The following is a 251,486-nucleotide window of genomic DNA, read 5'->3' as shown; positions in this document are numbered from 1 at the left end:
GTTGACAAGCAGTTGAGAACTAGCAGCTAAAACATGGTTGTCATGGAATTGCATTTGAAACATGCACCCTGACCTTACATCTCTACAGAGAAAGGAACTGTCCTTGTAAGGCATGTAATGTCCTCCAGTAAAGGAAAAGGATCAAACGGAATGAAGAAGAGAGCTTGCTGCTCTGTTTTTTGTACCATGTACCAGTTTCATTTTGTCTCTGCTCTGAGATGTAGGTACTTTTGAAGCAAGCAGGGTCTCCTCTTGTGACAGATAAGGCATTTGTGGAGGCTGTACTAGACCAAATTGATGCAAAAAGCTAGAGATTCCACAAACCCCATTATACTGGTGTCAGCTCCAACATACACTTCGATGAATACAGGTAGACATGAAAAGGTCGTGAATAGGAAAAACTTATGTATTACGGAAACGTCTAGAACAAGCTCCTGTGGCCAAGAGCATACCTGTCAAGTATGCCCAGCCATGCTCCCTTTTGGGCTGAAGACGGGGAGGTTAGATGAGGAAGTTGGAGTTACATTGCCATGCAGAGGTTTTCATACAGCACAGAGCACTGCAGTGCATGTCACAGCTCCTGGAGGAACTGTATGCTGGGACCAGGGTAAAATACAAGAACTGCGCTGGTAACAAAAGCCTTAGAAGGGCTGTGATGTGGGGAGCGTCATTCACACAGCCACTTGAGTCTGTGACTAAGGGGGGAAATTGGGGAAACCTTCTGAAGGTGTAGGAATTAGACTAAAGGTACAGGAGTTTAAAGAGACTCCATTAACATTAAATAACTTTTAATTTTGTCCTTGCCTATTTGCTCACTTTGCCCATATCCATATTTTTCTGTGTTCTTCCAGGCCTGAGCTCTTTCTAATTAGCTGGTTATGATAAGTTGAATGGCTTTGATGTTTGCACATCCCACCACACTACCTTTTAACAGTTGATCCCAGGTGATTCCTCCTTTTGTCCTCTTTCACAGAATCATCTAGGTTGGAAAAGACCTTGAAGATCGTCTAGTCCAACCATTAACCTAACACTGACCGTTTCAGGGACATGTGTTCATATTCTCCTAGTGTTTGCCCCTGCAGACCAGCTCACTTCTGGGTCCTGTGGTCATGTGGGCAAAAAAAGGGAAAACAACCATCATAAATATATTGGTGAAACCTCTGTGGTTTTGCAGGTACTATGTACAGACCTCTTAAGCAAGTAATTAAGACCAGAAACAAAATTTTGTACAGTAGGCTTTTTGAACCAAAAGTCCTAACTAAAAAAGTACATATAATGGACGCACTGTATGAAGTTCTCATTTCAACATGTAAAAAGCACCTACAGCAATTCACATTTGCATAAATAGACCTGCAATTTGAATCAGAAAATGCAGCATAACTTGATACAAAATATAAAAGCAAATTATAAAAATAATGTTACTTGCCCTCCACTGGCATTCATTGCACTTCTCTCCATTTCATAGAAATCTTCCCTTGATTGCAGAAAAATCGTGTTTTTCTCAATCAATCATTTCAGCTTTGATCTTGGCACACTAAAGTGAATCAGAATTGGATCTGACCAGCAAACTATTGGTATGGAAGTGACTGCTGTAACAAAACTGATTTTGCAACAAAGCAATTGTGTTTGTCAAGAAGCTGGGTTTTTAAAAGATCTATATAAGTCTATAGAATATTTATGAGTCCTGGAGCAAGGTTTTCTGTTAACAAACATGCTGAAACATGCTGTGATTATGCTTTTACCTGAAAGGTGATTTAAGAACCAGCGACACCCTGTCCTGAAGTATGCATACTTTGCTATCTCTTTGAGTTGTGAATTAATATTTATAATGAAGTATCAGAAACAAAGGGGTTTTTACTTTTCTGGTACCAGAGAGTGCTTTCATAAGTGTATTAAGGTAGTCTATAAAGTTTTTTACTTCTTTACATTTTACCTTAATTATGTTTAGCAGTATGCTACACTTCCCTCTGTAGATTTTTAGTTTATATTTACTTCAAGTCCTCTCCAGAAAAACCAAAAGGCAACTACCAAAATGTAGAAAAGGAGGCAAATCTCACAAATATTCATCCTTTGGACTTTTATAAGCCTGTGTGGTTCACGTCATCGGGCCACTCTGTGGAGAGGTCATCGCAGGAGCAGTATCTGGTGTTTTAAGCTAGTTTGTGGAGGATATACTGGATGTTCAACCCTTCACATTGTCTATGGCTGGGAATTTTACTCAAAGGTACTCTTCATATGTGCTAGCACCAGTGGGAGTCCTACACAGAGAAGGCTCTGGCTATTTTTTAGCATCAGGTTAGTCAACTAACTTAGCTAATACAATAGTGAAAGGCGCTGGAACTACTACAGGTCCACAGGGACTGCTTTGGTGGTGCACTATCTGAGGGGAAGGATTCCTAGTGTATGTTGCCAGCTAGATTGAAACAGCAAATGACGTTTCAGAGATGGGAACAAGGAAACTGATATGTTCACAGATGCAAACAAGGTTGCTGATGCTCTCACTGAAATGCATAATCTGCCAAAGAAAACCATCTTTATGATCATTTTTGGCAGTGTGATTGATATTTTATACTTTCATGTGAGACTGTGCAGATACAGATAGCCAGTGATGAGTTTAAAGACATTATTGATCAGAGACTGTCTCTAGAGAGATGACATGCTTCTGCTGCCATGTAATTATTCTAGCTCCTCATTAGTAATGATACTCAAATGCAATTGGATTTTGACAAGAATAAAGCTGTAAAAGAATGACTACCATGCCATTTCTTTGACTGGCACTAGCACAAGACAAAAGGTGGTGTTTTTATAACACTTGGAGACTCAAAATTACTTATAAAATAAGAAATAAACACTCCAAGGAGCAGACAACATAATTAGAGGTCACTCTGCACTCCAAGACAGTAAGTAGACCAAAGTCACCTGATCTTCCTTTAAGAAATGCCAGATTTCTCATTTGTCTCTTAATTCTTTCACCCTGTACATATACATTTCGGTATAATTGTGTGCTGAAATTCAATATTCTTGTGTGATCTCCTGCCTTCTTTGGGCTGCAGGGTGGATGCCTATGGTGGTAGGAAGAAACATACAATCACAGATGTGGGTTTTTATGCTTTTCAACACAGAAACCATTTTAAAACATTTTTGTATGCAACAGGTATAACACAGCTGTTTTTTGACTAATACTCCCAAGGCAGTGTTAGGAATGCATTCTTAGTACGTGGGAATTCAGGAGAAGGGGCAGAGGTTCATGGGTGATGGGGAACATGGCCCCCAGCCCTGGATGATATTCCTCATGATTTATCTCAAGAAATCCTCCACTTGCAGTACAAAGGGATGGAACATTTTCTATAAGGATGAACAAGGTGAACCAGTGGCTAACTCAGAAAGAGCAACTTCCATGCTGTTCAGTGGTAGCATAAAGTGCAGGAATGTTGTCAGAAATATTCCTGTGATATTGAACATGTTATTTTTTGTGGTGTTTTACAACCTTTTCTACCAGTATTGCTATTCCTTCTTAATTGTTTTGAATATGTGGGAATATAAATGAAGTGGAAGACTTTTGGTTTATCCTTTGGAGTGACTGCAGCTGACTCTTACACACTGTTTTGGGATGATCCCAGCTCTCATTCCTGTCATCTCAATGCTAAGGCTCTTGTAAACCAGTGGTTTTGCTCAGCCAAGGAGGATTCACAGGCTGGCTACCCAGCTGGGCAAAATCACCGCAGTCTCTGGGCTGACCCCATTCCAGTTTGAAGCCCTGGACAAACACAGAGGAGCTATTTAATATACTCTGCTCTCAGAGAAATACATGCTACAGACATGTTGCTGATTTAGCCACTGACTGTTTCATTCATAATTAGGTAGGATACTGCTGAAGAGAAGATTAGAATGAGATTAAAAGTTCATTGTAAGTGTGAAATAAATAGTTTCAAGAGCATGAAAACCAATGAGCCCAGTTTTCCCCATAGATCTGGGTACTGAATTGCCCTCCAGTGTGGATTCTCTGATGATTAATAAGGTTGGGGTTCATCGAGTCTCTTTTTTCCAGAGAAGAAGGATGGATTAACAGCAGCTTTGTCCTCTGCTCAGCTACCTGCTTTGTTGAAACTTGTAAGAATGTATTATCTCATAGATCCTTACTGTTCTGTTATCTTTTGGTTGAAATTGCCAATGGATTCAAATATTTTTGGGAGACTCAGAGGCAAACACATACACCCACGGGGACAACAGAAGCTCATATCTTTGGGAAACCTAGCTAAAAAGGACTTCCAGTAGAAATGTCTTTAAATAACCTATTCAAACTCACAAATTGCATGAAATGGCAGCACAAATGTAAGAGGGTTTATCTGAGAGCTAATTAGCAATAGGATTTTATCTAATCTGAGCTTGAAGTCTGGTTCCTATGGGCAGGCAAACTAACTACTGAAATACAACAGTGAGGGAGCTTAGCATTACAACGTTATTCACCTTAATCACTTAAAGCCAGCCAAATGACTACAACCTATTGATGGGAAGAGGTTGTGTTTCTTTTGTACTCGCTAATTCCTAGCTCCAGATGTCAATGTACTTGGGTAACTCATAAATATCCACATTTTTTCATCCTGTGCCTCTATTAACCACTGCCTTTTGCTTGCTGCCAAGTTAGTGCTCTCAAGTGAGAAATGTTTTCTTCTGCTTTTTTTTTCTAAAAGTGGTGGAAAGACAGAAAACATGCTAATTAGGGTTATATGCTCTGTTGCCAAGTTTTGGTTTTAATTCTCTTTCAAGGCTTTGAAAGAGGTTTTAGTTTAAATTCAATGTGCCTTGCAAGCTCACATGCAAAATTCTGTTTTCTTTACCAGAATTAGTGGTTAAATGTGTGAAGAGGAGCTCAGTGGAAGGCAGAAGGTGCTGGTTCTGGGCTAAGATATTGCCAACCTGCAGTAAGTGTCTCTTGCCTCTGTATGTGGAGGGGTTATTAGCCCCTGTTACAAAACTTCGTGCTGAGAGCTGGCAGCTGTTTCCTCACTTAAGATTGTGGCTTCCAGCTCTTGACACAGCTAGCCCTTGGTGTGTGCCATTCAAAACTGGCAGCAGGGTTGGGGTTTCTATCAGTGACATGTGTTGAAGGACTCCTGATACACAAGTGTGGACCCTGCTATTTTGGAATATGCCGTTCTGCAGGAGTTTTGCATTTCCACTGCATTTGGTTTGTTAATGGTCTTTCCTTGGCTCCATACCTTTTTTTTTTTTTTTTCCTTGGTACTGTACAATGTAACTGCTTTTAGCCCATGTGCCTGACATCTGTGCATGAAGTAGCTGGATGTTCCATAAGCTAGAAAATATGTGTATGCAGATGCTTGGAGTCTACAAGCAAAAATGCTGAAGACCAGTAACGTTGATTATTGCTCTTGTAACAGAAGGCAAAGGATCCTTTTTTTTCAACATAAATTCTTGTTTCCATGCCATGTTGGATGTTGGCTCTTCCTAAATGTCCACTGTAGCTGTAAGGAGGGGTTGTAATGTCTCTGCACCACTGGAACAGCTGGGTTAAATTACTGTTTTCTGTCTGTGAATATCTTGGGAAATCAGGTAATGCCAAAACATGGGTCACTGACAGTTGTTTTTCACAGAGTATTTTACACTACAAATCTGCAGAATGTATTACTTTCTTTGAATTTATTTCTGTGTATAACCACAAAGCTGGCAAGTTCACTGACTCATGGACTTATTCTCTCTGTTTGTAAAGTCTGGTGCCAGTTCATTGAATTCAAAAGTGTTTAATGGGGTGTGTGTTTGAAATGGACAGTACATACAGTCCTACTGCTGTCTCCCTCCTGGGCCTATTTTTTGCAGTTATGGGAAGTTCAGTTTGTGTAGCATGCAAGACTTCCATATGTTCTGTGTATTTTTTGTTTTATGATACCAAAATATTATTGTTAGTTGCCACTAAAATATTATTGATCTAAGCATTGTTTAAATTTGACTAAAAAATTAATCAAAATGTCCCATGTGGGATGATATGTGGCAGTTCTTATTTTCGTTGCTGATATGTTGAAAAATTACTTGGAGTTTTTTCAGGGCAGTGATAAGCATCTACATTGTAGCCTATTCAGAAGAGCCATTTGACTGAATATTTGTCCTGAATCACCTCAAGTTGTACTAAATGGCTGATTAATCTGGTAAAATCGTGCAACTCTTTAATAGACTTGAGGTTAAAGGTTGTAGCAGAGAGAAGATGGCTGAGGAGACACCTTTTTGCTCCATTGAACTTGGGATGAGACTGGGACTTTGAAGTCCACAGAAGAACTGGTAGTCTCAAGGATCCCCCTAGATTAACAATGTCAAATGCCTATTTTGCAGCCTTATATTTTTTGCAATGAGTACATTAAACCTATTCCCTTTCTTGTTTGGTGATTTATCATTTCAGACTGTTTCTGCAGAAGCCTACTGCACAAACAAAGGGAAGGGGCAGCAGGTCCTGATCTGTTAGGAGGTCCAGGTCTTGCAGGATGTGACAAACACTAACATGTAGGAGTGTTTCATTTATTATTACGTTCTAATTTAAAGATTGTAATGTCAACTGGCAATAAGGTCATCACTTGACCTTACTGCCAGGCAATGAGGAACTCATGAAGCTTTCCACATCACTCCTTTGCATTCCCTACTGAGTCCTAACTGTGTGTATTGCTGCCTACTGTCCTGATCAATGTTTCTTTCTGTACCAGCTGGCATTGATAACAATCACCTTGGTACCTACATAGACTTTGTTGGCTTGTATATCCTGACTCTCCTAAAAGTATGAAACACTTTCAACACAAAATAAAATTTAACTGATAATAGTTACGTTTCAATAAAATACTATGTTAGGCAACATAGTGTAGACACTGTTAGAAAATAACTGTCAATAGAGAAGGGAAATGGATTTGATACAGATAGGAGATGACAGACCTATTACTTCTCAGTTGCATGGACCTTGCTAGTATTTTGCCTGTGGCTCCTTGGTTGGAGTTGTGTCAGGCAATGAGCATCCAAGTGGGGAGAGGCAACTCCTCGGGAGCAGTGTACCCAAAATCACCCTAAAACTCAGCTGTGTCTCCTGTTCTTCAGTGGAGTAAGGAAATCTGTAGGAAACTGTGCAGAACTCTCCTCAGATCTGGTCCCAGACATCTGCCAGCTTTTGGGAGAATGTGTTGCAATTACCAGCCCCAGGAAACCTGGGAGTCAAGAAAAGTGGCCACTCTTGGGCTGGGGTATCCTTGGTAGTTGCTTCCAGGAATGAACATGTTTGTTTCTACTTTTTAATACAAAATTACAGATGGCACAATTGTTCTCATCAATTTCAACTTTGCTACTTTGTGGAAATAACAAAATTCTAGCTAGATCCAATCAGCTGATTCTTTAGTTAGAAACTCAGTGGGTTTTGTCTTTGCTACCCTTTCTTTCTTTTGAAAATCCCTGCCTCTCTGAAAACGTGGTCACTTTGAGTGATACTGCTCACAGACACTATGGAAATACTTCCTAGTATAACTATTAACTTTGAAATGATGTGTGATGTAATAGTTATAATCCTTCAAACAGTTATTTCTTCAAATTTCTCTACACTATAAATGCTGAAAGACTGTGACATCACTCCTACTTTGAGTTTTATTGTCTTGTTTGGAAGCATGCTGCTGTGGGCTGCCAATACGTGGAGAGAAATACAGTAGGACTATTTCTATTCCACTTAAAAAAAAAAAAGATAAAAGCAGGTACAGAAAGGTCATGGCTGATGCACAAACTCTTTGTAAAAATCGAGGTATAGAGCTTTTGATGAAGATGCTCTTTAAGAGCAGATCTGTACTATTCTGATCTGAATGTGGTGAGGCTGGATTTGGGTTGTGGTGGTTGTGGTTTGTTTTTTTTTTTAAAGCTTAAATCTAGAAGTATTCGATGGCTGGGTATCTTACCTTGAACATGTAACATTACGGCTACTGCAGTTCTTCGGAGTTAACAAAATTGAGAAGGCAAAGAAACAAGTCTAATTACATTAGATTATGGTAACATTATTGCATAAATTAGTGGACATAATACAGCCAGTAAACAACATTGAAAAGAATAAACGTGATGGGAAAGACCATTCTGGACCACTTGTCTATTGAGTTAACATCAGTCAAATCAGGGATTTTGACTTTGATCTGGGATGCCCTTCTTCGTAAGCGTCCTTTTTTGTGAAGCCTATGCCTGTCCAGAGCACTCCTACTGTAGAGGTCTCTGCTGGAAGTGGCTCTTCTGTACTGCAGGTTGGCACTGTCGTACATGTACGTGGTGGCTCGGGGGTCACGGAGGCTCGTGAACACGTCTGAGCTGCTGACGTCATTTCGTATTTCAAGTGGGCTAAGAAGCATGTTTCCATGGGAATCAACCTGTGTCAAGGAAGGAATGTGAATTAGACAAGTTACTCGGCCAGCCCAAGGTGTTTCCCAGACAGACTGGTACCTTCTGGCTCTACTGCCAAGGTGCTCCTGGGGCTGCAGTGACAGTCATGTCTTGTACAGTGTTGACAAAAGTGAAAAGATACTGAATACACTTTCCTGACTAGTGTGAAATTAGCTATTAAGCATCTAAGTACCTTCTGTCCTGACCTGGCTCCTTGGTCTGGGACCTTTTAATTCAGTTAGTTATCTCACTCTCTGTAAAGTAGGATTTTTCTAATTTTATCTTTAACTTAGATCATGGTCTTTATGAAATACTGATTTTTAATGGCTGGTGACCTGACACCCACAGCTTTCATGTACTCAAGGTGAAAAGAAAATGTTGCTGTCTCTGCCCATTTTATACAGTTTTAGTGTTGTAGATTAGTTTCAAAAACAGTTTTGTAACAATAGGCTCACCTGATGAAGAGCACGTAGGTACATGTGCATTTTATCAGTTATTGTAAAATGCTTGTGATAAGAGTTAATTTTGGGGAATTATTACATTGCAGAGATGGAAATCCCTACTCCCCACAGCATACCATTAACTTGTTCATGTACAGATAAAATAATCCATTTTACTCAATGAAACCTTACATTCTGTTGCATTTTTATATGTCAGTACCAGAAGCAATTGTTTCAAATATCTTTATCATTTACTTTATTAGTGCTATTAGTTAGTCAGGGCACTGTTTTAAGTACCTAAGCAAAGAACTGGAAACTGCAACTGCTATGTACATGTCTGGTGCAAACAATTATATACATATGTATATATAAAATATTTTAATATAATTGCCTTTTTTATGTATGAATGTAATTAACCATGAATGGCTGTATTACTGCAAAGTATTTACCTTTTTACTCATCTTTAGTTTTCTACATGTTTGTAGTAAAACCTCTTTTAGGAAAAGTATTTTTGTGTTTCCAGGATGACTCCTGACTTCTCCATACAGGCTTCCTAGATGTTTCAAATTCCCAGATATTTAAATATCCACTGTAGCTCATATGAGGGAAATGCACATCAGGACACAGACCTCTTAAATGAAACTTCAAAGACTTTTCCTTGCGGCTTGACTATTACAATTGTTTTTTGTAAACTGTGGTGTTGGACCTACCCCATATATATTACAATCTATACCATGGCTGTCTGGGGATGCTTTTATACGAAGAAATATTCTTGTGAAGCACTGGTGATATGCAGTGCTTTTTTCACATGCTGAGCTTTACATTTTTAGCAAGACATAGCAGAGCTAGGAAATGGTATAATAATCTACAGCAGGTTTGAATTCTTGTTCAAGAAAAAACTCCAAGCAGAGCACATGGGGAAATCCAGGCTCTGGGGTTTGCTGCAGAGAAAAGCTGGAAGCCAGAGAAAGCCTCGGTTCCACCTGGCAATGTGGAAGATGTTCCTTTCCATCTCCGGAAGAAGAAAACCTTGTGTGATGACTGCTGGCGTATTTACACTCTGCCAGACTAAGCACTTACTAACTGAAAACAAAGTTGTGAAGGGGCTATTTGTACTAAAGCCACCCAGGAGAGCTGTGGAGAAAAAAAGTCTTCCAAATGGAGTAATAAGTCACCACAGGTATAAAATGCCCTAGTCACGTTTAGCAACGGATTCTGTACACGCTGAAATGAGCATTCAGTGGGAACATTCCAGTTCCCACCACTGTTTTGGTGGGAAAAGATCACATATTCTGGGTTTGAGAGGCCAGCTGTTCACAAACCAGCATGGTGTTTGCAATCTTTACTTGAGATATGGGTTACCCAGTTTACACCTTTTAGGTCAAATTTTCAAATTTAAGCAGAAGGAAGATCTAAGCTAGGGTTCTCTACTCTCCAGAGGACTGCCATAACTATGGGACTATACATTACTCCTAAATTCCGACATTTTCTGTGGAAAAAGCAATGATTTCAGAGTTGTCTCCATGTAAAAAGAGAAATTTTTTTAATTCTCAGAAGTTTTGATAGGTCAACCTTGTATTCCCAGTTTTACAAAATAGCTCTTTGAGCTCTCTTTGATTACATAATCTAATGTTTAAGCTAATTGACTTTAGTGTTATAATAGTAGTAACAGTAGTGCAAGCATCATTAAGCAGTTATTATGGCTTCTCTTTTGTGAAGACAACTCATGATTGCCTACAATCTGAAGTGATTCATAGGGATGTTTCTTAAACTAACACACCCTGACAGTTTATTATAAGCCAAGCAGCATATGGATTCCCACTTTAGGTGTTATGAATGAACCCGTTATGTTTTAAAATTAGTTTTATTTAAATCATTTTAGCCTGGATGATTTGTATAGAACACAAAGCAATTCAGTCTTTGCAATTCAGAGCAAAGGACCTTACGCTGATCTTGAATAAATTAGCTCAGAGAAGTATAAAAGCTCTTCTTATGTACCTGTGTCAAATTCTCTGCTTGTGAAACACGAAGCCGGACTAATAGTTAATTTCACACATAGTTAAAAACCGTGTCAGAACTGATTGAAATTCACTTAAAAATATTCTTAAAACTTGTGCAGCTGAGGTTTTGTTACTGAAGCACAGGAATTCTACAAATTCCCATAGGAATCTGGAAAATACACAGATTGTTAAGTGAAGCCCAAAAAACCCTTGTTATTAGTTTTTTTTATGTAAATGGTAGAACGAATTAACAGCAAATATGCACACAGTAAAAGCTGTACATTTTCTGTCTTTAAATCTTTTCTCCCTTACTTAATATGAGGTTACCTGGGACTTGCCGTTGGTCCTGTGCTGGAGGAAGCCTGTGCATCAGAAACAGTCCGCAGGCTTTAACTCACTCCACTCCATGTCTCAGTGATGAGGCTCTTTCCCCACATCAGGGACGTACTGCAGTTGTACACAGCCTTTGACACATTTGCATCAGATGGCATGGAAAAAAAATGGGGATGGAAGAGACAAGGCTCTGTCTACTCAGTTTTCTGGCCCACTAGCTGGCTGCCTGCTTAGTATCTCAGTCCCCTCCTTAGGTAGGAAAGATGAGCCATATCAAGCCCAGAGTAGTTCTTCCTTGCTTGCATATAGCGTGTTTATTCTTTCAAATACCACCTTGTCATTCTTTAACTGGAATGTCCTAAATTTTATTACATAAACCAACCATTGCTCGGATGAAAACAGGATTTCTTGCTTAACAGATATTCTGAGCCTAAATATGTGTTTGCATGAACATATACACTTTGCTTTGTTTGTACATTTTGCCTAAAGTTGTAGAAAGCTGAATTATTGTTATATTTTTTCCTTTGAACATATCATGAAGAATATGTGAGGAGAATGTCAAAGCATCTAAAGCTGACATTGTGTTAGTCATCGGGTATAATTATCGAAGTTTAAATATTCCTCAGATGCATATATGTGGTGATGCTTCTTGTAAGGACATTTGTATCTATATTGAGTGTGTATCTATATTGAGTTTATAGATTTTTAATTCTCCATTTGCACTGGAACTACCTAAAGCCTAAATCAGCACAGGTACATATATATGAATCTTCATCAGTGATGGAAAAGCCTTGATGTGTGCTCAAGAAATATAAAAAGAAATAATAATCTGGCTTGTATGTTTACTCAGAAAATGAGTTTCCTGCTTAGGAGCATCAAATGATATTGTAATGTAAAACAGATAAAGTAATAAAAAAACCCCAAACAACGATACTATGTTGACCACATAAAACATAGTCAGACAGCTCTAGAGGAAGAGCATGTTGGCATTCCTTGACAGAGAATGGGTCTCATATGCTTAGTGCTGTCTGGAATGAGTTTTTACCTACATACTTTCTTTATGTTAACTGTTGGGAGATAAAAGGTAAGAACTTTTATTTTACCTCAATACAAAACTATTTTGTCTTTCTCTTAAGATGAAAGATTCAGGGCCATGTTACTCTACGAGCTGTCTTGTTGGAACAAATACAGTAGTGTTATCACAGTCTGATCTGCAAAGAAACAGGTTATGCTCAGCAGGGATATACTTATTCAGGTGTGGATTTACTTGAAGGTTTGAGCTAATTGTGTAGTTATGTGCTCCCTCCTTTTTCTCCTTCCAGTAGCCACTGTACTGGGAACTTGTATGTCTTCCTTGGAGACCGTAGTTTGAAAGGAAGGTGTGATGCTGTGCAGAACTGGGGAGCAAGAGACCATCTATCACCTGCCTTGCGTTGCCATTTATGAACCCTTTGATGGGTCAGACCCTTTCCCACTCACGTTATGATTGCATCCTACCTCTTTTTGATGCTTGAGACATCTTCTGTGTAATGATTATTCACATTTTAATTGTCTGTGGAAACAGAAGCAGTTGCATGCATAGACTATGTAAATATTTTCTTGTTGGATGGTTTGTCTTATTTATCCATAAATTATCCAAAATTTATGGTGATTTCCTCTGTGACAACTAGCTTCAACAAATGGACAAGGAGATATAAACAGTCTTTATGCTTTATTCAGAGAAATGGAAAGATTGTTTACTACAAATTAGTATTTTTTTGCATATTAAAAATGAAAATGGCATAAACTGTGGAACTGGAGAGGCTTTATTTCCACCTTCTTCAGTCTGTAGAGCAAGGAACAGCCACATATGAAACAGCAGTATGGCTTCATTTTCCATATGCTCTTCTCTATACTGTGTTAATATCATGGTCAGTTTGCTGAGCGTTGCTCACATGTGTAACGCTTTTGTTGTCTGGTGAAGGAATTTGAACTCTTTTAGTCGTGGGCGTTGTATGTCAGATGGGAATGAGCAATATCTTCACCTGGCACGAAGAGAGGAAGCACTGTTACATATCTTCTATTGGTTATAGGTCTCTGTATGGATAAGTGGTATGGGTGAAGAGTAAAAGGGAAAAAAATATCCTATAGTTGTATATACTTACATACATTATACATACTATACATTTTTGCTCCAAAAAAACTTCCCCCTGCTCTGGTACAGACATCATAATACCAGTGAAAAATCTCAAAACATGATGGAGAGGGGCTGGGACCTGTCTTCACTAGAGGTCACATAACCTTACTGTGTCTCAGTGCTCCGGTCATGTGCACTCTTCCTGCCAAAGACAGAAATATGGCTGTTGGACATCAGCATTTCCATGCTGAGTAAAATGAATGCTCACGAGATCCCACATCAATGTATCTCCAGTGGGATAATAAAATCCAATGATATCCATTCACATGTGTGTGTCTGTGTATATATATGTATCTAAAATCACAAACCTCCACTGTACAGGCAGAAAGCGGTCTGTCCACTTAAAGCATTCTCAGTCTCAGAATGGAATTGCAGTCTAAAGTGTGAACACTTACAAATCCTGGTACAAAGTGTGTATGCCTTCCGTTTTCTGTCAGAAAAATGCCGGTGTATGCATGTAGTGCTCTGAAAAGTTCAAGTGTGGTATAAATACTTTCCATCCCATTCTGAGTACTGGTGTCAGTTTAATCTTTGCCAGTGTAACATTTAGACAAAAGCTTTTAGTGGTGAGTTAGGGCTTTTTGTTAGTTAAACAAACTCTCCAAATATGTAGGAAAAAGAGCTTACCTGGACTCTCATCCTTTACACTTTCTCATCCTTTACTCAGTTCAGTGCATTGAGGCCCATGTAGCCGAGGCTGACCTCGGAAGAAGTGTTGCTTCCTTCTTCATCATTAACCCTTGCTGTGCTTCTTCTCACCTAGGCTGGGTTATCTCAGAAGCTGTTGGAGGTGGCTTGTCAGAGTTTGGGATTTTTCGTTGGGATTTTCCCTTCCTTATCTTCCATAGAAATGGACAGACAGTGTCTGTGCACAGCAGTCTGTAACGGGGTGGCTTATCTCCTCTGCTCTGTGAAGGACAATGCTTTGTGGGACCTTGGAGACTGCTGCAACCCTGAACTGAATTTGTGCACCCACTGTAACAAAGCATCTCCTACACATTGGGACAGCAGGTAAGGACTTTTAATGGGCTCATGAGTTCACTGAGGCTGAGGACATGCCGACTTTGTTAATGATGTTTAGCTGTAGTGGTATGGCTGCCGGGACACAAGACACACAACTCTAGAACTAATAAAATACCACAGAGTTTCTGAAACGAACTTCCTGACATGTACATGAAATTGCAACCATCCATCAAGCTAAAGTCTTACCTGTTATAATTTTATGTGTCGGTCTCATTCTTCAAGCTGAACAGAGGGCTCAAATACAGTTTTGTCCAAATGTTATCACCTCAGGCCACAACAGTACAGAAGTTTATGGGACAGCCTGGGTAAGATCTCTATAATACTTGGATGTAATATATTGTAAGAAAAGCAGAGAACAGAAGAAAATTTTTGGCTCATTAGGATATGTATTTTCCTCTGAGTCAGACTGAGCCAAATACACCTGACGGAAATATTTATTCCGAAAAACTGAAAAAATACCTGGAATAGGTTTATAGAAGTTTGTAAGTGCTCAGTGATGTACTGCTAAATTAAACTTCTCCCTGTTAAAAAAATGTCCATAGTATTAATTCCTGGAGTTTGTCTGATTAAGAGGGAGTAGCTGTGGTCTGCTTGAATTGAGCCCAAGGGAAAAATCTGAACAGCTGTGAAAGCTGTTATAAACTAGTAGCATCCTCCTTGTGTTCCTGGAAGCTCAGTGGTGTGGGCTTCATTCAAGACTCACTGAAGCAACAGTTTCTGTCTTTGCTTTCTATTTTTGGAGAAGTTTCTGTGTGTAAAGAGGAACTATATAATAAACATTTCTTCTATACCACATTCTATAGCAAAGAAATATACAGTTCAAATGGTAAATATTTAACTTCCTTGTACTCCTTGTATTCTGTGTGCAAAGAAATGCTTGTTCTGAATATTCATTTGCATTTTCTGTAGTTTCTTACTCTGTTTTCAGTTGAAGATGGAACAAACCATATGTTGCTGTAATCTCCTTGAAATACGATTTTTCTCCAGACAATCTTAAATGCTTTTGCATATGTGTTCAAACTGCATTTATCTCTATCATCATATACATCAACATTGTCACAGCAGAAATAATGTTTGAAAAGTTAGCTTGAACATTTTACCTGGACTCTATTTGTCTCCAGTCTGCTCTTCTCGCCTGTAGCATGTCCTGTCCTGCCTGCTGCCTTTTTTTGACGTTGGGGTCCTTTCCCAAAGAATATGTAGTTTACAAAGGCATATTCCAGCAAGGCCAAGAACACAAACACAAAGCATCCCATCAGGTAAATGTCTATTGCCTTGACATAAGGAATCTTTGGCAAGGTCTCCCTGAGGTGGGTGCTGATAGTGGTCATGGTCAGCACAGTTGTGATTCCTGTGAAAGGAAGAAAAAGACATTGACTAACAAGACAGGGAAGGAGATTTGAGCGTGAGAGGCGTAATGGCAGCATTGCCCAGCTACCATGCACTTATACAGATGGCTTAATTATGTGATCAGATTCTTAACAGCGAAGGCAATGTGTTTTGCAGGACTGGAAAGGAAGATATCCTTGCAGGCCTGCTGATACACCTTCCTCGGCTTTCCAAGCAATGGAGGGTGAACGAAATAGCCTTCAAAATCCCACACTGTCTTGGTACATCTTGCTTTAATTTTTACAATAACTCTGCTAGGGAACATGGTGTTAGCTGACCTTGATAGCAAAGAGTTGATCACTGTTCTTTCTAGGTGACGAAATGCTTCTCACTTTATTTACAGCAGTAGCCCTTCTTGAACCCATAGGGTGGCTTGCATTGCTCTGGGGAACTGGAATAATTATCTAGCTTTTGACGGAAAACGGAGGATTGAAAGGAGAAAGGGAAACTTTATGATAAAGGAATGGTTTTTGATGAAGAGAGTGACATATATGCTTGTATCAAAACAGCTTTTCCTATTAAAGGGAAGCTTGCAAGTAAGCATTTTCATCTCATTGTGTTATGCATCACTGCATGATTCTTTTTCTTTACTGTTTTTCTTTTTTGCATTTTGTTTTAGCTGGATGAAATTATTTTTAGTCTGCTTTAACCACAGGTCATTAATGCATCTAGATAATAGCTCTAGGCACAGGTGTAATGAGTTGAATTTACAGAGGTGGGACAAAATAGAGGTGGGACAAAATGGCTTTCTGTCATTAGCATTTGAAAAACATATCTGTCTTAAAGCACAGACGGCAGCAGAAGGTCTTGGTTCTTATGGAAAGCTGTAGGAAGGAACACGGCATGGGAAATAACCAACTACGTAGGTAAAACAGGCTTATTTGGTGTAAGCTGGTATATCTCCCCTGATGTCAGTAGGATCTTGAGTATTCATTCCAGCCACACATGCGGCCAGAGAGGATGCTTTTTAACATCAATGAAATGTTGATGCAGCACAGTGTAGACATCCTTAGACACCCAAATTAGACCTTTATGCTAGTTTGGAAGCAAGATACTTTTGGTCTGATCCAAAGACCATTATGGCAACTGGAAGTCAGTCAGGATCCCAACCTAACTGCAGAGCAAGAACTTCAGATGTAGACAAGGTGACACCTGCCTGCCTTCCTAACAGCAAAGACCCTACGCTGCATGTGTGACATCACAATAAATGCTGCTGCAATCAGTGTATGGACTTGGTGCTACTGTATTCAAAGGCAACAAGTATCTGTGTAGGTCAGTGATTTTGAAAAGAAGTTACCTAGAGCAACTCTGGCTGCAGAGGCATCATAATTGATCCAAAAAGATACCCATGACAGAATGGTGATCAGCGTGGAAGGCATATAGGTTTGCAAAATGAAGTATCCAATATTTCTTTTAAGCCGGAAGCTAAGTGATAATCGAGGATATGCTCCTGAAAGAAAGAAGTCATGTAATGACTAATGCCTAACAAAAGTTACACTGATATTTCTGGGTTGGGGAAGAGGGGGGATCTCTTTTAACTAAACAGTGCTTACCTGTTGTAAATTCCACTCTCTTTGATACCATCTTGTAATCAACAATAGAAAATTGTGGGAGTTCGATGTTATTAACTCCTGTTACTGCTGACTCTCCTCCATTCCAGTAAAATTCAATATCATCAGTAGTGTATCCATCTGAAACAGAGGCACAATTTGATTATTGTTTTTTCTTTTTGTTTTATTAATTGGCTTAAATAGTTGTGGTTAAAGTGGAAGGAGCTGCTGTTAATCAGGAATTCAGCCTTCTGTTGTGTGACATTTCTGTTATACAGAAGCCACGTAGCCTTGTCCCAGGGGAAGCTTCTAGGTATGGAAAGGGAGAAGACAAAAAACAAGGACAGAATTTAAGATTAAAGATCAATTTTTACCTAGCTCTAACACTACTACTTTTCATTCAGGCTTGAGTTGGTCACTTTACCAACAGACTGATATAACATCATCAAAACTTTTAAACTCTCTAGGAGGAGCTCTGACAGTAAATACCAGGTTCTGTTCCCAACTTTGCATTTGATTTCCTATGCAGGCTGTGACAAAATACAGAGTTTGAAGCCAGTGGAGGCAAAGATGATTCTAGAAGAATTCAGGTGCCTGTACTATTACCTGACAATGTCTGTCGGAGCTGTAGGTATCCCTTTGATATTCATGCAACATTTTATATTTTAATTAGACCATGCTATCTTTGATCTTCTGTTATCACAGAACTATTTCCTATCAACTTCAGAACTAACATGTTTCTTTTCTTTCCTTTTAACAACAGTGTTGATTATTTATCATTTAATTAAAAATTAATTTGCCATTGGGAATGTTAACATTATTGTTACCATTTTCAAAAACATTTTGATGAAACTCAATAGTGACTGAGTTTCAAAAAAAACCCTCATAATTGATGACATTTTTGAAGTAATATTTAAACTGGTTCCAATTTATTGCATTTTACTACTTTCTCCAGATATCTACCAAAGGAAAGAACAACATCTCATCTATTTTTGACTTTTCCCTCAGGTCTTAGATTTAAACAGATTTAAATCATATAGCATAGATCAAACAAAAGCATATGTTTGAACTCAAAGATTTAGAAAACTTGACAGTGGTTTTGCCAGCTGAACCAACTGTAGCATCAGAAGCCTCTACAGTGTTAGGAACTTGTCCTTTCATATGCAGCAGTAATGCAATTTCTAGCTAGGGAAATTAATCTCGAGATGTCTTTTCCTATGATAGTGCCTGGTAACAGCCTCATCTCTGGAAGGCTGACCACATGCAGAATGGGTCTGTAGAGCTAGTTTCCCTGGTGACAGAGAAGTTCTCACAACTTGCTGCCAGGCTCAGGGGACTGCTCAGAAAGTCTGCAGTTATTGAACAGCTATCTTTTGATGCAAACACACAGTGACAGGTTGAACAAGGTTAAGTATTCACATATCTTATTTGTGAACTGCTCAGCGCCATGGTTTGCTATCTGAATTGCTCCTGAAACTGTACTAACCTGTGTAAAGTGAATTGCTGCTGTTTGCTTAAAACTGTGCTTCCCTGTTACTTATGCTAATTTTTTTGAAATGAACCATCCCAGGACTGTCACACAGGGCTCTCTGCATGGCTGGTTTTCATTCCTTCCAGGTAGAAGCCAAAAGCTTTTTATGCAAAACATCAAGGTAGCTGCTTGGTAGTGGGACATCAGTAGCTGCTTTAAAAGAATTGCACACAAACCATGGGGCCAACATGAGCTACATGTAGGGTGTAATACCGAATGATTGAAGAAGGGAATGAAGACTGTTAAGTCTGTTTGAAAGGCCAAGACTAAGATTGTCAGAGAAGTGTTAACTTTATTTTCTTGTAAATCTGTATTATAAAAAAAATCTCCCTTGAATGTTTTCCTGTTTTAAAAAAGATGGAGCAAACCAGAAGAAATGGTAAAAACTGTCATCTCATACTGAATGGATATTGATCATGTGTAAACTTGGTACCACACAGATATCTTCTACATGAGGTAACACTCATAGCTATTGTTTGTCTTTAGGGGCTAGAATAAAAAAGAAAGGTGCATCACTACCTAGATGTTGCATAGGTACTTGCTGCAAAGTCACAGGTGAAAGTTTAGATGTGAGAATCCTGGATTCTGCTTTAGGGTTTGGAAGAAAATGGTGACCCTGATCCTTCTGTTCTGTGCCATCATCACCTGGGGTCCTTTTCACACCCCTCCCTCCAATTTTGCTCTGATTGTGCTGCTTCCTCCACCAGTGTGTGCTGGGAGCCAGGGCAGAGAGAGGAGCCATCTCCAGTCCTCAGCAAGTCCTGACTTTATTTGCTCTCTCTTTAGGCAGTCTCTGCCAGCCTCTCTGAAGTTCCTCTGCCTTCTTGACAAAAGAGGGAATAGTTTGGGCACCTTATTGCAAATAAAATTCGCTTCCCCAAAGGTGAATTATTGTAGATTTACTTGTTAAACCACAATGATACCAACTAAACACCTGGGATATCACAGGGCAGATTTCAAAAAGAAAACAGGCACAACTTCCCACAAAAGGATTGCGCATGTACAGTGTGTGGTGATGCTGGACCTTTGCAAAAACAGAATACGGGAGTTTTGGAATGTAGGCAAATGTGCTTTTCACTAGTCTTGAAAAGGTTTCTTTGACTTTGGCTACTAAATGAAAAGTCGAGCTACAAGTTATAAAGTCAACTGACCAAAAGCAAGAACCTTGCATGGAAGATTTCAGCTGATGACAAGCCATCATTGCTGGCAAGACATGTCTTTAACCTTTACAGATTTAAAAAAGACTTCCAAATACTTCAAAAAATGGATCTAGTGTGAGCTACTGCTGTTCCTAATATGCTGATATGTTCCTTGAATTTACTCTGGTTAAAGATGAGGGAAATTATGAGAAAGGACTAGGAGCATTCACATTCGTTAGCTCTCTTTTTAGAAGAGTAATTGAGCAGGAACATCTTCCAGTGGTTTTGTCTAGAGAAAACCTCAGTACAATCATGATTTCCTTGACAGTCATTGTAATAACTCTGCTAGACACTAACAAGGTATAAACTCTCTGAGGCAGTCCGTTCCCTGATGTGATATGATTTTTGTTGTGTGACACCCTTCATTATGTGCTTTGCACATTGTTCTAGGTGTGTGAGCAGCATTGCTTTCATGGCTGACGATGACTCACAGGTGCAGGCCTTGGAGGCCTGCATGTTCCACAGGCGTTGACATTGCTTTTTGCTTTCCAAACGAGCAAACTCAAGAGGGACACAGCTGGCTGCGGTATAAAGACTGGAACTGATCTCAGCTCTGAACAGGGTTAGCAGAGGACAGATCACTCCTTTTTGAAGTGTATAGTGCCTTTAAGTGAGGAGAAGCAACGATGTAAATTAAGAAACATTCAGTGTGGAGCAGCACCAGCTTCTGGCTAGCAGGTAGCGCTAAACCATCATTTCTGGCAGCATATGCCTTTAACATTTACAATGGAAGAAAAGTATTTCAGTGATGGAAAAAGTGAGTCTGGTCTGTGCAGTGGCCAGCTCCAACAGGCTGATTTATTCACTGAACTTATCTGTACTGCCCAGGTATTCCCTCGGCAGCTTTTTTCCCATGTGATCTTCTTCCCTCTGGGTACGTATCCGTGTCACTGCTTTAAAGGGATGCCTCTGCTTTTGTGACAGAGAGAGCAGTGCTTACAACTGGGCGGTGATGTCTGAACACAAATGTCATAGAAGCCACATACTGGGAACATGAAATATTTCGGTTATGTTCATAATCACTGTCAAGAGTGGTTGCAACTTTAACCGTAGAAGTCTAGAATTCCTTCCCCAAGTATCTAAGACATCAATGATATTTAACCGATTTAGTAACACGACTTAATCTCATTCAGTTATGCCCGTTCCCCCAAAGCCAGAATCAGTTTCTGGGCGCGGGGCCCGCCTGTGGCCGAGCTCCCGCCGCGCTCCCCTGTCCCCCACGCCCGGCGGCCACCAGGGGGCGACCGCGCTCCGCGGCGGCGGCCGGGCCCGCGCACCGCCCGCCCCCCCCGTCAGCTGCCGCGGCCGGCGCCCCGTGGCGGGCTCGGCCCCGGGGCAGCCAAGCCCGACGGGGCCCGGCCCTGCGGCCCCGAAGGGGTCTCGCCTTTGCCGAGTCGGCCAGGGCAGCGACCGGTCCGCTTCTGCGGAGAGCCGCGGTCCCGGAGGGGGACGCGCGCCGGGCCGCCTGGTGCGGGCGGCTGTGTGTCACGGCTGTGTGTCGCGGCTGTGTGTCGCGGCTGTGTGTCACGGCTGTGTGTCACGGCTGTGTGTCGCGGCTGTGTGTCGCGGCTGTGTGTCACGGCTGGGCTCCCCGCGGGGGCTGCGAGGGGCTTTAAACGTAGTTGCTCGATATTCCTGGCGCAAACATGGCCTGATTTCTGGGCTGACCCCCCCAGCAGTCTAGCTCGCTTAATCAAACAGTTTTCCCAGGATTGCTGCGTGTGATTTTGTTGATCTAAATAATAAGTCATCGCTAAGATTTTTTTTAATTAATAAAGGTCCCGTGAAAATTATTCGATCTATTTAAGCCTTTGTTTGCTTGCTAGATTCTTTTCCGGCTTTAAAACCATTAAAATATGTTTAAATGCCCATCTTGAGATATTAAGCTTCTGCTTCCTAGAAAATAATGTCTAGAAATGATTATATGGTCCTTGATGTGCCAACGCTTTTTTTTTTTTTTTTTTTTTTTTCTTTTAGACCAGCAGCTGAGATTTTAAGTGAGAACACTTAGGCAGAAGTACCACAGATCTAAAAAGTAACTAGATTCAAGCACGGCAAGAAATAGGTTATGTATAAATCTTGCTGTTCACAGAAAAATAATATTTTCAAAATGTTGCTGACATTGTGATATAGCTGAAGTTAACAGTCTATTAGATCTTAATGTCACCAGGCTGTTTTATTTTCCACTGCAGCACTTACCATCTCAAATACCACTGGGATACATAAAGATCTGTATTACGTTAACTTAATAAATAAAGTAATGGTTCTACTATTATTACCAATTCCACAGAGATGTCCAAATGGAGCCCCATTTTCCTTCTGATTCACCAGGGTAGGCAGCTCTGAAACACCCAGCAACAGGGTCTCTGCCTTAGGGATCTGAGTCTAAATAAGGCATTTCAAGAGTATTTCCACTCTGTGGGCCCCAACTCATTTAGACTTGTGTAAGGACATGAGGCTGGAACCCAACCCTCTTCCATCACTATTGTATTGTCCCTTTCCTAACAACTTAGTCTTTGTTGCTGAATGTATTCTTGCCATTTTTCTTGTTTAGCACAGTTATTATTCCTACGACTATTCAAACAGGAAGCTAAAGCATTTCTTCCACACACCACTGAGGTGACCCTTACAGTGGTAAATTTACTGTACTATTTCAACTTAAACCCAACATGTGAATGGGGCACTGCAGATCTGAAGATGTGTTTTGCAAAGCAATGTCACCAGTTAACATTACAGTGATAGAATTGCTCGAAAAGGCTCCCTTGCCACCTGTGTTCAAGTGGGTGTTTGTATCTGTAAGTGACTTTTTTTTCCCTGAGAAATACTTTCTATAGGCAGATGGCAGATTGTAACTGGGGTTATGAGTCAGAATTTAGCCTAAGCAATACTGACCCAAATGAAAACTTGGTTAGACTGCTGGAGTACTATAAATTGTCAGTTATTTAAGAAGGTTTCTCAAATAAAAATAAACTTAACATATGGGGCAATCTGTTCCATCCCAGTTGGAGACATCACTTCCTATCCATTAGAAGCAGAAAATAAATGTTATTACAGCATAAAGTCACTCTTGCAACACCCTAAACTAGTTCAGAGAGTGAATTATAACCTTGCCTTACTGTGCAAATACCTTTAATATTGGTACATTGTTACTTGTTATCATTTTTTGCCCCTCTAACTTTTTAAATCTCATTTGCCAGTGAGACTTGATACAAGGTTGAAAATCCTTTGGGAGAAGAATTGTTTGGGTTTTCTTAATATCTCCTTAATGGCTAACACAGCAGGACTTCTCAGTATCACTGTAGTCTCAACAGATGGAAACACTGAAGATTTCTGGATAAGGAGTCAGACTTCTGCTGAAAATGCCTTACTGGTTTATTTGTCTCTTTTTACTGGATTATGCCAGTGATGTCAAAGGACATACTGAGCCTAAAAGAAATATAATACAGTGCACAATCAGAAATACACATTAGTATGTTTTATCAGTATGGCTTTCATGTGCAAGAGTACCTCTTATAAGGCATACTTGTATTTTATTTTTTTTTTCCTGTGCACTTGTAAGAGTTTCGTTCTCATTAGCTATAAAAAAACAAACCAAGGAATTATTAGGAAAGGAAAGGAGAGCTAATGCAAAGTTCCTCATTTGCATTTTCATATGCTCTCCAATTCATGTTGTGCTATTTCTTGACTATTATATGCAGTTTTCTCTCTTTCCCCAAAATAGCTGTATTAAGCTGGCTACAAAGAAGGGCCATGGAGATGATTAAGGATAAACTTGCTTCCATTGAAGGAAGGACTGACTGAGTCACGATTCTTTAGCCTGGAGGTGAGATGGCTGAAGGAAAGTTAGGACAAAAGTCTGTAGGATCCTAAGTTGCATGGTGATCTTGAACAGGACATGTTAAATCACGGTCCCTCACGCTTCCAGATGAAGAAAGCAACAGATCGTATGTCTAGTGGCTAGTTTGAAAGAAATAAAGGGAAATACAACATAAACAGTGCACAAGGTGACATGAGTGTCAGAAATTTACACTTGTTCAGAAGCTATCATATATTCACAGAATAAAAATCTATCCAGGTTATTAAACACAATGATACTATTTCTGACTTGAGGTAGCAAAGTACAGAACACTTACTGGAGGAGTTTACTAGGGAAATACCAGCATGTATATCCTATGCTGTGTCCTAGCTTCATAGATAAGTGTTACTGGTCACTGCCAGAGGGAAGATGATGAGATAGATGTTTGATCTGAGACAGTACAGCAGTTAAGGGTCTGACATGTTCCACTGCAGCCTGATTTGCTCGTCTCATGTCTTTCATGTTTACAACTCGTATTTTTACTTCATCACTGGAGTGATGATTTTTAGCCTGATGTTGAGAGCCTCTGACTCTACACATCTTTGTGTAATTCATGTAAATTAAACTGTGATTAGAAAACCTTGTTCATGCCCACACATTTTCTGTAGGAATAAGCAACCTGCCCATAGGAACTCAGTGGCCAAAATGTCACTGAAAACTCAGAGGTCTCTTATATGCAAATGTTTAGCGAGCAGTGCCAGTGATTTAACTTTGGACTTGAGATGTTTTGATGACCTGTCGTCTCAAAATTAACAGCAACAATATTGGTTTTTAAACTTTTTTAACAAAGCAAGTGTGCAGTATATGCTTCTGACTACTGTCTTCTTGTGCAGACTAGATACTTGCGTAATTATATGTGTAACATGTACGGATGCACAACTACTACTAACAGATCAGCCCTGATAAGCACAGCCATTATACATCAGTTTCTACAGATCTTTAGCTATTTTCTCATCTTATAATCTAGTTTGAGTGGCTCTGAAGCATGAAGTTTTAAAATGGTACTTTAGTTACTTTGGTAGTTCCAACTGCTGAGGATCTGTTTGTTCAACTGCTTCCATGTTTCTCGCTTCTTTGCCTGAATCCTCTTCTCGTGTGGGGTTGAAACCAGCAAAGTTCTGTCGTCACACCATCATTTTCTTGTCTAAAGTCTAGTCAACAGAGATCAGGGCAGAGGTTGTGCATGAGGAGACTAACCCAAACAGTTTCCTTGCCTTGCATCCAGGTTCACTTGCTGCTGGTACCAGACTGTCCTTGAGAGATTGGAGCTGGGGAGAGAGGGGTTGTTTCTTTCCAGTAGCAAGTGTCAGAAATCCCGGTCGTCTTATCTTGCTTTTGTTCTGAGATACCCTTTTCCTGAATCTGTTTTGAACTTTCTCCTTCTCCCTTTCTTCTTCTCCTTTTGAGTGGACACTCATACTAGATACCAGCTGTATCTTAATCTGCAGAAAGTTGAACCAAAGCTCCTGACCTTTTCTGGTGAGGTTTGCTTGCTTTTTTCCCCCCTCTTTCTTTTTATGTTCTACCCTTCATTCCCCCCTCATTTGATGAGGAGGGAAAAAATCCATCTTCAGAAGCAGCAAAATGCAGACCCTGATTGTTTCTACTCCAATCCTGGCAGCACAAGCTGGGAGTGCCTGACATGGGATGAGACACCTCAGTGTGTCGAGAGAAGCCTGACCTCTCCTGGAAGCCCAGTGTTTCAGACTGTCACCTCTTTTGCTAACTCAGAGGACTTCCACACCTTCACATGAACCAGACTAAGGTAACTTGCTTGCAGTGCTGTCAGGAGCACATTTTATGTAGAGTTTATAAGTCCAATGCAAATCACTCTTTTCACCCCTTCGTTTCCTTCTCTTTCTTTCTCATCTGGAGCTGCTGTACAATAGATGGCTATCCCAGTCTGAACCATAATCCTGGAAGTTTTTTCTGATTTGAGTTGCTTTACAAAGTTAAAAAGAGTACAACACTATTTATAAGCACATTATGTAAACACTAGCAACAGAGGTCCAGCTGCTTAGCATTCAATTAATTTAGTTCAGTCAATATTGCATGGTACATAGTTTTGTCTGCTCGTATTGTAAACACATCTTGCCCTTGAGCACTTATTTCATTTGACTAATTAAGATCTACGTCTAAGTGCTCTCATTTTGTTGCCAGGCAGACTCCTCCAGTTTTAGATACAGCTGTTGTACTCGGTGAAAAAGGCATCTGAAACCAGGTCCATCTGGTTTGTGCTCCAGTGTGTCAGGCCAAAACCTGCTCTTGTTTAAGGCAGTAGGATCTCTGCTTTCTACAAGACTCACACTGCAGATGAATCAGGACATGTTGTTTCTTACTTATGCCAGCATGGCTTATGCAAGTACACCTTATGTTTCTATGAAATATTGTGTTCCGCTGAGATGCTGAAAACCATTTTAAAATTTTAATTACTTAATTCGGGTGCGTAATTTTTTCAGAGAGGTAAATATGGAGGCAAGTACAAGGCCACTGTACTTGGGCTTTTTAGATAAACAATATTTATCTAAGTTTTCATCGTGGTCTCACTCACTGTTCTGACTATGTAAGTAATTCTCAATTCATGAACAATTGTAGAAAGATTTAAAGTTATACTGAGCTACATGAAAATTTTTCTTCAGACAAAATTAAGAATAATTGAGTGAACAAAGTACTTTTCTAAACAAAATGAATTTCAAATAAAAATACCAATATTTTGACTTTTGAAAATGAAATATTGACTCTTTTTAGAAAACAGATTTAACAATGCACATGTATTGCACATGTATTATACTTTTTCTGCATGTATATTTTGCCAAAATAGTTACACATTACTGATTTGATATACTTCACTGGGGAAAAAGCCTTGCCTGAAAAATACCGTGTTGTTCTTTATGACACTGTTACAAGACCGTGCAAGGAAATGCAGGTTTGACTGTTGTTCTAAAACTTTGTCACTGATCCTCTTTAATTCTGTAACCGTAGGTAAATGCTAATTCTGTACTGCCAAGAAATAGGAGCAAGAAAGTCCTACAAAGAACCAAAACTTAAGGAAAAGTACATCCAGGTCTATACTTGGTAATGGATTTATAGCTCTAACAGGAAAAAAAAGAAGGTTCAGACTGAATTCTGGTCTTGGTTCTACAGAAATGACTCCCATTGCTTCTTCAGCTGGGATGGCATTGGCTTCTCCCGAGAAAATTTACCTCTGCTAAGGCAGTGAGATAAGTCAGCATCATTTTAAACACTGTGACACATAATGCAGTTCACAGCTGGTCTAAGCGGAGCAAGCTACCAGCATTTTTTCGGTGGCCCGTGTTGCTGAGACTGAACTTGTGCTAGCAATGATTAGGAAGAGAATAGAAAAGAAAACTACAGTAGAAAATAGCAAAATTCTGTTACTACTAAGAAAATACACCCACTTTTCAACCATAGACTTTAATACTATACAAAATCAATCCATCTCCATTTAGTAGGGAGACCTGAACTGCATGAAGGGGCAGTATAGAAGGAATATAGTGTACTTTGCCAACATGTTGTGTTATTAATTTCACCTTGGCAAATCAATAATAAGCCAAAGACAGGGATATGTAGAGAAACGTTAGGCCTTACTAGTCTGGTATGACTGTACAGCCTGGGCTGAAAATCAGAATTAGCAAGTTGCATGTTCCCTTAGTCAATGAACAGGCTGGGTTCAGGAGAGCAGTACAGTCCTGCACCGAGGAGATGAATGGCTTCTTAGACACCAAGGTGTCCATGATACTGCTATGGTTGCCATTTTTCCTTAAGCACTGAAGAATGAGTAGGGGATTCCTGTGGCTAAAAGCGTAGGCTAAAATCAAGGAACAGGCTTTTTAAGTGGTTGATGTACAAAGTCTGCTTAGTATCTGCAGTTTTGTGTGGAGGCAGATATGCGGCATACACTCATTAGTGGACTAATATAAGGTGTTAATGGAGGGGCAGGTGCTCTGTAGAGGGAAAAGGTCCAAGATCTTCCAATCAAAGGATGCTGAATAATTTTCTGTGCACCTAATCTTGTTGATACAAATTCCTGCCCAAAGTAAGTGTCTGAAATATTTGAATTATGGGTTCTGTTGCTTTGACCCTGACCGTGAATTCAAATGAGGCAGTCATGCTCTGTGTGGTTTGGATTAGAAATGGTAATCTGTTAAATAACTGTGTGTTTTCTCGGGAAGAACTCTCTATAGGTAATTTAGTGTTCATAGGCACTTGCAGAATATAAATGAGTGAGAATTGAGATAGATTGCTGAGGAGATTAGCCATATATTCTGAGTTAAAAGTAAGTCATTGTGGGTATTAGCCAAAATTGTACCTGAACAGCAGGAACAGATATACTGGATAGCATTCTAGCAACCTTTAGGTGCTACTTCATCAGCTCAGATCTGTACTTAGAGTTACTGTGCAGCCTTTCCATTTTCCATGGCCATCAGCACTATGGCTATGCAGCCCTGATCTTGGCATCCAGTGTCTCGTGTGAAATGAATCCTTGTCTAATTCAGTTTCCATCTACATGCTGATGGACGGTTGTCCCTTGTAGAAACCTGGCTTGCACTCCAGTGGTAACAGGTAGTCACAGAGAGACTGAGGGAGACAAACATTCACCTCTCTGCACAGATGATTCCTGCATAGCCAGGGAGATCTGGGCTGGCAGTTTGGGAAACTTGGTGCTGTTATTTCCATGGAAGCCTGATGAATTGAGGGCTGCCAATCACCAGAAAAGATAAATTCAGTGAAAAATCATATCAGTATAAATGAACTCTTCAAACACAACTGAACCGTGAATACTGTGTTCAGTTTTGGGCCCCTCACTACAAAAAGGACATTGAATTACTCGAGCGTGTCCAGAGAAGGGCAACGAAGCTGGTGAAGGGTCTGGAGCATATGTCATACGAGGAGCGGCTGAGGGAACTGGGGGTGTTTATTCTGGAGAAGAGGAGGCTGAGGGGAGACCTCATCGCCCTCTACAACTACCTGAAAGGAGGTTGCAGAGAGCTGGGGATGAGTCTCTTTAACCAAGTAATAAGCGATAGGACAAGAGGTAATGGCCTCAAGTTGTGCCAGGGAAGGTTTAGACTGGATATTAGGAAGTATTTCTTTACAGAACGGGTTGTTAGGCGTTGGAATGGGCTGCCCAGGGAGGTGGTGGAGTCCCCATCCCTGGAGGTGTTTGAGAGTCGGGTCGACATAGCACTGAGGGATATGGTGTAGTTGGAAACTGTCAGTGCTAGGTTAACGGTTGGACTAGATGATCTTCAAGGTCCTTTCCAACCTAGATGATTGATTCTGTGATTCTGTGAAATGCTCAGTGTTTTCTTGAAGTTTCCCACATACTGTGGTTTGCTCATAATGACCGATGTTTCTTTGTACAGTCTGCTCTTGCACTTAATGTTTGTTGCTTTAACTTTATGAGGAAGATGAATAAATAAGTACAGCTGTTAGAGGTGGTAGCAGAAAGCTAATGGAGGAAGCAATAAGAAATTTATCTGAAGGACTCAATTCTGTTCTCAATTCTGCAGAGTAGATCCCTGAGGGTTGGAGGACTCGTATGTGAGTATACTGCCCACTTAATAAAACTACTTCATGTTAATGTTGTCCCAGGTCAGGTAAGCAGTCTTTCCACATTGAGACTTGAGGCATTGTGTTTTGTTTATTTGTATTACTGCTGTGTCAAGGAGCCATAGGTATAGATCAAGACATAGAGTGGGTAGGCACTGAACAGAGAATTTCCCAAGATTATTATTTCCAAGAGATCTGTAAACTCGGATGCATTTGAAGCAAGGCTTCATTCTTACAATCTGAAGTGAATCCACAAGTACCAGAATCTTCCAATTTGTTCTGGGTTTTGTTTGTTTTATACAGCAATTCACACCTTGGCAGAAGACAAGTAAATACATAAACTGTACTTATGGCTGTAGCATCCCAGGACAACTGCATTATCTCAAAGCACAATATGCCAGCTCTTCCAAAAATGTGATATGACCAGGTGCAGAGATTATTTTTCCTGCTGCTCTGACTGCAGAAATACAGACTCATTTAAGAGCACAGCTGTTTCCAGAGAAATCAGTTCCTCCTCTAAATGAACCCTTGTTTTTGAAAAGCAAGCCCATCTTTTCCTTTTGCTGTTCCTTTGGCCTGGGGGCTGTCAGAGGCTGAAGACTGAGGCCTGGTGAGGATGTGCTGGGAAGCGACTCAGCCCCAGCTCTCCTGTCCTCTGTGGTCATCAGGGAACAGCCTGGGCCGTGTATTGGTACCTCTGAGGATGCTGAGATGGCACTAAAATCAGAAGAGCAGTCAGTGAGAGTAACTCTGCATTCCTCTGTGTGTAACAGAAAAGGTATGCCAGAAAGGTGACTTGACTAATTTCGTGTGCTCATGCACTGAAATAGTTGAGTGTCAAGTATTTGCTATTAAAATCTATGCATCCATATAGAGACAAGCTACCCATCTTTTTGAAAATAAAACGGTAAAGTCATATAGACTATACTATCAGCATCTGAGTAACTTCTAAATTTGTGTGCAGTGTAAAAATACATTGTGAAAGTAAAATAACTGGTTTATAATCCTCTGGGGAAAAAAATCTTTCCAAAGTGTGGAAACAGAGCAGTTGCTGTGGTTTAACACTAGTGTACCGTGAAGAATGAATTATTTTAGCTTAGTGACTGACTTAAAAGATGAGTGGTAAGGAATGACTGAAACTGAGCCAGAAATACATTTTAAATTTTAATGTGAAAAAAATGAAACATACAGTCCTATTTGGCTAATTTCTCAGTTTCAGTATCAACAAGCTATTTGTGAATCTGCTTCTCAGAGTATCTGGAAAACAACTTGCTCAACTCCACAGCTCTGTGCTAGTCTTTCTGTCCCAGTGATGTTTAAATCTGCTGCTGTGGATGCTCATGCCGTAACTTTAAAATCACTCCTGTTTTGCTGCCAGCATGTTCTCTGCAGCTCAGAAGGATGGCATTTTAGCTATGTCAGAAATTAATGTGGTTCTACAGACTGCTGTGTGCTTGGGCGATCCTTCTGAGAGTGAATTTGCAGTGATACAAGCTCAATGTGTGTATTCTGCATAGGGTATACAACGTGTCCTAGCGTCTATTATCTGAATGTCTTTAGAAATGATTAAAGTGTGTTTCAAATTGCAAAATGTGTCACCCAGAGAGTAGTCACTTTGCTGTCCCAACGGGCAGTATATATGCTGGGATCACATGGGCAACCTGTGTGTGCTGTTCTCCATTCCTGCTCTTGCTGGGATGTTTCCTATGGTACTGTCTTGCTTGTTTTATGAGTGTTCTGTGATCAAGTGTGCTTTTCTGTTTTTCTGGTGGTGTTAACTGTTCTTTTGCTGGGGTTCATGGGAGCTAGTTTCTTGAATCTGATCCATGGCAGAGCCCTTGTGAAATAAGGCATTTTGTGGATGTCATAGAGCAGGCAGCAATGGGAGTCCAGAAGGCATGGATGGAGACCCATCTGCACACTGGTGAATTGTGAATGCTGTGAACTGGATGAATTGCTAAGAACTTCATATTGCTTATAGCTGGCAGATTAAGTCAAGATGGGCAGGCAGGAACTCTTCTGCTTTTTGCATTCAGATAGTTAATTTCAGAAAGATCCTGCTGTTTGAGTGATCAGATACCTCGCCCTCTCTTCAGAGTCCACCAAGTTTGAAAGAAATTTAAGGCTCAGTATGTATTTTAGAGCAGTTAAAGGAATTGGCCAGAAGCAGAAGAGAGTTCTTATTCCCAGTGCTACACTGTAATAACCAGAGACAAGTCAAAGTGGAGAAAATGAGGTTTTTTTCCCCAGGGTTTGCAGGGCCTGTGGGAAACAAGGCATTCTGAGACATAGGTTTATGGCTGACACATCTCATGGGGGAGCAGGGGGAGTCTGACAGGTGGGTGAGTGAGAGAAGCTCTTCATTTACAGATGTGGCAGAGCCTAAGCAACTGTGAATGGTGAGAACTGCCCTCATTAAAAACATCAGAAAGATGGAATCTCTTAAAAAAGGCATAGAGTTGAGCATCCTTCCAGCTTTTTTTTTTTAACTGGGAAGGGTCTTTGCAGCTGGTTTTTAGAATACTCTGAGCAACGAGCTCCTTTGGGAGGGAGAAATTATGACTTCTGTGGAAGCAATTTGATATGCTTGGTGAGAAGAAGCAGCATGAAACCAGATGCCCTTTTAATGGTTTTGAATACTTTCGGAAGAAGACATGAGTGGATCCAGCTCAAAGCTCCTACTGCCTTAGGTACCAGCACAGTCATATTCATTAGTGAATTTTTATTGCCAGGCATGAATAAATTACTAGATATCTGGTGTCTGCAGACAGGCAAAAGAAAAGCTGTCTGAAAAAGCTTGGATTTAAGACAGGTTTTTCATCTCTAATAAAAATAACCCTTTTTGTTTGAGGTGTAGGTTCTTACATCTTTGGTAGTTCAAATGCAATCATACCCTGGATCAATGCAATCTTGTCTCAAGCAGGGAGCTGTGATAAATCTGTTCAAATCTCATTCTGTCAGACCACTCTGTGCCAACAGAGGTGATAATGAATGTTTAGATATGAACACTGTTGTTTTTTCCAGCAACAAACTATGTAGAGGTTCAAATGCAGTCTTTTATTGATTCACTGCAATATCCCTTAAGTTGGTTGCACTTTCATCAAAGCATTCCATATATTTAGTGCTAGGTCTATTTCTATATGAAGCAGGGACAGCCATAAAAACAATGAAGTCAAGACAGAATTGCCATTTTCTATACTGTAGCCAACTAAATGAATCCTTCTCTTTTCCCCAACTCACTCTGTTCAGGTTTCTGTGGGCTTGTTCAGTTCACCCACACAAGTGAAGCGGTTTCTAAGAGTGCTGCTGATAAGACTAACACATGGTTCAGTGTTGCAGTGTCGATCCCTGAATCATGCTGCAGCATTACAGTTGTCATAGTGACACAGATTTTTGAGACCAAAGGGACAGTTCTGATAATCTGCTCAGACCTGTTGTAAAATACACAGTACCTTGCCAATAAGTAAGTGACTTTGCCAAACTGGAGTGCAGCCTGGCCCTACCTCTCCTGACAGTGAAACAAATTTCACTTAAATTTGGGGGATGCTGGAAGAGAAACCCCAAATGGGGAATTAATTTATTGTCAGAGTGGTGCTGTCAGCACATCATTTTTTTTCTGCTGAGTGAAAGCTGAGTGCAAGCTTAGTCCACCAGGTCACGCTGTGATTGTGATACTGGCAACTTCAAAGGGACAAAGAGTATTAGAGTAATAAAAGTATCCCGTCTTATCATCTGGGTGGTGCGGTGAGGTCAGCACTTGTATTTGTAATGAAGGATGCTAGAGTGGGGCAGCTGTGTGCAGTCAGAAGTCTCTGACAGACAAGTGCTGGGTGATTTAGCTACAGAAGTTTGATGCTACCGTCCCTGGCTGTTTGCCTCCTCCTTCTGTCTGCTCCTTTATCAGCTGAGATGTGTGTCTGCATCTCACCCATGCTAGTCTAGAGCCCGCTGCAGCTGCTGCCAGGGGCAGTGGGCTTGTGCCAAGGCACTGGATTGTGAACTTCCATAGCAGTTGTAGCCCTTGCCAGAGGCTACCTGGTACAGCAGAACTAACAGCTGGGGGATTTAACATCTTAAATTACCAAGCTGACATCCATCAGAGCTCACGTGAGAATGTAAAGCAGTCTGGGTAAGCTCCAGCCAAGCATTAAGTCTCCTCTGTCCCAGTGTATGTTAATCTTTGAGAAATGGATTGTTACAGATCCCAGCTCTGCTGATGAAGCAGTTCCAGTTATAAAATCCCTTGATTTTATACACAGAAGTTTCCAGTGGCCATCATGGTATTAGACAGTGAAACAGGTGTAAAGCCTCTGATATGTTCTCCCCATTTGCCACTGCAGAATTTGGAATAAGGTGAACTGCTTGAGCAAAGCCATGAAAATGTGTGTGAAGGAACACGTGCAGCCAAAATCCTCTCCTCCTCTATACATTTCTCTGCTTGTCAGCTGTGCATACATAGCTTCTGTGGTCCTACAAGATAGCTTCAGGAAAGCTGGAAATGTAGTTTTTTAATGAAAATAATCTGCTGGCTCAATATAAGCAGGTATTATCCCTGTGTTGGCTGCTCTGCTGGAGAGGTTTGATAGAGCAGCATTTGATTCTTTGTGGTTTTCCCATTCTTGTGTAGCACAGTTGTTTTGCTGCTATTTGCAGTGCCTTAAATTACTCACTGGTAAGCGTTATTAAGGAACAATTCTTAGCACTTTAGATTTTCAGGGATTGTCTTTGGCTAATTTCCACAGCATCCCTGTGAGGTGTAATGACTCATTGCCTTTCTGTTCACAAATAGTGCTATGTGCATCTATTCTTTGAGTAGCTTAAGAGCAATTAATCCGTGGGACTGCCTGGTTCCTCTGAAGCATGCTCCTTCTGCAGTAGGCGCAAGTCTCCCTTAAAAACACAGGGGAACTCAAGAGAGGTCCAGGTTGTGTGTGCTACAGCGTTGGTGTGCTCTGGCACTGCTACAGAGCTGCGCAGCTGTTCTGGAGGCACTGGGGAGCACTGAGCTTTTGGAGGGGAAAATGTGTCTCCAGCTTGCTCGGTTTAGAGGTGGGGAAGCACCCTGGGACAGGGAGAGGACTTGCTCAGATGCCACCTTCTTGCTACTCTTTAGGGATGAAGGAGATCCTGCAGCTCTCATGTTGAGGGGGAGCTGGGGAGAGAGAGAGAGGACAATGTTTGCTGCAGCCTTCTGACCTCACATCCATGCATGGTCCAGCCACAGCCTGACTCTGGGTAAAGAAGCAAGACTGAATTGAGGAAGCAGACAGGGCTTCAAATACAAGGAGACAGGATGGTGCAGCATGTAACACTTGTGAATCTGAGTGTAAAACCTTCTAATCAACATGTTTTCCAAAGGATGCTGTTCAGAGAACTACTTGGCAGCCCTAGTATCCTTGTACAGAGGATTAGAAGAACATATAAAGCTCATAAAGTTCAGGTCTTTTATGTGAGTTTAACAATGGTGTGAAGAACACATGATCCATCTTGGTCATGGTCTAGTGTCTCAGCATTGGTTTAACTGTTAGGCTTTTGCTTGCTGTTTCTATTGCACAGTCATACTGCTTGTGATTACACCTGCAAGTATGTACCTCTATGCGAGCCATGCATTTATAGCTGCAGGAGAGGGGAGATCAGTTTAATAACTACTCCCATTTAAATGCAGGATAGATATTTTACATGCCCATACAGACCTTTGACTTGGTTTATTATTTACCCTTTGTCTTTTTGCTTAAATTCCAAATTATTGAGAGCATTTACTACCGGCATTGAACACTCCTCATAGACATGTGTCTTCACTTCTGAGTTACAGTGCTTCTGCTGATCAGATCTTATTAAAAGGGTGGGGCTGAGGAAAGGGCCATCCACTTGGAACAAACATTTGAAACAATTAATAAAAAAGCAGATAGAGAAGATTCTCAGTGTGAGTTGCAATGGTTTAATAGACAAAAATGGAGCCATGCCAGTTTTCACCAGCTGAAGATCAGACATTACTTCTGTGTCAGATTACATGCTGCTGCGAGCTACTAGATTTAAGGCTATTAAGAGTTGCATAGATTTACACATCCATACAGGTCTTTTTCCTGTCTATGTGTCCAGTTCCATTTATTGTTTTCTTTCTGCATGCATCAAGCTTGCATGATTACTGGCAGCACCAAAGATGAAAATGCTGTTAAGAAACAAAGTTAACATTAAAAGGTCAATGTTACTGTTACTACATGACTGCTGAAGCCCAGAAGCCTGTAGGTAGCAGAAGAACAGAGTCAGTGGTGGTGGCAACTTAGAGCACATCTCCTCAAAGTAGTGATTATTGTTCAGTGATGGTTTCCTTGAACGGTACTGGTCTGGAAGCTGGTACCATGTCGGTTTGGTTAAACCATATAACTGTACACAGTACAAAAATGAACAAAACTACTTTCCAGTGCTTTGAAAATGGTCTGGGAGTGCACATAGTACACACTATCTGTCTAGTGGTGAGAGATGCTGCTTGCTGTTACACAGGCAGTTCCAGGATTGCTTAGTGATTACAGCACCACCTTCCCTGGCACTTTTATTTAAGGAACAGTTCTGCCCTGGGGTTTGTTTAATCCCTGTCTCTCCCAAAATTGAGGTGGATAAGGCTTTTTTTCCAAAGGGATATTTTTTTAACCAGAAAATGTTAACAATTTGATTTTCATCCCAGCTCTGTGAAGATTTGTATACTGGCTTAACAGCTGAATAGCTGAAGTGCAATGCAGGAGCTGGAAGGAGGGGTTGAGCGTGAATCTCATAAACTGGTTCTGTCATGGAAGAAAATGTCACATGTCTAATGCATATGGCATGAACAGAGAGGCAGCCGTCATTGTTATCACCTCTATTCACCCTTCACTGTCCCCTGGTAGCTTTCAAGGGGATTAATGGGTACTGCCAAGTGCAGAGTACTCAACTGGCTTACTTGTATTCAAATGCCTAAGAAAGAAGTAGGCAGCCAGCTCTTCAGAATGTTCTTCTTCCAGGTATGATCAAAAATTTTCAAGAGTTTTAGAGTTGCAGAGGAGAAAAGCTGTGGTGCCTTAGAAGGTATATTTTAGGTGGAGAATTGTCAAAGATGCCAGTGCTCCTGACACATCTACTACCTGTGAGCTTTCGGTAGCGGGTAAGCATGTTTGTGCTTTTGGAAAATCATTCAGTTGTCAGCACAAGAAGTAATGCTCTCTGGCAATTTTGACCTGTTGGCAAACTGTGAATAAAGATTTTGTTGATTTCTTTGGATCAGCTCAACAAGTATTAACATATCAACATATATATCTTTGGAGACACGAATTATTTATAGCAAGTGCTCAAAAGGTCTGAAAAGCAATTTTCTTTTGGGGATGTGTGACTGGCCACATGGGTGGCATGGTATTCTCTCATCCCTGATTGTGTAGGCATTTTAATTGCTTATTCCATCTGATGCTAATTTTGATTCTTGATGAGGTCTCAGTGGTACTACTAAGTCCATTCTCACTGAGCACTCATCCCTACAAAGCTTTGTTTATGTGAAAGCTTGTGACTAAAGAGATATGAGCCAGCTAAGTGTCAGTCTAGTTTTATTATTTGGGCTGTTAGCTGATAAATGCTCATGTACTTTGATCAGCTTTAGTCATGATTGGTCTGGAGGCTTCAAATCAACTATCTCCCAGCAAATAAATTAAGGTATGACTTCAGTATGAAGGCGACTTCTGTATAAAGTCGCCCATTTTGATTGCTGTGGTACTGTATATATATCCATTTCCTCTGCTTATCAGGTAGAAAAGTTACTGAGGAGACATGTTATGCAGTTTATTTTGAAAATCAAGATATGACTCATTCTCCATTGCACAGCTTAATAAATTTAAGCCAGAAGATGAGCCAAGCAGCAGCAGCAAGTAACATCAGGAGAAGTGTTTTGTGCCAAAAAAGGCAGGGGACTGCAAAGCCCAAGGATGGGTATGACAACCATGCAGCTTAATGAGCGGCTCTGTAGGTCTCATGAAGTGGTGGATTATGAGATGCGGACAGAGTTTTGCACTAGCAGAAAGTAACTGTAGAGATCAGTAGGGTGAGGGCAGCACTGGAAAGGGAAGTTACAATTGCCTACTGCCTCTGCTTCTCGGGACTGAGAAGAAAATGGCTGTATATGTGTTCATACACAGGGGTGTGGGTGTGCAGTGCCTCAGTCAACTCAGAGCAATGTAGATACGGACGTGTTAACTGAAAGCAGATGTGCAGGGAAAGTTAATGCATGTTGGTCTAACACAAGTATTAATTACATTCACATCGACTTGGCCCAGCTTGCCACGTTACTGTGTCTGTTGAGGAGGTTTAGTATGGTGCATAATCAGTATGTCCTTTCAGAGACTTCTTTGTATGTGTTTAATGTGGTGAACAGAGAATAAGTTATTGTGGTGACTCGGGACTGCAGCTATTGAGGTGCTTCATGGGGAACCTTGACAACAGTCTCCCTGCTTCTTTTTCTGAGATGTCTGCCTGCAATGCCAAAACACTAGGATCTTAAAAATAAAAAACACCATTTTTTAATCTCTAAAGAAATAAATGAGCAGATTCTGTTCAGACAATGCTGTCTAGTAAAAATAATTTTCATTAAACCTACCATGAATCTTTACTTGATTGAAATTTTTTGCTGGTGGAATAAAAAGTTTGTTGTTCTCAACCTGATGGAGAATTTCTAAAATCACTATAAAATGACATTCCAGGAAAAGGAGCAAAATCAAATAATTCTTGGGGAAACATTTCAAGTTTCTTACCAAACAATTTAAAACCTAAATGAAAAGCTGCACGTCCACTGACTTATATTAAGGCTGATATTGATTATGCACTTACAAAGAAACAAAATACTTCATTATGGAGAGTAATTCTGAAGGTATGTGCCCATTTCAATGCTTTAAACAAGGCATCTTCCTGGTGCCATCAAGTCGAAATTATAAACAAGTATAAACATTGGGCTGAGAGCCCATCTTGTCTCTCATCAGTGCTCTAGGCTGACTGCTTTTTTCAGTGCCTGACAATCTCCACCTCACAGTTATGCTGAGATATATTGCATTTATGTATACACAACTGATGAGAACCCTTGCAGTTCAGAATAAACAGAAATTTTTCCCAGCAACATTTCTAAGGCTCAAAGTGGTTTTGTCTTCTTTGGTTTAGACTTATTTTTCATATTTGTGTTACAATAGTACTAAACTTTTTATATATGAATATTCCATTGTTTTTAAACTGCGAAAATATTTTTATTTGTCAAATCTAAGCAACTGAAGACTAATGGAATCCTTTTGAAGATTGAGGCTGTGAGACTTTAGGGAATTTAACCTCTTTTCAGTCCACAGCAAAATCTTACATCTTACATCATTCTGCAGAATGAAAACTGTACTTGCTGGACTTCTGAGAACTTTTAGTTCTTTGGATGGGATGTGCTACAAACAATGAAAACATTGCTTTTGTTGATGATATAGCTACTAGGAAATTATTTTGGTTAATCCTGGATCAGCTTGTTTCTCCGTTTATTTAACACTTCAAACTATCCATCAAAGCAGATGTTCAAATGCTAAAATTGTTCTTTCTCTTCTGTAAACCGAACTAAAATACTGTGGGGAAATCCGTTAATCCTTTCTAGAACCTCATACCTCAGAGAGAAGTATTATTACAAAAAAAAAAAAAAAAAAAGATTGCTTAACTCTAAGAATGCAGGAGTTGTAACGTGAAAAATGGAAATTCTTAAAAAACTGCTGCATTATTTTGCCTTGGATGCTTTGTAGTCTTAACCAGTTTGTTAGATAGACTGCTCTGTGGACAGTGGCAGCAGCTGGTTTGACCAACAACAGAATAAAAATTCTCTTCAAAAATCTTGATAGGCATTTCTCTAAAGGCTAGCATCATGAAAGATATAAAGACTATGTTAATGACAAAATTTTGCAAGTGCATGCCTGATCCTGTGCCCATGGAAGACAATGGCAAAGCTCTCATTAACCTTGGTGCTGAAGGATCAAGTTGTTTCCTTTTACAACCCCCAAGCGTTTTGGAAAGAGCAATTATCAATCCTGCCACCACCATGCAGGGCAGATGTTAATCTTGATGTTAGAGATGAATGCACTGAGGTGAAGCAATTAATTCAGGTTCTGCAGTGATTAGGCACTGAAGATGGACAGTGCTCAGTTGCTGTCCTCTGATTGAATCAAGAAATACTGTTCTCCCTTCCTCGACGGGAGATTTTGAAAGACATCTTACAAGACTGGATTAACCAACATTATAAATTAAACATATTTTGGTTTATGTATTATAGAAATATATTGGGTATGTTCAGTGTGCAAGCTCACTGGACACACAGTATTTGAACAATTTACTCCTGTTTTACCTAACCCATGAATGTCTTTCAATCCACAGCTGTCATTTGGCCAACCCTCTCCCTCCAGTAACTTACAACTTTCAATTTCTAGTGTGCAATTTTGTTCATCCAGAGGATATCTGCGTAGATCCATCATGCAAGCAGCTGTTGTTGTGATCCTGTAAGAGGAGGGTGAAAAAAATAATGAGATTTGAAACCACATTTTACTTGTTTGAGAAGGCAAGATTTTCTATAATGGCTTTTCTGTTTGTTTAAATACAGAATGGTTATGCACATGGATTCTTGGCATACAGGCTTTATATAGCTTGTAAAGCATGATTAAATAATTTATACAGCACAATATACTCGTTACACTATAAAGCATCAGAACATATGCTGAGTATCCTAGAGCAGGATTTTGACTGAAAACTTTACATGCAAAAGTGTACAGTGTTTTGAAGAACATATAATGAGATTTCTACTTGGACATAGTGTTTTTCATGTTATTAATTCAGACATCTTCAAATTGCTTTGCAAATTGTTTTATTTATAACTGGTACTGCTGATAGCTTTCTTTTTTCAATTTGTTGTCACCTACTGCTGTTTTAATTTTGTCTGATAGGTATATGCATTTTCATCCATGTTGTGGAAATATTGGTAATACCTAATTCATTATTTTTATGGTTTCATAATCAGTTTATTGTTAACTATGATAATTGAACATCACCTCTTAAAAATGGCATGATGCAATCAAACACTTGTGAAATATAATATCATATGGTGGTTACTTAGTGAAAATTTAAGAGTAGCTATGATGTAGGCTGATCTTCCAGATCTTTGCTCCTTCTAGAGGGCATGTGAGTTGATATTTGATTCCTGAAGATATTCTCCACAGCCTAAGCTTTTTTGCAAGGCAGTTCCTCTGCTTTTGTTAGACATAAATCACAAAGCATCTAAGCAAATGCTTGCTGATAAGCCTGTGACACTTGGGAGGAAGATTAAGTGACTACATGAGGATAGGGGTCAAATTATAGCTTCTTTTAAAGATTCCTTTAACAAAGACACTTATAATAGTGCTTTCAAACTCACAAAAGTGAGTTATGACCTGCATTTGCCTTTTTTGTGATAGATGGGTTCTTAAATGCTTATAAAACTTCCGAAGTTGTGAATGGGCAAACTTGGCTTGTAATTTTACTGGTCTCTCTCTCTCCCTCTCTCTCCAAAAATTCCTACCTGAGAAAGGCAGATAACCTCTTTTCTTGATCTGGATTTGGTCCTGTTGTTCCAGTTCCATGTTAATTAATGTCACAGGAACACATCTAAGATTTTACTTTTGATATGCTGAAAGTCAAGCACACTTACATGCTGTATTGGGGTGATAATTCTGTCACAGAACTGACAGAACTAAAAGAAAAAAAATGCCACATGCTTCATTACTGTGACATGTTTCAAATTATCCTAAGTTTACAAAATCCATCAGTCTACCTGTGTATACGGACCTTCTAGCAAGAACTGGTATGAGAACCAGTCCATGAAACTACTCTAGAATACTGTGTAAAGTACCATAGAAATGGTATATTTATGCTTTTCCTCAGGCTGATTTTTGTCACATTAAATTGGATTGCATGTGTCTTAATGGGTTTTGCATTTGTCGTAGAAAAGGTTGAGGGCTTCAGCAGAGGTAGGACCTCATTTAGTTTGACCATGTACCAAATACACCTTACTGAAAGGCATTGAGAAGACACGCAGTAATCATTTGTCATCCACCTTCTTAATAATGCTTAAGATCATACATAACAATATACTAACATTAGTCACAATGAAATGCTTTTTAATGAAAGTTTCATATGGTAATGTTTTGTTCCCAATTAATAAATCAGCCTTTATGGTAATTTAGTTCACCTATATCAATCAGATTTATTTAAGTGTGTACAGAAGTTGACAGTGTTTCCTAGACCACAGAGTTACAGTAGCCAGCTATTTCCTAATGGCCAGTGTATCTGTACTGCTGACTTCTGCAGTTTTGCACATCCTACATAAGCTACATAAGCAATAACAATCTCTAATTCTTTATAACATCAATGCAAATTAATTATGCAGTAGTAAATACTGCAATCGTTGTATACCTGAGATTTAAAAATTCCACATAATTTCTTTTTTTTTTCCTCTGACATTGTAATTCTGACAACCGTATTGTCTTCTTGCTATTTGTGCAGTTTTTTGTGCACTGGTTAGTTTAGTGTGTTTGATCACTGCTATAATCCAAGAACAAAAATGAGTGTACATGCTACTAAGACCCTGCACTGCTAATTGCAGTTGGAGTCTGGAAGTAAATACTTGGATTATGTAGAAAAGATAATAAACCCTTAGTATCAGTTTCTGGCAGCAGTAAGTGATCCAAATTTGCCTAGCCTGTCTATTGGTAATTTCTCATCCTTCATCCTTCTTATATCACTCCTTGTCTCTATGCTACAAGGAAAGGTAAAACAGAAATACTTAGTCTATGTTCTCTGCTTCCCTCAGCTGTTTTGCATTCCCTATAGGGCCTGTAAGGCAGTCTCTGTACTTCAGGGTCAGCCTCCATACTTTGGGGAAAGTCAGTGGTTGTGGTGGGGAGCAGGCCTCTCCATCATGTCTCTTTTAACCCCTTAGCAGCAGTGCTGAATGCTACTGTGTCTCTCTGGTGCAACAGCAAGCAGTTGCTTCCAGGGAAGAGGGGAGTGACAGGGTTTTTGCTGAAGTTTGCAGAGACGAGAGCCACACAACATGAGACGGGAAGGACAACTGGAGACTACTGTCAAGCGGGTCGTGGAGGGTGGCTGTCAAGAAGCTTGAAGCTTGTGGCTTCCAGCAGTAGGAGAAAGGATCCTCCTTCATTTGTAGACCCACAGCTTTGGAAGTGGTACAGTGCCCTGTGCAGGGGGATGACAAGCAGTATCTGTCCAAGGATTTGTCAGAGTCAGCTGAGCCTGAACTGCATGCCCATGTGAATGGGAAAAGGCAGGCCATAGCTCCTGAAGGCTCCTTCCTGGAGGGGAGGGAGGCACCAACCTGCCAACACAATGTGATCCCTCCTAAAGCTGGAGGTGCTTAAACTTTATTTGGAATCTTAGTCTTCCTTGAAAGTAGCTACTTGTAATTGCAGTAGGAGTGCTTCAGGATCCAGCAACATTCATCACCTGTAGTTCATAAATCTATCTTTCAAGCATTTATTTCTCCCTCATGATAGATCTCCGCTGTGTAAAATTTTTAATGGCATTATGCTCTGGATAATCACAACACTTATTTAAGGAGATAAATTAAACCCAGATGCAACCATAGTAATTGCTATCTCGATTAAAAAAAAATCAAATATCTCATTATAAATAGAGTAAAATCCCAGACCTGATACTGGCTGCGCTACTGTCTCAGTGAAGAGAGTAACTGATGGCTTGCACATGCACCAGAAGCTTAAAACTGAAGACATTCAAATGCAGAATACGAGGGTGTAATGGCAGGAAGGTGAATGCAATAGTCCATACACAGCGCAAAACTGCAATAAATCTGTGTTCAAGAAGATTAGTCCTGAAAATCTGGGCACAAGCAATTTGTGGCAATGGTGGAATACTATGAGGCTCTGTAAAAGTTTAAGTGGAGGACTAATTCCACACTTGAATCAGAGCTATTTATATCTCAGAGTAGGATATGCTTCTTCTACACTCTCCATTCTTAAAATAAGTTTAAAGTTCTGGTGTTGGGGCTAACTTATTTTGCTTGTAGAGTGTCTTTCACCCTACTATCCTTACATTATTTAGATTCTTTTGAATACAAATGATAAAAATGGGATTATGCAAAGAATACAAGCAGTTAGGTGGAGATATATCATTAGGCTACATAATTTCATGTCAGTACTCAGATATTCTGGGATGGAATTGTCTGAATTGCTAACAGGCAAGATAAATCATATTTGCAAAAAAGCAAAATGAACTGATTTTTTTTTTTTAAATTGTGGCTTGGGGTTCAAGTTATCTGATCCACTGCTTAGCCTTTATTTTGATGTCTGACTCTCTGAATAGCATATTTTTACTGTATAATCAAGTTATTTTTTGCCAAAAATAAAATTATATGAAAGAAAACATTGATGTCCAGTATTTGCAAAACTGACTTCCTTAAGTAATACTGTCAGAAGTTTCCCTGGAGGGCAGCAGGTCTTGCAGGAACAAACAGCAAAATTTAATATTTTGGGTTAAGTCATCAGTGAGCAGTTAAAGTAAGTTCAGAATGAGTGCAGGAAGTGAAGTTATGGTTCAGTACTTAGAGCATTTCACCAAAATGCTGTCAAAAAGCTGTTCCTCAATTTCTGAAGAAGAAATAGAAGCAATATTTAAGACAGCAATGACAGCTAAATGTGGAGATGATCAGAGCTAAACAATGTGAATTTTATCATGGAATGATCCTCCATTTGGAGGACAGGTATCAAATTCTAACATGTTTGTTCTTTTTCTCTTAGTCAACAGAGCATAAATTATAAATGTATACGAAGATATGAACTGGGATTGACTCATTTTTCTTTCCTTAAAAGTAAACCAAATTCTTCAAATCAAATAAAGAATAAATACGCTTCTCTGAACCAGTGCAGAGCTAGGGTTCTAGTACACACTGGAAGTAGACTTTCATAATCCAGGTAAAACATTGCTTTTAATAAATCAGTGTTAATTTAACTTCAGTGGTGTCAGGGAAATTAATTCCATAGCAACTGTTTGACATCAGAACCCAGTTCCATATCCCTGGTGTAACTGGCCTATTTTTTTCTGGAATTCGGAAGAATCTTGATGTTTAAGATTTAATGGGATGTCTTGTAGGGAGAGTTATTGAAGGAACAGAGGAAGGCAGAAAAAATGTACATTTGAAGGCAGAAAAATTATACATTCAATCTGCAAGTTTTTTTCTCTGTCCGTGTCATGGTACAAGGTTTACAGTTATCGTGCCTGCTCCAAGAAAAGCCTGAGTGCTTGACCCTGGGAGAAAATATCAGCTCTGAACCTGCAAACATGCTCAACTTCTAGTGCTCAGAAGAGCCTACGTACAGGACATACATTTGAGCATTAGCATTATTTGGGTTGGTATCATGTATTTTATATCATGTAGTGTGTACTTGGGCAATCTGTGTTCAATGGTCTGTGTATTACTTTTCTGGTCAAATTCTATTAAAAAAGAAGTTACAAGTGTTAGTAAAATTGGGGAGGGCCAATAGGTGATTAAATAATAATGTGTTCGCAGATCTCATTAGAAGTTGAGAGAAAATTGGAATACTGGGCCCTGAGCCAGACACAGTAAAAGATTTAGATACTTAGCTTTAGATATGAGTACATTAGCATGTGGAAACAATTGTTTTTTTAGATTGGAAAATGATTATAATTTGGCTAATTTTTTTTTTTTCTTCCCCCCCCCCAATCAGTAGGAAATATATCTTTGACTCTAGGGAGACAAGCTATCACTGCTGTAGACTACATACTTTGAGAAAACACTCAAGTTTATAAGGAAAGCTTTTGTATGGATTTAGATTAGCAAGTGCAACACACATTTCCTTTTAATCTTGCTCAGAGAAAGAGCAGAATTGCGTAAACATGAAAAAATAAAAAGCTTCTTGAGGAAGATGTGTACAAAGAAATATACAGCTCAAGGAGTTAAAGTTGTAAGCAGCTGAGAACAGGGTCAAGCATGAGAAGGGCCCAACAACCTTTATTATATTGGGTAAAGTGACCTGTTCTACTTAAGTCACACAAAGATTAGGCCAGGAAAAATGTGTCAGACTATGGGCTGACTGTTTTATTGATACTCTGAACTGGTGTTTGCTTGATTTGCCTCTCCTTCATCTTCGTTTTTCATTGAGAAAAGAAATTCAAAAAATGGATTAAAATTCACAAAGAAGTGAAAATGGGTTTTAAATGTAGAAATCCTGTGGTGTGCCTTTCTGAAAAAGATATATTTATATATGTGTGTATGCATATGTATACGTATATGTGTAAATAAAGATGCTATTTATATTTGGATTAAGCAGAGGGATGTGGATTTAACACACTGCAGATAAATAAACATTAGGTCAAACCTTTCTCCCAAGACTTTGTTAGAACTTTGTTATTATTTTAGGCAGAACTGACCAGCCAGCCAGTTGTGCTACAGCAATCAGTCACCATAACCTACAGTGCAGCCAGCTTCTGGCCATGCAGGAGCTGACCTGTTTTCAATGCAACAACCAAGCATGTCTCCAGAAGCCACCTCTTCCACTGCTTGTGGACAGTGGTGGTGTGGAAAGGCATCTGAGGGATAGCCTGCATGTTCTGGCTACAGCTCCCACTGGCCTGCAATGCTATTGCCTCCTCCTCCTCTGTCACCATGTTCCTTTCCTCCCAATCTGCCCCTTTAGTTGCCCACATTGAACCTTGAATGAAATGGAAGCAGCTCAGCAGTCAGGTTGGTAACCTCAGGTATCAAGGCAATGAGTAACTGGGGCAATAATATTATCCTGAGTTAGTATAGCTGCAGCCAGAAAAGGACATGTGGTCAAATTCTGCAATGCCTTTCAAGGGTTGAAACATTGTTTTCATGTTGAAAAGAACTGCAGTGGTCAGGAAAAAAAAAATCAGCTACAAACTACCGAAAAAATCAGAGAAGCATTAACTATAATAGTACTACTGACTAGTGCTGTAGTATAGTAATGGACTGGGATTCATGCTGAGACCTGGAGGAGTCATTCTGAGTTTATTGTCTATCTCTGTGTACCTAGGAACATTCCTGAGAGTGAATACACTTGTCAAATGCAGAGGAGGAATATTTAGTTTTCTCTCAGGTATAAATACAAATGTCTGTTTCCAAGCAAAAGACAGGCATGAAAAGTTAATCTACAGGGTGTCAAATCAATCAACTGCATTGGCTTGAAATAAGAATGTTTAAAAAATGCCCTTAATAAAAACGTTACTGTCCCTACTGCTCTTTCCATTCACATACGCTCTTCTCCCCCAAAGCTACTGAGCTGCCTGCTTGGGCTGATGTGCAGTCCCTGTTGCTTCCCTGAGACACTCCTTATCTCATTCCTTTTTCCCGAGTCATATTAATATAACAACTACCCACCTAAATAAGGCAGAATTTGCCCAGGTCGATTATTGTTGTTGTTGGGTTTGTTTAGCATGGATCAGTTCATTGACTGGGCTCACTGCTGGTCCCCAAAGACAGTTAAATGGTACCATCTCTGAAGAGAGTATTGATGATAAAGAACTGATGAAGGCAGTGCTTGCACACAACAGATTTTGTCAAGTTATTCCACTGTCAGTGCTATGCACTGGTGAATTGCTAACATCAGTCCATTGCTGGTAAGCTGCTTGAGCTTTGTCTCAGACAGAAGTCCTGGAGGATTCAAAATGCAGTTCTTAAATAATGTTTCCTGTCCATCTCAGCAGTAGAGCCTAATCCTATGGGATGTATTCAGTATGTCTTAGGCAGGGGCAAGCCTCTGATTTAACACACACCGTGACATCCATCTAAGAATGGTTTGTGCGTGTGTCTTTATATGTTCAAACGGTTACCAGGTTTGCTGCAGGAGATGTCGGTTTGCAGTAAGCATGTGCCTAGTCTTGCTGTTGTGGTCATTTCAGTTTGCTCCAATTAATATTATTTAACTTAACCTGGCACTAGTTTCTTACACTGATTTTGTGTCTACAAAGCTATGCAGTGAATGCTGTCTTTTTCACTTAATAAAAATCATGAGTTGTCTCTGAGAATACCTGGTAGCTTGGTGGTGAGAGGAAGGTAAAGCAAGAAATCAGAAATCATCTTAAGCTCTTCCCAAGACATTTGCCCTTAGTCAGTGCTGCGGGCAAGATAATGGGCTAGATGGACCTTTGGTCTGGCCTTTTGTCATAATTTTAATGTTCTGACCTTTGACCAAGTTAACAGCTTAAATGGAGGTCTACCCCTCACCACTTTGTAGTCCATCTCAGGCTATCTTTCATTCCCCAAATCCTTCCTTTCTGAGTCCAACTGTCCCAGCACATTTATATGGATAGTCTGCATGTGCAATAAATGAGTTTGGGGTAGTGCTTCTCAGAGAAGCGAGGTCTAACTTCTTTCACAGGATCTAATACACTCTAGAAGATGGGTGGAAATAGTCCAGTCTTCTACTGGAATTATAGTAGCACAAAGCAAGATTGATTAAAAAAAGAGGAACATGTATCCATGATATTTCACTCCTGTATGCCCAGGAAATGTTTTCTATTCCCAAATATTTGATCTAGTTTCTTTCACCTGTGCACAAGTGATGACACTGCTTGGTCTTTAGAGTTCTGGTTATATGAGTGGTCCTGCTGAGTTACTCACGTGATCTGAAATTTTGTCAGTAGAGATTGTGAGATCCACAGACTAAGGCAAGTAGAAGTGGGTGCAGTACATTGTAACATCTTTAAGTGTGTATGGTAATATATATTTTTAAAAGCCTGAATCACAAGATCATGTAGACAGCGAGATGAGATGTGGATGTTGTCACAAAATATCGGAAAAAAATTCACAACTCCTTCATTCTTTTCTAGATATACACAGTGGCAAGATGTGCAAAATTAAAAAGGAGAGCTCTTGGACTTGTGCATTGCAGATTCATTTATGCTTTTGTGAGCAAGCCTATGATGGTGTCAGACTGAGTTACTGGCAGTTTGTGCAGAGTTGAAGCAGGTGTAAATAACTAATGTGTGCTACAAAGTAGAGGAGCTTCAGGGCTGTATCTTTATCTTTGGCAATTTCAGCCATTCAGGGTGAGCAAACTATTAAAGGCTACAGTATGAGAATCAACTTTGTGCTACCATCTATTCAAGCGTAAATACTCTTTTGCTAGACTGAACCGACTGTGAATTTTAAACCTGTTATCCATCTGCTGTTCATTAATTTTTTTTTCCCCTCTTCCAGGTTGTATTTACTTTCTTTGCTTTTTTTTTTTTTTTTTTTTTTAAAATGATGAAGGGCTGTTTGCTGGAAAAGGTCATTGCTGGTCTTCCTTTAAGGATCCCAGGTTCAGAAATTTCTTGAAGCACTTTGAAGCTTATGGGTTTTCTGAAGAGGGCTTGCAGCTATAGTGCCTTGTGATCACGGTGCTGTGATTTATAGGACAGAACTGTGTGCTGCCTAAGAACTGCCTGCAAAAAGCAGATGGCCTGGATACTTCACCACCACTGTCACCTTGAGCACTGGGCTGCTGCATGCTGGCTTCTCCACTGTGTTGGCAGAGGTACCTGTGGGACAGTGGTGTTACGCAGAACACTGATATATTCAGGGCTAAATATCCACTTTTACACAAGGAGGCGTTATTTCTAGTCCCAGAGTAGTATCCTGTTCACAGCACATCTCTGCTGTGAGTCAAAGGGGTGGTGTGCTGCAGGGAGTGGGGGCTATCTCCTGGAGAGCAGGATCTCCTTTAGCTGGACCTGCTGTCGACCCCTTCCTCCTCCTCAGCTCGTGAACCTACAGTCTCAACTACCATTCCTCCTTAAAAACAGATCTTTTATTAATCTCTGTAAATCCAGAGTGAGACCTGCTCATTGGTAACAAGTGTGTGGGTGGGCCAGACTATGGCATGTCAGGTGTTGAGGTGAGAACCTGATAGGAATGATTCATCACACTCCTTCACTGTCTGCATCACATTCTCTTCCAGTTTATGCAGCGATCCCCATTGAAATCTAGCACTACACTGTCATGCTCAGCATATTTGAAAATTTGATTTGGGCTAGCAGCTGGCTGGTTTGAAGATAAGTTTTGGAGGCAGTAAAAGAAAGACAAGTATAATATAAATATCAGCTCAAAGGATATTCACCCCTGAACTCATCCTTACATGAACCAGATCTTTGAATGTAGAGACCTGCAAAGTGCCTATCACTATAAGCATAACCTAACATAATAACATCCACATGAGGAGGTGCTCAACCCTTCCAAGGTGTCTCATTCCTAGGAAGAGTCAGGATTTCTTATGCTATATAGGTAAGTATTCTGGCCAACTCTTTTTATACTTTGTTCACATAGAACATTGACTTCTACAGTCAGTGCCAAGTAAAGTGTCTCAAAGGTTAGATAATCTTCAACTTGGGTGCTGTAGGCATTAAAATATTTTGAGGAAGGGGATATCACATTTTAGTTATCTTGGGAGATTTACCTTGGCACTCAAAGTAATTGTCAGTAAATTAATCATTGTTATTTTGCTTAAAGAAAAAAACCCTTGCTGAATAATCTGATTTTAAGCTGTCAGAACTATGCTTCAGAGAACAGTTACAAAGTACTATCATAAAGCAGGGATGGGGTGAGGAGATTACTCAAAATGGGGCCAAATATGCTTGCTGACTTCTGCCTTCCCCAGGAGTTCCTGAAGCTCCAGGGCAGAGGTGGGAGTAGGAGGCAGTGCAGAAGGGAAAGTTCTGATGTGGAGGAGTGGGGGGAGAGAGGTAGTGGGAGAAAAGGTCTGTAAGAAAATATTTTTCTTTGAATTAGAAACTTCTAAAATCAAAACCTTAAGCCAGATACAAACTTTTTACAGATAATGTTAAGATCTTTTTCTGTTCAATACAGTGTATCAGAAATAATTCAGAGTGAAGATGAATGAATTGCATGTAAAAATCTAGAAATAGAATAAAAAATTACTAAAATGTTACAGTGCAGCTTTTTAAATATTAGGAAAATGCTCTTTCTTTGATGCTTGTAAGCCAAATTTCAGTGCAATGAGACTTTTTATGGCACAGCTATAAACCCATGAAAATAAATTTTATAATATAAATCCCAAGAGAACTATAACTATACCAGGGCAAACAAGACACTTCAATAAAAAGCGCCTGAGAGTTGGAGCCGAAATTTACTGCAAAAAGTAATTTAGTTTGACAGCACAAGTATGTTGCAAGTCAAAAAGAAAAAGAGAGTGAGACAGATGGGAGGTGCTTAGCATAAAGAAAGGTCCGAGAGGGAAGTAAAGTCAGATAACTGGTTTTCACCTGGTTTTATTTTAAAAAAATGGCACTAAATATGTAACTTTTTCAGTATCTCTATACAGACCTTCTAAAAGTGACTAAATGCAAGAAGAGTGATGTTACTACTGAAATTCCGAGATGCAGATAACATCCACAGACTGCAATACCCTGCTCAAGAGGACATAGATGGCAGCTAGATGGCAGCAGTGATGTTAGTGTCTTTTTGTGTCTTCATCTTTTGGGTTGTTTGTTTTATTGTTGTTTATTCCAAAATAAAACAAAACTAGACACCAAGATATGTACTGTGTGTGCGTGAAAGAAAGGCATGCACATGTTCAGATGTCTTCACTTCTTTGGCAGAAGAGGAATCTAGGCAACATCTCCCACACCCAGCCTGGTTTCTAATTGGAAGGCTTCAAGATGTGTTTGGTCAAAATGACTGGTAAAAACCAGTTTGTTTCTGGGATCAGACCTACTTCATATTGAACCATTGTTATCTAGCTTCCTTGTAACCAAGGCAGATCTTCCTGAATTTTGGAAGCACGGGTGAGGCTGGAAGAGAGTACTGTCATTTCCCTGTTAGGTGCGGTGCAACTCTTCAGGAACTGTGATTCTTCATGTAGCTTCTACATGCCAACATTATCATATCAGTGCATCTCAAACAGAAACCTGCAGTCAGAGGAGGAAATGTGCAGAAGCAAGAATCAAAACAATTTGCTTTCATATTTTTTGCCTTCTTCTAATGCCTGGCCTGTTATATTTTCCAAGATGGGGCAGTCTCCAGTGGTTGTGGCTTTACCTATGCACTGGAAAAATGGGCCAAAACAGGGGCTTCAGTACTAAACAAACTTGTCTTAGAGACAGAGGTCTAGTGGTTTTAAATTAAGAGAAATGAGGTGTTACAAGCTGTCAAGGGTGGCATGGAAACTTTTTCACAGTTGAGAAGCGCAATCCTTTATTGATTTTGTGAAACATGTGAGAAACACAATGATTTTGCATGTGGCATGTCCTCTGACTCTCTGTTATGCAGTTACTATTACTAACAACACAGGTTGTCAGCCCTTACTGTTGGTTCACAACAGCCGTGTGAGCCAGCAGAAAGAGCAGAGCTCTGAGAGAGCAGTTGAGAGTTCTTGGGGAGGTGATTGTCTCTTCTTGTTGGTTGTGGCTGGCTGGATGTCTAGCTTCTGGAACCATGAACTGAGTGGAGAGTTGCCTTGGAAAAAACTGGTAGAAAAATCAAGTAAGTGCTAAACTTCTGTGGTTTTTGTGAAACAGGTGCCTGACTAGGCTAAGTGTCTGTTTAAGATGTGAAATGCAAGGCCTTTTGCTGATGGTAGATGAGCCTTGCTTCTTTTTCAGCTATAAGGAAGAAGAAATTACTAACTAAGCAATTTCAGAGAAATCTGACTTGAGATTTTTAGGACTTCATGGTCCTATATTGTTTTGTTTGAAACCACAGTCCCTGCTCCTAAGAGCGTGCCACAGAGAGGAGAGGCAGCATTTTCTATAAGGGTTCTGTGGAGAAAAGAAGAAAAGGTGTTAAGAGGCAGGAAGAACCTGATGCAAAGGAGAAGAGATCTCCACTTGAATCTGTGATTAGTTTTATGGCTGTGCTTCTTTATAATGAGCTTACCTATGAAAATTATTAATGACATGTATCACCTAGAAAAGATTGCAATAGCAGCAGTAAATGGCTTCTTACAGTGTGTCATCGTACTGCTTTACATTTGTAACTGACTGTAAGACCTAATACTTGCCAAAATATGTTTTTACCAGTTACAGAGAAGATCTTAAATTATCAAGACTTTGCAGATCACTCAAGTGATTCTTAATATAAAGCGTGATTGATTTCTGAAGGTTTTTCTCAGGTCTTTGGTATTTGTTGTTTTCCTGTGTTCTCCCATCCTGACCAGACAGTAAGCACACCTCATTTGTTCCAGATAGGTAGTTGAATATGAAAACTAATAATTTCAGTCAGCTAAGCTGGCAGTATAATTATGTCTTGATACACATGTTGTGAGGAAACTTGACTGCATCTGAAGAAGCTGAGCTGCTGCAGTTAATCTACCGTGTGCAGTGACTAATTTCATTGGAGAACTGAAAGTAAAATGAAAATCTTGTACTAGGACCTTAATGAGAGGATCTTTGCTTTTGCCAAAATATTGACCCTGCTGGCAGTGTAAAGCGTGAATAAAGAAATTAGATTGCCTTTTTGCACACTCCTAACTTTGGAGGAATGCTGACGTGATTTTTGTGTAGAAAACTGATTGATGATCATGCCCTGTGAATGGATCTTAATTGGAAAACAAGATAAATCAGAGAAGAAATGAACGTTTTCATTGCATGTGGCCCAAGACTGATTCTGTGACAGCAAATCAGTTTAAGGCATGTATTACTTCAAAGAGTTTTCTAGTTACAACAGCTTATTAATTCTCATAACTTTTTGAATGAGGCATAAATTAATTATAACATTGAAATAAACTTGGGGCAGTAGGGTGTTTCTGTTAATCCAGTACAGCTTCTCTGTAGTTCTTATGCCTTATTTTTCTTTGTGAACTGTGCTGTTGAGTCGGTTAAAACAAACTGACTCAATTTTTGGAATAAAAATTGTACTCTGCCATTCATTTTAATTAGAAAACAAGATTTGGGACACAGTGGGAAGGATCTTTGGGTCATTGTTTGTACTACTGCAAGTAACACTTCACGGTATTTCTTTCAAAATCTAATCAACATGTATCTTAAAGTACTTGGGAGTAGTAGGGCAAATATTAAATAAGAAGTTTTGGAGGAACCATGTTTTTCTGATAGCCCTTTAATTTGCAGCTTGGATTGATTTACAGCTGGTGTGTACCCCTTTGCCTTTGGGTCAATATTGTCCTGTGGCTTACACAGCATTTTTCCCTAACATTATTTTTCCCCTTTCTGGACAAGCACATCTTCTGACAGTACTTCTTTTGCTGCATGAAACAAAATTCTCTGTCCTTGTTAAGCAGACATATGCCCTTTCCCAGCTGCAGCAGCACTAGATGAAGAGGTTACCATCTTCTAATTTATCCTCCCTTTCCTGGAAATTAAAATCCATTATTATCTACCAGCAGAGCTACTGATGTGAAAACACCTTGAATAGTCTTTGTGAATCTGTTTTTGTTGACTGGTAGTTAAATTGGGTAACGTGGTAACTAGCTCATAGTGACTCAGATTAGGAAGTGTTCACCAAAGCAACCTTAGTTAGCATCTGTAAGAGAGCTGTAATCTCTAGCAGAGAAATGGTGATGGGTAACTTGGAGTAGACTAGGAGAGACCTTCTTAAACCAGCACAGTGTTGATTAGGAGAAAATACATGTGTACATATGTGGCTTCCTCTGTATGAATGTTTTATCCAAGCCTGTCCTTTTCACCTAGTTCTTCAGCTGGGCTTCCCTAAAATGGAGCAGGTTAACAAGCCCCAGAGAGTGAGTAGCTTGGAGCATTTAGTTTCACCTGACAGCCAACACTGATGAGTCATATGCAGATTTCATCTGAGTGGGTCACATCTTTGAAAAGAAAACTGGGTTTGTGCCAATGAGATATTTTTATCCTAAAAGATCTGTTAAGTAAACCCAATATTCATAACTTTGAACTGGTAAGGGGTGGGTATTTTGTATTTGAATGTGTTGGGGGGGTGGCGGTGGTGAATATATTCTCTGGTTTTGTCTTTCAGTAGTGGTAGTTGTTTTACAAGGTGGGTACCAAAATTTTTGTGTATGCTGAAAATGTTTTATGGGGAAGAAAAAGGTACAAAAATTGTAAGCAGTTCTAGATCAGAATATATATATTTGTTTGTTTAACTTTATTCATATTTTAGTAGAGGAGAGAAGAACTTGCTCCAGTGTTGAAGCTTTGTCCTGTTTTATTTGGTTTTAGACTTCCTTTATATTAAAAATGTAATTTCTTTTTACTTTTAAACAATGATACTTAGTGCTCTCTTATATTCACTGAATGATGTGTGCACCAGTGATCCAGCAGGCTGATATGTAGTTGTGTAGCATCTTGAATGCACAACATCCATCACTGCTCCTTTGTAAACTGAACATCCCTCATAAACAGAGCACACAGGCTTGTTATAAACAATATATATTTCATAATTTAAAGAAGTGTGTATGTCCTGTAGATAATACATTTGTATAAATGCTTTCCCCATGGTATTTTGGAAGACCTTATTTTGTCTGTTTGCTTTTCTTCCCAATTTTTTAAATTTTTTTTTTTTTTTTTTTTTTTTTTATTCCAAAACATGCACATTACTTTTAAAAGTTTCATAGAAAGATTGGCTGGTCATCCAAGTTAGGTACTCAAAATCCACTAGCTATTCTAATTTCTCCTTGGCACAGAACATTTTTCAAATGGATGGAATACAGGACAGCCAGACAGGTGGACCTGTTCAAGCAGGAGACTAACAGGTCCGACTAAGTACTTAAAGTTCAGGTTGTCCCCTCCATGCCTCATTATGCAGTATAGACATACTTCTTGATACTTAGCATTTTGTAGGGCTGGCAGACTGTAATTAAAACTGTGCCAGTTTGTATCTGAAATCCAAGAAGAGGTATGAATGGAATCTCATGGTACCTTTTTACATATTCATTTTGACTGTAGAGCTGCATTTAGGGTACTCGCATAGAAAGGCTGGCTAGAGAACACATTTTTTTTCACTAAAATCATGAAGGTTAGCTATGTTCTGAATGGTGGTGTGAATATACTCGGCAAGATTGCATGCACTTGTGAAATGTGAGGAAGCTGGATGTTACGTGAATGTGGGGATGTATTAGCTATTGGCAATTCCAGCAGAGAGAATCAAAGCCCTGATGAAAGAAACAAAATGAGCATGTTTTACGAACCAAAGCCATGAGATGAATGAGAACAGGGCTTGTCTTCCTCAGCTCCTTAAACATCAGGACAGGTAATATTCACGTACTTTTGAGAGTTTCCTGGCTCTGGCTTTGGTGTTGACCCATATCAGGCCTTCTTGTCCCTGCTTTCATCCTGCCTCAAGTAAGCTTTAATATTCTGCAAGCTCAGACTCTGCAGGCTTTTTTTCTCTCCTAGCAACACACCTGCATTTGATTTCTACAAACAGTTGACATATAATTCCTCACAGTATCTGTTGTTGTGCCTGTTTCTTCCATCTTTAGCTTTAAGAACACAGTATGACAGACTGTTTAATGCTACTGTGGCTTTATTCGTGCAACATTCATGAGGACAGAATAAGCAAAAATCTTAGATGATAGAGATGCTCTTCACCATAATGTTAAAATACTGAATTAAGACTGAAGCTTAAAACCAGATTAATTTATTTTCCACTCAAGTTGTCTGACTCATTAAGGAGAATTTTCAGATAAAATCAGATTATTTATGGTGTTTAATTCTCATTTTGTGTTGTTTTGTCACAACATTGCTGTGTTGCATGGCTTCTTAGAGCCCTAAGAGGTGGTTGAGTAATTTTTCTTGTTTTTTCTCCTGGGACAAGAGAGAAATACAGTAAGATACTGCTGCTTGACTACTGTATTGTATTTTCTTCTGGATTTCATAGTTCAGAAATTCTTCCCTGAAATGTTTTCATGATGAAAGAATACCTATGTAATTTATTACAGCTTCCATCAAATATAGGAAAGTATGAAAGATGACATGCCAACCTGTATTGTTTTGAAACTCTCATCCTTCCACTTTCCATCCTGTATAAATTTTTTGCTATTATTCTCATGTTTAGTAGCTAAATAACATGTTATTGCTAAGTCTCAGTGTTCAGGTAAGCCTGATGAAAAGCTGCTCTAAGAATCTACAGCCTTGATGACTGCTCAGTAGATTATCATGAACTCTAGATTTTCAACGAGCAAGATGGCTTACTTAAGCAAACAGACAGTTTCTACCTTACGCCCAGCTGAGCAAGATGCAAAAGAAATATGTAATTTATAAGGAACCATTTACACTCTGGATTTAGCCTCTTTTTTGCTGTTTCTAAATTGTCTGAGAGCGCATGAGTTCCTCAGGTGGACAGGTTTAATGCTGCTTGCCATTTTTTGCCTCTCTTATGGGCTGCAAACAGCTCACGATAAGGAGCTATTGCACTGTGTTCAAATTCCATACCAGTTACCCAGTGGTTCCACAGAATGATTTCTTTTCATTGAATGGACACCTTATTTTAGTATTGAAGGAAGGAGCTGAGAATCTTTCCAGGAGAGGGATCTAAAAATGGGTTTGGAAATGGTATATTTTAAACTTGATATATTGCAGCTTCTACTAGTTTAAGACATTCTTCCTGGGTCTAATTTAAGGCTCCTTTGGAAGGAGGAATATTTACATATAAATTTTACTTCTTGTTACATTTACACAAAATAAACGCATGCCTGGCATAGAGAGAAGAACTATGATAAGTTTTTTTCCTTTGATCTTTTAACTCCTTTTGCTATGGCCAGGGCTGTCTCCTTGAGTATGCTAATAGCTCTTCAGTTTGGCAAACAATACCTTGCTTATACTGATAAAATTTCCTACAGGTGACCGAGTATGGCAGAAGATTGAGTTATTCCCCAAGTGAGTGAAAATTCATGGACAGTGCTGTGCAGTATTCAGGCAGCTTTACTTATAATCTTGTGGGCATGCAGGCCTTTGAATTTTTTCAAAGAAATGCTTTGATGTTTTCACTGGCATCTTAAAAATAAGCCTGACATTTTGCCATTAAGACATAACAGAAAAAAGAAATTAGAAATGGAATAAAAGATTGCTAGTGAATGAAAGCTCATCTATCTATATATCTCTCTCTATAGTTATATCTCAAACAGCCATCAGCTCAATGCTTATAAAAGACAGAAACTTCCATTGCCACTGAGAAAACATTTCCAATGAAGCAGGCTCTCCACCACTGACGTCTCAATCTTGAGCTTATAGGGAAACCTACAAAACATCCTCAAAGATGAATCTGGACACTAAGCTTTATGGCTGTACCATTCATAACCAGAGGAGTGAAATGATACGGGTACACAATACTTGTGGAAAAAGCTGCTGCCTATAACCCTGGGTAGTTTAATTGCACAGCACTCTGAACGGCTGTACTTAGTGGAATGGAGGAGGTAACAACTGTAGTATGGGTTGAAATATTTTATATGAGTTTTGTCTGGAAAGAAAATACTGATGGATCTGTAAGTTCAAAGCTCATTGTTCTAACGTGTACTTAACCTAAAATTTGTTGCTTTGGTTTGACCAAAGGTTTTGTGTGCCTGAAAACTTAACTATTTTTTTGCAGTTAAATCAGGTGGTGCAATAAAAATACTATTCTTCCATAGAAGACAAAGCTGAATTTTGGCATTTCTTTTCCTGCAGTCCTAAAAGTATTTTAGTAGCTTTTTTGTTCTGTCTGTGTTGTTGTTGCTTGTTGTGGTTTTTTTTTCTTTTTGTTAATGAAACTGAATAAACCAAATTCTGTTTATTGCATTTTTAATGATAGCCACATAAATAATCCACCAGTTTGGATCCTTTATATCTAGCACACTAGTTGTCTGTTTGAGTCTACATGCATTTTCCAGAATTAGGAATATTTTAAAAAGTATTTAATACCAAGCAAATGCATTTGTTATGCAGAGAAAAATTATTTATTCTTCTCCTGCATAGTGGTTTGCTTATGAGAAATTAAGCATTCAGTGACTCTAAGGTTGATAATATACCATATGTAGAGTAATTAAATATCACTGAAACATCTGTGACACATGTTCAAAACAAAACTCTTCTCTTTGCTTGTTTTCTAAAGGCAGAGTCCCAGCAGGGGGCTCCCAGGTAACACTGAGAAATCTTCAGTAGTCAGCAACCACATGCTGGCTGCATCAAAAGAAGCATGGCCAGCAGGTCGAGGGAGGTGATTCTCCCCCTCTACTCTGCTTTCATGAGACCCCACCTGCAGCACTCTGTCCAGCTCTGGGGACCCCAGCATAAGACAGACATGGACCTGCTCGAGTGGGTCCAGAGGAGGCCACAAAGATGATCAGGGGGCTGGAGCACCTCCCTTATGAGGACAGGCTGAGAGAGTTGGGGTTGTTCAGCCTGGAGAAGAGAAGGCTCCAGAGAGACCTTATAGCAGCCTTCCAGTACTTAAAGGGGGCTACAGGAAAGATGGGGAGGGACTCTTGATCAGGGAGTGTAGCAATGAGGGGTAACAGTTTTAAACTGAAAGATGGTAGATTTAGATGAGATATAAGGAAGAAATTCTTTACTGTGAGGGTGGTGAGGCACTGGAACTGGTTGCCCTGAGTTTTGGCTGCCCTTCCCTGGAAGTGTTCAAGGCCAGGTTGGATGGGGCTTTGAGCAACCTGGTCTAGTGGAAGGTGTCCCTGCCCATGGCAGGGGGGTTGGAACTAGATGACCTTTAAGGTCTCTTCCAACCCAAACTATTCTATGATTCTTAATGCACACTAGTTGCCCACACTTGGATGATAGCTCTATTTAAAAAACTTCCTAGAATTTGAGTTAAAGTACTATTTAGAGTATTTATTATTTTTTTTAAAGCATTTTACTTAAGGAAGGTTTTAGTTGCTAAACTCTTTTGGCTCCTCTTAAAGTGTTTCAGTGGAAATTGCTGTTCCTTGGATCCAAAGGTAGATGGTAAAAAGGTGAAATTTTTGCTTTAGATCTTTTAAAAATTGGGCTGATATAAGTCTTTTGCCAATTTAGGCTTAACACCATCTAACATCCCTGAAAGAGCTTGGAATTCTTATGCATTTTAGTAATTTTCTGCAAATGGGTTAAATGTATACCCTGCATCAAGAAGAGCCAGCATTAATTGTATTAAGAGCAGAATTATCAGTCTCATGCAAAGCAATAATTTAAAAAATGAAAAACTGATATACCATCCATATGGTATATCAATATGCCAAAATATTAAAGCACTGATTTTATAGCTGTTTCATTTCTTTCTCTCAGTGAAAGACTCAACAATTTGAGATCTTGTAACAAGACAAGTAGGCTAGTAGCCAACTGTATTTCAAATGATGCCACATCTGGTGTCAGTGGAATAATTCTTAAAAATAATCTGACAGTTTTTTCATTCTCTCCTCGCCCACCATTTACAAAAGATTCATCAAAAGTATTTCTTCAGAAACACTTCTTCAGGTATTGAAATATCTCTTGTAGAATAGTTTGAGCTAATAATATAGATTTTTTTTTTTTTAATTGGACTCCAAAGATGTGTTCCACAGATCTTTTCTGACAGAAGAAAATAATGAGAAATGTGTTAAGACACTATTTGAACTAAATCCTTGCCAATAAAATAGATCTGTGCAACATTTTTCTTTCTGTACCTTGATCAGAACATAGTAAAACTACTAAGTACAACATTGTGGACATACAGATGATTTACCTGGATAACTGTTAGGCCTTTTAAAAAGTCTTAAATATTATCTCTCATTTTACCAAAAAAATAGACAGCCTAAAGAGATATGGTCTTTCCTTTGTAAAATGGTTTATCATCAAACATGAGAACAAGTTTAAAACATCCCACATCAGTTAATAAGACAAAAAATATTAAGATTTTTACCCCAGATTGACTTTCTAGGTTCTTCACTTACACAAATATATTAAGAACAGGTCTGGAAGTAGATTTATGCTTCTACTATAACCACTTGATCACACTGTCTTACCCAACTTACAAATCCATATATCTAAAGATTATGAAAAATGCTGCATTTGTAGTCTCTTGTGACCATACTCTTGGAAGTGGCTAGCATGGCTCTGCTACAAGAGACAGTAGCAGCATGCATTGGAGCACCAGATAGTGAAATTTTCCAGGTATGAGAAGTGCCAAGGTGTCTAAACTTCCCCAAATTTCTTCTGCCTGTGCCATGATGCATGGGAGATGTCAGTTTACCCTTTGTATGTAACTTATCTTCTCAGATGATAAACTTTTCTGTCTGATCTATAGAAATGATGGTAATGTAAGAGGGTGTATATATATCTTTTTGGAAGATGATCGGTGTCTTGTTTGACCAAGCCTATTGTTATGCATGTGGCTTTGAAAAACTGGTCTTTAGCATTTTTTCATGAATATGAAGAACTGGATACTTTTCAAGTTTGGAAAATACCATTTTGCAAAAAGTTAGCAAAAATAATTTGTACTTGTTCTGTTTTGTTTTTAGCCATTCTTTCCAAAGAAAAGCTAAGTGTATACTCTTACTGACTTGACTCTAGGAAGGACCTGTGTGGTGTTTGATTTGTTTGTGCGTATGTATTTTGGTTTGTTTGCTTTTTTTTTTGAGAGGTGGGGGGGTTTTGTGTGGGGTTTTTTTTGTTTTTTTGGGAGGTTGTTTTTTGGTTTTGTTTTTTTAATGGAATTTCAAGAATTGGAGCCAATGCCTTTGTCAGTGGGACATGTTGTCATTGGTACTGAGGTCTGAGGCTGTGACTGCTGGGTTACTCTGACTTGTGAGTAGGTATCGCAGCTAAGGTGAAAACAGTCATGCCAGGTGTAGACAACACTGTACCTGGGCTAGTGGAGCTGAGGCTGATGTTGCTGCCTGATGATTTAACCAGAGATCAAGAAATAATTTGTAGTCAGGTCAGACTCCCATGTAGGTCATTCCCATGTAAATCTACCTACTGTAGGTTTAACTGACGAGTGAGTTTGGGGCTTTTGGCTCTTGCTTTAGGCTCCAAGTAGCTGCAGTACTTCTGCTCTTCTGCTACTTCTAGATTCTTCCCTGAAAGATGATATCTAATTATATTTGCAATCCAAATATGTCATCTGAAACTACATGAATTGTATTTGAAGTACCTACCTCCTCGTGCTTGCTCAGGCTGACTTCCCAGTCTAACAAAGAGGTCAGATTTGCAGTTTAAAGTGGGATTGTATTACCAATGCTGTAGCAATACTTGGTAATCTCACTTTATTAATGACTTTATAAATTAAAACACTCCAGTTGTGACACATTTTGCCTCTTAAAATGAGGTCATTTTGGCCTGGCAGTTATGAGACCATGTATGTTGATACTATAGCAAAAGTGCCAAACAGAGGAACATACTATTGTATTTTATAGAGCAATTCCTTTTACATTTTATTATCTCAAGGGCTTGACTGTTTTCTAGATTGTAAATTCTCTTGCAGCTACTTCTAAACTAGGCCAATGATATTTGAGAAGAAAGGCTAATTGTCTTTTTCTTTTAAGTAGAGACATTTGTAGAACAGTGAGGGTTAAAGGAGAACACACATTGCCTGAAAACATTTTTATGCATGATTATTTGCATCTTAGGATTGTACTCAAAACAGTTCTTAATTTGTCTTAAAATTACTTAAAACCACTGTGTTTGATTGCCTTAGTGAATTAATCAAGGCAGGCTTGCTCTTGATGTGGATACCCTTAAACACTTGATGTTGTACAAGCCAACGTTCTGCATGGTGTAGCACAGAGCAGGTACGGCCTGATGACTGTGAGGTACATGAGCAAAGAGGATGCCTCTGAGAAGCAGCAATCCCAACAACCTGGCACCTTTTATTAATTTTCCTTTTTCACTTTGTGTGTCATTAGTGAATGGGCTGTCCCTCCCAGCATTTGTTCAGGATTTCAGCAGCTTTAGGGTAGTGTTTGTTAGGCCAGTTTTTGTCTCTTAAAGAGAACACCTAAATTAGGAGACCTCTCTCGTGTGGATCTAAGTGCATTCATCAATGTGGTACAGGTCTGGTAAAATATTTGTTGCCCCCTTAAGGACCTTAATTTACCTGCCTGATGCTTTTATTACATAGAAAAAGTACAGATTTACCCCTCACCCCTGCTCCTCTGACTTTGGTTGAACAGGTACTTCACTGATGTCACTGATCAACATCAATATAAATGAAATGAGAGTAAGGTTGGGTTTAAGCAACTAAGAACTTAACATTTTCTCCTTCAATAACTGTTCTCAGTATGCCTGAAATTAATAGCATGCAAATTGGAGATCTGCAGCAAAGTACTACTTTAATTATGGTCCCTTTTAAATTTTTATTATTAGAGGAAAATGGATTTGCTTTTTATTAAATGTATTTTTAATGAACTTTAAGACCTGGAAAACACACATACTGTGGTATGTATCAAATGTATGCTGATACGAAATGTACTACTTAAAGTATGTTAGCATATTAGGATTCAGCATGGATCTCTATTGTTATGTACCTGTATATAGCATTATATAAAAATATATACTAAAAAATCTGTACTGCTAACAATATATACCAGCTCTGTAAGTTAAATTGCAGTGCTTTTTAGAAAAGCTTTTGCCTTTTTCTTTCAAAAATACAAGTGGGTAACTGTATATGTTCATTTGGTGTTCCTTGCAAAGTTATATTTGCTTTTTTCCTGAAATACTAGATTTTGAACACATTTCTTGATGCTTATAAAGTTATGGAAACTTAAGCACTAACTCCTAGAGTATGAAGATGAAATATGTGCTACCTCAACAGTGTGTATGCAACTGGCCATGCTGATACAGTAGGAGTTACATAGCTCACATGTGAAAAGCTTGTGGGACCTTCTTTCTGGTTGCACAATTATAAGATAACCCGTTAGATGCACAGATATCAGGCACGAGCTTTTATGGTTTTAGAGGAGAAAACTGAGATGGTAAACACACAAAAGCTCCTTCCTCATCTGATACCCACCCCTTAAAAGCAAGTAAAGAAAGAAATACTTGTAAAAAATTGCTTATGCTATTATTGGATGAAGAGATTCTTAGAGTGTACACAAACTTAGTTGAAATTCTTCTTGATCAAAGGTACTTCAGTGTTAACCTCTGCCATTAAATTTATTTTACTTAATTTCTGTCTCCCAATGTGTTTGAGGAAACTATAAATAATGCTATTATTTATACACACTAGAGATGAGCTTTGGTGTGAATGCAGTTTGTTTTTTTTTTTTTTTTACTATTTATTTTTTAAAAAGACCATCTATTTAGAAGTGCAATTTTGATGTCGTTTGGGTTGACAGTGGGAGATTAATACTTCCAAAGTATTGGAAGACACTTGCGCTTCTGATATGGGAGAAAGGGAGGACTACTTGCTCAGATTCAGTAGGCAGAACACAGTCTGTAAACTAGAGGATAAAATCATCCAAAATGAATTTATACCAAGACAGTAAGAGATGATGTGTTGCATAGATAATATGTAATTCATACTTTGCAGTGTCCTTCAGCTTTAAAACTAAACATTTGTTAAATATTGTCTCATTATTTTTTAGTTTTTCTTTGGATAGTATTAATGTGCTTAAATAGTATTTTAACAATATTAATATATTTAAATAGGTGACAGATAATTTCAGTAATCTGAGTTTGATCTAGAATCTGCTTGATTTAAGTGGTCTTTGAATAAAGCCTAATGGGCTTTGCTCTACAAAATGTTTATAATTCAGTTCTTCAAAGTGAAGAATTGATAGCCACAATCAATTACAGCATCAAGCTTGTGTTCAAATTCAAGCCCGTGAAGCCAGTTGTTGTGACTCCACCAGACTGCTTATGTACTTAACTACTGAGTCACCACTCACATATTTAAAGCTGAGTTAAGTACTTGGGTGTTGGTTGGTTGGTTTTTTTTAGTCTATAGGACTTGCTCAACATGAAGTGTTTCTCCACCTTCCCTAGATTATTTTCACATGAAAAAAATGCTATGTGAAAATGGAATAAAAATTAAGTTGGGTAAAACTGGAGGGAAAACTTCCAAATCAAATCCAGGGAATTATTTGACAACTCAGTAGGAGTTTATGAATAGTTGCTCCCCACATTGCTGCATGTTTCTGCCACATTTGCTGATTATTGGGGGTAAGAGCCAGGGGAGATTTGCCATGCATGCTGCTGGAGGGATTTCAGTTTGTGTGCTCTTTTTGGGACGTGCAACTGGTGGCTTCCCCCTGGCTGTTTGTGAGACCATTCGTGCTAAAGACAGCAAGGCTGTCTCTAAGTTACTCCTGGGACTTCTTACCCTGGCAGCTGGAGAGGACCCTAGCTTTTTTCCCTTTTCTTACAGTTTTCAGTTTTCCATTTCCATTTGTGCTGTTTATTAACTACCAATTTACCACTTAATTTTATCAAGCCTGCAGGCTCCATTTTGTGCTTGACGCTCAATAAAACCTCAGTGTTTCGTAAGCGGTCTTTTTGGTTTGCACATAGAAGCCCATAAGCAAGTTGCAGGTTTTCTGGTTTACCTGTAGTAGTAAAGGTCTACATAAATGATGCCCCATAATGTTTAAGGGTTGTACTCACTTTTGTCTTAAATATCCTCTGTTTTTGTGGTGTGCTTTCAGTTCTGAATTACTGCAATGATCTCGGTCTCAGGTATTCTTCATCAAACAATGTTAAAGAAATGATAAAACACTGTGTTGATGGGGACGTTACATTATGTATAACAAATGTGTGAGTAAAGTAGTAGCGAGATTGCATTTCACTGTATATACAGCATTACATGAACATATCATAAATGTTGCAAATCCAACCACTCCAGAGCGAGGTGCCCGAACTGAGGTCATCTCTTCGATTTCCAGCCGTGGTGTTAAGCAGTGAAGTATACAGCAGCCTCTGGGGATGGGTATAGAGCAACACAGCACACAGTTTCCCACCAGTGCCCAACTAAATTCTGGAGAAGTAAAAAGATGAATTGAGCTTCATGCAGCAAATGGACTAAATGTGCTTGTCCTCCACTGATTTATCATCCTGTAGCACTCTGCCCTTTCCAATCTTTGTACATTAAGTAGGGGAATAAGAAACTGCAGGCTGGACATGAAGAGTCCTGGCAGGAGCTGGAGGAGGCAGGTTTGGGGAGAGGTGCTCACATCTGGAGAAGGGAGTGCAGTTAAGCTGGCAGGGAGTGTAAATGCAGGTTTCAACATCTAAGCTGCAGAAAAGTCTGGCTGGACCTGAGAAAATGTTCCTGAAATGCAGCAGGCCCAGTGGGGAAGTAGAGCTTTGTGCTGCTACTGCCACACTTCCTGCTGCTAGTTAAGTTAGATGGCTGCAAGGGACACCCAGCCTGAGGAGGAGACATCATTAAAAAAAAAATTAATATCAAAAAGTACTTTTTATTTGAAGGAGAATAATGCAGTAGTTGTTTGTCGTGAGCTTAGGAGTGGCTAGGTTACAGTTCCTTTATTCTTGCTATTTTTTGTTTGGTGTCTGAATACAATTACATCTCTTTGCATCTGAAAAACAAAGCGAGCAAATACAATTTCTGTAGGATTCTCTCATTCTGTTCCACGTTTTTTCCCCTGAACTAGAGTTATATAGAGCATATAGCTGTTCAGTTAGATTTGCTCACTCATTCACTAAAAATGAGTGACACTGATAGTGTTTCATTCCCTGGTGCTCCTTCACCGTTCTTGCACAGAGCTATGAGACAGACTACACCTGTACTGCGTTCTCGTGCTTTCAGCAGTATTTAGAGAAGCACATCCCTCAGCTTCTGTGTGAAAAATAAGCTATATCGTGGTACGCCTGTGCCTGCTTGAGCACTACTGTGCTTCATGCAGTAAATTGCAGACTGTAGCTGTATGGAGATGATAATTTTTTTTTTCTCAGAAAGTATTGTACAAACCATTTTGCAATCTCTATCAAATTAACAGCAGTGTGTGGGAAGTGACCTGGGGTAGACTGTGTCAAATTAACCAGTTTTGCACATGATAAGAACAATCCTGAAAATACATTTTAGCTTATGGCAACATCACATATTGATGGTGCTGCAGCTCTCAGACAAATACAGATGTTCTCTGCTTTGACTTTATAAACACACAGACTGGAGGAGTCCTTGCTGAAGCATGAGAGAGCATAAGCGAACTTTGGTGCTTTTTTCCCTCTGGTAACCACCAAGGTTAAGGAGTAGCTCTTTCTCCTACGGTTACTGAAGCCTGGTTAATAAATGTGACTGTATTTTGGCCATGCCTGCTGTCTTCCGTGCATAGACTGTTGGTGCCAACTGTTTTCTCCCCATGGGTTTAAATACTTGTCATGGATCACTTATCTCCTTGCACCAGCCATGCTATGCCCAAGGACTGGGTTATGGACTAGGAAGAGGAGATGACAGTAGGATTGACAGAGGAGCACAGACAATTCAAACAGTCTGCAAGCAAAGGGAGATACAAAGAGGAAAATCCATTTGTCTTGAAATCAATTTGGCGTGTCCTTATCCTCTCCTTTTTTCCGAGTTGAACAAATGTTTCTAGCAGTGCATCTCCTGTGATTAGGGGCCATGACGGCTGCTCATCAGGCATGTTTGCTTGTTTAAGGGTGATCTGTTGGAAGAAAGTTGCAGGCCCAGTGTGACCTGTGTCAGGCTGAACTGGTACCCACAATGTGCACGTGAACTGCCTCCCTCATCCCTACACCTTCCTAGTAGCAGTATGCTGAGGAATGTATTCATTTGCTTGTGAATCCTGAAAAGTGACCCTCAGAGACTGAAATGTTTTGGGAGGTGGAAGAAATGACAAATATTTGATTGACTTATTTTTGCAAAGTTCTTTATATCTTCAGGTTTCAAAAATATAAAGGAAGTCCCAAACTGGTTCTTGTGAGCCTTAATACCAGGTAAACACATATGAAGACACTAAGTAGAAGAAAGTAGTTTTCTGTGTCAGATGTGGTCTACTGTCTTGCTCGTCCTTGGATTCTTTACTCCAGCATAACACTTCTTTTTTTTTTAAAGATGCCTGCTGCTAAATCTTTTGGCATTGATACATGGAAGAAATAGCTTTTTGTATCATTTTCAAAACTACTCTATCACCTTGCTTTATAAGTTGTTCTGTATTCTTCTGTGGAGTGAAATAAATAGTAGCTTTTTATTTCAGTTAGATGGCATCATTTTTTATAATTTAGAATGACTGCAGTCTTTTTTTTGGCTGGAGCTGTTTAGTAATACAGGTGAGGACAATCTATTGAGGTAAGTATGCTGCTTCTTGCCATGATGGAATGTGCTCAAAAGGACCCAGTAACTGACTCTCTAATAAAATCCATGAATGCGTTTGGAGGAAAACCAAAACTCCATAGCCCCAAATCATAGCAATACAAAACAAATCCACAAAGCAGTGAAATTTCACTGCACTAAAAGATGTAAGCTCCTGGCTAGCAAATTTCTTTAGTAACACTCTTGGATATGTCATGAAAATAGAAACAGTCAAGATGGGAAGTTCACACTCAAATTTACTTTTAAGATTATATTTAAAAACAAAGCATTCCACATTTAATAAATATAGCTTTTCTTGCATTCCACCTTTAGGATATGCTAGATGGGCTTCCACGAATACTACATGAATAAGGGGTTAGTAAATCCAGCGTTGCATGGGTCAATAAGTCCTTATGTTGAAGGCAAAGATCATCCTTTCCCCACCCCCTTGCAGTTGTAGCAATGCCTAGCAAAGTAGCATCCTCTGCAGCAATATAAAAATGTGTGGTCTCACTAAAACTGAAAGTTTTCAGTGCTCCAAGCCAGATCTTCGCATCCTTGTCATGATATGCTCAGACCCCCTGCCTTGAAATAAGTGAAGACCTGTTCCAATGAAAGATGGGTTTGTGTCTGAACATCAGAAGGGAGGGAAATCTCTGTAAAGGTATCACTAAAGGTATGTTGTGTTTCTTAACTAGTACTTTTGAAAGATATACTTCCTTCACCACACCAGGTGAAATTCTGCTGATGTTTATTTTATTTTGAGGTAGTGTCGTGATAACAGAACAGATGTCTCAGAAGCAACAAGATGTCATTGTTCTGCTAGTGAAATGCTGAGAAGAATTAAGAGGTGGCATAAAAATACTAGGAAAGGATGATTTAAATCAGAGCTTCTATTCTTGACATCATGACGTAAGACTTTGCTTATGGAATTCAGAACAATAAATTAATGTTTCCTTAAAGATCTTAAATACAGATTACATGTCTAGCATCTTACCCAGGAAAGGGGGAGAAAGAACAAGCAAAAGAAATAACAGCATGTGTTGGTTTGAGAATCTAGAGCTTTGGGAGAGGTATCTACAGAATCTTGACTGAAAAGGCAGTAAAAATAATGAGAGACGCTGCTAGTGCCAAAAGTGTTATAGCTAATAGGATCTGATGACTTATTAAAAATGGGGAAAAAATAAAGAAGAATCCAGTATTTTACCATCTGTACTGGAACCAAGCTAGAGCTGTCTCAGACACCAGCCTCACAGTTCTGCAGGTTTGCACATTGACTCAAATGGATTTTTTTTCTTTCTCTTTGGAAGCAGGTGGCTACACCATAGAAAATAATAATAGCTGCTGGTGGGAGTACTTGATAGAAACTGAAGAATCACGCACTTCAGGTAGATAATACTTAACAGTGACACTCAACTTCCCTGGCATATTTGAGATGGAATTCAGTGGAAATATTAACGTGGAGTTAAATACGTTTATGTGTGTTTAGTTGCTTAGGCAATAGGATGAAAGAGTTATTTAGTTAGTAATGTTATGCATTATTCACTACTGTGAATAATTAACAGAAGTAGTATTTTCAGTAAGAGCAATGCACAGTTTTAGAGGGCAGAAGGTTTAAGAGTATTCTGTGTCTGCACAAGTTTATATGCACACATTGTTCTTTAAACTGTGGGGTTATAGCAGCTGAAAGTTACTGGAAAAAATAGCTAAAGGGACTGGTTTTTCATCACAGAAATAATACTGTAATGGAGACATACTGAACTGATAATGTTTTGTTATATGATCTAAAACCATTCCAGTGTATTCAGTGCATGTTTCCCTTGTTTATTCATCTGTAAAGCCAGATGATTAACCTTGTTTTATTTTTCCTCAACTCTGTCGAGACTGAACATTGCATCAATGCCAAAATGCTGAGTACACGGATGCAAGCAAAGCAGGTTATTTAGAGCTGCTGTGATTGTTCCAATCCCTGTTTCAAGAAGCCAGTAAAATTTCATATCTAAGCCTGAAAAGAAACATTTAACTCTGGACTGAAAACCAGAAAATTTGTGTGGGGAATAGGAGGCAAAGGGGAAAGCAAGCATTTAAATGATCCTTGAGAGATGGTTTAAGGCCCTGCCTAATTTGTTGGGAACTCAGACCCTGATCTGCAGTGTAATTGGTGTTGTCTGTCTTATCCAAGTCATGCAAGGCCAATGCTCTGTCTTCAGCAATGAAAGTGAAACTCACAGGTCACGGCTCCTGTGTGAGAGGTTTGGTGATACCGTCTTCACGCTCTCTACTGCATAGAAACTAAATGAAGCTAGTATGTTGCAAAGTTTCTTCTCTACTTGTGAGACTATGATTGCAGCTGTGCTCAAATTTCTAACAGGCAATGCTGAATTTTATCCAAGAACATTTTCTGCAGTGTTTTGTTGTGTTCTATTTCTTATGAGGCACCTGTCATCTGGTATATGAGGAAATTTTTGTTTGTAGGACCTAAAGGCTGACAGAAGCATATTTATTACCATGAGGAAAGTGACCACTAAAAGATGCAAACCAAGTGCAATCTGTTGCCATCGCTTCTATGAAACCTGTTTCAATGTCTCTTCATTCTTCTGCTCATTTGTTATCTTCGCCTTTGATAAGATCTTTCTTGTGGGATGGTGACACTACATGTGTTTTCACTGGCAGACCAAAGTCTTCTCACTAGTTGTATCTAAACAGCTACTTTGTCCTTGCAGAAAACATGGCACATTAGCTTGGGCCATAAAAAAGACATAACAGCTGAGCATCTCTTTCTGCATGTGGTTGGTGACGACAACGCTGTTGTTAGATATGGCCACATCTGGCAATGCTGCACCCCGAGCCCCTGCTGCCTTCTCTGGGGTGAGAAGGTGGGGACGCCCAGAAACCTTGGAAAGCCCCAGGTTGCCTCTGTGCCAGTGTACGTTAAGGGCATGAGGCAGAGGTGATGGAGGAGATGGGAATCACCCAGTACTAGACTGCAAGTGTGTGGAATATAGGTTGCCCTTTATATTAGTGTGGGGGTTTTTTGTTTATTTGGTTTTGTTTATTTGGTTTCCCTACTGAGAGCAGTGAGGTATTGGATGGGGTATTAAGTTGCAGAGCTGCTGTTTAACCATTCAAATGTGAATGGTAATTTAATCATATGAACTAGCAACCTCTTTATGTGAAGGTGACCATCTTTACTGCTGCACTGGAGGTTTGCCTGACCACCTCTGAGAGGAAGAGCACAGGCATTATGCTCAGGCAAGGTCACAGCTTCTTGGCCAGGTTGGTGCTTTGTGGATGAAGCACATGAGAGGACTTGCAGCAGGTTCACCAGATGTGTCACAGATTCTTTTGCTATTTCTGCAGAAGACAGTTATTGATGCCAGATGTATGGCATGTGTGTTGGAAGCACATACATTTCTAGGTGTAGTTTATATTGTATAAAACTGCTTGTGACAGACTGCTTGGCTCTAATGCACATTCTTGCCCCTGTGCAAATCCTGGAATGTAAAAAAATTTAGTTTCTGACTGGAAAAAAAAAAAAGTTTGAAAAGTTCTTAGGCCAAAAAGCCCTCTAATGATAACTGCCATGCTAAGCTGATTTTCAAAAGTCAGTTTGATCGAAGGAAATGTAGGAGGTCTGAAGGCAATGCGAGAGATGTATTTTTCAAATGCTCTGTTTAGCAGATGATAATGACAGCCTGTAGTCTATCATCTATTTCCTCATGGGTTCCTTGTTTTCTTTTTCACAACTGAAGTAGCAGTTTTTCTGTACCAGAACAGATCTGGCTGCATCAAAGTGCCTATGTGGTTGTTGGTAGCAACTGATGCGCACTACCTGTGAATCTGTCAAGTTCAAAAGAAAATTTATGATGAACCAAAATAATAATTTTACAATGATTTTTTGTTTCTTGTGAGGCTTGAATTTATGGATTGGAAGGCTTTCTCTGAGTGCATGGGGTAGTGTTGTGTTTTAGAAGGTTATGCTTTTTGTAGGCTAAGAGGTCATTTCAAACTTTTATTTTCAGTAAGCTCTAAGTTATCTTTCCCCAACCTGGCAGGGTGGATTGGAACTAGATGATCTTTAAGGTCCCTTCCAACCCAAACCATTCTAAATATTATTTTCATTTTGAATTGCTGCAGCAGTTTGTTTTTTTCAGTCCTATCTTAGGTACAATTTTGAGGTATTTCAGCTAGGTTTTATGCTTTATGACTTTTTTCCCTGACTAACTGAACTATGCTTTCAGGTTTATGTTCTCTGGACATTATTTTCACTGTTGAATGATAACAGTGATCAAAGGTTGTTTCAAGCAGGCAATGCCTTTTTTTCATGCAAAGCTACCTTAACTTTAAAAATAATGCAAAGCCTACTCAGGCTCTGCAGCGATCTCAACATAACAAATAACTTGGTTTAGTTTTAATTTTACATTTGTGTACCTTATCATTAGATTGTGCCTGTTCAGATCTTAGAATATATTTTTATCTACAGGGGTCAACATAGGTTGCACTGTATGAAGAAGCAGTTGTGGTGTGAAGAGGCAGTGATTAAAGGAGAAGAGACAGATTAAAGAAAATCTGTTACTCAGACATATAGATAATCTTTAAATAAATCATATAAATTTACAAATGTCATCTTTTTATTCCCTACCAAATGTTGGTCACGTCTTCAGATAACTCCCAGTTTTATATTTGTTTATAATTTATATTTTTATTATTTGTTATCTTTTATTATTTATATTTATATTCTGTATTTGTTCTAAAGAGCTGCTGGAGAAATTTCAGAAGGAAGGAAGTGTCTGTCTAAGCTGTGATTAGCAGGTGAGAACCATAATAAAGAATTCATCAGTAGTGTTAACATGCTCAAAAGAGCTGAAAGAAACAGAGGCATTAGACTTTGCTAGTAATGGCTATAACTTTTAAAGGTAGTTTTGATGCCCTGTGGAAAATTCTTGGGTGTATTGTGGTGGTCTAGATGGAGTATTTGTTGACTCATAAAGCTGCACTGAGCAACCAGGAAAAAGGAGAGGAGTGCAGCATTGGTACTCCTGCACTTGCCACTTGGATTCTGCCAGGACAGTCATATAGCTGATTTAAAAAACCCAACGTACCGTAGGCCATAAAGGACGGTCCCATCTGGATGGAGTCGAATCATTCGGTTTTTCACAGTCACCCCATGGACAAATGACTTCTTGTCATTTTGGAAATACGTGTCCGGCACCCAGAGCTGGTCAGCCACCCTGTTGTCCAGAGTTAGGTTTAAAGGTATTCCAGAATAAGAGAGCCTTTTATCCCTCCAAGACTGCTGGAAGTACATGGTCAAGGTGTAGTCCTAGGGAAGAAATAAGAAGGGCTTTTTGTATTTTGCATACTGATTAACTGAACAGAAGTTTATTTTTAGATAACTCTCAGTAATTGAGTATCAGTAGCAACCGAAAGTTTAAGGATCTTTAAGACGTTGTCATTAACTGTGATTGTAAGTCTTGGCCTGTTTGTGTTAATGTCGAACTTCACACTACTCATCAATGGCAGCAACTACCACAGGCTTTCAAAACCTCTTGAGCCAAAGAGAATACATGGTACATTTGGCTCTCCAGTCTGTGGATCATACTTGCACATTTTTTGATATTTTTTTGTTTGTTTTTAATGTGAAAAGAGCAGGGTTTAGCTGACCCCAGCCAAACAGCATTGTGTACCACTGAGGACATTCTTTTGATATTCCCTCCCTTCATCCTGAAAGATTCCCCCACAATTCAGAAAGGCCAGCAGTCCATAGACCTCCCAAGAAAGAGCAAATACAATCTCAGAATGTATAATGGACAACTTCCCATTCTGCATCTGCTGGAATTGCCAGATATAATGACCTTAGACAGCTGGGCACATCTCACCTCAGCCCAGGGAATGCGGTGCTTTCTGTCCTTGGCAATCAGACATTACCACACAGAAAATGAACACCTTCTCTTGACTATCATGTTATGTAGCTTAGCTGAAATATTGTTTATGTAGTCCTTCAGCTTTCACTTAGTCTGAAAAGAAATAGTTCTAACAGGCTTCTGGTCTGATTTACTTTCTCATGTCTGTCTTTCTGGTAATTTGGTAATTTTAAAGGTAGTCAGTTTTTTAAAGTGGAAAAGCCCATGTACTCTGTAGCTGATGGAGTTCTTAAAAGATGAGTGGAACAGCAGTATGTGGACTATTAGTTTTCTCTTCCTCATCTTCTCCCCTAGCCCCCTTTTTGAGTTGCAGGTTGTTTTGTCACACATTTTTTCAGTAGAAATGCAGCAAAATTATAGATATTATTGAAAAAATTGGTCAGGGGTAACACTTTCTTTTGTGAGGGAAAACCTTACCTCTGTCATCCTCGCAAATCCTAGCCTGGACTCTTAACTTTTGAAGAAATAGAGAGCATAAAAGCTGTCTGGTGTGATTTGCTCTCTTCATCTTCAGTGGCTTCTTAAGACTGTATCGTTGCCATGAAATCAAAGCAGACTTGTTACCTTTCCAAAAGAGTTTCTGCCTGAAATGTTGCATCTAGCAGAACTATAAACTATAGACTTATCAGTAAAAGAAGTTAATGAAAATACCGTTCTTGCTTGCCCTGGGCCTGTAGTAGTTGTTTTGTATGGAGGAAATGCCATGACTTGATCAGTGGTAATACACAATAGGGCAATTACATCCATTCTGAGCACTTATTTGCAAGGATTTTACAGATATGCCCTTTCCCAGGCCTACAAGATGGTTACCCATGACAGAGCCAAGAAGTGGTATGCTGAAGGCATGGGGTTTTTTCCTGGCCCAGGTGTCACGTCCTGCTCAGAAGAGGGAGAGAAGTGACTTAGATTTGTAAATTCCCAACAGAGTGGACAATGGTGAGACAAGTCTCAAAGTCCATATGTAATCAATTATTAATTTCCCACAGTGTATTAACTGGATACACGATAATTGATTAAGTATATAACAAATTATGGCAAGCAATATGATATGAACAAGGGAAAGGAGGGGAAAAGAGAGATAGAGATGAGGATAGAAATCACCAGTTGATTTCTGAACTGTTGATTTCAACAGTTCCTGTGTTGGTCCCACCAATGAGGGTGCAAGGATGCATCTGTCTTCTTCACTACTGTTATCCTTGCCCCTCCTCAATTTATATACACTTTCCTTGGGTCCCTCCCCCAGGACAACCTACATATTGATGTATCGTATGTATGGGGAGGAGTAAGGCGCTTCACGGGATGTTGCAACTAGCATGATCTTGTTAATCTTTATTAGCATATGCAGGGGTGTCAACTTTAATATGCATTTTGCAGCTAATGAGGCAAAGGTCATTCACCAGCCAGATGGCCCTGAAACTTTACAAGATGTACCAGAGGAGAACAATCCTGTCTCCACAGGGCTTCCTCCTCCAGCCACATCCTGTACTATACAGACGAGTTTTCTCCCACATGGGTCACACAAGAGATAAGAAAGTGTCGACCTTAGCTCATTGAGCACAAAACCTGCATTTTTCAGACTCCACATTATCCACTCTGTGACTACAGTTTCACAAGTGTGTGAGACATTCCTTTGAAAGGTTCAGAGGGCTTCCACCCCATCCATCCCTTACCATTGTTTATGCTTCCCTCAGACTGCTTCTCTCAGTCTTTGTTTTGGGGAGTTATAAGTTGTCTCTTACACCAGGTAACTAGGAGGAGGTCAGGACAGCTGCTTTTGCTTTTCAGACCATGCTGGTCAAGCCTGGAACTACAAAGTAATGCAGTGGGATGTATGCTGTGCTCTGCTGAATCACAGAATCATCTAGGTTGGAAAGGACCTTGAAGATCATCTAGTCCAACCGTTAACCTAGCACTGACAGTTTCCAACTACACCATATACCTAAGGCTATGTCAACCCGCCTCTTGAACACCTCTAGGGATGGGGACTCCACCACCTCCCTGGGCAGCCCATTCCAATGCCTAACAACTTGTTCTGTAAAGAAATACTTCCTAATATCTAGTCTAAACCTTCCCTGGCACAACTTGAGACCATTACCTCTTGTCCTATCACTTATTACTTGGTTAAAGAGGCTCATCCCCAGTTGTCTGCAATCTCCTTTCAGGTAGCTGTAGAGGGCGATGAGGTCTCCACTCAGCCTCTTCTTCTCCAGAATAAACAACCCCAGTTCCCTCAGCCGCTCCTCGTACGACATGTGCTCCAGACCCTTCACCAGCTTTGTTGCCCTTCTCTGGACACGCTCGAGTAATTCAATGTCCTTTTTGTAGTGAGGAGCCCAAAACTGAACACAGTAATCGAGGTGTGGCCTCACCAGTGCCAAGTACAGGGGTAAGATCACTTCCCTGTCCCTGCTGGCCATGCTATTTCTGATACAAGCCAGGATAACATTGGCCTTCTTGGCCACCTGGGCACACTGCTGGCTCATGATCATGTCAATCAACACCCCCAGGTCCCTCTCTGACTGGCAGCTCTCCAGCCACTCCTCCCCAAGCCTGTAGCGCTGCTGGGGGTTGTTGTGACCCAAGTGCAGCACCCGGCATTTGGCCTTATTGAAACTCATACAGTTGGCCTTAGCCCATCGCTCCAGCCTGTCCAGATCTCTCTGCAGAGCCTCCCTACCCTCGAGCAGATCAACACTCCCACCTAACTTGGTGTAGTCTGCAAACTTACTGAGGGTGCACTCGATCCCCTCGTCTAGGTCATCAATAAAGATGTTAAACAGGAGAGGCCCTGTTGAATAGGTGATTTATAATTTAAATAGTGGTATGGAGAAGCATGAACCCCAAGGAGGCAAGTTTTTGAATGAACAATTGAATAGAGTTGGGTTAGAAACAGACACTTACAGAGAAGTTAAATCCCTGCCCTTTGTTCCTCTTATGCATATACAGATCCAGAGACCAGATGGGAATTGGATGAGAAAAAATAAAAATTTTAAAAAAAAATCGCTATTCCGGTACAGTTTTCATATGTTGTATCTGTTTTTTAGTCTATTTCAAGCAACTTTAGGTAGAAAAGCTTCCATACATGGCTGATACTAGCTAAATCCTCAGTGCTTCAGTGCTTCACTTGGTATCCTCTACATCTTCTGCCTGATTCAGCAGAGCCTATGCAGTCTGCAGCACAGATGGAACAGAAATTCCAATTATACATAATTATCTTTTTTCCTTCCTGCTCTCCTCTATATTTTCACTAAGTTTTAAAGATGCTTTTGTAGAACTGTCGTGCTGTCCTGTAAAAAAAGCTAACAATTGAGAGTGGTGCCTATGTGATGGTTCTCAAAGCTCAACCAAGAGAGAAGAATAGCCAAGATAAGCTACAAGAGATCTCAAAGGATATAATCAAGTGGGGGGGTCGGGGGGTTGGGAGAAATTCTGTCTCTTGGCTACAGCTACTAGAAGAAAATGAGTTGCTATTTTTAGCATTATAGTCTGCTTTAGAAATTTTATTTCACCCAGCTGTGCATATATACAGAATACTGCTGTTGGTAACACTATGGTAGAGTGAGTGATCCTCTGCCCTGCAGTTGTGCTATACTATGTAGAAATACGTGGCAAACCAACAAGTGTTAATAGGGAGAAAAAAATCTGAGCTTCATCCTAAAGCAATCTCAGTGTTTCTTAACTCAGAAAGAATTATCAATTTTTTTCCATTCCCCAGAATGTGGGAGTGTTACTCATTCAATATTTTAATGAGGAAAAAGAAGTCGTATATCATGGTTGTGAGAGTTCCTGTAAGTTCTTATTTAAAAAGCATAGTTAAAGGTTATTTTAATAAAAAGCAAATTCTATCTAAGCTATAATAACCCAAATTATATAGTCATACATTTTCTAATTTTTTTAATGGAATACAGCCTTACCTTTCTCATATTTCATCAGTGAAGAATGAAATGCTGGCAAACCATATGGCTAGCCACATCTTGGAGGTGTCTGTGTTATTTTTTTTTATATTTTACAGTGGTGAGATTGAAGTGAGGATTTAATGAATCTGCCTTCTACCCTGTAAAATTTGCTGGGGGGTTTGTGGTTTCAAGCTCTACAGTGTATGAATAATTTCTGAATCTTTCAGATCTATAGTGGTAATTGGCTGCAGATTTTTTTTTATCTTTTTATGACTGCTTCCCAAGACCTCAAGCATCAGCCTAGCTATGAAAATAAATCAGAAGCTATGAAAATAAATCAGACTATGTTTAACTTTTGTATTTAAGAGTTTCTAATGATGAGTTAAAGTAAGGCCCAATGTAAAATTAAAAAAGAGAATCTGTTTCTGCAGATTACTGTCTTTTTAAATGTTTTGTTTTTAAAAATATTTCACTTTCTTTTAGAAGCACACTGAATATTTTTTGCCTTTTCTTTTTCAGTAGATTTAATTGAGTTGTCTATGTTTTCCACAAACGCCTCCCTGCTTTTTCAGGGCATAGTCAACCTTCCTAGTGGTAAATGCCTGAGCACCAATGATAAAGTTGCTTTGATGTGTATTTATTTTTTTCTTTAATGTGATGAATTCTGATGTTTTAGAATAAAATGGGTTTTCTTTCCCAGTAATTGTGTAAATTTCTTATTTTTGTGTATCAAACTGGAAATGTGTGAGAGTGTACAGATGCGTACTATAACATAAGTCAATTTGTATCAAACAGTGTTTTAGTAAGGTGCATTAGGTTGCTAAGACAAATACATGCTAGTTCTAGGTAAGGATTCTGTGAAAATGTGAGTAAGAGAAACTAGTCTATTTTACTCAAAATGGCAAATTATTTCTTAATCTGAATTTAAGCAGCCTCATAAATAAATATTGGCATCAAGCTTCACAGTTCACTTGGGTAATACAAATTTCTTGTAGTAAAGAAAATGAATGGACCACTGATGCATATTGTACTTGAAGCTAGAAGAACAATTTATAGTTCCAGTAAGTAATAGACTGGAGAGTTCCCATACAGTACTATGTTTCCTTTTTATTTCTATTTTTTTTGGTTCCCTAATCTTTTTTGTGCAATATGTATAGATGATGTAAGGGCAATAATGGAATTTTTTTTTCCTGTTAAACCTCTGTAGCTCTCTGAAAGCAGTAAAGATCCATTAAAATAGCTAGATAATTTGGACTTGCTGGTTATTTCCACTGTGTGGTTTACCAGTTCAGCACAGCAGAGTATAATGTAGAATACATTGTTATATTACAATCTAACCTTCTGGGAGGGTCAGAACTGGTACTTCACCATGCTTATCAGTTGAATTATGGACTCTGGAATAAAAGAGGAGTTCACATTTCTGCTGTACTGGCAGTTGCTTCATCTTTCACCAATTCCAGACATACATGTTTTAAGGGGAAAATAGGGAATCTTTTAACTTGCAGTGTTCACCTTTGTGATCTAAAAGACCTTTTGTGTTTTTCTTCTTTCCAAGGTGGTCTCAGTTTAAGTTCTGTTATCATTTCATGCATTGAAAAACAGCTTAGCGCACGTGGTGGTTTGACCTTGGCTAAATGTCAGGTACCCACCAAGTCGCTCTATCACTTCCTCCCCCCCCCCTTTTTTCTTCTCAACAGGGCAAAAAGGGGAAAGAAAATAAGATAGCAAAAAAAACCCCCAACCCTTGTGGGTAAAACAAAAACAGTTTTAATATAAGCAAAGTGAAGCAAAGGTCCGTGCGCAGAAGCAAAAAGAAAACAGATTTATTCTCTACTTCCCATTAACAGGCAATGTCGGGCCTTCTCAGGAAGCAGGGCTCCAAGATGTGTAGCGGTTGCCTTGGAGGACCAAGGGTGACCCCACCCACCACCCCCCTTTCTCCTTTTTCCCAGCTTTATACTCGAGCAGACGTCATATGGTATGGAATATCCCTTTGGTCAGTTCGGGTCAGCTGTCCTGGTTATGTCCCCTCCCAAGATCTTGCCCACCCCGTCCCACTGTGGTGGGGGGGAAATGTTGGAAAGAGCCCTGGTGCTGTGTAAGCACTACTCAGCAGTAGCCACAACACCAGTGTGCTATCAACACCCTGCCAGCTCCCAACATAAAACACAGCACCATGAGGGCTGCTATAGGGGAAAACCAATTCCGGCTCAGCCAGACCCAGTACAGCGCATTGTAATATATTTAAGTAATAACTGACTATCAAAGCACACTCCAAAAGACTTACCACCTAAACATTAACAATATGAATGTAGTTCTTAGCAAAAGTTAGTAAAAGGAAGACTATTTTGTGAATATTTAGCTGTTCTAGGTCAATTCAATATCAAATGTCAGATCTCTAGATGAGTTTGAGCAATAAAGTGCTGTGCAGCAAAACACATCAATGAAACACACCAATGTTATACTTTTAATAGAAACAGTGTATATTGATAGTTGTGGGATGCATACTGTACACCTAAATGATCTTAAATTTAAATTCTTGGGAACCATCCAATAATCAAATATCTGTCAGCATCACAGAAAATGAGAAGCAATCCAATTCAAATATCGTATGACTTAATCAAGACAAACATAACTGAAATTGCAATTTAAAATTAAATATGGAGTGATCATCAGAATACTAATACTGGCTGCAATAAGACCATAAATGTAGAACAGCAATATATGTAAATCCTGCTGTGACTGCAAGCTGTTATTAATTGGGTAAGATTATTTTCTGTGTTTATCTGATACTAACAAGAATGGGAGGGGCAGAGTTCTGAGACAATGGTAAGTGCTGAATTTGCAAACTGTAAAAAAACCATACTCAATTCATATGTTGTAAGTATGCTAATGCATCAGAAGCAGCTGTTAGCATTTGTTTAGCAAGAGTTAGCTGTGCTATCTTGGAACTGCTAGGGAAGCTCTATACCCTCACATGACAAAGAGTAAGAGAATGCAAACAGTGATGTGGTATTTTGGGTGTGGGGTTGTTTGTTTTGGTGTGTTTTGTGTTGGGTTTTTTTGCTTGTTTATTTGTTGTTTGTTTGGTTTTTACATTCTGTATAATTTCCCATTTATACTTGGTGCTCAATTTCAAATACTGCACAGAAATTAAGGGAAAACATTTTAACCAAAATTATGGAAGAAAATACTGGTTCTACTCATGCTCTTCTCTAAAAATGTCAGGGCAGCTACATCTCTATAGTAAGTCTGCAGTCCAGTCAAGCAAGGAAGCCAGGGAGTTAGGGATGTACACACTAGTGGATCAATCTAAGGATGTAGTTCAGTGTTCCTCTTGGTTTTGTTTTCAATGAAGACTGATGCAGCATATCTTACCCAGTTCCCCTGTTCTGTCCAAAGTAGTGGGAAAAGCGGGGAAGGAGCATGTACTCAAATTATTCAGTGCGCTGGCCTGGTTCACAGGAGGCTGCAGTTCTTGTAAACTGCATTTCTGTCAGGGGAAACAAGATAGGGAGCTCCATTGACTCCAGGACAATAGAATAAAAACCTTCTATTTTCCTGAGAGAAGCTGTTTGGTTTTTCAATGGGATCAGAATTTTCCCACAGCAAGCTTCAGTTTTTCAGAAATCAGGTTTTCTGTCAGAAAACTGCAAATCATTTGTAGATGTCTGATTTCTGTAGGAGAAAAAGTTGTGCAAGGTATTTTATTTTGTTTGATCCAGTTGGTAGCTCTAGTTGCTAGTGAAGTGCCTTGCATTTTTGTTTTTCAAGTGTGCTGACTATTCTCCAGAGAAATGTTTCATAAACCTTGTTGGCATTTATAACTTCACAATTAAATTAAGTATGTGGTATCACAGCTGTGTCTTACAGAAAGAAGCAGAGATCTGGCAAGAGTCCGCATAGCTGTAATGATGATGCTCTTTATTGCTCAAAGCACGGCCAGGAACAAGATTAGACTCATTGTAAGAGTAGCATGTTGGAAATGAAGGCACTTATCGTTACTGTATTGGGATACAATATTACTCTTTGCAGTCAAGGCAATACCCCTTAACTGCAATGGGGTTAGAATTACATCCAGTGTCTTCAATCATTAGTGAAAAAGCAAACCAAAAGGCAAAATGTTTCTCAGTTCCAACAGCAGACTACATATTTTATTGCATTTTGTTGTGTTTTAGTAATCATACTTAGTAGAAGTATTTATTACTGCTTCTGGCATTTAAATGGATTGTTCTGATAGTTGTGTTCCACTGGCTTGGCACTGATTAACATACAGGAGGGTAAAATCTCAAGTTTATCTTGTGTATTCTACTTTGCCTCACGGGGAGAAGAGTAAGGACTTCTGTACTTTGGATCAATATCCCATTGCTTTGCCCTCTGCTTTCTTTTCTCTTAATTGAGCTTTGCTAACCTGTGAGGCCTGAACGTGCTGCTTGTTATTTGTGTAGGAAGAAAAATGACGATGTTACTAAATAGTAATATGAATTGCTGTGATTAGGAGTCGACTTGGCTAAGCTTATCAGGAAAGTAAGGCAGCAGGTAAGGTAGGCTTAACAGATATGTTGTTATCCTCACCACATGCTGGAAGCTCCTTTAAGAAAGCTTGAAAACCACGACAGCATTCCCAGCTGCACTTCAAACTTCCAGCCACATAACCCACTGTCTGGGGTAGCAATGAGCTACACCAGTGTAACGTTGCTCACAGTGCAAATTAATACTATGTCTGTCTCAAGTGGCTATGCTAATTGCCAACATAAGAATCAGAACATGTCTGTGGTATGATTCACATACCCTCAAAGATCAATGAACTGCTTTTTAGTACCTGTAGGAAACAAGTAATGGTATCTATTCCCATGCTATTCTGTTTTGCTTTGGAAGCTGGCAACCTTTTCTATATAGAGGTTAATGAATTAAACCATAATTAAACCATAAAGGTGCTTGAGGGGAGGAGTGGAGAACAGGAAAAATATGGCACAGGAGATTTACGTGCTTAAGTAAGATGGCATTGTAATGAATGCTAGAGTAAATAAATACAAGTGTCCTGGCATAGAGAGTAACTGTATTGAATGTATGCATATATTTTTACAGGCAGCAAATAAGCGTCCTTTATATTTTGGCTTGTGAGAACACCTGAGGTTGAATAAAAAACAACTGAAGGGAAAACAAACAGAAAAGCTTCTTGCTGGCAAGTAGCCCACAGACCAATGTATGTTAATCCATGTCTAGATACATCTTTTAAGAGCAAATGTAGACAGCAATAAGGACAAACATATTTTCTCTTAGACATTTCTCTCTGTGAGGGAGCTGAAAGCAACTTATCCAGGTGGTCCATATCTGTCTATCTGAGGACTTCAGTTAGTGTTCAAGTCCAGGTATTAGCAACTATAGTGCAGAGGTGTTCAGGTATTATATGCTGCTTTGTGCTGAAGTTGGGGATGTTCTAGGATTCTTCTGTGAGTTGTACAAAAACTTGTCTGTTCATATGCAGGTATGAAAGGGAATGATGGGCTGACATTTGAGGACTGTCACATTGTGCCCAAGAAGTGCTGTCTTCCTCCTCTCTGCAAAGCAGGTGGAGAAAGCACTCCAAGGAAAAGAAATGTGAGGCTTTAACTTACGTTCCAAAACATTTCAGTCAGCTTGGACTCAAAGCACCATTGCACAGGATTGGGACTGGGCATTTGGGAGGAAACTGTACTTCCCAGGTTCTTGTGTGGACTACGTGGAGATGGCTCCTTACTGACTAGGGGACTGAATCCTAATGAGGTGGGAACAGATCATCTCTGAGGGTCTACAACATGGAATGTGATGTGATCAGTAAAGCAAACTAAGAAAAAGAATCATTGGAAGGATGCAGCACTTTAAAGTTCCTGTAAAGGCAAAACACTGTGGAAGAGTGGAGAATTAATTAAACTACACTTGCTTTGCTACCTATAAGGGAGATAATTGGAAAGCAGCCTTTTTTCTAACAATAGTTGTTTCTGAAGTACTAGATTTTTATTTTTTTTCTTTGCAATTTCCAGCTAGCTCAGCAGGGGTGAACTATGAGACCATTACGAAGTGCACTGAATGTCTAAGGAGGATGACACAGTGCTAAGAGCTCAGAATTCTTTGTGGTGTCAGTGCACAGCGCTGCAGGCAAAGCTGAACCGATTGCTAGCTTAGGAGCAGATGGGAGAAGTTTGCTGAATTTTGCCTTGAACACTATTGTGGAAGCGATAACGGTACCAGAAATCTTATAAGCACTGGGCAGAAAGTTAAAGAGAACACAAGCACAAGAATGTCAGCAATGTAAAAAATGCACTGGAGTCACAAGATGAGCTACCTGAGCATGTACAGTAAAAGAAAAAGCTCCACAACCCTTAATTCTGTACTGTACTAGGGCTTACGTTAAGCAAAGCTTATGGGTTAGAAATCAGTAGTAAAAACAGCAAACTGTGGCCAGGCTCCTTGGCTCCAGAAGATGATGAACAATATAGGAGGAAAGTTACATATATTTTAATGTGAGGTTGGGCTAACTTTGCAACAACAGCTACTGATTTTTATTTTTTTTTAATGCCTTAACATACATATATATGTAATGTATTTCTTACCAGTTTACTTCTATACAGATCAGGTAGGAGTTATTTCTATTTTTGTGGGTCTAGGGATTGAAATCTATCTGATTCCTTCTGCCTGGTTCTCAGTTGTCATTCTACCATATCAATTTTCTTTGGTTTTGAGAGAAGCAGATGGAGGTCGAAGTGACATGCAGTGAGTCAGTGGCTCTACCTGGAATAGAAACAGTAATCATTTAACTACCAGATCTTTACAGTTGTATATACCTCACTGGTTTTTTTTGTGGTGGGTTTTTTGTGGGTCTTTTTTTTTTTTTTTTTTTTTGCTGTTGTTGTTTTACTTTGCTTTTGCTTTTTCTGCTTTGTATGTAACTATTGTTTCAGATTTTGAGTTTTTGGGTTTTTTTTTTTGTTTGTTGGGTTTTGGTTTTTCTTTGTTTTAAATTGCTTGAGACTACTTTGTTTCATTGTTCATGATGCTTATCCTTGAATCACGCTGTGTAAGATGATGATCAAGACTGCTAAGGGGCTGGAGAGATTTTTCCTGTATGTTGTTGGCATCCTGACTCCTTTACAGAATTCTACCCCATAAATCATAAGGTCAGGCCATCTCCCTGATACTTTCAAATGAAGGATCATAACATTTTGTGCTGTATCTGGAAACCAGGGATAGAGGAGCATCACATTTCTGCATTATAATGTCTCTCAAAGTGGAGGTATATTGCACTTGGAGTTGATAACACTAGAGGTACTAGCGATACTGTCATACTACAATAAAACTACTGACATGCTGGTTGGAAGGTCCTCTGGGAGTTTCTAGTCCAATCTCCTGCTTGAAGCAGGACTGTCACCCACGTTGTCTCAAGTCAGACATCACTTTCTCTAGCAAACCTTGAAGACCCTCAAGGATGGGAATTCTACAAACTCTTTGGGCAGCCTCTTCCAGTGTTGCACTGCCTTTCCAGTGAAAAAGTCTTTCCTGACATCTACCCTAAACCTTCCAAGGTGCAATTAGTAGTTGTTGCCCTTCATTATATCATCTGCCACTACTGAGAGTGGTTTGACTGTTGTCTTCCCTTAAGGCAGTTGTAGGCTCCCATGAGGTTTCCCCCTGGCTCTTCTCTTTGCCAGACTAAGCAAGGCAAGCTCCCCTGTCTCTCCTGATAAGTTACATGCTCTAGGCCCTGGCCATGTTGATAGCTCTCCACTGGACCCTTTCCAGTTTCTCAGTATCCCTCTTGAACTGGGGGAGGAAAGAAATGGGGGATAATGTTGTAAGTGCAGCCTTACCATTACAGAATATAGGATGGCAATAACTTCCCTCCGTGGTGACCACACCCCCGCCAGTGTACCTTAGTGTGCAGTTTACATATGATGAGAGTGCATTTGGCTTGTATTCAGCTGCTGCTTTACCAGTCAGTTTCCAACCTGCTCCACAGGCTGACATCTGTAGTTCTTGCTGAACTCTGAGTTTCCTGTTAGCCCAATACTCTGGTTTATTAAGATCATTTGAAATGAAGCTCTGCTGTTGATTGTGTCAGCCACTCTCTCTAATGCAGACTCATCCATGTACTTGCTAAAGATGCACTCTCTGCCACCTATGAAGATGTTGAACACTGTTGGCTCCAATGTTGACTGTTTTGCTTGTTGCTGGCTGCCGCCTTGACCTCAAGCCATTAATCACTACCTTTTGAGCCCTGGCAGTCCAGCTAGCTAACTTTCAACCCATCTAACAGCCTGTTTGTCCAGCACATCATTCCTCAGCTTCCAAATACAAATGCTGTGGGAAATGTCAAAAGCCTGACTAAAAGCAAGTTATATTACATCCATCGCTCTCCTCTCATCCATGTAGCCTCTATACTGTAGAGTGGAGTCAGACTGATCAAGTATTATTTGCCTATGGTAGATCTGTGGTGACTATTTTAATTACCGGAGAATCATATAGGTTGGAAAGGACCTTTAAGATCATTGAGTCCAACCAGAAACCTAACACTGCCAAGTCCACCACTAAACCATGTCCTTAAACTCCACAACTACAGGTCTTTTAAACACCTCCAGGGATGGTGACTCCACCACTTCCCTGGGCAGCCTGTTACAGTGCTTGATACCCTTTCAGGGAAGAAATTTTTCCTAATATCCAATTGAAACCTCCCCTGGCATAACTTGAGGCCATTTCCTCTTGTCCTTGCTGGTCACTTGGGAGAAGAGACCAACACCCACCTCACTACAGCCTCCTTTCAGGTAGTTTTCGAGAGTGATAAGGTCTCCCCTGAACCAGAACTGGCTCCAATACTGAGTCCTGGGAAACACCACTTGTGGCTGCCTGACAACTGGATTTAACTCCATTCACCACAACTCTTTGGGCTTGGCCATCCAGCCAGTTTTTTTACCCAGCAAAGAGTGTGCCCACATGAACAGCCAGTTTCTCCAAGAGAATGATGTCTTCTTCCCTGCCGGCTTGTGTTTCAGCACTAGGGACAGCCTGCTCTTGTGCCTTTAAGATTTCCTTCTTGAAGAACGCCCAGCCTTCCTGGATGACTTTGTCCTTTAGGACTGCCTCCCTACCGCTTTGTCCTTCATATGCTTTGAAACCGATTCCAGAGGATGTGCTCCATGAATTTTCTAGGGACTGGGGTGAGGCTTATAGCTCCCTGAGCCTTCCTTCTTGTCTTTCTTAGAGATGGGTATAACATTTATCATCTTTCCTATCATCAGAGACCTCCCTGATCACATATGTTTTTCACAGAGGTAGGCAGCAGTCTTGAAATAGTATTGGTCGTTATATCCTAGGTACCTTTTGACCCATGTTGTCCCTCACCAGCTTTTTTGCAATTAATGTACCTAAAGAAGCCTTTCTTGTTCCCTCTGACATCTCAGACAAATTGTAATTATGAGGTCCAGAAGACCATATTTTCTTGTTAGCTTCTCAGTTACCCATGCCATTAAGTTGTCATCAGTGTGTTCAAGAAGTCTCCTAGATTACCTGAGCCCAGCTGTATCATCCTTCTGGCAGATATCAGGGTGGTTGAAGTCTCCCATGAGGACCAGGACTTGTGAACATGAGTCTTCTTCCAGTTGATGGAAGAAGGCCTAATCTACATCATCTTCCTTGTCAGGAGGTCTATAGTAGACACCTACTACAACGGCCCCCATGTTGGTTTGGCTGTTAATCTTGATCCATAAACTCTTGGCTGACTCCTGACCCATCCCAAGGCAGAGCTCCAGGCATTCCAGCTGCTTTCTCACACAGAGGGCAACTCTTTCTCCTCATCTTCCCAGCCTGTGCAACAACAAATAATTCCTTGTTGCTGGTTTTCTTGCCAGTTCCGTTGCCTTGTTTCCTTCTCCTGTATGCTTCATTGAGAAGCTTTTATCTTAGCCAGGCAGGCCTTCTGCTGAAATTCTGTCTTTCCTGCATGATGGGGTAAATTGTTCCTGGTTTTCCTTAAAATTCAACCTCCACCCTTTCTGCTTGATGACTGCTTGCTGGGGAATTTTATTTAGCACTTATCCAAACAAGCCAAATTCTACTGTCATAAAGCCCAGAGTCCTAACTCTGCTGCTTACCTTCTCAGCTATCCTCCAGATCCTGAACTCTGTCATCTTGCAGTCATTGCAAACCAAGAGTGCTGTAAATACCTGCTTTGCATCTGGGATGTTTCTACAAAAGGCAGCTTGAGAAAAAGCTTCCCCATGTGATTATTCATGAGCTGCATCTTTTAAATATTAAGCTGCTTACATGATAATCTAACATCATAGTTGATGAGTTTATAACACTGATGCAAATTTTCTGTGGAAACTTGCTTTTGGCTGTTTCAGGGAATCAGTTTGCCTTTAGATGCATGCATCATTGACACTAAATCCTCAGAGCAGAATCCAGGGTATTTTTAGAGTGCTGATAATAAAGGACCTTGTTTATTTTTATCTCACTAATAGCATAACCAATTGGATAACTAATTAAGTTGGCCAATTTAATATGATTAATCTGATTAAAACCCTACAAATCCAGTGCCATTGCCAGTTTCATGGGAAACCACATTTCAAAACACTTTATAGTATGTGTAGGCATTTAGGAGAGAACAAAACAAGAGCAAATAACTCATTGGTTGGTTTGAGGAAATAATGAGCTTAGTGCAGAAAGCTGGGATTGGCACCAATACACTCTAGGAAAATGTGTTCTTGAAAATGATACTATAAATAAAGCAAACCCAAATACCCGTTTTTTTTTAATGCTTACAGCAATAAAACCTCTCTCTGAGACTGACGTTTCAGAAGGCTTTCACCTCACTGAAGTTCAAGACAACCTCTACTTCCATCCCTTCCTGTGAGCCAGGACACATTTGAATAACTAGTTAGGAAGCAGAGAGAATCAATCCAGGTTAGAAATGAACCCTGATATTATTATTTTGGTGTGGGTTTTTTTATGTAGGTAAATTCCCTGATCCTGTCCCCACTATGGCTACCCAAGGACTAATGCTGGGGCAGGAAAGGACAGCTAGGAGCAAAGGAGGAAGGCAGAGCAGCTCCTTTTGCAGGGCAGCTTGGAGCAGCTGTGAAACTACAGTTCTGGCGTGGGTTTTACAGCCCCAAAAACTAGGCAAGAAAAACTTAAGGATTTGTGAAAGATCACAGAGCACACCTACCACTGTTCTCAACCAAGGCAAATGCAGTCTAGTTTTTGCATAAACTAGAATGAGTTAGCAGTGTGGTGCCATGCATGGGATTACAGCAGAGATCAGGTTTATTAGCTGTGTAAAACTGTTTTACAGCTTCAGGTCAGAGTGACAGAAGCAGCTTAGATCTATTGCCAGAGCTGCACCAACACTTGTCAAATGACTGTGCCACCCAAGGTCTGTGGGTTGGCATCTAGTGGCTTATCTGCTATTTTGCATTGGCTATGTAAGTTTATTAGTGTTTTCACAACATTAAAATGCTGTAGGAGCTCAGCAGCCAGTCAGCTGTTTCAGTATCTTGCTCTTGGTTATTAAATGGAAAAAAAAAAAAAAATTAGCATCCAAAACATTTGAAAAAGCAAGGAAAGCCAATCTGACCTTTTAGCTTTTCCTTGTTTGCTACAGCCTACTCCCAAATGTTGAGGCACTGTTGTGAAGCTTGTCTGCATGGTGATCTCTGAGAGGGGCAAACTGGAAGCCTTGCTGAGAGAAGTGTGGTGTTGGTTTATTGAGGTTTTTTGGTTCTTGTTCCCTCGCCTCCCCCTTCTGGAATATTTGTTTTCTTGGTTCACCCCGAGATGTCAGCAGAAGTACATGCAGCAGTGCTCTTGCACACAGCTTCACTTCCCTTGGTGCCTTCTGGGGACAGCTGTGCCACAGTATAAAGGGTGAAGTTAAAACATCTCACAGGAACCCAAACACCATGATCACTGACAAGAAGGCATAGGTTTGGTGTGTCCTTAATTTATTGAGATTGACATGATATAGGATAGAGGGGCTATTGAGGGCTGAGGGATCCTAAATCCATGGGCTGTTGGCCAGGCAATGTTTTCTTCTGGGGCTTTAATTTCTGGAGTCATTGCATGCCTTAACCATGTCAACTAAAAGTTCTCATGAATTTTTTGCATTTAAAAACAAGCAAACAGCTGCTTGTTACTGGTAAGTTTTCACTGCTTTGCAAATTAAGACAATTTCCATCCCATATAGGAATGGAAATTCAGTGTGTTTTCAGGAGTGAAACAAGCATTTAAAATTGTGCCTCTGCACAAATACCGCTGCTTTTCTGTTTCTTTTCCTTAATGCCTCCACTGAGTAGAAAGACTCATCTTCCACTGAAATCCACTTGTATTCAGATAGAAAAGTTCTACATGCAGCTGGCCAAACTATGTGAAGTCTAGGTCTGTGTCACTATTGTTTAAAGCTAAAATGTAATGTTTTCCCAACTACAGCTTTTTGTAGGATTGGCTTAACTTATTACAGAGCCAATCAAAGGTGCTGGTGTCAGAGGCGTATGAAGTGTAGAGGTCCAGAAGGCTTGGCTTTTCTGAAGATAATGCTGATAAAGGACATGAATGGAAACCAACATCAGTGAAGCAGCACTCCTGGCAGAGGAGTAAATTATGGGACAGATGTAGCTCTTCTCCAGCCACCTACAAAGATGTTCGGTGTCAAGGGGGGGATGATAGTAAGAAACTGAACTGGGACAGGAGACCAGCTGTTTGGCAGTTTGGCAGAGGTGACTAAGTCATGCCATTGTTCATGACATGAGCAATGATGGAGATGATGGGGAGGTTTTTCTTCTTTGTGGTAATGGTGGTGAGTCTCACTGTTCTTCAGTATGATAAAATGGCTCTGCCTGGTGACTTCTAATCACAGATAAGGCCCTTACAGGTGATAGGTAAGTGATGCTCCAGCACAAAGCAGAATGAAGCACCATGCCATGCAACAACAAAAGCTTCGAATCACTATGGCAAATGGCTTCAGTTAAGGTTCCTGATTATATGGTGTAGATGTAGTCAAGTACAGCTTTAGCGGAATGAACCTATTGCCTATTATTTGCCTTACCTAATTGCATAAAGCTTGATTAAATAGTTACAGAATTAGCAGGTTTGCACCAGTAGACACTGAATGCTTAGAGATAAACATTCTGGCTAGTCATAGGACTTTCCAGATGGATCTGTTGTATCTGAGTGGATGTTTAGTTTTTCATTTATAGCAGGAATGATTTTTGTATCTGTTAGACTACAGTAATAAATTTACCAAGCTACCAAATAATTTGTCTTCCTGCTTGCTTTCAGCTGATTACAACATCTCTAGGTATCTCAGGATAATATGAACATCTGTTCCCTGGAGATTGACTCTCCACAGACAGTAATCATAAAGCTAATGAATGGAGTGGGGAATGGTGTTTATGAAACAACTAGGGACAGCTCTCATCCTAGTATTTCTTTTTCACCACACTGGCTTTCTGACACACCCTACAGCAAACTTGTTAGATGCAATAGTCCCATTTTCTTCAGAACAGGATAGAAAACCAGATAGTGACTCTGGGGACTTGAACAGCTTGCTCTAACAGTTTGTGTTAGCAGATCATCAGAAATGGATAGTCCTGTCTCCTTTCCCACCCACTCTGAACCCTACAGCACAAGACCAGAAGTGGGTCTCACTCCAGCACTCATCATGTTCTCAGGGAGAGATCGCCCATAATTTCTCATAATTTGAGTGAAATTGATTACTTTCCTGGTATGCTTTTCAGTTTGCTATTTTTGATGATAGAAGTGAATCTGACACCTAATTTGCACTTGTTAAAACAGACTTAGGACAATGTGTTGTAAATAAATCTTGGGAGGAACATAAATTAGCATGGTTCAGGGTAACATAACTTCCCTGTTGTGGGTCAGAATGAAAATAACACTGTGGGGATATTATTCCACTTCTGTGCGCTGGAGGATTCTTTTTTCTTTTTATGTAGTATTTGACGTTGGTCATCACTGAAGTTAGAACTCTAGAAGGACCTCAAGTCTTAGGCAGCATGACAACCCTGCTGTTCTAAGACAGCCAGATGACTGTTAATGCTTGAGTCTCCTGGATTACAGATGTGATAAAACAGGCAAACAAAAGTCTGTGTATTGAGCAGTGAAATAGTTGCAGATGAGAGAGACTTCTGCAAGAAATGTGGATATAGTTAATTAAGCATATGCATAGAGGGCAGGATGGAAGAATAGCTTGGTTTTGGCAAAACAAAATTCAGCAGACTTAGTAAAGCATTGTGTATTGCCTGCTGTAACAGTAGCTGCCGCAGTTTTGTGATGTGGATAATACTCTTTTGACTTATGTCTCATCTCAGGGGTCATCTAAGAAAGCTTGGTCCCTGCCCAGCACTTGTTATCATATACCCCCTCCTGTATCACCAACCTGATGTTTCAGAAAAGCTTTTCTGTTAGGTGAAAGATAAATGTTCTGTGTGGAAACAGTGCTTTTATTTCTCCCTTTTTTGTATTTACAGGAACAATTACTGTTCTTTAATCCTGTTTTTTGTCAGTTTTTAACTATATTCTTTCTTCAAATTCTGTATGCAAATACTGCTTGTCATAAATATACTTATTTTCTACACCGTCAGTGTAGGTTCAGCAGTAGGTGTCTGTTCAATATTGGATGAACTGTTTAAATCCCTCCCCAAGCCTTTTCCTTCTCCATTTCATGGCAAGTCAAAGTCTAGCAACTGAAAGGAAATCACTATGGTTACAGCACCCAGTTCTAGCAGTGAATCGAAGATTTAAATCTTACCACTTGTAGCAAAGAATATGTATTTGAGACACTCCCAGACATTTAGGATCATGTTCGCAAGTGTTAAAACAGATATTGACAGTTTTAGATAATTCCACTACAACATTTTGCTTGTAAGACAGTGGTCTGCTATTATAAATGTCTTGCTTACATAAGAATAAGAAGTGAAAGAATACACACTAGTTTAAAATGCAGCTCAAAGCAGTGTCAGATTTTTAAAGTCAGAAATCTAAGATTTAATCACCACCTGGTTAGCAGTCTGTGTCAATACTGTCAGCCAAAAAAATGATTGAAACGTGCTTCCTTCCCAGCTGCAAATATTACAAAGACATCACTGTGGGCCATTTTTAGGCATTATGAGAGCTATGAACACTATGAAGCACCAGACTTTCAGAAACCTACAGCAGATTACTTTATGGCCCAGGTGGTTGGTACTTCCTATGTTGAGGTCTCTCACCTCAATTAGTAACTAATTGCAATCCAATTGCTTATGGATGGCAGAAAATAGCTGACCTACCACAGTTCTCTCTAGCAGACAGGTGTCCATCCATAAATCAAATTAACAACCCAAGACCAGAATTACATCGGGAGATTTGTTGAGATGCCCAGCCAGTGCATAACATCAAGTGTGCAAATTGACTTCAACAGGGTGGCTTGTGTGTGCAGTTAGATTTGGGCTTAAGTTTCTTATGGAACCAAAATCGGAACACAGATCTGTGTTTGATCTTTAGTTGCTTTAATCTGCCAAACCCGTGCTGGGCTGGAAACTACATTGGTTTGTACTGGTGCTGCCATGATCAGTAATTCACTTAATCTTGTGCCTGATTTCAAGTGCCCAGTGTTCTCACTGAAATGGAAGCTGTTTGGGGGAATGTAGGTGCCTGAGCACTGTCAGAGCAGTACTGGGTGCTCTGCTCAGGGCCACGCCTCATGGGGAAAATCTGAACAAATAATTCTTTTACCCTGGCAAATGTTTCTTCTGGCTGTGGCTCAGGCATAGGAGTTAATCTGGATGGGGAATGCCTAATCTGGACCATTCTGTACATGATTGTACAGGGTTGTCTTTATGCTTAATGGATAGGAAAAGAAGGCTTAGAGTTCCCCAAGAATTGAATTTTGAGCAAGAGTACAGTAACTAGTGCAGATCAAGTGACTCTATATCACGAAATGTGACAATGTGGGTTTTTTATTGCATTGTCAGAATGGCGCTACTTGCTAATCTTGAAGGGCTCATTATTCTATAATATCTATTCTCTAGATTTTTTTTTTAATGGAGAACTAGTTAGAATTTTTAAGAAAATCTTTAAGGAAATCCCATTCATAACATTTTTCTACATTATAGTTGTCAATAGCACATCACACTTTTCAATTTGATATGTGATATTTTTACTTTACGATATTAATTTTTTGAGTCTTTGAGGAAATTTACTTACAGTAAAATATTATATAAGATTTAATCTTTTCCATTTAGTGACTCATCCTAACCGTGGGCTTTTGTCCTGAATCTATTAAATTGGTTGTAGAATATTCTCCAGACAGCAAGTCTTTGAACTTTGTAACTAAGTCGACGTATCTCAAGCAGCTAGTACATATTTACTATGGCATTCTTTTTTTTTTTGTTTTGTTTTGGCATATGAATTAGGAGGCAGTGGCTGCTGCTATCACTTGACTTTTAGATTGAGGATGTTTGAAAGGAGGCATTGTTTCAGATTAAGCTTCATTTGTATTTGAGGCCTGAGATGAGTAATTGCTAACTCTTTTTGCCCTGGAGCTTTTTGTTTTGTTAATTGGTTTTTTTTTTTTTTTTTTTTTTTTTTTTTAAGACCACAAGGCACAAAAGTAGAAACAGCTGGTGATGGAATAAAATGCAACATGTGCTCAGCAATTGTCAATCATGTCACTTCTTGTTTATTCTCTGATAACTGGTTTCTGAGATAAAAGAACTGTGGTAGATCTCAACGATCCAATGTTCAGTAAAACATCTTTGATTGTGTGATTTAATTTGGAGAAGATGGGAATTCGTACAAGAACAGTGTCATGGTTTAACCCCAGCTGGCAACTAAGTACCACACAGTCACTTGCTCACTCTCCCTGCCCCACCCCCAACAGGATAGTGGAGAGGAGATTTGGAAGGGTAAAAGTGAGAAAACTCATGGATTTGAGATAAAAACAGTTTAATAATTGAATCGAAATAAAATAATAATAAATAAATTGTAATGAAAAGGAAAATAACAAAGAGAAAAAAAAAAAAACCAAGACAGACAAGTGATGCAAATGAAAGTGACTGCTCACCGCCAACCGACCGATGTCCAGCTAGTCCTGCAGCAGCAGCCCCCCCTGCCCACCTTCCCCCAGTTTTATATGCTGAGCATGAGATCATATGGTGTGGGATATCCCTTTGGTTAGTTGAGGTCAGCTGTCCCAGCTGTGTCGTTCTTGTGCACCCCCAGCCTACTCACTGGCAGAGCGGTGCAAGAAACAGAAAAAGCCTTGACTCTGTAAGCACTGCTCAGCAGTAATGAAAACAGCCCTGATTTATCAACCCTGTTTCCAGCACAAATACAAAACGTAGCCCCATACTAGCTACTATGAAGAGAATTAACTCTACCCCAGCCAAAACTAGCACAAACGGTAGAATGGCTAAGATACTGGATAAAAGGGGATGTGCCAGTAGTGGGAGCTGAACATAGAAGAAACATGTCAAGGGAGATTACAGGTGGAAATCCTTCAAGGATGAGGGCCTTTGGGACTAATTCTTATTTTCTCTTATATTTTCTCAAGCACAAAAAATCAAAATGTGTCAACAAAATGTGCAGCTGATATTAAAGTAAGGAGCCACTGTCAACATCATGGAGTATCAGAATATCACAATGATCATTTTGAATGCTGGGGCAGTAGAAGTGGGATTATATTCAATACTGAAAGGTCATAGACTGGGAGACTAATGATAAGGATTTATTTTAGAAACTGAGACCTTGTTGGGGAGTGGGATGGAAAAAAGAAGAAAGAGCTGAATATTTATCGATCTGATGTGTCACCCTTATGCAGGTGGGATAGAAGAAACAGGATCCTACTGTGTACTAAGTGATGTATGCCAGTTAAATCAGGGACAAATTGACCTTGCTATCCAAGAGCAAGCGGGGCTAGGAATGCTGAACATCATCCCAGTCATTCACAGAAGGACAAGTTAATCACGGAGGAAATTAATTCAGGCTGGGGCAGTTGCATAGAAGGGCTGTGGCAGTGGTCAGGTGAATGGAGAGTGGGGTCCTGAACTCCAGGTCCAGCCTTGTGTGACAGCAGCAGGCTTGGTTAATGGGAGTGGGAAATCTGTACGGGTAACCTGATGTCCGCTTATGCAAGCTATGTGTTCTGCTGGCTAGTGGTGGGTACCTCTGAGACAGTCTGCGGGCCTGAGCTATCACCAGCTAAGACCTGGCTGAAAAACTCTCTGAAAGGTATGAGAAATGCATAGCATCAGCAGTGGCTTTTAAAGGGTGAGATAGATGTGTACAATTGAGCACTTTTGCAAGACTGGCAGGGCTACCTTCTCTGACTTTCAACATGACACCTTTGCTTTACACGCTGATGCAAATCAACCGTCAAAAAGGCACTTCTGACAAATACTGTTTTACTGTCAGCATTGAAACTGTTGCTGGTAATGCTGGATCTGCCTCTCCTAAAGCTGTAGGTATTCCCTCACTTGTGTGCTGTGGGTATGAGAACAATTCATCCCTCCCCCAGCTTCAACGTTATCCTGATAACTCCAAGGATGTCTATAAGCTCTAGTGCGGCTAGGCTGCTGTGTGCTACTCCCTGCAGGCAGGAGAAGACAGTTTTGGAGAAGGTAACTTTAGTTTCAGTTGCATGGCGAAGATCTGGGTGTGGGGAGATATTCTTTATCAGGGGGTGAACAGTAGGGTAGCTGTTTGATTGGAATTCTCATTTAGAACTTCATTAGGGTTTTCTGGGGAAGGTGATGGCTGAAGAATAGAATAAGAGCAGGAAGGTGAATGTGGAGAGGAGGTGGAGGGAGTGTGAAGTACCAGGGCAGGAAAAAGCAGTCAAGTGAGGGATCGCGGAAAGGCCAGCTCTTCGGAGACCAGAAAAGTGATCAGGAGGGATCAGAAGACAGTTTGGGAAATTATTTTTCTGAATAATATTTTAAGTGAAGTCAGGAAAATGCATTCCCTTCCACAAAGCTTTCACTTCTAAGGAACAGGTAAAATAAAAATGTAATAGAAGGAATTTAAGCAGCAATGTGCCAGGAAAGCCTGGGAAAGGAAAGAGGCAAGCTTGCACACCTTGTGCATTAGAAGGAAGAATGGGGTATTTAAGGTTTGTTGTGTTTTGTTGGTTTTGTTTTGGTTTTTTTTAGGTCAGCAGACAGATGGAAAAATAAAAATAATTTTGTATCACCCAAACCTAAAAACTTCAATTTTCTTGATGAAATGAAAATTCCTCTAAAATGTTTTTGAGCAAATGACACCTCATATTTGTGTGGGTTTTTAACTTTTTCATAAATAAGTATAGATGAATATACTATAAAAATCTAATCTTAAAAATCAATATATCAGGTTGTTGACACAGTATTTTTTATGCTAGAGAAGTTGAAAGTCTTTATAAAATATGAGAAGAATTCCTGAATAATTTTTAATTGTTCTGAGAGAACTTTTCAAAGTTCCATCTAAATGATTCAAAGTGTTTGGGTGTTCAGTTTCTTTCTAAGCTATACCTACACGTTTTTATATGAATTACAGAATTATGCAGGTTGGAGGGAAGCTCCAGAAAACTTCCTCCAGCTCACAGCATGTCCAACAAGATCAGGCTTCCTGGGCCCTCATCCAGTTGAGTTTTGAACATCTTCAAGGATGGAAACACAACTTCCCTGGGCAACCCGTTCTGGTGTTTCATCACCCTCACATGGGAAATCTTTATCCTTATGTTCAGTCAGAATTTCTCACGTTACAACTTGTGCCTCTTGTTTCTCGCCCTATCCCTATTATGTTCATAAGTTAAACGCAAAAAAGCTCACACTTGGGTACTGAAGTGAAAATTTAATTAGAGCTGATTGTTAAAGATATTACGTGATGATACTGACTTCTTATATACTCATGCATGATGTTTTAACATTTTTTTTTGAACAGGCAATTTTTCAGCATTTAAATCACGTTAAAGTAGAATTATATGTGACTATGTAAGACAACGTAGGGTTAAAAAGCTTCAAGTGTATTGTAATTATCTCTAAAATATCTTTTGCTCCATTGAGTTTATATTTGAAATTTTGGCTGAAGTGCTTAGTTTTGTAATTTCCTAAATGTTCTTCAGCTACAGGTGAAGGGGAAGTTCTCACAGACATGGGTTGGATCAGTGATTTTGAACCCTCAGCTGTTGGGGAACATCTTTCTCCCATTCATGTGAAGGTAACCCAGAAAATTGTTTTCCTGAGGTAATCTCCTGCATTATTTTACCCTGTAATGTTCTAGTAATAGCACGTGTGTACTTCTGTAACATTTTTCTTCAGGTGTGTCAGGAAATAATACTGAGGATTCATTTTTTTTTTTTAACCATGAAATGCTGTCACATCTTAGAAGAATGACAGAAATAAGAGCTCACAAAGAATTAATCTAGAACATTTTTACTGTGATTAAGTTCTTATTAGTAAAGAAGAAAACAATAGTGAAAGCTTTGAGTCACTTTGAGTAACAGCTATTAAAAGTCAGGTGTGTTTTAATTTGTTTTATATTTTTCTCATATTCCCAAGCATGAAGAAAACTTGAAGTGGGGGGAAAAGGAAAGAAAAACATCCTCTGCTAGCATGCTTCTAGCAAAGAAATGTTGGGAATCAGATTTTGTAGGTGCTTGCTTACAGAGATGCACAGGTGATTTGAGAATGTATTCATCATTTTCTGTAGCTGGTGTTTGCAAATAATACTTTTTTTCTGGTCAATGTATTTTGATGTTTAGGTATATACCATAGAAATAAGAGTGTAGCTCAAGCAGTAAGTTTGTAGGAATGCTGCAGTGTATATCCTGGTTTAAGAACTGGCTTCCAGCTACAATTTTCATAATCATCTGCAAACTTAAGATAGGGAAAGATCTGACGTTTGATTTTAGAATACTAGCTCATTTCCTTTTCTTTTCTCTGTCTAAGGTATATCATATTTCTTTAATAAAGAAGACAGATTTCCCTAATAGAAGATGCTCTGATATTATGATAAAGGAGCATAACAGAAACCGTAGGGACTAAGATAGTGTTTGCATTACTTTCTCATCTGTTTGCAAATATTGTTTCATATCCATTTTTACTTTGTGGCTGTTTTGTGTGGCTATGACTAAGATATCTCCTATTCAAGCCGTGGTGTTCCTGGCTCCCTCCATCTCCTGAACATATGCTGTAAAGCCACTAAAGCCTCTTGTTTTTTATATGTTCTTAGTCTAAAACACTGAATTACTCTGTTATTTTCACAAGCTCTAATATACGTTTCAGGGATGTTCACATGAACATATAATTTGATCTACTGAACTTTGACACTAGTTTTCTCAGGTATTTTCTCTAACTTTTTATTTTGATTACGCTCTCCTGTCAGGAGGAATATTCAGCCTTGACTTAGAACAAAGTTTTTGTCTGCTGCCACTCAATCATAAGCCAGTGAGCAAGCTGTTTCTTTGTTTCCTTAACTGAATTTAGAGGCAGTGGGACCTGGGTTCAAGCCCTTTTCTTGAAAGGAGTTATTATTTCTGATGAACAAGTAACTACATATCTTTATGAATTTTGCCATGCCCAGCAGAATTGGGCTAGAGCGCTCTGTCTTATCCACTCTATGAAGGTCTGTAAACATCTGAAATACCATGGGAAGATTTATGTAACATAGCAAGTAGCAAAACCAGAAAATTATTATTATAAGAAACTTAACATGGGATTCACAGAGCTCCTTAAGCAATGAAAAGCAGCATACTAGCTTTCCACAGGAAAACTAGTAAGGGCAGGTGATGACTGCCTTTGGAAATTGATGCTCTTTTCTGACAAATGCATTAATTTATAATGGCTGGTAGCATCAGCTGTAGGCAACCTCCCTGATCTAATAAAGACAACTCTTACATTTCACAGATACTGAAATCTAAATTTGGCTTTTGACGCCAGACTGTATCAATGTTTTAATTAAGGGAACCTGTAATCCTTCTTTTAGCTGTTACTTTCCACTGTGTGGCCACATGTAGCTTTTTGTCCCACAGTGAGGAGGTAATTTCCAAAATGCTTGCTGAGAGACAAATAATTAGACTTTTGGGGATATTATTGGAGAATCCGACACTAAATTCTGTGATTATACATTCTAGCCATTTGATCCTTGTTGTGAGTTTTTCCTTCCATGCTTCTATTTCTCTAGCAAGTTACATAAATTTTATGTATATTTGTCTTTCCTGTTTTATACACATTGAACTTTCAAAACCCTACTTTGTAACTGAAGCAGAGTTAATTAGCCCACCCTAAAGTTCAAATACCCTCATTAATATGAGCTGTCCAGGTTTGCTAGTTATCAGGGATTACTGAATAATGATTCCATCAACAAAATTTATAATTTGCTTGTACAGACTATGCAAAGTGAAAGAAGCAAAATTTGCTGAATGCTTTGTTCACAAGAAATTACATGTTAAGTAAGCACAGACTTCTGGATTGGCTTGCCAAAGGATTTCTCTTTCCCATCAGTGACACACGGCTGGACTTGTAAAGCATGAGGATTAATTCAATGTATTGTTGTAGTTTTTTAGTTTTCTTAATACACATTATGATATACTTTTCAGCTCATTCTAGGTAGCACATCATCCTCCCCCTGCCCCCCCCCCCGACCCCCACCCGAAAGTCTAAAGCCTACAATCTGTTAGACATATGCTTTAAAGTGTAGCTTGCTTGGAAGAGCTTCATACTTTTCACAGAAGTTGGAAGATGCTGCATGGAAAGGGTACCTGCAGCAGTTATTTTCCACTTGTACAGGGAACTACAACAGCCTATGGAGCTCAAGGGAATGAGGTTTCTATTATATGTTCCTAACTCACTTTTCTTCACTGGATCCAATGTATTTTAGCAGTGTTACCTTTAGCGGATAACTGTAATTTCTCTTGAGTATGAAAGTAGAAAATATAAATATTTCCATCAGTTTTGCCCTAAATCAAGTTTATGTGATGCTTGAACAGCTAGCCCTTCTTCCTGCTTCTTATGTCCTCCTAATTTAATTCCAGCATAATCTTAATGGGAAGCATTATTTTGGATACATATAATGGAGTCCACAGCCAGTGCCCTGGCCCACAGCAGACTTCCAGGTGAAACTGAAGGAACAAGTAATAATCTCCAGAGCTCTAATGGGCAGGGACCTGAAATTTTGCCTTCTTATGCCATATTGTCACTGGTTCAATCTACACAGAGCAGGTGTTCTCTGCTGTACTCTCATTAGCCCTGGTCTACCAGTCGTCCCAACCAGAGGACCTACTGAAACACCTAGTGGCTTTCATTTACACACATCCATAAGTTTCCTTTGGGAAGAAGCCCAGATGAGCTGGAGAAATGCTGGGTCAGCACAATCTTCTTGCCGCAGGAGCAGGTGGCAAAGGCCATTTGTGACCTGGAAAGCAGGGTAGGTGAGCAACGGGGTGCCCGTGCCCCTCAGGCAGGTCTGTGCAGCTCTGCTGATGACAGTGGATATGCCAGCACATTGCTAATCTGCTGGAGAGTGTGCTATGGGAGGGGTTACTCTGTGAAAAGTCCTTGGTACTGGGACATGACCCAGCCTGTTTTGCTAGACTTCTAGCACACCCCAAAGTATGCTACCTCTTAGTCATGGCGAAGGCAGTGGCTTCAGGATTGGAGTTCATTTTTGTAAGTAGTCTTGAGCATTTTTGCATGTTTTGATCACCAGAGGATGGGCAAACATATCTATATTTGATGACTGCTATAAATAATGTAAGCAGATTATTTGAACTGAAAAGCTCTGTGGTCTCCTGGAGGAAGTGAGTCACTGCTTTCATGTTTTTTAGGTCCTCATATGGCATTTGAGAAGTCCCAATCACATGTTTGTTTTGTAATGTTTCAGAGCTTTTGGTAAGAGTTCTACTTTTCTTTGACAACACACAAATTACTTTGTGGGTAACATTTTCTTCTGGCTTATGACTGGACTTTTTGTTAAATAACAATGTTGTTTTAAAAAAAAGGTAATAAATGTTGACTTTTTTTTTCTCTTGTTGTGCTTTTGGTGCTTTTGCATCTGCCACGTTTTTCTTCCTCTTCTGTCATTTCTAGCTGGATGCAATTAATAAATACATGCCAAAGATATCTATCTCTGTACCATGTTTCTTCCAGCTGGTCTTGCCGAGTTTATACCAAGCTATTTCTTGGTGTGTTCCTTCAGGGACTTCTTGGCTGGCTGTCTGGGAGCCACAGAAGTGCTATGGGAATTGCTCCTTCACTTTGTTCGATCCTAATGAATGCTGGGGTGGTGCTGGTCAAGAAATGCTTTCTGAGACTCAGGGACAAGAATACACATTTTTTCTAGATTAGAATGTTAAAACCATCTTGTGTTGATACTGATCATTACAGAAGTAACTGTCATTTAAAATTTTTTATATTAAAGTTTAAGGGTATAATAAGGCTTGCCATGGTGGACTGTTCTTTCATTTGTGTTCAGTATGTACCAGCTTGATTTATTGTCCTTAGCTTGCATTTAATTAACATTCAGCCTCTGATGCTGGTAGGACAAATTGCCTCTTCAGCTACGTGGCATGAGAGTTCTGTGTTTTCATGTTTTCCTCTCATGTATATTTTCAGCAACCCCCCAAAGGAAAGAGCAGTTTTGCTCACTCGCTTGTCCACAGTAAGTAGACCATAAATGTTCTGATTAAAATCCTGTATCTATGTAGGTGGGGGAAGCAGACCTGAAATAGAAGTTATGTAGCCACCTGAGATGAAGCATGCCTGTAAGAAACAGCTACACCTCAGACAAATAAGTAAAAGCCCTGGCTGTTACTGGGTCCCTGTTAGAACAATGTTTAATACTGCATCTGTATAAGATTCAGCAAATTAGCCCTACATGTCGGTTCTGGTCCAATGACTGGTATGGCAGGAGAAAGAAGCTTATTATCTCTCTATTCCTTACAACTCCAGGAGAACTGGGAGAAAGGACTGTTCATCCACAGGTAGTCCTTTTCTCCATCACTCAGGAAAACTGGAAGGATGTTTTGTGCCTTCTGACCTTTCAAGTGCCTGTAGTACTGGCAGGCACTATCTGGTCCTTCGGGGGAAGCTAAGATCTAAGTGCATCAGAACCTTGTGATAGCACATGTACGCTTCATCTCATAGTAAATTATTCTTCATGAACACATGTCTACTGGAAGGAAAACAAAACTTGCCAAGTACTTCATTAGTGAGGTTTCAATGAGTGTTAACTGATTTATGGGATGTTTCTTTTAGTTAAGTCTTGGGTTTGTACTTCTTGTGCTGGCCAAACTCCCAGTAGCTTCATTGAAAGCATGAACTTCAACACTTGAATGAACAAGAACACAAGAAGGAAGGAGTTTAGAAAGGACTACCTACAGAACCTGACGACAAAGTCTAAGGGACTACATGGCACTGTAAAACTTTTACAAAAGCCTTATGTAAATAGGTCATCTGCCCCACTGAGTGGTGGCAGATGTTAAAACAACTGTTTTGTAACTGAACTCTGCTCTGCGCTAAGAGCTGTCTACAGAGATTTGAGTCAAATCCCTGTGATAAACATCTTTGGAATGGTCTCATAAACATTGTGCCAAGCAAATGTAAAATAATTTTCAAAAAAATAGGAAATTAAAAAGATACACAAAAATTAAATTGGCACACATACAAATGGGCACTATTAATTTAGCTGTTTTGCAGAATATGGTGTTGCTAATCCTTTGATTAGCATAAGACTCTGAGGTATTTTTAGTTTAGATTGTCAGCCCAGTTATACTAAGGTTATTATTTCTCTCTCCAAAGGACAGTTTTCTGAACAAAGGTCTCCAGGCAATCACATTAGGAATCTGACATGTGATACCAACAGTCTCTTTCGGGATAAACTCTCAAAGGCTTCCATGGTTTGGAAAGGGAAAGTAGAAAAATAATCCCTGAAAAATGTCCTGATGGAGATTTGTTTTCTTTAAGTGTTTTTTCTTTGACATACTATGGACCTTCATGCAGACCATGGTGTCAATTGTTTTTGCCTTAACTCCCTGGACCATTAACAATTCTACAATTACACCCAGGACTTTAAAAGCCAGACACAAACCCCAGATATATGCCAGGTGCTGAAACAGTCCCAAAGAGCACATCTGTGGGTTTTAGCACTTTTTAAAAAATTAGGCCACTTATTTCAGGACTTAAATAAGAATCACAGAATCGTCTAGGTTGGAAAAGAATTTGGAAACAAGGAGAGAGACTGTGTGAAGAGGGAGACACCTTTTTATTTCTATCCTTTTCTATAGTTTCAGACTTGTTGGAAGTCTCCACCTGTAGTCACGCTGTCCCTCCCAAACATACTTACGCCATTGACAATGAGATGGTAGACAGCTGGCAACATCAAGCTGTGCACACACAGCAGGAACTTGTGTCAGATGTCATTTGAGTCAAGTTGGTGATGGATTTCCCAACATTTGTGAGCTGGGCTGGAGGGGTAGTGACAAGCCTCCCTGGAGTCTCCTTGTTCGTAGGGGGATTAAAACTGTGTGAGGGTTGTTACAGCAAACAGGAAAAAAATGTCAGGTTGAACTTTGGTAAATCAGGAAGAGAAAAGCTAATCTCTCATCTCAGTTGTCATGAAGATAATTAAATATGAGAGTTAATAGATAGGGATAAAAGAAAAGACAGGAGCAAGGACACAGTGTCTAGATTGGAGAGGCAGTGTATGCGTTTCTAGAGAGCATAATGGAACTAAATTTTATTGTTTGTATGTTTTATATGTTAAAAACTGGGTCATTAATTATGGGTGTGGTCCCACAGAATTAGGGAAGCAGAAATAATTATTGTAAGTTTTAAACCAGATTTCGCTAGCACAGATGTCTGTGTTTGCATAGAAAAAAATCCTAGAAGGTGCTCATACACTGTACAACTGCAAGGATCAATGCTACCTTATCCTGACAAGTTTAAGAAAAGAAGCAAGGAAGAAAGTGAAACAAGGTTGGTTGTACTTTCTGACTAAACATAATTAGAAAAGGCAAAAAGACAGTCAGCCAGCCAGCAGAAGATAAGATTCTTGAGCTGTGTTCACAGGGGTTATTAGAAGAGGTGAATGAAACTGCTGGTAGATGAGTAGCTAGCTGACTGAAAGAAAGAGAGAAGAAAGGCTACCAGGGCTATTGGTTGCTATTAGAGCACCAGGCTACCAATTTCAGAATCTAAGTCAAAACTCAGAAGCCCAATTTTAGGCTACAGTTTTGACATCCGAGACCCCTTTTGAGCCAGAACACAGCCTTGTCCACTGTGTATCCTGTGTTGTTGATGCTAAAATCACTGGAAAGAGATGAGCGTGTTGTGATGTGTTTACATAGCACTTCACTGAGGGTGCTAAGAGCTACCTCATCATAATGAAATATAATTCTAAATTATTTTCATTTATTTGTTATCACATTGAGTCCCTTAGAGGTATTAGCACTAGGTTTATCTTTGCAATGCTTGCTGAGGTAGGGAAGTTGCTCTGGAAACACTGGTTGTCATATAGGCCTGATAGGGACAGAACATCAGAATGTGAAATTGTTTCACTGTGATTTTAAAAATTCTTTTCAATTTTTAGTAATAAATAAGTTTCCACTTAAGCTCCATTGTTTTATTTTAAATAATTAATGTGTATAATTAATTTGGGACTTGGCCTAAAAAAGGTGACTCAGTCACAGAAATCAAGCAGATGTGTTGAGAGTAGTCAGTGGTGCCAGGGTGTCATCTTGTGTCAGAACAAGTGGCAAGATTTACCCAGGAAGACAAACTCTCTAAAAAGGCTCTTTAGGTGACTCTCTCCTGCCTGGGTACTTTGGTTTCTGTTAAGCTTAGCACTGTAGTTCCCTAGCACAGAGGCTGAGCTCTGTTAAGACTAAAGAGTGTGTGCAATAGAGAACTGGGGAGAGAGGATTTAATGAGCTTGTGGAGAGCCAATAGGCAGGCATCCTCTGTACCTTCTTATTCAGTCCTGTGAGGCCAGCGGGAGTGATGATGGAGGGCTCCTGATCAGGAGCTGTGGATCTGGTAGCTGCCTCTCCATTGCTGTACTGAGGTAGCCTTCCACCTTACCTGTTGGGCAGCCCTTAGAGCTTGTTTCTGGAACAACCTGCTTACCATTTTTTGGGACATGCACAGGCACATACACACCTGCTGATGGTCATTTCACATACTAAAGGCTTGATTTAGTTTCTTACTTTCAAGGTATCAGAGAGGTTCAGTGTGACATATGCCATCTGAACTTTCAAAACAATGGGGGACATCTTGTGTGTGAGTTCTCTAAAGGACCACAGGCATGAGATGACAACAAATGAGGCACTTGACAGCCCAGTAACGGCATTTGAATAGTAGCTGGAATTTGCGCACTTGCTAATTGAAACATTGGTACCTATTGGCTCACTTAAAGAAATTTCTTGAATTACTCAGCTGAAGGCAAGCTACTAGTTATAATTCCCTGAAATATCATCGTTTTGGTAATTTATTATTTCTCAACACTACTTTTTCCTAGCTCTAGTTGGGTGTTGTTGCACTGGTCCTGCAATATTTTGAAAGTTTTTACTGCTTATTCTTATTTTTAAGAAGTTAATATACATTGACTCTATCAAGTTCAGATAGAAAGCCCAGAAGTATTGTATATGAGGATTAGTTCAGAGAAGGTCAAAACAGATGACTAGTGTTTCCTGCTGCTGGTCTTTAGGGAAAAAATAATTTCTCCGATGGTATCTGTTGCACCTACTGTCAATGTGACATGTATTCCTTGTTTTGAGTGTAATGACTTAATTCTTACAGTACTTCTTAATCTCCTCCTTTATTGGTCAGTTCATGTATTTTTGCACAACATGTTGAGCACTTCTTCCTCCCAACTCTGATATTTTTCTGCTGCTGAGGCTTTCTCATTCTCTGCTTGAGTTGACTAGTTAAGACAGACTGGAGGCGCTGGCACATGTGAATACTTGTTTCCAAACTATTGGCTGTCTGTTGAAAAATTCAGTGGGACCCTTATAAAATGAGCTGTCAAATGGTTCATCTGGAGAGAGTCTGAGATGCTGTGGCAAAGCAACACCATGTGATAAATGTGAAATTTGACAAGGGAGGGCTAAGTAAGTTGGTGGCCTTTGAACTCAGGGATATTCAACTCAGAGTCCTGGACCCATAAATTGAAGCTGCAGACTGTGTAAAATAAATGGGATCTGTGGTCACCACCTTCATTAAAATCCACCCTTGGTTTTTGTGCTTCCTACATCATGCTGTTGCCAAGTAATAAAAATTCAATTCCTTGTGAAATGAAAATCATTTTAGCCCTAAAATGCTGTCAGAATTTTAAAAAATATGGTTTACTGGCAGCTGCATCCACCATGCCATGCTTTACTGTGTTTTACTTTACTTTGTGTGTGCTATTTAGCCATACCAGAGTTTTCTTTACTATTTTACTTATAATGATTCCTTTCATGCTTTCAGTGGCTTGCTTTGCAAGACAGTCAGGCTAGCCTTAGTATAGATTTACTGCTGCTAAAATATGTCATGAGAATAATGGGATTAACTGTACAGGTGACAGGTAAGGCTGATTAATCTATCATCCTCTACCATAAGCAGTTTCAGAAATTAATTATTTTTATTTTCTGAATGACCTTCATAAGCCATCTATGCCTGATGTCTTTAGATGCTGAAAATCTAGACCTTCAAGCTATATGATAAACTCTGAAGGGAGGGGGGGAAAAAAAAAAAAGGCGGGGGGATTTTAACAGACTATTCAAAACCAGTCCCATTATACCATTAACAAACAATTTTTAATGTCTTTTTGCAAATTAATAAGCTATTAGAAGTAAGTAGTGGAAACTTACAGTATCTGTGCAAGAATGATTGTGGTGAGCTCATACTAACTTTCTCATGTTTCTTCTTGGTCTTAGCTTCTCTATGCCTCAGTTCACTCACCTGTAAAATAATAAATCTTGCCTATTTCACAGGCCTGTTCTGAGCCTTAATTAATTGCACTCTTTAAAGAACTATAGCTATTATACAGTGATACATAAAATGTCACACTGTAATTGGTGTAAGAAATGAAACATCCAAATAGCTATACGTGAGAAGGGATATGTCTCTTGAAGGCACTTTTAGCTTTCTTTGCTGCAGTAATTTGAGAAGCAGAAAGGAATAGAAATGAAAAAATAAATCAGTATAATGTTTCCTTTGCTGCTAATTTTGGAAGACTTGTTTAAAGTGGGAATGTGTAGACTTCAGAAAACCAGAGACAAAACAAAGACTGCACAGTGTCCTCAGCCTAGAAATAAGGGACTGGAACTCAAATATTGAAGGCATCCTGCTAACCTACCACCTACTACAATATACCAGCTGAATCCTTTGAAAAGCTATAGTTTTTGGTACTAGAAATGATGTCTTTGTAGTCAGTATCTTTTCTGAGACCTTTTTATGCTTCAGAACCAATGCAAAGTCAGTCTACTTGTCATTGCCTGGGGAACTGCAAGTATTTCATTTCTCTGAAGGCCCACAGCGTTTCAGTACATTTCTGCTTGGATTTTCGGTAGCCTTGCAAACCGAAGTGATTTTTGGATTGCTTAGGAGGCAAACTGCCTTTTCATCCTTTAAAGTAGTTTGGATATAGCATCAACTCTCAACTCAATTAGTATCTATTACTTAAAACACTCCCTGCAGCTACCCTACAGTAGAGAATTAACATTTGGTTAAGAAATTTGCAATTCCTTGATGCAAATCCCAGAGGGAAACGTATATACACACACAGACACATATGCGTATACACACATATATAAAAGAGGGGTTTTTGATACCTTACTATGGCACCCTTTGATTTAAATTGATGGATGTCCCTACAGAAGGAGGAGGTGTTGGAAAAGGTCTGAAAAAGCCTGGATGCTCATTGTTCCATGCGACCAACAGGAAAAAGGTGCTAGGAATCCTAAAAATGCATAGGTACCATATTGGGCTATAGCAAAAGGAAAATATAGACAAGGATGTTGGAAGACTGTGTTCAGATAGAACTCCCGGGTGATGACTACAAGATTATTTTTGTGAGCTCTGTTCAGCTATGCTACAGCTGAGGGGGATAGTCTATGCTTTGCCCTGAGATTGGCATAGAAGGAATCAGAAACATGAGGGAATAAACACAAGGGGAGAGCAGTGGATATTGTTTACCTAGACTTCAGTAAGACTTCTGATACTCTTCTTTACAATCCTCATAGAGAAGGTGATGAAGTATGGGCTGGCTGAACAGCCAGTGATGTGGACTGAAAACTGGCTGAACAGCCAGGCCTGGAGTATGGTGATTAGTAGCACAAAGTTTAGTTGGAGGCCAGTAGCTAGCAGTGTACCCCAGGGGTTAGTACTGGGTCCAGTCCTGTTCAACTTCATCATTAATGGCCTGTGTGATGGGACAGAGTGTACCTTCAGCAAGTTTGCTGACGACACCAATCTGGGAGGAGTGACTGATATGCCAGAGAGAGTCATGCTGTCATCCAAAGGGACCTTGATTTGCTCAAAAACCTCATGAACTTCAACAAGAAGTGCAAAGTCCTGCACCTGGGGATGAATAACCTCATGCATCAGTATATGCTGGAGGACACTCACCTGGAAAGCAGGTTGGCAGAAAATGGACTTGGGGGTCCTGGTGGACGCCAAGTTGAACATGAGCCAGCAAGGTACCCTTGCCACAAAGAAGGCAAACGGTATCTTGGGCTGTGTTAGACAAAGTATTGCCAGCAGGTCAAAGAAGATGATCCTTCCCTCCCTACTCAGCACTGGTGAGGTCACAACTGGAGTGCTGTGTCCAGTTCTGAGCTCTCCAGTACAAGAGAGATATGGACATATTGGAGAGAGTTCAGCTAAAGGACCACAAAGACGATAAAGGGACTGGAGCTTCTCTCATATGAGGAAAGGCTGTGAGAGCTGGGATTGTTTAGCCTGGAGAAGAGAAGGCTCAGGGGGGATCTCATCAATGTGTATAAATACCTGAAGGGAGAGTGCAAAGGGGACAGAGCCAGGCTATTTACAGTGGTGCCCAGTGACAGGACAAGAGTCAACAGGCACAAACTGAAACACAGGAGGTTCCTCCTGAACATCAGGAAGCAATTTTTTACTGTGAGGGTGATTGAGCACTGGCACAGATTGCCAAGAGAGGTCATGGAGTCTCCAGCCTTGGAGATATTCAAAAGCCATCTGGGCATGGCCCTGCACAGCATGCCCTCAGTGGCCCTGCTAGAGTAGAAACATTGGACCAGACTACCTCCAGAGGTGCCTTCCAACTTCAATGATTCTGTGATTTTTATCAATGTATAGTCTACTAGAAGCTTGCAGTTTTTAAGTGGTTTAAATCCTGGATGTTTGTGCTGCCACAAAGTCTACTGAGGAGAATTTGGCCTTTCTGACTTATGGAATCACCCTTCACCAATACGTGTTTATGCTGTAGATGGAACTGTTTACTGAGATCACCCAAAAGGTGAATTAGGTTCGAATGGGTTTATCTAAGCTGTACTGCTTCACACATTCAGCTAGCACATTGCATGCTGCATTAGCTGCTTTCTGCCTTATTACCCTATAAAGCTCTAAATGTTTTGGGACTTTGTTATTGCAGAGAATTGGCTTTCCACATCTGATACCTCTGCTGCTGCAATTAGTGTTAATGTTTGAACTAACAACCAGTTTTAAAAGAGATGGGATAAAGTGGAAACATCTCATGAACAGTAATAATCTGTATACCTTTTTCCTTCATATCACAGCAAGCTGAGAAGTGAGAAATGCAGGCAGGTGAAAAAGAATGTGACCTGCTCTAGGGACTCTGAGCTGATATATGGTATTAAGAGGTGTCTATTATAAGCAAGGGAAATCTCCAGGCATGCATTCTTTAGAAAGAACTTGAAAATCTTGAAACCTCATTTTGCAAGTGTTTTTGTTCGTTTAACTTCTCAGTGAAATTTCTGGGTACATGACTTGTCTCCTCCCCCTACTTTTGCAAGTTTATGAAGACTAGCCCAAAAGTTTAGTGGCAAAGACATTCACTGGCAGGGTACGCTGGGCATGTGATGAGCTTAACTAGCCAAAACAGTTCCCAGAGTTCCAGACTTTTTGCTTTGACCTCTACATATCATTTCTGTGGTTTGGGTAGAATGATGACAATCCACATAGTCATTTTGTTTCTGGTATTGATGTCTGTTCAAAATGATGCTAGGTCTGTTGTTGTGCCTTATAACATGGGCTGTTAAAACCAAGCATCCATGTATGTGTCTAGGAAGCCTTTAGAAGATCCGTTCTGAAGGGGATTTGATAGAGATGAACAGCTCCAAACACTAGTATGATACGAACTAGATTCACTCTTCATACTGAAAGGGAGATTAATTAGATTTTTCTATTTACTTTAAATCATAGACATCACATTTATTTCAATCCAGTTTAAAAATAATGAAATTAGTGGGATTTTCTTCATGTGGAATATGTTAATACACAAGGTAGATAATTTATATTCTGAAGTGTTGGTTTTGCGGTGCTTTCTAGCAAGGTTAATGGGTAAAGATCTGTGGTAATAAAGAACTGTACTGAGTAGTCTGACATTGAAATAAGTACAAGGAATAAATCTAGTGCTAATCAGGTAAGACATATCAAAATGATGTTCCTTAATCACCTGTTGTGTTATTATGAGGAAAGTCTAGAGAAGCCAGTAGTGTCTCTGAAGATTACTTTAATGTGTAACATTTAGCCAACAGTAGGAAACTTGGGAATTTTGTTTTAGGATTTGAAATGTCGGAAAAACTGTTTTCAAAAGAGAAATGGAGAGTTATATAGTACAGTGCACAGGTTGTGTTAAGTGAAATCTCTGGTTACATGAAGGTTATTTCAAGACTAGTGTCTCAAATAGTTCACAGCTGAACTTAACCCAAAAGTGGCAGCTGATGACAGACCATGTAATACAATAATGAAAACAGAGCACTGGCAGCGGTGAGAATCAGAGGAGATCTACAGCTATGATGGATATAAGAGAAGTCTCTGTTTTCTTTGAACTCTTCCTTTTTTCTCTAATATCATCCCTGCAAAAGCTTCAGATTATAAAATCGGTTAAGAATTTTTTTTCAGCTGCAATAGTAGCCTTTGTAGTTAGAAGGAACAGATTCACACAACCCAGAAGACAGATGATTTCTAAACCATATAACAACAGCTTTTAAAAAATACTATGCTTCCTCTAGGAGGAAAAGGTGTGGTTGATGTGCAAATGTTGGGTGGACAGCTGACCAAGGTACTGAGTACTGCAATACGGGAATGTGCCTCTGCAGGTTTGTGGTGGCACAATAATGCAGTGAAGGAACAGCCCAGTATGTCCTGCAAGACTCTGACTGGGTGCTACTGGTTATAAAGATGTGACATCCAAGAAAGCCATGTCTGGTAAGTTGAAAACTCAGGTGTAGTCTGAAGAACTGGAAAGATCCCATGGCAAAGAGAGTATTTCCAAAAGTCTGTGTGTGTTGGAAAAGATGATGAAATTAACTGCACTAAAAAGGGAATTTGCAGGGGAGAAGGGACTAATCAGTCCCTGAATCCATTTCATGCCTGAAAGAAGTTGAACTTAACAAAAATTTCAAGGAAATATTACGGTTTAGCAGTGGTCAAATGTGCCATTGCCTTTTACTTCATTTACTATCTACCTCTGTTAGGAAGAAACTTTAATAAACCAGGTTCCCAAAGAGCAAACACCATCAGCAGTAGGATGTGATGAACTACCCAAGCAGGGTAATCCTGGCAGAGTTGCGAGGCTCTGCCTTGAGAGGTGCAGACACAGCATGTCGAGGGTGGAGAAGTGCTTCTGTGAGGGCTTACTGTACAGCCTGGCCTGAAATCATGGCACCTAATGACCGTGAAGCTTTTATCTTGGTGAAAAACAAGTCCCTGGCCTACCTGGAAAGAGCGTAACACAAGTAAGGGAGATTTCAGATGCACTTGAATTGTGGCAGTTGTTGCAAAGAGTGTAAGGCAACCTTGAAAACCCTTGTTTGCCTTTACAGAGTCTTTAATGCAGAGCCATTACTTCTAGATAGTACAAAGAATGCTTAGGGCAATACACTGAAAAAATAAGAAAAGCAGCAGAAATTATGATGATTACTATACTTCCAAAAAAGCTGTATTTTTGAGAATATTTGGCTTCTGGCTGAACAGAATTTATTAAGCTAATAACTCTTCTCCTGGCTGGAACGGATCGAAACTGCCACAAGCAGGACACTGACACCAGTGTCAGGCAGTCTGGGATCACTCTAAGTATCAACCTGAGTTACAGTTTTGTTTCCCCACTATAATGGATCTGACCAAAGATATGTGGCCTGTAAGAGCTCTCTGTGTAGTGAGGTGGGGCTATTTCTTTTCCCCTGGCTCTTGCAGCTAGGTTTCCATGGCTTTTGCCTGCCCTGCTGGGGAATAAAGCATCACAGTGAACAGATGGGGCAGCTGAGCTGTTCCTTCAGAGACCTTGTGTCCGCCTCAGACACAAGGCCCCTGGGAGCTGCTGTACCAACTCATTCCTCAAGGGTGACTTTTTAGCCTTGAAATTCTATCTTGGGAAGACAGCAATCTATAATGTATTGCTTACTCTACTCTTAAAAATTAACAGGAAGAACAAAATGCCACAGTGAAATGAAGCAAGGGAATGGGTAAGCCATGTTAACATGTTTGGAAAAAAATAACACCCAAGAAAAGCAATTGTCAGTGTCAGAGTTCCTTGGCTGTCATAGTCAATTGTACAAATCCTGATGATGTTATGTCTGCAGCAGGTATTTTTATTATTTATGATGGACTGTGGGGAATTTGCCTTTTAGTAGGATTTTTTTGGTGCTACCATCTTTTTTCCCCTAGGCTGTTTCAGGTCTTCTGAGAGCTCTGTTGCAGTGAGTCTCTTCTCAGATGGTCCATACACTTTCCTGTATCTGCTGCTGTAACACTTATTTTGATCGGGAGCTGACACCAGACTGAATGTATACATTGAATGCAATACTGTATGTCATGTCTTCTCTTAAAGAAGTCGCACAGAGGGATGAGCTTTGTGCTGTAAAATTTTGTTACTGGTCTTCCAGAAAGAGTGGGCCTTCAGAAACAGGTTGTGATTTCCCAGAAATACGAAGAGCTGTGTTTGGTGTAAGAGTGATGGATTAGGCAGACTATTTGAAACCTGGCAAAGGAAACATTCTGTAAATTAAAGAGATCAGCTCAGATCTGCTTTTTTTAAAGATCTGTATACACAGAAATTTTGAGCAAGGACATTAGGCTGCAGCGTTGCTCATGAGAACAGATCATCACTGCTCAGCGGTCGTGAGGACAAGACACTGTTACCTAGCAACTTCTCAGAGCTGTCTTTTATAAATCCATCCTGTCATGGATGTCACGTATACACCACAGTTGGTCTTTACAAATTTTGCACCAGGTAGTACTGCAAAATATATCTTCTGAGCAGTAGCATCCTTGGCAGGTATTAAATCTCGACAGCACAGGTTGTTCTTGCCCTACCTGCTTGCACAGCAAGGCAAGGGCTGTGGATTAGTTCTTTGCGTAAATTACCAACCTGATTGTTTTCAGAGATGGAGCAGCATCTGTGGGAGCTGTCACTTAACCTCCCTCTTCTTTCTTGTAAATTGAGAAAGAATGGACAGTGATCTGTGTTGATTCCTGTGCCTATAAACTGCTCTCCATCTTTTGTTGCAAGAGGTGATTATGAGCTGTAACTCTGTCTTCTGGAGTTGAAGAACCCTTACTCTGGCTCAGTATTAAAATCTGAAATGAGTAAGTAGAGATACTCTCAATTTTGGACAAGTGCTGCCTCTTTATACCTCTATACAGTTCTCAGACACAGAGGATTTGATTCTGAATAGAGATCTTGGATGTTAGTGGATTACAGATATTCAGCAAGACTGATTTAAGGCCTTAACTTCTCTTTGTAATCTTTCCCTACTAAACACATTTATTTTGAGATAATGCAAGTTAGTAATTGTTTCCAATGGCATTTGGAGTTGGAATCTGGAAATTCCAATCTTCGTTGTATGTTTTACTCCTTGCAGTACTTTGAGGTATATGCTGTAGTACTGTAAAAAGGGAGTTGGACACATTATGCTAAATACCACATGGAAAAAATACTGTGCTGATTCCTGCACTGCCATTTTTAATTGTTTTCCATTCATTCTGTTATAAGCAGATGGAGTGCGGCATCTCTTGCTTCAATAAGTAGTTGCCTTTAATTTGATGTGTTATGAGCTGGACTCTTTCCCTTGGATTCTGTTATAGTACAAGTAGTTCAACAAGCTAAGCTTTTCCTAGAGTTCCTAGAAGCTGACAGACATCACTTCCCAAAAGAAGATGCCCCTAAAAAAATAATTTCGTGTTTTGAAGTGACCAACTGTAGTAATAAAATATTCTGGTCTGTGACTTCCTCATGGTTACTTAGATATTAACTGGATCTTGTAAACTAAGTATCAGAGACACTGTGGTCCCATTCTGACTTTTTTGTGGGTTCTCAGCATTCCTTCTATGGGAGAAAATTTCACTGGTAATTGTCACCTTCTGTAAGAACGTTGTATGGACAGGATAAGATATAAGCCTATCACAATAGCAGTGAATTCTACCTTAAACATGTTTTATGATGAGGAATTGTTATCTTTTTTTTTTTTTTTTTCAGATTTATGCCTGTAGCAGAAGCAGCAATGACTGTAAGGGCAGGAAGGATACTATTAATGCATTTTGCAGGCTGCCCATTGACTGGGAATCTTCAAACAAGCCAGTACTTTTTATATTGCATACAGATTGACATTCTTGACTCCATGTGATGGGAAGCAACTATTACGTTAGTTTCCCTTCCAAAAAACAGATGACCTGGAAAGTTATGATGAGATGCCTTTCTCAGTTCTATGCAGCCTTTAGCCCATGTTTCAAGCAACTCAAGCTACAGAAGCCAGTAGAAGGGTTTTCGAACCTATTTTGACAAGTACATGTTATGTTTTTTTTCTCCCAATTTAACTAGTGGGATTATTCAGAGTATATTGGCTTTGAGTACAGGTGTTTGTTTTGAGTAGAAAACGGGTGGGTAATTACCCTGACAATGCAGTGTTGAAAGGAAAGTGATTCCTGCTCTGTCTTCTTCCTTTAGTTGTCTTTGTGTCAAGATCTTGTTAAACTCAAGAAACAGTCTGAAAAAGTGGGATGTGATTTAGTTAAGGATGCATTCAAATTCCTGTCTACACCCAACAGGAATACTGAATGTGCAAATACAGGACAGGGAATAGATAACAGCTCTGAACAAAAGGATCTGTGGCTGACAAGATGAATGTGGACTGATGTCAAGCTGTTGCAGAAATTAAAAAGGCATATGCTGTAGTGGGATGTGTAAAGAGAAAGAGAATCTGCAACATCTCGTATTTGACATAGTACAGAGAAGACACAGAGGGGATATGATATCAGTCTTTAAATATATGAAAGGCTGCTGCTGACTTCAGTGGCTAAGTCAAGACGTGATGGACTTGAAATGCAGCAAGGTAGATTTCAGTTAGAAAGGCGAAAACTTTCTAACACTGAGGATACATTTTGCATCAGTTGCTTCAGTATGTTACAGGGAATCAGTCACTGGCAGTTTCTAAGTACATATAAGCCAAAAGTGTGGTGCAGGTGCTATACTACTACTAACTCTGCCTTGGAGCATCCAAAGAAATGGGCTGTGTGACCTTCTTAGGCTTCTGTGGCATTATGCCAATATGTACAACAGCATTATCTCATTATCAGGATAGTACTTGATAAGAGGCTGGAAAGAAGGCAACATATTTTTGGAGTACGTTTATTTTTCAATTCCCCAAGCATCTATTCATGCTAATTCCTAACATCCCAGTACTAAAAGCTTATAATAACATCTAAAGAAAGTGTCCTAAATACACACAGAGTGATCCCCATGATACAAATCAGCCCGTTACCGCAGCTGCAGGGCTATCCTGAGCTGAAGTCTTGTTTTTGGGGTTCTTCCCCATGCCCCGACACTTTACTTTTATTCTCTCCTATTACCTCTTCTAACTGTGGAAGACTTCCTACAGACAATTCCTTCAGCTCCCTTTACCATGACACACAGTTAAGTCTTTCAATCTCGCCATGGCAGGTGGTAAGTTGTCATCAGGACCACTCGTTCTAAATTGTGCACCCACGACAATGGTGACTGGACAGAAAAAAATTTGCTCTTTAATACAAACTGGATTCCTACACAACTTTCTTTTGGCTCACTTGTTTGCTTTATCCAAATATTAAGTCTTGTGATTTAGATTATAAAGTCTTTGAGTCAAAGCTTCCACCTACTGTTTGATTAATGTCTTGCACATGGGTTTTTCCTCTATGTGAAGACAGCTGTGGTCTCTCTTTGGTACTTTCTCCCTTGCCCTTCACTTGCTCAGAGTGCCAAAGACCATGGATGAGCTTAATAATCAGAATGATTTCAGGTCAAGTACTTGGCAAGAAATGTGAGTAGAGCACTCATTCTGGAAATGGCCCTAAATAGCAGAGCTTGATTAATTGATTGATGTCTGATTTCCAGTTAAACATTTAATAGATCTTATCTTTTATGCTATGTTATACACAATATGTGGCATATGAGAGCGGCCAGCTGGTTAAGACACACACTGCGCTGTTCAGCATATTGGCCAGCCAGTCAGTGTGCAAATGAAGCAAGCTGCCAAGCTGTGAGGATGGGACATCACAGGAAAAAAAAAAAAAAAAAGAAAGAAAAAAAAAAGAGGGCATGGTAGAAAAAGAAGGTAGAGGGGCAGTAGCAATGATAGAAGAGAAAATAAGTGTTTTAGCAGCCAAGGGAGGGGGCTGCAGCCATTGCTTATCAGGTGAAGCCTTTAAATATTGAACCCACTTGTTCTGAGTTGATTATTCCTGGTTTACCATCTGATTTTGTTTAGTGCATCATACATTAGCTGTTGTTGTTTCACATGAAGACATTGGCTGGAGCCAAGATAAAACAATTTTGCTCACCATTTAGTTGCTGGGCAAAGTGAACCGAGTGCTAGCTAAGGGTTAGATCACAGCATATGATCTATGGGGAAACTGCTCTCATTCACAGTAGAGTATTAATTAATTAGAATGACTTCTTTTGGCCCAGTGAACTATACTGGAAGAGAGCAAAAATTTAAAAAAGTGATTCAGAAACACTAGTCATCAAGCAACCAGAGGATCTTGACAGGAAAAGGAGTGAGACCTGTCAGAGGTACAGACCTAAAGAAGATTCTTGGAATAATATTAGTCCTAGCAAAATCCAGATTTAAGTACTTGGTAACATAAAAGAAAACAAGCTCAGAGCAAATGGTATGTTTCTTACATGGAACTTTTATTATTGTTCTCTATCAACTGCTTCATTCATTGATCAAACTATTTTAAAGAAACCCCTTGTGACAACATATATCCACAGTCTGTTCAGTCGACCCAGCAACTGACCTCAGAGCATCTGGCTTTTTCAAGCAGAAATGGACATACCTCCCTGTTTTGAAGCTTTACCAACAAAAATTAAGTGCTGCCACTTGCACCATTAACACAAGTATAGAGAGCGGTAAGGTGCAGCATTTTCTTCTATCAAATATAACTTCATTAATATAGCCCTTTTTTATATTTTTGTGTTTGACATAAGCACATTTTTTTACAGAAAGTTTTAGTTAGTGCCTTTTTATAATTGATATGTTACAATGGGTCTCTTAACTGCCACCATTCCTTTAAATTTCAGCCCCATATGCCTTGACTGATGAAGTTTTCTTCAGCTGAAAGTAATTTTAATTTGAAATGCACACAGAAAAATGGGACTCTTTTTTTTTTTTTTAAACTCAGCAGTGCAAGTCTGACAGCACTAGGTGCCCCTAAGACCTAGTGCTTCTATGACTTAATTACACAAAGGCTACAAATTAAGCATAACATCTGAAATGAGCGGGATTTGTTCTATCTTCCCTTCACTCTGTTTCCATGCTTGAAAAATCAAGGGCACGGGCAGGGAGAAGCCATACTGTGCTCCTGTTCATCCCCTGGATGAAGTGATGGGGCCACAGGGACTTGAGGCCATGGCATGAAACACGTCCTCCCACCACAGGGATGGGCCTGGCTGGGCACACTGAGGCTGGGGCTCTAAGAAGGGGTGTGAGGGATGGGCATAAATAAGAGACACAGACAGTAAAGATGGTAATAATGAGTGGCAACATTTAAAACCAGGTGAGGTCTAGGGAATTTGGGTACAGTGTTTACAAATTGTTCTGTCCTCCTCTTTTTCCCTAAACACAGTTTGCTGAAATCCTAAGTAGGCTACACGATGACATAATGGACTGATGTCTATTGAAAATTATCTGCTTGGTAACGACTCTTCTGTGTAAGCCATTTCATTGGCTTTTATATGAATGGCGCAAGCACTTCACATAGTTAGCATTAGCACACATGAGGAAAACCCCTTGAAGGTCATTCACAGATTTCCCCTCTTTATACCACCTATATTCTTACAGTAACCCTTCTAAAGCTCATGTTGTCCATTTTAATTCTATGCAGATGAATATGTTTTAAATTCTACAAGAAAGATGGCTTTAGTGATGCTTTATTGATGTGCACAAGGAGGCATGAAATTAGCTGCAATACATAACACAATTTCTTTCCAAGAGGCTTTAATTGCTTTACACTCTTTATGTAACTGGGACCACTCTGTGTGTGGGTGTGTGTTTAAATGCACATCAGTGTGTTTCTGTCACGCTATTTCCAGATGACAAATATGAAACTGGAGACGATCTCCAAATAGCCTTTGCTACAGCCACTTACATAGCTTTAAATTGGGAGTGGGGAAAGATGTCACATAATATTTGAGAGTGATTCAATTACACTGGCTCCTTGAAACGTTTTATTGTTGATTCTTGATTTCATTTTCTTTCCCTTGCTCATTACCTCATAGAAGTCCTCCCCCCACCCCTTTACTGAATCACTTTTATGTGAACTGTCATTTCACTTACAGTAGAAGAACCTTTCATCGCAACTTTGACAGATATCTTACACATCTTAGAATGGAGATGAATTGATTGATAACTGGCTGGGCAGACATGTCTTTCTCTGGTGACAGTACAAATGAGCTTAGATTACTGATTTGGACCAGATTCCTAACACCTAGGGGGCTGTGCTCTAGTGTGAAAACTTCCACCTTGGTAGAAAACAAACAAGGCTCATAGCAGGTGAGTAGTTTAGTTTATAAACCTTGGTCCTTCATAATTTCCCTTTGATAATCTGAAAGGGTTTTGTCAGGTAGCAGAAAAATGGGAAAAAGCTTATGAAAAAAATAAAACTAGTTTTAAATCATTAATAGCTGCAGCAAATTCTCTTTTTGAAACCAAGCCTAACCCTGTAGGGAGATGCTACTTTCCAGGGATTGCAGATGGCAGGATCAGTTCAGACTCTTGGTTCTCTTGCAACCTTCTCTTTGGGACACTGAAGTGATTCTTCTAGGAGGGGTTTGAGAGTATTTGTACAGGCTTCTTCAGGGCTAACCCTTATAACAGTCAAAAACAGCTAGTGAGAAGACCTCTGGAATTAGAGGGTACGTTGTAAGGAAATTTAAGCATAGGAAATTTAGGCATATTTGAAACATAACTGGCTCCTTGGTCCTTACGGATTCATCACAGTGCAGTCACATCTTGTTAATTATGGAGGACATGTTCAGTGATAGCAAACAGATTCTCCTTGTGGCAAAGCATGCTGTGTCAAGATCTGTAGCCTTCTGCTGTGAAAAGTACATGGAAGATGCATCATGAGCTGTTTTGCATCTGCCCACATATTGAGTTGGCTGCAGGTCTCGTATCAGTGCAAACAAATTAAATATTACTGCCTTGAGGACAAAGATAAAATCACTTACTCATTTTGACAAAATTCAGTTTCACAGTCACAAGAGTGTGGCTCTGTTAGGCACCATCTACCTACGTGGGCTGGGAGCAAAGGCTGAATGGGCTTCCTTCTCTGACGCTTGTGTCTGTTTGTGTATTCAGTTATATCTAAAGCTGCTGCTTCCCCTGCTGATACCCAGCCCGCGTGCCCAGCCCTTGCCCTGTTGTCTGGAGGAAGGTAAGAAGGTGGCCAGCTGTCTCTCCCTCCCACCATGCTGCCCACCAAGGCAGCCTTACCTGTGCAGCCTTTTCCTTCAGCATCAGCACTGGCAAGCAGAGCAGAGTCAGGTGTGCGTTTCAAGAGGTACTTGCATTCAGAGGTGCATGGGGGGAGCACACTTGAATGAGCTGCCCTGGGGAGACAGCCTGAACCTGGAGCAGAGCTGGGGTCACTGCCAGGAGACCTACAGGATTTCCCTCCCATGCTTACCTCTACAAATCTCCTGTGTCCAGCACTCGCTTAGTTTAGGTAACTGCTTATTTTGCTTGTGCCTTCACCACTGCTGACTGTAACTTTCAAAACTGTATTTTTACCTGTACTGTCTGAGAACTACAAGCCAGCAGGGAATAACTTCTATGCTCCCATACGTTGCACCAGCAGTTGGAAATCATCTGGTGATGCAGTCCCCAAGGAATCCTGAGCTGGTGGGAGCTACTGATTTCCTGCTTTCCACCCTTTTTTAGCACATGCAGCCACAAAGGCGGAGGATACTGCATGTGCTCCAGCCTGAAATTCCCAGTAGAGCCAGCTCATGCATAGTTGCCAATTGTGTATTTCAGTTGAAATTACAGATGCTGTGTATTTTGATGATGAATTTGCTACAAGACTGGAGAAAGGCAACAAAATAGTTATCACCAAACACATTCCTGTTTACAATCCTTGTGGCTACTGCTGCATTGCTGTTAGATTTTAGCACTTTTGTTTGAGAAGGAACTTTTCATATTAAGAAATCTGGTATCTGAAAAACAAAGCCTGTCTGTGCACATTTGGTACAGAGGGATTTCAGCTGTCCAATCTTCTAAGCAGGCTTTTTTTCTCTTTCTAGGGAGGTTTTACAACTCTACACTGTAGAGATTCCTGGGGAATAACATACTACTTCTCTCAAAAAAATACATCTTTATTATTTAGCTTTGTTATTCTTACCTCTGTTGAAAATGTGGACGTGTAAATGCTGTGTACTGAAAATCAGTAAACAAGGTTCTTGAATAGACCTGCATAGTTTTCTACATGGGGGAGAAGCTCAGCCCAGTCCTTGTTTCTTGCCCAGGCAAATAAATAACTTTTTAATTGTGAGTTTTCATGCATTCCTATTTTGTAACTTTGTTGTATTTCTGCTTAACTCCTGAGGGAAGAGAATTTGCACTAGAACTGCATAGGCAAACATTTTTGTCTGAAATTAGTGTGTATTTTAATATTAGGCGTTGAGGGGTAGGGCTGGACCCTCAGGTATGTTTCCTCTCATGTTTTCTTACTCAAAAGCATGAAACAGCTTCTACAGGAGCAACCTAGCCCTGCACCAGGATAACTTTGTTCAGACCATTCCTCAAGGAGGTGTGAAATCAGTTACTCTACAACAGGGAAATTATATTTTGCATGACTGCTCAAGCCCGTAGGCAGCTGTGTGAAAGGGAAACTGTACTGCACCATCCTTCCATGAAAAGCATCTGGCTTGGATGCCTACACCGTGAGCATTCAGAGTTAGAAAGATGACTTCTATCTGGCTAGGTTAGGCTGATCTCTGCTTAGTGAGCTGACTTCATGCTTTAATTTGGTGCATGTGTGTCTTTTGCTGCAGGTCTTGATACAGGCAACCTGAACTGCTTCTGATCCATGTCTGTTCTGAAATAGAAATGGTGCAGCTGTATTTGTGGATGCCAAATCCAAATTAATCATTCTTGCTGAGTTCGGACTAATTGTTTAGGGCATAGTACTGCAAGATCTGGCTTCCCTGCTTCCAGACTCAAAACAGTATCTTAATGTTATCCTGCATGATGTGAAAATACAAGAATGGAAGGGTATTAGCTTGAGGATTAACTTACACTCTATCACAGGATGAGCCATCATCTTGGATACCTCACATTCTCCATGTATGTTGTAGAGCATGTAATTCAGGAGTGCAGGTGCCATTCACCTACTCAATCACACCATTGCAAATTAGACACAAAGCACCACTATTCAGATTTGGTCTCATGAAACAGAATTGAAAGAGTGGAGAACAAGGCTCTAAATTTAGTCTATTTAGAATGACACACCACTGAGTATTCCCATCTATTTTCAAAGATGCAATAAAACAGCATGGCAATACTAGTAAATGTCATTAGCTCTTTGAATTAATAGTATTACTGTTGGCAGCCAACAGTAATAGATTAGAGCAATTCTCATCTACTACACTGGAGTAATTCTTGGCAGTGTGAACATAATGAATCTGAGGAGTTTACAATACAACCATCCAGCTAAAGCCTGGAATATAAATTCTCAGCCTGTAATCACTTCCTTTTTTTCCTCTTTTCTCTTTATTCAAGGCAGTATGATTTTTTTTTTTTTTCAGTCAGTCATAAATTTTTGCTTAAAGCTTTTATTGGCTTTCAAAGATGCAGCTGATTGGTTAATGTGGTTTTAAAAAATCCTCCTCTTTTTAACACAGGACATTTTCAAGTTTTAAGAAATTTACCTGAAATCACAGTTTTTTTTAGGCTGATAGATTATAAATTTTAATTACTCAAATGTATTAAGTCATGCCATCTTAACTGGGCTATGAATATTAAAGTTCTGATCCTGTTCTATAGCTTCTTTAGAAGCCTTCTCAGTAAAAGAAAAACTGTGTTCCAAACTTATCAAGTGTGTAGTTTATTAATTTTTTTCCCCAGTGTTTAATAGCTGTATTGATAAAATCAGCATCAGCACTATGTTAAGACCTCAAAATGCTACAGAAGCCAGTATTTTGTCACTATAGTTCTTAAATCTGATACCAATTTCTCTGTTGTTGGTATAATCCTCTGGTGTAAGTGGAGTTATTGTTGATTTATGTGGAAGAATTAAGTCCTGCTCCAATTATTACCACTGGAATAAGATTGTGAATGGGATTACAGTTCCTTCTGTTTGTGAACTGGTCTTTGCTGCTCCTACCCTCTGTCTGGGCTACAGTCCAAACACTATGTGAGTGACAGAGCTAAATCTGAAGAGATTCAGAGACTCTGAACTGGTTGAGAAAACAGTGTGCTTTGATTCTTCACTTGTTTGTGCTAAATTTTGATCTATTTTTAAATAGCCAGACTGAAAAGAGAGGAGAGCAGCTCCTTCTACTTGCTCCTAAAGAGATGATGGTAAGACAGTGAGCAAATGCTCCCTGCCACCTTTTAACAAATGAGTTCTATTACTGAAGAGGGTCACTGCCACGTTTTAATAATCATACCTTTGATTATCAAAGGCATTGAGAGATGCTGATGGCTCTAATGTAGAACAGCACCTACGTCACTTGCCAGAAGAACTGATGTATGTGGAGTGCAGGTTATCAGAAGATCTGTACAGATATTGAAAAATATGTTCTGTGTTCTTTCCCCAATGGTAGATTTATGGACAGCTAGCAATTTCCTCAGATTTGAACATAAAGTGAATGTTGAACCTAATGGCTGCACTTTGGAATGATTACTGACAGACAATATCCTGCATGGCAAAGGACAACCACCAGTCATAGGCAAACATGCCTGAGACCACGATGTGTGTAGAGAACGTGACAGCTGGCTCCTTCAACACAGTGGTGAAAACCAGGCTTTTTTATGGGAAGTTGAATCTCTCCATATAATCTTAAAGACATGTGTCCTATAGGCTGGGCACCAGGGTTTTTTTTATTTATTTCATTTTCCTTGCTATGTATGATACTTTACCTTGACAGCCACCACTAAAGGAATGCCCTTGAAGAACTGAAGTTAGAGCAGTATTTATGCATTTAGAGGACTACTAAACAGTTAAATATTCCTTCTGCTTCTTCATTACAACTAACCTTCCAATACCACTGTAGTGGAGAAGCAGAGTTTTTTGTAAACTGAGCAAAAGGAGTGCATGAACCTTTCTCTACTGTTTGATCAAGAACAATGTAAAAGGGAAAGGGGGAAAAAAAAAAAAAAAGTACACCGATGTAGAGATAGGGAAGCCCAGCGTTTCTGAAATGACCAAAATTACATAGATGATAAGCAATTCTGAACCTCTTTCAGGCCTTCCCTCCAGGTTTCATCACTATACTATCTTCTGGTATTTTCTGATATTCTGAAGCAGCAACCAAATAGTAGTCTCCAAAGGGAGAGCTTGCTAGAAGAAAAACACTGTGACTAAGTGCTATACCAACAGATCTTGACCTTCTCAGTGTACACTGGCCAGCCTTCCCTTGGGTTAATTCAGGAAGGATTCTGACTTTGTTACTGTTTCCAGTATTCCTTCCAGAATGGATGGTGAATGGAAAAGAGAGTAAAAAAGTTGTCTCACTGCAGTCTAGCATAAAAGCAAATGATATCACTGGTTTGACAAATGTGCCAGACTCACTCAGTAAAAACAAAAAAACTACTTTTTTTCTTGCTGTTCTGTAATTGATTTACAGATTCCAGAAACGTATAGAAAAGACAAAACATTCAGAGACTTGGAGGCTCCACAAAAATTACATATTTATTTGCTAATGTGTGTAAGTCCAGTAAATACTGTTAATTTAATTCTTTTAGGCTTATAATCCACAGGACAGAAGAAAATTTGTATGGAAAAATGCATCTTTATAGGCATTTTCTTTCATAAAATAATCCTCTTAACCACTTGTTTTTTTTTTTTCCCAACTCTGAGGAAAAATGAATTCTCAAGTGATTAGTAATTTGAATTATGAGTATTCAAAGAAACTCCTCCATGATCTGAAAATGTTGGAAGCAAATCATAGTCACCTAACAAAACATAAAAATACACAGAGGCAGAAATGTATCACACAGAGAAATAAATCATTCTTTGTGACTCTTAACTGTGAAATTCATTTAGATAACTCTGCTTCTAAAATTAAATCAGGGATATCATAAAATATAATAGTGACTTAATAATCCAGTATTTTAGGGATAAATCTGTTGATGTTGTCATAGCTGGTCATGTTGGAAAGCTCAGATCTTCAGCAAAAGGAAATATATAGCTAGATAAATTATAGCTGCAACTCTACAGCTGATTTAGGAATTGAATTAGGCTATCTAGAATCTTAGCCAAAACCCAGCTTTCCTTCCTAATCCTGGTTTATGGAAGAACAATACCAACTTTTATAAGATTCCTAGCAACCTGACATATGATGTCCTTGATCACTGTCTTATGCAGTTTCTTATTCTTACCTAACATTTCTCTGACTGACTCACCGTTTTGTCTAAGCAAATGTTTAAATAACTGCAGCCAGCCATTCTTATCTCTTTTGAGAGTGATTTTTTTTCAAAGACCTTTTTTTCAAAGGTGGTGCTGCTCAGGGAGCTCTGTGCAATACGCTTCAGTTCTCTTGCTACTGATCAACTGTTGTATTCTTAAGAGTTGCAAATAGCTGTTATAGGAGGCAAGGGATAGATTCATGGGTTTTGGAGTATTTTTTGCAACGAATTTTCATACACTGACAATTTGTCAGAAGGAAATGCCAAGTGAAGAAGGCTCCAGAGGATCCTACAAGAGAAACAATAATAACCATTTTAAAACATGGGATGCCATGCTAAGGAAACAATGGCTGCCACAGGTACGGGAAGAGTGGTTTATAAAACCTGCAGGATAAAACCTGGATTTCTGCACTGCATTACGTTTTCATTTACTATTTAATTCACAGTGGCTATCCATTGCTTTTTGCTATGGAACACTTCAAAGGGAGATAGAAACTGAATCATAGTATTCTGATTAGATAGAAACTGAATCACAGTATCTTGATTACAGCCAGTCATATTTTTTAAAATCTTGTATCTGTATGTAGAAATAGTAGCAAAGCGAAGAGTAAATTTTATAAACTCGGCTTAATATCATGCTCAGTTGTTGGTATTGTCTGGTTTACCAAACAAGGAGAAATTGGCACTTGTCCGTTTATAAAACATTCTAGAGCAAGACAGCTCTAGAGTTGTGAATTTCTTTCAGTTCCAAAGCTAGTACCTTCTGTTCACAATCATGGCAGAGCACTACAGGGTTGATTTTCATCTTTGGGAAGATTTACGTGAATTTTACTTTTGCTGTAACTATTTAGCAATAGAGAGTAAAGTGATGCTTTAGATTATTCCATTCTCCAACGCTAACACCAAGTCCCTAGCACAACCTAAACCTTTTTTTGACTTTTATGTTAATGCTAATCACTAAATAAAGGAATTTAGGAAACATTTTTCAGAATTGTGTTTTACCCACCATATTTCTGCCAGAATCCTCCTGCTTAAACTCCTAGCTATGCAGCTACCTGAGCTGAACACCTCAGTACTAGTTTTTGAAACACTGGTTCTGGGTATTTATCATTTGTTGATACAGCAGGGGATGGGGCGCGAGATGGGAGCCATGGGACAGCAGAGTGCAGAGAACTCTCTTTTGAAGGGAAATTGTCATCTCTTCCCATTCAGCTAAACATAGACAGTAAAACACTTCATCAAGTAAAAACAACTTCAAGCTAGGAAAGGAAACTAACTTAAATTAGAATTATTTTTTTTAACGGAAGCTGATCCTACATTTTGTATTTCTCTTTAGATTATATTGTGTTTACAGATGTCCAGATAATAGACACTTAATCTGTTAACAGAGATGGATGAAAACACAACTGTTTTGTATTTAGTTCTTAATGTTGGATCTTCTGAGAGATTTCTTTGCTCAGAAACCATCTTTCACTTTAATGAAAAACGTAGTTAATTTTTAAGAATTTGACTGTACTATGATAGATTGTATACAATACACTGTTTAGTGTTTATATTCCATTTTGGCCTGCTCTAAGTACATTATTGTCATACTATTTACATATGTTTTCTGCTAATAATTTCTGAAATACATTTCACTGATCCTCTGATATACTCTTACCATTTGACTCTGTGAATGCAATTGTCAGGAAGACTGCCTGGGTGTAACAAGACTACAAAGAAACCGAGAAATTGCCTATGTCTGCTATTAAGGTATTGTATCACCCCTTGTTATGGTGAGAAACATAGTCTTGCTTGGTGCTTATAATCCACTGTAGAAAAATATACTGCTCACCTTCACAGAACTCAGAAACGTACCGGAGAGAAGACTGGGGTTTTTTTAAGCACTCTTGTTGATCTGGGCCAAAGCTATGCCTCGTCATCTGGACTGACTCACCATTTGCTTTCCTCGTTTCCAGTGCCGTTTTAAAATGTCGTAATTTTCTCCCTGGAACTAGATTAAAACCATCGAGTGCCATCCAAAGTGACTCTCAAAGTGCAGGCCAATTTCAGCAAGTCCGTAACTAAACTCCAGCTGGGTATCTTCCTACTGTCTGCCAGAAGTCCCCCTTCTCATCTGCCATGCAGGTGTTTGGTTTGCTCACCTCCATGATAATGAATCAGACACCTGGTGAGCCCTCAGCTTGCTGCCCCACCATGCATATCTCATGTGTCAGAAGATATTGAATCTGAAAAAAAATCATTTGATGATTGCCTACTGCTGCATATTCAATGGAACACTCAACCCTGAGAAAATGAGCTGGATTGCTGACATTAGAAAATGTGTGTTTACTTATCTTCTTGAAACATATTTCCACTCAGCTTTGCATGAAAATTCATTTGTGGCACTGATGTGGAAAGCAATATAGAAGTTGCCTATCTACTAGAAGTCATACTGTGGAAAATATACTGCCTCTCCAGAAATTTGTTTCGGGTCTGTAATAATGCCCAGGCTGATGGTCAAAGCATTTTATCTCCAGCCTTATCCCAAAGACATTGGTTCAAAATTGTTTCAGCTGGAATACCCAGGAACTTGATGAAAAGTAATTTATGCCAGCACAGCATCTTGTGTGATAAAGCATCTTGAACCTGTTTACTCCTAGCTCTTTTCACAGAGAAGAATTTAGTGTAAATCATTTACTGTTCTTCCCTTAGCTCAATGTTGTTCAACAGCTATTTACAGCATAACTTTGCAAGGTGTTGAGATTCCTTGGGGGGATCACAAGGCTCAGATATTGATGGAATGTACCAATGTTTTCACAAGGGGCCTCTGTAAGAAGGCTTATTTGATATGGACCTATGTGTGGGAAGACACAACCAGAAAGTTGAATGAATGTAGGAAGTCACATATTAAAATAAACAGGATGCAGGTACATTTAAGTGGGATTGCTTAGGTGTAGATAAGATTACTTAGATGTAAGAACAGGCAAGATAACAGAATCAATGAAAGGGCTGTGCTGTAAGAGACAAAAATTACAGGGAAATTAGGAGATTTGGGAATAATACTATGAATTGTAATTACTTTCCATCCAACAGCTGAAAGATGCTTTGTTTTGGAAGGAATATATATGCAGAAGTTGGCTTTTGAAAATACACTATGTCTGCTTGTCCTTTTTCTTTCATCTGGATCTGATTCACTGATTTCAAATTAGTTACTGCCAATTTATAACAGCGTTGGTGAGCAGGGGTTCTGATGCAACATCAATGTACAGTGAAAAGTAAGACTCCAAATTGCACTATTCATATTACAAAGCATGGCATTTCTCATCAGTTGTTTTCTCAGTCACATGTGTGAAAATACACCTAGAATGCAGCAAGGTAGCCAAGCCTGCATTTCCAGACTGCATAAGGCAGATCCTTACATGGGCTGGTACTTGGAATTATGATGTGCTGTTTCATTAACCTGAAGATAAGTAAAATGGCTAGTGAGTTTAAGGGTATCATATAAGGAAAAACTTGAGGAAAAAAAGGATTATGGGATGTAAAACAAAGGACACAAAATGGCTTCTTACCCTTATGAGAAAGGAGAAGGTATTGGGAAATGTGATATAAAGTGAACATAGGAGAAATAATGTCCTGGAGACAAGGGGAACTCCCTGACTGAGATATGGAGGGACCACTCAACAATGATCTGATTTTAGTTCCTGGAGGCTTTCAGACTAGCTTGGAATAAGCGTGAAAAATACACAATGCAGGGCAAAATTCTCCTCACTCAGTGGATGGACTAGGTAAGATAACTTCTCTCATTTCATGCTGATTTCTACACTTTCCTCTTAAACTTAGCAGTTTTTGTCATGGATCTAAACATCTTGTCCTTGCTTAGGTCTTGTTATTTATTCAGTATCTTTATGAAGCTGTAATGCCAGTTTACCCAGTTATCCAGGGACTTCTTCCCAAGTGCATGAAAATTTTGAGTTGGCACACACCAGCCATATTACCTTCTGTTGTATTTGACTGGTCTTTATGATAGAGACATGGCCAAGATAATGAGTCTGAGGAGCAATTTTATCCACCAAACCACACCTAGTAATCATACAGTTTTTAGGTGGCTCTAAATCACTTCATGAAACTGGTCTGGTAATGCTTAAATCATGAGGCTAAGGATTCTTGGGGGAAAAAGTGCTCCTTGATTTGAATTTAAGGATTAATAGATTATAAAGCAAGAAAAAAAAAAAATCTTTGTCAAAGTGTTCATAGTGGCTAATTTTGTCTTCCTAACCTTGGAGAACTATCTGCAAAGACTTTGTATGATAGCATTAATGGAGAGAGAGAAGGATCCTTCAACCAAGTTATTTTAGAGGAGGGAGGGAAAATTTCCTCTTTGGCACTTTAAGCAACCTGCATTACCTCCCTGGCAAGAAGACTGACAGCAACTGAAGCTATTTGGTACTACCACGCTCAGCTCTCATTAGAGCACATCAGTAGCAATGTTTTGGAATCAAAGTACTTGACTTGCTCATCTACCCAGGAACTAAAGCTGAGTATCCACCTTCTTGTGCCCCCCAGGGATGGCTGACTTTAAAGCATAAGACATAACTTAGCCAAGAGGTCAAAGGGCTGAAACTGCAATGCAGAGTTGCTATGGACAATTTTTTTTTTTTAAAGAGCACAGTGCGCATGGCACTGACAGAGAACCCAGTGAAGTAAGTGTCCATTCTAGAAACGAGAAATGGCAGGTCTAGGAAGACTTTTTTCCACTTACAAGCCACATGCTTTGCATGAAGGCTACGGTTTGTTAAGAGTGCACTAAAATTCTTCCATAAATGCCTAAAGAAAAAAATCTTTTCCACAGGTGTTTCCCGCTCATGCTAACTGTCCTGGTAAATATGTGAGACAGAAACCAGGATTTGTGTCAGTCTCTATTGCTTCTTCCTCCCCAAATAGCACCCTTGCAATTTCTTGCAAAATACAGTACAACCATGGACACACATATGAAAATCTGCCCGCCTCTTTAATGATCAGCAGAGCCCTCTGCTGTTGCATGTTGTCATGTTCTAAAAACTGGGCAAATAATGATTTGAAATTTAATGAGATTAGTCTGTTTACAGAATAGTCATGCATGTTGCTTACCTGTTGTTAATCACAAGAAATAGGCATTTAGTGGCATCAAAAAGTAAATGGAAATAAAAAGTAAGTCTTGTATTCTGACATGTCTGATTCTTATGACAAGTGTGCATCATTATTGTTTTCTCCTGTGAATCCATTCTGCAAACAATATGTTCTTAAATATTAAAGTGAATATGTAAGATAAATAAATAATAAATACACAAAGTTCTCCCAAGCCAGCCCAGAATCATGTGTGTTTTGAAAGCTAAAGCTGACAGAGGATGCATGATGCTGTGACGTATTCAGAAACTTCCCTTTATTCTTACATTCACACTATGTTCATCTGGAAACCTACTGTACTGGGTAAAGTCTACTGTGCTGACTCAAGTTAAATTCACAGTTGCCTCTTGATATATCACAATATGTCATTCAGTAATCCCACTGAGGAAAATGTAATTACCATGCAACATCTTGTGCTGTCTTGGGATTTCTCACTAGGTAAGTAAGAAATAAATTCCTGTCAGTACTGCAAGAATACTTTTGTAGAGATGTAGGAACAGACCAGCTGGGTCATAAGCCACAATGCTGTATTGAAATTACTGGTCACAAGGGATATATTCTTCTTTAGCTGCAGGCTGTATGCCTTTTCTATCCATCTGAGTGTACAGAAACTTGCCCACTGTCCAAATGAACACTGATACAATGTATTTAATTCTCATAATATCCCTGTAAGGTAGGAATCATAACAGAGGGGGAACTGAGGGCCAGAGGAATTGCTGTTGTGTCCACAGTCATGAAGAAAAAAGAAAAAAAAAAAATCCGTGTAAGGAACAGAAATTGACCCTTTGGTTCCACCCAAAATCTCTCCATTGAGACCGTTTTTTCTTCTATAATGCAATAATATATAGTCACTGTAGGCACTATTTCCTGCTGAACACAGAGTGAAATGTAAGGCTTCTGCACTGGCTTCCAAAACACTTTCTGAGCCTGTCCCAAGTCAGCTGAATTGCTGCCTTTTCCTTTGGAATCAGGACCTCCCCTCGCATTTTTGTTCTACTGCTACAATGACTGTCACAATCGCTGGGAGGGAGAAGAATTAACACCCACATACTTTCCCAATTTCAGCACAAAATTCAAAGCTCCTATTGTGGACCTATTCCAATTTCTTAATTTAAAGACAAATATACAAATGTAGTTGGTCACTCATACCTACTGAGAACAGAAGAGATTCTTGTGACTTTTAAAGCTTGTATGTCATTCTGATAATGCAGTTGTGGGTGTGAATGATAAAAAGAAAGATACACAGGTAGCTGTTCATATTCATTTTATTTCCACTGGAGCTGGCTCAATGTAGACTAAGGAGACTGAGATCTCAGATTACTGTCAGAAAGACTGATAGCTTCTTATACCAACATTTAAACGTTAGGTTAGGATGGATGAATATAGCAGCAGGAGAACTGTAAAAAAGCTGCAAGAAAAACCAAGTTGCCTGCAAGCCAAGACTGAAATGACAGAGAATATATTCCTGGGACGATAACAGGCTTCTTGTTTTTTTCTCTCTTGCTCATTTTCATTTGTTTGTATTTTGCTATTGAGACCTTCTCAGAAGCTTTAGCATAGAAATTAAGCATTTTAAAAAGTTTTTCCTTGATGTCTGTGAGGGTTCAGGACAGTTCAGTTTGTCTTTTGTTTATGAATGTTACAAGTACCGTTTTCTGCAAGAAACTGCAATTACTGCAGGAAAGTATAATCAGCTTGAATAAGGTTGGTTTGATTCATTACTGATGCAGCCTCACTGATTTCACTGGAACCTAACCAAAGGACAATGTGAGCTGAGCACTTCTATGCTCCAAGTACTCCAGAAGAGCCCTCTGGAGCTGATACTCAGTGGGAAAACAGCTAATAAACGGGAATAACTTTTTCCCTATTTAGATTCCAAATATATTTTGAAATCATATTTTGATGACTCAAAAGCACATGGATATAGCTAAATATTAGCTAATTAAAGTATTTCAACCAAAATGTATTTGTTCCAAATGGGTTTGGCTTACTATTGCCTGTTTTTCCAGCTTCTTGCTCCAGAGTTCTTGAATACTGCAGTGTGTTATGGTGATCACTCCTGTAACTGGAAGGCACGTGAAATACTGACTTTCCATTTGCTTAGACTAGTAAGTGCAAAATTATGCATCCTAATGAGTTTATTGGATTCATATTTTTTTAAGTACAGACCTCCATATTTTTTAATCACTTTCCACAATACTGTGCTGAACTCTCCATCACTGTAATCATTTGGATGAGAAAAAAACTCACAACTAAGGAATGTGGATCTACCTGCTTCAGTTCAAGTTTCCTTCTAGACCCACAAGCACTACTGAAAATAAAGCAAACCTGAAACTTTAAAAAAAATGTTGACTGCATTGTAAGAGGTAATGCTAAAAAAACTAATCCAAACCACAGTATTCCTGTTTTAAATATGGTGAAAAGAATTAGCCATCTGTCATGACAGCAGCTTAACCTGATGGGCCCTGCAGAGTAGCAGTGAGATCGGCAGGGTCCCCGCTGAGCCAGCAGTCCTCTCCTGCAGAGTCAGGTGCTGACATTCCCTGGAACAACAGGTTGTCATCAGCAGCTCCTCTTGCACTTGTTCTCTATGATCTGGAGCACCAGCATTGCCTGGATTTCCGAATACAAGCTGTGCAAAAGTCATTGAAACCATCAGGTCCTGCAATAAACCCATGTAATAAGCTTGCCTGAATAATACATGTCTGAATCATCTGCAGATTAATATTTAATCTTTTTTTAAAAAATGTATTTGTTTCCAGTAAGATAGCAGCTTAATAGCTATCCTGCTGTGGGAGGAGGGTAGATATAAGCAGGGGTACTGCCTCAAAAGAAAAAGTGACTTGTAAATCAATTAAAAAAAAAGTCAATTTTCTCTTTCCTTTTGAGAAAGAAAAACAACTTTTAAATTGGGTAGCTTAATGAGCAGTGTTCCTGGATGGTCCTTTGTTCTGTGTTACCCTCTGAGAGAAGGAAGCAGTTCAGGAGTTGACCTATCATTTTAATTGCTTCTGGTTTCTGCAGATTTGAAAAGCAAACACCTGACACTGAGGACACTGCTGGCTGCTCTGCTGCTCTTTGCCAGTGGTCCACTCGCTCTTATTGATGAGCTGAAGAATTAATGCTAATACCCCTTACAAAGTAAGTTACGGTCTGTATTTAATGTCTATTCTTTGACTAACTGGAGTGCTTACAGGTACTTTGAAGGCACTAACATAAAATAAATTAAAATTCATGGTGTTTCATAGTGGGCAGTGTAACAATACTGTACCCATGTCACACTGCAAAATGTCCAGAGACCAACAGTGACAGTGCAGTATCATGTTATTCATGAGAATAGTCTTAACTCACGCTGTTTGTGTCTCTTCTTGCATATTCCTCTTCTAGGAGCTAGAGCAGCATTACTTACAAAACATCCCTGTTCCAGTGAGAGACTGAGGAGATCAAACCCACAGAAGGATAGTCATTGGTCATGGGCCGCACTTCCCTATTTTGTCTCTCGCAGTGGTATTTCCCTGCTGCTATCTAAAGGGCAGAACAGTGTAAACTGCATTTAGGGTTACAAGGTTCTAGGAAGGGAACAGTGGAAGATTTGTGTTATGTTTTCAGTATTGGTGTGATGAAATGTCCATTGGGATAAGGCACTCCAGAACGAGGCAGAATTTCTAGCTTCATATTTGCAACTGCCTCACTAAATTTATCTGCTGCAAAAATTTCCTCACAGAGCAACTTTCTCTGATAGACCATGCCATATTGGTGAGAAGAGCCAGGATGATTGCTGTGAGTTGAATGGTTACTACTTTGTTATGTTTGCCTTTACGTTTTCCTGAAATATTCTAGTCCTTATCATCTACTTTGTGCTTACTCTGAGTTTCTACTCAGAATAATTAAAAGGAAAGAATGTGTTACCTGGAATATAAATATTTGTTAATATCTCAGAAATTCATACCGCCAGTGTGCTTCTGGAAAACAAACTCATTTATCTTGACAGTGGGAACTGAAAAGATCTATATTCAGGATTCATTTCCAATTGACACCACAATGACACTGTATTTGCTCCCTATTAGTTTAGGAATCCACGGAGCATTTACCAAGCTGTGAAGTCTGTCATTGTAGATTTGATTCTCAGCATGTTATTGATGTTTTGCAGCTTATTTTTTTTCCCTAGTTGGTCCTGGCACAGTAGATAAAATAAACCCAGAATTTAGAGGTGGCTGTTAATCCTATGTTTTGTTTCCTTCATAGGACACCAGTGACAAAGCTGCACTGCCTGTGAAATACAATATATATTTATGAAGCCTCTGAATCTCATCCATTTCTCTCCTTGGCCAGCGTATTGTTTTGACCAGTGAATGGTTTACAAACCCATTGGTTAAAGAAAGGATGAATCATCATGGAAGAACACAGGGTGGGATGGTATCATTCCAGGCTTGGTTATTCTCTCATGCTGAAAAATAATGACACAGAAAATTATAAGGAAACAAGGGTTTAAAACTGATGTAAACCAGAGAGCTGGACTGCTCCTGCAAACTGCAGAGTAAACTGTTGAGCTGGTAAAGCTAATATGCACCTAATTTTACTGGTGTGAGGAATTTTATCCATAAGCATACTCAGTGAAACCAATGGGACTATCAGCATCTAGTCTCTTGGGTGGGACCAGAGCCCTCAGTGCTTTGTGGGAATTAGTACTCCCTAGAAGCTCCCAAGATACACAAGCATAATCGTTATCTACCTGCAGCTGACTGATACTCATGTTACTTCAGCTACACTTAAAAGTCTCTTCAAGTTAAAAATATGCTGGGAAATTAATTGCACTCCTCTTTTAATATGATTAAGATCCTGAATAACATTTAGACACTGTGTATCTGTTTCAACAGTTTTAACTTTGCTATCTCTTTAGTTCTTTCTATAGGCAATTAAAAAAGACATGACTGAAATTCTTCCATCTCAGCCAAATGGATTGATGAATTTTAATGGAGAACCTTTAATTAATTTGGCAGTCTGAAATCATTAATCTTTGTTTAGAAACTATGCACTCTATCATGAGTATTTAAAACGTTACAACTCTATCTTGCTATAGGGTGAATGTTTGCGTCATAATCCAGCTTCCTAGAAGTTGCCTTTCTGTCTTTTAAATTACCTTTCCTGGGTTCATGACATAACACAAATCATTAGGGATTTGCCCCAGCAGAGGATGGAGCAAACCTCAGTGTGACACTGCTTTGGCCAAACCCAACCTTTTAATATTGAAAGGTCACTGTAAAAGTTGATAAGCAAGAAATCTAACCTACCTTTTCCAGCCTGTGTAAATCTTAACACAGAGGTGTTGCTTAAAGAAAGAATCAAACATCATTATCTGATATTATTCTGCTAGATTATTCAGTGACTGCTACTACTGATTTCCCTGTGAACATATTTGCAGTAGTTTAGCCTTTGGAGTGGAAATAATTTCATTTTAATATGCTTTTTGGAGCACTTCCAGAGTTACAGGCAGTATTGTATGTGAGAGAAGAAGAATTCTACAAGCACGGAAGCGCGTGCCTTGAGATGCTGAATTCTTTTTCTAGAAGAAAAAAAGGAGTCTCAAAGAGCATTAAAGTATAAAAATCTTTCTGGTAGCCATATCAGACTCATCACCTGCTAGAAGCCCTTACAGGTTTTTTTTTTTTAGGCTTTACTGATGTTTTAAAATACAGCACAGTTGGATAGATGGGAGATGAGACACCCCAGCAAATTCTTCCACGCAGCTTCTGTTTGGAATACAGTGATCAATGAAACATCATCTGGGGATACTTCTGAATGATGGCAATCTCTGGGTTTGATTTCACAGTTTCAGCTGTTGTCCCAGAATACTTCGCATCCTGTGAACAGGAACAAGTCTTTCTGGTGCTAGCTTTGGAGCTTGCTACTGTTCCTCCCCTGAGGCTGGGATCTTTTCCCACCTCAGGGTAAACTGATGGTATGATTGTTCCCTCTTGGTTGTGCATCTTCAGCTCCTGATCTGTACTGAACTGCAGTTAGTAGAGAACTTATTGATAAAGCCCAGGGGAGTTATAGAATACTTTTCAGGCAATAGAGTACAAAATAAAGCCAATTTTTTAAAAATCACTAAGTTTTGCAGACACTTGAAATGTATCCCTTAAATCACCTTATGAAGGAAAATGTTTAGTTTGGAAGATTCTGATAGTCTCTCCTTTTCAGAAGCAGAAGTAAAAAGGCAATGCAATTAGGGAAAATGAAAATGCAAGTTTTTAATTAAGCCCCTGGTCTGCTCTACACACACACAAGAAAAGAAACATCTTTCAGGTACCTAGAAGAACTTAAATTTAATTTTATGGATTTATTTTTCTCTTTTTAGAAAACAGTTAATTTTGGGGAATGGATCTTTTGTGTGAATCACTGACTGTTCCATTATTAGAGAATCAATTGGGACCCTGAATGTTTCGAAAGGTTTGTGCCACTGAACTGTGGGGTTGGTGCATGCTAACAGACTCCAAGCTGGAAGTTTCCAGAGGTCACAGTACAGCCATGTTGTTTGATGTGGGTGCACAAAACAGGCAGTGCTGGGGAAAACCCTGGATTTTCTCAGCCACATAATTGAAAGACGTATCTCACTGCAGGTAAACCCCTTATTTAGAAAAATCCTAGACACCCCAAACTGGGTGCTAAAGCCTCCAGTAAACAGGGGGAGGGTGTCACCCCTCCTGTTTCATATGCACCACTGCTCACTGCTGTGATACAATTAGCTGTAGATTTCAGGAACCAGACCTGGCTGAAGAAGTGTTTTAGGGCATGATTAAGAAAACATGTGGTCCTGTCCTTTACAGGTGGTCACTTAATCACTGCAGTGGAAGAGATTTTTGACAGTTCATCACAGTAATACCGTACTTCAGACTTGCAGTTGTTTTGGTTTGGTGGGTTGGTTTTTTTTTTTTTGACTCCATGCTCAGGAGAAACAAGAAGGTAAGAAGCAGCTTACCAAAAAAAATGCATTAAAAATTCAACTGACTCTAGTAATTTTCTGTCCTCTGTTATGTGCTATTCTGTTGCATTCCTAGAATATGTTTTAAACCAACGGGAAGTGTGACTGATTTATTTCTTGTCTTCAGAAGTGTAAACTCTGCACAATTATATTATCTGTCTGGAATACAGATGTGTCAGGATGGCCTGTGGTGTCAGGTGTAAAATCTGGGCTAAAAGATGAAGTACACAGGTCAGAACTGAGCTTATCAGCTCTTGAGAAAAGCTGGAAAGTGAGGGTAAGCCACCTGCCGTGACTAGAAAGTAAATGATTGAAGGAGTCAGGACAGTTGCCCTTGTAGGAAACTGAGTTTAACACCAGATAAAAGAATCACATCTTTTCTATGGATGGTGTTCATTGCTAGCTTGTTTAAACCTTGGAATTATGGAAATATTATGCCTGACAGGCTAAAAAGAAAATTTGGAATACAGCTTGTATCAACTCTGAAGCTGGTCTCGCGTTAGTTTAACTTTTGAAAAATTAAGATATATCCACTTTCTGGATCATATGAAACAATATTTAGGTTATTTCTTTATCCTTTTTGCCTACTTGTTAATTTTGTTGAAGAACTGCTTATTCATGTAGTCACCAAAACATCCAGTAACAGTGACCCAGTCGTTTAACCTCAAGCTGTCTATTTCTACATTCATTCTGTGTTTCACTCTTTAATATAATTACTCCTGTTTGGAACAGACAGTGATGAAATGATCTGACCTTTATGTATTATTACTTGATTAGTTTTTCCATATTTGCTGGAAAAATAAAATCAGTTGCTGAACATTCTTAATAATATTCATTTCAAGTGCTTTTGCATGTCCTTCATGCTCTTCAAGAGTTGCTATATAACAAAGAAGTACTTCTTTCTTCTTCTGCACTATGGCTAAGCAAATTTTCATTAATAATTAATGAGTTCTATGTCTTTTTAAAAATCAGTTTAATCTGTATGAACATCTTCAGGCAAATATATTTAGATTAAGGACCATTTATTATCAGTGTGCCTACCCTGATCACTTCTGTTGCCTTGTTAACTGAGCTGAATGAATTCGGCTTTTTAGTTCTCCAGGAACTAGACTTAAGATTACAAAAAATGAGACTTGGCCTCTCTGATGCAAAGAGGTGTGAGATGGGGTTCGTAATGCCGATTTGGTTCCCTAGTCTAAAGTTTGTTTCGTACACTGAGATTCACAATAGCCACCATGCTAAATTCTTAGATACTTAATCCAGACAGGGAGAAAGAACAAGATGACGTGTAAAACTCTCGCTATGTCTACAAACACAGCTTAAGCCTCCCTCAGCCTGCAAAAAGTGCCTTAAGATAACCTGCACCTATACATCAAAGTCTCTCTACTGTTCCTAAAATTGGGGTCCATCGCATGAGCACTGGCCTGCACAGATTAATGGGAAAACTTGACAGTGCCTTGGTTCTAAGCCTTAACCAGCCCAAGTATTCAAACCCACAGATTCAGCTTCTCTTGACTGAACACCTATCAGTGTAGGATGCCACAGCCACCTGACTGGCATCAACCCTAAAGTAAGGGGAAGCCCTTCTTTTCTTCTAGACCCTGGAGGCATCTATACCCTTGCCTTGCATTTACAGACAAATTTGAAAACTTTTTTGTATGTGTAAATATATATATATATATGTGTGTGTGTGTGTATATATATATATTTCATCAAGTTCATCTTGCATGATCATCCCAGAACTCTTGAAATTAGACCCAACTGACTATCAGTGAATGTTTATTACTGTTAAGGGGAGTTCTGCCTCCTCAATGCATTAACCAATTGTTATTTTATAAAATAGAAAAATTCAGCTGTCAAGTCAGACCAGGTTGCTCACAGCTTGATCCAGTCAGGTCTTGCAGACCACCAAGGATAGAGACTGTACAACCTCCCTGGGCATCCTGCTTCTCTCCTGAACTGTCCTCAAAGGGTAAAAAACCCTCTTCCACACATCCAATCTGAACCTCTTTTGTTTCCCTTCACGTCTGTCATCTCTGTCCTCCTGCCACGTTCCTATGTGATGAGCCTAGTTCCATTTTCTCTCTAACCTTTTCACAGGTACCAGGAAGCTGCCTCTTAAGCCATCTCTTTCCAGGCTGAACAAGCCTGGGTCCCAGAGTGTCTCCTCACAGAGCATGTGCTCCAGCCATGACCAGCTTGGTGGCTCTCCACTGAACTTGCTTCTGCCCAAAATGTTTCGTGTACTGGCTGGGAGGGAACCCAAAACTGGATACAGTACCTAGATATGGTCTAGTGAGTACTAAGTAGAGATAATCAGTTCCCTCAACCTACTGGCTGTGCTCCTGTTCATGCAGCTCTGGATGCAGATGTCCCTCTTTACTGCTGTTTATACAACTAAACAGAACTCTAATCCTTAGTTTCAACCTGCAGAGTGATATTTGCTCAAAGACTGCTTATTCATCTGGCTTGGTTCTGATGCTCAGACTGTCTGGAACATACTTTGTTGATCTGTCATTTTTTTGAAGGAAATTGAGGAGTCAGACTGGTAATAAACAGCAAACACAGCAAACCTGTGCAGATCCCAAAAGAAATAAAATACATCAACACTTTTACGCGGGAAATGACTTTGTGAAAGTTCAAACAGAAAAAGCATGAAGTATCCCAGAAAGACACACTCTGAAGATCAAGAAGATTCTTTCTAGAGATCAAGTGGGGGGAGAACACAAGTTTGTTCTTCACTTTTCCACACTTGCAGAACTGTTCGCTACCCAGCCTGAACAAAGGAAGATGCTCTGAACTAACTAATAAGTCGAGCCTTCAGAGATAGAACTGTTTAAAAGCCTCTAAAGTAATACAGCTGTAAACTTCTAGTACATCAGAAAATGCATTTCTCTTGGATTCAATTTCTAATGTAAGCTAGTGTTTCAGCAGTAGGCCTGCAAGCAGTCCTAAAGAAAGAAAAAAAAAAAAGAGAAAAACTATATTGCTTCGAGGGAAAGCTAAGTAAGTGTAGTAGAAAAGGATGTCTGACAACATGGACAGGGGAGCTTTAAGTACCGCAGGAGTCACTTCATTCTCCAAACCAATGATAATCTGCAGTTATGACAGAGTGAGGGATCAAACATGACGTGCAGGTCTATTCTATGCCACAAACACGTGACATCATCATTCAGCATAAGCCATGGTGTCAAAGACGCACCAGAAGATAACGGCTGTCTCTTATGTCTAATTTCTTATGTATAATCCTTCTAGCCCGCATGATTGAGATGGAATATGAGAGGGCAGTATTGCATGAAACGGATTAAAAAAAAAAATCTATGCAGCTGGCTTATTTAATTATCAGTTTTCCCAAAAGGACACAAAAAGTGAGAGGTTTAAGCTAAATTATATTATTTCTGGGGCAAAAAGACATTATCCAACAGGTTGGGATGTTGACAGCATGAAAGACAGGCTACTTAAGGAGAAATCTTGAGAACCAGGTAGTGACTTTTGAGCAGTAGGTAGCAGATGAGATCCTCATTCTCTACAAGATTTGTAGCTTCTTTGGGAAATCAGATAAATGTAAGAGCCTTGAGTAAAAGTGACTTTGGGTATACAGAAGCTGAAGAATTACATGAAAGAACTGATGGACAAGCAGCACCTTCTGTTAACCATGTAAAGGTATCAAAATAAACCAGACAATTCACATCACAGCAGCTTAATAGTTTTAGTCATAGCATGGTTCTTAATGAACTCTTTATATTCATGTAAATGTCTGATATCCTTCTAAAGGAACTCTGTCATCGATGAGAGTTAGCTGAACAGTCATTAACTGAGACAAAATGAAGGGTCACCTTGTACTTTTGGAAGGGAATGCTTGCAGTTACCGTAGCAAGGATGTGAAAATCTGATGGAAACAGATTAAAACTTATCTCATGGTATATTAGGGAGAAAGTACGCTTAGAACTGGGCAATGGCCATTAGGACTTTTACATTCTACTTCTGCTTGTTCAATGTATGACAAGCTCTTCAGCTTATTACCTGCAAAAATCAATACATGACAACATATCTGATGCCAAATGGGAGAGGCATGAGAATGAGTGCTTCAATTAATCCTTCTGTAAAAGATGCTATGGCAGCTCACTACAGTATTACTGAACTACCAAGTAGCTATAAAACAATGCAGTTTAAGGAGCTGAACAGATGAGGACCAAGTACTCAGGGGAAATAACAGAAAGGCTGACTTCAAGGCTGTGCAAGTCTCCATTTGTTAACTGAGTAAAGTATTTCACAATAGTTTAGTATCTTTGAAGAAGCCACTACAACTAGACAAGCTGCTTGAGCAGACAGTTATTACTGATGGTGTTCACAGAATTCACAATAGTTCTGTCGTCCGTATTTCAACTTTTTACCCGAGGACTGGATGTACTCAGACACACAGATCAGCCTGTTGACTTGGCAGCCAGCCTACAGCCATGACAAATTCTCAGCTAATGCACCAAAGGGGTACACCTCCTTCATAGCCTAGATAGAGACCTCTCTTCCCCGCCCTCCCCCCCCCCCCAACCATCTTTACTCTTATTTAAGCACCGAGAGTGGAATAGAAAATTTAACCCTGGCTGTGGATCGCAGGATTTGGAATAGCTCCTTCCGTCATTCCGGAAATAGGTTTCATGTACCCATGACAGACAGGGGATCAGACAATCCCCTCCAATACTGCTAGAGTGAGACTGACTGAACAGAGCTCCAGTAGAGTCCAACCAGACTCTCTTGCCAGGAGGAGCTCACACCATGAGGGCATTGTGCTCTCTGTTCACGCTACTGGTTTCCTTCAGTTGCGCTCTCTGTTCATGCTACTGGTTTCCTTCAGCAATAAAACTGCCCTATACACAACAGAAGCTATAAACTAGCATCTTCTGGTAAACATTTCTGGCTCTAAAGCCACAGAATGGTAGCTCTTACTAAACAAAGAAAAAAGTAATCTACAAGACCACAGTTTAAAAGGAAAGGAGAGAAGGTGAATGATTCACAGGTTGCTGAAACATTAAGCATTTCAAGGGTGTGATTCTCAGAAAGAGTACTAGAATAAAGCACTATTTTACTGGGTAGAAAAAATTTTCTTCAGCTGAGATATTGATCCCCTCATTTCTGCAATGATGGATGAAATTGTTCATCACTGTCAAAAAGACTATATAACAGTCTCTAGCAACACAATAGAGATGTTGCAACAAAGAACACTAGACATGGGTTTGTACGGGTAAGCACTTGGTGATATGGGAAAGCCTCTTCCAGACTGATTCAGAATGGAGACTGTTTTTTCCATAGTTTACTTTAAGGAATGGCCTATTGGCTATACCTGGGAATGGTTGCTTCCTTCCACTGAGAGAGATGTGGCATTTTAGGGAACTGCTCTCCAAGCACATGGAGATTAGACAAAGAATCCATCTAGCATGTAACTTGCCTTGATTAAAAAACAGAAGTTCAAATTACAGTTTCCCAGGGGCTGTGCAAGTGTTGGAATGGAGGAGGAAGTTGCATGCTGGATCCATCAAAGCTAAGCAGAAATGCTGTAAGCTGGTGCAATGCAGTTAATGCCCTGTGACATTGTCACTGGAAACCATCACATCCACTCTCCTGCAAATTAAGACTATTTCAGCTGTTGAGACTTTGCAAGGTAAGTTCTGGACCTGTCAGAGCAGGTACTTTGGTGATGGTATTTGCTGTGTTTGGCTTTCCCAGGGTGTACCACTTTGTTAGAAGCAGCAATCCCATTACAGGGTGGTAGAAACAGTTTGGAGTTGGAACTGATGTGTTCTTTGACTGTTTTGATAAAGTCTATGTTCTGTTTTCTCTGCCTCATCTGCACAGTCCCTACCATGCTCCTCCCTGAAAGTACAACACAGCAACAGGTACTCCAGGAGCTGAAACTTGCAACCTGTTTTCTTTGTGTGGTATTAGCACTCTACAGAGCCTGATATGCTACACCCAATGTGACAAATCTCCTTTCCTCCCCATTCTGCCAAGCATATTCATAAGCAAACATAACACTTGTACACAAACAGGAACTGAGTATATACAACAAACAAAAACAAATATGAAAATGAGAACAATATCTCAGGAGACTGTTTTAATGACAACTAACATACCAAGGAGAAAGTCACTGCTCTTGGGTAAATTACTTTGGATGGGCAAATATCACTTTTTTTTTTTTTTTTTTTTTTTTTTTGAGTGAAATAAACTGCTGATCAGGATGGAAATGTAAGGTTTCTAGCTTCTTTTAACTAAATGGGTGTTCCCCTATGGAAAAAAAGCATCTTAGATTTTCATATGAGACCAAATATAAGAAAAGAGTGAGAGCAAAATGCCCACGGTGCATACCAACCCAACATGAATTTGTAAAATATTCAAACTTGTAACTGATTTTTTGTTTTCTTCTAGGAAAAGGCTGTCAAACGAGGCAAGCACTACACAGACACATTTCTGCTCTCTAAGCCTGCATGTCTATTAGCGTTCCCTCCAGCAGCAGAACTGAAATCAAATGCAGTGTTTCACACCTGTAGCTACGAGACTTTTCTGATTTTGATAGCTGGATAGGCAAGGTCCTTAACATACTTAATCTGCAATATTGGGCTTTTTTCCCTTCTATGAGAAAAAGAGTGTTTTCTAGAAGCTCCCTTTTCTTTTCTTTTTGCACCTTTCACTCAACGCCACTAGCCTGCAAACTCTTTAAATCATTTAACATGAAAAAATCCATATCTGTCCATCTGCTGCTACAGCTCAAGAAACTCCAACATTTCCGAAGCCAGCCGTTGCCTATGCAAAGGGCAAGCCCCAGCGCAAGCAGAACCCAGGACCTGAAACCTGGGGCAGGTATTTTGATCACGGCAGGGAGCACTTCTAGGGGGCCGAACCAGGCATGTAAACGTTATCTCAGCAACACAAATAACTTTTCCTAGCAACCGCGATGCGCTTGGCAATTTCACAGCCTCCGTTGCCGCTCGGGAGGCCGCTCCCGCCCCCCGCCGGGCTCCCGTTACAGCCCGTCGCCGCGGGACCCGCGCGGACGAGCTCGCGCCGCCGGGGGCGCCGGCTGCCTCCCCTCCAGCAGGCGGCGCTGTGGGGCGGGGGGCGCCACCGCTGCGGTGGGGAGCGGCGGGGAGCGGCGGCAGCGCCCTCCGGCCCGGCCCGGCCCGGCCCGCGGGTCACTCACCATGTTGACTTCCGAGACCACGTCGATGCTGGCGATCTCTATCCGCATGCCCACATCCACGGGCGGACCTGCGGGGGGAGCGGGAGGCGGCGTTAGCCGGCTCGGGGCGCCCGCGGGTGCTGGGGCGCGGGTCGGGGGAGCGCGGGCGCCTCACCTCCGAAGTCGGGCCGGAGGCGGATGTCGTAGCCCTGGAGCAGCCCGTCCACCGTCTCCTTCACGTAGGACATGTTGCTGGGCCCGTCGGCGCTGCGGGAAGGAGCACAGGCGGGTTAGGGAGGCGGCCGGGCGGCCCCGCACCCGCGTCTCTCCGCGGCCCGGCAACGCTTACCTGCGCGCCGCGCACGCCACAGCCAGCACCAGCGGCAACGACAGGGCCCGCGGGCCGTCCCGCCGCACCGCTGTCGGTCCCCTCATCCCGGCCCCGGCCGCGCCGCCGCCTCACGGGGGAAGAGCCGCGGACTGCAACTTGGTGCGGAGCGGAGCAACAATTCCCGACAGCACGGCGCATGCGCGGAGCGGGGCGCCGGGGCGCACCTCTGCCCGCGGGCGGCGCCCCCGCCCCGCCCGACCCCGGAGCGGAGCGGAGCGGGCCCAGCCCCGCCCCGCCCCGCCGCTGAGGGCGGCGGTGCGGCAACAGGTGCCGTTGGCCGGGCGGTTCAGCCGCAGCGGGCGGCTCAGCCGAGCGGCTGGCTGGGCAGGTCGGCACCAGGAGCCCCCGGGCTGTCGTGAGGGGCTGCCGCGGCCGGGTGCTGCCAGTCCGGCGGGGCGCGAACTTCTCGTCGAGAGAAAATAAAGAATTGTTGAGGGCACTTCTCTGTGAAAATTCACACTGACAGGCTCTGATGCTAATGATAAGGTAAACGGGAATTGGCAAATTCGAAAGAAGTGGCACGTTTTGGTGCAAACAGTACTTTGCCCAGCTGTGAAGCTTAGCGATGCATCGACGGGCTGCTCCTTGAGCAGGTTTCTCACCGGAGTTGTCACGCAGAAGTACCCGCTGTGGCATACGCAGGAGGTTGCAACAGATTTTTAGTTGCTATTTTTCAACCAAAGTAGTTGATCTTGCGTTTGGAAGGGTATTTTTATAAAGACACTATGAATTGATGTCCTAACGTAGCCTGATCTCTTATGAGCAGTATTACACGCTGACTAGTCAGAGCCCTGTCAACAATTTATGACTTTGCTGGTGCCACTCTGTTTCCCTGCACAGTAGCTCAGCAGAGATAACATTTATCCCTTTCAAATTCAACCCACCTCATCTGTGTGCTATACAACCCTGCGCGCGGTGACCTTGGGATATGTATTTGATGGTTTTGAGGCTCCTACAGTGTCGTGCAGTCTTATTTCTGAGAAATGGCACACTTTTGGTGATGCTTTTGTGGTTGAAATATGCCACAATATTTGAAAAATGCAGGAATATTGAAATAGATAGTTTGTGACACAAATTCTAGTGATAATTTTGAACGTTTTAACAATGCATATTTCTATGCAAATTTGTCACCCTTGGAGAAGGAGCACAACACACTTCCTGAGAGATTACCATGGGAGTCTTTCACCCTCACAGCTACTTCCTGTAACAATGACAGTACAAGTTTATGAAAATAATTATTTTATTGCTGGTTTGTAACAGTATAATAAATATTTTCAATTGGCTTTGAGGACTTTTGCACTGAACATAGCTTTCCCTCCTATTTTAGTCCTAAGCTGCTGAAAAATGTGATCTCCCAGCTCAACTTGGTGGTACTTTAGCATTGCTGTTTGGAAAGCATTTTTAAAATTTACTAACCCTGATCAGGACATTTTAGTAGGGTTCAATTATAATTGGTGCAGCTTGGGTATAGCAGTTTTTTTTAAAAAAATCCTGCCTATAGAAGTCTGCCAAAAATTATCTTTTTATTCAGAGTTGTATCAAACATAGCCACAATAAAGTTACCTAGTTTCTCTGAAGCACTGAATTAGGGGTTTCCATGGGACTATAGAGTCCCTTTTACTTCTTGATGGTGGGCAGCTTTATATCCTGTAGATCATTTTAGCTTTGTCATAAGCCATGTGAAAGTCAGACATGCCTGTGTGAAAGGGAGACCACTGCCTCTATGGCTTGCCAAAATCCATTTTAAGGCATAAGTGCAGGGGATTATTCTCTATGAATGCTTCATTCTCTGCACATTTCAGGGCATCTTTAGTTCGGACTAGCAGTAGTCCGGTCCCTGGACTGAATGCCCATTAGTGGTTGAAGTGTTTTAGGTGCACCTGGTTGGAAAAGCCATAAGCTAAGCCTCCCCTGCAGGTCTGCTGCCGTTAGGGATGCCTCAGCTCAACAGCTGTACTGCTGGGGAGGGTGAGGATGTTCCCCTCAGCAAGCAGGTTCCTCTGAGAGCTCTCCCAGCTGAGTTGTCCTGGCTTCTGCAGACCAGCATCGAGCTTCCTCCACTGAGCATCCCACAAATAAGACTACTGAGCCATTGACTGTTTCCCAAAAGTGGCACGCTATGGAAATTCAACTCCATTTTGTTCAGCTTGATCACTGGGAAGATCTGGGCTCTAAACTGGGGTCTTGAAAAAACTGCAAATATCCCACTGTGTGGAGACAACACTGAAAAGATTCCTCAGTAGTTGGGGCTTGGGAACAAAGAGGTTTATATGGTACTTTTAATAACCACACAAAGGAGGAGCTGCATGGCATTACACTGCCACAGCAGCAGTGGTGAGAAGGATCTTTTGCCCCATGAGGTGGATGATGGGAACATGTCTGGGACCTGATAAAGATAAATTATTAACAGCAGGACTTCCACTCTTCCACAACTGAAACTTTCACTAGTTTTGTCTGGTTTAAGAACTTCAAGTTCTGCTTTCTTTGCAGATCTGTTTCTAGGAAAATATAGCATACTTTTTCAGGCCACCAGTGTGGAAGAATCTTTCTGTAATTTTGATAAAAATACTCTCTGCAACATAATTCTTGCTTTCGGCAGCTCTTTAACAACTCCTTTTAGAAAGAACAGGTGACGTCCAAAATGTGTGACCATGGCAAAGAAGCTAACTTTCAAAGCCCAGATATTATCACTATTGTTCACAAACGTAGTCTAAAAGTTTTTACAGGTGATGAGACATCTGTTGGTCTCATTTACAAATGTGGTTCAAGCTGCAGCTTCTGCAGTCAATAAACTTGATTCAAAATACAGCAGTGTGTCTTTCCATCCACTCCAGTGGGGCTTGCTCACTCACTCAGGCTGAGTGAAACCTGATGGGTACCCAACATGGCTTCTATGCATCTTGGAATTTGCTGAGCACCCCAGAATGTAGGCACATAAGTAGATGTGCTGCTTTGCGCTTTTGAAAATCAGGCTACTTAGTGCCTAAAAACCTAGGACGTTAACCTGGAGACTTTTGCCACTAGTTTGCAATTTTTTAAAGAAAAACAGATTTCTGTAGTGGCCTCAATTTCTGCTCTTATGGTCTTTTCTTATGGTTATTTTCTCATATTTGTTGTTCAAGAATCTATTTTCTTTAAACTATTGCTAATGATAATGCCAAATCCTTTTTCCACTCATTTCTACATTGGGTTTAGTATTCATAGGGTCTATGAGAAAGACATACATCTTATAAATAAGATTTTTAAAACATATTTTATGGGCTGTGTTAGTGAAGGCAGACCTTTTGAGTGGGGAATAGTTTCATCTTGATTAAGCATATATAAGCACTAGTAAACTAAAACAATTCAAAAGGTATTAGTTCTAACATAGTAGCCATGAGGCATGTCGAATGCTTACTAGAAGCAAGATGAATAATATAATTGCAAAACATGATTCATAAAACCATCCTGGGCCAGTTGCATGTTCATTTTTCACTTTCATTATGCATAAACTTCCAGGAGGGAACCTTTTTTCTTACACAAGAAATGTTTCCAGTTTATTAAAGATCTTTTTTGCAATGCTCATTTTCATTTGGAATCAGAAAGTGCACACAGTACAAAGATAATGTCCTGCTCAGACAATGTTGGCTAATTAAAAAGAATCCAAGATCACTGAAAAAAAGGGAAATTTTTCCTGTTTCCCACTGGATAAGATCTGTAGGAAGGAGGACCGCAACTTTTAATGAAACTAGGGGAAACAAAATTTCAGAAGTTGTGACTATGCAATCTCTCTCTAGTGCTACTTCGTGCCTTCTTAAATGTAGAATGAGGGAAGGTGTGTCTTTGTGATTGTGCTCAAAACAGGGAAGGGGAACTGCGTGCCTCACACTGTGCACTTTGTATGTGCAGGTGATGACTGAAGATGCTAATATTTGTAATACTGACTGGTTTGAGTAATTGGAAGTAGGGACTTGCAGACGCAGGATACATGTAATCTTAAGTGTCCAGCTGGACTTGCAGTTTTCCAGTCAGTGGGGAGAACTATTGTGGGAACAGGTACACCAGCCACAGGCCAGAAGCAGGACTGGTGTTAAGTGTGAAAGCAGCATCACTGATTAGCAAAATTGCATTACAGTGTTACCATGTGCACAGAAGACAGCAGAAAACCGAGCTCAGGATCTTTGGATTATGCATTGTCAGACATCTGTGCCCTACTGGTTGCTTGGCTGTGTGGCTTTTCATACTGCATACACCCCAGCTAAAAGAAAAATGAGAATTAGGATGGGTATACATTTTTTCTTACTTGGCACCAAGCAGGTGACATTTTGCAGTAACTATAAGATACATTAAAAATTTTAGATCAAATTTTCAAATTTATAAAAATTACGCTAAATGATTGCACTTGAAAACCATGAAATGAAACCTAGGAATTGTGAAATTACTACCTTTGCAGGTAAAAACCAAACCCTGGCAATATTTATACTTAGAGAAAAGAGGCAGGTAATGAAATACGTCACATATTTCATCTGCCTAGTGATAATGCTATTGTCATCGTATACCTACAGTAATCCCTTGAGTCAAATACAGCTTGTGAGCAGTTTTCTTGAATGACAGCAAATGACAAGCTGGAGATACTTTTAGTGTGCTTTGGGGATTTCAGTGCAGTGGGAAAGCTGCACAAGCAATTGAGAAGAGCTGCGGAGTGACACTGAACTTGTGCTTTATCCTGGGATCTGCAGACAGCGTGATGCTGCCCTGTACTGAGGAGAGCACCTCACCCTCCCAGCCACTTCCCTTCCTTTCTGGTCTCTCAGTAAGCCTCCACACCTCGCCCTTCCCTCAGGAAATAAAGGTACAGCTCAAAACTCATGCCCTCTTTGTGCCCTGTTTTTATCCCTCTTTTTATATGCTATAAAGGTCAATTAAGATCTTCTTAGTGAAGATTCTACTTTCTTTTAAGAGCCTGTGAAACAGTTAGGACAGTGATTTTAAAGAATTAATAGTAAATATCAAAACTATGAATTGAAGTTATTTACCTTTAATAGTCAAAGTGAGAAGAGAATATATAAAAAGGGCTATAGGATTCTTTTTGACCTATAATATCTACAGCCGGAATAATTTATTGAGTCTTTAATCATGTCAGATAAACATCTGTAACACTCATTTGAAATCCCTTTTTATATCTCCCAGTCTGTGTCTACACCACTCATCCAACATCCTTTCTTAACATGACAGAATTTGCTTCCTCTCAAGGTGTGCGAGTCCAGCACTGCATGCCTAATGACAGAATCCCCCCACGGCAGTACATTTTCTTTGCCCCCCTCCTTGCTACCTGCGGGAAGTAACCACGCTGACCTTCTCAGTCCTTCATCCCAGGTGCGGGAGACTCACAAGCTCCCTCTCCCTCTGATGCTAGCTCAAGAGAAGTAGTAGAGGCTAAATATTAAGGTCTTTGTGCCAGATGCCATAGAGATTATCAAAAAAGACAATCCCAGCTTCAGAGAACAAACCAGCCAGGATAAGTTAGGAAGACATTCAACAAGTTTTGAGACAGACATGAAGAAGGTGAAGGCAGCAATTTGTATGCATTTGTACAGTTTAGTGGCCTTGGTGGGTGTATTAGCTACAAGGAACCAGGAGTCTTAAGTGTTGCTGAAAAAAGGAAGGCAGTTGTAGACAGCATTGAAGAGACTGGTTTTAAGGAGATATTTAAAGAACAGAGACATTTGAAGTGTGATATTGTTATGATTCATGTTAAAAGGTATTTCAGGTACTTCAGTTCCTAACAGCTAAGGTTTGTCAGTGCTGGTGAGATGTTAGAAACAGGACAGAAAGTGTTAAAACCTGATGTTTTAAGCTGTAGAAATTGAGCACACATATACCTTTCCATTGCGAGCAGCTCCCTTGATTCTAACAGGCTGATGCATACCATGGCAAGATGAATATATATTTGTAGGATTGAGACCTTTGCTTCTATGCTTTTTAGGCCTGGTCCTGTCTTTATTTGTACGGGGTTTTTTTTTGGTATAAGAAATGAAACACTGTTACTGGAATGGCCCAGAAACTATTTTTCTGATGAATGGAGTTCATTTTCTCCAACTTTTCCTTTTCATTGTTTTCTGAAGCAGCTCACTGCAAACGCCTATATAAATTGTCAGGTTAAGTAAGTCCTTTTAAAGGTAGCGAGTAGAGAAATATGAGTAGTATTTTCATACTCAGAAGTATTTTACCACACTGAGCCACTAGAATGCAATGTGTCTCTTTGTCCCATTTCAGTGATGTGATGCACTCGCTACATACACTTATGAATCTGTGAGTCACGTAAATAAGAGCCTAGCTTGTTTGCTTTTAGCAATAAAGAGACCGAAAGGCTGAATTCAGTCAAACAAGCAACTTTTCTGGGTATATTTTCACAGAAGCATGTTGATCAAATCATTCCTTCTTCAAGAATAAGAAAGAAGATAATCAAAATGAACTTTTCTTTGAGAAAAGATAGATTTCTGCATTATTTACTCAATAAATTTAGAATGAAAAGATAATCCTTTCAAAGCCCTGAGCAACCTGACCTATCTTTGAGGTTAGTGCAGCTCAGAGCAGGAGCTGAATTTGGCTCTGCAGCTGAGCAGGAGGTAGGCTAGGTAACCTCCCCTCCCAATTTGAAGTACTTTGCAATCTTTTTATTCTAAAGGGTGGTAACATTGCCTTCTGCCTCTACTTACAGTCTGAAGTTCTTGCATGGAAACTGTAGTTCCAATTTCCTTTGTTAATCTCCAGTAGCCCCTGCTTACTTGCTATGTTACATTATTGCTGGGCAGATTGAAGGTTCTAACTAGTTTTTCCTTAAAACTAGTTTTACATTAAAAGTTTTGGGGTTTTGACTTAAGTCTGATTTGGGATGAAAACTGGTGCTGAATACAGGCCTCTTCCATTGGCTGGCACTTCCAGTTCTAAAATTAGATCTACCTGAAAGTATCCTTAGTTCATTTGAGACCCAGCCTCCAAATCACATACTCCTCAAACAGCCAAGTTCAGTAAGAAAAGAAACAGATATTTTGGTTGAGATTGCATAGTACTTGTTTTTTAAAAGGTTGTGCCTATATATGGTAAGATCCTAAAGAGTAAAAGCTAGAACAGAACCAAGATTTGCCACCGCAAATAGAAATGGTTTATCCTCTTGCCTTTGCACCTGCCTCACAAAAGGTAGGCATTTTGTATTTCCACCCATTATCAAGGTTGACTGCTGCCTCCAAGGACAAAGGTGACAAGAAAGAAAATTTGCATTATATTTCAAGAATATGTTTACAAAATATTTCACCCCTCACATTTAAAAGTGAGTATTAAAAACCCAGCAAAATATAGCAATAAAAGCTGCTAGACTGAAAACTTACAGGCTGATTTCTTTGCTGATGGCAAATTCTTCTGGAATTCTGTTGAGTAGATTTACAGCTATGAAAATGACAGCATCAGATATGTATCGCCATGTATAGTCATACCTACTCTGGGAGAAAACAAAGTGGGCATGATTTTAACAAATGCAATAGTCCTACACAACAGCTGCTTGCACACTCCTTTCTTGTCTCAGGAGCACATTTGATGAGCGAGATAGATGCTTCTTGCTTGATGAAATAAACAGCACATGTGAATCTCTTCAGCTGGGTGTCAGTTTGTGACCAGCAAGGTGTAAGACAACAAGTAATTTTACTTATCTCTTTAACTGATGCAGGGGTGCAGGTCTAAAATCCATGATTTATATATGTTGTGTGGGCTGGCAGCAGTCACTGGAAGTGGTCCATAAACTGAGAAATAGATTACGCCCTTTCATTTTTGCTGTTTTTAGCTAGCTGAAAAAGAACCCTAAAATAAAGGCTAAAATAAATGCAAAGATAAGAATTGGAATAAAAAAGAAATTGAACACAAAGACAGAGAACGGGTAAAGACATGAGATAGAGGTTCCTCAGCCAGATCACAAAACTGGTATACTACTAGATTTTTAGCCCTTTTTGGTATCTTTTCCCACTGCAGTGGTGGGCACAGGGGCACAGAGGCTCTCACAGAGATACCTGCTCTGAGAAGAGGCCTGCAGGATGGATGGTTGAACAACAGGAATTAGTGGTTTATTCACTGTTCGTGCATTTTGGAAAAGACTGAACTGTTTGTGACTGCCTTCAAACCCACCCAAGAGGGCAAAACCATCCCGAGTCCCCTTTTAGGGCAATCCGCAGAACTTGAAGACTCAGGAAGCAGTAAAGGGTGAGATAAGGGGTGGGGGACCATCCCCTTGTTCCCCTGAGCAGCAGAAAGTGTTTGTGTGATGTCAATGATATTAGCTTCAGATATTTTCTAATATAATCTCTGGACAGAAGTGAAAGAGGTTGAAAGAAGACTTAGTTTCATGGGCAGGAGAGGCCAAAAGAAGAAATATCAAGAATATACTTAATTTTATAATTTGGAAGCATTTCCCTCTCATCTCTTTCTACTGCTAGGGACGATTATTGGATCCTTTCCATGAGTTAACTTCTCATATTCTTAATCTCTCTGCTGTGTCTTCCTTGGTCTTGCAAAGTGTCTCCTTAAGTGACTTGTTCTTTGGTTCAGAGTTTCTCTCCCTTCACCTAACACATTAAGGCTTAAATTTTACTTCAGCTTCTGCACATTATCAAGGTTTTAATTTCAGAAAATCTTCAAAATGTATTTCAGTGTTGTCTCTGTGTTAGACCAGTCTGAGGGGCTGGCCATGGGAGTGGCAGCCAAGTCAAACTCCTGTCTACCACCCTTTGATGAAGGCAAAATATCATCTGCCTGTCTGTCAGATGGGGAACTGAGGAATTAGAACATTTGTAAAATGGGATAAAAACAATACCAATGAGGCTATAAGAAAACAAAGTATTATAAATATAGAGAAAAACCCAACACCACAGTAAATCAGGAACTCAAGAGTGAAAAATGCTTTCTGGTTCTGATCCAGAATCCACAGAGTGAGTGGCAGGTTTTTAGTTTACTTCAGTGAGTTTTGGAACAGGACCTAAATGGCCCTGGTGTCTAAATCATACATAAGTCAGGGTAGATTTGTACTTCATCTTCTTGGGCTGTGAGCTGAATGATACAGCAGGGAAAAAAAGCATGTATTGCTCTGGAATAATAGGACAGGGAAGACACAGATGGTTTTCCATGAGATAAGAAAGAGCACTTGTGAGTGCAGACCTCATCCATCCTGTTAAAACCATTCGTCTGGTGAAGTCTGCCTCCTGGAATTGTGTATTTGTCTCTGTAAAATATTCAGCTTCCTTTTTGTCCCCTGGGTTTTTTCCACCCACTCATTTTCACCATCAGCAGTGGAAATCCTTCATTTCTCATGTCTAAGTGGGCTAAGAGGTCAGGGATGTGACTTGGAGGCCTGTTCATATAGACAGTATATTGGCTAAGGAGTGTTTATTTCTCAGATAGTGTTAATCTCATGTACTCTGATGCCTGTGTCAAGCAGAGAAATATTTAGAAAGCTGATTATGTATTAAACATCCAAAATGAGACACAGAGTCGACAAAATGTCTAAACTAACAAGGACATGAGTGTTGGTTAAATACTGACCTATTTGATAGTAGTACTTAGTATTTGTATGCTGTACATTTTTAAGCCACTGTGTGCATTTGAACTAATTAATACCTTCAAATATCCCTGCAGCATATGTAAGCCTCCTCTAAAATTTACAGAACAGGAAATTCAGACATGAAGGTCTGGAGATCAAAATTTTAAATGCAGATTTGGGTATTTGGTCTCCACAAGATCTGGGTCACTTTTATGTATAAAAGCCTTCATATACGTTCATGCATGTAGTATTAGCTACACTTGTTGAGGTTTGGCCTAAATGACTTATCCAAGGTCACAGAAGTGGCAGAGCTGGGAAAGGAACTGAAGAGTGCATTTTCTGTAAAGGTAAAAAGCAACTGAGCCATCAAGCTGTGTCTTTTTAAAGTGTATTATGCATTGTAAATTTTATAATTACAATAATAAGTTTATTTTATTTCATTTCATGCTATTCTTGAAAAATTCAATCTAGTGCGCAAGACAAGAGATGCTGCAGCTGCACTGGATCAACCCCATGGTGTATCTAGACTAGCACCCTCTGTGACTGTAGCCAAGAGGTTATATTTCTACTGTTGCAAAATACTTAGAGTGGACTTGTCACTGTATATCAGTTATCTGTTGATCCATACACTTAGGTAAAAGCAAAAGTTACTGTACTTCTTTCACTCAATATAAGAGCAGACTACCCTTCCTTCATAAGAAATACTCCAAGGATAAGAAATAATCTGAGAAGATTGAAAGGGTGAGGATCTCCTCAGAGGCCCTGAGCTACCTGATCTAACTTTGAGGTTGGCTGTGCCTTGAGCAGAGATTGGACCAGTAACTTCCAAAAGTCCCTTCCAAGCTGAATCACACTGCACAGTCTCCCTTTAATGAAATCCTTGTGTGGGAAGGGGAAGAGACTGTACAGTGGCGAGCACAAACTGTGCAAGAGAACTACCTCCCCGTAGAGCTGTAGAATGGGATTATCTTTCTCTTACTTACCACTGAGGACATAGGGCCCCTGCTAGGATATAGCTTGTAAGATACCCCTCTGGGCAAGTAGTGAAGGAGATATGGGAACTGGTGGTTAAAAGTGGTTAACAAGATACCTTATCTTCCCAAATGGTCTCAGCTGCCATTGCTGTCAGTAGGAGGGAACAATGTACTATGCTTTGCAAGCAGTTCTCAGCTCCTTGCAAATGATATTCAGGTACGCCTTAAATTACTTGATGAAATGCTAAAGTATCACCAGGTGCTTCTTAATTTTCTCTTTTCCACCCACTCATTTTGTCAGTGTTTTTTGGGCCTGATGCTTCTGTATCTATGCCTGTAAGATAAAACCAGCCTCCTTGTGCTGCTATAGTGCCCTTTCCTTTCTGGTGATATGAAAATTCCTCTCAGTAACTTTTTGAGATGTGAGCAATGCCACTCCATGCAACAACCACCAGATGGTAATGAAGAGCAGACTGGTTGTGTGTCTTGTGTAGATTAAGTGTATTACCACAATGGCAAGTTTTGCCTTTGCAAGCAGAGCTTACAAGTACAGCTCTAAACGCCACTTTGCTCAGCTGTTTACAGACCCCTGGGCCACTGCAAAAGTCTGCTTGGCAGCTCTATTTGCATAGAAAATGGTTCTGTTTGTTTTTATACTAAAACATCTTACAGGGAATATTTTTTACCTAACATGAATGCTGATATTATTATTTAGTACAGAGAAGTTATCATTATAAGGAAGGTTTTGACTATAGTTGGTATACAACTATACAAGCTATCCCTTCTAAGAAGGTGACTGTATGCCTTGCTCCTTCTGGAGCTATAATATTTCTTAATGTCATGACATAAAGGATGTATCTCTTCCAAGGTAGAAAGGAAGGTCTCTCTGTTAATGTGTGTGCTTGACATCAGCAAAGAGAGCAGCGACAGGAAGTGATCCAAACCAAAGCAAAGTGTCTCAACTGAGCATCATTATCAGTGCAGAGGTGGTGCTGAGCATGGCTCACCAACCCCCCAGCATGGCAGTAAGAGAGAAGAGCAGCATAAACAGAGCCTCATTAGTACTGCTAGCCCCAGACTTTTGAGAATCAGAAGTCAGCCCCATAGGGGTCATGAGATTCAGAAGTCTCAGTTTTACTTAATTACCTGCAGGATTTTGGGTTGTTTATGCAGTATCTTGTAAAACACCTAGGTCAAATTTTCAGGTTTTTCTCCCCTATTGTACAATCCAGAGACTTTGCAACTCTCCCTCTCTCTTCTTAAAGAAAAGTAGGGCTCCTCCTGCCTTTGAGAGACCTGGGCAAGCCAAGCACCATGAAGGCAGGGAGAAAATCACTAGAGCTGACACCAGTGGCTTCACTGTGAGTCAGGAGCCAGACCCATGGCTCCCGTGGCACATTTAACTCATTCCCCAGGCATCTGCCCATGACTCATATACTTCTGGGTTTAATAGACATGTAATGACTGGGAACATGAAGACTCCCAGGGAGGCAGTTTGTTGGTGCTTCTGCTCTCTTGTTCCCTCTGGGAGCAGGGGCCAGCAGCAGGATGCAGCTGTCTTAAAATTAGGTGGCAGAGCAGGAGGCTCTGCCTGAAAGCAGGAACCTGAAGGAGACCTCGAGTGGGAACACCCAGCCTTCCTCCCCTCTACTTCTCAGCCACAGCAGCCCCTGTGAGTTGCCCCTGCCTCAGTCCCCTGCCCCTCTCTTCGCCCTGCTTGACACCTCTGAAAGCAATAGCAGGTTTGCTACTGTTGCTCGGGGCAACCAAACTTTTTGACACATTTTGCATTAAACTTGGCAGCCCTGGCAGGGAAAGGCAGGGTACAGGGCAATGGTTTCCCACATTCCTCCCCACAACACTGACTGCCATGTCCTTCACCTCAATGAGACAGAGACAGCCTTGTACCACTTTCAGAAAAATCTCTATTCCCCCCTGCATGAAGGGGGTATCTTCTTATTGTATTTCCTGGGGATGCTCATTTTAGAGACAGAAATCAGATCTGCTTTATTCCCCACTCTGCCACTGAGGAGGTGACTGTGACCTGCCCTGATGGCCCCTGCATCTCTAGGTTCCTGCTGTAGATGTGATGTGGGTTAGTGACCTGCCTGATTATATCAGTGTGTATGCTGGGGAAGCCGTAGGGTTAGATGAGAAATAAGAGGTGGAGGCGTAAGAATTCTCTAATGCTTTCTTGCTGAGAACACTTTTTGCCCCAAATTGGCAGTTCCTGCAGTGAGTGCTTCCACAGACACATTTCCATTGTAGTGTGTAGAGTAGAGGTCCCCTTAAATATGAAGCTCACAGTTTACCTCCTTAAACATCCATGTGTCAATCACTAGAAGAATCCACATAAATCCTATTGCAATCAATAACAGCAATATAGATATGTGTGTATGTATATATATATTTGGTACTCAAAGGATTTTCTAGTCTTATTCCAAGTAATCAAGGACATGTGTGTTAAAATAACCATGGTACTATATAACAGTTTTGTAAATACTGTATGTCAGAGGGAAAAATACATGCTAAATGCATGTCAGCATCAGTACCTGAAGTTTTGTAGGAGTTCTGGCTATGGAAGTGAAGCAAAGCTGGGCCAGCTGAAGGTTCTGGCCATGGAAGTGAAGCAAACCTGGGACAGCCAAAGGTTCAGTTTTACACAATTTATGCTGTGCTTTGAAAGGACAGCTGAGGTAGTGATCAGAGAACTGACCTGGGACACCGCAGACTGGAATTAAGCTCCTGTTCTGCAGCAAACTTCTTACATGGTGTTATGGTGTTGCATTGCTACGTAATCTTTTTGCATCTCAGTTCCTGGCAAAACAGAAATAATAGTACTTTCTTGTGTCCAATCCTTAGCTAGTTTTATGTATCTAGACTCTAAGTTTTTGAGAGAAGGAAGTGCATCTGGTAACATGTTTGCTACAACGAATGCAATGGGATCCCTTTAAAACTGGAGGTAACAACTTTGTGATCAGATTCTGAAATAAGAAGCTGAAAAGAAAACTACTAAAACTACAGCAGGAAGGGAAAGCTGGACTGGAAGAAGAAACAGAAGGAGCTTAAGTATCTATCTTACTGCTCCCAGAGCAGAACTTAAATTGCAATCAACAGACCCAAAATCCAGACTCTTAAACATAAGCACATCACTAGAGGTGGAATCAAGACCCACAGTATCCTGGCATCCCTACTGATAGAAAAACTCTTCCCTGAACAGGTAGTTCAGGCTTCTTGTGAGCTCCAAATCGAAGTCTTGATAAAGCCAAGGACAGGTGGATTTTTTGTAGGTTCCCATGATCTCTTTAACGTGTGTGGATGCAGCAGAGAGGGGGAGTGAAAGACCCCTTGCACTCTTAAGGAGGTGCAAGGAGGTGAGTGAAAGATCCTCTAGTTAGCTGTACAGAAAAGGTATCCATATCTTCTCTTGGTCACCTACCAAAAATGGGATTGGGGTATATGTTTTCCAAATAATGGATATTCAACCCTTGACCTTTAAAAAGGACATATGTGAAGACAAGCCTTTTAATCAAGACTGTAAGAAACTCCATTGACATGGGCAGAAACTGTATAAAGTCCAAGAAATCAATGACTTAGCTATTCAGATAAAGAAACATTTAGGTGCTTGGCAGTGACCCCAGTTTTATCTCCTCTTTTCTAAGTGTCAGAGGCTTCTAACTATACAATATATAGTTGGGCATTAAAGATTTTCCCAGTCTTTTGCATATAAGCTTGGCTGTCTTCATGAATTTGATGCCAGGACTAAATCAGCTCAAAATTGTCTGAATAATGAAATCTTCTAGGGAAAAGAATGTAACTTGTAATTTACCTATATAACCTGTAATGTTGGTGGAGCCTATATTTTACCAAAAATACCCAACCTGGAAAGATCAGATAATGCCTTCCACAAGAAAAGTACCAACTTCCTTTTTCTTTCCACTTAATCTGATGGTGAAGTAGAAATGTGAAGAGCGATGAAAAAGTTTTCTGCTCTGCTGTGTGTTGTGATAAATAAAAAATGATCAATCTATACTTGAAGATCCATAGCTTTGGATAAAACTGCTTTTGAGGCATGGCCAGAATGCCTGCTTCATCAAAAATCATTAGGAGGATACATCAGCATAGGGGCAGTAAAAAAAAAAGATCTATTTAAGATCTTCAAGTGCTTTCTGAGCATATGGAGCTGGGCAAAAATAGTCCCCTTCTTACAATAGTCCACGATGGGTGAGATTTCTTCTGAGAAATCTTGGAAGAATTGGTGGTAAAAGCTGGAGAAGCTGAGAAAATGCTGAATTCAGCAAACATTTTTAGGGACCATCAATCCAGCCTGTGACCACTAAATCCTTCTTGGAGTCATCAAGTTCTTTTAGAGAGATGATACAACCCAGAAATTCCTTGAAGTGATCAAAGACCACTTGAAGCAGTATTTTTAAAATCAGCATATATTTGCTGGTGACAAAGAAGCACCCTGGGAGTTTCTGTATGTGTCTATGCTACAAATACATTACAGAAGAATCTAGAATATCTCTTAAGACGTAATTCAAAAAACTTTGAAATTAGCCAGGGCAATGCATATATCAGGAGGTATAAATGAGTACTCAGAGGTGATATATCTGGCTTACAGGACTGTTTACTGTTATTTTGAACTGTTTTATGTTTCCTTCAAGCCTAGTTTTGTCAAAGTTTCCCCAATATACAAATAGGACAGTTTTTCAGATATCAAGGACAACAGTCTCTGTTTCTGGTAATAATCTTACTGAGTTCTTGATAGTCATTGCTAGATCTAAGGGAGATCTTAACCACTGATAAATCTGAGAAGTGTTAAAATTAATTTTCTAGATATAGAGAAAGTGATTTCTCATTTAGTTTTAGCACTTGTAGGGAGTAAATGCACCCAGATGGCACCTGGATCCTACACCAACACAACCTGTGTCAGGGAGGGTGTGACAGATGGGCACTATGTCTACCTTTTCTTCAGAAAATCACCCATAAGCATCTTCTTAGAAGCCATGAGTATTTCTTGCCTGGTGCCCTGGCATGGCATGTCTACAAATCTTTCAACCCGATATTACCTTTACTGAAGTACCTGTACTGGAGAGGCAAAAGGTATCAATAATACCATTCTTTGTTCTAAAGAACCTGGGAATTATTCAAAGACCATCTCAGTTCCTAAAATTGCTGGAAGGGAGATAACTGAGTGAGTTTCTTTGATTTCTACCTGTAGCAGAACTACTGGGCCTACGGCATCCGTGTTCCTTATGATTCCAGGCATGGAAAGGGGGTTGAGTGATAACATTTCTTAGGACATTCATGTGGGGAGATCATTACTGGTGAATACCACTGGACTTTTCTATTTCAGTTTGAACACGTGTCTATACATACGCAGAAGGTAATAAAACAACCTAAAGCCAAGGGTGTCCCTGGCTCTGCCAGGGTGTTGTTGGCTTTCTTCCATGGCAGCTGCTAGAAGTGGCAGTGCTGTAGAGCTGTGGTTTGCTCTGTATCTGTGACTAGCCAGCAGGATTCTTCCCAGTTCTCAATTACCATCTATTGCCCTTGTTTTAGTTTTGTGAGTTTGGCTTCTACCAGCAAAATTTTTCTGAAGTATCCCTAGATCAGATAACCTCAGTTAGAAATATTTTCAATGTTCTACAGCAAGGGATTACTTTTTCTTGCAAGGGACAGAAAAACTAGAGAATCTCTTTACTGGAGGCCAGTTCTAAGCATCCCCTTGACATAGTCCACACTATAGCAGAAGACTGGTCTGGAAAAACAAATTACATCACTTTATAGGAGATCAAAAGTGGCTGATTAACCCAGGCAAATTTACCTGACATGGTGCAATTAGACTCCTGAAGAGCTGCTGATCCATCCTTCTGTTGTTCCTGATCAGATTGCTAATGGAGGCAGGGCAGTGGACTCCTGCTGGCATGCCGGTTTTCACCTGTGTGTGGAGTTAAACAGGCTGCTCCCAGAGCGTCATCACGGGAGCTGAAGTGACCTTGGCGTCACATCCTACTGTCTGCATTGTCCAGGCTTGTAAATACTGTGTGGAGCGTGCGTGCCGTCCATAGGCAGGCTGCCCGCTCTGTGAGGTTTTGGCAGAGCATTTGTCATTCCAGTAAGGCAGTCAGATCAGGATCCTGTGAGGTCAGGAAGTGAGGATCTTGTCAAAAATCTCAGGAAGCAGGCTAGTAATCTGCAGAGGCCTAAATGGGGCTTTTAAAATTGGAAACAGAACTGACTGCCTAGACAGAGTTTTTTGAAAGATAAACAGCATCAGCAATCTAAATGGATTTCAAGCACAATTGTTTTTCAAAGGAATCAGCAAAGGGCACCGTAGCTGGAACAAGCTCTGAAGTACAATCAGGAAGATTTCAAGTTTATAGTTGTTTTGGAAATAATCGGTCATTTCAGTCCTTGGAGATACTGTAGCAAGTAAGGAGTGAAGCCTTTTAATGTCAGCATTGACAGTACTGCAGTTTTGGAGTCAATTACAGTACCTGCTCTATGTGCTCCTGCACACTGAACTTCACCATCCTCATTAAAACTGACATGCATACTGGTTCCCAAACCTAAACAACTGTCCCTGCAGCACACTTGCTCAGAACAAGTCGTTTATTACCTATTGTGCGTGGGACACCCCCCTCTTCCCTTCTCCACCCAACCATCCCAATAGCTTGTGGCAGACTAGCAACACCTGTGAGTGGATTTGACTGTAATTGTTACAGAATCCTTTGGACCTTGCATAATGGAAATTATTTGGGTCACGAAATCTTGTTTCCTAATTATAGGAATGAAAAGGGGAAAAAAAAATATAATGCAAAACCCTTCCCTTATTCTGGTGTTTTTGCTTTTTAGAAACCCGGGATAACTCACTCGCTCCCGTCCGTTTTGTGTGCGCTCCGTTTTAACCTTGAAGCTCTCTTCCCCCTCCTCTACCCCCCGCTCCTCTTACACCGGGGCGGAGGGACCCCCCCGCTCCCAACCCCTCCTCGCTGGGGAATTACTCGTTTCCCCCTCGCCCGCCCGGCTCTTGGTTTTGTTCCCCCCTCGGGGAGCAGAGCTGATCGGGACGAAGGAGGGCTTCGCCGCCGCGGTCACCACCACGGCGCCCTCAGGCACCCTTCCCGCACCGGCACCCTCCCGCCCCGGCGCCCCGCCTCGCCCCGCGCCCCGGCCAGCCGGCAGGCAGCGGCCCGGCGGGTTTCGCGCCCCGGCGGCCGCCCGGAGCGGGCTGCGGCCGTGGCGGCCGCCCTCTGCCACGGGGCGGCCGGGAGGGGAGAGCGGGGCGGAGCGCGGGGCCGCGGGCGGGGCGGGGCGGAGGTGGGAGCGGGGGGGAGCGCCGGGCACCGGCGCCTGTTGCCCCGAGAGAGTTAACGGTGCGGGGAAACTCGCCTCTCCTCCGCCCGTGCCGGGCGCCTGGCAACCGGGGCGCCGCGCATGTAGGGCCGCCGGGGGCTGCCGCCGCCGCCGCACCCCCGCCGGGCCCCGCGTCCCCCTCCCCGCCCCGGACAAGGCGTTTAACGTGTCCAGGCGTGAAGTATGGCATGCAAAGATGGTTTCTGCCAAGGAGCCAGCCATCGCCATGTCCTCGGGTCTCTCCATCGCCCTCCTGCACTGCCTGTGCCTGGCGACGTGGTGAGTACCCCCGGCGGCGGCGGCGGGGGGCCTGGGGCGGCCGGTCCCAGTGCCGGTGCCGCTGCCCCCGCGGGGTCCCGGCGGCTCCGCTCACCCGTTCCCCCTTTGTCTCGTAGTCTCACCGGGCCGCCCGGGCAGAGCAAAAAAGAGGAGAAATTGTGGCCGGAGAATTTCACCAGCATCCTGAACAGCCTCCTGGATGGCTATGACAACCGGCTGCGACCGGGATTCGGGGGTACGGTGGCGGCGTGGTGCCGGCGTGGGGGGGGGAGATGGGGGGGCGCCGGGCACGGGCGGGGGGCGCAGCGCTCGCCGCTCCTACCGACTCGTTACTGACCGAAAACGTGTGTGTCTCCCCCAGCTCCCCGCCCCGGGGTCCGAGCCCTCCGGGGAGGGGAGGGCCGGCAGCGAGGCAGCGCCTGGCCCCGCAAGCCCCGGGGGGGCTGAGCAACCCCGGCCGCGGGGGCCCCGCTGGGGCGGTCCCGGGCTCAGCCCCCGCTTCGCTGCTCTGCCCACACCCTGGGCTCGGGTGCTGCTATTGCGCTGGGAAAAAAAAAAAAAAAAACAAACCAGAAAAAGCCCTGAAGCTGGTGTGCGTTGGCTCGATGAGGATGGAGAGACCTGTCTAACATCCAAATTCTTCTGGTTCTTGGCAGGTTTTGACCTCTAAATGCTACGGATAGGGTCCTTAGAGAAACAAGCGTGCTTTTAGCAGCCTAAGAGGTCAGGGCTTTGATGGGTTCTGTTCCACTAGTTGGGGAAAACCAGAGCTCGGGTGCTTGAGCACACCAGTTCTTTATCACAGTTGCTCGAATTCCAGCTTTGATTTAGAAGTAGTAGACTTAATTGCTGTATAGGAAATAGAAGTGGAGGAGTCTCGAATTTGCCTTCACGTGTGGGGGTTTTGTGCCCCTTTCGTGCCTCAGGCTGTTAAGATGCAGTTTTGTGCTGCTGAAGAAGCAGCCAGACTTTCTGTTCTTTATTGGTTTTGATGTTACTGTGTAGGGACTTAGAACCAAAAATCGTTAGGATCCAGACAAAATAAAAGTTTATTTTGTAATCTGGAATGAAGATATTAAAAATACGGATCTGAAAGTAAAAAAAATAAAAAGATTTAAAAAGAAATGCTACAGCCCTTCTTATGACGCACAAAGCTGTAATGAGCGTTTTATAGGCTGCTTCCTATACAGGATTGAATGAGATCCTTGCGTAGGTTTATGTTGCGAAATACTTTCTTCCTCTTCTGAAAGTACCTTCTTCAAACACGTGATCTGTCTACGCTGACATGTGTGCCAGCACATTCCCCGCATGCCATGTACAGTGCTCACATGCATGATCGTGATTGTTAAAGGACAACACCGGGCATTGTTGATCACTCCTTTATTATTTTGAGTGTATGGAATAAATGAGGCCTTCTGTAAGTTAGCTTACACATTAAGTGAGAAGGAAGCTAAATTTATTAGCACCCAGAGGAATTATTGGGAACCAGTAGCCTTTTGCAGTTTAGTTTCAGCAGAGAGGTTACAGACACTTCTGCACGTGTACAAGAGATGTACTATGTTTGGCATCATTTTAGGTTGAATGCCAACTAATTAGTCATCTAGCAAAGATGCTTTATGAGCATTATCAGATTTCCAAAATTAAACAACTACTAAATATGTAATATGACATACACTTTATGTCAATTTTTATTTTAATACAGTTGTCCTTTGCAGGATATTTTGCAAGAGTAGATCTTTTTCCCCAGTAAGTGCTCCAGACTTTCAGCAAAATGCTATCAAGGAGAAAAACTTCATTGTATCTTCTTGAACTTTCATAATGGCAATATTGAAGTAAATGATAGAGGGAGGAAAAAACTCCCAGATTTCAGCCTGGGCAAAACACTTCTGGGTGAATATTTCACAAGATGGATATTATATTGCTTCTTGCTTCTTCCTTCCTTGTAACATCTAAACCACTCATTCATCTTTGAGTTTTGAACTTCTGAGTAAAACATGGGGGGAAAAAATGCTTTATGTTTTAAAATGATGCCTGCCTCCCTAGCTCCTTACAGCAAAAGTTACCTTCACCTGATTTGACAAGAACAACTTAAAAAAAAAACCAAACCCAAACCAACACAAGAAATTTCTGCAATTGGGCAGTTTTGACTTTTTGACATAACTCAGAGTACTAACTGTGGATTAGTTATTAAAATATACACTATCCAAATCAAGTTTTCCCTATATTTTCAGCTTTTTTTTTTTTTTTTCCTGATAAATCTTTATGACAAATGGGACTTGCAATTTAAAAGCGGGTCACTCACTAGTTTTATAGCACAACAGACAAAATGTCAGAGGGGATGGGAGTATTTAGGGATGGAAAGTATAGTACGTTTTGGTAATGTTAAAGCTACATCACTTTCTGATGAATAGCAGAATATTTATTTTTGTTTTATTCTTGAAGCTGATTCACCATCTAGTTTTCACGTGACTTGCAATGAAATGAAGGTTTTATTTTAAGAACAAAAGGCCGCATAGAGGTCTGACTGATGCTGATTTTAAACTTCAGATTAATGAAAACCTTTCTAATTCTGGTGCAAATGATGTTTAAAATCAGACTTGGGGAGGTAGCCAAGTTCTGAATTTTGCTGGCGTCTTCCAGAGTTGCCACAAATAACAATTCATGAAGATTTTTTGCATGCAGAGCGAAGTAGAAAACATTAGATTTTGGAGATTTCCTAAAACTGGATCCAAATTATCCATGCTATCATTAATTAGCGTAATTTTTGGTAGTTATGGAGGAGAAGTTAAATTGCCTGAGTATGCTTACAGATGTGGAAATGGTCTCTCAGGAGGGTTTTGAACCTCAGCAGAGTATGTCAAAGCTTGTCTTGGTACTTCTTGTGCAGAAGCATAGTGTATGTTGAGAGCTAAAAGAAGTAGTTCCCCGTGTCATTGGATCGATACCTTGGATTACAAACTCACTTTATTAAATGGATTAAAAAGAACCTAAAAAGTTACTGTCACTAAGCACTGTTAAGGTTTGTTAGTCTAATAAAAAAACCCAGAAGGGTTTATGAAAAAGGTTATTAAAGTTCCCATTAAGTTGGGGGTGTGTGTGTGAGGGAATCTAAAGAAGCAAGAGAGAAGCAAAGAGATTTCTCCTAGAAATTTAATGGAACAAAGCAGAATGGGCAGTTTGGTATAAGAAAGAATAAAAATCAATACCCAAGTGCTGTCAGGAAGACTTTAAATGCATGAGAGTTTTGAATTTCAGTAGAGGGAAGGTATTTAGAGACTAGTGAATAAAGTAATGCTTATGATGTTTGAAAATAGTGTGGTAGAATTCAAGTCAATTCCATTCCCTACACTGTTTGCTCCATTATATCATTATCCTGAATTTCAGAATGCAATTTGTAATGCATGTGGGTTTCCTGGTCAAAACCACTCTATAAGAACAGGTTGTATACATAAGCCACTTGTAGTGTGATTAATTAAAAGCATTATCTGCTGGAAAACTTGAAGAGTATTACCACAGTGCTATTTTGATTCAGCTGTAAAACTTTGAAGCAAAAGAATTTCTAGTTATGCCCTGACTCCAGTTTTCATGTGCTTTTAAAAATTTTGTCTATGACACAAAAGAAAACTATAGAAAGCTACAAAAGCTGGATTTTCTCTGAAAATCCCCTTGTGACCTTTCTACTTGTGATTAGTTTCAAAGTGACAGTAGAAGTCCAGAGACTTCTTGAAAGGAGCATTATTCACTTGAAGTAAAAGGCCTGGGTCTGATTGGCCATTTTAAACATTTGGATGGTTTCAGACTACCCGAGAAACTCTTGACATAACTAAGGGCCTGCAAGATCTGTTCAAATCTGTATTGGATTGTAACTTTAAAAAATGTAATGGTGTCTTTGAAACTTTCATGATATAGTAACTCACCACGCTTAAGCCTGCACTCAGGGAAGCAAGAAGGAATGGGGGGACTGAAGCTGGCGAGAGCAGCATCACCGTGTGCTGCCATGTGTCTGCTAATTTTAATGAATTGTGGCTTTTAGAGAACATCTCATCCCTGGTGTCTTCCTTTTAATGGCCAATTGTATGGCCAGACCAAAGAAAGAAGGTGCTATGTCACTTGCCTCGGGCCCAAGGCTCTTAGGTTGACTTCAAAACCTGCTGACGTTAGCTCTAAACAAGCTGACATTATCTCCCACAGCATTTTACTGGCTCACAGTGTGGCTGCCCATCAGTCAGCGAAAGCTGGAGTGAGCTCTCTTTTTGGGTTCTGTTTGTGTGAGGCAGAGTCTGGCATGAGCTGTCTTACTGTCAGCTAGTGAAATGGTGATAGCTCTGTGGTTTTCTGTTTGGAAGTTGCCATGTACTCTGGCTCATGAGTAGAAGGAACAGGACTGTGTTCATTCATTTTCCTTTTTCCTTTCTTCCTCTTTTAATATTCTTTCTCATCATCTCATACCTGTGAAAGTCCAGCCGAGTACTTGGTTGTATTATATATGCTAGCTATTGTCTCCCCTAAGAAGGCTAGGAGAGGGCTTCTCTGCCCCTTCTAGGCTGTGTAATGTTCAGCTGATGAACAGCATTTCTGCAGAGTTTCATTTCCTGTCAGTGCAGGAGGAGTGACTTTACTCAGAAAATAAACACAGAATAAATTTGAAGAGCAAAGACAATTTTCTGGTTTTGGAGAAAATAAAAATATCTATGTGATTATCTGCTCTTATTAGGAGCTCATGCATACCTTCAGGGTTCCATTGCTCAGCATAATGAATATTGTAATTTATTTTTATTTTTTAGATTGAAATGGACTTGAAGCAAGCATTGTAAAGTGAAGCTAATTGGGGTTTTTCAGGCAGTTGTCCAGTCTTCCTCAGCTGGTGAGAATAGATGACTCAAAGGCTTAACAGGATATGGTGTTAGATACCTGTAGTTGACTGATTTGAATTTGGCCCAGGTTAGTAATGCTTGAAGTCATTACCATCTGTCTGTTGTTCAGTGACCTGTATAAAATTAGCTGATATTCTTAGTCCAGTTCTTAGTAGACAGGTGTCCACATCATGAAAACTGGCACCAGTATCAAGCTTGTTGGCTGTAGCAGCAGAGATTATCTGCTGATGAACAGGCAAAGAAACAGTAGTCTCATTTCTGGAGGTATGTTTTTCCCTTTTCAGGGTTCAGACATGCTGATGGATGAGCATATGTAGAGACAAAGGTTATTGTGTGCTGCTGCATTTGTTGTATTTGTCTTTTGGTAGAGAATGTAGCCCGCATGTTTGAATTCCACGTTAATTTTTTTTACAATGCCCTACCTAGTTTTTCGGGCTTCCTAGCAGAAATCTTAACATATAGCAGGTGTCCTCAGCTGTTCTTTCTGATAGAATGAAATGAGAACATGCTTCATATGATGGCTTTTTTTTTTTTGTTCCTTCACTTAAAAGATACCAACCCTATTCAGGCAGCAGGAATTTGGAAAGAGAAAGCACCAAATCTTTCACATGTAGTTATATTTAAAAAAAAAAAAATCTGTAGCAACTATTTTTTTTTTTCTAGATGTAACTGTAGGAACTGATGTAATATAATTTCAAGTAGTTTATGTGTCCTGGGAATGATCTCATAATAGCAGCAATAACTGCACTTAGCATTTAAATTGTACCTTGTACGCTGAAACCTTTGTACAGACTTGTTTGCTAATGTTCCCCGTGGGTTGCGTGACTCTTGATGGCAAAATTTGCACTATACAGAAAGCCTGTGCAGGATTTGACTGTTTACATACAGTAGAAATCTCTGCAGTGACAGTTGCCTATGGAGACACCGCGATAATGGAGCCCAAAGTCTTTCACTGGGAGCTCTGCTGCAGTTCAACCCATATGTTGGCATAAAATGCATGGGAGAGCTGTCTTATGTTCCTCTTCACAGGGTTAGGGCCTGGCATCGCTTCTTCAGCCCACATGCAACATCTCTATCTAACACTGAACTATTCTGGCTTTTGCAGGGGTTGCTTTTAATCCTGCCTGAGCTTCTTTAAAGTATATTATCTTGCAAGCAGTGATTCAGACTTAACTGTTCCCACTGCAGTGTGTAGGACTCTCCTATTTCATTGACATAAAAATACACACCAGTATGTTATAAATAGTTCTTCAACATTTCTCAAGATTTATGGTGGATAGATGCTTTCTGAACATCCATTGAGGGATAAGCCCAAATGGTCATATTTAAAGTTAATTGGCCTTCTTACAACTTGCTGCATTTTATTTTCAGTAATAGAGCATTAAGGATTCTAATAGAATCTTCTGCTTGCAGAGCCTGAGTTGATTAAGTGGTGCAACACGTTCATTTTGGAGGGCTGCTTAAATCACCAATAAAAGTAGGTTAGGTGACTACAGATCACCTCCTCGTTGACAGGAATTCCCACGATTAATAATAGTGTTGTTTTTTTTTTAAAAAGAAGCATGACTCACTATTTGTAGCCCTGCTATTGTTACCAACTGGAGTTATGTTTTCTTCTAGATCAAGAAGAATAAGGGATAGGTTTTGGTGTCGCTATAGATACCTCTGGGTTGGCATTAAGTACTGGGATGTGCTAGAAAACCCAAGATTTGGCCTTAACAGTTGTGAACTGACAATGTAGGTGGAAGACGTGGAGCACGACAGGGCTGCAATTGGAGAACAAGCATTAAGGAGATAATCGGCTTCGCTGTGTCTTGCTGCTGTCTTCACTCCTACCAAACATTTTGCTGTTTGGCCAAGGCTTTGGATGCAAAGCAAGGATTTGCATGTCAGTACTAGCTGGATAACTGAAATATTTCTATATTGTCATTCATCTGCCATTTTCTAGTGGCCTAAAATGCAATTTTAACATTTGTTTTGTCACTGTGCTGCCATCGTGTTGGGCAAGCAACCAAAAGTAAACTTTAGTTTCAACCTTATTTTGTGGCTTCATTATTGTCTGAAAGTTCCTGCTTCCTTCTTTCTCATGGGTCCTACTATTAAATAAAGGTCTGAGAGCAGAATAGCAGTTATCAAAGAGTGAACTCAAGCAAAGTTTTGGTCCTGCGTTGCTGCTATAGGATTTTTGATAGCATTAAGGCATAGGTTTGCTGATTTGGAGATTAGCCTCTGGGTCTTGGCTCTCCCCTTCTTTTTGAGAAATGCCCAAAAAAATAAACTTGCAAAAAGCATCTGAATGCTTATTGCCCATGAAGCCGTAATCATTTAATAGAACACAAGAAATCAGTGCCTGAGGGGAAGCAGCTCATGCCTGTGGGAAAAATCTGTCCCTTTGCTCAATTTGATATGATTATAAAATTACAGTGTTCTGTGAGCTAAAGAAAAGAAGGTACTGCCAGAGGAAAGCAGTTAAAGGTTTGGGTTTTTTTGAGGAATATTCCTATTTGGTTTCTTAGAACTAACAAATAAATCCTGAAAGGGATTCAGGAACTGAGTACAATACTCAATATTCCCTTATTACTGAGTAATGGAGACTAATTCCTGCATTTTCTTATTAGAGCTACATGGGAAAATGACTTGTTCATTTCTGTAGAACTTTGATTTCAGAAACATTTCAAATTCAGGTGAAATAAATATTTATATATTTAAACCAAGCCTAGATAAATTAAAGTCTTGAGATTATGGGAGGTCAGATACAATTGTATCTCTTCTATTTCTATGCACAAGTGTGATTGGGCTTTTCTTTCCTGTTTTCTAACACTTCAGATAAATGTCTTCCAGTATCTTGGCAGCTCTGGTATGAGTTTTTTCAATCTCCTGGAGCTCTTCTGCTCTCAAGAAAGAATTATATTCAGGAAATGTCTTTGGACTATGGTGTCAGTAGAATGAGTGGTCTAACCACTTGCGGATTTCCCTGACCTAATTTAGAACACTTCGTGATTTGTAGAAAGGGGAGCAGCTTCCATTTGACCTGTTTAGAGAGCAACCCATTGCAAAACAAACAGCATGGTATGAGAGCATGTTATCTGGAACTTGGGAGTTTCTTCTTAAAACCTCTTCAAGACAGATACGCCAAATTATCCAACTTTCCAGGGACCGCTGAGTTACCAACTGTTGTAGGGTGAATTTTCTTTAGATTTTATGTTGAAAAATGTCTTTCCAGTAAAGTAGTTTTTTTGACATTTAGCTAAAAAATTCTTAGGTGTTCTCTACATAACTTGCAAATGGTTTAGTGAAATAATTTTACATGGTTTTGTTTTACTTTTTGTTCACAGTTCGACACTTGTTCTAGGTGCAAGAAGTACAGGTTTCCTGTTTTCCAGTTGCTTGTTTCTTGTTCTTTCAACATTTGTTTCAAAGTGACATCTGTGAACAATGATTTTTAATTTTTTTTTTCCTTCCAAGAGGGACATACTCTTCTGCTGCTAACAATCTTAAGTCTTTCCTCCTTTCATTTTTAGATTGCAAATACTATGATAAAGCCTGAATTAACAGACTCAAGCCACTTACCCTCTTTAGAAAGACAAGTTATAGGAGTTTAGAAACTGTGGTTGTGAATTTGTAGACCATATGTTTTTTCAAATGGATACTGTTTGGTAAGACCCATCAGTAGATTGTTTGGTTTTTTTTTTAAATTTATGATGGAAGTTAATTACCCAAGTTAAACCATTAGCTAATGCTTTGATCACAGAATCATCATAATAACTGGTAATGATTAGCAGCTTTCTAGCCTTTTACATTGGGAACAGACCTAAATCCCAATGAAATTAGTTGGTAGCTGTGTTCTTTGGCTTAAGGGGAACTGTAGCGTGTACTGTAGAGTGAATGCCCATCTGAAATGTCAAGGTGTTTTGTCCTGTAGTAAAAGAAATTACATGTTAAAATGAAACTGCTTTCTCTGATGGTTGCTATGCTGCACCCAGCTGTGAGAGCGCAAGACCTCTGCTCAGTGCACTGTTTTTAAGTGTCTAAAGTATCACTAGTTTTTTCAAGCCAGGCTTTGTGGTAGCATATGGACCTAGGTTCAGACCCTGAAAAATGCTTGGATATCCAACTTTTATTTTGATTGTTAGTATTAAAGCACTGAAGTACATCTCAGGGTATGGATGCAGTTCTTGATCCTGCAGTACTAAATTGCCCAGTGCATGGCATGCTAATATCTGTCGTGCTAATATCTGTCGTGCTAATATCTGTCGTCCAGTTATTACTAGTAGAACCAAATGTTAGTAATAAATACCTTGGGGAATGTGGATTTCCTGAATTCAGTGCTTGGTGTTAATTAGAATGATGTTTTCGGTGAGCCTTTTAATTTTTTGACATCTGTTTTCTTACCCGTTGAGTCAACATTGATTTTCTAAATGGGGATTTGCATGGAAATGCTGCTTTTGATTTACTTACGTGGTAAAGGTAATTGAGCAGTACTTGTTATTAGAGACTTATCTGAAATGACCTGTGTTTGCATTTTGCTCTTGCTCATCCACAGAACCCTCAGAGAGATAACTGTTCACACACCAGGATCATTTATGGGAATTGTTGACCTGCAAAATTCAAATTTTCTTGCTCACTTCCTTTTCATACATTAGGTCCTGTTACTGAAGTCAAAACAGATATATATGTCACCAGTTTTGGACCAGTTTCTGATGTAGAAATGGTATGTATTTCTGGGATTAAAATGCCATTTCCTGGTTCTGAGAAACCATTAACTGCAGTAAGGAGTGGATGCTTCATCTGTACTGTTCTGTCAATCATGCAAAGTAGGCAAGATTAGTAACAGCTTAATTTACAGGTTATAATTAGATACATCAGGCCTGATTCTGGTCACACTTTCACTGGTTTTTGGCTGGCTTAAAGAATTCACTTCATAGGATTTAAAACAGACTTTCATGGTGTAGAGGCAGAATCAGGCCTTGCAGGGAGCATCTAAGTCTACTGTGGGGCAAATGTGTAATATCTTTGAAATTGCTTTTCCTTTCTGAAACTTGTGTTATTCTCAGGTGAATAATAATGACATCATTTCACAAATACTTGTTGATGTTTCCATTTCAGATGAATGTCCTTTGCTGATCTTTGTGCCCCTTTTAGCATCACTTTCAGCAAATGTTTGACTGATAGGAGTTTTCATAAGTGTCTGCAGAAAATGAATGTCAAAGTGACATGCATGAAATAGTCACAGAAGAGAAACGTTACATTTGCACGTACTGTTACTTGTGCCTGAACAGCATCTGCATTCACTTGAGGTCAAATCCAGCAAAACTCTCATCAACTTCTATAATCCAGTGGTATACCCTTGAATCATACAATCGTTTATCTTTTTATAAAAAAATCCAAGAAATCCCATGGGAGTAACCCAGCCATATTTGCTGAACTAAATTTCTTTAAGGGAAGGGCAGTTTCAGGGTAGTAGCTTTCTTCCCATACAGTGCTGTCATGTACTTTGTAGTGCACCTGATTTGGTTCTATCATGTGGAAGGGTATGTGATAGCAAGATATTTTTTGAAGGGCTACGTTCGTGAGAGCAGTCTCACGTCGAAATGCATCTTATCCCTTCAGTGGTTGCCATGTACAGTATGATGCTGTTCAGTGTGACAAGGGGTACAAGACTCTGGTCACAAGGAAATCTAGTAACGTGTGCCTCAAATCTGAAATGAGGGCTGCGTGCCATCTCTCAGGTTTCACTGAAGCATTTGACACGATGCCACATGGGAAATTATTAGTTATATTGGAGAAGGCAGGAGTGAGAACATGGACTGAAGGTAGGTAAGAAACTGGCAAAAGGAGAGTTTACAGCAGATGTTTCCCCTTTCATCATTAGGGATTAATTAGGAGGCTATTCGGGGATCCAGGAATTGGTTTTGGAATAATTTTTAGTTAATGTATCTATTAGTAACCCAATGTAATCTGAATGTGGCTTCACTCATAAAACTCACTGAAACAGCAAAGTGTGATACAGTCTCAGTACAGGGCATGATCAGAAGGTCTGTTTAGACAAACTACTTTGGTACTCAGTGTAATGAAAACAGTTGAAATCTTGTATAGAAAATCTGTCACGTAGAAGCTAATAACGGAAACTGCTACTTATGAGCTATGACATCACCAGCAAGAAAAGAGACTTTTCATAGATTAACTATAAACCACAGTGGAGGATGGAGCCATGGAAAAGACAGATGTAATTCTAAGGTGCATTACTCTAGTAGGCATGCCTCCTTGCCAGTGAGAATTGATATGGTTATACAAGTAGTTTCAATGGTAATGTTATGCAGAAGAGTTTGAAATAAAGTCAGAAAACACTGGCTTGACAACAAAATCACAACTGTAGGTTAGAAAGGACTCAAAGTTTTCTGTGTTACATTTTTCAGTGCCACACGATGCTGTTTTTGTGAAATGCTTTACTTCCCAAGATGAGAAATGCGTTCATTTGTCCATTTATTCACTTAGGATTTCTCATGATGTGCCTGTGTCTGCAGTTCTGCAGTTGTTGTTTGCATGTTTTCTTTGGAGCATCTGAATGGCTCTTGTAATGGGATAGTTACGTAGTTAAAAACAAATGTGTATATGTGCAAGTCTGTATATAATTTATTACCCATGTTTTGTGGCATGGCAAAGGAAATATTTAGTTTTTCTCAGTTAAAAGCTTACTTTCCATGAGTTGAAATTAAATTTTCTTTTCTAACTTTGGAAGTGGAAGTAATTGTCCTGGTATTTTTAATTTAGCCAGCAGCAGAAAATCCATAGATATCTTTTCTTTAAAAATCTGTTGACACTTATTGTCAGAGATCATTTTGTTTCCAGTTGCATGCTTGACTACTAATTTAGTTGCCTGCTTCCTGCAACCTAATTAGATTAATTATTCCTTAATGATTAAATATGTGTAGCGATTTATTGATATGACTAATGTGGGAAATTAAGCTATTAAGAAGTACACAACACAATTTAATTGGTGGAAATATGTTTGTGTAGTGGACTTAGTATTTTCTTTACTACTGATATCTTTGCTCCTGAGGGATTTCTTTTTTTTACAGGAAACACACATGCAAATATGATCTTTGTTTTTCTGCAATTTAATACAGGAATATACAATGGATGTCTTCTTCCGTCAGACATGGGTAGACAAAAGATTAAAATATGATGGCCCTATTGAAATTTTAAGACTTAACAACTTGATGGTTTCAAAGGTGTGGACCCCTGACACTTTCTTCAGGAATGGGAAAAAGTCTGTTGCACATAATATGACAGCCCCAAATAAACTCTTCAGAATAATGAGAAATGGCACCATCCTGTACACGATGAGGTATCCAATGTGTTTGTTTGGCTTCTTACAATTACTGTATGCAAAAGTTATACTGCCTAGACAAAATGGCAAACAGAGACTATTTAATTTGTTCCATTATAGGCTTACAATAAGTGCAGAGTGTCCCATGAGATTAGTGGATTTTCCCATGGATGGTCATGCTTGTCCTCTCAAATTTGGGAGTTGTAAGTTGCAATTATGAAATTTCTTGTAACTACAGAATTTAAATTGTAGAAGTAGATTTTGAGCAATTACTAAACTTTCTGAATATTAGTCTTGATACACAATCCTTATGCAGACAAAACTCCTGTTAAATTCCTTGGGAATTTTATTTAGGGCCTCAAAAATTAAATCCAGGCAGAGAATTGAAAAGCAGGCAGTGATTCAGCTATTATGTTAAATCCCACTATTCGGGCTACACAGTTGCTTGAAATACATAGTTTTTCTTGGTTCTTAGGGAGGAATTGCATACTCAGTGAAGTGAGAGATTCTCTGGAGAAGACAAAGAGGGTGGGATCCATCTCAATTTACAACAGGCAGGTAAAAGGCAACCAGGGAAGCAGGTTATTTGACTTTTTCCACAGTTAGTGGAGGCACGTTGATGTCCTAAGATAGGTAGGTTATGTGCAGAGATTTGGTCTTTAGCTGTATTTGTCTATCTCCTGGCCTATAATGGGAGTCTGCATGGCAAGTTTAGACTAGATAAATAATTTTTAGACTGGTGAGAGGAATCTTAGGGCAGGTGACTCTCCTTTTCTGCATTGAAGCCAGACGTAGATTTTTGGATAACCTCCAAACTTTGGCTAGAAGGAATGTTTTGGGACATACTGTATAACAACCGAGGGAGGTAGTTATGATTCCCTGATTTGAATCCACAGGAGAGACCTCTGAGACCATCTGGGGATGGTTGGTCCACCCCATTAACTGTCTTATAACTCTTCTAAGCCTCCTTGGTCACTGACTTCTCTGCTGTCCATGCCAGTGTAGCCAGTGGCTGGGCATTAATCTGTTTTCCTTGACCCCAGAACTCTGAAGTTAGAAATGGCTGGAAGCTCCTCATAGTCTTTCCTCAGCATAAATTTAGCTTATACAACTGGGTAGTCAACCAAAAGTGGGATATTAAAGACACTGTTCTGATCAGGTTTTTCACCCCCATTATGATGAGACTGGAGACCAGGTGCTGCCAGATTTGGCTTTGGTATCAGCTGTACAATAGGGGAGCTTCAATAGTGGGGGCTTCTCCACAGGCATATTTCTTCAGGCAGAATCACCAGCCAGCAGAAATTGTGCTTGACACTAATCTGATATTTTCGTCAGTGAAACTTGAAATAAGATGTATCCATTTCAAATGCAAGACTGATTTAATTTCATTTTAACAGGAGTTTGGGCTGTGTAGGGATTGAATGCTAGTCCTAAGTTTTATATCTTTTGTATTAAATGTAAAATGTTTCTTTGGGTGTGCATACTTTTGGGTTATTGTGAATTTTTTACTGTTTACTGTTTTTACGTTTTTAGGCAAATACTTTAAACACAGGTTTAAAATAATATAGTTTTTAGTATAGTATAGTTTTTAGTATAATCATTCTTTTCTGTAAAGAAATGTGCAGTCTCCAAAATGTATCCTCCTTATACATGCTCTTTTTTATACATTAGTCTATTTTATCAATAAAATTTTAGATAGAAATTTCTAAAATTTAAAGATAAACTTTGCATGCCCAGTAAGGGCTGATCCAGAAAGAACTCGTGTTTAGACTTCACATTCAAATATGAAGTGAATTTGTGTGTGACACTTGACATACAACCTTAGCTGCTATTTATTCTCCTCTGAGGGTGGCTTTTGGGGGTAACTTAACATGAAGGGTATCTTATAAAGTTGTTAGTGTGAACCTTCCTGTTCGGTTTCAGTAGGTTTGGATTGGGCTCTTAGTAAGGTGTGAGAAGTAGTTTCCTATTTATGCAAACTGATGCTCTGTTGTAGATGCTTATCCAAAGAGTGAAATGATTTATACCTGGACAAAAGGACCCGAGAAGTCAGTGGAAGTTCCTGAGGAGTCTTCCAGTTTAGTTCAGTATGACCTGCTTGGGCATACGGTATCCACTGAAACCATTAAATCTATTACAGGTAGGAATCTCATCAGAAAAAATCAACTTGAGGTCAAACTAACCCTGTAACATTGCCCAAGGCTTTTTTCTTTCCTGCCTGTAAGGTACTCTACTGAATGTCGTAGGGTATATATTAAGGGCTGAGAGCATAAACCTGAATTACGTTTCTGTCCTTCAGATTTACATTTACAGATTCATTACAGTAGATTGCGACGGTCTTTCAGAAAGCTAGAATGAGATCATTACTCCAAGGGACAAAATGAGTATTTAATCACTGCTTAAAATGCAGTTTGAAGAGTCAAGAGGATGCCTGGGTGAGGAAGTAATTTCTCAGCACTGTATCCGCATTATGTGCAAAAGACTTCCTTTGTTTGGTGGTGTAAACAGCTCGGGATAGAAGTACAGCATACAGAATGGGTTATTAAAGCCATAAAAACCCTCTAGTCAGATAAGGATAGGCACAAATGCATTAGTCACAATAGATACTTCTGCTGATTTGTGCTCTAAGAAATAAGGCAAATAGCAACTACAGGCATCCGAAATTAGTGAAGTATCACTGATGAGCAGTGTAGTGATAAACAAGCATATTTTTAAAATTTGGAATCATTTTCTAAGCATCAGCAAGTTTGTGTGTTGTGAGATGGTCAAAATGAAACAGATAAAGGAAATACATTTGAGGTACTACTCCATGGATATTTTTCTCAAAGATAAAACAGCATTTTGAAATACACTAGAAATTTACTTCTCAGCATATTATGATGAGTTAACAACAGAATTCCCTTACTGTCCCTAAAATGCTCCTTCTGTAGTTCTTTATTTAGATAATTTATTCAGTTTATGGTAAGGCTGCAATTTTTTTTTTAATATGAATGATAACATTTTAGATAAACTGACAGCATTTTTTATTCTTGTTAATGATTTTTGCATTTGTTTTATTGTCATAGTGGTACTGACATATAAACCTAGTAAAAAGCTGAGATGCTTCCATAACACTTAATGTGCATCATTGTTATACTGTTTTATTTGGCAGTTAGATACCACAATGTTATGGATACTATGGCAGATAGATTGTTTGTGTCTTGGGATTCTTTTCTTCAACAGCTGCCAAAAGAATTTTAAAAATCGTGCTTATACTGTATGGCTCATGTGGATTACATTTTACATTTATAGTATTTTTGATAACAGCTTCTGAATGGCACTCTAAGGACCTACTACTTCCAAGTTTTTTTGTTTAAAACTTTCATTCATTCTTATCTCTAAGGAACATATCTTTCTATACACATTAAGTGATTTGAATAGCATCATCTTAAACAATCTTAGTTGATAGCTTGAAACAGTTATTCTTCAACTCAAATTTTATGCACAGTCAGAAAAATTATTTTTTTTTTTCTAGGTGAATATATTGTTATGACGGTTTACTTCCACCTCAGACGGAAAATGGGTTATTTTATGATTCAGACCTATATCCCATGCATTATGACCGTGATCCTTTCTCAAGTTTCATTTTGGATAAATAAGGAATCTGTTCCAGCTAGAACTGTGTTTGGTAATTATTTTTTTTCACTTTTTCATGTACTTCCTCTTTTAACGACCTTCACCAGTGCATTGGGGTATACTGTCTCCATTCTAGTGCAGAAACAAAGGAATAATGCAAATTCAGATTAAATTTTGCTATCAATCTATGAAGAATGTTTTTATGTGAATCCTTGTGATCTGAAGAGAAACTTGAAGTACATAACCTGAATGTTGTCATGGTTGCTTGTGGCAAATGGGTGTACATCTCTGGGGATTCTACCTACTTGGGGGAGCAAATTGGAAAGACCTAGCTATGAGTAATACAGTCAAGTCCTTAGTCTACATTCAGACCAGTTTTATTCTCCGGTGGACAGTAGTGTAATTACTTGAACTCGCACTTTCTAAAATACTTTTAAAATAATTTGATTGGGAGTGTGCAAGATATACAGATGTCTTCTTATGAGATATCTGTGTCATCGGGGGAAGGTTGCTATGAGTAAGGCTTAGATCCTGGTACTGTAATTTTGTGTTTAGAGCTCTTCTCTCCTTTCTGCCATTGCCATTATGAAAATGAATTCAAAAAGAAAAATGATTGCAAGATATTAAAATTGCTGTTAGCAAAATACAGCTTGAATGAGATGCTACAGTGAGCTCTGAAAAAAAAAAGCTTCTATGGAAGACGAAGCGTAAGAAATCAAGTGGAAATACAATTCCTAACAAAGAAGTAGGATAAAAACATTTTTAAAAGCAGTCTTTATAGAGCAATGTCTTGACTTTATAATGTACTGTAGTCTAAAGCAGGACTAATCAGGAAGAGAATGTTCTACAAAAAGCCTTTCTATAGATAGCTAGATGCTGGCAAGAGTGATAGGAATTAATGTCTCTACGTGATAGCCCATTCAGACATGTAAGTGGAGTCAGAACAGTGTTTAGTATAATAAATTAGACAAGGTTAATGATTAGTTATAGGAGAAGCAAACTGTAAACCTAGTAAGAACCCCACTAGCTCTGAATTCAGGCATTACATTAGGCAAACTAATATATCACTTCACATGCCTTTGCAGTGATGTTGAATAGTGGTACTTTTTGAAGGGAATATTACTATGAACTGGAAAGGTAGAATCTGTATTCATAGACAAAATGTGATAATTGAAAATGTACAAATTATAGTGATAGATGTAATATGTGTTGTTATAGCCCTATGTGAAACTGAAAACAAATAATAATAAAGTTTGGACATCCACTATGATACAGATAAGTCTCTAAAATACCTTTGAAAGCAAGTGGCTTAAGGAGTGACTAAAAGTATCTTTTTAGTTTTCTGATAAATTCCAACAGGGACCCTATGTTCTAAAGGTTTTCTTAACAGAAGATAGAAATGTTGCAGGCAAGAGATAGGAATGAAGCCAGAATACCCGCTATGGTACCAGCTTTCTAGAGGAACTGTCAGAAGAGACTAACCAAAAGATCTTTCCATTGGACACTGCATGATTAGGGAGAATGTGGCAAAGGTGACAGAGGAAGGATACACAAGGAACTAAGGTACGTTAGGTCGTGATTTCTGCAGTCAGAGCTTCAGACATCTGAATCTGGTGATTGTGGGAGATTGCTGTTTCTTAGGGGAAAGACAGTAGTAATTCTAAAACAGGTTTTAAACATTAGTTTTTATATTAAAATAGTCAATATATTTTTATATGGTTATGTGCATTTCTAATCAGAAGCTTAAAAGTATTTAGGTCTGGATAATTACAGTTCCTGTGTATATATATTTTTTTACCAGAACTTAATTCCCTGCCCTGTAAATCCCTATGGCACGTATCCAAGGGCAATTGCAGTAGCAACTGCAGGTCTCCCAGAAGAATGATTAAATAGGGGGAAATCTGATAAAGACTATGGACATAAACCATAATACTTTCATGGCCTCCCCTCTCATCCTTGTATTTGGGGAATGGTTGGTCATTCAAGTCATTTCACCCTATTCTTACATCTATTAAACAAATGTCTTTAGAAAGACTATTCAAACTATTTGCTTGAAGTGGACAAAGGTAGACTCGGGAAGGGTAGGGCTAAGCAGGGATGGGCCTCCTCCAGGAAAAAAATAACTTTCCATTTTTTTTTTTTTTTCTCAGACTTAAACATTTTCAGTGGTGTGTTTTTCAACACCTTCCCACTGAAGATGGTTTTGCGAGCTTGCATCTGTGTTTTTATCCTGTTGAGTTTGCTCTGAGATATTCTTCGTGCTTTCATGAACTAGCTATTACTCTTTTTTCCTTTTTTTTTTTTTCTTCACCAATGGGAAGGGTTGGTTTCATTGTGTCCAGTTCTCTGTATGGCAGTGTCTAGGTGAAATTTTTCAATATCGGATTACCCAGATGGCATACTACCATTTATTTAGGGAATAGGAGATGTGAGGATTCTGTTGGAAAACATGCTCTTAATTATTTTGAATTCTTCTGAGCATATGCATTTCATCTTGAATTAAAATGGGTACAGTGTTCTTTTCATACGAGTAAAGACATTTCTATTTGTAGTCAGTCTTCCTTGAGGTTATCATGGTAGGACTTCTGCAGTGTTCACTATATACTTGGTATTTTACATCTGTATGATATAGGATATTTTGGATGGAAAAGGAAAAAAAGACCCCGTACCTTGGTTTTATATAGCATGTATTTGCATTTGAAGTGTTACCATGAAGTGGTTATGTTTTGAGTTCAGTGTTCATGCTTGTGCACTTTAATTAAAAAGTTGTTGTTTAAGAAGATGAAATTTTAATTAAATTTCATCGGTTGACTAGTAGCAGAAGGGTTTAAAAGATAAAGTAATGGTTTCTTAATTAACAGAGTTGTTAACATAATATTCTAGTTTTCCTTAGCACCATGACTTAATAGCACCTGGATTACAAGTGGGATCAGAGGAACAGACGCAGACTTAATAGGTGGCATTCTGAACCCATTACAGGAAAAATCGTGTTTTTGTTGCAGTCTGCGGAGCACTCCCCTATTTAACAACTTAAATTATGTTCAAATGTTTAGAAAATAACTTGTAAGAAATTCTACGGAACTTGATACGAAAAAAATATGAAATGAAGGCTTCCACATCTTATTCATGTGAACTTCAGATGATCTGCTGAAGTCATGGCTTTCCATGTCACCTTTAAAAAGTGGTTAATTGTTCTGTGTGCATAGCTGCTCATAGATACATGATGGTTGCCATAACTTAAATCTAATGTACTGTTCACAAACAACAGAGACTCCTAAGTGATTTAAAAGTCTTTGTTTGAAGCTGATTGCCTATTCTCACTTTGTTTTACTCAGATTCAGCAGTGCTTTTGCTTTATTTCTTTGAAGGAATAACGACAGTGTTGACAATGACGACACTGAGCATCAGTGCAAGACATTCACTGCCAAAAGTATCCTATGCTACTGCCATGGACTGGTTCATCGCGGTCTGCTTTGCCTTTGTGTTCTCTGCTCTTATTGAGTTTGCTGCTGTCAACTATTTTACTAATATTCAAATGGAAAAAGCCAAAAGGAAGACGGTAAAATCCCTTCTTGAATTTCCAGTTGCTCCAGTACAAAGAGAAAGAAGTACAGAAGAGACACTCACGGTACGTTTTCAGCTTATACAAACACTTTCTGTCTTTTTGGTAGTGCTTTTTGGTAAAAACAGGCCTATCGCTTTCTCCCAGGTTCTCTCTGAGTTTACAATGCAGTGTAAGTCAGCCTAATGGAAGGCTAATGCTACTCTATATTCAGTGATAAAAACCTGTAAAACATGATTTAATTATTACTTGCATTATTGGATTAACCTGGGGGAGAGGAGGAGGTTATGTCCATCCATACCAGCAGTCTCTTCTGTATTTAGTTGTGTTTTGTTGTGAAGGTCAGTTAGGACGAGTATCTTTAGGAAACTTTCTTTCCTTTTGCACATTGATTCTGATTGGACTGATTATGCAGACCAAGATATTACAGATTATAAGGGCAGCATGTTATCTTACATGGCTAATGTCTTTAATGAATTAAAATAAGCTGAAGCATTGCAATTGTACTTTGGAGCACTTCCCTAGACATCACAGTTCTCCTTTCATTGCATGTATTGCCTTTCTAGAGTTTTCTTTCTTCACCAGTTACAATTTCAGGAATTTTTGAAGAATGCTGGATGAAACCTTTGTGTCCACCATAGATATAATTTTTATGTAATTTGTATAGCTTTGCACAAGGAGCTTACCTCAACTCCTGAAGAGGTTTTGGGGCTCTGATTAACAAAATGCTTTCCAGCTTTCATAGTGCTTCAGGTTAAGGTGACTTGTGTGGTAGCTACCCACCCTAGTGTGTGTTAATAAAGGCTCGACCTCATTTCCAGTTGAGCTCACCAGTGATTCTCCTTTCCTCCCTTTTTCCATTCCCGTATGCATACTCTCCACTGCATCATTCCTTCTTTTCATGAGACACCTAGCTAACAAAGTCATTACAGCACTTGCACTGGCCATGCAGTAGGCCAGTAATTCCCAGCCATGGCTGACTCTTGGCAACACCATTCAAGAAGTAAGACACTGACAGCAGCATTGTAATTTACTCTTCCTCTCACGCTGACTTTGTAATTTCCTTTGGCTGAGCCATGATTTAAGAACCGCTGTTTTAGACTAACTGTTGGTAATTTTGTCTTCCGTCTCTTTTCACATCTCATTTGTCTCCTTCCCTATTCATCTGCTCTCTTTTGCCTTCCCGCCCCTTCCATTTGCTATCGCTGCTCAGCTGCTGTCCACCCACTTCCATTTTTCTTCCTCTTCTTTGCCGTCTTACTGTAGCTCGTAACTGTTTTCAATCTTCTGGCTGTGTTCTGTTAGCTCTCATTTCTGCTTAGAAGGATAGATGTGCTCATGAAGAGTTTGTTACTTGGCAGTCCGTTGGCTGCTAGTAAGAGATGGCAACAAGAAAAAGTATGTTTATAGTAGCATGTAGTTTACCCTGTACATAGAAGTATTAGTGCCATTAGTTTATGCTAAGCTTCTTGATTGTACAGCATGCAGTTTAGTATCGGGTCTCAGGCACTCCTGGGGAGTGTTAATAAATAGTGCTTTTGGTGATAGTCAGGTTTTACCTGGGTCCACAGGAAAATATATTACATAAGAACAGTTTCATCCTAGGTTTATTTATAAGATTTGATAAAGACAAAAGGAAAAATAGTAATTTTGTCAGGTAGCAATCATGGAGGCTTAACAAAACTGTTTTGATTCATGGTCAGAATTTCTATAAGTCAGTCTTGTATCATGCCTAGCCATTTACACACATGTTTTGGAGAAACTTCTCTTTCTCTCTTTTTTTTTTCCTTCTTTTTTTTTTTTTTTTTTTTTTTTTAAAAAACAACAGCATACACATAGCTGCACCCAACTTGAAAGCTAGGTAAAATGAGATGTGAACAGTTCTATTCCACTGCTTATTTAATACCTCTGTGATAAATGTGGTAGTGTGCTTACAGGTTTGGGGATTTTGAAAGCACTCAACGGAGGAATGTGCTTTTTTGAAGGGTTACACGTTAATGTCATGAATATGTAAGTGAGTGATAATGTTGATTCTACCTTGAACCATTACTTTTTTGTGGTTTTTTCTCTAATTATGCCTATGCTAAGACTTGAGTTTTTGCTCTTCCAGGGCAGACATACAGGGCGAGCCTACAGGTACTGTTATAAAGGCTTAGCTATCATGCAGTCCTTTTCATGACTAGGGTATGACTTCTGTTCTGGTCTCCTGATGCACAGATCAGAAGCTAATATGGCTGTTCTAATTCATTAGAAGCTAATATGGCTCTTAGACTCTGCTTTCCAACCTGACATGTAATATAGTCCTCTCCTTAAAATTTTTAGTTTTTCTTATAAAGGACTAATCTAGAATTTTCTTATGCCTTATTATGAATCTGATTTTTTTTTTTTCTGCACATATACTGTCTAATCAGTGCTGATTTACCAGAGATAACAGGATCTCAGCTTCCCTGTGAGTGTATGGTGCACAAAGCATTCAGGACAATAGCCTGACTGTAGCATGTAATCTGTAAGCTGTTTTTTAATGCGAAGACTACACATTTTATCTCCATATCTAAATTACAGTCTTTGATTTCTTAACCCAGTTAGTGTTTAAAAAAAAAGTCTGTACTACATTGCCACTACTGTGCTAGAAATTCTGTTGTTAGCAATATGATTGCCAGAGCTCAAGGAGAAGTTTTATTTTAAACTTGAAACTTTTTTCAAACAGACTTTGCCTGATCTGGTAAATTTGCCAGTCTTCCAGAATGAAAAATTTTCACTTAGCCCAGGGAGGAAGTGTGTATAAATTGGGAAAGAAGATGCCTGAATACCTAAGTCCTACAGTCCTTTCTGGTGCATATCTCACCATTTGCAACCTGCTTTGGATCTTCTACTGATTGGAGGGGGAGATCCCTTTCTTATGCCTGTTAGCCCTGTACTTTTGCCTGCCTTGAAATGACATACAGCTGGCAGCCCTGGCTTTTCATAGTTGAGGTCCTTCTGTATAGGTCCCCTGAAATCAAGAAAAATACAGAGCAACTGGAGCTGTTAAGGAAAACAAAAAAGGTGATCTATGTTTAAATGAGGGTTTCATTTTGTGGGCTGTTGATTCTGCACTATTCATTGGATGGTTACGTGCATTTGATTATTTTTATATATTTATTTCTTTTTCTCCAGTAATGTGGGATTGTCCTAGAGGGATTCCAGGAGGGAGCAAGTTGGGCTATGAAACTGGATTCCCTATAGAACATGGGAATTTTACTGTTTGATAGTATTAGAAATTAGGCATGTTAATAGTAAAGTCTAGTAAAATAAAGATAAATTGCATGTAATTGGAAGTCCTTTTTTTGACATGTATGTGTTTGACCAATTTCTGACCATAGAGTTAAAGTGGGTTTTCTATATTGAAACAGTTCATGTATTACTCAAGCTAATTAGAATTCTTGGTGGTGGGTTGTTTTTTTCAGTCAAAAACTCCTGTAATTATGATCAAATGATTTGTGATGTGTTCATTCATATTATGTATTTCTTCACCACAATCAATACATCTTTACTGTAGTAAATGTGGACTATATACTTTTCTAAGTTATTCTCTTGTGTAATCTTTACTTTTTTTGAGCCACATGATGGGTGTAGCTGATCAATATATTGATTACAGTAAGCATTAAATGAATTTTGGAGGCTAGCTAAGTAATCAGAAGTGTGTCGATTCCAACAGAAAAAATCCTTGTGTTGAGCTAATTCAGTGGGCTAGGGGTGGCAGGAGTGAGCTTGTAGTGCCTGCAGATGCCGTGTGTGCTCCTCTATCACTTGATTTGGTTTTAGCCATGGTATTATTCAGCCTCTTTTTACCCCCACCCCCCCTCCCATTTCAAATCTTTCTTCTTGTTGCCTATAGCTTTCTGATACAAACTTAACGTGTTTCCATAAGGAGGAATGCAGTTCTGCAGTAGACAGCCCATGAGTAGGACCCAAGCTTGTTTGAGATCTGCCTTGAGTTCACAAGGGACTTGGACAGCCTCACTTCCCTTCTGTCAGACACAGTGAGATAGTACTAGAGTCTGTCTGAGCCAAGACAGACGACTTGCACGGTGGTCTCCTATGATTTCCTTGTCTTGGGAGCAAGCTAAAACGCTTTCAGGTTAGAAGGAATGAACCTGTCCCTAAATGTTCTGAACTCATTTCTTAAGTAAAAGCGGAAATGTTGTTGCAAGTCAGTGTGCGATGGAAATGAATGATTTATAGTTTGTTATTGGACTCCTATTTTTATGCTTATGCACTATTTCCTTTTCACTGTATTCCTATGAAGTTTATTTTTAAAGATCTACTCCATTTGGAGATGAAGAATGCTACTGAAAAATTGTCTTCAAAAATAGGCTCCTGAACACTGTTAACATGAGCTTCAACCTCAGCTGTTTGTTAAAAGAGTGTGAAACTTGGAAAAAAACAGGTCGACTCAAATGAACCTTTTGAATGGAATAATTTCTTCAAACTCAGTCATAAGTGGACTGTAACTCTCAAACTTTCTTCCCCTTTTCTGAAGGCAGTTAAGTGTTGTCTTGAGTAAGCCCTGTAGCATCTAATGGAGGAACTCAAGGGTCAAGCTCTTTACTACCACGTAGGTGCACACTCCTCTCCTTAATAGGAGCATCCATGCTGGGATGGTATGTGACTAGCATGTACCTGACAAGTTTACAGGAAACACTGTCATGTGAGCAACCTGTGTATGTGCTTTCCTGTGATTAAGATGTATTTTCTGTGATATGAAGTACTTGCCTTTTAGCCATATGATGGACATACCTCAAGTTACATGATGGGGGTGGGAGGAAAGTAGGGATCCTTTGGCAGGTTTTGGTGAACAGACATCTAGAGCAATTTGTCTAGAGCAATTAATCTGGCTCATGCCCAACTCTGTGCCCTGTCTCATGACTTCCAGGGTGAGGATTGGGCCGATATTCTCATGGGTACAATCCAGAGACCATAGGCTGGATACTTCTTTTTTTAGTGCGTGTGTGTGTCCTTTTTTTGTTCTTAATCCCTAAAATTGATTAATGTTGAAACAGATGCAGATACCCTCTTGTGTCTAAGGCCTATACTGTAAGTGAAAGTGGAAATTTTAGCCTGTGAATCAAACTTCTTTTTTAATATGTAGACATATTCTGTAATGGAGAGAGGTGCATGAAATGTACCAGATCTAGAGTAGTACCACTTAATTTCTTTGCTTCTTCCTTGGACTAGTGGAATGATAGCTTCTCCTGTCCCAGCAAATAGAGACGTAGAGCTAAATCCACTTACCTCATATGTGGAGGAGGTTATCTGAAGAATATCTAGATCTTAATGGTGGTACTTGGACCACGTGGTGATGGTGTATTTACTGGACTCCTTATGTGGATGCATAGCCTAGTTACTCTGTGTGGCTTGAATAGTCCTGCAGTTGGAACAGCATTTTGGTTTTAAATATAATAATAATTTTTTGCTGCTTCACTACTTCTCCACTGCCTAGGGTGTTCAGGTCTTTTTAGGGCACTGGCATTTAAAACTCAGATCCTAATGAAGGACTTCAGGCTCAAGAAATGCATAAAGTTCATGAAAATATAAGGACAGGACATACAAAGGGAGGCTGCTGTGCCACATGAATAATTTCTTTGATGTGTTAACAATTTTCTGTTGCTCTAGTTTCATTAGTCAACATTTTTTCTGTCAATGATTTACAGTCATAATATGCTAGCTTTGTTTTTAAGTAGGATGAGAGTGGATGCAGGTCATAAACAAGTGGCACATTTTGTACTGAATGCTATTTGAAAGATAGAAGAGAATGACTACCTGGGGTGAGGCTACTGTGATTTAGTGGGAACTTTCGATGTTTGGATACCTGAAGATAGAATAGATCCAAAATGGTTCTTAAAATATTTTATTAGCTGTGATGCTCAGGTAAAATGTTTTGTGGGTTTTTTCCCCTTTTTTAAATTTTTTGTTTGGTGGTTTTTTTTTTGTTTGGTGTTTTTTTTGTTTGCTAGACTTAGTCCTTCCCAGCAATTAGCACTACTTGCAATGTATAAAGCTAAATATGTGCTCAAACAGTACGATTGGGGCATAAACATGGGATGTACAATTTAAAATGGTTTTCTTAATATTTCACATAGTAAATCTTTCTAAATAGCACAAATTAAGGCGCTATATTAAAAAATGTGCTCCTGATATGCTCTACCTTTAACGTGGTTGAGTTGTGGAATAAATTTACAATGGAAGTAGAAACATTTGACTACTGCAAAGAGAGCAGAGTAATTGCTGGAAGTATGCAACATAGTTATTGGGCTTGGGGCTAGATTCTGACCCGGTATAACTAGGAACTCCACTGAATTCAGTTATAATGAAGGTAAAAAATGGCTGGGTGTTGATAAAATGAACAAAAGTGTTGGAATTCAAAGTTGGGAGTCAGTTTTTTATTCTTACTGATAGTGAAAATGGTTTTTTGCTTGTGTGGTGGGGTTTTTTTTTTGTTTGTGGATTTTTTTAATGCACAAAACCCCCCAGGAGTTTAATCTCAATACCTGATTTGTAACTAAACAAAAAATCCTGCTGGAGTCCTATCTCCTGCAACCCTTACTAGGAAATGTGATAATTGCTCACTCTTCAATTTTCTGTAAGTATTCTAATGAACTACCACAATAGTAGGCAAGGGAATATGAGGGATATGCTTGTCTGTTATTCATCTGATGCTCAAATGCCTGACAGTATTTACCGTAGTTACTGGAAGACTAATTTAAATGGTATTAGGATAAGGCTTTTATTTCGGAAACCAAAGCATAGCTCAGTAATGTCAATCTTTCAAGTGGTTATTCTAGAAAATACTAAACCCCATTGTTTTAATTCTAAAAATATGCTAAATGCCTTTCTCATTGTGCAGATCTACTGGAAAAAAACCCCCACCATGTTCCAAAAAACTATATTTCTTACGATTTCATCATTAGAATAAACACTACATGTTCCTGATAAAAGTTATTTTCATGGTAATATCAGTTGCAGGCATTAAGATAGGTCTTATATTGATCTAATTTCCTTTTTTTTTTTTTTTTGGGTAGAGGGAAACTTTAAGTACTCAAAAAGTATGTGGTAGCGTTTCAGAAACTCTAAGTCAGAACAAACCTGTATGGTGACAGGAGTAAGATTTTCAGATTGTTTAGCACCGATTACAATGCAAATTGTCAGGGAGTTTATAGTTTTCCTTGTGATGATTAGTATCAAATGATGCCTCTGAATATAAGGTTCTTCATATTTTCTGCTTAAACCTTTTTCTGTATTTATATTTACATTTCAGTTTTGTTTTCCCCTCCACAAAGAGTTTTCAATACTGGTGAGCCCAGTGACACCAAATTGCAATTGAGCTTCACAGCTGCGTGTGAGATTTCTAGCTGACTTCATTTTTACACTGGGAAAATTGGAGTCAGAAGAAATAAACGTTGAGAGGTTTGGGAAAATCTACAAGGCAATGAGTGTTCAAGGCATTTTCAGCAAACTACTGAAGCAAATTTAACTACAGCTTTAAGGTCACAGAAAATTGAAAGATACAGAAAGAATGAAGGTCTTTGATCCCTAATCAGCTGCTGTTCTTCCTTTCATAGATGTTATACAGAGCACCTCCGCAGTTGGTTATCCTAATAGATGTATTTTTTCCCACCCTGTAGGTTTTTTTCAGTTCTTTCACTTTTGTCATGATATAAATAAAATCTCTATGTACACAAGTGCTTGAGAACCATATACACACATACCTACATATACATACATACATACATGTTTGCATGTAGTTCTTAAGCATTGTACAGGGGAATGGGTTTATTTGGCATAAATTTGGCATTCATTTTTTGAGAATAGGTTCTTCTAATTTATGTCTCTTTAATAACCTTGGATTCACTTTTCTTCTACATTGGGCACATTTAGGCCTGTCTAATGGTGGAACATAAGATGGAGTGCTCTTCTTACCTCTCCTCCCCTCCCATCACATGAGTCAGATTGAAAAATGAGCAGCATGGATGGTGGACTGGCTCTTACAGCTTACCTACCCTCACTTTTTCCTCTTCAAATAATCTGCATTGGTCTTTGCACTGCTAAAGCTATGGACTACAATTCATTGTATTTAGTAGCAGGTGGAGCTTTTACTTGGTCATATTCCAGGGCTCTGTAAGGCAAAACAAAATCTCTAGTACTATTCCAGTAAAATTTTGATTGACTGGCTCTACAACATAGTAGTAAAACACGGTAGATTTCTCCTCCAAGTTGTGCATTTGCTATCAGCATGGCAATATGGTGACTCAGTGGGATTTGGGACAAGCAGCATTATTTACACTGATGACAACATGCTACTTCCCTGGTAAATGTCAAATGGTTTGAATTTGGCAGACTATATAATGTCCTCCCAGAAGAACAGACTGTTTTCTTAGGAAGGAATGGTAAGGATAAAAACCACTATGGTAGAGTTTAATAGGAAAATATTACTAAATTACCACACAAACAGTTTTAATGTTGCAGCTAAACAGTAAGTAATGCCAGACTTTTGGTTGCTTTAAGACTTCCAATTTCTGCATGAGTTTTTGTTTGAATTAAGTGAGATCTCCCAATTTAGGAAACCTATGCTTTCATATAGCACATCACTGACCTTCCTATATATTAATTTACCTGCATCTTGTTGAAGGTTTAATAGTGCTTCATGGAAGGCATAAAGGTGTTTATCTACCGTTCACTTTTCATTTAATTGTAGTAACACCTCCTTGTTATATGCTTGATTATTCTAATAAAACAAAATTCTTCTGTGCAACTTTAAAACTGCTTTGATTATGGTACCCTTTTCAGGGTTTTGGGGGTTTTTTTGGTTGGTTTTTGTTGTGTGGTTTTTGTTTTGTTTTGTTTTTTTTACTTAGGGTGATTAAATATTCAAAATGGTGATTAGGCATCTAAAAGGCTTAATTACTAAATCTCCCTGAGAAGGCATGTACAGAACTGACTCACTGCTTCCAAAGTGTTTGCCATGCATCCTAGGTGGAAAAATACCTACTTTGTTTTATCTGAATGGCCAGCATGCCTATTGGATGCAGCCTTCCACAAACCCCACGAGCAGTCTGAGCAAATGGGAGTCCTGCCCCTTCCATCTTGGAGAATTGTATTAGTAACCAGACTGCTATGTTGTCCATGGGATGTTAAGTTCCTACTGAAGCTGCTCTTGTTCTGTTAAATAATTTATATGAGGCCAGGGAGAAGGAGAGGAATTGATTCTGGAGCAAGCTTGTCTGTGCATGCACTGCAACGGGAGGGTGAGATTGAAATATGTAGTATGCAACATCTATAACAAGGAATGAGGACCACTTGTCCTAGAATATCCAGTAGCCTGGTGGGGAAGTGCTTGAGATGTGGGAAGCCTGTGTTGATGTTCCTGCACCAGTTAGGGCAGATGTGAGAAGAAAAACCTACATTCCCATCCTGATTGCTGGGTTACTATGGAGGACAGTCTTTTTACAGTGTGACTTGGCTATCTAGCTCCAGAAGAGAGCTCAGAGCTGAAAGCACTGGGTACAGTTGGATGGCTGCTCCTCAAAAGGCATGTAATTTAGGTTGTGAACCTACCCAGGGCATTTCTCTCCAGCTTGGACAGCTGCTTGCTGGATGTTGAGGCGTTAGCCCTCTCCCACTAGAACTGGTACCAGATGATGATGTTGTGACTTACAAATTCTGCTGTGAATTTATCCCTGAGAAAATAGAAGCTACTGCTTTAAATGTTGTACTGCCTTTGTCCCAGAGAGAGATACCCCTTTAGTGATATCTTGAGTCAAAGATTGAGGAAAAAGGATCTGGAAAATGTATTGACGTGCAGCAATGAACTCTCTGTTTAAGTAAACAAACGGTGCAAAAGCAGCACTGGGACCTTGCATAATGTTGCTGTGAAGGTCTGTTGTAGGATGAGCCTGATGCAGATCTTCTGAAGTGTCTGTACATCCAACCCCAGTACTGCTGTGAGCTATTCTTCAGAGAGTGCTGAGGTGGATTAGAAGAATACCTCTGAATTATATTGCAAATATGTGGCCCTAGTTTTAATGTGTACCTGTTTATCAGCAGTTGATAGCTGTGCTTCCTAGTGGCCAGAGTACCTATGGAGGGGATTTTCAGTGCTGAGTACTACGGGTTCTCTGTTAGCTCAGGTGGTAGGAACTGCTTATTTTGGATTTGCATCCCAACAGGATGTATCCATCATGAAAACTATGAAGCAATTTAAAATTGCAGAGATTGATTTAAAATTGCTATGCAGAGCACTAAACAGGCTATAGGAAGATGCGCTTGAGTTGTATGAAGAAGCTAAGAGTACAGTGCTGTACCAACACAAGAATTTCTCACAGCTTGCAGTGTTCTCAGTGCTTATGTTCTTAAGTACAGTTCTAAGGATGAAGTGACCTGATGCACTGGTAATCACTTTTATCATTGCTGTGTTCTCCCCAGGACTTAGCATGTGACTTTTAATGTTCTTGTTTGTTTTACAGATTCCAGGTTGGCCTTACTGTAGGGAATACGCGCTGTGGTTGTTATCAGCTCTCTTTGTTCTGCAACAAGATGACTAAATTTGTCAGTTCAGTACTGTATATTGCTGTGCTGCTGATCTCCTTCCCATGAATCTCAGCTCAGCTGCTGCACGCTACTTCAGTTCATGCTAAATTTGCAATCTTGACTTCATTGAAGTGCAAAATTGGCTTGCTTGTCAAAAACTAGTAATACATACAAAACAATCCAGTACTTTTTTCTTTCTTTTTTTTTTTTTTTTTTGGCTCAAGTCAAGGCTTATGTAGGCTTAGAGAAAGTTTTTGAATTTCCACATTATGTGAGCAGCTGTTTATAGTGTGCAAACCTTGTTAAATATTGAAGGGTTTAGATTAACTCATATTTGTGTATCATTTTAGTGCAGCAGTAAACAGCAGTATCCATCGAAGTTGAGCTTAAATGGAAAAGCAAATGATCTATGAATTGATTTTTGGCGATAGATTTGTTGGGGGAGTGGGGGGATGTCCTGTACATTCTGTCATAGAAGCTGACCATTGAACTTGCTCCACAGATCTGCCACAGTGTTCAACAATAAATTGTATAAATCGATACTGAAGTATGCTAACAGCATCGTTCATTGTATTATTCATGGTCAATTGCATGTGAATCCACTTGTCAAGGAAGGGATACAGCATTAATTACCACATTTTACACACGCCTGCAAGGAGGTTGGTTTCGTTATCCTATCTTCATGTCAAATAAAATTTCTGCTCTGGGACTAGCAAAAGGGCATCTTCGATCAGGCCTGTTTGCATAGGAAGAATTTATACTGAATGTATTTTTTCCCCACTTCAGTTCTTTTAAAGATAAAACCATGCAAAATAGCATGTCATGCTTAAAATTAAAGCAAGATCTCTATGCTTTTTAATACAGTAAATATTTTGCATACTGCAGGCTGTATGACAGAATTTGTCTGACAATTTGAATCTCTGGTTCTCCGGTCTATCCTATGGCCGCCCGCCTCCCCAGTAAAGTATGCTTATGCATAGGATGGGAGCTTTCTAAACCTCTTATACTGAGGGTTTGGTGGGGTTTTTTTTTAGTTGTATGGACTAAAGAAATATTAATTTGGCTAGAAAGGAGAAGTGATTATCAGTCTCTTCTGAAAAAGACTGGAGTCCACATTTCCCTATGTTTGGTCAATTGCTTGGCTTTGTTGGTGCCCTCACCTGCCTATTCACCTATTCACTGTTGCCAGTCTTGGCTATTAAAAATCAAATAGGAGATCGGTGCTGTAGGTTCTTGGCATTAACATATCCCAGCCAACTACAGAGCTTTATCCAAGGAAGATATCCCACAATTATAACAAAATACATATTCTTAGATTATTATCAGAGCTCTTGAGAACTTTTTCTATGCATGGACAGGAATTGTGCTCTGAGATCCCCCAGGATTTTGAAAATCTCATCCGCAGTGTCTCTGCCAGTTAAGGTTCAGAGGCTGAATTCTCTCAACAGGATCAATAGCAAGAAGGTTTTCTCTTGAAGGAGGATATAACAAAGCAAGGTACTTACAACTTCTTGTTTAGTGGTGGTTGTGAGGTGTGGAATTGGTTGGACTAAGAATGATAGGCTATTTCAAAGGAAGGTTGAGGCATCATTTATGTAAGCAGCAAGTTGTGTTTATAGAAAGGCAATCTTTACCAAAGATGTATTAAGGCTGGTGTTGCATGCTGTAATATATTGCATTTTGTGGTAGCTTCCAGACCCATTTTGCATTCCTGAGCTATACCATTTTAAATGTCTTCTGAAAATCTCACTGAAATGCCTCCAGAAAATCAGATCTTTTCTCAGTCTAGAGTGAGAATGTAAAAAATGTGGACTTGGTATTTCCTGTGGAGCCCCATCTGGACTAGCACAGCAGCTCTCTGTTGGTTCAGGATAATTGAGTGGTTTCCTGACTTGCCCTTGGAAAAGCATCTTTACTTGGATAATCCCTTCAGTTCTTGGATTGCATTTTAATTTGGTTTTCATTTGATTTTCATTTGATTTTCATGTTTTCTTTCTTTTTTTTTTATTTTTTGTACCTGTGGTGGGTCAACCCTGGCTGGATGCCAGGTGCCCACGAAAGCTGCTCTATCACTACCCCCTCCTCAACTGGACGGGAGAGAAAATGTAGTGAAAGGCTCATGGGTTGAGATAAGGACAGAGAGATCACTTGTCAATTACTGTCATGGGCAAAACAGATGGGGAAATTAGTTTAATTTTTACCAATCAAATCCAAATAGGATAATGAGAAATAAAGCCCAATCTTAAAAACACCTTCCCCCCACTCCTCTCTTTCCCAAGCTTAACCTTAATCGTAATTTTCTCCACCTCCTTCCCCTGAGCGGCACAGGGGGATGGGAAATGGTGGTTGCAGTCAGTTCATCACACGTTGTCTCTGCCGTTCCTTCCTCCTCAGTGGGAGAATAACTCGCACTCTTCCCCTGCTCCAGTGTAGGGTCCCTCCCATGGGAGAGTCCTCTGCGAACTTCTCCAATGTGGATCCTTCCCACCGGCTGCAGTTCTTCATGAACGGCTCCAGCGTGGATCCCTCCCACAGGGTGCAGTCCTTCAGGAACAGACTGCTCCAGCGTGAGTCCCCCACAGGGTCACAAGTCCTGCCAGCAAACCTGCTCCAGCGTGGGATCCTCTCTCCATGCATCCACAGGTCCTGCCAGGAGCCTGCTCCAGTGCCGGCTCTCCATGGGGTCACAGCCTCCTTTGGGCATCCCCCTGCTCTGGCCTGGTGTCCTCCCCGGGCTGTAGGTGGAGATCTGCTCCACCGTTAACCCCCATGGGCTGCAGGGCACAGCCTGCCTCACCATGGGCTGCACCATGGGCTGCAGGGGAATCTCTGCTCCGGTGCCTGGAGCACCTCCTCCCCCTCCTTCTTCACTGACCTTGGTGTCTGCAGAGTTACTTCTCTCATGTATTCTCACACCTCTCTCCAACTGCAATTGCTGTTGTGCAGCAACTTCTTTCCCCCTTCTTCAATATGTTATGTCAGAGGTGCTACCACCTTCGCTGATGGGCTCGGCCTTCCTTGGCCAGCAGCAGGTCCATCCTGGAGCCGGCTGACATTAGCTCTATTGGCATAGGAGAAGCTTCTAGCTGCTTCTCACAGAAGCCACCTCTGTAGCTCCCCTGATACCAAAACCTTGCCACGCAAACCCAATACAGTGCCTCCAAACTAAAAGCTACTGATAGGCAGTAGGTTTGTGTTTCTTGCTGTTGTTTTTAAAAAGGCTAAGTAAAATAATTTTGGTAGGTGATAAGTGCTTTACATATGTATATAATTTTGTTGGTCAGGTTGTCATTATCATAATATCCTTTTACTAGGGGTATGCATCATAGCTGAAATGTATGTGGAGTGTTTTGCTTAGTACAAACTGGATGTTGCATTTTACTATGTTTTGCATTGTAGTTGTTAACCTGTCTTCTGTTGATGTCAACAGCATTTGGTTTGTTAAGGCTTGGCTGTGGAATCAGCCTTGTTTAATACTTTTATTAGTGACGTTGGCATGAATCTTCAGATGATGTAGACTTGTGAGATAGCATCATTACAGAGAAGGCTTAGATTAATGTAGGAAGAAATGAGTTATCTTTATAACATTGAATAAAGAAATATATAGGGGTCATGTATACAACCAATAACAAGAATTTTTGCTAGAAACTTTTCAACTGTAGAAACCAAAAAGGAGAGACGCTTGAGTGCTTTGAAGGAAGAGAATGAGCTATTGTCGTGATATAGTCTTGAGTAAGGCAAGTGGAAGAAAAGAATATGTGAGGGGATGTGGTGGGCAATGTGTTGGCGAGGCCACCCTGGCAATGAGTGTGCACTCAGCTTAGCTATGACCGGGCACAGAATTGGGTGCTCACCACTCACAGTGGGAGTGATACAGCTGCTGTGTTAAAAAAGGAAGCAGCAAGACAGGCTGCTTGCCTCTTGTTTTGCTGCTGCAGGCTGATTCTGCAAAACCTACTGGAGACAGGAGTTGGAATGTGTTTCACTTAGACAGGGCTTCTGAGGTGCATCAGGTATTGGAGCTAAGCACTGACTCAGGAGATTTTCTATCTCCAGTATTTAAGTTGCTCCCAGCACTGTTAGAGTGAGTATTAATGGTTAACAGGCTGCTCCAGCAGGGCCAAAGCTGTTGCCTTTCTGTGTGTAACATAACATCTCTCTCAGTGGAAAGTGCTTGTTTCAGTATGTTTCAAGGGCAAGGTTGAAGAACACAAGTCCAAGCTATTTCAATGACGTTATGCAAGAACAATCAGTTTTCAGTAATATGTTGTCTGTGGAGCATGTTAGAAATACCATTTCTAATTTCCATGATCTCATTGCTTAGAAGGTGGTTTCCAGAGAATTAACAAGAAATGTACCTGTAATTTTGGGGCTTGATATGCAGTGCAGTGTTGTGATATCTTACAATGTGACCTATCTGGGCTTTATGTGTACACTGTAATACTTATGAGGAAACCTGGTATCTCTCTAAGGTTCCTGAAGTGTTGGAAATTTTATGTATCAGTGCCAAGAATGCCAGTAGACTTTTAAATGGTTACACGTTTTGACAATTTGAAATAGTATGGATAATTTTATTCTAGAATAAACACTGTAATGGGACATGAGCAGTGGATTAAATAGCAAGAGGTCATGTTTGATCACTTGGATGACAGCTTGAAGTGGGGGGAAGAGGAGGTATTATGCAAACCTATTGATGGAAACAAGCTCCTACAAAAGAAATGGAGATGACTGGAATGTGAGAAGGAGCCTGGATGTTACTTACCTCTTACAGTGTCTGTGGTTCATGCACAGAAGGGAAGGTTACTGAGGTGGCTGTTGAAAACAGGTGACAGTACAAGTGAGCAGGAGTGTTAAATGGTGTCTCTGTGAATTGCACTTAATTTTCTGTTCTACTCTTGGGTTCTTTCATGGTTGTGCTTGAAGTGATTGAAGATGTGGTACTTCTATTCTCCAGCACCACCACCTCTAAGCTACTGTCTAATTTAGGCAGAGAGCAAGAGGGAGGTGAGACATGTCTTAGTTCCAGTGCAGATCTACTTTCCAACACCTGTCCCAGCCTGTGGGCTTTTGCTCCCCAGGTGCTGCTTGAGAGCTTTGTGATGGGAGAATCTTACTTGAGCAAAGCCAGGTTGTTCAGGGATCTGCACACAGAAGGTGAAACTCACCTCCTCTCAATGACTCTAGTTCCAGTTTCTCCATAGCACAGAGCTATTGTTTTTGACACTGAGCATTGATGACTTGCATCTGCTTAGCTTTGCAAGCTTTCAAGTAGCATGCAGTACTCTGTCACATATTACCAAGTCTCTAGTAAATGCACTCCTGTCCTGACTGTACTTTATAATTTCAATTTAGCAGTCTTGAAAGCTGCTTTACTGTTCCTGAGTCATTGACAACCCTAGTGTGAAAGTATCCAAATTGCACACCTGTGTGTACTTCTGCATTTCCCAAAGAGTGACTCAGGCTTCTCTTTCAAACAGTACGATTAGTGTTTCTTTCAGGAAATACCAGTTTCCTCTGGTGTTTATTCCAGTCCTCTGCTTCTTTGGGTTGCAGATGCAGAAAAGTAAATAAAAGGGTTTGGCATGCTTTTATGCAGGAAGGAAAACTGTGAAACCTAAGACAGATTATTTGATAGATCAACCATGAGGTGGCAAATACATCAACCATGAACTGGCATATAGCTCTGACAGCTTCAGATAAATTCAGGCCAGCAGTATTGCCAGTGACTAATTTGTACTGCAATTAACAGGATTTGGGAGCAGCATTCTGGCCATGATGGGAGTACTGGAGATGTCAAGTGATTTGATTTTTTTTAAATTATTTTTTCAGATTTTTTTTCAGCTCCCATTTCTCTGTTTCCTTAAGCAAAACAGCTAAGCACCGCTGGTGCAGCAGACAGACATGGTTGCCACTCTTCTCACTACTCAAGGTACTAGCTCCTTGAATTACACCTGAGTTGGTCTCCATTACTGCTCTAGCACTTAGCTGTAGAGAACTGCTGTTGGATGAAGGAGAGAAGAGAGATCACTGCCCACTTTCCCTTTTCCTTGTGCTGTGAGCTTTGGCAGGGTTCTCTGGTAGGCGTGAAGGAAAGAGGAGCCAAAGGCACACAGTAGATGTGGTGCAGGGCAATGCTTGAGAAATGGTATCATCAGAGAGGTGCAAAACATTTGCTTTTGGATATATAACAAGTCATTGTTTGCTCCTGCCTGTATTTAGACCTGTACCCTATCTGCCATTAAGTCTTTGTCTTTGGAAAGCAGTGAGTCTTTGCACAAAGTATATTCACATATTATATCTAAAATAGGATGTGTTTTATATTATATTTTAGGTGCAGGGCTGAAGGTTCAAAAGTCTGTTCTTCAGGTACTCTTCCAGAAGGAGGTTCAGGAGGTGTTAGGCTTCCTCTTAAATGCAGAGAAGAAAGGCAGAGCCTGAGCCTCACTCGCAGAAGTCAGTAAAATATTGGAAGTCTGCTGGATTTCCCATCTGTACTTCCTTATCTGTATTTCAGTTTCTCATCCATTCTAATAAGTGCTATTTGGCTTAAGTTTATCTTTCAGAAAGACATCCAGACTTGCCTGAAGATATCAAGTGATGGAGAATTCACCACTTTTCTTAGTTAATTAATAGAAAGGAGTAGTTGATGAAAGACTGATTTATTCACTGGTTCAATTGCAGCTGGAGAATGTATTGCCTGTGGTTGATGTGAAAAAGCACTGCCTTTATTTCTGAAATGCAGCAATGCGGTAACTTGGTTTGGTCAATACTTGCATTCTAATAGCATCTACTCTAGAAGACAGACTAGCGTTCCTAATATATGGTAGTTACTTTTCTGGAGATATAAAGCAGACCGGTAAGTTGCATCTAGAATGTTTTTATATCAGCAGAGAAATAGGTAAACATCAGAGAAATTTGTTCTGAGCATGAGCCTGGAAAAAAAAAACCCTACTCTAACCCAAGAATCCTTAGCCTCATGGTATTAAGTTTATATAGGTAACCACAGCACATGGAGTGTGATTCATCAGATGTGTTCACCCTGGTATTCCAACCACAGGTAAAAGGAACTCTTGTTTATCACTTTGTATGCTATTAAATCTATTTTCATGAGCATGCAGTATCTTTGTGCTTCAGGATCAAGCTACTGGTTATATTTGTGAGTATTACTCTCATAGTGCTTGATTATAAAGTTTCCATTGCTTCTGCTTAAGTGTTTATTTTAAGAATGACTAGTATTTTTTTGTAACTTGCAGAGTACAGATGCCAATTCAAATGTGAGGAAAAGAATGAATGCCACAGTACAGTCCGAAGCTGATGGTGGGAGCCGAATTGACACAAGGCACAGCTCCATCCAGCCTCTCTCTGTAGCTCAGGGGTCTTCTGACATTACACCCCACTCCCTTTCTGCATCAAGTCCCAACCCTTTCACACGCATCAATGCATCAGAGACATTATCTTCTGCAAGAGCTACCCCTCCAGCTCCTCCTTCTACCCCAATTTTAACTGGATTTGTATCCCAGCATGCCACAGCTGGATCCCCTTCCATTCAGCACTTGCTTGGATCTAGACTGGAGCAGATTCAGACCACCACACCTAATACATTAGGAGCATCTGCAAAGCCATCTGCTATCACACCACCTGCTCCCCCTGCCTCGCACTCTGGCACGAGTAAGATAGACAAATATGCACGCATTTTATTTCCTGTTACCTTTGGAGCATTTAACATGGTCTACTGGGTGGTGTATCTATCCAAGGATACCATGGAAAAATCGGAAAGTCTAATGTAGTTTTGCTGCTATGTAGTAGTTCCTAAATTATACTCACATTTGATGCAGAGTTTCTTCTTTTGAAACTGTTTAAAAAGGTCAATAATTCTTATTTATAAAAGCTGTGTGCTACTTTCCCATTGTAAAGGCTGGAGTTATTGGGGATAATTAGTTAACTCCTACCAGAGTAATAGGTAACAGATTTGTCTTCCTCCCTTCAGCTAGCAGTGAACCATCAGTCTCTTCAGACAGGCTTGCCTTTGGGAGGAACACGCACCCAAAACAAATCAAAGGCAGAGGTGCATAGCTGTGCAGTGGAACACATCTTGACTGCTAGGAATATGCATGTTGATTATTACAGATCCCTGAGGCATGCAGCACTGCTGTCTGGACACAGCATTGCATTCTTGGAGTGCGAGGTCCATGTCCTGAATATTTTGACAGTGCTTGATAGAAAATGACTTTCCCTGCTAGATTAAAATTGGCAGAATGAGGGGAAGAAAATGAATGGAAAAAGCAAAGAGAGTCCAGCCTGGGAGAGTGCAACTCCAGAAAAGTTATGCAAAGGAGTTGTAGAGCTCCATATATTTTTACTAGGCATTATTTTGCGTTGCAACCTTGGAAATTCTCACTCCAAAATAAGAATGAGTGAGCCTTGTAAAATCTGGAATCTGATGTAATTCTCAAAATTGGAGTTTTTTGTTTGGTAAGGTGATCTTAAATGTGTGATTTTTCTTTGACTTTGCTGACCAGCTTGAGTGGATTTATTCCTTAATTACATCTGTTGTGGTAGATGAGGACCAGGCTCACAATATTCGATTTTTTTGTTCTTTCAATTCTTTGTTCTTTCCTTGGATGCTCTGGGGTTTGTTTATATTTTTGTCCATATTTTTCAGTCACACTATCTGATTTCCTTTGAACACATATTTCCCCCCCCCCCCCCCCCCGCCTTTATAGACTGAGTTTTAAAAGTGGCTTAAAATTAAGCAAAACAAATTTTTCCTGTGCTTTGATGAGCATGGCTATGGCACATCTTTGAGTGAATGAGAGACACTCTTTTGTGAAGGAATGCTGTGACATAACTAAGAGAACAAAGTTTCTAGGTGGAGCCTCGGGGAAAAAAAGTTTATACTTCATTTGTTTCTCTTAAACTATGGCATAGATAGGTACTTTTCTTAGTGGCTCAAATTGCACTATGCAAGCAGGCAACTTTAATAAAGAATTGAATAGTTTAAACCTGATAGAAATCTTGATCAGAAATGTTCTTTTCACCAGAATGGGTGGAAGATATGCTGGCATTAAATCTAAAAACGTTTGTACAGGTCCATCTGGCTAGGCAAATGGTTAGCATTTCTGTGCAGGTGACAAGTTAAAATCAAAGGCCAAATTCTCAGCTGTGATCTGGCTGTGCCTTTAAAGGGCCTGGACTAATAGTTAGCTTCAGTTGGTTGGAATAGCAGATTGGTAACTGTTGTCAAGGTTTTATGTTGGTAGGCAGATCAGGTGAGTGTTGAGTGTTTCTGTGCCCAGGTATGATTGAGGACATGCATGAGACTGCCCTTGACTATGTTGGGACAAGAATCAGAGTCAAGAAGACCCGTAATAGTGAAACTGTGACTGTATCTCTGTGCTTCTTTCTGTCTTTGCAATCCTTTTAGCCAGTTCATGGCTGTGAATCTGACCTTTAACTTATGGGACCTGGGAGACTGCAAAAGATGTGTATTTTCAAGAGATGTAGTATGGATCCCAGGCTGCTATTTCATGTGCAGCATTGGACTGTCGATGATAGAATGCACAGGATGTGGGAATGTCTTACGTGACTTTCTTATGATGTAGTGATATAAACAGTTACTTGCTCTTTTTTTACTTTAAGTGATGCTCTCAGAAGGCCAGGTATGGTCCTTTCCTTTTTCTCTTTTACATGTAGAAGTCATCTGAGATTACAACACTCCTTAGGAAACCATTCCGTGTGCCATAGCACAGAATTGAAAATGAAGCACCCATGCAAGATGTCTAGCTGCAGTAGTTTTCATCTTTGGATGTATCTCTAGTTGCTGTAGCTGTTTCTTCCCTCATTTGGTCACATTATTGCAGATTGTCAGAATAGAAGATAGTATACAAGAAGTTGTTTATTTATTTTGTTAAGCCAGAAGAAACAAGGCTAATCCTCTGACAATTATTGATCAAAATTGCAAAGTATTTCTAGTGTGAAGAACAATCGCCTTCTGTGTTGAGAACCTAGTGTTTGTGCCAGAAGTTACTGCAGTTACTCTTTGCTTTCCTCTATGATGAAAGGCAAGGATGTTTTCTCTCAGGCAGAGCTTTAAATGATTCACTAGAAACAGCTGTCTCTTCCTTCCACCCATCCCCATATACTGATTGTTTAATCAGCTTTGTTCAGTAGGATCGACACTGGTTCAGGCTATTTGACTGTGATCAATCTTAAGTGTGCTACTTGGATTCATTTGTAGTTCCTGTTTCATTTTAAAGACTTATGAGGGGGGAAAAAAGGATTGCAAAAATTAATAGATTCCAAATATTTATTTCTATTCCATTTTGGAAGAAATTTCTAATGATACCACAGGAAAAAAAATTTAATTTATCAGTGTATTTCTGAAATACCTTCCAACACTTGCATGCCTATGTTCAAAATGAGATACAAAAAAAAATTATCTCATTATGAGTCTAGGACTAATTTATTGTACTGTGCTACATTTTTGTGTTACAGCATATGAAGAAATTACTATAACCAGCTTTCCAAACTACCTATGGACAATGTAAATAGGAATTTATTGTTAACAGTGGTTCTTCATTATATTTAATCTCCTTGTAGAGTGATCAGAAACAGTAAAGAGCCTGCAGTATACTCAGTAATACTGGCAGGTTCTGAATACTGTGTAATTCAGAAGACAAACAAAAGCAGGAATATGCTAAATATAGCAGCCCAAATGTTCAACACTGCTAACTAAAATCCGAAGGGACAGTGTTGTAGATGTAATTTCAGTGACCAAATGGCTTATTAGAGATGGGTTTGAGTGAGATGAACTCTACAGGAGCTATTTTTATTTTTTTTTTCCTATTGGCTTTGTTGAACAATCTTTTTTGACAGTACCATAGTGAGTTAAAACTAACCAAACACTTCAGATAAGTCATCTCTGTCAACAGGAAATGAAACTGGATAGAAAGCCAAAAAATCTTACCAGAAAACAGAGATAGATCTCCAATGACTGCTGTTTCCTCGGAGACATTGTTACCAACAGCAAAACTCCCACAGACTGCAGTGATGCAGCCCCAACCACTAAAGCAGTCATTTGAGAAAATCAGTTAAAAACTCAGTTCAGGAAGACTGTCTTCACAGAAACTGAAGTGTTATAGTCAGTTGTGAGCTGGGTCAAATTTCTATCAGCCCAATATTAACAGGTTTCACTGCAATTGTGAAAATAATGAAGCCAAGCAAGGTGGGAAACCTAGACCCCGCCCCTCCATGGTGACCTGAGCTCTTAGAATTCACCAGCGGAACTGGAGTTTTTTTCTCCTCCTATAAAATGGACTCATCTCTATCAAATGGATGCCTGTGGCACACTTCTTCTCCCATGTGTCTTTTAAATAAAAAACCCTAGACTTTGGAAACTGTTTAGTCATCCACTCTACATTACCCTGTGATCAGGCAAGTAAACCGTATGATAATTGAATGAAAGAGGTAAATAATTTAATAAGGAAAGTGATTAAAGCTTTTCTGTTAATGGGAGCTAAAAGTTATTGATTACAGAGTGTTTAAGCATAGCCTTTGTCATTTCATCCTTTCATCATTCAGGATGGATCTTGCAAAAAATTGGGGAAACCAAGTAACTGTATTTAATAGGATTTAACCTGTATTTCTACAGAAAAGTGAATGAACTCAGCTTTTCAATATGCAGAGGATTCTGTCTCCTTTCACTTTCTTGCATACCTCCTGTATGTCATTTGGCCTCAATGTACCTTAGGCTGTAGTGCAGTGTCTGTGTGCCGTGTGAGAACATCAGAGTATACAGTGTATATTTATTCTGTTTATCCAAAGCCTAACATTCCCATCTCCCTTGTGCTATTGGAAGTGGAGGGAAGATCAGATGGAAGAAATGACCACACAGGTTGTGTAAGAGACATGTATTGGCCACCTGGGACATTTTCCCATAGGTGTTACAGGAGATTTCCTAGGAGAATCTTTCTCAGTGTGAGAAGCTGGAACATGGTTTCTGCTGTAGCACACTCTTCCTCCAAATCCCAAAAGTGTCCAAGAGATCTATTTAGAAAGCAGTGTAGATCACAGACTTTGCACATTGGGCTCCAGAACGTTTGCTTGACGCAAAAGATTTAGGTGGAAAGAAATTTTGGTGAGTCTTTCCTTGTCTTTTTGGGACTTGCCAATAGGTCTTGACTGCACTAAAGCAGGTAGGTGTTGTGTGGCTAGCACTGCTGTGAACTGCAATACAGACAGCTGACAGAAATTTGCCCTTGGGTTTTATTTAATCCTAACATTGAATAACAGATTAGGAAGATGGCGCCTGTAGTGTTGAGAAGTCTAGGTGAAGTATAAAGTTTACTGATGATATGGATAAAGCCAAGGGTGATCAAAGTTGTAGAAGTATTACAGAACTGCAGAACTATGTGGCAGTAAATTTGCAGCAGGTCAGTAGGAAATGGGGAGAATATGAGGTGCTTCGCTTCATAGTCTGACAAGAGCAATGCAGCATAACGTTGGAGGAGCAAAACTCTTTAAATAAAACTTCTTAGTGAAAATCCACAGGGTAAATAGCCTTATGGAGGTCAGTATTAACCCCCCTTTCCCCCAACCCCAAAAAACGAGGAAAAAATCCAGGAAAAAAGAAACCAGTTAAGTGACAATAGCATCTTTTCTTCCTAAGTATATTTTTAATTTTTTCACATTCTTATATTTCTTTTACTGTGTGATTCCAAGGTAAGTTACTTACATTTATAATGTAAGGACCTGTATTAGTATCCACTGAAATAAATATGTGTTTTTCAGTGACTTCGCTGCACTTTAAATAGGAGGTTTACTGGAAGGAAAAACGCACCATTTTGAAAGAGTCTGATATGTGTTAATTTGTACAGTCTTCATTTGTAGGTCTCTCCTCAGAGTCAAGATGAAGCTTTTTTGGAGAATATGAGTGTTGAGCAGTTTCAGCATGTTCTGAGTAAATCAGACTCTGAAAGTAAGTTTTTGCCACATCCCAAGCAAGTGAGAGTAGTGTGAAGTACAGAGCACTCTGAAAAGATCTCTCTTTGCTAATGTTATGTACTGTGTTCTTAACTGGAGGGAATGAAAAATGCAATTATTGTAAAACTGGTAGAATTTGTAAAACATTTGATATTTTCACATGAATTAGACAATATGGTAGGTATTTGTTTCAGAATTGACTAGTGTTGCCTTCTAGTCCATAACTTAGTGCATCTACACATACCTCTTAGACTTTCTTACGCTTTTTATATTATTCCACTAGAAAGGACTTAAAAGCAAACCAGTTACTATCCACTGCAGTTCACTACATTTTTTTGGTCATAATTTCTACTTTCGTTTTCTTGTGCAAGAGAAGTTGATGGCTTCTTTAAAATAAAAATAACAGCAGCAAGAGTAAAAAGCCTTGGAGATTCCCTTTTTAGAAAACCATCCAAACTCCCATCAATTATTGAATGCTCTTTTTAAATAATAGCATAGTTTTAGCATTTAAAAATACTAACGTGATCGCAGCCTGGATACATATATATGTGTATCCATCCAAATAATGTGAATTCCCTGAATTGTAAGGGAGACAGGCTCAAGATGCACTTGCAAGCAGTCTTGTTTTGAAAGAGTACCTTTCTGGATGGAAAGCACTGTCTGAGGTAGGTATTTTTTTTTTTTTTTGTCATCTTCATATCTCTATTTTCAAGAAAAAGATCCCAAGGGAAAATACAGTATTACTGAATTAACCCTCAGCTGGCACAGAGTTCTGGGTTATTTCCTGCTGTTGGTCTTGCTCTTGTTGATCTCCTTCAACATTTGCTGTGTGTTTTTGTGACTGTTGTATCCATGTTGCTATTAACTGACATAATACTCTGTGAATGATCTAATAGCATAAAGAAGCATTTAAAGAAATAATCATTATTTGTGAATATCTTTTCATCCTTGGAAAAAACTTAACTGGAGGTTGGTAGAAGAAGCAGGTGACAGTATGAAGCACTCAGCTGGACTTCTGAGCTCAATGCATTGCAAAATTTAGTTGAGTGCTGCTTTGTCATGCCTCATCATCTTGTGCTGGTGGCTCATCTCCATGGTAAGTAAAGATGCACAAGGATGGAGGACTCGAAGTCAAGAATATGTACAAGTATTTCTTCAAAGTGCTTTCAAAGTATGAGATAGTTAACCTTGCTACTAACAGTAACTTCACAGTGCTTTACATTCTTGAAAAATCTCCTGTTCTGCTATAATGTACCAGGTCGTCAAATGAATAATAACATACTTTTCATAAATAGATGATTCTGTATGTACATACATTTAATTTTGTGTTAATTTGTGGCAACATTCTCTGGCACCAGACCGATGGTGGAGATTTGAGGAATTTCAGATAACCAGAGTTGTAGACTCTTGTAGAATTATATGAAAATACCATTTTGCTTCATTGATGCATGCCTTTGCAGATCAGTACCAGCAGCACATTCATAGTGGAAATGAATCCACTTTTGCAAAATCCTGGCCTTGAGTATTTAACCCATATTTGAAGGGCTCATGAAGCATATTGGGCAGGTCAGGACTCACGGCATGTTTGCTCTAAAGGGCTTCTGGATTGGAGCTGGTTTATGTCCTGCCATCCTCTGAAGCAGTCTGCACCAGACAGTCCACAAACAGAATCCATGTTCTTTGTTTGGTGTGGGTTTGTTTTGGTTTTGGGTTTTTTTTTTTTAAGATCATAATTACTCCACCATAAAACTGTGTTACTGCTGAACGTCGTGCTCCCACCTTCCTCCTTGCTGTCTTGCTTTGTGTGGGGAGAGTGAGCTGGCTGAAATAACTTGTCTAGCTAAAAATCAAGTTTGCCTTTCGGCTGGTGAGTAGCCAGCGGGATCAGTTCTCTGATCTGGCTCCCTGTCTTAGTGCTGGTACAAAGGAAGTGATGAGGAGGCTGGGATTGATGTTTTGAGCTGGGTTAAATCTAGTGTGAAACCACAGCCTGAGGATTCTTGCCCTGCCTTCACTGGCATTAAAACAGAGGCGCTCTCTTTTTTTGAACATCAGGTGCCCTCTGTAGTAATTTTTCCTCCACAAAGGTGATCTTGTGAATTACATCAATGACAAGTAATGCAGAAGAAAATATAAGCAGGCCAGAATTTATGAAAGAGCCCAAATCAATAAAGTTATTTGAAGAGAGAGAAAAGGAAGAGAAGGGAAAACATGAGTAAGGATGAAAAATTTTGTTTCTTGCTACCAAGCAGTTATTTTAAGATATGTCCTATTAGAGGTACTAGAACAGCATCTGGCAGGAAACAGCCTAGAAATAATTATTTCTTCATTATAAGTATAATGAGAAAGTAATAAAGAAAATAGGTTGCTAATGTCCTCTTAGAAACATTTGTGTTCCATTGAAGTTGTTTTCATTAAAAAAAAAAGGGTATTTTCATCGTCAGCCGGGAAGAATTAGGAGACAGAATGAATGGTAAGGGAAAAAGATTGAGTTTTATTAAGTATTACTGTTTCCCTCTGTTTGCTGAGCATTTCTCAAGCAAAAATGTAAACTAACATTTTTTTAATCTTTCTGGGACACCATATATTTAATTTTCAGTAATGAAGCACTTTGTAACTTTTAGCATTTAACTTGCTTTATGTTTAAGAGACTGAATACAGAGATTGCTGCCTCTGATTTAATTCAGTTTTATAGAAGGAGAGGGGTAAAAAAAAAAAGGAAAAACCGTTACAGCCAGTTTTTGGAAGTATCATGCCTTCCTACTAAATCTGAAGACTTCATTCCTGTACCTGAATTCATGGGAGCTTTTTAGTGCTGAGCATTTCTGATAATCTGGTCAGTACTACAGCTTGTGGGCTGCGGCTGCATTTAAAGTAGACGTGTCTGAAAATGTACATCCACAACCTTGGCACTTGCACAGCGTGGATCCTGTGAAAGGCAGAGATGTGTTTGTAACCCACCGTATGGGTGCATGAGAGCTGTTATGTTGCTGATGTGGGAGAAGGTAGGAATCTATGGTCAGAAATAGAGGGGAGGAAGGAGAGTGAGACTGCCTCTTCCAGGGATGGCGCAGATTTTATATTGGATTAAGCCACCCACAAAAATGCCCCCTGAACTCTTTTCCAAGTAGGCAGCTCAGGCACCAGTGGAGTGCAATGTGGAATTCAACACCAACTGTGAATCCTGCCTGAGGATCAGCACAGTTAATCTGTCTTAAGGTTTCTGATGCCGTGACTAGAAGACTGGAAAGATGTGAGCTAGCTGCTGCTGCCAGCTGGGATGCATTCACATTGCTGTGCATCCAAGCAGTACTGTGGGGCAGCAGGGTCCTTGGGGCACTGAGGGTGGGATGGAAAATCCTTTCTTGGGGTACAAAATAGGGCAGACTGAAACTGAAGAAATCTCTCCCTTCAGCTCAGCACTGCTGATACTCACTGTAACAGCATCGAACATCCCAAAGGAGGGCCAAAGTGTATTGCAGTCTTTCCTTCTTGCATATCTGCTAAACGTTCTGATATGGAGAGTGGTGGGAGTGACCCATACATGTATGGTAATAAAACAGACCATGCTTAGTGCTGTTGCCTGGTAAGTACCCACAGTCTCATGTCAGCAGTTTGTGGGCCTTCCCAGAAGCAGAACTGCATTGCTGATTTTTTTTTTGCGGGTATAGTTATTATTCCCCTGCCATTTCTCTTGTAGATTAAACATTGGAAAAGGGTTTTTCTCTTTGATGATCATTTCTCCATTTTGTTGTGTATTCGTCAAGAAGAAAGTCAAACTGAATTTTTCTCTAGTTTTATTTTTTTTAAAAAAAAATTATTTCCTCACCTGCACACAGGTGCACACACAAGTGGTTTCTTCAACTGCACACACAAGCTCTGTTTCAAACTTTGGGAAGGTTACAAACACTTCTAAGCCAACTTCAGGAGAATCTCTATTAAAAAAGACAGCTTTTGTTTTCAAATAAAATCTCTCATTTGGAGAGTATTTAGTTACAACTTTTTAAATGAGCTGAAGTTTATCAAAATATTTATACCGAAAATGTGAATTTTATTTGTAGCCATTTCACTTAGGAAGGTAAGACACAATGAATGTATGTGGGTCTTCTGTTAAGCTCGTTAATATATGTCATGGTGGGAAAGATGCTTTGCCATGTCCATGTGATTCGTTAGCCATTTCAAAAATACATGGATTGTACCTTTTTCTTTGGAGAATGTGAAGATCATACATAAACAGAAGGTGGGAGAATTTTGTAGAGGGATTTAAAAAGGCTACTTCTCACTCTTTATCTGGATATCATATGCATAAATATAGTGAAATATGGTAAGAGAAGATAATGTGAGTAAAAGAAAAAGACCTATCTTTGATCTTCATGTTCTCAATTGCTCTTCTTAAGTATACAGGTTAACAGCTTCCCTGTACACTTCCAAGTTTTCACTCTGCTGTGCCATGGGGAAGTGCAGAAGGCAATGCCTTTTCAAACAAGATGTAGGAATATTTGGGTTCAGTTTATCAGTCCAGTCAGGAGGGCACTTGGTCAGTGCTGGCATTGCTGAGTTAGGAACATGGTTTTGTAGGTCTAAATTTAGTCCTGATGGAGCAGTCTGTTCAGCAGGAGAAGGTATCAGCTCTGGGTAAGAACAGCTGAGGCTGGAGACCATTAGGCATTTTGCTGAGGTAAGACGTGAGTTGAATTAGGCTTAAGAGCTGCTCATTAGCTATTTAAAACCCCCTAAGTGTACAATCTAAAAACATGCTTCAGTGTGACCTGCTACTTTTGCACTGACTTGATTCGTTCAGGACCTATCCCTGGCTTTGCTCCCCTGCCTCCCAGCTGAGGTGGGGGCAGCAGCTGCTGGGCCGGTGTGGGATTCGCATGGAGTACTGAAGCAGTGATGTTTAAAGATTGTTATGTGGGATTGTTATGTGTGTTAGTGCAGTGGCATAGAGCACTTTGGATGCTTGAAATACAAGTTAGTTGTAGAGCAAACAAAAGATTTTCTGGTTTCTAGATTTTCTAGATGAGTACTAGCACTGCCAGCCAGCTTGTGCTGTGTGCTGCTCTGGCAAGGGCCGTTTGACTTGGATGTACGTGAAGAGTGTTGCTTCACTAGCCACTGTACAGAGCAGCAACAGTATTTTAAAAGCCTGACTGCAGATACAGTATTTACTTGCTGGTAATAAGTAAATAAGCCCCCTAATAGTTGCCTCAAGCTTCTGTTTCTCCTCACCTACCACCCTTGCACTCTACCAATCTTGCCAGTTTGGATATTCCAAATTGCTGAGGCACTTATGTGAGCTGTTAAAATCTGTCCATCTAACAAATGATGTGGAACATCCTTTCTCTTGCTCCCTCGACTCTCAGTGGTCAGAGAGGCAGGCTGGGAGATACCAACTTCTGTGCTAATTCAAAGTGTAATAGCTGTACCACCTGAGGAACCAAAAGAAAAAGGGAATTTCTGTGTGATGTGCAGCAGCTGCTATAACTGGGTGGTTTTAAGCTGAAAAAGGTAAAAAGTAAGAAGATGATATTTACTGATATTTTAATTAACTGTAAGCTTTTATTTTCCTGTGAAGCCCTGTCCATTGGAACCAAAGCATTTGGGTTTAAGCTTAGACATTGTAAGGAATACTCCCAGTGAAAAACAGGAATATGTTTTCTGTAAAAGTCTTAGCATGCAGAAAATGCACGCTAAAGCAGCATAGTAGAAATGATTCTTTAACACCTTCTTAGGATAGTCCTAAATCCCCTAAATTCTCTGTCAGTAATTTACTACTTCTGCAATATGTGACTGTCCTAGATGCATGTTGCGAGAGTTTCTGTGCCATGCCAAATTCTGATGTTTATCCCTTTGTATTGACTCATACATGGGGAAAAACTGAAAGTAAATCAAAGCAAGGGAAGCCTTGGAGTTGAATTCTTTTACACTATTCTTCGTGCACATTTTTGTTGCCTGGAACAATGTGGCTGGGAGGATTGGAAGAATCGGAGGTTAACTAAATTATTCAAGTGCATATATTCAATGCTGGTCACCTGACTATACTAACAAACTTAAAAGGTGGTTTGATAGCTGTCAACTTGTTTTGCTATTGTGCAGCTTAACTGTTACCTTCCTGTATTATGAACATCTATGTATTTGGAAAATAAATCCATCTTGCAAGAAAGATTGTGCAAAAAATTGTTCCTATGATACTCCAGTGTATATTGCTGATGTCAAATAAAATACAATTGTGAGAGTTCTTAAACAGTTGTCTTTCTAATTGTGGCCTGCAGCAGAAAAAGGGAGTAAACTTCTTTGATATGGATCATCCTGCAGATATTGCTGTAACACTGATGTTAGCCAAATGATTCTATCAACCTGATGCTTTATATGTGAACAGATAAAGGGATGGGTTTCATCAGCAATATGATGAATGATAATCTGTGGTATAATTTGTTAAGATGGCACATTGTCAAGATGTGTCTCACTATGTTAACAAGCTAAAAGCTAAATAAATTACCATGCCCCTCTCATAGCACCAAAAACAAATAATACACATACTGGCAGTGCCCATTTTATTCCCTTTTTTTTTTTTTTTTTTAAATTCCTGTGAGGTAATTGGACAGCACTTACTCCTTGCCTTACATGCCAAGAGGCCAGTTGTCAGCTGCTCTACTTCTTTATATGACCTAAAGTGATTTTCTAATAGTCTGTGCTTGGGCCTGGTAAAGCTTCCCTGTATTAAAAGGAATAGACTTGCAAAAACTGTGTTTCAGTAAGGATGAAAAATACCTAGCAATAAACATGTGTAGAGAGAGATGTATGGAGAAATCACTGCAGTATGCAAGGTTGCTTGTGCAAGACAGGGAGCGGGGCATCCTCATTTCTTTTGCCGGTGTGGCCAGGACCATCAAATGTTTTTGCAGGCTGAGACAGGAGCTGTCAGAATGGCTTACAGCACTGCAAAGTGCTGTAATTGCTGCTTGCTTCGGGCACAGATGTTGATGCCAAGAAATCTGCTGTGTTTGACAACCACAGTTAGTTCATAGATTTGGGAGACTCTACATCCCTTTCTCCTGGCTTCTGTGGCTGTATTTTTTAAGCCTGATACACAAATCTGTCATATGTGCTGCTGCTGCCACTTAATGCTGTATGGCATGATGTCCCAGGTTTTATTAATGCCACTTGTATTGATTAGGCAGGGAATTCTGCTGTTAGGCTACAGATGAGGCCTGTTTAGCATCGAAGGAAAGTTCTCATTGCCTTCAGTGGATGCTGGGATCAGGTTTTATGCAAGTCAGAACTCTGGTGGCTGGTGATGTAAGGGGAATTCAGTCTGCAGGCTGAAAGCAATTAGGAACTTTGCTGTGAGCTGGTGCAAAGCACCTCCTAAATTAATTTTTTATACCTCTTCATGTACTTGGGTGTGGCTAGTATTTCTTGAGATCTTAGGATCTGTTCCTGGTAATTAGGAGCATAAGACTTCTGTTATATGTGTATTTTCAGTCTGAGTTGAAGGGAGTTGAGCCTGGGTTTGTGGTCTGAGTGGTCTCACTGTGGGCCCCTGAAAAATCTGAGATTGAGCTGGGAATAGGTGCTCTTGATTCTCATTAAAATGTTCTACTTTTGTATGTAGTGCTTAGTACTTCTCATAAGAGAAAAGCCAGAACTGAGGATGACTCAGTTGGGGAAGCCATGTTCTGGCTCTTTGCCTGCCACTATCTTCTGCCCTTTTCCTCCTTCCTTTCTGCAGGGCTTGGTCTCACAGATGTATTCTGGGATGCTCTGTTGGAATGGTCCTGGAGAAGTGACGGGTACGTATGCTGTTATTTGAATAAAAAGTCCTGGTCTTAAATGCTGAATATCGCTGTTCATCTACTGAGCAGACTCTGACCTGGAATTTATTAAAGGTAAAACCAGCTCAGTCTGTTAGATGGTCTGAGATCAGAAGAGTAAAACTGTCTAGGAAACCAACCAGATGACAGCTCCAGATGTAAGTGAAGAAACACCTGGGAATAGGCTGGATGTAACCCATGTGGGTTTTCATAGCTTATGCTAGCGTCATGTCAGGGTGACAGCCAGTGCAGGCACAGAGAGACAGGCAGTTGTATTGTCTTCACCTTGGGAGAGCACAGCTGAGTGAGGCTGTCAAAAGACAGGGGGAAGGGTAGTCCCAGTGTGAGAGTGGGAAGGAACTGGTCACAACCTGGTGTTACTAGGTGAGGGAAGACGAAGGCAGGAGTTGATGTGATTAAGCCAGCAAGATTTAGAGAAATTCTATATCAAAGGCTTGTTTTTCAACTTTGTTGCAAAGTGATGCTGAAGGATAGATTTAAGAGGAGTAGAGGATTTATCTGTATTGCTGAACTGGCTTTAATGCTGATGAAAGCCTTTGGACAGAAACTACGTTGCTACCCCGAGGGATGGTGTGAAAGGAATCTTGCTGGAGAACTAGCAGGCGTGAAGCTGTTGGAACAAGATGCCAAAGGCATTCTAGGATGGGAAATGTGTCCAAGCATACTCACTGGTATTTACTGCAATTTTGGATGTTTCCTATATGGCTTTCTCTGTTTGGTCTGTGGAGATTTTTACTTTCTCAACTGAGAACATTTCGTTTTGAACTACAGAAAAATCATTAAAAATGTATTGAAGTATTTTCTTTTTCAGATGACAAGAAGCTGAATAAAGAGCTACTCTGAACTGTCATTCACAGCATTAGGAGAGCATGCCAAAGCAACACGAACAACTCGGGGCTCCCCAGTGTTGTATCTACTGGGTGTTTTTTTTAAAACTGATTACAGACTGAGGTACTTCTTATGTCCTTTCTTTACAACGCTAACGGTTAGAGCACTTGCCCATAAAAGACCTTCAAAGACTTCTTCCAATTTTACAAGGTCTATATAGGTGCAAGTTCCCAGGTGACATAAAATAACCATAACATGAAATAACCATAACCAGTGGGCCATTATAGCAAAGGAGAAGCCCCATGGGGTGCCCTGAAGCATGCTAGGTGTTTTTTTTCAGGAGTCTGTCCAGGATATGGAGTCACAGCAAAGGTGCATGATTGTGTTGGTGGTTCAGGAGATAATTTTGGACCCATTTTTCATAATGTTTCTGGGTCTCTTGTTTGAGGAACCTATGTGCCCAGGGAGCCTTAACACCAGGTAAAGTTGTATGTGGAGTGCATATAGACAGGTGTTAGACTGCCTACACAGGTTGCTGGATTTGGCCCTGAATTCTGCTAAGATAGCAGTTGATAAAGCAGTTTATGGCCTTCCAATATGGGATCTGGACTCACCTGAAGAGGCCCAAGTATTATGAGAGTTGTATGGACACAGATCCAGCTATAGGAGGACTATTTTTCCCCAGGGACCCAACCATCCTGTGAGCTCCACCTCAGCTTTGTGTTAAATGCCATAGTGGTTTTGATACTTGGCTCAAGGAGAAACCTTGAAAGGGTGGAGGTAGCCAGTTGGAAATTAATTTGGCCTGGTTATTTACATGGATCTGAGCCTGTCTGAACAATTTTTGCTACTGAAATATAGCAGCTTCTTTTTTACCATACAGTTGACTTTTGATTCCTTTCTTTATTCTCCCTTAGTAATGTTCTTTGGTTTTATGGAAACAAATTACATCTGTCAGTTTAGGCTGGAAGTTATGCTAGTGTTTTTTCTAAATTTCCAGCTCCTCTAAACAGCATTGCATCTTTGTTATGTGATTATTGTGGGCTATAAAGCACAGCAGTGTCTTGGAGACAGTCAGTGTAAGCTCTGCTTTGTATGTTGAGAGCTGAAGTTTAGAAGGTAGGATGCCTTGGAGCTGCAGAAGCATGCCCCTGCCAGAGTCCCTGGCTGTCACATGGGAGGAGGTGTTTGAGGTCTGCTTCCATGCTCTCCGTGTGGCTTCTAGCCTCTTTAAGCAGCTCTACTGTCTGAGAGTTGCTGCAGGTGGCATTACCCTAAACCCCTTTTTCAGGTTGTTTGAACTTGAGCATATAAGATTGCAATAAATTTCGCCTTTGAAGAGTAAGTGTGATAAATTTTATCCTGAATTTGAGAAAAGATTATAACTGTGAATCTAGCTACATAAAGTAAGGAAATTGTGTATGTCTGCTTCACTTGTCTAACTGGAAGCCTCTCTTCCTGTGTAAGACTGGGATCCTAACAGCATCTTGAGCTTTGATAATTTTCGCATCCCATAGATTAGCTAAGATGTCAATATTGATGCTTCTGAATATATTTAATTCTCAAACTTGTGACCGCTGTATCTGCCAGACCTTTTTCAATCAGTGCTTGTATAATGCATGTTTTATCTTGCCCTTAATTTCATAGGTTGTTGTCAATGAGCTGCATTCTAAAATATGAGCAATTAGACTTCTCTGGGACATGAATAAAATCACATGAGCATAAATGGCCATCAGCTTACTATTGCAAGTGGTGATGGGGAGAGAAGTTGGTTTCCAAAGTTAGAGATTCTGAAATCTGTGCAAAATACATGTGTCTGTATGCTGAGAAAGGTTTGAAAAGAGCCAGTCTCTAATGGATTGTTCAGCGCTCTGTCCGAGGCATCTGTGGGAAAAGCCTAATAATTAGGTGCATCAAAAACTAGGTATGAAAACTTTTGTTCATGTTCTGTATGTGCCTTTTAAGTCCTTAGTCATTGTGCTATTAAAGCTCTCGCTTGGAATGCAAAAGCAGTGGATATAAATGCTGTCAGTAGGGAAGAAAAATGTTGTCATCAGAGGCAGAAATACAGAAGGTATGCTTGAAACATGAGACCAACAGAGTTCACTGGAAAAAAAAAATGCATTTAGCAGCAACTGCCAAGAATTTTTAGCCTGGAGGTAACAAATGATAGAGAAGTTCCACCATAAACCTGAGTGAAGCCCAAAGGAGTGGTTGAGGAAAGATTAGGATAAGCTGTCTTCTCAGTGTTTCCCTTTGAGCCACCTCAGGATAGTCCCTCTCTAGCATCCTAGTCTCTGATATCCCTTTTTGAGATCCTCTACCTGTCTGATAAAGGTAGAATAAGGAGCCAGGGATCCCACAGGAGGAGAACCAAGAGCCTCTCCTGTGAAGCTCTGGATTGCAAACTCTGGTTTAAGTGCTGGTCATCACAGCTTTTTAGATGCTGGTTGCCCTCAGTGAAATCCAACATCCAAACCTATAGTAGAGTTTGAACCTAAATCCAAGCAGATGCTATTTCATGCTGATACCATTGCAAAGGCCTTTCTTCCTGCATTTTTTTTTCTAGGAGCAGGGAGGAGCAGAGAAGGGCAGGTGACAGGGAAGTAAAGGTGGGCAGTGAATGGGAGGGAAAGGCGTAATTTGAACAATATAAAAAAAATTGTTTTCCAGTTTGTTTGTACTTCAAAGTCTTGGGGTCACTTATGTCTTTTTCCTCTTAACAAGTGTGCTGTGGAATGCAAGTTGTTCTGAAATGTTTAAATTTGGTTATGTAGGCTCTTGTACTGAAATCCAAATTAAATCCTTGGTTAGGTATCAGCCTCTGTCCCAGCACACTCTGTGGTCAAGTTGTTCAGTCAGATGGGAAGGAATGACCTGTGGCAGCGATAGGTTATACGTGCTCAAAGTGAGAGCCAAGGGAATGAGCCTGAACGTTCTCTTGCTGTTTCATGCAGCTTCATTTATTGTTACCTTGTTCACATGAAAGTCAAATTCAATGGGTAAATTATCTTATACAGTGTGTGCATCTCTTATTTCCATTAGCGTAGGAGCAGGGTATGCTAAACTGAGCAAATCAACCAAATTGTTACTTAATCATGCGCTTAATTCATTGTCATGGATTTTCCCCATGAGTATTGGTTATGTCCTTGCAAATGCATTGATGTTGCATTTCTCTGTAATCATTATTTCACTTTTTTCACTATTCAGTTAATACCTATTACATTACTGTCTTTAGATTTAGGTGACCTCACAAGTAGTTAATTCAGGTTACAAATAGCTTTGTGTTGTGTTATTAACATGTTTATTTAAAGAGTTTTCTAGGGAAACTTGTATAGAATAAAGCATTTTGCAAGAGTTATGAAGAAATGAGAGAAGTACAGAAGATATTTGCTTCTGTGCTTGTGCTGGAGCTACTGAAGAGTGAGGTACAGATCCCTACAATGGCCAAAGTACAGTGGTCCAAGGCCACCAGATTTAATCTGAAATCCTGTTGTTTGTTTGTTTGTTTGTTTTTCAGTTAGGCTTTGTCCCATATGCTGTTTCTGTTTTTCTCCTTTGCTGCTTTTCAGTTCCTGCTTTCCTTTGTCCAAAGTCCTCCCTGATCTCTCTTTGTAACTAATTTCAACTAACCTAATAATTGACTTCAATGGGACTTGAAGACATGCTCAAGTGCTCTCCTGAAGAAGGATGCTCTAGTTAATCAGGACTGAAATTGTCTGTGAAGTAAATAACATTTATGAAGAGTTTTCTGACTTATGAATAAATGCAAGAAGAATTTGTTCATGTTCATTTTGTCACAAATTACTTTATTCATAAATTGTTCAGGGATCTAGATGAACCTCTCTCAGCTACCTGGTGTGGAAGAGAAATAACCCCACTTACATATTCATTTAGGAGTTCTTGTTGGCACCCTCCAGTGCATTAGTTATACTCTGCAGTCCAGTGTTTGGACAGTGAAACCAAGGCATAGTTTTATTGCTTTCTTGCTTTTGTTTCTTCCTGGCTATGTCTGTACTAGAAGTTAAACACCTGAATTAGTCTCTGGAGTGGTTTTGGCTTGCATCAGCTAGCCAAGTGGTGTCTGGACACAATTTGGGAATTCCTGATGGGAGTTTTCTAAATACACGGTTGCCTTCACTGGAAGGCAAGAGAAGTAAATGGCATTACTTAGTTCAGTGCCAGCTGGCTTCAGCAGCAGGCAAAGGTCCTGGACAGGTTTAACCTAATAGCATAGGGTACACCAGACTACAGTGGGGTAGAGGAGTCCTTGTGTTCCTTAAAGGAAAGGACTGTAATTTTACCTGATCATTAAGCAGAAGCTGCAAAGGAGCTTCTTTGAGTTAAATTGTGAATGTATGGAGGGATGCAGCAAACTGTGTTTGTTGAAATTAGACTTTTTAAAAAGTAATTGCAGAGGAATACCCCACAGGGTTATAATAATCATAGCTGAAGGTCAAACTTAACTACCATTAGTGGCATTGTATTCCATTAGTAGCTGTATTTCAAAATGAAATGACATGTATTACTACAATTTGGTCCTTTGCAAATGCTTTTTATTGTCTGGGAAATAACCCTAACACATTCCATCAATTTGAGATAAAGCCATTTAGTGTTTTAGACATCAAAAGTAAATGATCTTGCTGGTGCCATCACATGTGAACTTCATAGTCTGTGATCACATCCAAGCAGTGGCATACAGATAAATCACCCGAGACATACCACAACTTATTCCACCTGGACTAACATACAGTGATAGCTCCATGAATCATCAACCACATGGCCAAAGTGCACATATTCTAGATAAACTCTGCACTCCTTGTAGTCTTTCAGGTCTGACAGTAGACAGGCAATCCTTCTGGCCCTTGCGTGCAGGTGACTGATTTTACTGCCTTCTTGCAGATCACTTGAGTCCATGTCATTGTCATTAAACGTAGGGCAGCACTAGAGTTGTTTGAAGCTGAAATGTTTCATAGAGCTTTCTCTGATGAAGAAAGATGTTGTAAAAAATGAAATTATCACAGATTTTTATTTCTTCAGTGTTAAATAGTTGAGCTTGAGAAACAAAGACAATGACTGAAAAATAAATCTTTAAAACACCTAAGTTTACAAGTCAGCAAACCCAAGATTTTCAAATTTTCTATGAAGAAAATTGGAAATTTTTTCCAGTTCTGTTAGAAAAAGACAGATTAATAAAGCAACCACCGAGTAGGGATGTGCATGCACCATTTTAATAAATGATAATGAAAAAATTTCAAGTGAGGAAATTTCAAGCATCAGCTTGCAGGCTTGCAGGTGATAGAGAAGGGTAGCATTCCAAATGTAAGAAAAGGAAGATGATTGAATCAAAGACAAATCTTGTTTTACTCTGCTGACCATCTGCACAGGTCTGTGACCTTATACTGCAGAGACAACAAGGCTATGTACCCTGCTAACCCTGAAGTGCAAAGTGAGGATGGTTGAGTTCAGGTAATAAGAATGATTCCTGACCCAGGTGAAGAGCTTCAGAGTGACTAAGTATTTTCTTTCTCTCTAGCAGGCAGCTCTGCATCTGACTTGCAGTCTTTGGTTAAGTGAAGGAATGGGAAAAAGTTAAGTGAAGGAATGTACAAAACTGTTCAACATAATGACATTGACATTTCCAGCAATTCTGTAATTAAAGACTAATTCCAGAGAAGTATCAGGCATGAACCTCTGTGTTGTTTTAGGAGAAATTTGGTGTTTTATAGATGTGGCCTTATGGATAGGTCTAAGGTATAGGGTACTGCAGGTATCAATACCTGTTATTAATAATAGGAGAGAATTAGAAGGATGTAAGGACTGATAAATGTTGAATAGCATTGTGGCTAAAGACTTGCATTCTTAGATGAGGCCAGAGAAAAAAAATAATCAGCTTTAACAGCAAAGAAATTAGCAATGGGGAAATAAAGTCAAATTTTTAGAGAATTTTATATCTGCAAGACAAAATTTAGAGCTATGGAACTAAAAAAATCATGAAATGTCAAGAAGTGTGATACAATATGAAAAAGTATGACCAAAAATTTTACCTCAGCTGGAGCAAATGTTTCCTAGTTTGAACTGAATAGGAAGCATATCTATAACATACTATTGCAGCACACTGAAAAATGTGTTAGTTGCCATCTGGAAAGTTGCAGTGATTGCACTTTTTAAAAATTTCCTTCTAACAAGAAGCAATTTTGCAATCTCAGCTGTGGCAGAAATTATCACGATGAAACGCTTCTTTACCTTTACTTAAATGATACATTATGCAAATTGAAAACAGCAATTTAAGGAAACAATTACATAAAGAGAACAGCTTTTCTGATTCTCGAACAGGAAATGTTAAGGGATAAAAAAAGCAAACCCTAAATGCTGTTGACTTCAAGCTATTATAGGAAAAAAAAGCTTGATACCTTTCTTCATTTCAGGGCTTCCTGGCTCAGCAATTGCCAATAAAGACAGTCCTTGTATAACATCCCTGATGTGAGGCCTTTAAAAAACTGAGCACAAGTAAGTAAAGTTGTACACCTGCTGAAAACTTGAAATGTGAAGATAGTACTACTGAAAAGGCATAGGGGTAGTAAACAAGTTACTTCAGAGCAGAACTGAAAGAAGACTCTTGCCCTGACCTAAGTTACTGCACCCCCTAAACATTTATGAGCTTTTATGGGATTCATGGCTCTTTGCTGATAGTGTCAAACAGCCCAGTGCTTGCTGATCCATGACCATCAGTGAGTGTTTTTGCTAACAATTTATTTATGTCAGGTTTTAAAACTGAGAAGATGGTCAGTGACTGTATGGCTGGAGAAAAACAGGGACGTTCAGGTGATGACAATACTGTGTCCCACTTCACTAATCCACCCCCATTGTGTATTTCAGTGATTTTAAGCATATGTTTACATCTTGTTGACTCTCTTGATTATCTGTATGTAGATTACCTTTTAGTTTTCTACATTCTACATGGTCCCTGCTATACAAAAAGGATGTAGACAGGCTGGAGAGGATCCAGAAAAAGGCCATAAAAGATCATCAGGGAACTGGAAAGCCTGCTGTATGAGGAAAGGCTGAGATGATTGGGTTTGTTCAGCTCTGAGAAGAGAAGGCTTAGGGGAGACCTTATCACCATGTTCCAGTATTTAAAGGATGGCTACAAAGAAGATGGAGACTCCCTCTTTACAGGAGTCACATGGAAAAGATGAGGGAGATTTCAACTGGATACAAAAGGAAATTTTTTCAAAACAATTAGCCGCTGGAATAATCTTCCCAGGGAAGTGGTGAATTCCCCATTGGACACTTTTAAGATTCAGTTGGACATGGTGCTGGGCTATCTTATCAAGATGCTTTTGTCAAGAAAGATTGGACCAGATGATCCTTGAGGTCTCTTCCAACCTGGTATTCTGTGATTTTGACTGGCAACTCAAACTCATGGGTTACATTCACACAGCGAGAGAGACCTTTGACATTGGGAAAAAACAGCTAGCTGCTATTTTATTCCGGCTCAGGGCTGTCTAGGGACTTTTTGGAGTCTTTGTCATTGCTTTTTCTTCTTAAAAAACCTCGATCAGGAATGTTTTAGTGTTGTTGGTCCTGCCTTGGGTATGAGTCTGGATTAGCTGATCTCCTAAGATCCATTCTTGAGGAAAAATAAGTATTTCCCTTATTCAGAAAAAAAAAAACCCAAGTGATTTATTTTTTAAAAACTATTATTTTCATTAATATTTTTGTGATTATAGTTCCTTGTGTTTCTTAAGAGTTTGCATCTTTATTATGAGGGCTCCTGCTGCTGTCTTTATCAAACAGTGGGATTTGGTGACTGACAGTTTATATGCCTAGCCTTTTTCTAATTCCATTCAGACTCTGTATATTCAGTTTTCTTAGGTAAAATTAGATGTTAGATCATTTGTATGTAAACTGATCAAAATAATATTTTTTTGTGTCAAAATATAATTTTTACAAGAGCTTTTCTTAGACTATGATGTTCTCAACATTGCTTTTAGTTTTTAACTGTGCTGCAGCTGAGCTTTATCTTGTTCAGGTAGTATGTGTAATGTAATGGCAAGTGGTGAGACTGAAACTGTGCATCACCTAGGCAATTCAAATGATGTCCTCTCTTCTTTTCAGAAAGTGCAGCTAAAAGGTCCTGCTCTTCTCTTTTTGCCAGCCCTCCACCTGCACACCTTTCTGAATAAATGTTTCAGCAGTGGAGTGATGGATGGAACTGTGGTGCAAGGCAGATGTGATAGCAAAGAAGCAAAAGTTGCAGATGGATTAACTGGAGCTGTGTGTGACAGTAAAAAATGAATATGAATAGTATGAATGTTTGAGGGTGGGGAATAAACCTGGACCCTGTTAGCTTAAAAAAAAAAATAGCTGTGAGGTACTGGGGTCATGGCTCTTAGTTGCCTGCAGTCATCACTACTGGTATCACTGTATATTGGGATAAGGGACAAGAAGAGGTTGGGTGCATTAGTATCATATATTTTTGGAAATATGTTTAACTGCACAAATGGTACATATTTTTAGTTAGGATGTGTTTATTATTTTGGATTTATTATTTAGTGTTGTGATTGTGTTTATTTAGGTTTAAGTGCTAAATCTTAATTGTCACTGAAAGTAGAGTTTACTAGATAGTTGTTTGCATGTAATCACCTGTTCTTTTGACTTCCCTCTGTTTCCTAATATTATAATTTACTGTGTCCCCTGTTGAACATAAATTTGTATAGCTAGGTAGTGTGGTAAGCACTGAAAACATGATAAAAGTTCTGGTAATAGAAAACATCCTGAGATTGAATTGACATATGTCAGTTCTCTTTAAATTTAGTGAGAACAAAAGTAGGTCTATAATTAAGATGTTCAATTTGCAGACTAAACTATGAGATACAATGAGTGAAGAAAACAGCTGAAGATGAATTGAACTAAGCTCAGAAATTGGTGTGAAGATGATGCCTGAGATTTCTTTAAGAAAAGAAAGGAAAGATCAGGAAACTTGGGATTCAGAATATTGTAGAAAAGATCTCCATATGTTTTTAAGTTAATAAATCTCTCAGAAAGGATTTTGGGAAGTATTTAGAGTTCCTTTAGGCAGTTAAAGAAAGGCTAAAGATTTAAGTAAAATGTCTTGGAGGTCAGGTAAAGATGCATAGGTAAAGAAAATTACAAGCAGTCAACCTCAGACATTGAAAGGAAATTAAAGTGAATAAAGGGCTTTTTGCTTAGTAAATAAGGATGGGATAATGATACTTTATGTGCTGTATTAAAACAGTGTTAAAACACAATTTAGGGAAATGTAACAATAGTAATAGAGTTGTACTGAATGTTGTACTCATACAAATGTATGAGTAAAGTCATGAGAATGAAATATCTACTTATCAGCAAGGATTGAAATAACAGTCTGTTGATTGGAAGAACTTTAATTTCCGAGTCAAAACTTGTGGGTGATGATAATAGACAAAGTATGATTAAGGATGCTGTGACATCTTTGTGAAACAAGAAGCAAGCAATGTAGCTTCATGAAGGACCATGCAAAATTGGTGGGGGGGAAGCTTAAGCCACAGGTGAAAAATAAAGGAGACATTTGCAAGAATATTAAAGGCACTGTGAAAACCAGCATAGAAAGGATAAGAGTAATAATGAATTGGTTTGGCCAAAACTAATCAGGTGTTAAAAGGTTTTACTAATTGGACAAGGGCAAGAAGGAAAGGAAATGAGAAAAGTAGGTCCGTTAATTTTTAAGAAGCTAATGGGTCAGTAAAAGTAGCTGAGAATTCTGAATCTCTTAAAAAAAAAAAGACAATAAGGATGCTGAGCTGCAAAAAAACCAGCTCTTGATTAAAATCAGCTTTTCTCATTTCTGTGTTTCCATGAGAAACATTAGATTTTTAAAAAAAAAAAAAAATAACAAATAAGAACATGATATTTTGCATTTTTCCTTAGAGTCTAATATTAAAGACATACCTATTTAGAATTGAATGGGAAGGTATCGTTGCTTTTATGTTCGACACCTCCAGCTGAGAAGCTGTGTAATTGCACTAGGATCATGTTGTACCTGAGCTAAAAGCTCTGCTGGGACATGAGCTGCATGTTGAAAAGGTGGTCTGTTGCTGGAATGCTTCCCTCTGGCATGTGCTTTCAAAGAAAGTAGCATTCCCAGTGTTCTGATCCAGAGTGAATTATGGGCATTACGAAAGCTGTTGAAACAGGCTCAAGACTTTGGTGGAGGAATGGCTAACTTTGGCATCCCCTTGAGACTTGAGTGGGAGCTAGATACTGAATTACACAGGCTGAAGCAGACATGCAGAAGAGTAGAAGGCTGCCAGTGAGTATTTTGGGTGGTGTCAAAGGGATTTGAGCACTTCCAGGTTTTGAGGGTTGCTGAATGCAATTATCTTGGGAAAAAATGGGTTTGCTAAATCCTGCTGTGGGGCCTGCCTTCCTCTTCTTGAGTATATCTAACCTTTAGCTCAGATCAGTAATTTCCAACACAGCAAGAGCTGGTAACCTGAGTATGAGTGTTCACTTAAAAACAAACTAACAACGTGATTCATTGTAAACTCTTTCAGCAGACTTCATTTCATTAGCAGAGATGTCTGGTGAGAGATCCAATAGACCCTGGGGCCAGAACATAATCACCTGACCACCAGTCCGGTGTGTTCCATGTAGCTGTAACCCTGGGGACCCTGTCTCACTCATGTTTCATAAGGTATGCATGAAAAGATAGACTTTTTCCCTGAAAACCTTACAAGCTTTTCACTATTTGTTTTTAGATTATTTAGTTTTTCTACATTCTTCTATAAACTATTCCTCATCCTTAATTTTCACTACTGTGCAGTAGTTTTCACTTCTGCAGTGCCAGGCTTTCCTCTTCTAGTGTGTGTCTTTAGTGCTTTCGTCAGGCTGTTCGCTCTGTCTTCCCTCTGCCGTGTCCCACCCATAGTCTCGTCAGATGTAAGCTGATCATAGAAATCTTTATGTTTCTTTGTTCAGAGCACCTCGGCACAGTTCTTGCTTCTTTCTGCCTGACAATTACGTTCATGGCTTTGTCATCCCAGTCAGTGGGAGTACAAGAACTAGAAACATCCTGGCATCCTTTTTTAATGCACGCACTGGGTAGCTTTTGCTGAACGCTGTTCTGTCACGATGTTCAAAGCAAACATCTACTGCAATGCAGCTGTTTGAGCTCTGCCTGCACTTGATACTATTTTTGTTTGCAGTTCAATACATTTTCTTAAACCTCTTTTTGTAAACTCAGATACATGCTACAAGCTGATAGCTATTCAGAGAAAAGCATAATCCCTAGGAGCTGTCTGCCTTGGCAAACATGAATATTCTTTTCAGTGTGTCAACAGGCAGTTGTTCAAGTAATGTTTGTTCCTTCAGTTTGTATTAGCCTGGCCCAACACTTGAATAATTTTTTCATTTGCCTTCACTTAAGGAGATGGGATAAATGTCCACAATGGTGAATTTGACAACTGTGGATCCGTGCAGTCCCATCTCAGATACTTTAGTTATTCAAGCTTTTACACTATTAGGGTTATATTAGAATACTGGTATTTCAGGACCAGGATCATGCAATTGATATTACTCACATGAAAAGTCCCATATTCTCTAAAACCAGGTGTTGACATCCCAGAGAGTGTTTTGCTTGCCTTCATTACCCCTGATTTCCTATTGCCCTGCCATAGTCCATTCTTACCTCAGTAAAACAGCTTACCTCCACATCCTCAGGAGAAAAGCTACTGCTCTGCTGTTTTCCCAATCAAGATAATTTCAAATTAGAGGATCTTGCTATATGCACATCCAGGGCCTCATCTGTAATCATCCTCAAATCTGCAGTTTGCTCTGTAATTAACTTGTAACTATATGGCTCATGCAGTTTACAAGTAGTTCAGCTCTTTATGTAAAATGATCTGCTGATTTGTGAATCATTTAAAATATTTTTCTTTGGGAATATTTTTTATTTTTTTATTACAATAGTGAGTGAAGTGGAAGGTGCTTTTCATGTCTTAGCCAAGCTATAAACAATGGAAGATTAGGGTTCTCCACCTCTTTCAAAGAATGAGACCTGCTACAGTGGCTCTTTTCACATCATGTCTGGAACTCTTTTTCTGAAGCAAAGTAGCTGTTAGAGTGCTTAAAGTACTTTGATAGTGTGATTGTAAATATGTGCTGCAGTCTGGCACAGAATGATTACACATTTGATATCTGGACTTACTCCATTCAGGTATCTACTAGTGATGGGGACTATCATTTGAATATTTGACAGCATCAACACTAACATAAATATTGCAACATAACCAAGTACTGTAATACTGGCATACCTTATTTCACTTTTGGGGGGTTTTAGGAGTCTGTGGGTCTCCCCTCCCTCTCTACTACAGTAACGTCTCATCTGCAGCTGATGAGAAATTGTGGGAGCTAAGACTTCACCTCAAGATGCAGTGCCAAGGCCCTGGCACACTTCATCCTTTTTCTCCACACTAAGTTATATTTTCTTCTACTTATTACAGCTGTTTCTTCCACCCAGTCCCCTTCAGGGTCAGCCATGCACAGGATGCTCTGCTGTCTTCTGCGTTTTGCTGAGGAGAGTGCGGGAAGGTGCAGATCATGAGAGGGGAAAATGTCAGCAACTCACAAAGTGCAGCGGTCCTTTGATGTACAATGCAGGCAAAACATCCTACTGGCCACCATGAAGAAGCACAGATGATGGGAAACAGCTCACAAGTTTGAAAGGCTTCCTCTTCAAGAAGAGGAAGAGCTTGGAGAAGGAAGAGAGATTTAGGGTTTTCATTTTAGGTGAGATTTTTTTTGGGGGGGGGGGGGGGAAGAGGGATAAATAAAAGCAAAGGAGAGTGTTTCTTTCGAAGAGTCTGGAGTGCCCTGTAGTCCCACCTAAAAACGGGCAAATTTTCTTGTGTTGGCTTTAACTAAATGGAGTTGATCTGATCCCTTGCTTTTGGTGAAGAGTAAGACAGTTGGGGATTTTAAAATTAAAGTAGTTGTGGTACTCAGCTGGCTGGAAGGAGACATGGACAGCACATCCCTATGGCCATCCCCTTTCTTTCCTGGCTGTTACCACAGGACACACATGTGGCATTATCCCACTGGTGGGAAGAAATGTCAAAGAAGGAAAGTGGAGGTAGGACCTGAGCCAGAAGCCTCAGATAACCCAAGCCTGATCTCATGGAGAGTATCTCTGCCAGAAGTATCTCTGCCTGACAACTTTGAAGTAACACTAGTGTGATAGTAGCATGCCACCTCTCTCTTGAACATGGCTATTTTGATAGATTTGACTGTGTTTGCAAAGCTCTCGTATCTTAAAGAGCACAAACATCTAGTTTATCTCTCTGTTTTTCCCTTAGTATTCACAGTTCGCTCTGGGCACTTGCAGCATTTAGGAAGAATATCAGTCTGATTTGTTGCTTGCAAGAGAGTCTAATTAAAACGAGAGAGCAGGATGGGAACTGATGACACGCAGTGCAGCTGAGCTGCTCCCAAAGCTGAACATGGCAGCTGTGGTTTTCGTCATTTGCAAAGCCTCAGCCAACACGTTGGCCCACACAGTTAAAATAAATGTCTAATTACGTTGTTTAATTATTTTGGTTCCAAATTCATGCTTGCAAAGTATTGCAGAAGTTGGGAGAGAAACACTGAGAGGACCATGATCACGACTGTGGCCTGCCAATAAATGAGAAATCACGATGCTTTTTCTTAGTCAGGTTCCTCCCTTCCCCCTGCCAGGTGGTCAGACTGCAGAGGAAGGTGTGTGTTTGTGCTTGAACCAGTTTCCAGCCCTCTCCCCTCCTCTGTCACTTGGCACTGACTCACAGCACTGTTTTTCAGCACGACGCTAATTAGCTGCTGAGCAGTGCGATACTGCAAACACTAAAAGACAGGAAAAGACTTCAAAGATGTTTACCATTTTCTCTTTTTTTTAAAAAAAAATCATATTGTGAAAGCAATAAAAGAAATATCTAATCACTGCTGCCCTGATCCAGCAATTTGTTGTGTGCAGGGAGACATTACTCCAGGTTGTTCTGGGGTGAGGAGGTTATGGCTTTCTTCTTTACTCTCCATGGAGTAGTTATTCAGTGGGCCAAGGAGAGGGAGCAAATGTGGATTGCCTTATTGAGTCTGGTGACTAAACATGGACAGGGTAGTGCTAGTGTGCCAGGCAGAGGAAAATCACTGCAGCAAGAGGGATTGACATCCCCACATCAGAGAAGCCTCTTGGGAGGTGAAATGTGTTAGGTCTAAGTCCAGTTTCGGGCATGGGAGGGCAAGTGGAGTCCTCTTCACCTACAGCTTAAGCAAATGCTGTTGGTTAAAGTGATGAGGACAGTTAGGTGCTTAAGACTCTCTGTAGTTTTAGCCCATACCCACAAAATTATTTATCAGTAAAGAGATTAATACTATGTAGATTAATGGGTCCACTCTGTTTGTACAAAGATAAGTTGTTTGTGAGTCAACTGTTCATCTAAATTATCTTTACCAGAAGCACTGGAAATGAGGTGACTTTCCACATGTGAATGGTTCCCATTGACTGTGCATATTTACTTAAGCAGTGGCCCACTACAGCTGTAATGTGTTATTCTTAATTTGCCATTCTTCAGATAGCTCAATAGCAGATGAATGTTGAATACATTCTAAAAAAGTTGGAAAAAAGTCTTTAAGAAAGACTTCTCATTTTTATCTAAGTCTACTTGTCTTTTCTTTTCCTGATGTTAAAGATCTTCCTTTACCCAGTCAGGTAAATTCTGCACAACATGAATGAAGATTACTAAAATAGTGCCTCACTTACTATTAATTTGTATGAAGGAGACATCTGAACTGTTCAGGAAATACTTAGAGTCAACGGTTTGCAGTCATCAAACTCATGATTAATGCACCAAGAAATTATGACTGCAGGTGATGAACATGGGGAGCTCTCTTGAGAACATCATTTTGTTCTCCCACAAACTGAATCTCACATTTCTCATATCTGTACTGAGACCTTCTCCATTTCTACATAGAAGTAATAAGAGGGGAAAATGAAACCTAGAGCACCAAGAAGCCAGGCCTATTCAAAATCCAGACTTTTGGCTTTTTTTTAATGATGCACACATTTTGCACTCCAGAGGGATTTACTCTAGTAACAGTCATTAATTATTGCAAAGAGAAACTGGCTGAAGAGGAAAAATAATTGTCTCCAGAGTTTAGTGTCAGTTTGCTGGTGATCTCTCTTCAGCTAATGTATATTGATACTACAAATGATGACTGCACACCACAGTCAACTGGAAAGTCAATTGATTTCTTAATACTTCTTTTGGAGCATGTGATCAGTCAGCTGTCAACGCTTTCTGATTTTAATTCTCTGTTTCTTCCCTAAACTGATGCTTTTGTAATTAAGGCATTATGAAAAGACTTTCTGGAAAGCCTTCATAGAAGAAAAACTAGGTTTAATTTCTTTTGTACTAGTCTGATCCTGTGTGGGGGTTTAATGTGATGATTATGTAGAAATGTTGGTGCCCATCTGAGAGTGGTAAGAATTTAAATGAATTATTTTTGTTTCTCTTAACCTGGAGATAGCCTAGCTTAGAATTCGATAAAATGCACAAATTAAAGCAAAATTATATTACACTTTTTCAGCTGCCCTTGGGTCTCTAAACCTTGCTGGTCCCTTTCCTTGTCTGTCTTTTTTTTTTGCACGTGCACATTTGTAAGTAGTATTTTATTCCTACATGTATTTCAGATTTATTCAGGTCCTATTTGTTTCAACTGTGCAATCCATAAATGTAGATTGTCACCAGCCTTTATCTAGATACCAGTCACAGTTCCTTTTTATTTTGGACATTATTTTCATATAATCCAAAGTAAATCTAAAATGGCATTTTATTTTCTGCACGCTTTTGTATTCATTTTTAACAAAAGGAGCAAAAACGACTCCTAGATTTTGTGGTGAGGGCAGAATCACTGCAACTGCGCAGATATAGAAGGATATTAAAATATACCATGCTAGCTCCTGCTCACTAAAATCTCTGATCTTATCCCCAGTTTATAAGCAGTTGAAAGGGACCAGAAAAAAAAAATGTTAACCGTACATTTCTGAATGTGAATTTCCACCTGGGCATGCAGAGAAAGGTCATTAATCACTACAGTCCATGCTGGTCCTCTGCTGGTGAGAATGCATTTTCTTACTTTTGAAGGCTTGGACTTGCCCCTGCCCACTGTAAACTAGAAGGACCAGAGGCAGCATGAAACTGGTGGAGCAGGATGTGATGCTGTGATGCGTAACTACTGCTAAAAGGGCAGGGTGTTTACCGGGTTGCAGTTCATTTCTCTGCTCTATGAAGGCATGTTGCTTATCAGATGCAATAAGCAGAAGGCCACTAGACCTGAAATTTCATTCTGCCACAGGGCCCAGAGAGGTAATCACACTTCCCAATGGAGGCGATCTGCTTTCACCCTTGAATGTTTGTGCAAGGGAGGACTACAGTTAAGCTCATACAGTGCATACATTGAAAAAATACTTCATCAAAACTCATGTCAGCGTTCAATTTTTAAGTTGAATATTATCCTGGATTTTCAAACATCTTGTTAAGCAATGGATAATTCATGTTCTTGCAATTCTAGAGGAGTGCAACTTGTGACAGCATGGCAATGGGGCATCCTGCGAGCATCAAAACAACAGTGGGTGAGATTTTCAAGGCAAGTACAGAATTAAGCTAGCAAAAGGGACATTGAAAGCTGTTACCATAAGGACAGCTTTCTGCATCACAATCCATGCTTGAAAATGGTGTGGATCTTTTTTTCTTTTGAAGAGGCTGCAGTAAAGTGGGAATGAAGAAAGAAAGAAAATTACAGAATGTAGTATATGCAGACTTCTTTTATGTCAGCCTGTTAATGCCTGTTGCCCTTAATAAAACTTCTCTGCTGTTAAAATAAAATAAAATAATCCCTCTCATGCTTTTCAGTGAAGAATTTAAAAGACTGAAGTGGAGGTTTCTGAATTCTTGCAAGATCTTGTTATCCAGAGCATCTCTGGAAGAGTCTGGTACTTCAGTGAAACTTTAAGGTACCCCACATAATTTCCATTCCAGTTTTCAGAATTCACCTCATGGGGATGGTCAGTGGTTCAGCATGCCATCCAGTTGCTGAGTCTCTTCAACTTTTAAGTGTGTCTTTACACAGTTAAATCAAGTGCTCTGCAAATGAAATGCTCAACTAAAATCCAGGCAGGAGGCTGCCATTGATGAATGCAGTATTTCTTCTTGAAATTAGTTGCCTCCTTGAAGAGAAATTGCCACAGATCTCCTGTCTTCTAGATGCTTTATTTAACCACAGAGATGGTTGGGCCAATCTCAACTTTAACTTTCAACTTAAACTCACATGATAGTGGCTTTAGATATTTCTGGCTTGGGTTTCTAAACTAAAGTGAAAATGTAAAGTTTACAAGTGCTAGCATGACAGCTGCAAGATGTGCAGTGTGTCACTGTGAAGGCTGGGTAACTTCACAGTGGGGCGAGCACCAGTACCTGTTTGGCTCTAGATACAATAGGGACTTGCTTGCCTAGAAACGAAGCTTTGCAGCACCTAGCTTGACCCTAGAAACCAGGAGGAACTCTTAGAGAGATCAACCCACTTGGATAAAGAATAATCCAGATATAGAAGCAACGTTTAGAAATGTTACTACCTTGACTACTTTTACCTTATTTTAATGGTAGACAGACTTAAATGCATGAAATTTTGGACAAAATTTGCAATACCCCCTATAAATTTTCTAAATACCTGGCTGAGTGAAATTCTAAATAAATATTTTCAATTTATTTTTTTTCAGAATGGGATGCCCTTGGATATTTTTACTTAGAAACATTTTTCATTCTTCAATACTCAGTAGAGCCATGGCCAAAGTGCATAGTGTAGCTTTGAACAGTCTATTTAGCAAGTTTTCTCTTTCAAGGTTCAGAGCCTTAAAATTATGGATGTGCTGTCTGAATTTATACATAAGCCTTCCACGGAATACTTGCCTTTATGAACTCCTCCTGGTTTATGTTTCTTTAAGATTATTTGTTATTTAAAACATAGCTTGTCTTGTTTTATTTAGACGCTTGAATAGCATGTTACAGTAGTAATAGCACACTCCAGGTAATTTATTTCCAGTTGAGCTTCACTTTGCTTGAGTTCTTAAAAAGCCATTTGGCTTTCTGTCTTGCACCTTTTAATGCCCCCTGCAATATGCAATAACCATTCAAGAAATTCACTGCTTGTCATGGCCTATTGCTTTAATTTAAAAAGCTAAATTTGGAGACTCTCCACATGCTCTGCTTTCAGTTTTTCCAGTGTAAAGCTGTCCTACCATGAGAAACTGGCACTGGATTTCACCATCCCTGAAAAAAGCCTCAACATTAATACAGTGGGAACAGAGTAGAAAAATACTTTGGCCGTGTCATACTGGGTGAAATGCTAAGGCTTCTGAAAAATCCCATCTGTTTTAAGGAAATCTCTACCTTGGGGGATTGAGTGCACCACGGAGACCCTGAGGTGGCATGTGTCGTGGTAGCACCAGGCAGAGATACATGAGTCAGGAGGCACTACAGGAATATCAACAAAGCAGCATGCCTGTGGCAATGAAGTTACTGCCTGCATTTTTCCCTCTCTGGAGTGTCTGGCTTGTGCAGCATACTGCTGGCTCTTGGGGATAGCTTTTGCGGAGACATGTCCAATGGCTGTGATGTCAACACAGCAACTCAAGAGCATCGTAAGTCTCACCATAGCATTTTTGCCTTCAGGACTCCCCCAAATTCCCTTTTGCTTGGCTAGATTTGCTCAACTTAAACTCACATGATAGTGGCTTTAGATATTTCTGGCTTAGGTTTCTAAACTAAAGTAAGAGTGTAAAGTTTACAAGTGCTAGCTAGTACCTAAAATCCTGGGGAGAATAACAGTCCACAAAGTGTCCGATCCATCAGTGGGCATGGAAGATCTCATTTCTCCTATTTATATAAGCCTTTATCTTATCTATCATCGGAAAGGAATACATTGAAGTTGAGAGCTGATCCATACTACAGAGGAAATCTGATTGGTAAAAGAAGCACATAACAACTGAAGGTAGACACAGTTGATATCTAAAGGGTGGTAAGAAAGTTAACAAGAGCTTCCCCCCACCACCTCAGTGCTGTGAATGGACTCTTGAGAGCACAGATCAGTGAGGTGCTGAATCTAGATTATCACACTTGCGACTCTGCGTGCTTTATCACTTCCAATACATTTGAAGGGCAATTTCCCTCACAGCATCCTTCCAAGTACCATCTAGGCATAAGGTTATGTACAAAAGCCAAAATCTGAGCATTTTTAGGGTTCACCTAATGGATAGGATGAGGTCCCTTGTCATAACATGATAGAAACTTGTTTCTGGGAAGAGGTTGGTTTGCATGGAAAGGTTCAGTTACGCCATTGGGATGAGGGAAGTCTAGGTTAAATAATTTTGGCAGATATTTCCTGTCCCAAGGGAATGCCCTCCAGTGCCACAGAGCATTGGATTAGATGTCACCTCTGGTAGAGCTGTGCCATTGTGCTGGCAGAAGTTAAAGATTTATGGATGCCAAAGAAGAAAGAAGGGTATAGTTTAGCATTTGGTATATCTATTTAGTGTTTTGCAAGTAGAAGCAAGCTGGCTCTCTCCAGACTTCAAGCTGGCTGAACGTGAGCCAGCTCTAAGCCAGAGTTGTGTAGCTCCAGATAGCACATTGCTGACCCTAGGCTAATCAGTAATCTGAAAGGCAGGATTTATTAGGTTGGGCCCGCTGCCACTCTAACGCAACTAGGCAATATCCAACCCACTGACAGAGCAGGCAGGCGCTCTGCTTGAAGAATAAGGGCACCCAGCTTTGAAATGCCTAGAGGAGGTCTTAGGTTTCAGTCCTCAACCTCCAACTTATTTCTGGGTTTGTAGCTGTTCTCCATTGTGTCACACAAATTGTACTGAGTTTGGATTGATCACAGCATGATCAAAGCCATGCTGTGACAATAAGCAATTTGAGCTTCCCTTTTTGCTGTTCATGGTGAGACCACTACTGAGCTTTTGAGTATTTATAGCTTTATAACTTAGTTACTTATCTCCAGGTCACATCACATGCTGTATATTGACTGCAAATTGATTTTTGCTCATTGTGTAACCCTAACATTTTAAAATAAAGCTATTGCAGAATTATATTCAAAGGCCTGGTCTCTTCACTCAGAGGTAGCTCATATGCTATAGCACTTTTTTCTTTTGTGATCAGTTTAGCACATAAAGCTGTTACATATTTAGTAGGCATTTTCATTTGCAGATTTTTTTCTTTTTAGACTTACACATTTTTGTAAAACAGCGGAAATCTTAATATGTAAAAGATTAATATGTACTTTTCTTTTCAGATGGTCTGAGCATTAACATTCCATAAATAGCCCAATTTTCCCTCTGAGTTGATAAGTAGTCAAATACTTCCACTAAGGACATTTTTACTTTATCATCCAAAATGTGAACAAATTTAAATTTAACTGGCAATTATTGGTGGTGAATGGAAGTTGAATATATGAGTGTTTTTCTAATTTAGTTTGGTTAATCTCCTCTTCAGTGCTATTAAGTAATTGCTTGAGCAGCCATCAAGACAAAAACCTCATGACAGACTCATAGACTTGTATATTGCTGTGGTATACTAATTTATGCTGCATCAGCATCATCCACCAAGAACCAAGAAGAAATTCCAGCCTCTGAATTCATGAACTTTAAAATGCTTTTTTATTTACATCAAGGAACTCTAAGAAATACAAAATTACAAATTTAACCTTACTGTCGAATTTCTGTGTTCAGCAGCTGAAATGTCACCATGTGACATCTCCTCAAAAATCATGTAATTCCAGACATACGCATTCCCCATGGAGCTATACCTCATTCATGTTAGCTACATGGACTGAAGGCTCAGGATCTACACAACCATTGAAACCATTTTCTGATCTTCAGCTCATTTGCTGATTTTTTTTTTTTTTATTCTGATGCTTGACTAATGTAGCAAGCTCCAGGATTCAGGGGGACCTGTTTCTGTAGTTCCAAGAAAGGTACTTATGGAGCCAAACCTTAAAGTTCAAAAAGTGACAATGGATAAGAGTGGAGTCCCTGTCTGTGGCATGCCTAGAATGCCAGCTGTTAATTACAAATAAAAGCAGGACTAATAAATATTTGTGCCAGTGGAACCCATCTTGGAGTGGGACTATGTTGTGCCAGGCTATGCAAACACAAAGTTTCTCTCTCTGTACTAACTGGACAAAGAGATGCTGTTTGGGTGGTCCAGCTCATATAATAACTTTTAATATGTGAATTAAAACAAATGGTTCACTCTCCTAGTTCTGTTAGATTCTTAAATGCATTTAGGTATAAGAAGAGATTGGTAGCACCACTCTATGAGACAGTGGTCAAATTTCATCTTGGGGAATGATCATCTGATTTTGGTCACCTGCATTGAGGAAAGATGAATTTGAAGCTTAGCTGCTGTAGAGTAAGACTACTAGTTAGTTGGATGACTAGGAGCATTTTTTATGACAGAAGCTATGCTGGTGTGGCTCTGCCAGATTAAAGCTGAAAGATCACAGCTATCTGATAATTTAATTAGTATCTAATACATTGGAGATTCAGTACAAGGTGAAGGAGAAGGTAAGTGACTGACGATTCTGTTCACTTTTGTTACAGAGGCATACCAAAGTGGCTTCACACAGAAAATAAACTTGAACAAACTTTAATTTGTAACCAAATCCAAACAGCTGATACTGAGATGAAGGGGATAACCAAAACAATGCTCTGATAACATTTAACAAACTATAGATTCAGTGTACCAGTTGGGGAAGTTATTACTACACAACGACATGGAAGAACGACAACACATAAGAATGATGACTCCAAAGTGTGCACATATTCACTCACTGAAGGGGAAAGCTCTCACCCAAGGGTACCCAGAAGATGAATTGCTCACCCAAAGTAGGCAAGGGCTCACTCAAGGATACCCAGAAGATGTATTCATTTGCTAGGGGGGGAGGTGAGGGCACTCAACCTTGGAAAGTTTCCTTTGGTGGCATCCCAGTCCCAAGGGAAGGGCTTCTGATCACAGACTTGCTGCTCTGAGGAGAACTGCTCAAAGGAAATCTCCGGCAAGGGCCCCATTTCATAGCCTGGTCATATCTGAACTGTGGTCATATATGGTCAGTGTTCTAGAAACTTCTCTTGACCAAGGTGTTTCGTTGGCTGAGGGCCTTCTCTGTTGATTAGGGGTCGTGCCTCCCTTTTCCTGTCATGGGGACAGGGGGAGTGTGTGCTGGTCTGCACTTATGTGACAGCAACCATGGTGTGCTGCCAGAGGCATGAAATAAGGGAGCAAAAGAGCTGGTGGCTGCCATGTTAAAAGCCCTAGCCCCTGTTGGGGGGTGGAGGTGCTCCTGCAACAACTTTATTCCGAGTTTAATAGTTTTTCATTCTTCTTTTCATAATTCCAATTCAATGACTATTCCTAAGATCACTGTATGTAGAAGCCAAAAGGTTGAGAGCGACTTTCTTTAAACTTACCTGAATTCAGCGAAAGCAGACAAATAGCCAGTAAATAATAGTATTGATTATTTACTTATTCCTTGAAATATATAGAGCTGGTTTCTTTCTCCATTGCATGTGAAAATGTCAAATGGATTTAAAACAGTATTACATTACAGTTTGTTGCTTACACTAGGGGTACTAATTTATACTCACATTGGGCAGATGTCAATGGTACAGGAAACTACCAGTGAAAAGCCAGGTGTCCATACCTTTCTTATTCCAGAGAAAAAATACCCTAATCTCCTTTTAATTAATTTGCACCTAGGGAAAGTAGCTCTCCTCTAAACATCAGACTATGAATAAGAAACTGTTCTTTTCTGTACTTGATAAATGTTTTTGAAACTGAAATAATGCAACTGTCAGGAAATCAGTCATTTATTGCTCCTGCAGTTCCAAACTAGTTAAAGTTAGTCAAAGAAGCTGTAATGGACAGTCTTAGGGTTCCTTCTGAAACTGTTTTTTTCTAACGTACACTTCCCTCAAATCTCTTTTCATACCATTTGACAGTGGTATGTAATTAAAATTCATGTGTTTAATTTAGTTAAAATATACAGTCATGTTATATTGCTCAGAAGGATACAGAATTAATCCTGATGGATAGATGCAGATCTACATTGCTAGTTTCTTCTCTAAGTTTTGCTGAGGCACCTCCATTCTGAGCACTTGGCTTTCTTCCTGAGATAATACCATTCATGGCTTCCTGAGAATCTGGATGAAATGAGTCAGGCTTTTGTCAGGAGGATTAAGATGAGATCTAGTGAGGCATCCACATTAAAAATAGCCCTGCTCTGGCAGCCACCTAAGCCAGGACAACTCCAAAACTCATGCAGCATCTGTAACTAGGTCACAAAATTTTCCTTAGTTTGCCTCTATAGGAGAATTCAGAGACTTCCTTGTTTAAACAAAAGCTACCCCACTGATCTGAGCTTCACTGTGATCTACATGTGAGGTAGAACAGAGTTTAACCTCTGTCAGCCTCTGGGGGTGACTACAATCTTAGTTTAAACCCTCTACAGAGAAGACAATGATTTTCTTACCTAAAGTAACTTCTTGTCTAGAATCTCCAAAATTTAAGAAAGATGCAGTATTGGAAGGTGATGGAATTTCTATTTTAGATATGCTGGTTTTTAAGGCAGTGAAGGTCACCTCTAAATCCTTTAACCAAGTCTCCTGAAATGTGTAGGTACAAATGTCATGTCTTAACATAAATCACTAGAAAATTCACTTTCAACATTGCGTTTGAATAGTGAGATGGTGTATGTATAGTGTATCAGTCTAAGCAGACACTCCAGCTGTAATCCAATGTAAGAAATTATCTGAGAAGAGAATACCTATGGTCACTTGGACTGATGGTCTGGCAGTGACCAAGCAATTTCCTTACAGCAGGGGCTGTCTTTCTAAAGACTGCTAATGGTAAAGGAAAATGGCTTCTTTAATTGCTATTTAAGTGCAAGGACTCTTTAAACTAATTAATTAAATTTAAAAGACAGTTTGGAGAGTTGATAGACCTTTGTGTAAACAATACGCTTGTTTGCACTTATTTGAAACAGAACTTTAATTGATATTAAACCCTGATGAAAGTAAAAGGATATTTCACAAAAAGGACCAATGGAGGAAAAGATAAGCTTTGAAGACTCTAAAAATTCCCTGCTATAAAAATAAAGCCATTTAGAAAAGTACTGCATATATATGAAGCCAACTACATATTTACAAGCTGAGGCTGAACTAAGAGCATTGTGTGAAGGTGCTGAGTCAATAAAGGAATGACAGCAGCTAATTTCAAGTCAAGCCAAGCATGAAAGTGCTTCATGTTTTGTTTTGTTTGTCTTTTTGTCCTCTTTTCACAGCTGTTGAAAGGGTAGAGTTAAGACGCCATCTTTATTATACTAGCAGCTCCTTACTACCCCTGCCTCAATTTTATAATATTGTATGTAGCATCTTGCTATATTCAAGACTGCCAAAAATACAGGGCATAAGAAGCTACAATATAGCTTAATAGCTGCCCAGTTTATCGCTGTCTTGTACTATATTGACATCACAGAAACATGACCTCACAGAACACCCAGATGACAATAACCTCAAGAACAATAAAATACTTTTGTTCTGATAAACTCTAAGTTACCGCTTCTACTGGATTTGTATAAAGATTTATATATCCGTGCAAAAACAACCCAACCCAAATGACTCCATGGTAAGTTTTAAATCCAAATTCATTCTCACGGATCTTTTTTTCTTTTTATGCTGAGGAAAGGAAAGTTAACCAATACAGTGGAATTTAATGAAATTTTGTTAATATTGAGCTTTTTCTAGCGAAACTAGATACTCCAGCAAATATTAGACAGTGCTAGCAAGGATCTGAGTTTTGAATACAAAACTAAATTTTTTATCTCAGACTTCTCATTTAGGAAATAGTGACTACATTCAATTGTGTACCCATTCCCATTTTTATAACATTCTCTAGCACATTACAGGAGTGGAGACTTCCTTCCCCCTCCCCTTCCCAAAACTATCATCTTCTGTCTAGTTTTGGAAATGACATTTATGTTAGAAGACCAAGAACTCATCCCCCATCCTGCACTTGCTTATGCTCATCCCTGTTTGACTTCAGGGTAGGGAACACGCATAAGTGCCCACAAAATTATTAGATGTTTTAAACACTCCCTTGGCCCCTGGTTGTCTCTTCTTGCAAACGGTGGCACTGTATGGCAAATCCTGGACTGTATATGCCAGCCCTGTGCAGATGTTTAATTGAATTTTAGTAAAGCGTTTGACATTGTTTCCCAGAGCATTCTCCTGGAGAAACTGGCTGCTCACATCTTCAATGGGTGTACTCTTTCCTGGGTAAAAATCTGGCTGAATGGCCAGGCCCAAAGAGTTGTGGTGAACGGATTTAAATCCAGTTAGTGGCCAGTCACAAGTGGTGTTCCCCAGGACTCAGTATTGAGGCCAGTTCTGTTTACTATCTTTATCAATGATCTGGACGAGGAGATCGAGTGTGCCCTCACTTTGCAGATGACACCAAGTTGGGTGGGACGGAAGGAAGTCTCTACAGAGGGATCTGGACAGGCTGGACTGATGGGCCAGGGCCAGTTGTATGAGGTTCAACAAGGCTCAGTGCAACACAACAACCCCACGTAATGCTGCAGGCTTGGGGAAGAGTGACTGGAAAGCTACCTGACAGAAAAGGACCTGGGGGTGTTGGTCAACAGCCGGCTGAGTATGACCCAGCAGTGTGCCCAGGTGGCCAAGAAGGCCAACAGCATCCTGGCTTGTATCAGAAATAGTGTGGCCAGCAGGACTAGGGAAGTGACCCTCCCCCTATATTTGGCACTGCTGAGGCTGCACCTCAAATACTGTGTTCAGTTTCAGGCCCCTCACTACAAGAAGGACATTGAGGTGCTGTGGTGTGTCCAAAGAAGGGCAACAAAGCTGGTAAGGGGTCTAGACAACAAGTCTTATAAGGAGCAGCTGTGGGAACTGGGGTTGTTTAGCCTGGAGAAAAGGAGGCTGAGGGGAGACCTTATTGCTCTCTACAACTGCCTGAAAGGAGGTTGTAGCAAGGTGGGTGTTGGTCTCTTTTCCCAAGTAACAAGTGATAGAGGGATGAGAGGAAACTGCCTCAAGTTGCGCCAGGGGGGGTTTAGACTGAATATTAGGAAAAATTTCTTCACCAAAAGGGTTATCAAGCACTGGAGCAGGCTGCCCAGGGAAGTGGTGGAGTCATCATCCCTGGAGGTATGAGTAGATGTGGCACTTAAGGGCATGGTTTAGTGGTGGACTTGGTAGTGTCAGATTAACGGTTGGACTGGATGGTCTTAGGGTCTTTTCCAACCTAATGATTCTATGATTCTACGTCTCAGATACTGTGTCTTGTGCTTTTCTTTCTTAACGGATGTATCATCTTGGAGAAAGTCACTTTATCATAAGGGTCTCAGTTTTAAGTTGCCCTCCATGTTTGAAATTTCTAGTGAGGAAATGATAAATTGAGAAGGAACATTAGATTGTTTCTGTGCTGGGGCCCACTTCTACTGTGGGTCCTGCTCCACAGTGCAACTGCCTTGGTGGGTGCTGGCTGGGCTTGCTTACCTCGAAGCTCCTGAGACCTGACTCTTCATTGTTTGAGGGGCAAGTGAAGATACCTAGGTGGTATGTTCTAGCCAAATCCACTTTCACTCTGCTTTATTGTTAGTAGCATTTTATTACTTGTATATTGTAGCTGGTTTGTTATTTCAGTTTGAATACAAAGTGTTTCAAGAAGTTGGTCTCTGGTGACTTTTGCTAATTGTCTCCTCTTTTTTTTGGTATTGCTGAGATTATAGATTTTCAAATACATTTGGTTTATCAGTGGCACATGATTTCCTGATAAACTGTCCTACTCTGAGGCAAGATGTCTCTTCCTCCTGGCCGCTGGGTATGGGAATACTGTGAGAAGAATCACCTGGTTTTAATGGGGATGGCCATAACTGGAGCAAAGACTATTTCTGTTGATTTCTGCTGTATAGGATGTTTTAGGGTAGTATTTGTTCCCACTTTTCTCCATGAGAAACAGATGTTTGCTGATGAAGAAGCACTTGAGGAGAAAGGGGACCCATGACTTGATTTTCCATTACTTCATACCTCACTAATGCTCAGGCTGAGAATCTGCAGATGTGGAAGGCACCTGATTTTAACCAGTTACTGGTTTTATTATGAGCTGACTGTGATGTTGCTAGCCTTTGTTAACTGCCCTGCTGTGGAAGTCACTGCCCCTGTGGGTAGGAGAGGGACAGAGGAGGATGCCAGCCCATCCCTCAGGAGCTCAGACCCTTGACCTGCTGGCAGAGGAGTGGGAACACTGGTGTTTGAAATACATGACCTTAGCTGTGGTGATTAGCTGTGATAACAGTCCTTTCACCAGGGCAGGAAAGAAGGAAAAGGGTCTGCATGTGACTGTGATTTGTGTTAACATGCTAGCCTGTTAGTGGGGCCATTTGAGGTGTGAGCAGTTTTTGCTATCCCCAGCAGCCTGCTATGAAATGCAGTTGCCTGTTTGCTAGTCCCTGTGATTAAATAGCACTATTTGATTTTGTAGCATCTAATGTTCATCCTGATAACAAGAGGTACAGGACAGTTGAGAATTAAATTAAATTATCTGCAAGCCCAGTGACCCACTTTCTATTTTAAATAGAACAGAAATGTTTAAAATATACAATTTGTTCATTTGCCTCGCAGAGGGGTGTGTCAGGAAGAAATGGTTATGCTGGGTGTACTGTTTTAACAAGGAAAAGCTAATATGATATGACAAATTATATGTAGAACTGCAGTGATGAAATAATTGATCTTCTGGAGATTATTTTAATTGTTGCTTTTTGTCTTTCATATGCAAATAGACAACTGCTGGTCTTATAAACTATTTTACAGCTCAGAGGGGAGCTTATTAGCTGCCTTGTTAGTGGCATTCAGCAGAGTCATCTTCCCAATGCGGGGAATTTGTATAAGCAGGGTTTAGCAAAGATAACTCTGTTTAGACTTCATATTCTTACATAATTGAAATTCAGAGAAACAGGTATAATAACAGGTACAATTTAGATCATGCTGTAGAAACAAATGTATTTCTAATTCACTAGGTAGAGAAAGCCTAACCCTAGGATAGGATGATGCCACCTACTTTATCAACATGTTCACTATCTGTATCAATTTGTATGGAACATAATTACTATTGTTTTAAGTAATTGCAGCTATCAGTGAGGGCCTTTGAACAAGGGAGAGCATATTCAAAGACAATAACCTTTTCAGGAATTAATGGCGCTATAATTTTCTTAAAATATCTTTTCTTTTTGTGCTTATGCAACTGTCTATCACTCTTTGGCTAATATGCATGTATCACATGCTGGTCTGAAAAACTCTTTTTTCCTATTTTCTTGATTTGCTAAAAAAGAATGATCTTAGCTAACAAGGAAAAACGATCTTTTAAGAGGACACTTCCACAAAGAGCCTTAGTTGTCACCTTAGTTGTTTTCCTGTTTGCACAGTGTTTCTTTCTCATCAGCTACTTTCTTCCCTCTTACTGTTGCGTAAGTAGACCATTTGCAAATAGGAAAAAAAATAGGAAAAAACCCAAAAGGTCTATCAGTATGTGTCCCCAACTCAGCTCCTATCGACATTTATGATATCCTGTACTGTATGTATCTTAATTGTCAGTCCAAGGCAGACCACTCAGCACTTAGACTGCAGGCCTCCAAATTGAACTGACTAACCTTAAGTTTACCCTCAACAATGTTAACATATGTATATTAGTTATGCATGATACTGAGAAGGTGAGGGGTTTTTTCAACAAAGAATAAGGAGGTTGAAGGTAAAACAAAAGAAGCTATTTAGTGTGTATCCTGTCCTGAAACTCTGTTCTGTGATGTTGTTCCCAAAGGATGTAAAAATCCCCATAGACTGCAGTGACTTTCTGCAATGACAGTTCAGTCATATTTTTGTTGGGTTTTATGGTGACATTTCTCATGTTCTGAGAACTAACATGCTAACTTTGAATTTATTCCTCCAAATAATAAAGGATTTGTTGAGAGAAGTCAGAAACCTTTGCTAAACTGATAACCATACTTTCCCTGTCTCAAATATAAAATAATAAAACTATTTTATTTTTGTTTGCTTTTTAGAATTTCAATAAAATGTTACTCATTGTTGAAACGAATGAAACCTAATTTTTACCTTGCATCTGGATTCTCTGGTGCAAATGGATTGAAATCACAACACAATCTTTACCTTGGCACTTGCACATCTTTTAGCCTTTTTCTGGCTACCTATATTTACAAAACTTAATATCTTCATGTAACTATTAAAAACTATTCTGTAGCTTACAGAATTAATAGATGTACATGGTGTTTAGGGGCATTAAATTACATTTGTCTTTGCTGGTTGTTTTTTAGCTTGGACTTATGCTCAGTAAAACATACCATCAGATCTGATTAATGCCACTGACGTTTATAATTTTTAGTGCAGAAGGATAGAAACTGAAAGCATGTTACTGCATTTACTTAGGGATATTAAATGGTGAGTAGCTGATTATTCTCATACAGTTATCATTCTTCAGGTGACTCTTACCCATGAATTAGAGTATTTTATAACAGACTCCTCCACCTCCTAGGGGAGTGTCCTACTCATTAAAGAAGTAAAATGTACTATGAAACTTGATAGCCCTAAATCTCCCTTGTTGGTCCTTGTGTAAAAGAGCACTTGCTCAGGATGCTGAGGTATTTATGCCTACCAGCCCAGCAGCTGACATTCTGACAGGATGAGACTTGGTTTCCGAAACCTAGCTGTGACTAAAAAGGGCATTAGGCACCTATGGTTATGCCCCCAAACTTTGTCCACTTTACCTAAAGAAAAGAGCTAGAGAGATCTGTGAAGGAAAGGTACCAAAAGCAGCTCTCAGATATTTTGAGAAGTGCAGCATCCTAACTGTTGGATGTGAACCCTTCAATCTCTTCCTGGATTTGAGTCACAATTCACCTACTACTACTGTAAGACATAATTTCACACAGGGAGAAAAGCTACCATGTGTGCATATAGAGCCTGTGGGTGTCTTTAATCTTAGGAACTATTAAGTTCTGGGGCCTTGTAGCAAGCTGTTCATTAAATACTTGCAAATTTGAGTTCCTTTTTTTCCCCATCTCTGATATTTATTTCAATGATAGGTGGCAATAGAAATGTAAGGTATGTACCTTCTTGGTAGCTTTTTAGGGTTTCTGGTAGCTGTGGTGAGGTGGGAAGTGTTAGCCACTGCCATGGCATGTCAGACTCCTGCCCATTATTAAACTCAGTAATTCTGTGAAAATCCTATTTCTTTTCCCTAAGGGCTTGGTATTAGCTAGTCAAGGAGTCTTTTGCTCTGGAGGGTTAATATTGCTATATTTCTACCTTCCCTTGGGGAAGAAATACTGTCTGGTGTGTGTGAAGAGGCAAATGAGCAAAATATGGATGTCTTGGACAAAGAACAAAGTGATTAGTTCCTCATTAAAGGGACAGAGAGAGATACTGTAACTATAGTAACCACTGCATATGTGAACCTCTACCCACCTCATTGTAACCCACTTGGTTACAGCAAAGATTTCAAGCCATTGTTACTTGTTTGTACAGCTCTCCCTCTAACTGAAGAGTCACATCATAAATACTTGTCAAATATGCATATATACATATATATATTTGTATATTCACACATATACACAGACTCAGAGAAACTGGGTTTCCTTATGATTAGCTAGACAGATGGGTAAATCCACCCATATAAATACCCATCAGTGGTATTTTTAATATTTTTGTCTTGATGACTGATGGAAAAGAAATGCCATAATGACTCAGGAACCATGTTAACATTTAAGAATACTTGTATCTGTGTGCATATTTCCATTCTCTGAAGCATGATATGTTTCATTTCAGCTGCTTCTTTCTAATAAAATACCATTAACATTTAAAATTTGAGTAAATGGAATATGTCTCAGAAATCCTGTTGCCTGTATCAGAGCCAGTTTCTGATCTTCTCTCAGGTCAGCAATGCCATTAACCTGTTCCACTGCACTCACTTCACACCCGGCTAACCACATTAATGCACGATACTACTCACCTGCTTGGAATGAAATGACTAACATTTAACCTACTGATATGAATAATCATCAATCTGAAAGACAAATCACTGGTTCTCCCTCCTAAGGAGGTCATATCGAGGCTTACAATATTAATTGTCCTCAAACTGGCCAAAATTTCTTAGTCTGTACTGAAATCAAAGGGCAAATATGAGTTAAACCTAATGCCTTAGCAGCTACTTCCAAGTCCTGTACTTTATGGCCTTTTAGCTAGAAATCCTGAGAGCTCCTAGTCAGCAGAACCGAACATCTTTCTTTGGTTCAAAACACTGTTACTGCCAAATAGCAAGTCCTCACATTTATTGGTGATAATGAAACCACTTAGCTGTAATATTTCCATCAGCATTCAGGAGAACAAATTTCAGTTGAAGTCCACAAAGCAAGATCCCTTTGCTCATGTTAATGAGGTGGTATTATAGCACCTGAAATTCCAGGGAGAATCAAATATATTTCTACACAATTTCTACACAGAATAGTGAAAGCTCACCTGCCTAGTCTTACATTCATGTCCGTACATCCAGTCACTGAAATGTGTGGGTTTTATGGGTTGTGGGACCTATTCTAATCGCTTTTTTTGATGTTCAGACTGGTTCAGTGGGAAGTGTAGAGGTTTTCTGTGCTCAAATGAGCTCCTGCATGTTTTCTGCCTGCCTTTAACTTTTAGAGTGAAAAAAATCCTTGCCACTCAGTGGAATGTCTCCATTAGTCTGAATAACAAGACAAAATTTCAGTGAAACATGAGCTCCATTGAAATTCCTTCTGGTTGCAATAAGGTGTAGGATTTCTTCTTTTCTGAAGGAAAATCAGGCTCTTCTGGATCAGGACTTTCCTGACATGGTTCCTAGGCATGGTCCATTTGACATTTGCAGGTATAGGGCCATGCAGTGAGTTATCCTGGCCCTCACAGTGAATACTGGCCATGCCAAACCCTGGGACTTTCAGTATGCTTTTCTTGCATGTGTCCTAATCTGGGAGCACATGGAGGCTGCAATTTCTGAGGTATCCAGAAAGCACAGCATATACAGTCATTTGCACACCATGATAGATAACTATTGCAGCTAACACAGAGAAAAACCTGCATGTGTGAAATCTGCTTCATCATGCTGGGCTCTCCTAGGTTTGGGTTGAGGTCCCCTTGGTTTCTCAGAGTCTCCTCTTGAGGACGTTGCAGGCTCTTTCTCCTATCTCAGTAGCTTCTTCCCCAAAGATGTTTCTCACCTAGGTATGCAAAAAATGACAACAACGCTGAACAGGAGGGTGCTGAGAGGGGACAAATGGGGAGCCCCGTAATGTCTTTCTTTGAAATGCTGTGAAAGAATGTATGGGGCCTGAAATTACTTTTTGTCAGGGTACGTCAGAAACAACCAAAGCGGCCCTCAAAAGGCTTATTGCTTTAGGCTCTTGCCACCAGTGACATAGAAAACAGTAATTTGTGACATACAGTTTTAATTTGTTGCTCAGAATACTGTTGATATGTAACTTGCCAAAATTATAAAAACGCCTTAAGTTTCTGTTATATCTGCAGCACAGGATGTCAAATGTAAGCATCTGGGGAGAGCTTTGCTTCTTTGTCACTCATATAGATGTAGTGGTATTTTAAGTATCACATGAAGTAGTAGCAGGTATACTTGTTTCCTCCTTTGAAATGGAACAATACTTTCTGGTGTGTTTCAGAATACACAACAGACATCCCTTATTTTCTGCAATACTTTTTACAGAGAACTTCACTATACTTTCTTTTTTATACTACAGGAATTTACTGATTCACTTCTTCCTCTTTCAGAGCAGTCAATGGGCAAGTGAACACCTTGTACTCCAGCTGAGATGATGTCTAGTGTATTTTTCTCTGTGCATGTGAAGTTGTAGGGTGAAATTCCTTTTCTGTACAATATTCTGGCAGAGCTTTACATTTTACATATCCCACCTGACACCAAAAACTGTTTTTATATTTGTACAACTTCAGTCTCTTGAAGCTGGGAATTGGAGTGGCGTTTATTGTGATCATGTGTATGAGCAAAATGAACACTTGGAGCACCGTTATTGTGGAATCAGCTAGCCAAGCCTGGCATTTCTAGTTACATCTCTAGGGCTGAATCACACTACCATTTTCCATTAAAATTGAAAGTCTGTTGACTTTCAAACCTGGTTTTATTGTCTGTATTCCACAACTTAATTAGACAAAGATTGTAATATAACTTGCAATCTTCAGAGATAAAGTCTTTAGTTTTTGTTTCCCTGTCTCAATTTATGTGAAATGGTTTTTTATTTCCTTTTTGGTTTTGTTATTTTTTGCTAGCCCTGGTCCCTAGCTACATGCTTGAACTGTACACTCTTGTGTGTGCATGTTGGAACAGGTAGGAGCTGTGAGGTTTGCCCCTGGGCCTGGTAAAGTTACCCTCTCAAGCTGAAAACACTCAGTATAAGCTTAACTCAAAGATTTACGGTGACAGACTGCAGTGATATGATCCACACTGCTATGTACGCACACAAGTGTGTGCATCTTGAGACCTGTAAACATCTGGCCTGTGTAGTATTGAGAAAATGGATGGATGGATGGATGGATGGATGGATGGATGGATGGATGGATGGTTGGACAGATGAACAGCTGCATTGACTGGAAAGGAAATGGACACACAGAGTAAGCTGAGTGAAGGGGAGCTAACACTGTGCTGACTGGACAGATTCTGCCTGGACTCTGGTGGGAAGCGGGAGTTTTGACATTGATGCTCCACAAACCAAGCGTAAATGCTAGAGGTTCTTCTTCTGGCCTGTCCTAAGGAAAAGTAAGTTTGGAAAGGCATTCAAGATTTTGTAATCTAAGAGTATTTCAAATCATCTACATAGTGTCACTATACTTCTGAGAGGTGCACCATCTCTGCATAATCTAGAACATGGACCATTGACTGACTTTTCTGTAGAGGATTAATAATGTGCAGAGACAGTATCACCTTTTGGACAGAGTATTGCATTTTGTTCAGGTTAATAATGACTAAAAGTAATTACTCTTGGTAGCCTATGTTAAACAAACTGGTTGTCTCAATCTCCAGAGGACATGTGGCACAGTAACAGAGAAAATAGGAAACTAATACTTTTTTTACAGCAGTATCTTAAATCCTTTATTCAGGTTTCCCTAGCTTAAATGCTTCATTCAACAGGATGTATAAATAAGAAGACTTGGCCTTGGTTTCCATTGAATCAAGCACAATTCAGCCTCTAGTCTTTTATTTCTTCTCACCTCCAGCCTCTTCTTTCAATACTCTTTCAAAAAGCAATCAGTCAACCCTTACTCTTAAATAACCATCACGTTCAGATGGGAACAAGAACTAAATGGAATCTAGAGATTAAAATACTATTCAGGAGTCTCATTTTTTACACTGCAGATACATAACTTGCTAAATATTGAGGTGAATCTTGGCAGTAACTCTTTTCCAGAGTTATAACATTCGTCCAGACCTGTTCTCAAGCTTATTTAACGCTAGTTTGGGATTCTTGCTGACTGTTGCTCAAATAAGGACATCTTGTCTTTGCTTTACTTTCCTTAAGTGTCACTGTGGTCAGAGAGCTTGAGCAGCTATGAAATGTTCCAGTTTTGGGCAGAATCCTGGAAACTCTTTTGAGCCTTCACTGTTATTTGTGATCCCTTTCACCAGCTGGGGTGCTGCTCTGTTTGCCATCACTGCAGTTCAGCTCCATTCCCTAACAGCAATTGACCTCTGCCACCTTCACTGCTTGTTTGCCAAGTGGAAGGTAACAGCCATTCACAGCCCAGAAGCCCAAACTCTGAGCTGGTCATTTCCACAATGCTTTTAGTATTAACTCTTTCCTCTCCCTTCCCAAGAGGTGTGGTAACTTTTCAGCCCACTGAACATTTTCAACTGGACATGACAGAAGAGTGAAGATCTCAAAGATATGAAATTGCTTCTAGTTTTGTAGGTGGCTGGTGAGAAGGGAGAGATTTAGTGCTCTCTCTGACAGAAAGTCTGTAGCTTCTGAGCTCTAAACTTTTACCTTCTGTTTGGTTTACTGATCAAGCAGTACAATGTGGGATAGCTCAGAAATCACATGGGCTGCTGCTTTCTCCGAATACAGGAAACCAGGTTTCATGAGTTTTCCTGCTCAGTAATGATTTGTTCTCCACTTGTGGCTTTTAGTATTATTTTAAACCAGAAACAAAGCCTATGCTTAAACTAGTAACTTCCTGGCAAGATGTAACCCAGAGTGAATTTTCTGATAAATTTTTTTCTGAAGTTGTGGAAATGTTCAGCTCAGATCAGCATAACAGTGAACAAGTATTAGCAACAATGAAGGCAGTGTCAGGGAAAGCCCTGGGAAACATGGATTTCACAGCATGAAGTCAGAATATACTAGGGGAAAAAAAAGCATTCACATCTAAAAAGGGGTATAATAGGACACAGTTGAATTTAAATGGAAATTTTGATGATTGAGAATTGGGATGTGCTTATTTTGGAGGAGAAAAGAAAATGAAGAAGTTGCATGTGAGGCACTGTAAAGGTGGCAGAGGTTTATTAAAGAACAGTTTTAGAGAAAGCTGCTCTTGGATTTTAATAGTGTAACTACTGAGGCTGCAGGCCATGTGACTACAAGGGTGGAATACTTTAAAATATACAGGAAGATTCACAGATGCATTGTTCCCAACTGGGTAGCAGTAAATGCTATACTACCCAAAGTAGATGCATATGCACTGTTTACCTGCATATGTTGGGTTGTTTTTTGGTTTTTTTTAATATATATTTGATATATTTTTAGTCAATAATATGCATTTTTGGCTAAGTTACTAAACTACACAGGTGCACCCATCACCCAAACTAAGGGAAAAAAGAGGAGTTTAAATCCAAGATGGGAAGAATGCAAAAAGGGAAATCAGGATCTGCCAGTTCATTCTTTGCCCCATCCCATTAGAACCATGATGTGTAGGGTCCCATCTGGAGGGCCCCACGCTGGGACACAACTGAATATGTGGTTACCTTGAAGGTTAACCAACCGTCTTCA

The 251,486-nt window shown here is 39.8% G+C and overlaps 2 protein-coding genes across 8 annotated transcripts; one reads left to right on the top strand and one right to left on the bottom strand.

Moving 5' to 3' along the window:
- Positions 1 to 8,036: 8,036 nt before the first annotated feature.
- GABRB1 (gamma-aminobutyric acid type A receptor subunit beta1) lies at positions 8,037 to 145,600 on the bottom strand. 7 transcript variants are annotated; one of them, XR_012623066.1, is made up of 10 exons: positions 145,449 to 145,600; positions 145,275 to 145,366; positions 145,121 to 145,188; positions 72,780 to 73,000; positions 39,904 to 39,986; positions 17,312 to 17,449; positions 17,056 to 17,208; positions 15,470 to 15,720; positions 13,315 to 14,254; positions 12,865 to 13,194 (listed from the first exon to the last, which is right to left on the bottom strand). XR_012623066.1 is itself a non-coding variant. In XM_074822466.1 (9 exons), the coding sequence occupies exons 1-9, from the start codon at positions 145,532 to 145,534 to the stop codon at positions 8,037 to 8,039; spliced, it is 1,440 nt and encodes a 479-aa protein (XP_074678567.1). In that variant the 5' UTR covers positions 145,535 to 145,600. The 7 variants fall into 7 exon arrangements, 5 of the variants coding, with proteins under 5 accessions (XP_074678567.1, XP_074678570.1, XP_074678568.1 ...); XR_012623067.1 differs by having other exon boundaries at positions 13,974 to 14,254; XM_074822466.1 differs by lacking the exons at positions 12,865 to 13,194; positions 13,315 to 14,254 and adding an exon at positions 8,037 to 8,384.
- Positions 145,601 to 163,483: 17,883 nt separating this feature from the next.
- GABRA4 (gamma-aminobutyric acid type A receptor subunit alpha4) lies at positions 163,484 to 212,842 on the top strand. Its single transcript, XM_074822445.1, has 9 exons — positions 163,484 to 163,667; positions 163,784 to 163,902; positions 173,185 to 173,252; positions 175,669 to 175,889; positions 175,992 to 176,074; positions 177,868 to 178,011; positions 179,386 to 179,538; positions 182,855 to 183,114; positions 200,868 to 212,842. Exons 1-9 carry the CDS (start codon positions 163,585 to 163,587, stop codon positions 201,399 to 201,401), a joined length of 1,665 nt encoding a protein of 554 aa, XP_074678546.1. The 5' UTR covers positions 163,484 to 163,584; the 3' UTR covers positions 201,402 to 212,842.
- Positions 212,843 to 251,486: the final 38,644 nt, after the last annotated feature.

This window comes from Strix aluco, chromosome 4 (genome assembly GCF_031877795.1).
Source record: "Strix aluco isolate bStrAlu1 chromosome 4, bStrAlu1.hap1, whole genome shotgun sequence".
Lineage (NCBI taxonomy): Eukaryota > Metazoa > Chordata > Aves > Strigiformes > Strigidae > Strix > Strix aluco.
The sequence above is the reverse complement of the archived record's forward strand: the minus strand, read 5'-3'. Positions and strand labels throughout refer to the sequence as shown.

What these genes read in the sequence shown, in the direction of transcription:
- GABRB1 (XM_074822466.1), bottom strand. Translation starts at nt 145,534, where the DNA reads ATGAGGGGACCGACAGCGGTGCGGCGGGACGGCCCGCGGGCCCTGTCG. An exon ending in GTGGCGTGCGCGGCGCGCAG is followed by an intron (nt 145,367 to 145,448) that starts GTAAGCGTTGCC and finishes TCCTTCCCGCAG; the next exon opens with CGCCGACGGGCCCAGCAACA. An exon ending in TGGTCTCGGAAGTCAACATG is followed by an intron (nt 73,001 to 145,120) that starts GTGAGTGACCCG and finishes TTTCTTCCCTAG; the next exon opens with GACTACACCTTGACCATGTA.
- GABRA4 (XM_074822445.1), top strand. Translation starts at nt 163,585, where the DNA reads ATGGTTTCTGCCAAGGAGCCAGCCATCGCCATGTCCTCGGGTCTCTCC. An exon ending in TGCCTGTGCCTGGCGACGTG is followed by an intron (nt 163,668 to 163,783) that starts GTGAGTACCCCC and finishes TTTGTCTCGTAG; the next exon opens with TCTCACCGGGCCGCCCGGGC. An exon ending in GTACAGAAGAGACACTCACG is followed by an intron (nt 183,115 to 200,867) that starts GTACGTTTTCAG and finishes TGTAACTTGCAG; the next exon opens with AGTACAGATGCCAATTCAAA.